This window comes from Anolis sagrei, chromosome 4 (genome assembly GCF_037176765.1).
Source record: "Anolis sagrei isolate rAnoSag1 chromosome 4, rAnoSag1.mat, whole genome shotgun sequence".
Lineage (NCBI taxonomy): Eukaryota > Metazoa > Chordata > Lepidosauria > Squamata > Dactyloidae > Anolis > Anolis sagrei.
Window position 1 is genome coordinate 21,340,004 of NC_090024.1, and position 243,329 is coordinate 21,583,332.

A 243,329-nucleotide genomic window follows, 5' to 3' on the forward strand; every position below is an offset into this window, starting at 1 on the left:
CTTACCATTTAACAACTGATTGAATGGGGCTATTCAAGCTGGAATTAAAGAACAGGGTTTCAGCCATGTAGTTGCACATTCTTGGATGGTGTATAATTTTGTCATGAGCCTTTTCAGTGTACCATTTAATTTATTGAGGTTGTGGGACCAGCCACACTATACATCCCTTGTTGCATAATAATAAGCAAGCATGTAAAGTGGTATACAACTGGTTGAATAATGTTGGTTTTCAGGAGAAAGGTGTCAAAATCCTTCTCCTGAGAACTGTAAGTATGTACTGTGGTTATGTGAATATAGATTTATACTATGCCACCACAATGTAGAATTTCAGCCAATGCCCTCTTCTTATAGGGCTATGTTGCACTCCAGGCCTAGGAAACCCTATGACCACAGCACCACACAAGAGTCCAGAATGTAAGCACAGTTTATTGTAGAAATACATTAAAAGTATTGGCAAAAAAGGAGGAATAAAGGAAGTAAGTGTATAATCCAAAAAGGTTTATCAATAGATGATAATCCAAACAGTAATCCAAATGTTTCATGTGCATCCCAAGGTAACACAGTCCAGGAATAGCCAAATGTCACAAGTACAGTATAAAGCAAAAGGTATACTTAGTAAAACTTGGGCAGAAATATAAAAATGAGAACATAGAACACGTCCAGGAACTAACATCCAAAACCAAAGGCTTGACTTGAATCAAGAACCAGGGAACTCAGGCCTAGCTTCTGGCTTGAATGTTACATTGCCTGAGCTCTTAGGTAAACAACTTGCTAATTAATAGTCACAAAGTCATGTTTTTTCCCATGAAATCTCCCCAAATTTCCCACGTAATTGTTCTGACCTACAATATGTATTTTTTGCTCTGATCTGTAAATGAAGACCTTTGTTGATCTCCATAACTCCAGGTGTTTTTTTCCTGAGAGCCTTCTGTATTACTTATCTCTTCACCCAACCCCTTATCTAATGTTGCAGTTTCTGGCTTCTCTGACTGACCTGGAAACCCTGTACTTTCCAAGTCAAATTTCTCACAGAGAGAACCATCCTTCCCTGGCTTGAATCTTCATCACTTCGAGCCCCAGGAAATCCCACAATCCTCTCTAAATCATCAGCGAACCCATCAGCCTCAGGAGTCTCAGGTTGAACCCCAACAGTCTGGAAAGCCATGGGAGCACCCAAACAGACACAATAGAATATTTAGAATCATAGGACTGAAAGGGACCACAAGAGCCTTCTAGTTCAACCCCTCTCATTCAGGAAAACACAACTAAGCCCTCCTGATGGCCAGCTTGTGTTTTAAGACCTCCAAAGATAGTGTGTCCACCTCTTCCTCACAGGTGAAATCTCTTTTCTTGTAATGTGTAGTTTGTATTCTAGTCTATGGAGCATCAGAATCATTAAGTTGGAAGAGACCACAAGGGCTATCCAGTCCAATTCCCTGCTATGCAGAAACACACAGCCAAAGCACTCATGGCAGAAGCCCATTTAGTCTGTTTTTAAAAGCTTCAAAGATGGTGACTCTATCACTCTCTGAAGCAGTGTATTCCATTACTGAACAGCTCTTATGGTCAGGAAGTTCTTCCTAATGTTTATGTGGAATCTCTGTTCCTGTAGTTCAGTGGTTCTCAACCTGGGGTCCCCAGATGTTTTTGGCCTTCAACTCCCAGAAATCTTAACAGCTAGTAAACTAGCTGGGATTTCTGGGAGTTGTAGGCCAAAAGCATCTGGGGAACCCAGGTTGAGAACCACTGCTGTAGTTGCTCCATATCCTCCATATCCATATGCTGCTATGAATCATCACAAAGTTTAAGATCATCTGGAGAGGCCCTGCTCTCAATTCCACTGCCATCGCAAACGTGATTGGTGAAGACAAGAGACAGGGCCTTCTCAACAGTGGCTCCCCGTCTGTGGAATTCCTTCTCCAAAGACATCAAATTGTCCACCTCCTTCCTGTCCTTTAGAAGGAAACTCAAGACTTGGCTGTGGGACTTTGTGTTTGACCATTGAATAGTGGCTTGTATGAAGAAGACATAAGCAATTTCAAACTGACAATGAATTTACCCGGATTTTAATGGGTGTGTTTTAACAACTGTTCATGTAATGTTTTGTTTTAATGAATTTGTTGATTGTTTTTATCATTATGATGGCACTGAATGGTGTTTGCTGTGACATCGCCCTGAGTTCCCCCTCAGGGGTGAGAGGGACGAGGTACAAGTATATGAAATAAACAAATAAATACAAATACTAGTCTCTGGAACAGCAGAAAAATGCTGGCTATGGCATCCTTACAAATGACATGACTGTCATGTCTCTCCTTGTGATAGTCTCTCAATTATTTTAAAATGTTATGTTATATCACCTCTGTTTTCTCTTTTCCAAGTTAAACACACCCAGATCCCTAAGACATTCTTCATGGAGTTTGGTTTCTGGACCTTTACTTTCTCAGTTGCCCTTCTTTGGACACATTCTGTCTTGTGCTAATCTTTCCTGAGGTGTGATGCCCAAAATTCGACCCAATTTCAGGTGGAGGTCTGAAAAAAACAGAATAGAGTGGTACAACATTCCTTGATGTGAACATTGAGCTTCTGTTGATGCAGAACTGCAATCTGATTGAAGTCATGCATCTCCATTTTTGAAACCATGCAGTAAGAATTGGGAAGAAGAGGAGAAATATGGAAAAATGAGCAGAATAAATGAATAAACCACAGGAAAATTTGGATGAAGACTGAAGGAAAAGATAAGAAAGCTGAAAACATAGTCTGAAAAACAGATACCTTTGAAGAGCAGCTGCTGAATATTCATGACCATGATATATTTCAGAGGCAGAGGACCTCTTTCAGCCCAAATTCAATTTCAGAGAAATTTGAAAAGCTGCACTGCTGTTATGGGTGAGGCCAAAAGCAAAAGCAAGTGGGTGATATAAAAAAATGACAACCCCATTTAATGTAATGCTTTCACTGCCAGTAACTCCTGCATATACACATTGATACGTTGGCTCCATGTTTATGTCAAGGGCAGGTTTCGAGGCCAAAAGTATGGATTCTGATATGGATATCTGATATGGAGTTAAGGTACAGTACATACATTGACCCATGGATTAAGTCAACCCAGGTTTTTGGATTGATTTTCTGTTTAAAATTTCTAGACTTGTGATACATGAGTATGCACAGTAATCCTTAAAGGCATCTCAGTCTTTTAGAATGGGGAAATATACAAAGGTAGGATAACACCAATTGAGACAGAGCTGTGCTATTATGGGGAACTGAATCTGGTATTCTTGTTGAGAGAAATAAATGGTCTGTGCAGGAAAAGTAATAGAAAGTGTGGGGGGTTGGCAGATTCATCAAACTGGCCATGCAATGCTATGTAAGAGGTCAACACACAATGTCAGGGATCTGTGCTGAAAATAACATTGCTATGTGCTGAGAAGCTGAATTCTTTAGAACTGTTTCGTACATAAGAATTTATTTATTTATTTATTTATTTAGACCATTTCTACCCTGCTCTTCTCACCCCCGACGGGGGGCTCAGGGTGGCTAACACAGGCAACAATTCAATGCCAACAGCATCAAAACAACAATATAAAACAGCAATATAAAATCCATTACATAACAATTAAACAGTGATATTAATTAAAATTACATAATCACATAGAATAAATCACATAACCACAGGTCATAAAGCCATTTCCAATTTTCAAACAATCCTATTGTCCGAGTTCAGTCCCTAAAGTGCTGCTGTGCCCACTAGCAAAAGGCCTGGCTCCAAAACCACGTCTTTAGTTTTTTCCTAAAAGTAAGAAGGGAGGACGCCAATCTGATCTCGCTTGGGAGTGAATTCCATAAGTGGGGGTCACCACTGAGAAGGCCCTGTCCCTCATCCCCACCAGCGTTTGAGACGCTGGTGGGACCGAGAGCAGGGCCTCCCCAGTAGCTCTTAAATTACAAGGTGGAATGTAGAGAGAGATACATTCAGATAAGTAAGCTGGGCCGGAGCCGTATAGGGTTTTATAGGCCAAGACCAGCACTTTGAATTGTGCTCAAAGGTGGACTGGGAGCCAGTGGAGCTGATGCAGCAGGGGGGTGATATGCTCCCTGTATGGCACTCCGGTGAGTAATCTGGCTGCTGCCCATTGGACTAGTTGAAGTCTCCGAACAGTCTTCAAAGGCAACCCTACGTAGAGTGCATTGCATAATCTATTCGGGATGTAGAGATGTAGCAGAAAACATTGCTGAAGCAATGCCTATATCCTAAGAAGGGAACAAATGGCCATTGAAAAGGTCACAAGGATGTCAATGTGGTTAATGAGTTGAATGTTGAATTATGAATTTGGAGACCAGAGCTTAAATCCTGCTCAGACATGGAAAGCCACTATGGAATCCTAAAGTCATTTTCTCTCAGCCTCAGCAACTGCCCATTTGAACAAATCTTGCTAAGAAAACTGCCTAGGAGGCTTATCTTAGGGTTGTCAGAAACAGCTTGAAGCACACAGAAATGACAACAAAGATGCCTTGAATCCTGTGCTGGAAAAGGAGAGCGGAGTTAAGTTGATTAAATAAATAATTCATAATGCTGCTTTTTTGCCCAAAAAAGGCCTCCTAAACTGTTTACATACACTCAAAATAAAAATACAATAAATTACATCTAAAATGAAGGAAAACTGAGAGGCATGATAAACACGGATGCGTAATCAGTGAGGAGGGGCAGGATTTACGGCATGAAAGCTTAAGAGGCCTTAAGAGCTCATTTAGACTTTAAGAGGGAATCAACTAATCAAACCTCTCTGGAAAGGAGAATCGCAGCTTCCCTGCCTCATCAGAAAGGGCCCATCCTGCATTGCTCCAAAGAAGACTGAAGGTGTATCTACATTGTAGAATTATTCCAGTTTGGCATCACTTGCCTGCCATGGCTCAATGCTATGGAATCATGGGAGTTGCATTTTTACAAGCTCTTTAGCCTCCTCTGCCAAAAAGTGTTAGTAACTCTCCTCCCACAGATGGTAAAACATCCAGGCATCCCCTGGGCAACATCCTTGCAGACAGCCAATTTTCTTACACCAGAAGTGACTTGCAGTTTCTCAAGTTGCTCTGGGGGAAAAAAAAACCAAACTACAAATCCCAAAAAATCTTGCAGAAACCCTAGTAGCCTCTTGCATTATCCTAGGATTCCGGGATAATGGAATCACACATAATCATCATCATCTTGAGGATATGAGGATTTAAAGATAGAACTGCAAAGACTCTGGCATAAGCCAGTAAAGGTGGTCCCAGTAGTGACTGGCACACTGGGTGCAGTTGCTAAAGACCTTGGCCTGCACTTAAAAACAATCAGTGCTGAAAAAATTACCATCTGCCAGCTATAAATGGCCATCCTACTCAGATCTGCACACATTATTCACTGATACATCACATAGTCACTAGATACTTGGGAAGTGTCTGATGTGTGATCAAATACAAAAGCCAGCATAGTGATCTTGTTTGCTGCGTACTAATCTTGTTATGTATCACATAATAATCTTTATTTGTATCCCAACCCATCTTCCCTCTGGGGACTCACAAATAAAATGGCAGCAATCCAATGCCAAAAGTACATAATAAATAAACCAAATAATTAATATAACACAGGTAAACAAGTTAAACAAGAACATGATAAAAGAGTTTTTAAAGAATGGCTCTTCTGTCTCCAACTAGTGTTCACAACTGTTTGCACAAGTCTGTAATAAGCAGGTGTGCAGAAGGCATGTTCTCTCACCAGTCACACACTCACTCAATGGGAACCAAGGATGTTCAAAACAAGAAACTGCTAAATTATGGGTGTAGTCTAACAAATTCAGGTGTTGCTAGTTTTGGAAACCAGCAGCAGTCACTTAACACAATTCTAAAAGTAGCAGTAACAGCAACATGAAAAGTACTAATAATATAGGGTGGTGTAAAATAAAAATGCAGTAGACAGTTTCAGTAGAGTTCTGCATTAATAAAGACCAATTAAAACATGACAAAATATAGGCAAGTTTCCATGTTCCCTAGAGCTAAAATATGAAATTTTCCATTAAAGTCAGAACCAGAGCACACAGTTCCCCTTCTGATGACACTGGACTACAATTCCCATTTGCTGGCCCTACCCAATACAGATCATGATGAAGGGTACAGCTTGCAAATATATGTGTTTCCAAGTTGCTTACTGACTTGTATTCTCATGTATTTCATCGGGTTTTCTTAGGCAAGTAATACTCAGAAGTTGTTTTGCCAGTTTCTTCCTCTGGAATATAACCTGTAGTTCCTGGTATTCCTTGGTGCCCCCCCCCCATCCCAGTAGTAACCAGGTCTGAGCCTGCTTAGCTTCCAGACAGAACCCCAAAGGTCCCATTTTGTGGTCGAAACTCTCAAATTGCTCCAAACCAGCATGACACTTTCGCAAGAGACTTGAATTGGGAAACACAGATTTCCAGTGCCGTGCCCCACTGCATTGCTTCCGGACTGAGCCGAGATTGCATCACAAGTCAAGGCAATAAAATCAGGAACAATTCATAAAAGCGGCCTTTATTTCCTAGGGCATCCTAGCCTGCTTTTTCCAGTGCACATAACACACCCACACCTGGGGCAAGGAGTGAAGAAACACAGCAGAGAAAGTCCTTATATCTGGAATCTTTTATTTGGAAATGCAAAATACTCCAAAATCTGAGTTGCTGAGATAGTGCCTATTTCCTTTCTGAAGAGGCAGTGGATAAACACCTGTCTTCATGCCTCAAATTATATAATATTATAGCCAAACATACATTCAGGTGATATGTTTGAACTGTCTGTGAAATATGTAAGTGAATTTCTTGTTGGGACTTGAGTCTGAACTCCAAAATATCACATTATGAATAAGCAAATATTCTGAAATGGGGTCGGGGAATCAACATAATCCCAAATGCTTCTGGTTCCAAATATTTTGGATAAAGGAAACTCAACCTGGGGAAAGTCAGCATGGGATAGTGATTTGAGTGTTGGTCTAAGACTCCGGAGACATTCCTGTTTGGCTATAGAAAGCAGAGTGGGCTCCCGTCTGTCAGCTTCCCATGCGGTGACATGAATGAGGCCGCCCACAGGATGGTAAAACATCCGAGTGTGACCTTGGCAATGTCCTTGTAGATGACCAATTCTCTCACAGCAGAAGCAACTTGCAGTTTCTCAAGTCACTCCAGTACTACTACTACTATTACTACTACTACTACTAATAATAATAATAATAATAATAATAATAATAATAATAATAATAAATAGATAGTCATCAGAAAGCTTGGGCAAGTCATGTTCTCTCAGTCTCAGAGGAAAACAATGCCAACCCCCTTCTGAACAGCTGTTGCCAAGGAAATCATATAACCTTATAGTTGCCATAAGTGTGTCTAAAAGCATATTCAGGTGACATATTCAAGGTGTCTACAAAACAAAAAATGAATTTCCTATTGGGGCTTGGGTCCCAGTCCAATATGTCTCACTATTAACATGCAACTATCCCAAAATCTGGGGGGGGGGGGGGAGAGGGGGATCCAAAACACTTCTGGTTTGCTGCTAAGGTACAGCCAATGTGGTCTGATCAAGTCTGGAGACCAGGGTTTGATTTCTTACTGGGTGATTTAGGGCAAATCTCAGCTCCAGATCATTCTGTATGAGAGTTGTCTTAAGTCTAAATGACTTGAAGGAAGGCAACAACAACAGTGGAAACTAAGGAGACCGCTCCTGAGGCACTTTTGCATCACCTCTCGTAATCTCTCTACATTGTAGAATTAATTTTGTTTTCTCCTTCGTAGTCTCTGTGAAAGGTTAGGTTTTAAATGCGTCATGGTGTCATTGTTTTTAGTGTTTTATTGTTTTGCTTGCTGTTTTTTTATTTGCTTATGAATTTTATTGTTGTATTTGTATGCTGTTGTTTGTTGGTGGCCTTGAACTTTGTAAGCCGCATCGAGTCCTTTGGGAGATTTTGCGGGGTATAAATAAAGTTAATAAATAAATAATAATAAATGCATACATATGGTAGTTGATGCACCATATGTGTGAATTTCACAGATGACCACTCAAAGAAACATGTTTACAGGAAAGCAACCATCATTTCTCCTTCGTGGTCTCTGTGAAATACACAAATATGGTGCATCAGCTACCATATGTGCGAATTTAACAGATGACCACTCAAGGAAACATGGCTACAGGTAAGTGACCATCATTCACCCCACTTGAACTGCCATGGCTCAATGGTATGGAATGATGGGAGTTGTAATTTTACAAAGATTCCCACCTTTTCCATCCAAGAGACTGGGAGATTGGCACCCACCAAACTGCAATCCTATGATTTCATAGCATTCAGCCATGGCATTTAAACTATGCTGCAAATAAATACTCTGCGGGGGGGGGGGGGGGGCTTGTGCTGAACTCCATGCATTTCACATGCATCTACACTGTAAAAAAATAATGCATTTTGACACCACTTGTACTGCCATGGCCCAATGCTATGAAACCATGGGAAATATAGTTTTACAAAATCTTTTGCCTTCTATGTGCAGGTGTACGCCGTACAATGCAACAGTGCAAACTATAACTTATATGAGATCCTCTCACCTTTGCAGGAGTCTACTTACACCATGCAGCTGTGGACAAGTCTACATAGGGACCACCAAATGTAGCATTGGCCAAACACAGGCTGTATGGCCATGTTCCAAAAGCATTATCTGCTGATGTTTCACCTACATCTATGGCAAGCATCCTCAGCAGTTGTGAGGTCTGTTGGAAAGTGAAGTTTATCTGTAGTAAGGGCCAGAGTGGTAGAAAGAGCTCTTGTATGTTGGAGGCAGGTGTGTTTGTTGCAATTGGCTACTTTGATTAGCATTTAATGGCCTTGCATTTTCAAGATCAGGCTGCTTCCTGCCTGAGGGAATTCTTTGTTGGGAGGTGTTAGTTGGCCCTGATTGATTCTTGTCTGGAATTCCCCTGCCTTTTGAGTCTTGCTCTTTATTTAGTGTCCTGATTTTAGAGGTCTTTTAAAAATACTGGTAGCCAGATTCCCCCAGGAAGCTACCAACCAGGCTTTGAAGCTGCAAGGCCACTAATGCTAATCAAGGTGATTATTTGCAACACTCACACCTGCCTCAATCAGACAAGAGTTCTGGCTGGTTGCTGCCTGGGGGGATCCCTTGCTGGGAGGTGTTACCTGGCCCTGATTGATTATTGTCTGGAATTCCCCTGCTTTTTGAGTCTTGCTGTTGATTTACTGTCCTGATTTTAGAGTATCTGAATCCAGACTGTCATATATTCCAGTTAAAAGCAGATGATGTGGGATTTTATTCAGCTGTGTGGAAAGGGCCTTGGACCTCATCACACTCAAGAATGAATCCACTTTATATCCAGTTGCTGCCTCCTGCAGAATTCTGGGCATTGTAGTTTAAGGAGGATCATAGAATCATAGAGTTGGAAGAGACCTCGTGGACCATTCAGTCCAACCCCCACCAAGAAGGGAAATCGCATTCAAAGCACCCCCGACAGATGGCCATCCAGCTTCTGTTTAAAAGCTTCCAAAGAAGGAGCCTCCACCACACTCCGGAGCAGAGAGTTCCACTGCTGAACAGCTCTCACAGTCAGGAAGTTCTTCCTCATGTTCAGCTGGAATCTCCTTTCCTGTAGTTTGAAGCCATTATTCCGCATCCTAGTCTTCAGGACAGCAGAAAACAAGCTTGCTCCCTCCTCCCAATGACTTCCTCTCAAGTATTTATACATGGCTATCATATCTCCTCTCAGCCTTCTCTTCTTCAGGCTAAACATGCCCAAGTCTTTAAGCCGCTCCTCATAGGGCTTGTTCTCCAGACCTTTGATCATTTTAGTTGCCCTCCTCTGGACACATTCCAGCGTCTCAATATTTCCCTTCAATTGTGGTGCCCAGAATTGGACACAATATTCCAGATGTAAACAATATTCCAGAGGAGCCTTTAGCAGCCTCACTGAACTACAAACCCCAGAATTCTCTAGGAGGCAGAAACCGGATTTAAAGCGGATTCATTCTCTAGTGTGATGAGGTCAAAAGTGGTGTCAAACGGTAGGCATCCGATAGTGAATATTTGCGACGTTCCTCAATGGCACTCTCTCGTGATTTTTTCCCCATTCAGGTTTGAAAGGAGAGTGTGAGAGCGCATGGGATGCCGTCCACAGACTCCACGCCGCTTCCATTGCGCGGGCTCAATGCTTTGGGTTCTTGGGATGTATAGTTTGGGGAGGCACCGGCACGTTTGGGCAGGAAAGCACCGTGCAAAGCTGCAAGTCCCAACCAAAGTATTGAAACGGGGCGCTTGAAGCGGTGCCAAGGAAGTGCCCTCTTTCTCTCCCAACTCCACTCCGCGCCGACTTGGGCTTCTCCTTCTCCCTCCCCACTTCGCTTGGCTTTCTTGGCCCGCTCCTCCCCTTCGGCGGGAGTGCTTTGGGGCTGGCCCTCCTCCTCCCGGAGCCTCTCTCTCTCTCTCAACCTCTCTCTCTCTTTCCTCCACTCTTTCTCTTTCTCTCTCTTTTCCCGGAGGCGAAAGTCCTGCGCGCCGTGCGCCTTTCTCTCTCCTCCCGGCGCTCGCCGCTTTCCGAAGCGCTCCCTCCTCCTTCCGGGGTGTCGTGGGGATCCCCGAAGTGCCAGGGCTTTTGGGGAGCAATGCTCCAAAGATGGCGGTAGCAGCGGCGTCCGGAGGTGGCCTTTGGGGACCCAACCGGAGCGGCGCGCTGGAAGTTTTGGTGCGCGACCGCTGGCACCGGGTCTTGGTGAGCCTGGGCGAGGAGGCGCTGGTCCTGAGCGCCGAGGAGGGGGGCGGCGGAGAAGGCGGCCTCTACAACGGGCTCGGGGCGCCGGGCAGCCCTAGCCATGGCCCCAGAGCGGGCTCGGACTCGGCTTCCGTCCGGACGGCGTTCACGGACCTGCCCGAGCAAGTGCCCGAAGCCTTAGCCAACGCCAAGCGGCGCGTCAAGGTGCTCAAGCAGGAGGCGGGCGGCTTGGGCATCAGCATCAAGGGCGGCAAGGAGAACAAGATGCCCATCCTGGTCAGCAAGATCTTCAAGGGACTGGCCGCCGACCAGACCCAGGCGCTCTACGTGGGCGACGCCATCCTCGCCGTCAACGGCGCAGACCTCCGCGACGCCACCCACGACGAGGCCGTGCAGGCGCTCAAGCGGGCCGGGAGGGAGGTCCTCCTCGAAGGTAGGGCTGAGGCTCCTGCTCCTCCTGGGCAGCATCCGGCAGGGCTTGGCACCTCACTGCCTTAGGCGAGCCCTCCGTGTCCCAGTAGGATAGTCTTCCAAGATACCCTAGCTGGCTGTGGAGCCCTATTCTTGACCCGCATCTTCACCCGCAGTGAGGGCATTGGTTTCCAGGTGGGGGTTGGCTTGACACGCCTTCCTCTTGGCACGTTTCTCTCTTTCACCCTCCATTCGTCCCTCATCAAATTCTACAGCACTGCTGGTCACAGCTGACCTCCAGCTGGAGCAGTCAAGGGCCAGGGCTTCCCAGTTCTCAGTGTCTATGACAGAGTTTTTTAAGGTTCACTTTGAGTCCATCTTTCAATCTCTTTTCCTGCCCACCAACATTCCGTTTTCCATTCTTGAGTTCGGAGTAGAACAACTGCTTTGGGAGATGGTGGTCGGGCATCCGGACAACGTGGCCGGTCCAGCGGAGTTGATGGCAGAAGACCATCGCTTCAATGCTGGTGGTCTTTGCTTCTTCCAGCACACTGAAGGAGCCCCCGGTGGCGCAGTGGGTTAAACCCCTGTGCCGGCAGGACTGAAGACCGACAGGTCACAGGTTCAAATCCAGGGAGAGGTGGATGAGCTCCCTCTATCAGCTCCAGCTCCTCATGCGGGGACAAGGATGATAAAAATATCAAATCATCCAGGCATCCCCTGGGCAACGTCCTTGCAGATGGCCAATTCTCTCACACCAGGAGTCACTCCTGACATGACAAAAAAAAAAAAAAGCATGCTGACGTTTGTCCGCATGTCTTCCCAAGAGATTTGCAGTTTTTCCCGAAGGCAGTGCTGATGGCATCATTCCAGGAGTTGCATGTGATGTATGTAGACAGTCCACGTCTCACAGGCATATAGCAGGGTTGGGAGGACAATAGCTTTATAAACAAGCACCTTGGTATCCCTACAGATGCCCCGGTCCTCAAACACTCTCTGCTTCATTCAGAAAAATGGTGCACTCGCAGAGCTCAGGTGGCATTGCATTTCAGTGTCAATGTTGACTTTTGTGGAGAGGTGGTAATGTTACACCATTAAGCTGTATTTCTGGCATTGGAGAGGGATTGGCTGGGGACTGCTGGAACAGCACAATTGTTTTTTCAGCACCCCCATTCCAAGGGAGCGAGCAAGGAGCTTTGGGGGAAAGCAGGCTGAACACAAGGCAATCTGGTATTTCTTTATTTATCGTGTCAGAAGCAAACCAAACAGTTGTATTGTATTTTTTTAAAAAACACAAAGTTTGCAAACTTGGCATTCTATTTATTTATACCCCATGCTTTTCGCAATAATGGGAGTTAAAGAAGCTTTGCAATTGTGTGCCTTTCTGGAGGTTGCAAAAGTATGATAGCTGGGACCCTACGCTAGTAGCTGGGATCCTACACTGGTTGCGCAACGCGGGGGCAGGATTAATGAAGGGAAGTAATGTTAGAGGTATTTGCTGTGAAATGATAAACAATGGCTTACGAAGACGGTAAACGGGGTAGGAATGTTTCCTCTTTCCCTTTCTGGTGAACAATGTTTCCAGTATTCTGACGTAGCAGTGTCTCTTACTTGCTCTGCTGTCTCACACACTTCTTCCCTTCCTTAATTCACAGCTGCGTTATGCAACTAGCGTAGTGTTGGGTCCCAGCTATCATACTTTTGCCCTGAAGGTTTTCACCCTTCAGTGAGTGACTGCATCTGCAATTATTGTGATTGTTGTCGTTTATTCGTTCAGTCACTTCTGACTCTTCGTGACCTCATGGACCAGCCCAGGCCAGAGCTCCTTGTCGGCCTATCACTACCTCCAGCTCCTTCAAGATCAATCCAGTCACTTCAGGGATCCCATCCATTCATCTTGCCCTTGGTTGGCCCCTCTTCCTTTTTCCTGCAATTTCTCCCAGCATCATAGTCTTCTCCAAGCTTTCCTGACTTATCATGATGTAGCCAAAGTACTTCCACTGTGCCTCTACTATCCTTTCCTCCAGTGAGCAGTCGGGCTTTATTTCCCGAAGTATGGACTGGTTGGATCTTCTCGCAGTCCAAGGAACTCTCAGAATTTTCCTCGAACACGACAGTTCAGAAGCGTCTATCTTCCTTCGCTCAACCTTCCTTATGGTCCTGTTCGCACATCCGTAGGTTACTACGGGGAATACCATTGCTTTAACTGTGTGGTTCTTCGTTGCCAGTGTGATGTCTCTACTCTTCACTATTTTATTAAGATTGGTCATTGCTCTCCTCCCAAGAACTACACATCTCCTGCTGGCTGCAGTCTGTGTCTGCAGTAATCTTTGTGCCTAGAAATACAAAGTCTGTCACTGCCTCCACTTTTTCTCCCTCTATTTGCCAGTTATCAATCAGTCCGGTTGCCAGAATCTTGGGTTTTTTTTAAATGTTTCAACTGCAACCCAGCTTTTGCACTTTCTTCTTTCACCTTGATTAGAAGGCTCCTCGGCTCCTCCTCGCTTTTGGCCATCAAAGTGGTATCATCTGCATATCTAAGGTTGTTAATGTTTCTTCCAGCAATTTTAACCCCAGCCTTGCATTCGTCAAGCCCCGCACATTGCATGATGTGTTCTGCATACAAGTTGGATAGGTTTGGTGAGAGTAGGCTGTTAGGAATTGTGGGAGTTGAAGTCCAAAACACCAGGAGGGCCCAAGTTGGCCCATGCCTGCTCTAGAGGAAGGTCATAGTCCCACTCTATTCTGCATCCTACTCTATTCATCAGGAGGTGGTCCTTCAAGATAAGGCTCCCGACTCAAGCGGGAGGGAAAGTTTTACTGTTTTATGGTCTTGGAAAGGAAGGCTGGCACCTGGCTTGACAACAGTCCATGTGAAAGGGATCTAGGAGTTTTGGTAGGCTGCCACCTGAACATAAGTCAGCAGTGTGATAAAAAGCTAATGCAATATATAGTGTATATATAGTGTATAGAGCAGTGGTTCCCAAACTTTGAGGACTTCAACTCCCACAATTGCTAACAGTTGGCAGGGATTTCTGGGAGTTGGAGTCTCAAAAAACTGGAGGAACAAAGCTTGGGAACCACCGAACTAGTCCCACTGTATTCTGCTTTGGGCCATGGGAGGCAGTCCTCCAAGATAAGGATCATGTTTTATGTTTTGGAAAGAACAGACTATGTGAAAGGGATCTAGGAGTCTTGGTAGACAACAAATTGAATACAGGTCAGCAATGTGATGCCACAGCTAAAGAAGCCAATGCATTTCTGATTCTATAGTGTCTATACTGGGGGGTCATCAGTCCCACTCTATTCTGCTTTGGACAGGTAGGTTGGTGGTCCTGAAAGGTAACTTCAGGGGGATAAATGGTTTCCATGTTTTATGGTCATGGAAAGGAAGGAAAAAGCCAGGTAGGTTGCATATCACCTTCCATGAAAATATATATGTGGGTCTCCAGGTGTTTTGGCTTACCACTGCCACAGATCCCAGCCAGTTTTCCAGCTGTTAGGATTTCTGGGAGTTGAATGCCAAAATATCTGGTCAGTGGGAACCACTGATCTGGGCCTTTTGCTTTAGGTGCCCTGGCTAAATCTGAAAGTCTTTGGTAGGATACAGGCTGAGTATCCCTTATTCAAAATGCTTGGAACCCAGAGGTGTTTTGGAGTTCTGATTCCCCCCTCCCGAAGTTTGGAATACTTGTATCTTTGTATCTGTACATAATCTTGGAGATGTCCAAGTCCAAACATGACATTCATTTATGCTTCATATATTTAACTCACACACTTAGCTTGAAGGTAATTTTATACAATAATTATAATTTTGTGCATAAAACAAAGTATGTGTACAACTGGACTCCGGGAAAGCAAAGATGGCATTTTCTCAGCCACCCATGTGGGCAATTTTTGAGTATTTTGAATTCCGGATCAGGAATCTGCAACCTGAAGCACATGATTTTGGCATCACATATGGTTTCTTGTGACATGTTTGTTTTTTAGACCACGTGAGCAGTTTATGGTGCCCTTTGTGGGAATTCTGCTCTTACAAATATCAGGAAAGGGTATCATGCCCCATATCTGCCTATTTTTTATGTACAGATAAGACCCATACATTTAGCAAGGTAAAGGTACAGGTTTCCCCTTGACATTTAGTCATGTCCAACTCTTGGTGGTGGTGCTCATCTCCATTTCTAAGCTGAAGAACCGGCATTGTCCATAGATGCCTCCTAGGTCATGTGGCCAGCATGACTGCATGGAGCACCGTTACCTTCCCGCCAGAGCGGTACCTATTGATCTAATCACATTTGAATGTTTTCAAACTCCTAGATTGGCAGAAGTTGTGGCTAACAGTGGGAGTTCACCCCACTCCCTGGATTCAAACTGTTGGCCTTTTGGTCAGCAGCTCAGCAGCTCAGCGATTTAACCCATTACGCCACTGAGGGCTTCAATATATTTAGTAGGAAACATAATTCTAAACGGAGTAAATATTTCTGTTCCAGTCAGAGTTCTTTGGGCTTAGATTACAATGGCGCTGGTGTGAGACCACTAGCCTGGTCTATTTCTTCCCTAATGGCTTCAGGCAGCAGATTTTAGATGTCTTGAAAGAGCAGCAAATTAAGTTATTTATTTTATTATGATAGATTTTTTTTCTTGCCAGGAAGTGTAGAGTGGTACATTTGGAATCGAAATAACTGATTTTCGCATAAGTTATTATTCACCTTGATTTGGGAAACAGTGTGCAGTTAGTTATTCTGCTTCAGGCAGCAATATGTTTGGGGTCAGCCCCAGAACTGATATTTACTATTGTTGGCTGAGATTATGTAGTGTCTTTCTGGCATTTAGTTTAGCCTTGCATGGTTTGGGCTTGCAAGCTAACTGTTGAAGTTTTTATGTTAGAATAAAAGTGGTCAGTCGCAAGGCCGAACAGGGCATAGGGTTACAGCCTGTGTTAGATGGGGTTACACTCCCCCTGAAGACACAGGTTCGCAGTCTGGGAGTGATCCTGGACTCACTGCTGAGCCTGGGAACCCAGGTCTCAGCAGTGGCCAGGAGAACGTTTGCACAATTAAAACTTGTGCACCAGCTGCGCCCGTTCCTTGGGAAGCCTGACTTGGCCATGGTGGTCCACACTCTGGTTACATCCAGAATAGACTACTGTAATGCTCTCTACTTGGGGCTGCCTTTGAAAACTTCTCAGAAACTTCAATTAGTCCAACGGTCGGCAGTCAGGTTGTTAACTGGAGCGGCATACTACTCCTCTGTTGCGCCAGCTCCACTGGCTGCTGATTGGCTTTAAAGCCCTAAACGGTTCTTTAAAGCCCTAAGCGGTTCTAGCCCAGATTACTTGTCCGAACGTATCTCCTACTATGAACCATCACGACGCTTAAGATCATCAGGAGAGGCCCTGCTCTCAATCCCGCCACTCTTGCAACTGCGATTGGTGGGGACGAGAGACAGGGCCTTCTTGGCAGGTGTCCCTCGTCTGTGGAACTCCCTCCCTAAGGACATCAGGTTGGCTACCTCCCTCCTGTCCTTTTGAAGACCTAACAATTGAAGACCTGGCTCTGTGGCCAGGCATTTGATTAGATGAATTGACAATAGGAAAGGAATTTGGGTTTGCGACATTGGATTTCCCGGCTTGATTTTTAGTTTTACTGGCACTCTAATATTATTGTTAAATGAATTTACTGGCTGATTTGTATGATGTTTTAAAGATGTTTTTACTGTTGTGCTGTTTTAATTGTATCTTTATGAGGTATACATTGCAAGCATCGTTGTCCACCCTGAGTCCCCCTTGTGGGGAGAAGGGTGGGATAGAAGAATATGAAATAAATAAATTAATACTTATTATAATTTTGATGGCAATGTCAGACTGTAATCCCAGGATACTGTTGCTGTTCTGCATAGGTGAAGACTGTGCATTTCCAAATTATACTGATATTGCATTATATGGTTACTGTACACCAGTGGTTCCCAACTTTTTTTTTTTGACTAGGGACTACTTTGACCAGAGACGACTCTCCAACATTACTACCAAAAGGGTTGCAAATCAGTTTTTGGTCAACTTTAGATTTGGTTTGGTTATTTGGGGTGCTGATTCAAAACATTGCATCGGATAGACCACATTAGCTCTAGTTTCTGATCCAGAACATATGCCATCCAGTAGTCACCATCATTATGAAAACCATATTTAATCTAGAGCTGATGTGGTTGTAGTAATCTTTTGTGGGTAGTCAGCCTCCCCCCCCCCCCCAACATCCCCATTGCCTCGGCACTAAAAGAGGGTTTCGCAAGACCAAATGCTTTTGTTGCTGCGTAGTTTCAAGGCAACTGTGTAGTAATGGTGAGGACATGGACCATATTTTGTTCTTGGGGACCACTGGTTGGAAATCACCACTTAAGACTCACATAATGCAGTTCAGTGAAGTTAAATTGTTGACTAGATAATGCCGTTTGAAGCTGCATTATATGGCAGGGCAGGTGGGACCTGAATCAGAACCTGAGTTTCTGACCAGGGCTGGCCTTATCCATAAGTAGTGGGAAGGAGATGCCTCAGGGTGTATCTACATTGCAGAATTAATGTAGTTTGACACCACTTTAATTATCATGGTTCAGTGCTATGAACTCACAAGAGTTGTAGTTTTACAAGCTCTTTAGTCTTCTCTGCCAAAAAGTGCTAATTTCCTACCAGACTATAAATCACATAATCCTATAGCTTTGAGCCACGGCAGGGAAAATAGCATCAAACTACTTTAACTCTACAGTGTAGATGCACCCTCAGATGGCAGTAATGCATTCACCTTAGGGTTGGCATGAGTTGGGACTGACATGGAAGTCATGCGACAACAACGGCATGTCTCTCTAAATGCCAAGGGATGGACTTATAAACAAACATATTTGCATTAGATTTTGGATTCTGAAATTATTCTATCTGAGCAGCTTTTACTTGCTCATAACTCTTACCCATCTCTGTTTTTCTGTGGTGTGTCTGTCTCTCTCTGTGTGTAGGGTCTAATTAAGGGCTTTCACTTTGTGCCAGGTTTGTGAGTGAGGTTTGAATCCTCACTCAACTATGGAAACTCCCTGAGTGTCCTGTTCAAATCACACTCTCTCAGCCTCAGAGGAAGGCAATGACAAACTCTTTCTGAAAAAATCTTGCCAAGGAAACCCTGTGATAGGGTCTTCATAACTCTCAGGCTGTATCTACACTACAGAATTATAGCTGTTTGACACCACATTAGCTGCCATGGCTCAAGGTTGTAAAATTCTGGGATTTGTTGTTTTGTGAGATGTTGAGGGTTCTCTGTCAAAGAGTACTGGTGTAACAAAACAACACAAGTCCCAGGGGTTGAAGCCAGGGCAGTCAAAGTGGTGTCAGGTTGCTCTAATTTTTCAGTGCGGATGGCCTCAGCTTGAAACACATACAGTAACAGTTGCATCTGAAGAGGGCAAGCAGCTGAGCAAAGATATTTCTACTGTTATTTTTGACAGTAGCCCCTAGCAGTATTTTCAAAACAAATCTTGAAAAACAGGATCCGAGGTTCTGTAAAAGTAAGTTAAAAGGAACAGATGTAAAAGAAGTTCAGGGCCTCTTTCTCGTGCCTAGTTTCATGTGTCATTTTGCAAGTTACGAGGGAGTCACTCCTCCATTTCTTCAGCGACTAAAACTTTGCCACCTCATCTGTTCAGAATAGCAAGCAGCAGGTCAGGTCAGGACTTTCTGGAAAGGTGTTTAGATAAAGCCACAAAGCAAACTGTTTGCTTACCCCCCCCCCCCCCCCAACACACAACCTCTCCCTTAATATCAGGAATACTCAGTTTTGCAACTACAATACGTTTAGGCTGCTTTCACAAGTTTGCCTCTGCATTTTCCATAACTGTTAATGATTTTTTAAAAGGAGGAAAATGGAAAAGTTTCTGCAAGGAGCAAAGTATGAAAATGTCATATCAATACAACAACTGCACTGCCTATGTTTCTTGGAACAAATCAAGATTGGCCTATAAAGTGTTGTGTGGTTCAAGTCCTGTCTGCCCAAATACAGGGTGCACACACTGTAGAACTAATTCAGTTTGAAACCACTTTAATTGCCATGGCATAATGTTGTGGAGAGGGCCCCCTGGAGGCACAGCTGAACTGCTGAACTTGCTGACCAAAAAGTTGGTGGTTCGAATCTAGGGAACAGGGCAAGCTCTCGCAGATATGCCCAGCTTCTGCTAACCTAGCAGTTTGAAAACATTCAAATGTGAGTAGATCAATAGGTACTGTCTTGGCGGGAAGGTAATGGCATGCCATGCAGTCATGCCGGCCACATGACCTTGGAGGTGTCTATGGACAACACCAGCTCTTCAGCTTAGAAATTGAGAGCACCACCCCCCAGAGTTGGACACGACTAGACTTAATGTCAGGGGAAACCTTTTTCTTTGCTTTACTAATGTTGTGGAAGCATGGGAGTTCTAGTTTTACAAGGTCTGTACCCCACCAAAGAGTATTGGTCGTTAACAAAACTCTAAAAAGTAATGGTCAGCGACACATCCATGTCATTAATTGAGGTATACCTGTAGCTGCTTTCTTCTTTTTCTCATTAGCAATGAGATAATATTCTGAAATAAGTTCCTTTCCAACCTAATATTTTCAGATGTGCGCCTATAAGTCACTTTTTTGACTTACGGTGATCTCAAGACATTCATAAAGTCTTATTCATAAATGAAATGGGATGGAAAAAGTCAGCGTAGTGGCTTGAACATTGGGCTATGACCCTAGAGACCAGGGTTTGAATCTTTGTTTAGCCATGGAAAATCTATTGGGCAACTTTGGGCAAGTCACACTTTCTCGGTCTCAGAGGAAGGCAAAGACGAATCCTCTCTAAACAAATCCCATGGCCTTAGGTGCATAACAGCAAAATGTGGGTTGCCAAATGGAAAGAGTGCAGATGTCCTTGTACCTTCAGTAGTTGTGCAGAAAAAGCAATGTTTGCAACTACAACTTGAATGACAGGCTCTGTCTTATTTTGCATGTGGTCACCCCGAAAGAAGTCCAACGATAATGCATGACGGTTATGTCTTTGTAAGAACATGAGCGGTCACACTCTTCAGCCCTGTTTTGTGAGGACATTATTGTTCTTACTTGCTGTCAATTCAGCTTCCATTCATGGTGATTCTACAAATGGCACACCTTCACTTCTGAAATGAGCAGTCCTGCTCAGGTCTTCCCAGGGTTTACAGCCAGATAAGTGTACATATGGTTGGAGCTTTGGCGACACGTACAAAAATCCCTAAGAGATAGAAGGAGCGTTCAGCTTCCGAATTTGAGCTCTTTGTGCAACAGTCTAGAAAAGAAAAGGTTAATGAATGCAAAGAAGCTTCCCTTCAAACTCACAGAGATTAAGGATTGTGTAACACCGAATTCAAGGCTTCGTTGCAATTGAGTGACAAGGTTGCCAGATAAACTCTACCTAGATAGTGCTTTTATTTGAATTGGGGTTTGTGTGGCAAATAAGGCTGAGTGGTGTTCTCATGCTTATTTCACCAGATTCTGTGTCATAATGTGAAGGAAATCACAACCAAACAATAGAGGAATATACGACAGGGATTGATTTGTGCCACCTCACAGGAGAAACTTGAAGGCTCAACCAGTATTGCTCCCCTGCTTTACCTCTCACACCAGGAGTCACTCCTGACACGACCAAAAAAACAAAAACAAACCTCTTTTAAAGGAGTCCCCAGTGGTGCAATGAGTTAAACCCTTGTTCTGGCAGAACTGCTGACCGATAGATCAGCAGTTCAAATCTGGGGAGTGAGGTGAGCTCCCATCTGTCAGCTCCAGCTTCTCATGTGGGGGCATGAAAAACCTCCTACAGGATGGTAAAACATCCATGCATTCTTTGGGCAGTGTCCTTGTAGACAGCCAATTCTCTTACACCAGATGTGACTTGCAGTTTCTCAAGTTTTCCTGACATGGAAAAATAAATCTGTTAAATATATATTTCACTTTCAAGAAAGTGGCATTTCATGAAGGGCTCTTTATAAACTTTACACATACGACTCCTCTCAGTCTCTGTCAAAGTTAGCAGCAAGTGCAGGCCTCTGGGAAATGAACAGGCAGCGAGTTGTGGAAACTTACTCTTTATTTGTAGACGGAGAGAATGCCCTTGCTTGCACACACAAGTTCATTGCTGCAGAGGGTTTTGACCTCCAGTTTGTTTGCATTTGTGAAGGCAGGAGTTTGGTCAATAGGCATAATACCTTCCATTTATATCTCCTGCCTTCTTTTGAAGAGAGGTATAATGCACTAGACATATAGAGAGAGAGAGAGAGGGAGAGGGAGGGGGGGGGGGAGAATGCCTGGAAAATGTTTGAATTAAAAGTGCTTCAGAGGTGACGAAGCAAATATACATTTTTTTCGTTTTTGGTTGACACATCCCAGAATGCCCCAGCCTGCATAGGGTTTTGAAAGTTGTAGTCCTCAAGAACAACTTTGTTCAGGTTGCTGTGAGTTTTCCGAGCTGTCTGGCCATGTTCCAGAAATATTCTCACCTGACGTTTCACCCACATCTATGGCAGGCATCCTCAGAGGTTGTGAGGTCTGTTGGAAACTAGGAAAGTGAGGTTTATATATCTGTGGAATGTCCAGGGTGGGAGAAAGAACTCTTGTCTGTTTGAGGCAAGTGCGAATGTTGCAATTGGCCACCTTGATTAGCATTGAATGACCTTGCAGCTGAAAAGCCTGGTTGCTTCCTGCCTGGGAGAATCCTTTGTTGGGAGGTGTTAGCTGGCTTAAAATCTAAAATCAGGAGAGTAAATAAAGAGCAACACTAAAAAAGTGGGATTCCAAACAGGAAACAATCAGGGCCAGCTAACACCTCCCAAGAATGCTTCTGGAACATGGCCACACAGCTTGAAATGCTCACAGCAACCCAGTAATTCCGACCATGAAAGCCTTCGACAACACAACTTTTCTAAGCTCTGATTCCATGCTTCGCCATGATAACTGCTTCTTTATTGTTCAAAATGAAGAAGAAAATGACATTAAAAATGCTGGTTCATTCTGCAACTTGAGGCTACATGCATGGGTGCATGTGTGTGGCTACACAGCCCGGCTGTGCTGACACTAGATTGGCGTAGCTTGACAAAACTAATGCCACCCTTCCCTCCCTGACCCATGTTTTGCTCCTAAAACAAAAGGAAAGTCTCCTTACTGTTGCAGGAAGCTATCCTATTTCTCTCTTGTATCTCTGTTGTGTCATATCAGTGATGATATGACACAGATTTGGAGAGGGAAGGGAAGCATGAAAGAACAACAGGGAAATGTCCTGCAAAGATAAGGGGGCTTTCCCTGTTTTTTAGGGGCAAAATGAGGGGCATCCTATCTCCTTGGGCTATATGAAATCAGGGGGTGGCTGTGGAGATGCCACCTGGTATCATGGTTAGCAAGCCTGTGCCCATAACCTGGATAGTAAAGGTAAAGTAAAGGTAAAGATTTCACTGTCTAGTTGTGTCTGACTGGGAAGTGGTGCTCATCTCCATTTCTAAGCTGAAGAGCCGGCGTTGTCCATAGACACCTCCAAGGTCGTGTGGCTGGCATGACTGCATGGAGTGCCATTAGCTTCCCGCAGAAGTGGTACATATTGATCAACTCACATTTGCATGTTTTTGAACTGCTGGGTTGTCAGAAGCTGGGGCTAACAACAGGAGCTCACCCTGCTCCCTGGATTCAAACTGTTGGTCAGCAAGTTCAGCTCAGTGGTTTCACCTGCTGTGCCTCCATGGGTCCCCTAATAACCTGCAAAGTAAAGATCCTGCAAAGTAAAGATCCGGAACTTCAAGTAAGATGTGGATCTTTGCAGGTTCTTTTTTAACCTGGGTGTAAACAAGATTAGAAGGTATACCCCAGGTTATTCTGCATTTGGATGTCCTAGACTAATGTGACATCTACATTTTCTATACTGCATTTTCTGACAGTGTAGAGAGGCTAAGTTGATGGGGATTCAAAACAGATTTCCTTTGGTGGTGATATTGTGAACTTGGAGCTGCTTTGGAGGTTGCTACCCAATCTTAGAACCTTCTTCTTATTTCTTAAGATTGGTCCCTTTCTTCTTTCTATGCAGCATGCACATGTTGTGGGGATTCCAATTCCATATCATTGTCTTTGCTGGCAGTCCAGCAACATTAGCAGGGCCACGCTTTACCTACTTCTGTTTTAGAGAGCCAGTAAAAGGCTTTTATTGTCATTTTGCATTTTGTTGCTCTTTAATATTTATGCTGCTCTTAAATTTTATTGTTTGCTTTTATAAAATTCTCCTTTGTTTCATGGTTTTGTGGGAAGTTTTCATGTTTCCATACTATATCACCCTGGCAAGCCAGTAGTGTAGATGGCTTTTTGAAATTTAATAAATAAATGAGCCAAAATAATGCTTGCAGTTTTTATAGGTGGATGATTGTTTTTAATGATATGCTTTCAAATGACCTTTAGTACTGTGGCTTGTTTAATACCATTTTAATATTTGTGGTGTTTTTTTTTATGTTTGGTTGTTTAAAATCTTGTTGCCTGCAGCCTTGAGCCTTAGTTTTAGTGAGAAAAGTGGAATATCAATCAAATAAAAAGAGATTGGCTCAGGGAGAAGAAACTACATTTGACATTCCATAAAAAGTGGTTTGGTTTTCTTACTGTGTGTGGGCACTTTGACGTAGGGTTCATCTACACTAGCGTTTCTCAACCTGGGGTCAGAAACCTGGAGGGTGGCGGAGCGAGGGGGTGTCAGAAGGGTCGCCAAAGACCACTAAAAACATGGTATTTTCTGTTGGTCATGGGGCTCATGGGGGTTCCATGAGGGAAGTTTGGCTCAATTCTATCGTTGGTGGGGTTCAGAATGTTCTTTGATTGTAGGTGAACTATAAATCCCAGCAACTACAACTTTATGCGGGGAGGCTAATTTAACTAATTTGCAATGCCATAAAACCTTCAACATGCAGAAGAGTGAGGAAGTACTCAATTGAAGGACTCAGTGTCACAAGTGGATGGTGAAGTGGCAGCTCCCCCTGTGGCTGGAAATGAACATACCTTCATGAAGCTGGAAAAGCTGGAATGTTAAATTGCCTCTGTGTCTGTCTATATATGTTATATGTCTAAATGGCATTGAATGTTTGCCATTTATATGTGCATTGTAATCTGCCCTGAGTCCCCTGTGGGGTGAGAAGGGCGGAATATAAATACTGTAAATAAATAAATAAAACACATCCTGCATATCAGATATTTACATTACGATTCATAACAGTATCAAAATCACAGTTGTGAAGTAGCAACCAAAATAATGTTATGATTGGGGGTCACCACAACATGAGAAACTGTATTAAGGGGACACAGTGTTAGAAAAGTTGAGAAACAGTGATCTACACTGTATAATGAATGCATTTGGACACCACTTTAGCTGCCATATTTCAGTGCTGTGGAATCATGGAAGTTGTAGTTTCGCAAGGTTTTTTGCGAAAGAGTTCTGGTGCCTCAACAAATATAAATTCCAGGATTCCATACCATTGAGCAAAGTTAAAATGCTATCAAAGTGCATTAATTCTAAGGTGTAACTGCACTAAAGCAGACTCACTGAATCAATAGAATTTACTTATGTGTTTTCCCGCCATTGAATAATTGATTAAATATCTCCACTCTAGTTGGGACTAATCAACAAAATGTCAGTGTCGGTCTTCTGCTATATTATGAGGCATTAAAAGTTGTTTTTTAAAGGAAAATTTAAGAGTTCTCAACGTTCCTACAATACCAGCCCATGTGTACAAATCCGATTCGGACAATCTTCAGAAGACTGCCTACATTCCATTAAAATCTTAAGAGTTTTCAATGCCACTTCCTCCGGAAGTACCTGCCCTACTGAGACACGAGGCCAAGAATGATGTTATTTCAGTGAGTCTTTCTTGACATCTATGTCTGCACATGACCAAATCTCTGCATGCCACAAATTTCTAGTGTCTATCACAAGAGCTTTTTGTAAATAATGAAATGAAGAAATAACTAAGTTGTTGCAGAAAACCATAGCTGAAGGCCTTTAATTTTAAACAATCATTGATTTTAAATACCAGTATTTGTGACCTGGAATGAGTTCCTCACCAAGAAACAGGTATTTTAGTTTAGGAACGAGACCAGGGACTTCCGATGAAGTGGCAGTTAAACTGCATTATAAGAGTCTGCACTGCCATGTGATTCAGTTTCAAACTATATTATATGGTAGTATAGGTAAAGGTAAAGGTAGTCCCCTGACATTAAGTCCAATCATGTCTGACTCTGGGGTGTGGTGCTCATCTCCATTTCTAAGCCGAAGAGCCAGCGTTGTCCATAGACGCCTCCAAGGTCATGTGGCCGGCATGACTGCATGGAGCGCCGTTACCTTCCCGCCGGAGCGGTACCTATTGATCTACTCACATTTGCATGTTTTCGAACTGCTAGGTTGGCAGAAGCTAGGGCTGACAGCAGAAGCTCACGCCGCTCCCCGGAATCGAACCTGCGACCTTTCGATCAACAAGCTCAGCAGCTCAGTGCTTTAACCCACTGCGCCACTGGGGGCTCCTATATGGTAGTATAGATGAGGCCTATGTTAGCAGTTGACCATTGAATTTTTTCCCTTTCCACTTCCCATTGCTTCACTCTGTATTGCTCATTTCTTAAAACTGTAGAGCTAGAAAGGGCTTTGGGACCATCCCAAAGCTTCAACCTGTGGGTCCCCAGATGTTTTGGCCTCCAATTCCCAGAAATCCTAACAGCTGGTAAACTGGCTGGGATTTCTGGGAGTTGTAGATCAAACACCCGGGGACCCACAGGTTGAGAACCAGTGATCTAGCCCAATCTTCTGCTTTCAAGTATCTGCTATATTCTTTTCTGAGCCCAATACTTACTGTGAGTAAATGGAGAAGGTTCTCTTATAACCTTATAAAATGAATGGGGATATGGGCATTGCCCAGGGATGCAGCTACTGCAGTTTGACTTTCATACCTCAATGCTATGGAAACATAACTGTAGTTTTATAAGGTCTTTAGCTTTCTCTGTCAAAAAGTGCTGGTGCCTCTCTGAACTACAACTCCTAGGATTCCATAGCATTTTTGTTGTTGTTTCCGAAGCGACTTGAGAAACTGCAAATCGCTTCTGGTGTAAGTGCCAGTTAGCTGAGAGTCTAGTAATAAATCAGCTTTTTCTTTCTTTCTTTCTTTTTTTGGTCCTTTCATGAGCGACTTGAGAAACTGCAGGTCGCTTCAGGTGTGAGAGAATTGGCCGTCTGCAAGGACGTTGCCCAAGGGACATCTGGATATTTTTTTTGATGTTTTACCATCCTTGTGGGAGGCTTCTCTCATGTCCCTGCATGGGGAGCTGGAACTGTCAGAGGAAGCTCATCCATGCTCTCCCCAGATTCGAACCTCCGACCTGTCGGTCTTCAGTCCTGCTGGCACAAGGGTTTAACCCACTGCACCACCGGGGGCTCCTCCATAGCATTGAGCCATTGGAGTTGGAGTCATGACAAACTCCAGTCATTCTATAGTGTAGATACATCCTTGGAGAAAATTGCAATCATTGATGATAGTCAATAGGTGATAGTTGGCTCAAGCAAACACTTATTTTCTAAAGTATTTTTCCCCAGCTGTAACAGTCTCAAGCCAGCCTGGACATGTTGTAGCTTCGAATTTTCTAAATAGCAGTTTTATTTCCTGTGCAAGCAAAGATCAGGCAGCTTGGGAGCACAGCCTCTTTTTCCATTTCAGTATCAATGTATTATGTTTTACCACTGATTTTAAGACATGGTTGGGGATGATGCGAGCATCCAGAAATTGTTGGACTTCAGTTCCTAGCATTCCTTATTATTGGCTGCTGGAATTTGCAACCTAGCAACACTTGGAAGGCTGTATTGTCGAAGGATTTCATGACTGGAATCACTAGGTTCTTGTGGGTTTTTTCGGGCTATAGGGCCATGTTCTAGAGGCATTTCTCCTGATGTTTCGCCTGCATCTATGGCAAGCATCCTCAGAGGTAGTGAGGTCTGTTGGAAGTAGGACAATGGGTTTATATATCTGTGGAATGGCTGGGGAGGGGCAAAGAGCTCTTCTGCTAGAGCTAGGTGTGAATGTTTCAACTGACCACCTTCATTAGCATTTGAAGGCCTGCCTGAGCCTGGGAAAATCTTTTGTTGAGAGGTGTTGAGATGTGCCTGGTTGTTTCCTCTCTGCTGTTTTGCTGTTGTAATTTTAGAGTTTTTTAATACTGGTAGCCAGATTTTGTTCATTTTCATGGTCTCTTCCTTTCTGTTGAAATTGTCCACATGCTTGTGGATTTCAATGGCTTCTCTGTGTAGTCTGACATGGTGGTTGTTGGTGTGGTCCAGCATTTCTGTGTTCTCAAATAATATGCTGTGTCCATATTGGAAGGCTGTGAGATTCCCTGCATTCAGGGAAGATACAGAAATCTAAGCACTGTTATGGCACTTCATGGTGGTTTCATCATATAAACAGTGGATGAGAGAGGTGAATGTTAGCATATGGATTTAGCAGTGAGTGAGTAGCACACACGTTTTAGGAGTTTGAAGTTTGAGAAGTTTGAGGAAAATATATAGGTCTTATGTTGCCAGTACTCTAGAAAAAGGCTACAGAGTTGAGTTCCATGAACAAGACACATGGTGGAAGTTTAACCCCGAGGAATTAGAAAAGAGGAACGAGTATGGGGTCAGTCATGAGAAGATTGTCCAAATGTTGGAAAGATAGGAATATCAAATGTCAATACCCATTGTCATGAATTTAGTGTTACCTTTTCACAAAACTTCACAAAGGCCATCACCACAAAGAAGACAGAGCTGGGAAGGCTATTCAGACTCTTGGAATACTTTTGATGTATCAAATTGCCGGTAACAGATAAATCTGGGTACATGATAAGAACTATAATTCAGCATGAGATTGAAATATTTAAGACTTCATGGGGTGAGGGGTTAAACGTGATGAACTACATGTTGATTTTTTGTCAAACTACTCAACTACTTTGCTTTGAGGCTGATATGTCTTAATGTAAATAATTACTTGTTTTGGAGATTGTTCATAAACAATGTAAATATTTAATATTGAGACCAGCCATTAAATGCTTTGAAATTCTATATTTGTACTAATCTTGGTTTTTAATTTAACCCCATGATGATCCTTACAGCATATGGTTCAGACTGGTTTGTAACACTGTGAACTGCCCTGAGTCCTCTTCGGGGTTGAGACGGGCGATATACAAATATCACAAATAAATAAATAATAATAAATACTCTCCCTGCTACTAGAGCTAAAGGGAGAATTGCAAGAAGTATAAGTTAGGATGCTATTGATATAAACTAATCCACTTGTGAAGTGTAGGAAAAAATACTTTAGAAAGCCCAAAATACCTGGAACCCATGTATGAGCTTGCATCATGTCAGTAGCCATTTCCTAAATGTATAGAAACACTGATTTTATTGGCATTTGATGAAGTCCCCTACTGCATCCTGTACTACCAAAGACTAGTATCAATAACTTAAATCTTTGTAGCAGCTATAAAATTACCTTTTTTGAATTAACAACTCCCAGAATTTTGTTAGTTAGTAACTGCACTAGACAGGAGATTTGGGGAATTGTAACTCCCAATCTAAGTATTCCAGACTTTGAACAATAACCGTTGGTGCTTAGCAGCATTCTTGGAAATGAGTCTTTAACACTTAAATGTTCATGAATACACACACAGGAGGAGCATGTAGAATTCCTGTGGTGATGCTATTGGGCACCTGAGAATAAGAAATTAAGACATTGTCATAGTACACATTAATTTATCTTCTTAGCAGCCTACACTATCCATAGAACTCCTTTAGCAATATTTCAAATAACCCAAGTGGTGCAGTGGGTTAAATCACAGAGCTGCTGGACTTGCTGACTGGAGATTGGCAGTTGGAATCCAGGGAGCAGGGTGAGCTCTGGCTGTTAGCCCCAGCTTCTGCCAACCTAGCAGTTAAAAAATATGCAAATGTGAGTACATCAATAAATATTGCTCCGGTGGGAAGGTAACGGCGCTCCATGCAGTCATGCTGGCCACATGACCTTGGAGGCATCTACGGACAATGCCGGCTGTTTGGCTTAAAAATGGAGATGAGCACCACCCCCCAGAGTTGTACACAACTAGACTTAATGTCAAGGGGAAACCTTTACCTTTACTTTATTCATCATATCAGCTTTTTCCACTGCCCTGCTTTCGTACAATGGAATGGGAAATGCAATGGCACGGACTGTTCTAACATTAGCATTCAACTCTGTATCTTTTCTCTTCCAAATCTTGTCTGGTTCATTTCTGGGATTGCTCTCCAAGAATCTTGCAGCTGATATGGCCAGAATTTCCATGTGGTTATTTTATATAGCCATGGCAGATCATTGTGAAATATGACATATCCTTAAGCCCCACTTCTTGCATAATTGGTCTCCGTGTCTTTGGTCACATCCTAAAGTAGAAAAGTGGGTAAAGGGTGCAGAGGTTTATGATTCCCAAGAAGCAAGTTGTGTATTTTTCCCTTTCTCCCCCCTACAGCTGTTCTTTCAAAATTGTTATTTTCTCCCTCTTGCATTAGAAAATTTGGAAACATCCTGTTATGCAGACATCTTAAAACCAGGCAACTTAATAGTCAGAGCAGTGGATAATTAAACTATTCCAGCAATGCAAACAAATTCACAAAAGGGACCTAGCTTCCCCTTACCCACAAATAAATAAATCTGTGACCCATAACCTTCTTCTCACACATTCCTGTATCAGTAATTTGCTGCGTGGGATGGAAAAGCAGGAAGAAACCAACTCTTTTTCCAAATTATAAAAACATCCTTTCTGTTGCTGTGAGATTGAAAAGTCCGTACTGTTTCAATGCTTGGAATGCCTGCAGAAGTAGGACAACGTTTTGAATGAACTTAAAACTGGCTGCATGTCACATTCCCAGAAAAAAAAATGGGCAAAGGCAGTGCCAAACCATAAAGGGGACTATAAGAAACTGGACCTCTCGGGAATATTCCAGGTCTCTTTCCTAAATTTCTAGATTTAATCTCAAATTAAGACAAGTAAATATATTCTTTCTTTCTTTTAGAAAGAGACGCAGGCAATGTTCTATCCAAAAGCTCATTAAACATGCTGGTTACTGCTTTCACCACTAACATTCATGGATGTAAAACAGTGGTTCTCAATCTTCCTAATGCCGTGACCCCTTAATACAGTTCTTCATGTTTTGGTGACCTCCAACCATAATATTATTTGCATTGTTACTTCATAACTGTAATTTTGCTATTGTTATGAATCATGATGTAAATAGCTGGTATGCAGTATGTATTTTCATGTGTGATTTTGTCATTTGGGAGTTGTAGTTGCTGGGATTTATATTAAATCTGCAATCAAAGAGCATTCTGAACTCCACCAATGATGGAATTGAACCAAACTTGGCCCATAGAACTCCCATGACCAACAAACTACCGGAAGGGTTTATTGGGACTGACCTTGAGTTTTGGAGTTGTAGTTCGCCTACATCCAGAGAGCACTGTGGACTCAAACAATGATGGGTATGGACCAAACTTGGCACAAATACTCAATATGCCTAAATGTAAACACCGGTGGAGTTTGGGGAAAAATAGACATTGACATTTGGAAGTTGTAGTTGCTGGGATTTATAGTTCACCTACAATCAAAGAGCATTCTGAACCCCACCAATTATAGAATTGGACCAAACTTCCCACACAGATCCCCCATGACCGATAGAAACTACTGTGTTTTCTGATGGCTTTTAGCGACCCCTCTGATACCCTCTCATGCCCCCCCCCCAAGGTCCTGACCCCCAGAATGAGAAGCACTGGTGTAAAAGATCCAGAAAGCCAATGGTTGGGAGCTGCTGGATTTCACCTGCAGGAAGATGAAAAGTTCAAATCTTGTCTGAAAGCTTCTTATGTTTTTTTCAGAGTCAGAGCAAATTACTTTTTGGACTATAGTTCCCCAGATGCCCAGCCAGGCTATCCACTGGGACAGTCTGAAAATTAATACAAAAAAGTAACACTCTGAAACTCTGTGTTATCTCTGATAGTTGATCAGGAGTTACAGATAAGAGCATTAAGTTTGGGAAATTAGCTCTGGTTTGCAATCAGGGAAGATTTTGCATGAAGGCTTGCTCCTGAGTACATATGCCTCAGATTGGACTGATTTGCAGATCCTGGAAACTGTTACAACAAGGCTTACTTAAGCATGTTTAGAACGGATTGTTGGCATGACATTTTTTCCAAGTAACTTCTGGTCTTGTCCTTTCATTTTTAATCTTCATGAAGCCTTTGCCTAATGTATGTATGTCAGTAGTATATGATTTGTTGCACCAGCTATACTTTATTATGTTTTGCAATAGATGTTGTGCCACAGATTTTTTTTCAAAAAGTAAACTGTTGATTGATTGATTAGACCAAATTGGTCTGTGCTCTGCAGTGCCTGGAGCTTACTCTTGAGCAAACATGTGTTGATTTGAAGTTTGTGTTTCAATGCTGGAAACCATTGCACTGGGCTTACTCCTAAATAAATACAGGGATTATTCTTGAATAGAACTGAACTGTGCTTTCCAGTGCCTTGAAGCTCTTGTGTTGGGGCTTATGCCAAAGTAGACATGCCTAGACTTAAGCTTTGCTTTTTATGGTTGGTGGAAAAATAGCCAAAATAGGCAAGAAGTAGTTTTGATCCTACTTTGACTTCCTTACACAGGAGTAGTCTGCAAGAGTAGACTACTGCAGAGGGGACAGGGGTCATTTCCACCTTCTGTGACCCATTTGGGGTCATATTTTGGAGCCTGCAGGATGCATGTGACTCTTGGGACTCAAACTGAACCTTCATAGCCCCCTTTGCTTAAATGCAGCTCTGAGATCCTTCCTAAATTGCACCTCATCGCCAGGCAGAAAAATGATTTCCAACTTAGTCACAACTTTTAAAATGTTATAAGAATGCAAGGGTTATAAAGGAACTCCAAAAAAGTCCTGAACTATAATCAATCATCAAATATTAAAGTTAAGATTGTCCATAACATTTCTTCATATGAGTGTGAAAGCTGGATAGTGAAGAAAGCTGATAGAAAGAAAATCAACTCATTTGAAGTGTGATGCTGAAGAAGGGTTCTACAGATACCATGGACTCTTAAAAAGACAAATTGATGTGTCCTAGAGTAAATCAAGGAAGACAAGATGACTAAAATGAGACAGTTGCACAGTGGGCATGTCATGCATATATTTAATCTAAGACCACAAATAAGGAGGTCTGTGCCCGGTGAGCTTTCGCTAAACCAGATCCGCCAGGAGAGAGAGCAAGCACTCCAGGTTGAAGGCAAAGCTACAGAGTTTTATTCTGATTTGGCCAAAAAGGATGCAAGTACAAGCTTTCAAAGGTACAAGCAAAAATTCACATAAAATATATGACATTTTATGCAGTTTTGATAGTATTCAGACTTCCCATTCCACCCCCTCTCCCCAATGGTTGAAAAGAGAAGCTGACTAGGATCTGCACCAGGATTGGCAAAGCGGGTGGTGTTCCCTGAAGTTTTCCCTGATGTCACACCCTGTAGGAAAGAATTCCAGTGGTGGGAAGGAAGACAGCTGGTGGTTAGACAGTTTGAAGGTCCAATCCATTGCAAAGACTCCTCCTGGGAGGGGGCGAACCTGGAGAAAGTGGTGATGTGGATATGTAGGTGACTCTTTAATTAACTCAAGTGTTCAGTTCTGCATGAGACAAAGGGTGCAAGATTCAAAAGACAAAGGCGGTAATTCTAGACAATCAAGGGCTTGGCTGCCCATTCAGAAAATTAATGAACTCATATTTGCTGAGCCCTCCCTGTCACAGGAGTGGCATACTCTCAGCTTCAACTGAATGGACAAACATCCTGAGGTCATCTTGGTGACAAGGGGGGATCATCTCTCTTCCATACATACACACTGTGTTTGTATGGAATATCTGTCTTGGGGAATAGCTGGAGGAACTCTGGCCATGATCTCCGTCCCCAAGGGGTTGCGCAAACTGAAGGCATAGGGAGGTAGCTGCCTTCAAGATAAATTTAATACATTTAAAATTGACACAGTTTCTAAATGATATAAGTTACACATAGAATATCAATTTGATACATTTATTAAAGGGTTAGATTTTATAGCATTTTGGGGTACAGCTGCTGCTAGGTCAGTGTTTCTCAACCTTCTTAATGCGGCGACCCCTTAGTCCAGTTCCTCATGTTGTGGTGACCCGCAACCATAACATTATTTTTGTTGCTACTTCATAACCTTAATTTCGCTACTGTTATGTATTGTAAATATCTGATATGCAGGACAGATTTTCATTCACTGGACCAAATTTGGCAGAAATACCCAATATGCCCAAATTTAAATACTGGTGGGGTTGGGAAGGGGGGATTGATTTTGTCATTTGAGAGTTGTAGTTGCTGGGGTTTATAGTTTACCTACAATCAAAGAACACTCTGAACCCCACCAATGATGTAATTGGGCCAAACTTGGCATACTGTGTGTTTCTGGTGATCTTTGGCGACCCCTCTGATGTCCCCTGGCGACCCCCCCCCCCCCCCCGGGGTCCCGACCCCCAGGTTGAGAAACACTGTGCTAGGTCCATCTTAGAGCCACTAGCAGCTTTGAAATTTGCACAACTTTACAGCTGCAAAAATGGGAAAATGTTTAAATAATAAAGAAAAAATATATCTTGATTTCAGTTTTTTTATTGTTCTAAAACTTTTGGGAAGGGAGGTGCCATGGCTCACAACAAGAAGACATGTCTCACTAGAAAAGACAATAATGTCTGGTAAAGTAGAGGGCAGTAGGAAAAGAAGACTGTATTCCAGATAGAGAGACTCAGGGTGCATCTACCCTGAAGAATCAATTTAGTTTGACACCACTTTAACTGCCACGGCTCAATGCTATGGATTCCTGAGATTTGTAATTTGGTGAGGCCCCAGCCATTTTTGGTAGAAAGGGTAATGACTTTGTAAACAGCAACTCCTGTACTTCCCTAGTCTTGAGCCATGCCAGTTAAAGTGGCGTCAGACCACATTATATCTACACTGTATATCTACACTGTAGATACAATGTCAAGGAGGCCTTACCCATGAGTTTGCAAGACCTGAGCAGGGCTGTTGATTGGGTGATTTGGAGGCTTCTTATTCAAGGGGTCACCCAAGGCAATTAACAGCAACAATGATGTTGGTTAATACAGGAGGGCCTTGATTCACTGTCACTTCTCATGGCATTTTTATGGTTCTGCACTATAGATCAGGGCAAAATTTCAGAGTGCAAGTTTTATGCACACTTTGTGCACTATCACAATGTTTGCAGATGTAGGTTAGAAGCAGAGAAGGCTAGACAAACTTTCCCCTCTTTAAACTACCTTGTGGAATATAAGGTTTGCCCCCCAAACCATTACTTTTTAATGAGATCTGGTTTCTCCACATAGGATTTTTTTTTTTAAAAAAAGCATTTTTAGCTATGGCTGTTTTAAAATTCTCTTCTCTTACTGGAAAAGCAGCAATAAAGAAGCTATACCTACTCTTTTTTTCTAAAAGTATGGACAAAAAAAAGGAATGGATCCGACCTCACGCTAGGGATTATCCAGCTCCCATTTCAATAGATTGCAGTTTTGGTGCTAGTGCCCTAGATCTTTCTTTCTCTTTCCAGTTCCCTAGAAGTGGCCTCCTGGGGAGAGGCATATTACAGACATTCAGCACTGTGTGAAACCTGTATATGGATATGGGCAAAAGTCAAATAATCCTTCCCTGATTAGAAAAAAAAATGTCAGGTCAAAGTGTTACTGCCAACCTCCATGCCAGCTTATTACTTGTTCTCATGACAGTGTACACTTTTTCAATGAGGAAAGCAATGAAATGTGTTATCCATACTGCATTGTTAAGGTCAAAAAGTGTATTGAAAAGTGAGAGGATGTGTATTGCATTCTGAACTCTACCAACGATTGAATTGAACCAAACTTGGAACACAGAACTCCCATGACCAACAGAAAATATTGGAAGGGTTTGGTGGCCATTCACTTTGAATTTTGGAGTTCACCTGTGTCCAGAGAGCACTATGGATATGGACCAACCTTGGCATAAATACTTAACCTTGGCATAAATACTTAATACGCCCAAATTTAAATACTGGTGGGGTTTGGGGAAAATAGATCTTGACATTTGGGGGTTGTAGTTGCTGGGATTTATAGTTTACCTACAATCAAAGAGCATTCTGAACCCCACCAATAATAGAATTGGGCCAAACTTCCCACACAGAATCCCCATGACCAAGAGAAACTATCCCCTCTGACACCCCCAGGGGTCCCAACCCCCAAGTTGAGAAACGCTGGCCTATTCTGGTCCCTACATGATAAATTACTGTATCACACATTTCTTCAAACCATCAAAGGCTAGAGATCTGAGGGGATGGGAAGAAAATGTTGAAGCAAAATGCTAAATATGAATAAATGCACACTAAAAAGATTCAAGAACTGACTGCATTGATGGGAGAATGTAGAAGGTATGCAGAGAGCTAAGGAATGGCATTTAGATCACCCCTCTCAGCTGTGTTCGTCCAGCTTAGGAGTATTCAGGAGACGCTGGTACACCAAAGAATGCATAGCAATAATGTTTACGTGACCAAAGTGTTTCCTTAATAAGCCATCTATATAAATGAGGGGCAGGAGTAGCTATGCTCTTAGTTTCTTCTGCACACTTGTTTCCCAAAGAATAAATACTTAGAGAAATCTCCCAGTGGCCTTTGCTATTGTGCAGTTTTTGAACATTTCAACAAATTGATGTTGAAATGTCTTTTCCCAATTGGTTCTATCATAAAAACATGGAAAAGGTTTATATAGTGCCTTAATTAATAATTAATTGATTAATTTCAATGTCTGAGTGGGAGGAATTATTCTTTTGTTGCAAGGGGAAATAACTATAATCTAATGTTGCATCTCTGGAGTAAACTGATCCCAAGATGTGTGTGCCATTCACATATTTAGCCTGGTGTAAATGGTGCAGTGGGTTAAACTACTGAGCTGCTAAACTTGTTGACCAAAAGGTCGCAAGTCCGAATCCAGGGAGCGGCGTGAGCTTCCACTGTCAACCCCAGCTTCTGTCAACCTAGCAGTTTGAAAACATGCAAATGTGAGTAGATCAATAGGTACCACTCCGGCGGGAAGGTAACAGTGCTTCATGCAGTCATGCTGGCCACATGACCTTAGAGGTTTCTACAAACAACGCTGGCTCTTTGGCTTAGAAATGGAGATGAACATCAACCCTTAGAGTCGGACACGACTGGACTTAGTGTCAGGAGAAACCCTTTACCTTTACTAAATGGCTTTTAAACCAAGAAAATGTCTGTGGGAGATCAAACTTAATTTGGGAGCTGATACAGGTGCCATTTGCAATTAAGCGTCCATTATTGCAAATGAGCATTGTCGTCCACTGGGCCCCCCTGGTATGGATTGGGACCACAGTGGTTGGAGGAGGGATTTAATGGTCTTTACAGAGTCTAAATGCCCTAAAGGCACCAGATCCTGTCTGATCTTTTCATTACAGCTTGACACAAATATCCTTCGTCTACCAAGATGTGATTTATGTAGAGGAGAATGCACTGGAGAGTAATGTTATATCCTCTCTGGAGTATTAATGTTAGATGCAGTGGTGGGAACCTTCATCCTATAGACTAGAGGTGGCCCTCTGGCATTTCCTTTGCCTGCCCACAAGCTTTTTTTATTATCTTTTATCAGTGATGGGAGATAAAAGGCATTTACACATCAAATATACTGTGTAGATCTGAACTGTGTTTTGCAGACAGAAAACCTGTTTCATGAAATTGAGCAATGCTTTGCAATTTTTTTTTGCAGGGAGCATTTACTTGGAACTGAATTGCACTTTGCAAAACTGGGGAAACCTTTTTAAACATAGGAGAGCATCCATATATGCAGTCTCTCATCTCTGTTCTGAAGTGAAGAAATTAAGTAGTTGACAACTTGTGGCTTGTATTAGATCCCATCTACACTAACATATAATGCAGGTTTAAACCTCATTACTCATGTTTAACCACATTGAACTGTATACATGAGTCTACTCTAGGCATGGGCAAACTTTGGCCCTCCAGATGTTTGGACTTCAACTCCCACAATTCCTAGCAGCCTACTGGCTGCTAGGAATTGTGGGAGTTGAAGTCCAAAACACCTGGAGGGCTGAAGTTTGCACATGTCTGGACTCTATACTGACCATATAATGCATTATATGGCAGTGTAGATAAGGCCTTAGATTACTTGAGATTTAGTAGTCATGTTTCTAAAGTTAATGGCTATGTATTAATGTAATTTGGATCCTCTTTGTTTATAGCTATTTTATAGTATTGATATGTATATCATATTTCTATACCATGGTGCTTGCACCATCTTGGATGTGCTCACCAGTAGACATATGTTCTTGCTGTGTCCACACTGGTGCAACATTCAAATACATGATATTGTGTGTAAACTTTTGCTTGTCCACTGCTCAGACATTGACCTTGCTGTTAAGTTTCCAAGGCTTTGGCTATTTCCTCCCCAGCTCTTCCAATGAGGATAAATCCATTCTCTTCTGCATGGGAAACCAGGCACTGTACTTTTTTGCTCCACAATAGCTTTTATCTTTGAATAGAAAATTAATGCAAAATATGAAAAGAAAATAATATCACCCCCACCTCTTCTTCCTCTCTTAAATATCTCTTTGCCTATTCATTATTTTCAAGAGCTTTCAAAAATCCTTCTTTAGGAGCGTTGGAGTTTATATGTTGGAGCTTATATGTGCCTGTTTCTGTGATTAAGATTCCAAAGGCTGCAATACTTTGTCTAGACGTCAGGCTTTCAGGATCTAGGGGGATCTGCTAGAACAGAAATCCAAACAGCTGGTAAATTGGCTGGGATTTCTGGGAGTTGTAGGCCAAAACACCTGGGGATCCACATGCATGCAGAATTAAGGAATTCTCAGCTTTGGGGTTTATTTGAGTATCAAAATGAACATTGTTCATAATCCATCTACACTCCTGCTGTTTTCTTAATTTCAGTCTTTTAGTGTATGGCCAGTGTGTTATTTTATATTGTTTTTATACAAAGGGGAGTTAGAAATCTTTGATAATCCGCTGTAGATCATCTAAGAGATTAGACAATAGATCCAGATTTGCAGAATGCCTACCCAGATCTAGACAAATGAAAATCAGAATTTATTTTTAAAACTACAAGTTGAATATTCTTTATACAAAGTGCTTGGAACCAAACTAGAAGTGTTTTGTGTTTTGAATCCCCCCCACCCCACAGATTTTGGGAAATCTGTATTTGCATATACATACATCTCTGAGATCCCAAATGGATGTCCCCCCACAAGGGTCTTTCTCCAGAGGCAAACCAAGAATGGGCAACTTGGAAGTCCATGAACAGACTCAGAAGTGGAGTGGGCAGATCAAAAGTCAACCTGACAAAAGGGCACTACCTAAAAGAATCCCACATCTTGTGTGACTGTGGAGCAGAACAGGGAACTCCACATCTCTATGCTTATCCGCTGTGCCCTGCCTCATGTACAGAGGAAGAATTGTTGGAGGCTACAACCAATGCCATTGCTGTTGCCCGTTTTTGGTCAAAGGATATTTAGCCATCTGCATTCCTTCTATTTTTATCAGTTTTATACTAATTTATGCAATGCTTTGATACAAAATAATAATACTTGATAAAAGGCATTTTGACAGAAATCTACCAGGTTTCATGTTGTTCTACTACTGGTCCTATAATTTAAAGAAATGTCAACAAGTACACTAAGAGAAAATAACAAACAAGCAAAGGAAGGAAGGAAGGAAGGAAGGAAGGAAGGAAGGAAGGGGGAAAGGGAGAATGAACATTGAGGCAAGTAACTTTTAAAACATCCCAACAAGTAACAATTACATGTTGAGCTTCCTTTATTCAGAATTCCAAAATCTAAAATTCTTCAAAATATGAAATTGCCCACATGAGAAGCTATGATAGTGATAGCTTTGCTTTCTGATGGTTCGAAGTACACAGTATTTGCTTCATGTACAAAACATATTTAAAATATTGTATAAAATTATCTTTAGGCAATGTATATTATGTATATGAAACCCCCCTCGATGGACTGTCACCTTGTCGTGGTGAGGGTTGAATATTGTGTTTAGACTTGGGTCCCATCTCCAAGATTTTTATATATATATATATATATATATATATATATATATATTTATTTCAGCATTGCATAAATGAGTATAAAACTGATAAAATAGAGTGAGCACAAGTGCCTAAATAATTTTAGACCAAAAACGGGCAACAGCGACTGCATTGTCTGGAACTTTAAACAGTTCTTCCTCTGTGCATGAGGCAGGGTATGGTTGGCAAGCATACAGACGTAGAGTGGTTTGTTCTCCTCTACAGTTGCACAAGGTGGAAGATTTTTTAAGATTGTGCCATTTTGGCAGGTTCCTTTCATCTGTCCACTCCACTTCTGAATCTATTCAGGGACTTCCAAGTTGCCCATTCTTGGTTTGTCTTGGAGGAAGACTCCTGATATTAGTATTCTTTTTCTGTTTGTATGTTTTTGCCTCCAAGTCACACGTCAGCTTAGGCGATGCACCACATTAACAAGCATTATATATACGGTACCTAGGACTCATTTGTTTGGGCACATTGCATACAGTTCATCCCCAACACTGTTTCCTTAACACCAGTTAGTCTCTAGAATAATTTCTGTTTCATATCTACAGGTCATGAATAGAGGAAACTGTGGTTTTCTTGACTTACTACTTCCTTTTTTTTGGTGAATGCCTGAAATTTTAGCATGAATTCTTTTGTCATGGAGTCTGTCCCATAATAACCTCACATCTTATATTCTGTAATGGCACACAACCTGAAACACACCTTTGCAGTTCCATTATGTACAGTGCTCCAAATATGTGGTGTTGAATGATGTCATTTTATATATCAGGCATGGGAAGGAATTGTTAGGAATTGTGAGAGTTGAAGATAGATGCTTTTGAACTGTGGTGTTGGAGGAAAGTGCTGAGAGTGCCTTGGACAGCGAGAAGATCCAACCAGTCCATAGTTCAAGAAATAAAGCCTGACTGCAAATTGGAGGGATGGGCAAACTTTCTAACTTGAGGGCCACATGGTGGTCTTGGTCAGGATGAGATGGTAGACAGGAGAGAGAAAGTGTATCCATTAGACCCCATATTCCCTACTCCTGATATAGAATCCTGAAATCCTAGAGCTGGAGGAGACTCCCAAAAGCCATCCAGTCCAGCCCCCTGTCATGCAAGAAGACACAATCAAAACACTCCAGAATAGACAGCCTCTGTGGAAAAGTCTCCAGGGAAGGAAACTCCAGCATACTCCAAGGTAGCCTGTGTCACTTTCAGCTCTTCCTCTCAGGAAGTTCTTCCTAATCTTTACAGTTGAATCTCTTTCCCTGCCATTTGAAACCATTGCTCCCTTGTGCCCTGGTCTCTAGAGCAGCAGAAAGTCGGTTTCCCCCCTCTTCTTCAATGGGATACCCTTTGAAATATTGAAACGTGGTTCTCATGTTCCCTCACTAACTTCTCTTCACCCAGCTACACATTCCCCAGGAGGAAAGGGTGGAAGGGAAGGATAGAAGGCGAAAGAGGGAGGTGAGGGAAGGAGGGAAGGAAGGAGGGAAAGAAAGAAGGAAGCATAGGATGGTGGAGAGAGGAGGGCCTGGGAAAAGGGTCCAAGGGGCCACATCTGCCCCCACCCCCAGCCCTTCGGTTTGTCCATACCTGTAATATATTGTAAAAGTAGGAGGTAGAAAGATACAAAGACAGTATTATAGGTAGATAAACTCAATGAAGCCACAGCCATGAATTTGCAAAATAAGGGCTGTTAATAACAGGAGCTCTTGTACGTTTGTTCTTTGTATAGCTTCCAGTTCCCTGCTGGTTTATTGCAACCCCCTGAATTTTGTAGGGTTTTCTTAGGCAACAGAAAAGTTCTTTATGGACAGTATGTGCCTTGTGGACCGTAGGTTAGCTCTCCTCCTCTATAATTAGATATGTGGTTTATGCTGTGTGAGGATGCTGGTACAAGGCAATTGACCCAACGTGCATTAAAACCTGACACAAAGAGTACCAAGCTGAGTTTGCAAAATTGCTTGCAATTTTCTGACACCCTCCTTGCATTGAAAAGAAAGAGTTTGGGAAACACTTTTCTTACCCCTCCCACACAAAAACAAGCCATGAAGGATCGTTTTCTTTGTATGTTCCTGGCATTGGCAGCAGTTCCAGGGGTCAGAATCTAAATCAAATTGTTAAAGGAGAAGGAAAGGTTCAAGCCCAAACAGGCTTGTGTACTTTTAGGTTACGGATGAAGGAAACTTGGCAAATAAGGGAACCATGCAATATTTCATTCCTCGTGATTCATCCTCATTTTCAGGAAAATTAATCGGCAGGGTGGTGGCTATGGTTCACATTAAACAGATGCAGCAAGAGGTCATATACTGTACTCAAGCATTTTGGAAGGGGCTTCTGCACGTTTTTGCCCTGGGAATCTTGTGCTTTGAATGTTGGCTTCTGAGCAGCTAAACCACAAAGGGAAGCAGGACATAAAGCAGACTACTCTCAGTTTGACTCCCAACAGATCATTACTTTCTGCATAACGGATAACTGGTTTTTCCTTCCTAAAAGCTCAAATGGCTATCTTCCCTAGCCTAGTGCACTCCATATGTGTCCTGCAGTAAGTCCCATCATCCCCAAAGATCTCTGACATCTTTTTGAGAGCATTAAGGTAAAGGAAAAGGTTTTCCCCTGACATTAAGTCCAGTCGTGTCCAACTCTGGGAAGTGGTGCTCATCTCCATTTCTAAGCCAAAGAGCCGACATTGTCTGTAGACATCTCCAAGGTCATGTGGCCAGCATGACAGCATGGAGCACCGTTACTTTCCCGCTGGAGTGGCACCTATTACATTTGCCTGCTTATTTATTTATTTATTTGGGGGAGGGGTTCAGGGTTTTGAAAATTGAGGTGCACATTAGATTTGGTGGCACATTAGACTCAAGTAAATACGCGTATTTAAACATGGCTGCCATGTGCTTTTATTTGGGGATTTGTGAAGAGAATATGCACAGCCATTTCTCAGGGGTCCAGAACAGTAATTCTTTCAAACCCTTCTTAACTTCATTCTTTCTCCATTCCTTGTATTTGACTTTATGCTCTTCTTTATGAAATGTAATTTGTGGAATAGGAAAAGGAAAAGGAATAATAAAAGAGAACAGGAGCCTGTACTTTTCAGATTAATTTTGTAAGGCATCTATTGATTTAATTTTGAATGCAGCAGTTCATATTAGGAGCTTCTTTCTCCCCCTCCCTTTTTTCTTGTTCCATAACTAACAAAGACAGAATGTTCTTGGCTTCTGTATATATTTATGTGTGTTTATGTGTCTGTGATGGCACGCCCAAGCCTATGGGAAAACTATAGTGTCTGGCTTTACTTGAGGGCTATCTGTATACCTTCTGCTAAGATTAAGACCCTTAGCAGACAGAGGGACTTTAGGCAAGGTGAAAAAATAACCAAAACGAATTTACTTCAAATAAGATGAATAAAGGGTTAGCTCCACCCAGTACTATCATAAGGTAACTTAAAACAATGCATTACACAAGGAGCCTTTGCTGGCTGCAATCATCTCTCTGGAGTCTTCTGCCTCTTGTGCAAAGCAATGGTTATAAACTGTCTCAATCTTCTTCCTTATCAAGCATAGGCTGGTCATAAGCTTCTGTTGTCTTTCAGACTGCTGGTATAAAAATACTGCTGAATGCAGGTGCGAAGGATGCCTGTTTTTGGATTGCTTGGGCCTAGGATACCAGACAATGTCCCAAGCCTCTAGTGAGTGTAGAAAAATGGAATAGACCAGCTAGCATTGGTCTCTGGGGGAATTAGCCATTACATGGTAATCTAGGTGGCCAATTGCAATATTCTTCCTCAAATAGACAAGAGTTCTTTCTTCCACCCTGGACATTCCACAGACATATAAACCCCACTTGCCTAGTTTCCAACAGACCTCACAACCTCTGAGGATGCCTGCCATAGATGTGGGTGAAATGTCAGGAGAAAATGCTTCTGGAACATGGCCATATAGTGCGGAAAACTCAAAGCAACCCAATTTTCTGCTTCTCAGACCCATTGCTGGCTGTGCCATCTTTTCCTATCAAAATAAGAAGTGTGAATTAATTGACTTATTATTCCTTTAAGAAATGAAAACAGAGTGAATGGATTTTGTGCACCTTGTTTTAATTGTGATCTTTACTTCCTGAAGTGCTATCTACATATTTTGATATTTCTTATGGTTTGGAAATGTTTACTAATTATAACTACAATCCAAGAATTTCATGGCATATGGCTATGTCTGGGAGTTGTAATCCAGTATAAGTTTTCTTTGCTCTGGCTTCTACTTGGCTGACTATGTTTTTCGTATTTAAATGACCTTCAGTTATCTGCAGTACGTGTCTTAGGCCAGCCTTGCTTTTACAAAGGACATGTTATCCCCTCTTACTGAGTGTCCTGTGCACTTAGCTTATTGGAACCAGAAGCTTCATGTGCTCATTGACTCCTATGGTATGCAAGCCATATAATGAACATTAGTTACTAACGCAGTTACATATGTGGTTCTAAAGCATTCCTATGAATTCCCATAAACATCACAGAGCACATTCAGAACTAAATATAGTTCATAGTTCTGCAATTATGCTGTGAGGACTTTCTTGTTGGCTGCGGTCTGTTTTGAAAATGAGAGAGAATGCAAGTTCTAGTCCCCAGAATGGCAAAAGTAAGTGCAAAAGTGTGCAGGAATGCTTAGTGTAATTGCTAGAATATGAAGGTTTTGCTTTGTCTGTGTGAGCTCCAGAATATATTCAGACATTTCCATAATTTGTTTGATACCAAAAGAATTACTGTTTTGCCTGCCTGGGGAATACAGTCTAAAAAAAGAACTTTTCCAAGCTCTGATTCTAGTTGCTGACTCTAGTTTTCGGGTCACAAAATTGTTTTTCAAAATTTAGTGAATTAATATAGGACAGAATCAAGGTGGTTAAAATGCAATAACAATGCAATTATTCTGTAGTGTGAATGGGCCCCTAATCATGCAGTTGGCTACCATACAAATGGACATGTAGCTGCAATTTTATAAGGCACTTGATTTCCTACCAAAGAATGCTGGTGTCTCACCAAACTACAAATCCCAGGATTCTGCAGCATTGAGCCATGACATGTATATATGTTTACATGGCATTGAATTGTTGCCTATATATGTAAGCCACCTTGAGTCCCCTACGAGGTTGAGAAAGGTGGGGTATAAATAGGGTTTTTTTTTCATGTCTGGAGGAACTTGAGAAACTGCAAGTCACTTCTGGTGTGAGAGAATTGGCCGTCTGCAAGGGCATTGCCCAGGGGACGCCTGGATGTTATTTTTTATGTTTTACCATCCTTGTGGGAGGCTTCTCTCATGTCCCTGCATGGGGAGCTGGAGCTGACAGAGGGAGCTCATCCATGCTCTCCATGGTTTCAAACCTATGACCTGTAGGTCTTCAGTCCTGCTGGCACAAGGGTTTAACTCACTGCGCCACCCTTAGCAGACATAAATAGGGTAAATAAATGACAGTAAAAAGTGTACCAAACTGCATTAATTCTATAGTGTAGATGCACCTTAAGGTGATTTATTTGGAATGGATGACTTTCTTTATAGTTGCTATGACTCTCTCAGCCCAACTCTTGTTTACTTGGAAGCAAGATCCACTGGAGAACAGTTGAAAAACCACTTAGCAGTTCGTCTTCTCATGCCTTATGCAGAATTTCAGCCTGCCGGGATTGGTACAAGAAGCCAAAGGGCACAAAAAATAACCAAGATGTGAGCTGCTGAAGATGGAAGATAGAAAAGGTCAGGCAGAGTTTAAGTCAAATAGATGTCAGAGGAAATATACCTGTTGGCACCAGACTCAAATGTACTGCATAGTTATGCTGGCAGGGATCATGGTATCACATTTCAATCTGGTGACAACTTTGCTCCCTCCTTCTCTCCCTCCCTGTTGAAATATTTCAGAAATGGAAGCGCTGCCCTCACCAATGCTGAATTTTCCTGCTTTTCTCAATTAGTTTGCACTGATGATTTGCACAATCTCTGCTTTCTGTCTCCTATCCCACCCATTCAGCTTATTTAGGAGTGTTCCAGGTTCACGGAGCTGCATGTCACTTCTGCTTTCATACGGTACAAATCATAAAATTGTTAAAAGCAATTGGAGTCCAATTGGTGGTACATGCCTTGCTTACATCCCAGTTGGATTATTTTAAATATATATGTGCTATTGTGATTTTTATGCTTATAGTGCTTTGTTAATTTTATTTTGTTTACTCTATACGTATTGATGATGTTACTTGGAAACTGCTCTGAGTCCCCTTGGGGAGATAGAGCGGTATATAAATAAATTTTTGTTGATGTTATTGTTGGATTCCTGTAGTGCATTCCCCTTGGGGCTGCCTTTGAAGGCTGTTCATTGTTCCAAAGAGCTGTGGCGAGTTTGTTAACTGGGACTGGGTACAGGCAGCACTTACTTGTTGTAACAGCTCCACTGGCTTCCTGGACAAAATTCAAAGTGCTGATCATGACTTACAAAGCCCTATATGGGTCAGATCTAGGTTGTTCCATAGATTGTATCTCCCTGTCTGAACAACTCCCTGGATTTCCAGCTGATGTGGCCAAATGGGGTCATGGATGCTGGCATTTGTACTCCCTATAGCAGCATTTCCCAATGCTGTTTAGGAATCTAAACCAGCAGCCTCTGATGATCAGATGAATGGTTTCAACTCAATCCATGTTTGGAATAAAGTAAAATACATTTACAGCTTTGGGACCTGGTGGATTTTTGTCGCCCCTTCTCTTTACCCCATTTGATCTCGATAGTTGCCTAGAAATTCAATAGTGGGTGTTCTGGATAGGGAGAAAAAACCTCACTCCCTTCTAGGACCTCCTAACAAAAAAAGCATTTCTTAGGATTTTATAGTTGCTATGCCAGCCTCATTCTGCCGACACAACTTGGTTTAATTGGCCAGTCCTTTTGCCGCTGGAGCCTTGGTCTTGGGCCCAAGCTGGTTTGGGCTCACAGTGTCCCTTCTTTGCACAAGAACAGAGAAGAAAGCTGTTTTTCTAATACTGGATCTTAAAGCCTTTGTTTTTCATTGTGAATTCAAGATCTTGTGGCTGGATATTAGCACTGGATAGATGTGACTGTATTTGGTGCAAGGAAGAGGAACTCCTTTTTCCTTGTCTATAATAGTTGGAGGAAGCTTGCCACACATGGGTGAACTAAAAGCTAGTTTTGATTAGGACTGGAGCCAAAAGTGGATATAATTTACTTCTTTCCATTTCTTTTCTTGTCATTCGTTCTCTCTCTTTTTCTCACTCTTTCTCACTCTACACGAACATCACGTCTGTTTGTTGTCCAAGGCGTTCATCACCGGAATCACTGGGTTGTTGTGTGTTTTCCTGGCTGTATGATTAGCATTTAATGGCCTAGCAGTTTTCAAGGTCTGGCTGCTTCCTGCCCGGGGCAATCCTTTGTTGGGAGGTGATTAGCTGACCCTGATTGTTTCTTGTCTGGAATTCACCTGTTTTTTGAGTTTTGTTCTCTATTTATTGTAATGATTTTAATGTTTTTTTAAATACTGGTAGCTAGATTTTGTTCATTTTCATTGTTTCTTCCTTTCTGTTGAAATTATCTACATACTGGTGGATTTCAATGGCTTCTCTGTGGAGTCTGACATGGTAGTTGTTAGAGTGGTCCAACATTTCTGTGTTCTTAAATAATATGCTGTGTCTAGATTGGTTCATCAAGCGCTCTGTTATGGCTGATTTCTCTGGTTGGAGTCAGGGCCAGCTAATTACCTCCCAACAAAGGATTCCCCAAGGCAGGAAGCAGCCAGGCCTTGAAAATGCTAATCAAGGTGGTCAGTTGCTACATTCACACCTACTTCAAACGGACACCCTGGACCTTCCACAGGTATATAAACTGCATTTTCCTAGTTTCCAACAGACCTCACAACCTCTGAGGATGCCTGTCATAGATGCAGGCAAAATGTCAGGAGCAAATGGTTCTGAAACATGGCCATACAGCCCAGAAAACACACAACAACCCAGCATGTCTGTTGCTTTGTGCTGTCAAGGTACCAGATCATGTCTGGTTAGTACTTGGATGGGAGACCAACAACACGTGCTATATTTCAGAGGAAGAAACTGCTATATTTCAGAGGAAGAAACTGGCAAGACCATCTCTAAGTATTCCTTGCCTATGAAAATCTGATGAAATTCATGGAATTGCCATAAATTGACAGACGAAGTGAAGGTACTCATATACCTTAATGAGAGGCCTCCAAGAGTCCCTGTTATTAACACTCCGGGTCTTGCAAATGCAGGGCTTAACTGAGTCAATCCTTCTGTACTGAGATCTTCCTTTTTCCCTTTTCCCTTTTAAAACTTTACTGAGCATTATAACAGTTTCCGGTGAGTCATGCCATATGAAAGTAGAAGTGCAACGCTTTGAGCAAAGTTCTTAACCTGCAGTTCATGGACTCCAAGGGGATTCATGGCACTGCTTTATCAGGTCTGTGAACTGGACACAAAAATATTCTTCTCCACTTCAATGAATTTCACCTCCTGTTGCTCTGGATGCTTCCTATCTTATTATGGTGATTTTTTTTTAGTTTTTAAAAAACTTGCTAACTCAACCTTTTATAATACTTTTTATCAACGAAAAAATGAAACCCAAAGAAACAACTACTGACACTTTGCAGCTACATAATATCATTTACTACAGCTTAGCTACAACTAAGCAACTGCTTTTTAAAACAGACAAAACATAAACACTAACACGTTTCTACATTATGGTTATTAACCCTTTATTAGTTTGATCCTCATTAATCTTACAGTTGATACGTGTATTTATTTATTTACAATATTTATGCCTTGCCCTTCTCACCCCAAAGGGGACTCGGAGCTGCCTTACAGATAGGAAACAATTCAATGCCATAAAAACAGACAATCAATTAAAATAAACAATTACATTAAAAACATAGAAATAAAACACCTTAACATTAACATTTAAAACCACACAGTCCAAAATCGTAATCCGGAACTATTCCAGGTTTTCAATTGCACATATTCCATATCCATATCTAGCACTGCATTACTTTATTGACCAAAGGCTTGGTTCCACAGTCATGTCTTCACTTTCTTTCTGAAGGCCAAGAGGGAGGGTGCTGATTTGATGTCAGTGGGGAGGGAGTTCCACAGCGGAGGGGCCACCACTGAGAAGGCCTTGTCTCTCTTCCCCACCAACTACACCTGTGAAGGAGGTAAAACTGAGATCAGGGCCTCCCAAGAAGATTGTAACTTCTGAGATCGTTCATAGGGAGAGATGCATTTGGACAGTAAGCTGGGTCAGAACAGTTTAGGGCTTTATAGGCTAAAGCCAGCACTTTGAATTGTGCTTGGTAGCAGACTGGCAGCCATTGGAGCTGATGCAACAGAGGAATTGTATTCTCCCTATACACCACTCCAGTGAGCAATCTGGATGCTGCCCGTTGGACCACTTGAAACCTCCAAGCAGTCTTCAAAGGCAACCCCATGTAGAGCACATTGCAGTTGTCTCTTCAGGATGTAACAAGAGTGTGGACCACCTTGGCCAAGTCTGACTTTCCAATGCTCCCATTGTTGTTATGAAAAGGGACGAATAGCTCCCAATCTTTCTTAAGTGAGTCAAAGGTTTCTCCTCAGTCAGTATGGTCTAGTGGCTCTCAACCTGTGGGTCCTCAGATATTTTGGCCTTCAACTCCTAGAAATCCAAACAGCTGGTAAACTGTCTGGGATTTCTGGGAGTTGTAAGCCAAAACACCTGAGGACCCACAGGTTGAGAACCACTGCCATAGTGAATGTCTCCGTCTTGGCTAATTCACAGATCTCCATCAATCATTCTCTTTGCCTTGGGATACCTGGTTCCTTCCACTCCTGATCATATACCATTCCTGCAGCAGTTATCTTATATTGTAGCACTCAGCAAAAAACAAAGCAAAACAATATTAGTAGTATAAAATATACTATATTAAAATCAAAAGTTGGAACAAAATAGAAATACCTTAAACAACCCCAACACGTTGGAACAGTTTAAGGAGTTGGAAAGAATTTTTTTAAAAGTGTACTGGCTTCAAAGTATATTCAGTTCCCAGAGGGTTTCATGAAAAGCCATGTTTATATTATATTTATATATATATAAATTATTTATCATGTCAAAAGTGAAGTAAGGGTACAGTTATAATGTATTTAAAAACACAAACAAAGTTTAAAAACTTGGCATTATGTTAAAAGTCCTTTGTCCAGAAGCTGGCCTCTTGGAGTGCCTCTGGTGTCACTGTGAGAAGATATCCTCCATTGTGCACGTGGCAGGGCTCAGGTTGCATTGTAGTAGATGGTCTGTTGTTTGGACTTCTTCACAATTGCATGTCATGGACTCCAATTTGTAGCCCCATTTCTTAAGATTAGCTCTGCATCTCGTGGTGCCCGAGTGCAGCCTGTTCAGCGCCTTCCAGGTTGCCCAATTTTCTGTGTACCCAAGAGGGGGGTCTCTCATTTGGTATCAGCCATGGCTTAAGGTTCCAGGTTTTATCCTGCCACTTTTGGACATGTGCTTGCTGAGGTGTCCCTGTGAGTATTTCTGTAGATCTTAGGAAGCTATTTCTTGATTTAAGGCATTGGCTTGTTGGCTGATATCCAAACAGAGGATGGGCCAGAGATATCAATGTCTTGGTCCTTTCAATGCAGGCTGCTACTTCATGACAACATCTTTGTAGCTGGCTGATTCTCTCACACCAGAAGCAACTTACAACATTTATAATATAATATTTATAAATATAAAGTAAATAAAATAAATAAATAAATAAGGATCACTGGCTTATAGAATTATAGTTTAATAGGGAATTAGAGGTTCATGGAGGCTTACTATTTTCTGTCCCTCTCTCTTTCATGCACACACACACAAAATACACCCAACTCATCACCCATTTCTATTTATGCAGGAGTTTCACATATTGTGATAGATTTTTGATAAGCTGATTACCTTATCAAGTTAAGTACCTTGCATGTCTTCCTGATTAACTAAGTCTTTCCACAGTATTGTTTGGGATTTCTACCACTTTGCATATCTTTGTGTAAACTGTTGAAATATTTTTAAGAAGGGTTCTAGTAGAAGGTATATATTGAACACGATCAAGTCAAAACAGCAATAGAATTCAAGTTAAAAAGGCATATTCTTTCATAATGTTGGAACATCAGTTAGTTTAGGATAAATCTACGCCAGGCATGGGCAAACTTTGACCCTCTGGGTGTTTTGAACTTCCACAATTCCTAATGGCCTTAGGCCCTTTCCTTTCCCCCCCTCTGCTTAAGGCTGTTAGGAATTGTGGGAGTTGGAGTCCAAAACACCTGAAGGGCTGAAGTGTGCCCATGCCTGATTTACACAGTTGAATACATGATATTACACTATCTTTACTGTCAAAACTCATTATTGTGGAATCATGGAATTTATAGTTTGGTGAGGTACCACTACTCTTTGGTAGAGAAAGCTAAAGACCTTGTAAAGCAAAAACTACCATGATTCCATAGAATTTAAAGTCCATTAATTGCAGAGTGCAGATCCATTCCCAGTGTACAGTCCCCTTATTTCTCAGTTCAAGCTTTATTGGGTTATTTATTGCAAACGTGCTGCTTCAACCCAACACCAAAAGTTGTGGCTTTCTCTAGCAATCTTTCACTATTCAGATAAAACTGATGATGTTTTAAAATATTTTCAGCTAGATAGGCATAAAAAATATCTCTAACCTCCCTAAAAGAATCAGACCCTGTAATCTTGGAAACTATGCAGGGTGAACTCTGGCTCACACTTGCTTGAGAGTCCATCAATGCTGTAGGAAAGAACGGGTAAAACCAACTCAGAGTATTCATTCCCTTAAGGAAATCTTTGAAATTAATGGAGCCATCTTAAGTATTAGCATATAGCATTTAATATTGGTTGGTAGTCTTCCATACTGTAAGCTAAGCTTGCTCAGTCTACCCAAGGCTGAGCAAGCTTAGCTTACAGTATGAGATAGGGTCATTTAGAATATTTTGGCCCTACTAACACATGTAAGTCAATAATCAGTTGCCATCCACTCAACTTCTCCATAAGTTTCCATTAGTGACATTGTATCCCAGTCTTTTGATACACACATTTTCTGACTCTGTGGGTGTGATAATTCTATAATGAGAGCTAATGGAGTGGTTTAAATGCTGTACTAGCTTCAGATCTGTGTTTGAATTGCTGTTTTGAGTATCTTTAAAGAGATAAGAACTAATCTATACACATAATAAAAGTGAAAATATGTATGTGTGAGTGGCTGAAGTGTCCACTTGCATAGACAAACTCTTGCCTCCACAAACAGCTATAATTTCCACTACTCAGGAGATACCAATGACCATCTCTCCAATGACATTGCAGGTTATTGTGAGCACCATGAATATAAACAAGAGCCCTGCCAATATCTTCCACAAACACCATACTGTCCACCACCCAAATGAAGGATTTCATGTGGGGACAATATCATCCTAGATTTTATGTGTTTCCTCCACCACAAACATCCCAGTGTTTCTGACTCTCTTCATTGGTGTGGAATTTATATGACTCCGCCCACTGCCTCTCCCTTAAGCCCTTCCTATTATTTTCTATGATACACAGCAAACAGAGGAATTGATCAGCAACTGAACATACTAGAGAGAAAAAACTTTATTTATGTAGTCAAAAAGCACCTGGCATTCTAAAATGCAACCTGTTTTTTGAGATATAACAGAAAAGACTGTACCTTAGAACAGTATTAATATGGTCCTTATGTAGTATGTGCCCCTTTATGCTCCATATATAAGTAGTATCCAGGTAAATAAAGATAAAAATAATTAACAGTTGCTTATAATCATTCGAAACATGATATGTTTTCTATGTTTTCATCCTTTGAAACAGCTGGCTTCTTCAGAATTAGTGAATAGTCATTCTTTAGTGAGTAATATTCCTGAATGAAATAGTATCTGATTTCAAAGGTGGGTGTAGATCAATATTACAAGGGGGGAAATCTCAGGAGGGTGGAAATGCACAGATCTTGAGCATCCATGGATTCTGGGCCCTGGAACCAAACTCAAGTGGATACCTAGTGCCCACTGTACATAGCAGTGGATATACTTTCAAAGTGCATCGGAATACATTTTGCGTGTTGGGTTACATTTTGTGTGTGTGACCAAGTGTGCTGTAGTCCACAAAGTTTATTCCTTAAATTGTATGCTATGTAAATAGAAGCTTTGTCTTGTGGCATGAAGTCTGGCAAGAACAGAGAAGTTAAAACCAGCCCACCTCTCCCTATCAAAAAGTGCCTTGCTCAAACACCTTGCTAGAGTTGTATGCAAAGTGGGATGTTAAGTATGGCAAATAAATATCTCTGCTGAATTTGTCTCCTGCCGCAGTTCAGTCATCCTTCCACATTCACTGGGATTAGTGAATGTGGAAGGATGAATATGCCTTCAGTGACTGAATGTATGATAATCCCTGACCAAACTCTGCATAAAATGTCCTCAGAAGCACTTTATTCTCTGGTTTGTGTAATGAACTCTTACCTTATCCCCCGGATCCTCTTCCTGATATTTTACACTGCCCTATCTCCCAGTGTTTTAAAATTTTAATCTTTGAACTGGCCCTGCCCATTGTGTTCACTTTTAGTGGTTTAATATTTTTGATTTTATATTGTTGTGCTGTATATTTACATGTTGCATTTTTGTATTTTATATTATTTTATTTTCTGATTTTCTGTTGTGTTTTTGTGTTATATTGTGTTTCTGTATTGATGGGCGTGGCCTCATGTAAGCTACCCTGAGTCCCCTTTGGGGAGATGGTGGCGGGGTATAAATAAAGATTACTGTTGTTGTTGTTGTTGTTTTTGTTTTTGTTGTTGTTTTTGTTGTTGCTAGGCCTGCAGGACCCCTGTGGGGAAAAAACCCCCAATTTTAACCAGAGAGAAAACCTTTCTAGGGATTTCTAGGTGCTCCAGTTTGAATTTATGGTCAAATGCCACCAGAAATTAACCATAATACTGTGCCATAGAACCCGGAGCATGTTTGCACTGATTCTTTGTACTAGTGCCAAACTGGGGTGTTTAATTCAGATCAACACCAGGATAGTTTAGACTGCCAGCCCTACCCATCTCAGTTGCTGTGGGAAGGAGTTCTGAATGTCCAGTGGTTCCAAACCTGGTTCAGTGATGTTAGATAACCACTTTTTATTTTCCTCTTCCTGTTCTCATTGTAGTGGCAGCCAGCAGATGCAATATGGCGGAGTGTCCAACTCCTGAGGTGACATCAACCAGGGTGCCAGAATCACACAGGAGAAGGGGAAAGAATAGGAATCTCCCCCCACCCTTGCCGCCCTTTCCTCCCTCCCTTCTTCAATTACCCATGTTCCGTGGCTGACATCATGCCATGTGTTGAGTAATGGATACAAGACATACCACACCTAATGGCCACTGCTGCAATGAGAATGGAGGAGGATAGTAAGTGTTTTCCAAGCCAGGGGAATACGCGGTGGCCATGTAATCCGTCGCAGCAGATTCTGTCTTAGCAGCCCAAAGTTGCAGTTCACTCTGGATTCTGGGGGAAAATTTGGAGCAACTCATAACTTTTGTCAAAAACTTTTGTCAAGGCCACATTACCCAAATCACCTCTGTGCATGATGCCACTGCCACAGAGCTGACTCACCATCCACTTTTGGGAGACAGTTAGTGTAGATGTGTCCACAATATTCCAAGTAAAATCCTATTAAACAACCTGTTAATCAAATCTCCAATGTGAAACCCACAAATGTAGAGGAGTGGCTACCTCGACACTTTTGCCAACGGTTTTCCCTAGCCCCTGTTCAATCAATTTCTCCACTTTCCATTTAGGAATTATTTGCACTCATTGAGCCTGAACTCAACTATAACCTTTATATCAGCCAATTGTTTATGATGTTGTTTTTATACATGTTTTATGAATGTGTTATATTTTATTATTTTTATTGAGTGATTTTAACTGTGTCTCTGTTTTTAACTGTAATTTGCTGGGCTTGCCCTTTGTAAGTTGTCCCGAGTCCCCTAGGAAAGATGGTGGTGGAGTATAAAAATAAAATTATTATTATTATTATTATTATTATTATTATTATTATTATTATCCATAGATAGATTGAAATCCAGACCTTTCAGACTAAATGATTCTTGAGTCTGATGAAGCATAAATGGGATTGGAATGCATAGCAATTAAGAATGTGGCTCTTTGGGGCAGTAGCAGTAGACTTGAATGTAAACCGTGTGTAGTAGCCTTGTGTGCAATGGTTCAGCTGTGTCCTAAAATAGCCCAGGCCCCTCTAATTGCTAAGGCATTTGTTCTCATTTAGACTGAGAACAGCCTGTCTGAATCTGAATTACCCTTGCTTTTGTTGTTTGGCATATGGAACACTGTGTTGTACATAGGCATTATATTACTTTGTAGACCAGGCTTTGTTTCTTTAAACTCTTTCTGTTTCTGTTTTCTCTTTCTTTTTGCAATGGGGAAGGGGGAGGAGGCTTTTAAGCAGAGGCTGGATGGCCATCTGTCAGGGGTGCTTGGAATGTGATTTTCCTGCTTCTTGGCAGGGGGTTGGACTGGATGGCCCTCGAGGCCTCTTCCAACTTGTATGATTCTATGATTCTAGGACATGGGCCTTAATCGTTAACAAATGCTTGATGAACCATTTTTGGAGAGTTGAATTATAAACATGATTAAGTTGAATTATAAGCATGATTTGTTATGATGTGACTTTAAAATAAAAGTTAACTTGGATTTTGTGACTAGTTTAAATAATATAAGAGGAGCAATCCAGCATATATTATATATGCATGTTTCATATTTATTCATGTATCTGTTCAAGACATTGAAGTTCTGGCACATGGGGTCAAGCTAAATTTGGGATGGGCAGCATATGACACTCTTCCCTCTTGTTTCACAAGACTCTGTGTTATAGGATGATACTCTGGAATCCTTTTGCTTTGAAATGATTATCATTAGTAATAGTATTCTGGACCATAGAGATTTTGTTTTTGTGGCAATTGGAAAAGGGTGAAGCTCTCTTCAAGAGGCATGTCGATGGGGCTCTGAATCCAATCCAGCTTTTGGTTCAAAGTAAAGACCATAATGTTGAGCCCTTCCTGGGGATAGAGCTCCTTTACAGGTCAGATTAAACCCCAGAGGAAAATTATTTGTAGATGAAACAAGGAAACCACAAATTTCATGTGTTTCATGTGAAACTGTTTGCTGGTGAGTTCAATTTAAATAAGATATCTGTTGTGGTCTATTGAACAGGGTGCTGACTTTGATACAGTGAGTTGAGCTAGGAATGGAGAGACCCAATCAATTTCCAGCTGTTTCACCTTTGGTCATTTCTGCATGTTGTCAATAGTAAAAATACTTGAAATGTTTCCTTCATAGCAGAAAAATTATTTTAATTACATTTATAGAACATGTTTTTTCCACAAAATATGCAGTGCTCAATTTATTATTTATCATGTCAGAGGCGAATTGAGAATACAGTTATATTGCAAAGTTAAAAACTTGGAATTATACTACATTTCCTTTGACCAGAAGCTGGCCACTTGGAGTGCCTTTGGTGTCACTGTGAGAAGATCCTCCACTGTGCATGTGGCAGGGCTCAGACTGCATTATAGTATGTGGTCTGTGGTTTGCTCTTCATCACACTTGCATGTCGTGGACTCCACTTTGAAGCTCAATTTCTTAAGGTTGGCTGCATCTCGTGGTGCCAAAGCACAGTCTATTCATCACCTTCTAAGTCGCCCAGTCTTCTGTGTGACCATGAAGGAATTTCCATTCTGGTATCAGCCACTGATTGAGGTTCTGGGTTTTAACCTGCCACTTTTGGACTCTCGCTTGCTGGGGTGTTTCTGTGTATATTTCTGAAGATCTTAGGAAGCTATTTCTTGATTTAAGGCATTGGCTTGCTGGCTCATATCCGAATAGAGGATGGGTCGGAGATTCAATTCCTTGGTCCTTTCATTACAGGCTGCTACTTACAATGCCCAATGTAATTGGTTGGTTAATTAAACACTTTTTCCTTGAGATGAGGCCCAAGATGGCTCACAACTGAGTTAAAACAAAATAAGGCTGAAAATCTGATACTATTGCAGTTACATCATCATTGAAAAACACAGTTGAATAAGTTAACATATTAAGATTACTATTTAAAAACTTAACAATTGCAAGATAAAGGTACACCAGCTACCCAATAAAAATATCATTCAGCAATTAGTTAACCCTCAAATGCCTGCATAAATAACAAGATATTTCTCTCTGTGTATATGTACCTTCAAGTCACCCAACTTATGGTGACCCCATTCATTTCATAGGCTTTCCTTAGGCAAGAAATACTAAGAGGTGCTTTTTCAGTTCCTTGCCCTGAAATATAGTTAGAGTATCTAAAATCCAATGGTGGTCTCCCGTCCAAGTATTAACAAGAACTATCCCTGCTTATCTTCCAAATCAGACAGGATCTTGTTGGCTAAAAGAGTGAAGGGAGATCTCTTCCCTCGTGATCTTAAGACTTCGAGAGATTCTAATGTGTTTTTGGTGGTGTTTTGTATTTTGTAAACATTTTCAAATCTGAGAACAGCACTGCAGGATTTTTCACAGAGTACTCGTGCATTTGTTGCATTTTACCTGGCTTTCCCCCATATGTTTTACCCATCCGAAAAGGGAGTCATTCAAAGCAGCATCCAAAGCATAACAAACTGGGTAAAGCGTCAAAGTGTGGTTTTATCAGCCACCCCTTTCCTGCCTCATTCTGTCCCTGTGGAATTTCTGGAATTCAGTATCTTAGGTCTTAAGCAGCCTCCTTATCACACGGGGAAAATGGTGGGAATGAATGTGCATAGTCAGTGGCAATAAACTGTGGAATGTTTGCATAGTCAGGGCCAAAAGCTGCCTGATATAATGCAGTATTTCCTGCCCAAGATACGGTATTACTCTGCTGGATCTTTAACCCAAAGTGGAGGAAGTAAGGCTTTTCACTGTGGAAAAAGCTGATAAAATCCAATGCTGTAAACTACTAATCCGCTTGCAGTGACAGGAAAGAAATTACTAAATTTGCTAAGTCATCATTATAACAGGGGGGAGGACAGGAAGGGGAAATAACATATACTAATCAAAGAGTATAAAGAGCCAGTGGTTTTAGTGCTGAATTATGTGTCATGAATAGTTTTTCAATAACTTTAAAGCATAGGTTCTTTTTATTGCAATTTCCAGTGTGAGAGGGTACATCAAATTACAGAAAAACATTTAGACAAAGAATAACATTGGACAGACAGACATACAGATTCTATGCAACTACATTGGATTCGCAATTACATTGGTTAACAAACAAACAAAGGGGAATTACATTTTCAGTCAACATTCACAGACATGTACATGCATCCAAATATTACCATAGCCTTTTCTCCCTCCATGGAGAAGCACCTGTTAGGCCAGACCCTGCTTTCCTGCAGCATGTCAACGCATAGTTCCAAGACTTCCATAATGCCAAAACTTCAAAACGCCAAAATGCCAAAACTTCTTTCCCTAACAACAATGCCAAGGACCAGTCAGCAGAACCTGACTCTCTGCTCAAAATCCAAGGCTCCAAAAGCGCATTTCTTCCTCTTCCCTTGAGAAAGAAGCCCCAAACTCTATAGAATCATGCTTTCCCATAGCATATTTGACACTCTCCGAATACACCAACTCTGTCCTTCCCATGGAGCACAGAGGCGGGTGAACCAGACTCCTCATGTCTGTCACAATTTGAGCATTATTAGACTGAGTCTTTTATAGGAATATTCTGCTGATGTAGTCTCAAAGTTGTAAATTAATGATAGATGTCTTCCATCCTGGCTCCATTTCAGTTTCCTGGCCAGATGGTGACTCTTCTTGATTGGTGTTGACAAGCACAAGGCTGTATTGATTTCCTTCTTAACATAAGGAATGTTGCAAACATTTCTCTTAACTTGAAAGAACCATTGTTACAGTTCTTATCAGAGTTTACGTTTCAGTTCGTATTAGCAACTTTTAATTACAGTCCAGCAAGCAGGTAGTTAGTCATTGCAGGCCTTAATATTATACTGATATTTCCAAAATTATTAGCTCCATCCATCCATCCTTCCATTCTTTCATTCATTCCCACACATATATTAAATTCACATTTATCAAATCTGCACATTGAATTTCTTATTACATATGGAACCCAGTATTCAAATCCCCACAGGGCTGTGAAAAACCACTGGTGATCTTGGACAAGTCACATACTTTCAGCCCCAGAAAATCCTGGGATAGGTTTGCTTTAGGGCAGGGGTCCCCAGACTATGGCTCGTGGGCTGGACATGATCCTCCAAGATCATGTAACTCTCCCCCACCCTAAATGTTAGACTTAAGGTCATCCTATGTCTGAAATGACTTGGAAGACACTCAACAACAACAATCTTGATTAACTTGACTATCTCATCAGCATAAAGCAGGCCACATTTCCCGTTGGCAAGTTTATGTTGGTTAAAATGGTTCATTTCCAATATTGTATTGTTGGGTTGCTGTGAGGTTTCTGGGCTGTATGGCCATGCTCCAGATTGGTGGAAGAAATTTTGACAGGCAGGAGTAGAAACCATCAGGACCCCTAGCTATTGGATTGCAACTTCCAGTATTCCTCATTGTTGATTGTTCTGGTGATGGAAGCTGAGTGTTATGTGGTCATGTGCTGCATGGCCCTTAGCCCTTCTTTAAACAGAAATTGAAGAAGACTTTCCCTGAAGGCAGGGCTGTTTTGTAAATAATAGTTCTGAAGAATTCTCAGGTCATTCAGTCAAACCCATCTACAGGATATAAGCTCACTATTTGAACAATTTGTACAACTGGATTCCATGTAGATGAAATTCTAATCTGGTCTGGAGGCCTTTTCATAAGAAAGGCATTTGTGTACATAATATCATAAAAATAGTTATGTGCAATGTGCCTCTCTCCCAAAGTGGTCTGTGTCTATGGTCTATTGCTAGGGTAGAGGCAGTTAACTTTTCTATGGGGTAAAGGTTTCCTTATCGTTTGCTACTATCACCTGCTATTGTAAGACACTTTGAGTCCCATTAAGGCAGTGGTTATTAGCCTTCCCCTTAATACAGTTCCTCATGTTATTGTGACCCCAAACCATAACATTATTTTGGTTGCTACTTCATAACTGTAACTTTGCTAGTGCTGTGAATCATAATGTAAATATCTGATATGCAGGAGAGCATTCTGAACACCAGCAACGATGGAATTGAACAAACTTGGCACACAGAATTCCCATGACCAACATAAAATACTGGAAAGGTTTGGTGGGCATTGACCTTGTGTTTTGGAGTAGCAGTTCACCTACATCCAGAGATGTAGCTGAACTGCAACCTACATCTGCGGACTGAAACAATGATGGATCTGGACCAAATTTAGCATGAATCTCAATATGCCCAAATGTGAACCCTGGTGCAGTTTGGGGAAAATAGACCTTGACATTTGGGAGTTGTAGTTGCTAGGATTTATAGTTCACCTACAAACAAAGAGCATTCTGAACTTCAGCAATGATAGAATTGGTCCAAACTTCCCACACACAACCTCCATGACCAACTGAAAATTCTATGTTTTCTGATGGTCTTTGGCAACCCCTCTGACACTCTTTTGCGACCCATCCAGGGGTCCTGGCCCCCAGGTTGAGAAACATTGCATTAAGGAGGCAAGCAGGATACAAATCAATTAAATAAATTATGACCAAGCAACTCAGATTAAGAGAGATTGTGTTAATCTGCTGAACTGTATGGAATCATCAAAGTCCCCAAGTTACTGGCGGGAATCATTCTTTGATTCTTACATAATGGAATAGATATGCTTAGTCTTGATTTATTTTTTCATATGAATATTATCCATCTGTAGAGTTGACCACAGAGAGAAATAACAACTTCTTCTATCGGAAGTAGAGAAATAACAACTTCCTCTATCGGAAGTAGAGAAAGAACAACTTCCCTTCTTGAGAGTAAAGAAGCAACAAGTCCCTAAGAAGTAGAGCGGAGTACATCTCTAGGGCATCTTCAAATGTCTTCAGAGAATGCAGTCATCCTTGAGAACTATCCATAAAATATGACAGAGTTTCTCTCTCTTTTAACCAATACTCGAGCTATTTTTCATGATGACTCTCAGGATGCATCTACAACACTGTATAATTAAAGTAGTTTGACATCATGTTCACTGCCATGGCTCAATTCTGTGGAATCATGGGTGTTATCATTTACAAGGTCTTTAGCCCTCTCTACCAAAGAGTGCTGGATGGTACCTTGCCAAACTACAACTCCCAGGATTCCATTGCATTGAGTCATGGCAATGAACATGATGTCAAACTGAATCAGTTCTACAGTCTAGATGTGCCCTCCCTCAGCCATTTGTTTCCACGGAAAGCTTTGTTCACATTAAAATGAAAATGACTTTTACTTTTGTGTAGAATATTGTTTCATTTGTCATGAGGTTTCCAGAACACTCTACTATTGTGCTTGGGTTTACTTTGCTATCAAGCCATTGTGCAAGAATGTTAAAGGAAGTAACTTATGAGAGCAAATCTAGAAAGGAGAACAAACGAGTTATACAATATGTGAGTGTTTTCCTTTACCAGCAGCTTGGGCAGCAGTGTCATGTTTCTTTAGCTAGACAAGTTTTTTTTCCTGACATTCTTTTGTTCATTGCATACACGCTCTGGAGCCTTTTAGTTGGAGCAAACAACTTGATCCGGGTTAAGCCAAAGTACTTAACTATGCAACAGTGCCAAAAACTCAGTTCAAACGTTCTGTAGTCAATTTGAGATTAAGTATATTGGTGGCAGGTTAAAAGGCTTTCCAAAGTCCTCAGTTTTGTCCAGAGCTCGAAGATTTGGAGAGTTTAAGAAAAACTTTTAAATGTTGTGATCTTGGTCACCAGACTTCACTTCTGATGATAAGATGGATTTAATCCACTACACACAATGCAATCTTGACTCAATCAAAAATGGAAAACTTATTTTAAAAACTGGAGAAATTCAGTGGGGAATTTGTTAACAGAATATGCTTCTTGGCTACAGAATGCCATTTGTCATTCATTTTCTTTCTTCTGTCATTCCTAAACTGTGGCATACGATCCCTCCAGAATTATGATCACCACATCCACACATTTTTCCATCTTTTTAAGGAAGGAGTTGAACATAGCATCTTTTGCATATGGCATTATTGTTGAGATGTTTAAATGTCTTGTTGTGTTGTTCAATTGTTCTGATTGTAATGATTCATTAATAGATCCACCCGGTTGCTAAAACAATAAAAGCTATGGCTAAGATGATACAGTATCAGACACAGCTTTGACAATAGAACTTTATTGTTGACAGCTATTAATACTGATAGCACCCACAAAATCCCATCTCTTAAGCCAAACCAGTTGGGTTTCTGGGGCTGTGAAGATTGGGGGCTGGAGAATGAACACAGTGCCTTCCCAGTTATGGGGCACATTGAAACAGGCAGTTAGAGCGATCCTTTTGAAGTCCTTCTGCACACATTGCACTCAGTGTTTTGTCATTACTCACATTGCACTCAGTGGCTTGTCACAAAGTGCAATGAGAGAAGTAGTATAGTTGGTACACTTTCTCCATCTCCTGTTCAGTACATTACAGAGAAGTAGCCTAGCTAGTACACTTTCTCAAACTCTTGTTCAGTGCAGTATGAACCCCATATCCACGAGGTCACATTCCAAGACTTTCTGTGGATACTTGCAACAATAGATGATAGAGAATAAATGGGATCTGTTGAAACAAGCCAATCTCAGGTTGATCTGTTTCAACATACTACAGTTTATCCAGTTTTGGACACAATGAAAACAGCATTGATTTAGTTTAAAATGAAAGTGGGGGTTTCTGGTGCACTGGAGGTGGATAAAGGTGCAAATCTTGAGCTGGACACTCATTCCCAAATGTGGTTTAATACTACATTTGAACAAGTCCATTTCTAAATTTGTCCCACAGCTCCGAATATTGCACCTGACTTTTCTCATAGTGGCCTGTGAGTAACATGAACCTAATATTTTAGTTTACCAGGAAAACAGTAGATTACTTTGTACTCTGCCAGTGCAGAAATCTCAAAGTCCTAATTGGAACCTGCTGACTTCATAACCTATTGGTAATATTTCTGATTTAATTCTGTATTGTTTTCTGGGTTAAATGTGTGGGTGGGTGTGAATGAAAGCAGATAAATGGAAAAGCCTGCCAACTAGAGACTTCAAAGGTGGTGGCAACATTAAGATAATTGGTTTCCTGTTTAAATATCTGCAACTCATCCGGTGCAATCTTATAGTTTTCAGTAAATAATCCATTAAGAAACAAAAGGAAGCCTGGAGCGAGGAGAAGTAATTTAACTTTCCAACCTTTTAAAATGGATTGGAATTACATGCACATTGACAATATCGCTGTTGTTCGAATGGGAATCTAGGGTGTGCTTGTCATTGTGTTTTCTGTCAGCCTAGAAACTGGTCAGGGTTAAAACATAATACTACTATCATGCAGTTTGGAAGAATGTGAACAGGACTTAATATAGAGAAATGTCAGATTAATTTTTTTAAAGAAAAACACATGTATTGAAAACTAAACCCAAAAGGGAACATAGTGGAGACTGTGAACTACATTTTCTGTTCATTGACCTGCCTGAGACTTGAATGTAAGTTAAAGTTTCTTGTTTGCTATTTTGAAGGAAATGGTTCAGTTGTGTGTTCCTGAGTGATATTTTACCTGTGAATTTGGTATTAGAGGCAGAAATAACATGGAATAAATAGGGCTAGGTCCCTACATCACAAAAAGGAAGAGTAATTCAGATTGCTTCCATAAACTTTTTATTTGAAATTACATCGCAAATGAAACAACCAGATCAGATAAGGACTTGCATAAAGAAACAAGTATTTTAAACCTATTATAGACCTCTTGAAACTTTCTTCCAAGCTGTACCCAGGAATCATTTCCCCCCATTTTGGTGGCCAAAGTAATAGTAGTAGTAGTAGTAGTAGTAATATATTTATATTGCACTCTATCTCCCTGAGGGGACTCAGAGTGGATTACAGATTACAAATATATGGCAAACATTCAATGCCATTATTCAGTTAACAACAAAGACACATAGTACACAGATAGAAGTAAAGGCTTCCTCCTTTTCATCTCTAGCGTCTGGAGGCTGTGCTCAACTCCAGCCATGGGGAGGTGCTCTTGTTTCATTTTCCATGCCGAGAAGCCTGTTGTCCATGGATGCCTTCCTGATCGTATTGCCGGCATGTCTTCATGGACACTTTTTACTTCCCCGCCAAAGTGGTACCTATTGATATACTCACATTTTGCTAGGTTGGCAGTAGCTAGGGCTAACAGCAGGAGCTCACCCTGACCCTTGGCTTTGAACTGCCGATCTTCTGATCAGCATGTATTTCTGCAGCTGGCAGTTTAACCTGCTGTGCTACCTCAGCTCCCATTTATGAGGCAAGTTTCTCTGCATTCCCCTTTCTCTGCGTGCCCTTCTACATTGACCATATAATGCTGTTCAAAGCCAACTCAAAGCTGTGGTGACCACAACATGCACATGGCCAGTGCACACTTCAATACGCATCAGGTGTGAGATAGTGCTATAACAAACAGTTCTAGGAAAGTCTGAGTTCAGTCAAAAATGTGCTGTAGCAGATGCCAGTGTATCCCAGATCCAGGGTGAAATCGGCTCCGCATTATGCAAAGCATGTTGTTGAGGCTCAGGAAAGATTATCAAATGGGGCTGCTAAAAAGGGGCCCAAGGGCATGGCTGGCTAACAGAGGGTTTATTGACCTCCATGAGGTATAATTCATTGCCTCCATACTTGACTGTCCCTTTCCCCTTGTTTCAATGCCTGTGGTGTACTGATGCACATCTCTCCAGAAATGGGGAAAAAAAACCCTGTGAAACAGTTTGAGATCAATAGTCTTCCATGAAATCATCTTTCTGACCATGTTGACCAGGGAACACTCTCCAACATTAGTACCAAAAGGGTTGCGAATCAGTTTTTGGTCATATTTAGATTCAGTTTGGAGTGCTGATTCAGAAAATTGCATTGGATAGACCATATCAGCTCTAGTTTCTGATACAGAATATATGTCATGGTCAGTGACAGGGAAGGTCATGCAAAAGGAGTGAAAATAAAATAAAATAAAATAAAATAAAGAGGAAGGACACTCGTGGACCAGATTTTTGTCCTCACAGCCCACTGGTTTAGATATTTGGGGCTAAATTGATTTTATTGATTTTATGGTTATAATGCATAATTGTTGTTAACTATGTATTGATGTAATTCTGTGTATGATTGTTTTTATGATGCAGGCATCAAATTGTGCCTTTGCTTTTGTAAGCTGCCCTGAGTCCCTTTTGGGGTGGGAAGGGCGCGGTAAAAGAACCCCAAATAAATAAATAAATAAATAAATAAATAAATAAAAACTGTGTTAGTCCTACCTAGAGCTGTCATTGTGTGTCTCCAAGTTATATGACCCTAAGGCAAAGATTTTTTTGGCACAATTTGTTCAGAAGGGAGTTGCTTGTGTGCATAACTCCGAGGCTGAGAGAGTGTATGATACCAAAAGGCACCCAGTGGGTTTCCATGGCAGAGCCAGGATATGATGATGTTGATGATGATATATCACACAGTAATAATACATCACACATGTAATGTAATAATACATCACACAGTCCTAAATGCTTGGGAAGTGTTCGACTTGTGATTTTGTTATACAAAATCCAGCATATATCTCTCATTTTCTGTGACATATTGTGTGTTTGTGTCAGAATAATAAATAAATAAATAAATAAATAAATAAAATGTGTAAATTGCCTCTCAGGGCAGTTTACACATACAAAAAGGCAAGAATTCGATTTGAATCCTGCTTTCCAGAGTCATAGTCTAATGCTCCGAAGACTACACCATCCTGGCTCTTTCTACATAAAGACGATCCATTAACATCCGTGGGATTTAAGTTACTATTTATTAATAAGATATATTTGTTTCACAGGATCTGTTCTAGGTAGGAGTAAAATGAATTTATGCCTTTTGTCCTTAAGGTGTATGCAGTTCGGAGTTTCAGGTCCATGTTGTTGTTGTTTATTCATTCAGTGGCTTCCGACTCTTTGTGACCTCATCGACCAGCCAATGACAGAGCTCCCTGTCAGCCATAGCCACCCCCAGCTCCTTCAGCATCAAACCAGTCATGTCAAGGATACCATCCATCCATCTTGCCCTTGGTCGGCCCCTCTTCCTTTTTCCTTCCATTTTCCCCAGCATCATTGTCTTCTCCAAGCTTTCCTGTCTTCTCACGATGTGGCCAAAGTATTTCATCTTTGCCTCTAATGTCCTTCCCTTCAGTAAGCAGTCGGGCTTTATTTCTTGGCGTATGGACAGGTTTGATCTTCTCGTCCAAGGCACTCTCAGAATTTTCCTCCAACATCACAGTTCATAGAGTTGATTTTTAAAGTTATATTTGTGTTGCTGTCCTTCTTAAGTGTCTTTCCCACTCTCGCCTTTTTCAAATGTGTTGTATATACAGTGAGTAGCATTTCAAGATAGAATGACAGACAGAACAAGCGTCATAGCCGATTTGATTCTGTGCTTGTGTCTGATCTTCCTCCACATTATCTCAGTGACTCATTAGACTCAAGTGATACAGTATCCAATTTTGCATACCTTTTTCATCCTTGTGTAAGACAGGCTTCAGGCAGGAAGCAGTAGCAGATCTGAAATAATTATTGATAAACCTGGTTTATTAACTTAGTAGGACCTTTTGAAGCCTTTTTTCGACTTTTGAGACATTTTGATTCAGTTAATTTGCAAATTGCATTAAGGCATATTAGTAACTGGTGGCCCGTTTTTCTATTGGGCATTGCTTCTTTCATTCCCAAGGTGCAATTGATCTGTGCCGTTTCACACTACAGTCACTCCCCAAGTTACAAACAAGATAGGTTATGTGTAGATTTGTTCTTAAGTGAATTTGTATGTAAATTGGAGCAGGAACATTTTTATGTGTAACTCCAGCCAAACGTGTGTGTGTGTGTGTGGATAGCACAGGGAAAGGTTAGCATTTACTATGATTTTTGTTTTGCTATCTGTGTAACACAATTTGTGTACATTGAACCATCAGAAAACAGAGGTGTCACTATCTCAGGCTCCTTCCACACTAACCCTATATCCCAGGACCTGATCCCAGATTATCTGCTTTAAACTGGTCCATATGAGTCTCCAAAGAAAATCTGGGATAAGCCGATGGGATCAGATCCTGGGAGATAGGGGCAGTGTGGAAGGGGCCTCAGTCACCCAGATGGATAATATCAGATGTTGCAGTACTCTGGATAATGCTGCTGTACTTGAAATGAGTAAAACTGATCATCTATTGTACCAGTTACTAAAAATGACCTGTTAGAACCAAGCTTCTTTCCAACATAGTTTTCTTTTATTAATTTCATCATTTTTAACAAATTGTATCAGAGACAAATTGGAGTTGCTTCTGGCATGAGAATTGGCTGTCCACAAGGACATTGCTCAGGGGATGCCTGGATGTGTTACTATCCTGTGGGAGGCTTCTCTCATGTCCCCACATGGGAAGCTGGGACTGACAGATGGTAGCTCACCCCATCTCATGAATTCAAACTGCTGACTTTCAGATCTTCAGGTCAGCAGTTCAGCTAGCATGAAAGTTTAACTCACTGCGCCACCACGGCTTCTAATTTCATCAATGCCTGAGTAGTTTTCACGACCTCCAAAGTTTCATTTGGACCCATAGAGAGATCCTTTAGTAAAATTGTACATGCATTGTTATTGTCTCATGCTGTGAACTAAAGATTTCATATAAGCTTTGAATATATTTCTTTTGGAGAACTAATATGCAATGCCTGGTGAGTTTCTTGTTTGTTCTCCTCACCAAAAGAGTTACATTATGCCACTATGTCATATTATTCATGTTTTAAAATGAATAAATAAAGCTGCTGCTGAACAAAAGAGAAGCAGCCACTATTAATGATGAAAGCATAAGCATTCTCCAGAAGTTTGTGAACAGCGAGAAGATTTATAACTGAAGTCTTACAACTGAGATCAAAGGAAATCCATTCTGTCCTGCATCTCACTGATGTGTATGTGGTGATGAAAATGGACATTACTGAGTCTTTGGAACCAGTGGTAGGGGTGATTTCTATGTTATTGGCATGGTAGATCCTCCCTGGATTCTGAACTTTAAAGGAGCTATCCAAAGTACTAAACTCTCCCCAAAACAATTTTTGCACTTTGTACAACTCCTTTAAAGTTCAGATTAAGATCCAAAGCAGTTTGTGTTAACTCCAGTGGAGCAGTCAGTGGTTCACAACCTTCCTAATGTTGTGACCCCTTAATACAGTTCCTCATGTTGTGGTGACCCCCAACCATACAATTATTTTCATTGCTTCTTCATAACTGTAATTTTGCTAATGTTATGAATCATAATGTAATCCGATATGCAGGATGTGTGTTCATTTGCTGGATCAAATTTGGCACAAATACTTGATATGCTCAAATTTGAATACTGGTAGGGTGGGGCATTGATTTTGTCATTTGGGAGTTGTAGTTGCTGGGATTTATAGTTAACCTACAAACAAAGAGCATTCTGAACTTCATCAATGGTGTAATTGAACCAAACATGGCACACAATACTCCCATGACCAACAGAAAATACTGGAAAGGTTTGGTGGGCATTGACCATGAGTTTTGGAGTTGTAGTTCACCTACATCCAGAGAGCACTGTGGACTCAATCAATGATGGATCTGGGCCAAACTTGGCACAAATACTCAATATGCCCAAATGTGAACACTGGTGGTGTTTTGGGGGGAATAAACTTGACAGCTGGGAATTGTAGTTTCTGGGATTTATAGTTCACCTACACTCAAAGAGCATTCTGAACCCCATCAACGATAGAATTGGGCCAAACTTACCACACAGAACCTCCATGACCGACAGAAACTACTGTGTTTTCTGGTGGTATTTGGCAACCCCTCTAACACCCCTTCATGACCCCTCCCCCCGGGTCCCGACTCCCCAGGTTGAGAAACACTGTTTTAGGTGTTAAATTAGTAGCTTACTGGGAGTATATAGCTAAAACCTTTTCTTTGCAAGGTTAATTCTCTTTGAAGCTCATTTTTTTTAAAAAAAAATCTGTATGTGGATTTAGGTACAAGCTAAAAATGAGACAATTAAAGAACAGCAAAGTTTCCATTTCATGAGCAATGTTCCTGGTGCAGTGCTAGCACTAAATGACCCGGTGGGAATAAAGAAACATCATAATCTTGTTGATGATGCTCTTTGTTGAAGACTAAATAACAGAACTACTTGAGTTGCCCTTTCTTCCTCCTTGTTAAAAAGTAAGAGTGTTCGTTCCATAAACAATAAACTGAAGCATCAGCAGTTCTTCCATTATTAAAAACAAAGGTAGCTGAGTTATTCTATAAGCAGGGAAAATTGCAGAATCCACTATATATATCTTTATTAGGACCAGCTAAAATGTATGTAACACAGTTACAAGCTATGAAAGGGCATCAGTCAAATGGTATTTTACTCCAAGATTCATCATTCAGACTGAGGTTCCAGTTCTTAACCAGGACTGAAACATGAAAGCATCCTGTTCACTACAACTCTTCAAAGAAATTACTTTGGGGCTGGACATTGCTTGGTGTCCTGCACATCTTTGTGGCAATGTTTGATGCATCAGTGGACATGATGGTTGACAAGGCGTGAAAGCATTCAGTGGTAGAGGCTCTCTTTCATGTAATTGAAGTGGTGGCTCCATTCTGGGGTTTAATCTGAATTTCAGAGGGCCTCTCCATGGTACTAGACTCTTGCATCATCTATCCATAAAATAGGTCCCACTTTTTGTACAGACCTGTTTAAGTTCTGATTGAAACCTGAAATGGACTCACCACCCTACTAACAAGTCAACAGCTGCTTTGACAAGTATTCAATGTATAATATATTTGTGCAATTCTTGCTGCATGTCTACTTCCTCAGATCTAGGTAGAGATAATTTGGGTGGAGGAGCCCCTGGTGGCACAGTGGGTTAAACCCTTGTGCCGGCAGGACTGATGACCGACAGGTCAGAGGTTTGAATCCAGGGAGAGTGCGGATGAGCTCCCTCTGTCAGCTCCAGTTCCCTATGTGGGAACATGAGAGAAGCCTCCCACAAGGATGGAAAAACATCAAAACATCTGGGTATCCCCTGGACAATGTCCTTGCAGATGGCCAATTCTCTCACACCCGAAGTGACTTACTTCGCTCGTGACACGAAAAAAAAAGTTTGGGCGACCTGCTTACATATACTGAACATTCTTTAAACACACACACAGAGAGGAGAGGGAAGTGTTTCACTCTGTTTTTCCATTGCTTTTTTAAAAAGGTATTCAAACAAGCACTTCTATTGTTTGTCCCTCAAAGGGCAGAAACACTTGCACAACTTGCCATGGCAGCCCGTTTAACCTTCGGAGTAATGGTTGCAAAGCAGTAAAATAAAAGTGGATGCTTCTGTTTTTCATCAGGCAGGCACCCCTCTGGCAGGGGCACCCTTTGTTTTTCTCTCTTCTTCTTCTCATGAGCCTAAGAATTGGTTTGCTTGATCTGAACAAAGGTCCATCTCATTGATTTGGAGCTGAAGACAAAACAGCATGGCTGAGATTGTAATACAGCCCCTGTACAGAAGTTTTCACCCAACTTTCTGTCCCTGTGATAATTAGATATTGACAATAGAGAAAGATGGGATATAAATAGAGTAAATAAATAAATAATAAAACTACACCTCCTATGATTGCATAGCATTGAGCCATGGTAGTTAAAGTGATGTCAAACTGCATTAATCCTACAGTGTAGCTGCACTCTTGGTCTCACTAGAGAATGCCATCCAAAGTCTGGGTTTAAATGCCTAGAATTCTCATTAATTTGTTACAGACAGATGTTCCTATGGTGCTAGTAGGACCAGGAGAAGAACCTCCTATGAAGATCTTTGAAATTAAATAGGAGAATAGGATATTTAGTTAGCTATTGATGTTTTCTTTTTCTTGACTGAGAAGCTGCCGTTTGATTCATCCCACCCAAGCCGTCCTGCAGGTTTGTGTTTGTTGAAACTTATGATATAATTCTTTAATGTGCACTGCAGGTATATCTTCTTTAGGCAAAACAATTGCATTGGCTGTTTTGTGTTAACAACAATTTTTTTTGATGATCTTCATTGTCATTAGAAAATAATGAACAGAAGTTGAATTCTATATCAGAAATATATTCTGTAACAAAGCTTGGTTTTTCGAAACACCCCTGCTGTTGTTGACTTGACCTGGAAATCCAACTGGTAGCCATCACTACATCCCAGAGTCCAGCTGTTTTCATACACAGTTCTATATCATTCTTCTTGTCTCTGTTGCCCTATTTGGGCTCTATTCTAGAGAGAGGAAGAACACATAGGCAGAACTGATTTAGTGATATTTGCCCTGTTATGAACCCACCAAAGTATCAGTACAAAAACTGCTTCTTTCTGGGTTTGCCACAGGGAAATACAGTGCTCCAGACTGGGAAACTATCCTGACAGTTTCTGCATACAAAGAACATACATCTATTTGTGTGTTTGCTTATTTAATGCATTGACTGGTTAATGTAATTTTAATATCACAATGCAATCAAAGGCCTAAATATCCTAGAGACACCATAGAATCATAGAATCAAAGAGTTGGAAGTGACCTCATGGGCCATCCAGCCTCTGTTTAAAAGCTTCCAAAGAAGGAGCCTCCACCACATTCCGGGGCAGAGAGTTCCACTGCTGAACGGTTCTCACAGTCAGTAAGTTCTTACTCATGTTTAGATGGAATCTCCTTTCTTGTAGTTTGATGCCATTGTTTCACGTCCTAGTCTCCAGGGAAGCAGAAAACAAGCTTGCTCCCTCCTCCCTGTGGCTTCCTTTCACATATTTATACATGGCTATCATATCTCCTCTCAGCCTTCTCTTCTTCAGGCTAAACATGCCCACCTCCTTAAGCCACTCCTTATAAGACTTATTCTCCAGACCCTTGATCATTTTAGTTGCCCTCCTCTGGACACATTCCAGTTTGTCAATATCTCTCTTGAATTGTGGTGCCCAGAATTGGACACAATATTCCGGGTGTAGTCTAACCAAAGCAGAATAGATCTCTTGTCTGATCTTGGAAGTTAAGCAAGACCATTTCTGTGAAGTCTTGGCTCTGCCTTTTCCTCTTCTTATCAGTTCCTTCTTTTCATAGATTTTCCCAATAGTGTAGATACCTTCCTTTGTATTAATTTTTGGGGGGAGCATAAGCCCCCCCCCCCCAGAGGCCAGCCTTAGTTGGTCTATTCCATTTTCCTGTGTGGAGCTCTCTTGCTGGAGTCCTCCTTATTCTACAGTCACTAGAAGCTTGGGGCATTGTCTGGTATCCTAGGCCCAAGCAAATCCAAAAACAGGTTTCCTTAGCACCTGCATCCAGCACTATTTTTATACCACCAATCCAGAGGACAACAGAAGCTTGCGATCAGCTTATGCTTCACAAGAAAGAAAATTGAGACAGTTTGTAACCAGTGCTTTGCACCAGAGGCAGAAGACTCCAGAGAGATGACTGCAGCCAGCAAAGGCTCCTTTTGTAATGCCCTGTTTTAAGTTACCTTATGATAGTCCTGGGTAGAGTTAACCCTTTATTCATCTTATTTGAAGTAAACTCATTTTGGTTATCTTTTCACCTTTCCTAAAGTGCCGCTGTCTGCTAAGGGTCTTAATCTTAACCGAAGGTATATAGATAGCCCCCAAGTAAAGCTAGATACTATAGTTTTCCCATTGGCTCGGGTGTGCCATCACAATTTCTGGTTAATACATGAATGGGAGTCTGCAAAAAGTATATGCCCACACAATGTAATCTAAATCCTTGTTAGGATGACAATTGACAAAGCACTTTTCCTGTTCCATTTGCACAAGCCTATAGAATTGGTTAGTATTATTGCTTTTATATTACACATGTAGGATAGACAGAACCCAAGAAATAGTTTTTAAAGCATTCAGTTCCTGATTGAAGTGCCATTTTAAGTATGTTTTAGATCGATTCTTGAAACTTAAGAGCAGAGCCTGGTAAACGAACTGGCTGTGTTTGCTGTGGATTCTCAGAAATACAGTCCCCCAAAAGTAATTTTATCCAAATTGGACTTCAGGATCTAGAATTATTCCTTTTTTTGCTATTCATTAGATCCTCAAAGTGCGACATCAGCTTCTAAGAACGTGTAATTGGTTGGCATTCCCATAGATTTTTCTTTAGAGTAATGTCTTTCAAGTTGAAATCAAACACATTCTCGTCCAGTGGAATCTGCTGAGCCTTTCATGTCTGCTTTGTCCACTGTTCTTCACCATGTATAGCGCAGCAGTTGCTTCATTTTATGTGAGCAGATATTTTCCATGAGTCATCACTTCAAATGAAAATTGATTATGCCAGTCTTGGTCTTAAAGAGCAACATTTACATGTCAACAAAATTCTTTTTTTTAAAAAGAGCGGTGCCAATGCTCAGAATCCCACTCACACTGGAGTTGAGGAAAGAGAGATATACATACAGTTTGTGCAGCTATTTAGGTCCCTTATATCAGACATGATTCTTATTCATAGCCACAGTAGTCCATGTTCGTTACATTTCCTATAGACTACTGCAATGCACTCTACATGGAGTTGCCTTTGAAGACGGCCTGGAAGCTTCAACTGGTCCAACAGGCAGCAGCCAGATTTCTAACTGGAGTGGCGTACAGGAAGCACACAATTCCTCTGTTGCATCAGCTTCACTGGCTGCCGATATGCTACTGATAGGGCTGGAGGTTTAGCACAGCTGGTAAATCACCAGCAATTATAAGATCTGTCAACTGAAAAGTTGCAAGTACGAAGCCCCAGGTCGACGTAAGCTGCTGACCCTCAGCCCTGCTCATTCTTTACCTAAACAGTCAAAAACAGCTTTAGCTGCAATTAGAGAAATTAGGTACTGCTATAAGCAGGTGAAGTGCTTTATGATGCCATAAAGAAAGAAGATCAGAATATGCTGGGCGACCAAAAGGAAGGATGAAGTCCTGATGGCTTTACATCATAGAGGATGGAGCGACAGCATCCTCTGTGGCTGGACTCACCTTCCATGGCACCAAAGATGGACACCAAGTCAAACAACACACCTCCCTTCTGTTCTATCTGTCTGTGTATTGTCTATAAAAAGCGTCATTGAATGTTTCATGTGTTTGTGTACTGTGATCCACCCTGACGGACCATAAATTAGGTTTCCCTTTGGGATGAGAAGGGTGGAAAATAAATAAAGTGTTGTTGTTGTTGTTGTTGTTATCATTATGTCCAGTTTAGAGTGCTGGTCTTGGCCTATAAAGCCTAAATGGTCGTGGTCCAACTTATCTGTCTGAACGTATCTCCTCCTATGAGCCTACTAGAATTTTAAGATCATCTGGGGAGTCCCTGCTCTTGGTCGTACCTTCTTCGCAAGCAGAATTGGTGAGGAGGAGATTGGGCCTTGTTAGTGGTGGCCCCTCGGCTGTGGAACTCCTTCCTCAGTGACATCAAGCAGGCTCCATCCCTTCTGGCTTTCAGAAAAATACTCAAGACTTGGCTTTGCACACCAGCATTTGAAGACTAAGTTTCCATGATTCCATCTCTCTGCCTGTTTCTATTGTTCAGGAATTCTATGAAATTCCCTGGTTCTGATATCATTCCCAGATTTCAGAGGTTGACAGATGGTGTTGCAGTGGGCCTTAGTTTCCTCTTGGTTTGTGTTATTGCTCACTTCTTCATCAGCTGCTCAGTTCTCATTTGTTCTAATATTGCTCATGGAATATAATCACAGGAATATGTGTCTTGTCTAAATCCCTTAAAGGCCCCATAGAATCATAGAGAGTTGGAAGAGATCTTATGGGCCATCCAGTCCAATCCTCTGCCAAGAAGCAGGAAAATCGCACTCAAAGCACCCCCGACAGATGGCCATCCAGCCTCTGTTTAAAAGCCTCCAAAGAAGGAGCACCCTCCAATTCTGGGGTGGAGAGTTCCACTGCTGAACCAGATCTAGATCTATTCTATGACACTGAATAGTAGTCCTGGGAAGGGGGATACACCTTAAAATCCCAGCCATACTGCCTTTAAAGTGCAACTTTCATTTGTTTATAAATGCTTGATGGCAAGGATTTCAGAGGAACACAATGGGAAATCACCTGTGAGTATTCCTTACTTAAGAAGCCCTATTAAATTAGTGTGGTAGCCATAAGATGACCAGTTACTTGAAGGTGTATACATTCCTGTTCACGTTCCTTGACCTAGCAAACATGGAAAGTTCTGTTTTTTAACAAAACAAAAGCAAAAACAAAACCTTGGTGTCACTTTTGTGATTTTGCAGGATTTACTAGTTAATAATTGTGGAGCCGAAGTGGTAATAAAGGATTTGGAAGTACACTTTAGTCTCCTGCAGGCTTTTACTTTGGCTTACAGTGTGTACTGTAACTCTTTTTGTCCTTTACAGCAGATGATATACTGAGCACCAAGGTTTATTATAAACAAGGCCAGAAGGTCAGCAATGCCTTCGATTATTGTTGCTTATGACCAGTCCTTTAAGCTGTAAGAACAGAGTGATAAAATAAAGGTATTACTTAGGTTCCTGAGAGCCCCTGACTTAACCTTCTTCCACTGCTACTAAAAGCCTGTTTCTGTGTCTAATAAAAATTGTGCCCATTGAGCATAATTTGTGTGGCTCATAGAATCATAGAGTTGGAAAAGATCTTGTAGGTCACCCAGACTGATTGATAAATGGCAAATAGAGGGAGAAAACATGGAGGCAGTGACAGACTTTGTATTTCTAGGTGCAAAGATTGCTGCAGATGCAGACTGTGACCAGGAAATCAGAAAGCATTTACTTGGGAGGAGAGGAATGACCAATCTTGATAAATAGTGAAGAGTAGAGACATCACACTGGTAACAAAGGTTAAAGCAGTGGTATTCCCCATAGTAACCTATGGATGCGAGAGCTGGACCATAAGGAAGGCTGAGCGAAGGAAGATAGACCCTTTTGAACTTTGGCGTTGGAGAAAAATTCTGAGAGTGCCTTGGACAGCGAGAAGATCAAACCAGTCCAGGAAATAAAGCCCAGCCACTCAATGGAGAGAAGGATATTAGAGGCAAAGATGAAGTACTTTGGCCCCATTATGAGAAGACAGGAAAGCTTGGAGAAGGTAGTGATGCTGGGGAAAATTGAAAGAAAAAGGAAGGGGGGCCAACTAAGGGCTAGAAGGATGGATGGTATCCTTGAAGTGACTGTCTTGACCTTAAAGGAGTTGAGGGTGGTGACGGCCAACAGGGAGCTTTGGCGTGGGCTGTCCATGAGGCCACAAAGAGTCGGAAGGGACTGAACAAATAAACAACACATTAATATTAATATTAATTAATATATGGTTTATAAATATATGTATTTGCTCTATTTCTCTATCATGCCATTTTGAAACTATTTTATTTTTGTTATTTTATGTATTTATTTTGACGGTATTTTTGTTTCTTTGTATTTTATTTTGCTGTACCTATATTTTATTTTATTTTTGTAACTTTGGGCTTAGCCTCATGTTCCCTTTGGGGAGATGGTCACAGGGTATAAATAAAGTTTCTTTTTCTTATTATTATTATTTGAAACACGACAAGATGAGTCCACAGCAAACAAGGTCACTCTGCTGGCTGTTGTATTGGATCACACATCGGACACTCCCCAAGTGTCTAGGACTGTGTGATATATTGGCGAATAATGCGTGCAGATCCCAGTAAGGTGGGCTTTTGCAGATGGTAATTTTGTCAGGGCCAATTGTATTTAAGTGCAGGCTAGGGTCTTTAGGCACTGAACCCAGTGTGCCGATCACCACTGGGGCCACATTGACTGGCTTGTGCCAGAGTCTTTGCAATTATTATTATTATTATTATTATTATTATTATTATTGTTCTTAGAAACTATTGAAGCAGGCAAAGGTCAAGGCCTTAAAGCCAAATTACTCATGTGCTACTTGAGGCTGTTAAAGACTCCTCCCTAAACTACAAATTCCAGAATTCTGCAGGAGACAGAAAGCAGTTTTTAAGTGGATTTTTTCTCTAGTGTGATGAAGTAGTTGCAAGGAATTTGTTGTTGGGGACAAGGAATTCAGGGATGATAATTCTCTCATTTTCCTTCATTGGAGATTCATGCTCAGACACAGGTTGAAAGACAGCCAGAATCTTTCCAGAGAGTGCAAAAGGTTGGAGGTCTTTTATGGGATACAGCTAACAGCTGGCAGCCCTGTACTCTTCTTATAAGGGTTCACAATTAGATGTGTTTGTTATTAGTTTATAACACTAGCATATTATTTGCTATGCCATTCATGTATACCATTAGCATACAAATGAGACATTTAGATATGACCTGGAGCACATGGAATGCTTTGACAGCTAAGGGATTTCTCCACAGACTGCATCCTGCATGGATCAAGCCTCAGTTTTCTTTCTAAAGTATTGGATATACTTTTATTGGTTTTACATATGGGATCTGGGTTAATGTTTTCCCATCCAGAGAGAACAAAAGGTCCCTGTCCAAAACTTGGCATCCTGATAAAACATGCCAGTAAAATGGGTTTGTGCACCTAATTCAATTAGAAATGACCATTGAAAGCCATTCACTTAAAACGTTTTCTGTTTCTCCCTATGGAATGCTACTCCCTCTCTTCAGTATAAAAATTCATATGTATTACAAGGGTTGTGCTCTCTTAACTTCCTATTGTTGATAAAACCAAAAATATGAATTCTGTGCCCTGCAAGAATTATTCAAATTGAGATGTTTTGTATATTTGTGTAATTTCTTTCGCATGTCACTTTCCTTCTGTAGTTGAAGAGAAATCGGTAGAGAGCAATGCAGGACACTTAATCTCTATTCCCTGGAATTCTAACTCAGGCACTATTAACTCAGGAGTTATACCAGAAAAGGGTGCTGTATGTATTGCTGTCCTTGGAGTATTGGACTAAGTAATAAACATAAACCCTAGACAATATGGCAAGTGGTGAGGGATTATGGGAGTTGTATTCCAAACAACTTCTTGGGTCACTAGAAAATAATAAGATAGAAGGCAGGAGTAATAGAGGAAGACTATTTTCTAGATGTATAGACTAAATCGAGGAAGCTATTGCTTGAGGCTGCAAGAGAAGGACTATTGAGGAAGCTGACTTGGAGACCTCTAATCTATAGGGTCACAATACATAGACATTTGCCTGATGGCAGTTAACAACACATTTCAAACAACATCTAGAGTCATGTTTCTCAACCTTTGTAATGCCGTGACTGCTTATTTATTTATTTATTTATTACTGGGCTTGTATACCGCCATTTCTCAGCCTACATTGGCGACTCAACGCGGTTTACAACACAATAATCAACACTATTCAATTTAAAAAGCATAAAAAACACATACACAATACACAGTATTGGGCCACCAATACAAACCAATGCATCTCTTAACTAAAATCATAATCCAATTTCATCGTCTGTGGTTACCAGTCCTTGATCATCAACTTCATTGCATCGGATTAGCCGAATGCTTGTTCAAACATCCATGTCTTCAGTCTTTTTCGAAATACCAACAGCGAGGAGGCTGATCTTATCTCTATGGGGAGGGCATTCCAAAGCCGAGGGGCCACCACAGAAAAGGCCCTGTCTCTCGTTCCCGCCAGCCGCACCTGTGAAGCAGGTGGGATAGAGAGCAGGGCCTCCCCCGAAGATCTTAGGGTCCTGGTGGGCTGATAGGCCGAGATACGTTCGGATAGATATGTTGGGCCAGAACCGTTTAGGGCTTTAAAGGCCAACGCCAGCACTTTGAATTGGGCCCGGTAGCAAATCGGCAGCCAGTGGAGCTGGTACAGCAGAGGAGTTGTATGCTCCCTGCGCCCCGCTCCTGTTAGTACCATGGCTACCACCCGTTGGACTAATTGGAGCTTCCGAGCCGTCTTCAAAGGCAACCCCACGTAGAGAGCGTTGCAGTAGTCAAGACGGGATGTAACCAGAGCGTGGACTACCGTGGCCAAGTCAGACTTCCCAAGGTACGGTCGCAGTTGGCGCACGAGTTTTAACTGTGCGAATGCTCCCCTGGTCACCGCCGAAACCTGGGGATCCAGGCTCAGCAATGAGTCCAAGATCACACCCAAGCTGCGAACCTGTGTCTTCAGGGGGAGTGTAACCCTATACCCTGTTCGGCCTTGCGACTGACCAGGAGTACCTCTGTCTTGTCTGGATTCAATTTCAATTTGTTCGCCCCCATCCAGACCGTCACAGCAGCCAAGCACCGGTTCAGAACCTCGACAGCCTCCTTAGTAGCAGGTGGAAAGGAGTAACAGAGCTGGACATCATCTGCGTACAGATGACATCGCACTCCGAAACTCCGGATGATCTCGCCCAGCGGCTTCATGTAGATGTTAAACAACATGGGAGACAGTATTGAACCCTGAGGAACCCCACAAAACAAAGGTTGTGGGGTAGAACAGGAGTCCCCCAATAACACCTTCTGAGACCGACCCTCGAGGAATGACTGGAGCCACTGCAAAACAGTACCTCCAAGACCCATCCCTACGAGGCGTCCCAGAAGGATACCATGGTCGACGGTATCGAAGGCCGCTGAGAGGTCCAGCAGCACCAACAGGGACACACTCCCCCTGTCGAGCTCCCGGCGCAGATCATCGACTAAGGCGACCAAAGCTGTCTCAGTACCATGCCCCGGCCTAAAGCCAGACTGTGCCGGGTCTAGATAATCCGTGTCTACCAAGAATGCCTGGAGTTGTGAGGCCACCACACGTTCCAGGACTTTGCCCAAAAAGGGGAGATTGGAAACAGGCCGGTAGTTGACGAATTGAGTGGGGTCCAGTGATGGTTTCTTCAACAGCGGTTTTATCACAGCTTGCTTTAAGCTGGCTGGAATTTTGCCCTCCCGAAGGGAGGCATTAACCACCACCTTCACCCACTCGGCCAATCCCCCTCTGGCCTCCTTCAGAAGCCAGGATGGGCAGGGGTCTAGGATGCATGTGGTAGCTCTCATTCCTCCAAACACCTTGTCCACATCCTCGGATTGAACCAATTGAAATGAATCCATCAAAATTGGACAAGCAGATGCTCGTGTTACATCCCCAGAGACTGCTGTTAATATGGTGTCCAGGCCGGAGCGGATCAAAGCGACTTTGTCTGCAAAGAACTGAGCAAAAGCTTCACAGCAAGCTGCCGAGTCATCAGGGCACCCATCCTGAGTGGTGGGTTTTAACAGGCCTCTGACAACTCGGAACAGTTCAGCCAGACAGTTCTTTGAAGACGCAATAGTGGCCGCAAAGAAAGTCTTCTTTGCGGCTTTTATTGCCGCGGCATATGCCCTTAAAAAGGACACAAACCGTGTTCGATTTGGCTCGCTCGGATCCGAACGCCACACGCTTAATACAGTTCCTCGTGGTGACCCCCCAACCATACAATTATTTTCGTTGCTACTTCATAACTGTGTTTTTGCTACTGTTATGAATCGTAATATAAATATCTGATATGCAGGATGTATATCAGATATTTATATTCACTGGACTAAATTTGGCGCAAATACCTGGTAGGCACAAATTTGAATACTGGTGGGTTGGAGAGGGATTGATTTTCTCATTTTGGAGTTGTACTTGCTGAGATTTTTAGTTCACCTACAATCAAAGAGCATTCTGAACTCCACCAACAATGGAATTGAACCAAATTTGGCTCACACAACTCCCATAACCAACAGAAAATGCTGGAAGGATTTGGTTGGCATTGACTTTGAGTTTTGGACTTGTAGTTCACCTACATCCAGAGAGTACTGTGGTCTCCAACAATGATAGATCTGGCATAAATGCTCAATTTGCCCAAATGTGAACACTAGTGAAGTTTGGGGAAAATAGACCTTGACATGTGGGAGTTGTAGCTTCTGGAATGTATAGTTCACCTACAATCAAAGAGAACCCCACCGATAGAATTGGGTCATAGTTCCCAGTCAGACCCCCCCCCCCCCCCAGCCTTGAAGGGACTCGCTGGCGTGAGCCTCCCTGCCGCATCACCACACATGCACACCACGCTGCCATGCCCCAAGCATGCCTGCTCTCCTCTCCCCACTTGGAGTCTCATAAACAGTCCTCCCCTTGGCTGAGAGGCTGGCTGAGAGGCTGGCCAATCATAGTAGAGGAGGGCTTTTGGTGGAAGAATTTGCCGCCTGTTTCCAAAAAGGAAGAGAAGGACAGGTGGACAGATCCTCATCTTTCTCTCACAAAGGGGTTCCTAAGGCCATCAGAAATATATGTTTTCTGATGGTCTTTGGCAACCCCGCTGAAACCCCCTCGCAACCTCCCCCCCTCCAGAAGTCCCAACCCCCAGGTTGAGAAATGCTGATCTAGAGGGCTATGTATTCTTCCTTTGCTGTATAGTGAAATGGACTTAGGAATATATATATATGTGTGTGTGTGTGTGTGTATTCCATAATCATCTCTTTTAATTGGGTGATTACAAGTAGATTGGCCACATCTACATCTAACCATAGTAAACTGTTGAAAGTGAGGAAAAGCAGTTTAGGCCAAATATGAAGACTTCAAAAGGTTGTTTTATAATACAGGCTTATTTGGATAAACCATAGCTAATAGGGAGCACAGTTCCTAACAACTAAACAATAGTCTTCCATTAAAACCAAAATGAGTGTTTCGATCTCTTCACCAGGAGTGCAAAGTTAGGAAAAGGGAGCAATCTTGTTTATGCAAGCCACATACAAATAAGGAGTAGAAAGTTGACTTTTTATTTCTACATTGGCTTTTTCTACTAATAAGTAACCAACAAATAGCTGTTTTAAAGACTGGCTCCTCAAGTGCATGTTTTTTCTCTTTTTGTATAACTGTGGAATAGATACACTACGTCTAGGGCAGTGGTTCTATGTCCTGGGGTCCCCAGATGTTTTTGGCCTTCAACTCCCAGAAATCCTAACAGCTGATAAACTGGCTGGGATTTCTGGGAGTTGTAGGCCAAAAACATCTGGGGACCCAAGGTTGAGAACCACTGGTCTAGGGTATTTTCAAACAAAAAACAAACAAACAAAAAAACAAAGAAGAGTAAGAAATAAGAATAAATATTGGTCTCTTCCTCTATTTGACTCTATATACTCTAAATCCCTCCAGCAAAGGATCACCGCCTTGTCGGGGCGCTGGAGCTTGAGCACCTCAATGATGTCATGAGCGAAACCGTGAAGGGCCACCCAAGACGGGACGGTTGTGGCAGAGAGGTCAGACCAAGCGTGATCCCTGGGGAAGGCAATGGCAAACCACTCCAGTATCCTTGCCAAGAAAACTAAATGGACCAGTACAACCAGAGATATGTCGGTATGCCATTGGAAGATGGGACTCCCAGGTCGGAAGATGGCCAAAATGCTACTGGGGAGGAGCAGAGGATAAGTTCAACTAGCCCCAGATGTGATGACGCAGCTAGCTCAAAGCCGAAAGGAAGGCTAGCGGCCGACGGTACTGGAGGCGAACGACGAATCCGATGCTCTAAAGATCAACACACCATAGGAACCTGGAATGTAAGATCTATGAGCCAGGGCAAATTGGATGTTGTTATTGGTGAGATGTCAAGACTAAAGATAGACATTCTGGGGGTCAGCGAACTGAAATGGACTGGAATGGGCCACTTCACATCAGATGACCACCAGATCTACTACTGCGGACAAGAGGAACATCGAAGAAATGGAGTAGCCTTCATAATTAATAAGAAATTCGCTAAAGCGGTGCTTGGATACAACCCAAAAAATGACAGAATGATCTCAATTCGAGTGCAAGGAAAGCCTTTCAACATCACAGTGATCCAAATATACGCCCCAACCACAGCTGCTGAAGAAGCAGAAGTAGATCAGTTCTATGAGGATCTGCAGGACCTACTGGATAATACACCAAAAAGAGACATTATTTTCATTACAGGAGACTGGAATGCCAAGGTGGGAAGCCAAATGACAACTGGGATCACAGGCAAGCATGGTCTGGGAGAACAAAATGAAGCGGGACGCAGGCTGATAGAATTCTGCCAGGAAAACTCGCTGTGTATAACGAATACTCTCTTCCAACAACCTAAAAGACGGCTTTATACATGGACCTCACCAGATGGTCAGCACCGAAATCAGATTGACTACATCCTTTGCAGCCAAAGGTGGCGGACATCCATCCAGTCGGTGAAAACAAGACCTGGGGCTGACTGTAGCTCAGATCACGAACTTCTTATTGCCCAATTTAGAATAAAACTAAAGAGATCAGGGAAAATACACAGACCAGTTAGATATGATCTCACTAACATTCCTAGCGAATATACAGTGGAAGTGAAGAACAGATTTGAAGGACTAGATTTAGTAAACAGAGTCCCAGAAGAACTATGGACAGAAGTCCGCGACATTGTTCAGGAGGCAGCCACAAAGTACGTTCCAAAGAAAAAGAAAACCAAGAAGGCAAAATGGTTGTCTGCTGAGACACTGGAAGTAGCCCAAGAAAGGAGGAAAGCAAAAGGAAACAGTGATAATAAGGGGAGATATGCCCAGTTAAATGCGCAGTTCCAGAGGTTAGCCAGAAGAGACAAGGAACTATTTTTAAACAAGCAATGCATGGAAGTGGAAGAAGACAACAGAATAGGAAGGACAAGAGACCTCTTCCAGAAAATTAGAAACATTGGAGGTAAATTTCAGGCAAAAATTGGTATGATAAGAAACAAAGATGGCAGGGACCTAACAGAAGCTGAAGAGATCAAGAGAAGGTGGCGAGACTATACAGAAGATCTGTATAGGAAGGATAACAATATCGAGGATAGCTTTGACGGTGTGGTGAATGAATTAGAACCAGACATCCTGAGGAGTGAGGTTGAATGGGCCTTAAGAAGCATTGCTAACAACAAGGCAGCAGGAGACGACGGGATCCCAGCTGAACTGTTTAAAATCTTAAAAGATGATGCTGTCAAGGTGATGCATGCCATTTGCCAGCAAATATGGAAAACACAAGAATGGCCATCAGACTGGAAAAAATCAACTTATATCCCCATACCAAAAAAGGGAAATGCGAAAGACTGCTCCAACTTCCGTACAGTGGCCCTTATTTCTCATGCCAGTAAGGTAATGCTCAAGATCCTGCAAGGAAGACTCCAGCAATACATGGAGCGAGAGTTGCCAGATGTTCAAGCTGGGTTTAGAAAAGGCAGAGGAACGAGAGACCAGATTGCCAATATCCGCTGGATAATGGAGAAAGGCAGGGAGTTTCAGAAAAACATCTACTTCTGCTTCATTGACTATTCTAAAGCCTTTGACTGTGTGGATCATAACAAATTGTGGCAAGTTCTTGGTGGGATGGGCATCCCAAGCCACCTTGTCTCTCTCCTGAGGAATCTGTACAAGGACCAAGTAGCAACAGTCAGAACTGACCACGGAACAACAGACTGGTTCAAGATTGGGAAAGGCGTACGGCAAGGCTGCATCCTCTCACCCAACCTTTTTAACTTGTATGCAGAACACATCATGCGATGTGCGGGGCTGGATGAATGCAAAGCTGGGGTGAAAATTGCTGGAAGAAACATTAACAACCTCAGATATGCAGATGACACCACTCTGATGGCCGAAAGCGAGGAGGAGCTGAGGAGCCTTCTAATCAAGGTGAAAGAAGAAAGCGCAAAAGCCGGGTTGCAGCTAAACGTCAAAAAAACCAAGATTATGGCAACAAGAATGATTGACAACTGGAAAATAGAGGGAGAAACCGTGGAGGCCGTGACAGACTTTGTATTTCTAGGTGCAAAGATTACTGCAGATGCAGACTGTGGCCAGGAAATCAGAAGACGCTTACTTCTTGGGAGGAGAGCAATGTCCAGTCTCGATAAAATAGTGAAGAGTAGAGACATCAGACTGGCAACAAAGATCCGCCTAGTCAAAGCCATGGTATTCCCTGTAGTCACCTACGGATGTGAGAGCTGGACCTTAGGGAAGGCTGAGCGAAGGAAGATCGATGCTTTTGAGCTGTGGTGTTGGAGGAAAGTGCTGAGAGTGCCTTGGACTGCGAGAAGATCCAACCAGTCCATCCTCCAGGAAATAAAGCCCGACTGCTCACTGGAGGGAAAGATACTAGAGACAAAGTTGAAGTACTTTGGCCATATCATGAGGAGACAGGAAAGCCTAGAGAAGACAATTATGCTGGGGAAAGTGGAAGGCAAAAGGAAGAGGGGCCGGCCAAGGGCAAGATGGATGGATGGCATCCTTGAAGTGACTGGACTGACCTTGAGGGAGCTGGGGGTGGTAACGGCCGACAGGGAGCTCTGGCGTGGGCTGGTCCACGAGGTCACGAAGAGTCGGAGACGACTGAACGAATGAACAACAACAACACTCTAAATCCATTCATGAGTGTGTTGTTATTGCATGTCTTCTAGTCATTTCTAGGCTATCATAGGGTTCTCTTACCAATATTTGTTCAGGAGGTTTGCCACTGTCTTCACTGATGCTGGGAGAATGTCACCTGGTGGGTTTCATGACTGAGCGAAGATTCAAACTTTGATCTCCAGATTTATAGTCCAACACTCAAACCTCTATACCAATGTTTCTCAACCTTCCTAATGCCGTGACCCCTTAATACAGTTCCTTGTGTTGTGGTGACCCCCAACCATAACATTTTTGTTGCTACTTCATAACTGTAATTTTGCTACTATTATGAATTGTAATGCAAGTATCTGATATGCAGGATGTATTTTCATTCACTGGACCAAAATTGGCACACAGAACTTTCACGACCACAGAAAATACTGGAAGGGTTTAGTGGGCATTGACCTTGAGTTTTGGAGTTGTAGTTCACCTACATCCAGAGCGCGCTGTGGACTCAAACAATGATAGATCTACTCACACTGGCTCTCAGTCGGACAGCATATTTTTTTCTCAGTGCATTTGTAACTATGAGCCTCTACAGAGGAGAAAGCAAAAGGATGAGGAACAGCATGCTGTAAAGAACTGAGATAAGATCTTTTGTTTGTTAGTATAAGTTAGATAATGTCATTTTAAAAATCACCCCATGTTTTATGGAATCATAAAAAGTCTTTTCCTTCCTGAACTCAGCAAGGCTTTACAAACACTTCAAAGTGATTGAGCAAGTACTATGACTGAGTTCTTATTCCAAAATGAAACAAGAGGAGAGCAAATGATAAAGTAGGAACTTGAGGAAGACAAGTTTTTCACCCATTTGCAAAGGCAGCAAAGCTCTAGTAGTTCATTTTAATTTTATAGGTTCCGAAGTGGAGATGTCGAGGATTCAACCTGGATTAATATCTTCCCCAGGATTAGGTTTTTCATCCTCTCACTTCCAGAGCATACATGCTACCCCTGCTGTGCTGTGGTCTGCCTGTTCATTGATAGTGGAACCAAAAATACTGTGCATTTGTCATCCCTTCATTGCTCCTTGACTGCCTCAGAGGTGAAACTTCTGAAGAAGTAAAGTTTACGAGTCTGTGCGTTTGTGTGCAGACAGGTGAAACCTGAAACATTAAGAAATGAGAGGCATTATAAATGTTAAATTGTTTATCTCATTGTGACATTTGCTGAAAGCTAGGGTTTCACTGCTGTCCTTTAAGAACTGGAGCAGAGATTGACTCTGGCAAAGACCCTAAAGGTCAGTTTGCTGAGGACAATCGGTGCATCATTACTTTATTCTAATGTCCTTTCTGTCTGACAGAACTATAATAGGGTTTGGAACTGATTTAATATATTCCACAGACAGACAGGTATTTGAACTCAAACTGGGTCTTGTCCTGCTCTGTACAGGTCAGGAGAAGCAATGCTTTCTTTCTCTTTCTGCCCACATTCTCTCCTCACCTGTTGGCATTCAACTGAGAATGCACTCCTAACTTTTTATAGGTCTACTTACTTGGGTTTAGATCCTTTCTTGGCTGCCAAGGCATAGGGAGTGGTTGCATAAATCACTGTATTGGTCTATCCCAGAGTAGGGGAAAGTGCAGCCTCCAGTGCCACATTTTATGGCTTCCAAATACCCCACACACCTGTATTAATGTTTTCAGTAGAAAAAATGTCTGGAAACACTAAGAAAGCACCACAAAATGCCACAAAAATGATGTTGGATTTTTTTTTTGTCTTCACTACACCCAGCCCCCAAAATCTTTCCTCCTCCCTTTCAAAATCGTATGTATTGTGTTTGAGTCCTGCAAAAAGAAATGATATGTCATCACTTCTAGCTGTTCCAGGAGTGAAGATGCAGCCCACATTTGAGGAAAAATAGGGCCCTTCCCTCTCCCCAATTGCCCACCTCAGGCCTGTGAATCCATTAAAGCAGTGGGTTAAACCCCTGTGCCGGAAGGACTGAAGACCAACAGGTCACAGGTTTGAATTCAGGGAGATCGTGGATGATCTCCCTGGCTCCAGCTCTTTATGCGGGGACATGAGAGAAGCTTCCCACCAGGGGCGGCTCGTCCATTACGCGAAGTAAGTGGTCGCAGAACACTTTTTTATTGCCAGGGGCGCAGAGGCGCCTCTGTAAATGCCCCTCGACCACCTCTTGAGGAGTGCCCCCTCAGCTCACAACAGCCCTAGCAGTCCGGGGAGAGCCTCGGCTTTCTTGCCTCGCTGCCAGGCGATCCTCTTCCCAAAGGGACCAGGCCCTTGAGTCTCACCTAGCCCCTCTCATTCCTGCTCCACCCGGACACCAGGTATGCAAGCAGAGCCGGCGCTCAATCGTTCTCTGCGTTCGATCCCTTCCCCATGACCTTTCCCGATCCCCCGGTGCTCCACCCACCTCCTCTCCTCTCTCCAATCCGCAGGTGGGCCAAGGCTTGCCTTGGATCCGGAGGCATGTCTGAAGACCCCAGCGTGCGCATCAAAAGTCGCCTCTTCTCCTGACTTTCTCTTCGGCCATTGGGACCAAGAGAGAGAGAGAGAGAGAGAGAGCCCCCGGCTGGAGGTATCTCCCACCTCCGCTCCCTCCTTTGTTTTTGCACCTACCTTCAGGAAAGCTGGGCATCTCCACCTCTCTCTCTCTCTTGGTCCCAATGGCTGAGGAGAAAGTCAGGAGAAGAGGTGACTTGGTGCACACGCCGGGGTCTTCAGGCACGCCTCCGGACCCAAAGTGGGCCAGGCAAGGGAGCAAATGTGGCAAGTGTAGTTACTGGGATGTATAGTTCACCTACAATCAAAGAGGATTCTGAACTCCACCAATGATGGAATTGAACCAAATATGGCACACAGAACTCCCACAATGAACAGAAAATATATATCAATGATTGGTTGGGGGCGGGGGGCGCCAAAATACTTTTTGCTTACCATTGAAAATTACCTAGGGCTGCCTCTGCCTCCCACAAGGATGGTAAAACATCAAAACATCTGGGCATCCCCTGGGCAATGTCCTTGCAGATGGCCGATTCTCTCACACCAGAAGCAACTTGCGGTTTCTCAAGTTGCTCCTGACACGACAAAAAAAAAAAACCAACCCTGTGTGTCCCCAGATGTGTTGGCCTTCAACTCCCAGAAATCCTAACAGCTGGTAAATTGCCTGGGATTTCTGGGAGTTGTAGGTCAAAACACCCACAACTTGAGAACCACTGCATTCATAAATTGGCTTGCCAAGTTGAAAACTGGATATTGCTCGGGTACCTAGAGTAGAATCCCATTCTTCCTCAGGTTGAGTTTTATTGCATTGTTTTCTTCAGGCACGTAACTGCAACCCAACACCAAATGCTTGTCTTCTTCCAACCCTCCTTTCCCAGCTTCCAGTGCCAATGATGCAAAAGAACGTATGGCTCTATGGAAAATTAAAAGGAAAAGGGAGGCTGGGCTAGATTTCTATTAAAAGACTTGTAAAATAAAGCTTCTTTGTCAGAGACTTTGTTAACTGAGGTATAGCCTGTATTCAATTTATTTGTGTTTTATTTGGCACTTGCGTTCTAGTATATTCTGATTTGCCTTGAACCCCAATTTTGGAGAAAGGTGATATATAAATCAAATCTATCTACACACATATTATCATATTATCATATGTGTAATAAAATATATTACCAAACTTTGGGAAACAAACAATGCCTTTCTCAAATAACCTGGGCACCGCTGGGTCCCCAAGCTAATACATAATGAAAGACATGTTTTCCTACAAGTCAGTACTTTCATTTTCAAAGCTGGTGGATGATGAAAAGAGGGAAGGGGCAAACAAAGAGCATTTGTTTCTGACACTTGCTCCTGGCTTTGTGAACCATGAAATGAAGTGCTCTGAAATGCAACACTGTCTTTCATCCTTGTGTTATATCAGTCGTTTGGAATAGCAGTCATAGAGAACTTTAAAGAAACCTGCAACTGGGAAGTGTTACCATAAAAGTATAGTGTTTAAATTAATGGGGAGCCCTCTGGTAAACAGCAATGCTCCGTGTTTGCGTATTAAAGATCCCATGCCAGAACAGAGCTGCTTCTACATACTTCTCAAACTGATGCAATGAGAATAATTTTATTTTGGCTGCAAGTCAAACTTTCAAAATACCAAATACGTTTTGGGGGGAAATGAGCTTCCCAGTTTACTAAAATAAAAATAGGTCACCTAGGGGAGTCTTGGAAAGTAGGGAGTCCCATAATGCCATCTGCTTACCCATTAAAGGGGGCCTTTTCCCAGCAATTAAGAAAAACAGTGCAGTGGATTCATGATTATCACCGTTGTTTCTAATAAAACTAACAAGTAAACAAACCCCCAAAACCCAGAAACACGACTTAAAGGCACCTAGAAGCACAGCAACAAAGTGAATTGATCATTTCACAAATAGTGAATTCAGAGTTGTTGTGGAACACATGGGATCTTGTATATCTGCAGTATAGCACCCAAAATCTGCAGTATGACACCCAAAAGAACCCCCATGGATACCTGAAATCATGGAAAACAGCAAACCCTATGTTTTGGCTGTATTTTGGCTGGAATCATACTATAGAACAGCACTGGAGGACCTAGAGAGTCCCACAAACACTTCCAGGGTGGTTCTTTTTGGTTCTTCTTGGGTGTTTTTTTTTTGGGGGGGGGGGGAGAAGCTGAGTAAGTGAAATTGTAGATATCTAGCTTATGTTTATTGCAATCCATTCTTAAAAAGTCATACTGTGCACCAGTATATTTTCTTTTTAAAAAAATATAATCTTTATTAAAATATTTTTCAAGGGGGGGAAGGGTTTATTCTAAAAGGAGCGGGGTTCATATTGGAAAGAAATAGGTTAAATGATGGATTGAAATATAGGGAGAAAGGTATGGTATATTGGGGTTTAAAATGGGAAAATTCTCAGAAATGATTTAGGGCAGGGGTCTTCAAACTAAGGCCCGGGGGCCGGATGCGGCCCTCCAAGGTCATTTACCCAGCCCTCGCTCAGGGACAACCTAAGTCTGAAATGACTTGAAAGCACACAACAACAACAACAATAATAACAGAATCATAGAATCAAAGAGTTGGAAGAGTCTTCATGGGCCATCCCGTCCAACCCCTTGCCGAGAAGCAGGAATATTGCATTCTCATCAGCCAAAAGCAGGCCCACACTTCCCATTGAAATACTGATAAGTTTATATTTGTTAAAATTGTTCTTGATTTTAAGTATTGTATTGTTTTAAAGTGGGGTTTTTTGCACTACAAATAAGGTATGTGCAGTGTGCATAGGAATTCATTCATATTTTTTTTCAAATTATAATCAGGCCCTCCAATAGTTTGAGGGACTGAGACCTGGCCCTCTGTATAAAAATTTTGAGGATCCCTGATTTAGGGGAAGAGATAAGGGTAAAAAGAGGGAGGGAAAGATAGTGTTCTTGTCTACCAGTCTTCTTCTTTGCTTGTTCATAACTTCTCATATTCTTAAATTTTTCCAATCTTCTGTCCTCTCCTTTTTGAATTTGGCATGGTCTTGGTTTTCTTTCATCTCTTAATGGCAATTGTAATGTTCTTAATAGTCCTTAAATGGCTGATAATCAGTTGTCTTAATAGGGCTCCCATTATATTTTTTCAAGTAGAAAGGTAGTAAGTCCATATCCATAATTTCCCAAATCTTGTCTAACCAGAGATCCTTTGGAGGTGGTTCTTCTAGCTTCCAGTTCTTAGTGTATACCATCCTTGGTGCCATTGTTAAATATGCAAAAAAGAATATCTTGGTTTGGATCTAAATCAATATCCTTATCTGTTAGTCCTAATAATAAATACTCAGGTTTTATCTATATGTTTCTATGTAACATTTCTTGACAAATCTCACATATGTATTTCCAATAACTTTTAGCTTTTTTACAGGACCACCACATATGATAGAAGGTTCCTACTTGTTCTTTGCATTTCCAGCACTTATTTTGGGTATTCCTAATTTTTGTGTGCTCATGTACCACTGGTACATCATTTTGTTCCAATTCTCCTTTAAATCTGTTGCATATGTGTATTTCAATTTTTATTCCACATTTGTTCCCATTCTATGCTGATGGCCCTCCCTATATTTGATACCTATTTTTTTCTTAACATATTCTGTTTCAGTGGCCCATTCTAGTAATTTGTTATATAGCCGAGTTATATTCTTCTTATCCACTTCAATTATTTTATCCCAAAATTTACACCAGTATATTTTCTGATGCACTACAAATGTCTGTGATCCTGACTTGTTCCAAGTCTGTAAGATGACCTCAATCAAGTCATTTTGAATGAATAATTGAACTGTTAAGAGTAATTGAATGTGCCAGCTAATAGCATAAGCAACGAGTGATAATGATTTATCTGCAACTTATGTAAGTATTTCCAACATGCACCAGGACTAATTGAGATAAGGATTGATTGCCAGAGGGTAGGATAAATATTGACTCTTTGCCAGTTTTTTGATATGGCATGGCAGGTGCCTCCATGCTCAAACTTGGATGTGGCTTGTCAAGTGCAGATAAATCACTGAGCACAAGGAAAGAGCAGAAGGAGTAACCAAGAAAAGCCCAAAGAATAAGGAAGGATTCTAGTGAAACGCCCTTATTGCATAATACATGACCAGGAAAAGAATTCCTGTCTAGACTTAAGTAGACCCATTTTCCCTCCTGGGGAAATATTTTCCAGGCCCAAATGTGGCAGTTGGAAAGGCCCTCCAGATAAGAATGCACATGCAAATAGAGGACTCATCAGCAACAGGAAATTCCCCCTTAATCCAAGTTGGTTTGAGCAAAACAGATGGCATTTTCGGAGCAGTGTCTGAAAACGAAGGCTAGAGGAATGGGGCTGGGTTTGAGGAGAGACTTGCTCTAGGCTGGTGTTGCGTAAGAAGGTAGAAATAATCTCTGCAATTTACAATAAACGACTAATTTTGCAATCCTATCCAGGTCTACTGAGAAATAAGACCAATAAAATAAAATTGGATTGGTGCCCAGGAAAATGTGCACCCAATTGCTTCAACAGACTTCTTTACACGTTTCCTGGGAAATTTGTGCTCCTTGATAATCATATGCAGGTCACATTTTGGGCCACATGTGATAACTTTTCAAAATATTTGTGTTTGCCAGAATGATTCGTGTCCAGCACTGGGTGGCTGGTGAAGTTGCCACTGTGGTGAAGCAAATCTGTTCTTGATTTTAATGCCACACATCCCAAAGATGGTCTGAGTTGAAGAGAAACTCCACTAGAGCTGAACCTCTAAAACAATCTGGAGGGCTTCCACTCAACTCAAAATGGCAGTGGGGGGAATGACAATAAAATCAAAACTAGATTCCCTGCCCTTGTTGTGATGTATATGCCAGATGCCCTTGCTTCTGCTGGATTTAAGTTTCTCTCTAACATCATTGTTATAGAGATGTGCATTGAAGAAAAGCACTGATCTCCATATCTGGTGGGAAAGTTGTATAATGGTCATTGAATTGGTTGAGCATCCCAATTGACTCCTGTCTCATCCTTCGGTATTGTGGCAGTTATGACTTGTGTTCTTTGGAAAAAAAATACATTGCAGGCTGATTATCCATGATCTAAAATGCTTGGGTCCAGAAGTGTTTTGGTTTTCTAATTTATTTTTATTTATAATATCTATGAAATGGCTGGAATTTCTGGGAGTTGTAGGCCAAACCACCTGGGGACTCACAAATATAAAATCCACACTTTCTGCAATTTCACAGATCCTTGCATCTTTCTCTAGCCTTGGGTCTCATTTCTCCCCCAGGGGAACATTTTTCTCCAACCTTAAATTAATTGTGTATGAGATGCAAATTTGGATACAGAATGAGGATCTGAAAACCGAAGGTATAAGGCAGTGGTTCTCAACCTGTGGGTCCCCAGATGTTTTGGCCTTCAACTCCCAGAAATCCTTACAGCTGGTAAAATGGCTAGAATTTCTGGGAGTTGTAGGCCAAACCAGCTGGGAACTCACAGGTTGAGAACCACTGATACAAGGCATCAGAAAGCTGGATTTGGAAAAAAAAAAGATATATGTACTCTTCAGGAGATTAAGGAAAGGAGGGATATCAAAATACGGTGTGATGCTGGTTAGGAACCAGGAGGGAGTGAAGATAAACTGTCCAAGGGCCCCTTCACCATTCATATGGTTATCTACTCATCTTGTCTTAAGGCAACACCTTCTCTTCTGTCTTTGTCTCCCAATGACCACAATTAAATCTGTCACTTCATCACCATATCAACAAGTTTTGCATTTATATGGCTGGTCACACACACAGGCTGGATGTCTACGGCCATATAATCCAGTTTCTGAATCTAGATTATCTGATTTAAACTGGGCTATATGAGTCTACACTGCCATATAATCCAATTCAAATCAGATAATCTACATTCAGAAACTGAATTATATGGCAGTGTAGATGGGGCCACAGTCTGCCTATAGAGGTCTGTTTCGAGGCACTTCACTCCATGTATCTGAAAAAGTAAACTAATTCTTGAAAGTTTAAGATACCGACTTCGTGGAGCTACAAGTCCCCTTTGCATACTGATATTTCAAACTAACACAGCTATTCCTTTGAATTACGCTGCTTCTGTTGTTTCGTGAAACTTGATGTAAGTTATTTATAATAACATCTTAAATGTTGCCTTATCTGTTACATCTGTCTTGGATGTGAAATGATGAAAGGCAGGGGGCTATAAATGTTCAGACTAAGTGAAAGTCTTTGCAGTTGCTGGGAAAATAATTGCCTTGCAACCAAGAGAGGATTTTGAACTTAATGCAACACATCCAGAAATAGAAGGAGTTTGTCTTGCTTTATAGCTTCTTACATTTGGTGTCATTTGGCTTTGGAAAGATTTGCAATTCATTCAGAGATATGGAAACTGCTGTGTATGAACTCCTGATTGATGACATTTCTTTAAAGCAAAGGGCAAGTCTCTGGTGGATAATCAAATTGCTCACCTGACCTGGTAGAACAGAAATAGGTTTTGTGTAGCATTAGAAGACTCTTAACTCCCTAAGAGTGGGACCTCTGACTCAGAACAGTTTGCAAAGGTGACAGCATGGCTTGTCTTCAGTAAAGGTTGGTGTTTTGATGATAAATCCATTTCCATCAGGTGCCAGAGATCCGTGGAATAGATCTTTCTTGTATGTTGGCTATTAAGTCAAAGTTTTCTGATCTGTGTGACAATTTGGGGAGCAGTAGATTGGATCTGGGTGATAAATGACAAGGGAAGACACCCCCCCCCCCATTTTCATGTCCTGCTAATAGAATTCCTGGTGATACCTACTTGCAACGTCATCAGATGGGTCGCTGGAACCTCCATGCATCATGGTGAATCTGGCAGTGCCCATCGGGGACGTGGGGAACCCATTGCCCAACCCCACATTGCCTGATTCATCAGAGCATCAGCCACCTAGCTTTCCCCCGTTGACTTCTATTCATGCGATGCCTCCTGTGCTGTTGTTGCGGGAGCATACGCCAGTTCACCTATACTTTACAACAGAGCCCCACTGGAAGTAGCTCTATGTTGTGGGATAAGATCCAGCAGCTCCATCATAAAAGTATAGGCGAATCAGCACATGTCTCCAAAAAGGACTACATGTGATGAGGTCATTAGACTAAGTTAATCTCTAGTCTGAGCCAGGAAGGTTCTTCCTATATTATCCTCTAATGCAGTGGTTAACAACCTTCCCAATGCCGCGACACCTTAATACAGTTCCTCATGTTGTGGTGACCCGCCATCCATAACATTATTTTCATTGATACTTCATAACTATAATTTTGCTCCTGTTATGAATCGTAATGCAAATATCTGATAAGCAGGATGTATTTTCATTCACTGGACCAAATTTGGCACAAATCCCCGTTACGCCCAAATTTGAATACTGGTGTGGTTGGGGGAGGGGGGATTGATTGATTTTGTCATTTGGGAGTTGGAGTTGTTGGGATTTACCTCTTTACAATCAAAGAACATTCTAAACTCCACCAATGATGGAATTGAACCAAACTTGGCACACAAAACTCCCATATCCAACAGAAAACACTGAGTTTTTGAGTTGTAATTCACCTACAGCCAGAGAGCACTGAGGACTCAAACAATGATGATCTGGACCAAACTTGGCACGAATACTCAATATGCCCAAATGTGAACACTGGTCGAGTTTGGAGGAAAATAGACCTTGACATTTGGGAGGTGTAGTGTCTCAGATTTGTAGTTCACCTACAGTCAAAGAGCATTCCGAACCCCACCAACAATAGAATTGGGCCAAACTTCCCACACTTCCCCATGGCCAACAGAAAATACTGTGTTTTCTGATGGTCTTCGGCAATCTCTCTGACACCCCCTGGTGACTCCTCAGGGGTCCCAACCCCAAGTTGAGAAACACTGCTCTAATGGGTTTTAGAGGTTTTGTAAACTCAAGATAATTGTGGACTCTGTGCACATTCCATTTTGGTTCTTTTATGTCTGATGAGAACTTGCTAACCAAGATTCGTGTCTCCCTTGTCTTAAGAATGGATTGCAATGAACTTATGATTCATTCGTGCCTGGCCCTGATGTTTGACAGAGTGGCTATCTCAACCATGAAAGAGCAGCCAAAATGCAAACATATGTATCTCAAGGAGTGCCACCAAGGGAGGTGCATGTTTGTTTTCTTCTGCCTCAAGAGAATATTTATTTATTTATTTAGGGCTTTGATATCCTGTCCTATCTCAACCTCTGAAGAGGGACTCAGGACGGCTAACAAATCGGCACCCCATGGCGCCCACATCAGAAAAACATAAATATACAATTTAACAGTAGCATAAAAATAACAGTATAAAACAGTACAAAACAATATCAAGCAGTCAGCAGTTATAGAACTAGGTCTAATGGAGTTAAGTTACAAGAGAGTTGGTTTCAATTCAACATTAGAAGGGATGTCTTGACAGTAAAAGAGAGGTGGTGAGGTCTCCTTCTCTGGACATTTTCAGAAAGAGGCTGGACAGTTAGTGCTGCAGATGCTTTAGCTGGAGATCCTGCATTAGAGATGGTCTTTGTGAAGATTTTTGTTTGACCACATTTTTCACTAGTTGGATCTGATGGTCTATGGAGCCCCTTCCAGTTCTTTGGGCCCTTCCAGACAGGCTGTATATCCCAGGATCTGATCCCAGGTTTTCAGTTTATCCCAGATTACAAGGCAGTGTGGACTCATACATTCCAGTTTAAAGCAGAAAACTTGGGATCGAATTCTGCAATATAGGGCCTGTCTGGAAAGGCCCTTTAACAAGTAGTTCACACAAACATGCACAGAAATGTTCATGCAGCCTTTTTACTGAAAATTTGCAAACAAATGCAGAAATGGAACAACACAAAGTTACTTTTCAAGTGAAACAGATTTACCCGTCTCTTTGTGTGACTCCATGAGTATGCTGGAATCCCACAGCAATCTACATTTATTTGTCGGATCTGTTTTTAACTAAATGAACATTTTTCCATAGAACAATTCTCATACATATCATGTGCTGTGGCTTTCCAATGCTCGGGCCATGCACATCAGCTGGAATGATGAGTCAATTAGTGGGAAAGGGTGTATGTATGTGCAACTTTTCAGAAGGGTTTAGCAAAAGGAAGGAATTCGTATTAGCGTCAAGTGATGGTCTTTGTGAAGCTTTTTGTTTGACCACATTTTTCACCGGTGTGCACACTTCTCAGAACAGTAATCCTTCCGACATTAGTTTGCTTGTTTCATTTCAACCACTTCATGAAATTGACTGTAAAGTGGGGTTTCTAAAAGGAAGAAAGTACTTCCCTCTCCACTTCACCTGAAAAGCTTGAAAGTCCTTGATCTGCTGTCTTTGATCAAATTAGGGCACAGCGTTCCTTTTGCTTTCATACCATAAACCAACACTTCCCATTCATGTTCCCCTAAGAACAAAGATATAAGGCACTGTAGCCTAAAGTCTTCTAATTTTTCTCCCCCTCTCCTGCTAACCTGCATGAGTCATAAGGCATATCAGGAACTCTTAGAAATGACGCCCGATAGACTTGATCAGTTTTGCCAGTTTGCTTGTTCCCTTGTTAGAAATGTGCTCCCCCCCCTTTTTTTTCTTTTTCCAAATGTTATCCATGAATAGTAACAAAGGATTAATTGTGGAAATGTTGGGGGTTTGGCAGAAGGATGCACAAATGAAGTGCTCTTTTGAATGCAGCACTGGCTGCCTCACAAATCCAGCCACAAACACAAAGACTTCAGCATATGCCAGCAGATTGATTCATTCAACTGCCATTTTCTTGTTTCCTGTCATTTTTGGAGTGGCGGGGCAAAATAGTGTGTGCATGGATGGGAAGATATAACTAGAAGTAACGGAACACTGGAATTTTAATTGCTTGACCGCAGTTTTTAATTTGCTCTGCACAAAGAAACCATGGGTTATTAATTGGTACATGATAATTACAGACTTGTAGAAAGGCTTATGGAATCATCTATTTGAATTTTAAACTAGGGCTGGGAAATGTATGGTCCTACAGATGTTGTTGGACTGCAACTTCCATCAGCTCTAGCAATTATTGCCAGCGTTGAGAGATCATAACAGATTGGAAGACCATATCTGGAAGGCTAGGCTTCCACAGCTCTGCTTTCTAGTGCTTGTCTAAATTCTATATCAAGTGTAATTAATCAAATCTTCATATGGAAATGGCCCATAGACTCCACCAGCATTTCCTAATAATTTTCACATGTTGTTAATTGCTGCCAAGTCAATTTAAACTTATGGTGACCATATGAATGAGAAACCTTTAAGTTGGCTGTCATCAATAGCCCAGATCAGATCTTGCAAACTCAGGGCCGTTGCTTCTTTGATTGAGCCTATTCATCTATAAAGCAGCCTTCCTTTTTTCCCATTGTTCTTCTACCTCCCCAAGCATTGTTGTCTTATCTAATGAGTCATTACTTCTCATGGTTGCATGCTACAAGTCGCTTCTGGTGTAAGAGAATCAGCCGTTCATGAAGATGTTGCCCAGGGGATGCCCGAATGTGTAACTACCCTGCAGGGAGGTTTCTCTCATGTCCCTCCTGATATGCCCAAAGTATGCCAATCTCCATTTAATTGTCTTGGCTTCAAGGGACAGTTCAGTATTAATTAGCACCATTATTTGTCTTTTTAGCAGCCCATAGTATCCATAAAACTCTTCTTCAGTGCCACATTTCAAATGAATTATTTTTTTTCTGAAATCCTTTGGTGTGTTCTATTATCCAGTAATATGTTTGCAATATGTTACCTACTGCCTCTTTCTTTCCCAGTGTGGACATCTGACATTTCTTGTTCTACGTATGGTAAAAGTAATTGCTATAATTTTGAGCACCACTTTGCTTGTGTAGGAGATATCCTATGGTTACCGCAATCCCTGATGTCCTCTTTTGGGCATATATATTGAGCATTTCTAATCTGAGGGGCATTATTTTGTTTTCCATATTTGCAAGTAGATTCTGTTCCTCTTGCTTCAAGGAGCTCTACAAATATACCACATTCTCCATCTTTCTTTTCCAATGATGTAGTTTGATTTCTATATTGGCCAGCAAGCCATGTCCATGTATGGTTGCTTGAAGAATGTATTTGTGATGAATAAGCTTTAGGTCTTGCAAAATTAAATTGATCATTCTCCTTCTCTATTCTTCATCTTTGGCATCCCCCCCCCCCCATAACCTTTGATTTTACCCTGTCTTTTACATTTTCATGCCTATGATGAGTGACAATTCTTTTTGTGTATCATTCTTCCAAACACTGGTGAGATGCAATATCAAGACAGAAGATAAAAGATAACAGATTTCCTCTTGCCACCTTGATAAAGTTTGAAAGTCAGACAACATTCCTTCTGGATGAAATGGGAAGTCAGCTAATACAAATCAGCAGTGTATCTGACAGGATATGCCTGTTTATGGATTTTAATTCAGTTTCAGCTTTCAACATGGGAATGTGATGTTATGAATACTACTTTTTTAAAAAAAACAAGTTTTCTAGCTTTGCCTTCAGACATCCATCTTCAAAAATAATTAAATCCCACAACAAGTATAATCACAGCTTGCAGGGTCTATGCACCACTGAAGTACACATTTGGAACATGGACCTCCCCCTCTAATAAGCATATTGTGAGCCCATGACAAAAACACAACTTTAAGAGTTATGAATAAATCATTCTATTTTAATTCTACATTTTCTGTGCAAAACACAACTATAGGGCTGGGGCTGAGTAAATTAAATTAAAGGGCTAAGAAACGCCAAGACAACAGGTTAGGGCTGGGCAGACCTAATCGGGAGCTAATTGTCATTCAAAGGCACATTGGAATATCCAAGTTTTTAAGGCTTTACAGAAGGTGGACAGGGTGGGGGCTAATTTAATATCTAATTCCAAAGATATCACCGAGAAGGCTCTCTCTCTTGTACCTACCAACTGTGCTTGTGACGGAGGTAGGAGCAAGAGAAGGGCCTCCCCGGCAGATATTAGAGCTCACACTGGTTCATAGGGGGAGATTCAAGTTCAAGGGGAAATTCTTTCGGTGACATGCCTATACTCAAACCATTTAGATCGGGGATTCTATATCCACGGACTCTACATTCACAGGTTCAGTCATCCATGGCTTGAAACTATTTGTTTTTACTCCAAAAACAAACTTTTGGTTTTTTAAAAAAGATCATGTATAAGGGACATCATTTTACTATGCTATTGTGTATAATGAGAGTTGAGTATCCATAGACTTTGATATTCAATGCGGGGGGGGGGGGGGGGGAGAAGAGTCCTGGAACCAAACCCCAGTGGATATCAAGGGCCCACTATACTATATACTAAGCAACACAATAGGCTGCTGTTATAGTGAATTCTACCAGAAGAACAGGCTTCCAAAGTCCCTGGAATCACTATCCATTATTATTATGTTGTTTGTCTCTCTCTTCAGGTATCTCTCTTTCTTCCCTTTGTGCAAAACACTCAGGGACTGGTAGTTATTGAAAGAACAAGTGCCATAGGGAAGCACAGAGCAATCTATCTCTCCAACTAGAATTTGAAGTTTAGCTGCACAAAGGTAATCTCTGTTTTACAAAAGAGACCGGGCCAGCATCACACTGTTCAGGCGGCCCCATGCTGTGCTCTGATGTTACTTTTGATTGACTCCAACACATCTCACAAGATCGGATAAAAGGAACTTGGATTCATAGGGAAATAAATTTCCATAAATAACCTTGGGTGTGAGCTACTCTTAGCTTCACTTCACCTTTGCCTGGAAATCAGGTTGCAATGACCGCTGGATCAGGACTTTTGGATGCTCCTGCCCCAGGAAAATATACTCTTCTTCCCCCACCCCAGCAATCCTTTCTCCACCCCAGCAATTCTTTGGCCTTGATTCTTTCCTTTTGTTCCAGGTGGACTTCCAAACTCTTAAAGCTTGTGACATTTTGATCTGCTCCCATTGCTCTTAGGAGATGCTATGGCATTTCCAGTAGTCTCCAGTGAGGCCAAAAATAATCTTTTGCCAAGAGCATGGAACATAGCATTAAAGCCATAGGTGAATAAAGAAGGTTCATATTCAGAGGCTGTTGGAGTGCAATGGATAAAAATAGATTTATAGGGAGACAGGTCACTTGGTTCTCAAAATAGCAAAGAAAATGAATGTATTTCTGAGGGAGGGGGACTCTCTCACTTGGAGAGACAGGGGTCTTTTAAATTCCAGTAGAAGTTCTAATATCTATTCCCAAATCCAGATCAAGAATCCAAGGTGCTAAGAGTGGAGATTTGGCTTTAGCTGTTGTTGACTATTATTACCACCATTTATGAGTTTCAAAACAAGAATCATATCATCATGATACATACAATGTGAAGAGACCGTAAAACCCATCTAATCCCCTCCCATGTCAAAATATACAAACAAAGTACTTCTAACTGATGGCCATCCAGCCTCTGTTTGAAAACCTCCAGAGAAGGAGACTCCACCAAGACTCCCAAGTCAACATATTTCACTGTCAACCAGCTCTTTCCATTAGGAAGTTATTCCTAATGTTTAGGTAGAATCTCTTTTCATGTAGTTTGACATCCTTTGCACAGTGTCCTAGAGATGCTTAAAGATGCTTCAGTTGACACATGTAGTTTAATAAACTAAAATGCATCTTCATGTCATAGAATCATAGAATCATAGAATCATAGAATCAAAGAGTTGGAAGAGACCTCATGGGCCATCCAGTCCAACCCCCTGCCAAGAAGCAGGAATATTGCATTCAAATCACCCCTGACAGATGGCCATCCAGCCCCTGTTTAAAAGCTTCCAAAGAAGGAGCCTCCACCACACTCCGGGGCAGAGAGTTCCACTGCTGAACGGCTCTCACAGTCAGGAAGTTCTTCCTCATATTCAGATGGAATCTCCTCTCTTGTAGTTTGAAGCCATTGTTCCGCGTCCTAGTCTCCAGGGAAGCAGAAAACAAGCTTGCTCCCTCTTCCCTGTGGCTTTCTCTCACATATTTATACATGGCTATCATATCTCCTCTCAGCCTTCTCTTCTTCAGGCTAAACATGCCCAGCTCCTTAAGCCGCTCCTCATAGGGCTTGTTCTCCAAACATTTTAGCAAATGTTTAGTATGATTCCAAGGTGTATCTGGTATAGAAAAGAGATTTTCTTTGTCAGAGTACTAAACCTATATAGAACTCCAAGACCCACGTTTCCTTACTTGTTAACTTTTATGGTCTTATTAAGCATGATATATATGCGAATTCTTCTTCTGATTATTTCACTGTTAAAATTTACTCTCCTTCTGTTTTGATTGTACCATGTCTGAGGGTGTTTTTTAAGAATGCTGTGTGCCGGCTTTTCACTTGTTTTTAAACCTATTACTGGCTGTCTTGGAAGGCTTTACCTGTAAGAAAAATAAGATGGATGGGTACATAAATGTCTCAAGCCCCTGAAAAAGTGTAATTTATTGCCTATGTAGCTGTCAGACATTTATTTCTTCCAGGACATCCTTGAATTTCTGAGTGCTTTCTGAGCTTTGATTCTTACTCATCCTTGTTCATATTAATTTTGCTACCAGGATTTTTATATTATATATATCTCCCATGTCTTCTATATGATTTGTATACACGGTGCATTTTTCTTTGATGCCTTTCCTTTGGTATCTCTTTTATTTAAATAAACAAACAAGAAACAGAATCCTGCTTCTCGTTGTTGTTGTTTCATCCAGTCACTTCTGACTCTTCATGGCCTCATGGACCAGCCCATGCCAGAGCTCCTCGTTAGCTGTTGCCACCCCCAGCTCCTTCAAAGTCAAGCCAGTCACTTCAAGGATAACATCTATCCATCTAACCCTTGCTCAGCCCTCCTTCCTTTTTCCTTCCATATTCTCCAGCATCTTCTCCAAGCTTTCCTGTCTTATCCTGTGGCCAAAGTATTTCATCTTTGCCTGTGATATCCTTCCCTCCAGTGAGCAGCCGGTCATTATTTCCTGAAGTATGGACTGGTTTGATTGTTCGGTATTCATGCATTAGCTTTTATTGAGGAAAACATCTTGGGTGACACTGGTGTTTTGCTTTTTGTGTGTAAGTGCTACAACTTCAGGATTTTGTGATATAAAAAGTAGGGGGAAATAGGGAAAAACCTGCACTACTAGGACCTGTGGGGTTCGGTTTATAGACGAGGAAACATTAATTTTCCACCTGATTCTCTCTGTCCTGGGCCAGCTTCCTCTTCTCTTATCAACAAAGCTTGTAGATAAAAGGCTATTTAAATTCTACAGTGAGGTATTACTTGGACACAAGTTCTTAGTCTGGATAAGATTTGCATGGCATGATTTTCCATGGAACAAAATCTCTAGTAAAGCAGGAGCCAATTCCACTACAGAATTAACATGATTATTCCACTTCAACTGCCACAATCCCACCATAAGATCCTGGGATTAGCAGTTTAGGACATTTTCAAAGCCAGTGTTCTCTTGAGTATCACCAGTACAAATCCTAGGACTTCATAGGTTGGAATCATAGCAGTTCAAATTGCATAGTGTACTATAATTCTGTAGTGTGTATGAGCCCCAGGATGCTTTGATCTAGAGCTTGCTCCTTAGGAGATGTACATACAGTTGAGATTGCATTATTCATTGGAAGATGTCCACTTTGGTAACAATTATGCTCAGGTCTACTCACTTTACCTTGGCTGCATCTCTTGACCTTTTTTCTACCCATTGCTGGAATGGAGCCTTCAAGAGTGCATCTGCACTGTGGAATTTGCACAAGTTTTGCACCACTTCAAACTTCCATAGCTTAATGCTATAGAATCCTGGAAGTTGTAGTTTTGGAAGGTCTTTAGCTTTCTCTGCAAAAGAGGCCAGTGCCTCACCAAATCACAATTAATTCTGCAGTGTAGATGAAGCCCAAGACTCTTCCTGGAGTAACATCAGACTTTTGGGTACATCTACATTATAGAATTCATGCAGCTTGACATTGCTTTGACTGCCATGGCTCAATGGTGTGGAATACTGGCACTTGTCATTTGGTGAGGCACCAGCACCCTTTGGCAGAGGAGCCCCGGGGTGGTGCAATGGGTTCAAACCCTTGTGCTGGCAGGGCTGCTGACCAACAGGTCAGCAGTTTGGATCTGGGGAGAGTAGATTGAGCTCCTTCTGTCAGCTCCAGCTCCACATGCAGGGACATAAGAGAAGCCTCCCAGAAGTATGGTAAAACATTAAACATCAGGGAGTCCCCTGGGCAATGTCTTGGCAGACGGCCAATTCTCTCACACCATTAGCGACTTGCAGTTTCTCAAGTCACTCCTGACATGAAAAAATTTATTTGCATTTTGAAGATGATAGTCCAATTCATTTCATTCGTGATACCAGAAGCATGTCACATTTGTGTCTATATGGCATTTGTGTCTATATGGCTATGGTTCTTGATATTGAGAAGTCTATGACTACCTGCCTGACTTGTAGGAAGAGGAAATGCTCTCTTATTAAAACTGCTAGTAAGCCAGCTAACAACTGAAAACAATAGCTGAGTGTGCACGTATATATACGCACTGCACATTGCTTTGATCTTTATTCAAAAAGCAGTTCAGAAAGATAAACAAAGTAATTAATTACAGGTTTATAAACTGGCGAAAGCCAGAATAAATAATGATTCTAAGAGCAGTGGTTTTCTTTCCCCCTCTCAGTCTAAGTATTAACTTTCCCCCTGCAAACAATAATGCTTATTCAATTGTGTTGTCTTTGGAATCCATACAAGCAACCCCATGAGGTAGAGTTTTCTTGCTATCATCATAACACATGTGTGAATACTAACAATTAGCTAGTGTGATTTGAATATGTAGTTTGGTGAGACACCAGCTCTCTTTGGTAGAGAAGGCTAAATATGTTTTTAAACTTCTTCCATAGCCTCCCTCCAACACCAACCAGACTCCCAAATGCTAAATGGCCAAGTTCTTCCTTTATATTTCTTCTCCTCCCTTCTTTCATAACATTTTAAAGGACTGTGAGTGGTTGGTTATGGATGGTAGACAATCCTTCTTGCTCTTCTGTCCATCCCAGCTGATAATATGGAAGTACTGCTACAAGTAGTACTTGTTCAGTTCAGTCAGCTAGAAATACCGTTGTCAAATCTTGTCCTCTTTACTTTTCTTAAATATTTTATTTTCCTGTATTTTTCCCCCAGTGAAATACATGAGAGAAGCCACCCCTTACGTGAAGAAAGGCTCGCCTGTTTCTGAAATTGGATGGGAAACACCGCCACCGGAGTCACCGCGCTTAGGAAATGCATCCACCGATCCTCTGTCCCAGCTCTCTCTTTCTATAAACCGAGACAAGAAGACAATCCCACTCAAAATGTGCTATGTTACGCGGAACATGGCTGTTTCAGATCCCGAAAACCGGTAAGAGGGGGCATAGGAATGGGAAGCAGGAAGCATTTATTTCTGTTTAATACTTTTTCATACACACATTTTAAAAGTGTGCCCACTGTGTAGTAGAAGTGATTCTAGTGGAGAAATGGGCAACCAAAATGATTGGGTAAATGAAATCATAATAAATCAGGTCCTGATAGTCTTTAAGTCTTTCTTGCTTAGGAAAAAAGGACATTCAAGATAGTTGAGGTCTGTAGATGCAAACATGATGTAAATGGGCAACTCTAGAGGGGGGCAATGAAGCTTTGCCCTCATACCTGCCTGGGATAACTGCACTGATGAACTGGTGTTATACACTTTCTGTATGATGCTCTGGTCAGAAACTTAGTTGCTTCACTTAGATTTAGATGCAGATTCCAAGTTGTCTTCAAGGGCAGCCCCACTCAGAGTGCATCTATACTGTAGAATTAATGCAGTTTGAGGCCACTTTAATTCTCATGGTTCAATACTATGGAATGCATAGTTTTGTGAGGCATCAGCACTCCTTATCAGGGAAGGATGAAGACCTTGGAAAACTGCAACCCCCTATATCATAGCATTAAGCCATGATCATTAAGGGCTATCAAACTTCATTAATTCTACAGTGTAGATGTACCTTTGGAGTGCAGCCCCACTGTAAACCTAATTGCAAAGTTACAACTGCATGGATTACTGTGGTTAAATTATTCCAGGAAATCGCCAGCCGTCATATCCAGTAACCATGCTGGCATCTTGTAGTCCCAAGTTTGTGGTTATACCTTGCTCTCAAGCTTCTAGACTTTCTACTTATTACTTATTTATTTCGGACATTTGTATCCCATCCTATCTTGACCTCCACAGAGGGACTCAGGGTGGCTAACAACCAGCACACCATGGTGCCCACAACCAAAAAACATAAATATATAATTTCAATAAAAACAATTTTAAAACACTATAAAACATTCAAACAGTCAAACAGTCACTGATTTAAGGCCTTGTCCTAAAAGCAGTCCATCAAGTCCATTAAAGCCATCGCTTTGCCAGCCGGTCAGTTATCTTCTCTCTTAAACAGAATTGAAGTCTAGCTATACTTCTGACGTTTTTACATATCATCAGATAAGAAAGCAGTCCTTGAAGTGAGCATGGTGTAGTGGTCTGGGTGTTGAACGATGACTCTGGAGAACGGTTTGAATCCCTGCTTGGCCATGAAAACCCACTGGATGAGCTTGGACCAGTCACTCTTAACTCAGAAAACCTCATGATAGGCTGGCTGTATGGTCATCGTAAGTCTGAAATGACTGGAAGGCACACAACAAAGAAGACAGAAGAGAGATGGCCTCTATATATAGAGACATTGATATCTTACAAACCTTTGGAAAAACATCTTAAAGCAGATTCCACAATGAAACACACTATTTAGGAGGCAGGATGTGGTGCTTGTGTTCCAAAGAGAAAAAGAAACTTCCTAACTTTCCTAAGCTATAAATGTTTCACATTCCCATTTGAGATGCCAGCTGGTCCTTTGCCTAGAGATTTTTGACTTTTAGGAATAGCAATTAAAATGGACCGGTGGAAATGAATGATGCATGAAACTTCCAGTGGCTCTTTGCATTTGCTTCCTAATGCTAAAAATAGGGAGAGCTTGTTGGTCATTATTTATAACATGTGTGGTACCAGCTGTAGCACATCACACAACCACTCAGCACAATTGTCCCTCTTTCATGCTTCCTAACTAAAGAGGAAGAGGAAGAAAAGAAACTAGAGAAGTTAGAGCAGTGGGTGATGGTAATTAGAGAACTCTTTTTTCTCCTGTCCTTCCTCCCTTTCACATCAATTGACATTTTGTTCACATCCTGTATGGAGAAAGAAATTGGCTTGAGACTTCATAGGCTTTCAACACTTCATCACATGAGGGACTCAAAAGTTGAAGAATTTGCCATTTGGGAAAGGGTCAGGAAGGTAGAAACAGCTGTTCTCAAAGATCACTAGCAGGACAGCTGCACCTCACAAAACTTTATGGTACATTGTTGACTTGGCTGCCATTTTTAAAAAAATTGATGACTAACGACTAGCTAAAAGCAGGCAAGAGAGGAACAAAGAAGAGAAAGTTGGCGTCATCTCCCCGGCTTCAATCCGTTTTATATCTCACACATGTTTCCAAAGCTTGGGAAGTTGCTTCTTGCACTTTAAATCCCAAGATTCTCCATTCTGTTTCCTGATCCAGGTGTTTGCTGTGCTCTCTGCAACTTCACTGAATGGCTGGAAAGCAACATTCAAGCCATCCTCCTCTTCAGCTATTTATTGCAGTGGTTCCTTACCTTTGGTCCTCCAAATATCTTAGACTTCAGCTCCCACAATTCCTAAGAGCTGGTAAGCTTGCAGGGATTTCTGGGAGTTGAAGTCCAAAACAGCTGGAAGGCCGAAGGTTGGAAACCATTGGACTATTGCCATGGATAGAAAAAGGGTGGCATCAGATCCTCTTCTTGGTTCTCTGTTGTCCAGAATTAACCATGGCTCCCAGACCTGAAGAAAGATGCAGTTGAAGCTCTTTTCCAGGCTCTGTTTTAGGTTCAATTTATGTTCACTCGTGCCCTTTGTTATTGGCAGGAAACAAGCACTTTTGAGCCTCCCACGCATTAAGGTGGTTTATCAGGTTTTGTTAGTTTTGTTTCCTGTGGAAGATCTGAGCTCTCAACTGATGTTCTCTGGTCAGTGTCAGACGATGTGCAAAAAACCTTGCTGTAGCCTGTACTGAACCCATCTCTATAAGAGTAAACATCTTCCCAACACTTTAGAAATGACTCCCTTAGTTTATGTAGCTCTTCCAGATCAGAATGCATTTGCAGCCATTTGATGTTAAATACCAATTATGTTACTAATAACTTCATTGTTAATGCAGAATGTTGCAAAAGTTTTTTTAAAAAAAATCTGAGGCCTCAGTTATGTTAGCCTTCAGGGAGGGAATTCTTTCTGATCCTTTTTATCGATTTATTTGAATTCTGCCCAGTATGTGATCAAGTGAAATCAGTATTGGCTGATTAAAATAGTTTAAAAGAGTACAAATATGGGCTGGAAAATAGATTGAACAAGCTGCCAAGTTAAAAACAGGTTAAGAAGGTTAAAATAGTTCAAAACCACGTGCATAGATATTTTGGAGTGAATAAGTTAGGCCTCGAAGTCTTTAAGTGAGTAATTCCTAGATAATACCTGCATTTGTACTGTTAGGCTACCAAAGACACAACAGTCCTACCAATGGAGTATCACAGCTTAGAAGGCTCCCCCTCCACCATCCGGATGCAGAGAAATTGGACTTATTGATGGGGCACATAGGGTGTATCCTTCCAGAACCTGCGCAGATACTTATTAGGGGATCTGCTCCTTCCAGTATCAAGGCTTCCTATCCTTTCTTTAAGAGATCAGGAATGAGCACAGTGAATAGCCTTTCAAGCACTGTTTGACTGCAACAGCCATTGGCTTGAACCAGTATACTCAGTCCAGCAGCTTCAAGGGAATCCACAAAGCAAATTTAAGTTGAATCCAGACAAGACAGAGGTCCTCCTGGTCAGTCGCAGGGCTGAACAGGGTATAGGGTTACAGCCTGTGCTGGACAGGGTTACACTCCACTTGAAGGCACAGGTTTGCAGCTTGGGAGTTCGCTGAGCCTGGAATCCCAGGTTATGGCAGTGGCCAGACAGCTTTCACACAATTAAAACTTGTGCACCAGTTGCACCCGTACCTTGGAAAGTTGGACTTGACCACTGTGGTCCACGCTCTTGTTACATCCAGGATAGACTACTGCAATGCACTCTATGTGGGGTTGCCTTTGAAAATTGCTTGGAAGCTTCAGCTAGTACAACGAGAGGCAGCCAGGTTAATAACTGGGGTAGCATATAGGGAGCACACAACTCCCATGTTACACCAGCTCCCCTGGCTGCCAGTTTGCTACCAGGCACAATTCAAAGTGCTGGCTTTGGCCTATAAAGCCCTAAATAGACCTGGCCCAGTTTACCTGTTCGAACCCATCTCCCTTATGAACCATCACAGAGATTAAGATCCTCCAAGGAGGCCCTGCTCTCCATCTTGCCATTGTTACAGGCACAATTGGTAGGGACAAGAGAGAGAGCTAGCTCAGTGATTGTCCCCCATATATGGAAATCCCTTCCTGGTGAGATCAGATCGGTCCCCTCTCACCTGTCCTTCAGAAGGATGGTAAAAACTTTGCTGTGGGACCAAGTAAAAACTTTGCTGTGGGACAGTGCAATAAAGCAGCAATAGAAACCTTACCAGGCCAATTTGATTAGATGTAGATGATCAAGATGGCTGTACTCTTCTCTCCCCTTCGGGGAGAGAAGGGTGGAATATAAATGTTTTAAATAAATAAATAATTTAGCCTACTTTACCTTTAGAAATATGCCATACAATATTTTGGTCATGGTCTGAGTTTTGTAGGATTAAAATTGGGACTAGTCAGTGACTTCCTGTGCCACTAAAGTTGCTGCTCAGAGGAGAAGATACAGGCAATTGTGTTACAACTCATTGTCCTTCCAGTCAAGGAAAGTGAGGTGACAGAGCTGTACCTGTGTGTCTCTACTGTCAGTCTGAGTAGCTTCTTATTATATTCAGGATCTAGTACCTTCAATTTGCCTAAAATTGATCTTTCACTCTTCAGCAAACTTCCAAAATTGACCGCAGACAATTATTGCCTGAGATGAAGCATCAGATGGTGTCTGTCTCGTCTACTCATCCTAGACAAAACTGCCCAAGGCCAACCAAGTTATTTTGACACACAAATTAAACCTCTCCTTGGCAGTAAAATAACAATTTGAACATATAGCAAGTAATTGCCCACTTTTGTGATATCTAAAACCAGATTGAGGCAGCCACCCCACCTAATGGTAGGGTTGGACCTGGTGCTTGTTAAGCAAAATACCTTGATCACAACAGAGACATGAAGAACCTTTCAATAACCATTTTAATGGAAAGTCCAAATTCCCCAATCCCTAGACTTTGACTTTTCTCACTTGCCCAATTATCTAGGCGTAACCTCAGCAATTATAGCAAAATCAGGAACGTGTGAGATCGAGAGAAGTTCTGACATTATTCTCCTAGAGGGTCTTACAAGAGAAACCTGCCCAATAAAATCCCAGATTTTAGGATCTAAGTAATTGATCTGTGTAACTGGTGCAAATCAGGTTGCTTAATTGCATAATGTTCTTGGCACCAAAATGTACCCCCATGCGTGCCGCACTGTGTTTGTATCAGGAGACCACGGCTATTTTAATATCTGGCTCCTGACAAATGTAAGCTCCTTCTAGTAATGCATCACACTCATGACCATAAAAGCAAAATAGCTTGACAGAGCCTGAAGCAGAGCTACGTACATAATAAGATGTCTGGAAATTCTCTTTAACAAGTGGAGTATCCATATATGGAGGTGAGAGTTTTTTACACATGGCCCCAGGTGAAACACATCATGCTACTGTCATATTGTAAAATGATGTTTAAGAAACTAAAATGCAAGCAAATGTGTGTGTGTGTGTTGTGGGATTATGATGAGGCTGTCCATCAGAACCAGGTGTTCATGTCACAAGAAGAGAAGAACAGAATGTAAATTCACCCTGTTGTACTAATGGATTGCTTTTTCTGCTTTTGAAAAAAAAAGTTAGGTTGGGTCTGTGAGACACATTCTGGTTGGAATACAGTTTCCAATCTCTTCTTGCACAGTGACATGGGGCTCATCTACAGGCTAGCCCAGTAAATCTGGCTTGGTGTAGTCCTTGATCCAGCATGTACATTTTGGATCTCATGCCATTGTCACCAGATTATTGATGGCCTGGGACTGTATTGGTTCTGCTGGGCTGTTACATCCTCTGTTTTGCTACTGCTGCTCCTAGCCATCCTAGGTGCTCCACCTGAGTGCCAGACTTTTGCCTGTTGAATCTGCTGACATCAGAAAGTGGCATCTGTGCAACTAGGAAGGAGGAAGGGGTTAATCTAGGGAAAGGGGTGATAGTGGTGTCCATCTGGATTGCTGATTAGTCTTTGTGAAGACAGCCAGTGGTCCATTCACGGTGACAGTGGGGTTTGGGACCATTATAGACAAGTTTATGGAAATGATTTAGACGACCTTACTGGAGACTGAAAGTATGTAGTCAGAGATGGCATATAAGGATATGGTTCTAACATTGCTTTATCATAGGTTTAGGATCAGACGTTGAATGGTGTAGACATTTTAGTCTTAAAACTTGATATGAGCTACTCAAGGTGTTCAGGCTGAACCCTAGAGCAGATTTACTGCCTTACTGGCATGAAATCTACTAGGCATCACTCCTGACATTTGTAAAGTCTACATCAACATTAGTTGATTAATTTTATCATTAGGGGGCAACTGTACTATTTTATTTTCATTTCCTGTGTTTGACTCTGTATTAATTTTGCTGTTTGTTTTTATTTTTATGTTATTTTTATTTAGTGTTATTATTTGCTGTGTATTTGATTTTGATCTGCTGTAATTTGCTGGGCTTGGCCTCATGTTAACCGCCCCGAGTCTCCTTTGGGGAGATGGTGGCGGAGTTTAAATAAAGATGATGATGATGATGATGATGATTAGTGTATTGCTACATGCCAAATTACAGAAGGCTTTGTTCAGCTGTATGAAATATTGTGAGGTATAAGGATTGGGTTGGAGTCTGGTAGGTCCGGGTTTAAATCCCTCTCAGCCATTGAAACCCACTAACCAGTGGTTCTCAACCTGGGGTCCCCAGATGTTTTGGGCCTACAACTCCCAGAAATCCCAGCCAGTTTACCAGCTGTTAGGATTTCTGGGAGTGTAGGTCAAAAACATCTGGGGACCCCAGGTTGAGAACCACTGCACTAAGCAATCTCCTTCAAGTCACAGTCCCTCAGAGGAAGGCAATGGCAAACCTTCTCCAAACATATCTTATTTTTAAGACATTTGTGTATTGCTTCTCAGCCCACAAGGCCTCCAAAGTGTATGAACAAACTACAGATAACCCAATATAAAGCTGAAGGGGGAAAATGATTTGTTGCAGGAACTTATGGAAATCAAAGACTCTTAATGATTGAAAACCCAGAAATAAAATACTAGAATGCATGTAAAGAGGTCGAAGCACTAAATCGTGTGAGTGATTTACTATAAAGTCACCATAAGTCAGAGGAGATGTGAGCACATTCAACAACAGCAACAAACATGAAACATCTCCATGCATTTCAGAGAGTAGTGAATCAATCCTACAAACACATCTTTCTATACTGAAAAACCAGCTATAAAATAATCAACCCATGCCTTAAAGGTGAACTGGTCTTTCATGTTAGGAGAAATTGCTTCCTCATCTTTTTTAAAACCAGTCAGACTACAAATGGTTTGTATCAATATGATGTGAAAAGAAAATATAGCACTCAATCTACATGGTTAAAATGCTGGAAATGCTGAAGTACATGTACAGTAGAGCCTCACTTATCCAACCTTCGCTCATCCAACGTTCTGTATTATCTAACACAGTCTGGCTTCCGCTAGGATTCACAGTTGTTTTAATACGTTGCAGTGTTTTGGTGCTAAATTCGTAAATACAGTAGTTACTATATAACATTACTGTGTGTTGAACTGCTTTTTCTGTCGATTTGTTGTAAAACATGATGTTTTGACGTATTGTCGAAGGCTTTCATGGCCGGAATCACTGGGTTGTTGTAGGTTTTTTTCGGCCTATATGACCATGGTCTAGAGGCATTCTCTCCTGACGTTTCACCTGCATCTATGGCAAGCATCCTCAGAGGTAGTGAGGCAAATATTAGACCTCACTACCTCTGAGGATGCCTGCCATAGATGGAGGCGAAACGTCAGGAGAGAATGCCTCTAGACCATGGCCATATAGCCCGAAAAAACCTACAACAACCCATTGATGTTTTGGTATTTAATTTGTAAAATCATAATGTAATCTGATGTTTATAGACTTTTCCTTAATCCCTCCTTATTATCCAACATTTTTGCTTATCCAACGTTCTGCCGTCCCGTTTATGTTGGATAAGCGAGACTCTACTGTATCAAGGGCCTTTCCACACAGCCATATAACCCAGAATATCAAAGCAGAATAACCCACAATACCTGCTTTAAACTGGGTTATCTGAGTCCTCACTGCCATATAGCCTAGATTAAAGCAGATAATGTGGGATTTTAATCAGCTGTGTGGAAATGGCCTGAGATGCAAGGGAAAAAAGTTGAAAATAGCGCATACTTTGTGGAAAAATAATAGAACATGTATTATTTAGTCAGAAGCAGTTTCATACAGTCAGAGCAATAAAAGCTAAAAGCAAATACTGGAATCAATTTAAACTTCATAATAACACTGAAAGTAATTGAACTCTATCATGTCCTCTGGAATTATTCTCTAGTGCTTTAGACTGTCTTAGATTAAAATCTTTCTGCTCTCCACAGCAAGCCTTTGGTTTAAGCAGCCTTTCACAATTGCAAAAGAGAAAACGTTTCACTGAAACGTATCTTCAGTATTTTATCCAATTTTCACTGGAAAAATGAGGAAAGTCCTTAAGGGAAAGAAGCTAAAAAGTATGTTTTCCCTTCATATATTATTGCCAGACCAAGAATAGCTTTGTTGTAGCACATTAAAGAATAGTAATAAAGCCCTGCATTTTACCTTCAATAGTGGACAGCTTCATGCCCTTAAGAAACTCATGTGCCTTGCGTGAGGCCGATCGCTCATTCCTGATCAAACAGGCTTATTATAGCTGTGAATATGATCCATTAAGACATTAAACCTAATAAGCATTGCTAAGGATTTATCTCGATTCCTGTTTTAATGCAAGATTATGCCATTCACAGCTCCTAGACACGCATCAGTTTGCGAGACAAAATCCAGACCCTTCTACGATTCTGGTGCAATTTGCCAAACAACTTCACTCCCATCCAAAGTTGTAAAAATATGTACCTTAGAAAACAGGGTCAGTGGAGAAATGAGAATACAATATATCTGTTTGAAACGGGAGCTACGATAGGAGCTTTTACGTGGGGTTGCCTTTGATTACTGTTCGGAAGCTTCAAGTAATCCAACGAGCAGCAGCCAGGTTTCTAAGTGACATAGAGGAAGCATGCAACCCCCCTGTTGAACCAGCTCTGCTGGTTGCTGGTTTGCTACCAAGCACAATTCAGACTGCTGGCTTTAGCCTATAAATCCCTAAAGGGTTCCAGTCCAGCTTACCTATCCGAACGCATCTCCCTTTATGAGTCAGAGCATTAAGGAGGTCCTGCTCTCAGTCCCGCTGCCCTCACAGGTACAACTGGTGGGGATGAGAGACAGGGCCTTCTCGGTGGTGGTTCCTTGGCTGTGGAACTCCATCCCCAGTGAGATTAGATCAGCCTTCTCCCTCCTACCATTTAGGAAACAACTTAAAGTGTGGCTTTTCAAGCAAGCATTCAATGAGTGAGATCAAGTAGTCAAGATAACTTTGGGATTGGTGCAATGTTTAGCCTATAAATCCCTAAATGGTTTAAGCTCAGCTTATCTGTCCTAACAGATCTCTGCCTATGAATAATCTTGGAGCTTAAGATCATCTGAGGAAGCCCTGCTCTCGGTCCCGCCTCCCTCACAGGCGCAGTTGGTGGAGATGAGAGACAGGGTCTTCTCATTGGTGGCCCCTCAGCTGTGGAACTCCCTCCCCAGGGATATTAGATCAACCCCCTCCCTCCTGACCTTCTGCAAGAGAGTAAAAATATGGCTTTGTGACCAAGACTTTAGAGAACTTGTGCAATAGATAAACTTGGAATAATGTGCAGTGACCATTGGAACGGCCTGAATTACGCTCATGGATTACATTTTTAACTCTGAATGTGTTGTTTTAAAATGTTTTAATAATTAATAATTTAAAATGTTTTAATTATTAATAAAGTATTTTTTAATTCTATTTTAATATTTATTTACATTATGTTTTAAGACATCAAATTGTTCCCTTTATGTAAAGCTGTCTTGAGTCCCCTCCGGGGTGAGAAAGGAGGGGTAGAAATGTCGTAAATAAATATTGAATATTTTATGTTTATTATCTCTGATGTTTTATGTTTGATAGTTTATTGGTTTTAATATATCATTGTATGCTTTTTAAAGTAATGTGATGTATTTATAGTTTGTAAGGTGTTGATTTTTGCCATTTACTTTGTTGTGAACCGCTTTGAGCTCCCCCAATGGGTAAGAAAACTGGCATATAAATGAAACAAACAAATAAATACATACATTTTAAGAAATGAATATGGAAATATGAATAAAGTTTCAACCAGAAAAAAATTGTGATCCAACATAGACCTGAGTTGATATAAATTAATGCTGAGGAAATGGGAACCTTGTTAAGGTTTGACAGATCTGTGTCTCTGTAATCTTGAATGTTTCTGATCTTGGGAGTGGAGATGAAGTTAGGTAATACTCGGCCCTCCACATTTGTCGTGGTTAGGGGCATGGGAAATTGAAAATATCTGCAAATGTAATTTTACTCTTGAGAGAACATCTTTTTAGGAATTTCTGGTTAGTTTCTTCTAGAAGCTGATGATATAATCTCACTGGGGACCTAGAAATTCTTAGTGTGATGTTCTCTCTAGAAATCTCTAGTTCATCTAGTATGACTTTATAGTCACGCTCTATAGAAAACCTAAAATTTCCTATAGATAACAGTTTAATCAATTTTGTGACCAATCAAATCCACAAAAGTCAAATCCAGAAATGTGTTGGGCCAACTGTGGTGATCTTTGGAATGAAGGCTGGATTGATTTATGGCAAAACCCTAATACGGCATGGCTGGACATGCAAAATAACCCTTGTTCTATTCCTGGCACTTCCAGTCAAATGACAATAAGAAAGACCCTTCTTTGCCTCAGTCCTTGGAAAACTGCTGTCTTTCAGACTAGATAACACCAGTGCCCCAATGGGCAAACCAAGTGGCAGCTTCATATGTTAATTGTAATATAGTATACATTTGAGAAAAGGTAAATGGGAGGAAATAAATTAATACAGAGCCCCTTTCTTTCCTCAGTTGCTATTCTCTGTTTTTAATGAGGCTCTCCATCCTCCTTACCTTTTCTGATAATTAGCTTGAAAAGAAAAAAGCTTTCAAGATGAACAGCAAAAACATCTCACCAAGGTGCTGATCTTTGCTCTTTTCTTAATGAAAAGCATTATTTGCAAGTGGGTCCATCCATCTTTTTTCAAGGAGGGATCATAGCATCGTGATAGAATAGCTAACAGTAGCTTGGATCTTGTGGGTTTTTTCGGGCTATAGAGCCATGTTCTAGAGGCATTTCTCCTGACGTTTCGCCTGCATCTATGGCAAGCATCCTCAGAGGTGTGAGTAGCTTGGATGTTGTCTGCAACAAAAACTGGTTCATCCTCACTTTGTGCGTAGATTAAATACATTATTTTCAACCCCACTATTTCCTTTTAGACTGCCTTCAGATTTTTTTTTTTTCATGTCAGGAGTGACTGCAAGTCGCTCCTGGTATGAGAGAATTGGCCATCTGCAAAGACGTTGCCCAGGGGACTCATGGATGATATAATGTTTTTATCCTTGTGGGAGGCTTCTCTCATGTCCCTGCATTAGGAGCTGGAGCTGATAGAGGGAGCTCATCCGCCTCTCCCCGGATTCGAACCTGCGACCTATCGGTCTTCAGTCCTGCCGGGACAGGGGTTTAACCCACTGTGCCACCAGGGGCTCCGGATGATCCCATGGGTTGAGTTGGGTTTTGAATGTGGGTTTTGGCCTAGATTTTAAAATTTGTTGAAGTTTGAAGCATATAACCCCTTGGGCTTGACGTGGATGTGCGGGACTGGGTCCTCCTGTTATGATTGGTCATCAACCATAATAAAGTTTACTTACTCATTTTCAACTCCTGTTTGATCAAACTATCTCATTTGGAATAAACATATGACAAAGTAACCCAGACCTTTCATCATCAGTTCTAGTAGTAATTTATAGTCATTTCACAGGATAGTTTAAAATAGGACCCTTCCTTTTAAGATGGCTGGGGTCTTGTTTACAGTTTTTCTGAGGCCAAGCCTGGATTGGAGATCTTCACATGCTCCATGCATGATCCATGGAGATGGTAGGGAGAATCTGCATGGTCCAGCAGAGCAAAAGTGATTGGACCATCGCTCTCCCATCCCTGTCAATGTTGCCAAATGTCTGCAGAGCTTCAGCAGAGCTCCTGGCTATTAGGGGCGTCTCATGCTGATATCCATCCTCCTGATCATGTGAGCACCTCTCATGATGTCAACATGGGATGCCTGCAAAGCTTTCCTGGAGCTCTGACTGCAGTGACAATGCCAGCATGGGCTTAGTCTTTCCCATTTTTCCTGCACTGACAAGCACAGGGAGAGATGGTAGCAAAGGCCCTTGTAGGCAGTGGACCACTTTACCATGGAGCCAGTTTGTTTTCCAGACTGCTTCAAGTGAAGGGTTGTTCTGGAGTTTCACCTAAATTCTTAGCTGAATCAATTCAACCAAGTTAATCCTTTGTTAAGGAAGGCCCTGGACATCATGTAGACATCAGCACTTGGGGGTTTTGGCTAGCGTAGGACAAGCCCTATAGGTACTTCTACCCTGTAGAAAACATGCAGTTTGATAACATTTTAATTACCATGACTCTATGCTATTAAATATAATACATTGTATGAAAATATATCTTGTAAACTGCTCTGAGTTCCCTTCGGGGTGAGAAGGGCAGCATATAAATGCCGCAAATAAATAAATAAATGAATAAATAAATAATAGGAGTTGCAGTATTATAAAGATTTTAGCCTTCTCTACCAGAGTGCAGGTCCCTCACAAAACTACATATCCCATGACTCCATAACATTCAGCCATGAGTATTAAAGTGGTGTCAAACTGGATTAATTCCATTTTGTAGATGCACCCTTAGTGTAATGCTTTGCTTGAAATTATACTTTGGAATCATCCTACCAAAGAACTGGAGTGGCATTTTGTCCTTCCTGTAGCAGGACTCAAGGACGGCACTTCCAAAGTGTTAGTTTTTGTTAGCAGGACAGAGAAATGCTGCAATATTTTCCGTTGGCAGCAGGGCTTTTATAGATATTTTGTTTTCTTTTATTTTATAGTTATGAGGTCAGCCAAATGGCTCCTGAGAAAATGTGATATCATTCATATGGATGGTCAAGCGAGAATGGCTCATATAGGAAGGCAGCCATCTTGTGCTTAGATGTGTAATTCCTTTGGGTCAAGGCAGGCTTTCATCAAAAACTGTTCTGCTTGCAGTGTTTACATGACTGTGGCAGAGTGGGTGGATAAACACAGCTGGGGCACTGCCTTAAATATTTCCAAGCTAGGGAGAATTGAAAAGAGAAATTATATCACCAAATGGTAGATAAACATAATGTTATGTTTTCAGATGGGAATCCAATCAGGCTTGCAAATAAAGAAAAATCCAAATTTAAATAGTTGGAATTCATTCTTCAATTGGCACCTTCTCATTATAGATGGAGCATTGACACAGCATGCCCATGACTATATCCAGTATATTTATGTATTTTGTAAGCTAGGCAGAAAAAATACGTACAGATATATCTACAATAGTATTTCTTTTCAGGGATGCTTCAGTGGACTCATTGTTAAAAGGCTACATAGCAGCTCCTGTTCCCTCATATTTCTTGAAAAGTGAGAGCATTGTATTGATTGCCCTATTGATAAAAGTGTAAGCTCTTTGGGGTAAGCTCTTTGTTTTCCTCTTCTTCTCTAGGCTTGTGGAGGTTCATTCTCCTGATGCCAAACACACTCTGGTTTTACGGAGCAAGGATTCAGCCACCGCCCAGGCCTGGTTTCAGGCAATCCACTCTTGTGTCAGTGAGCTCATTCCCAAGGTCATCTCCGAAGTCAGAGATCAGCTGGGGAAGAATGGAATTGCTGGAGGCCGAGAGATTAGGCATCTAGGGTGGCTGGCCAAAAAGGTAAAGTCCTCTTCTCTTCAACACTCTCTCTTGGTTTTGTCAAAACCGTTTTGTAGAGATAAATTGAGAATCTAACATTTTGTTTCACTTGAGCAGTCTTCATTGTGGACTTCTTCAGATGGGTTTAGTAAAGAGTATCCATGTGCTTTGGAAATGAAGCCCCATGGAGGTCATCACGTGACATAAGGGCACTTCTGGTGGGACTCTGTGGGGCTGTGTTTCTGCTGTGTATGGAAATGTAGCCCTACCCCTGTCTTCACAAGGTGGGTGTTACCTGATTCCAAAGGAAGAAAAGTGGGGGAAAGACAAGGCATCTGCGCAGTAAGGGTGAGGGAAGGTGGGCCATTCTACAAGACAGGGAAAGACATGATGGAATGGGGCAAGATGGTTCCCTCTGCTTTCTCCCTTCTCATGGGATGAGGTCCTATGTTTTATTAATTATCAGTTGTTTCTTCATGGAGTCTCAGAAGGTTGTGTGGCACTTATATTGGCCCAATTCATATAGTCTACAACAGTGGTTCTCAACCTTCCTAACGCCACGACCCCTTCATACGCTTCCTCATATGGTGGTGACCCCCAACCATAAAATTAGTTTTGTTGCGACTTCATAACTGTCATTTTGTTTACTGTTATGAATCATAATATAAATATCTGATATGTAGAGTGTATTTTCATACACTGGACCAAATTTGGCACAAATACCCAATACACCCAAATTTAAATACTCGTGGGATTGGGGGAGGGTATTGATTTTGTCCTGTGGGAGTTGTAGTTGCGGGGATTTATAGTTCACCTACAATCAAAGAGCATTCTAACTCTACCAACGATGGAATTGAATCAAACTTGGCACACAGAACTCCCATGACCCACAGAAAATACTGGAAGGGTTTGGTGGGCATTGACATTGTGTTTGGGAGTTGTAGTTCACCTACATCCAGAGAGCACGGTGGACTCAAACAATGATGGATCTGGACCAAATTTGGCATGCATTCTCAATATGCCCAAATGTGAATACTGATGGAGTTTGGGGAAAATAGACCTTGACCTATGAGAGTTGTAGTTGCTGGGATTATAGTTCATAATCAAAGAGCATTATGAACCCTACCAATGATTGAATTGGGCCAAACTTCCCACACAGAACCTCCATGACCAACAGAAAATACTGTGTTTTCCGGTGGTCTTTGGTGACCCCTCTGATACCTCCTCGTGACCCCTCCAGGGGTCCCGACCCCCAGTTGAGAAACACTGGTCTACAATATGCGTGATATGCATGTAGAGTTCAGTAAAATGTACCTGATAATTAAATCAAACCCTTTATTTCAGTCATAGACCCTCGCAGGAAATAAAAGTCACATTTTCATACAAACTTCTGTATCTGATGATGATATTGTATCATTATTTGCTATTTTAAACTGCGCTGTCAGATGAAAGTCTATTTCTTTGAGTGCTCAGATGTTCCTCAAATTGAGCATCAGGTTCAGTTCTCAATCAGGCACAAACTATTGTGTCCGGTGTACGAAAAACAAATCTGGACACTCCTCTCAGATCTCCCAAAGAAAATACCATACCTGCCATGTGACCTATACATTGATGTAGACTATCCCACATTCATCCAGTCATTCTAAATCTGTCAATTTATTGCTGATGTGGCCATTAACAAATAATTGTATTCATTTAACTATAGCAAATTATACTTTTTTAACTTGTTGAAATCTTATAACCAGTGAAAACAGGATTGGGGTGCCCCACGGTCCCACATTAAATTTCTAGTATGCCCTGCAGGCTGTATTTTAACTGAAGACCTTGCAAGTGCCCCAGCTGGTCAAGCCAAAAGGTTGAAAAGAGATACCAATGCAAGCCTCCCCTCCAAAGTCTCTCTCCTCCCCACCCTGCCCATTTTTGGGGGGCATTCTGTTTGGTAATATGTTAATTGTTAGTTATGCAACAAACAAGGCTACTATTTGGTTGTATTAAAAATTGTGGTTCTGTGGCTTAACATATTCTGAAATCTGGACTCTGTGGTTTTCTTTCAGCTTCTTGCCATTTTTCTAATGCATGTTTGGGTTGACTCTGGAGTCTTAAAGGTATACCTGGAAGGGTTGAACATTTGCAAATGGGATCAATGCTTGGCATCTTTCTAGAAAATATGATGCAATGTTTAATTACAGGACAGCAAATATTTTTCATATTTATTGACTGTTCAGGGTCTGCTGTTGGAGATGGTGGTATTATAAATAGTTACAATGATCCCATTGAAACTTAAAGGTATCTCAGCTGTTCTTAATGTCCCAGGTCCTCAGACTCAGCTTTCTTCATGAACTGCTTTGCAAAAGAAAGTCCATCCCTGTGGCTACTGAGCTCTTTGCCCATTTAGGGTTTCAACAGGAATGGAACTTGGATGGTACTCAGAACTGTAAGCTGATGCCAAAGTGTGATGCTTTCATAACACTTGGTAATGCTTAGGGGGGTTGCCCTTTGTCTGGTATGCATCACATGGCTGTCGCTCACCTTCAACTTTACGTGACCTATGCCAGACAGTTCTTCTTGAGATCAATTAAATTAGAGTTGTAAGGAGTACCGAGTATCAGAAATACTTAACTGCAAAGAAACTAGGGAATGTATTTTCCTGTTTGTGTCATTGTTGTTTCAACCAAGACTTCTGTATCAAACTTGTGGCCTTTTGATTGCTTGCAAGACCACAATTTTGTTATTTCTTGAAAAACAATAATGAGTTTTCCAGCTTTCTTATGTTTGTCAATAACAAAGTTGGGGAATTCCTTCTCTAAATGAAATTCTGCCATAGTGGATTGGCAAGATTTATTTCTTTTGAACCTACAATTACATATTTTCAGTTGTACCATTTGTCAAAATATTGTGGATATGTATACATGTGTTTTTGTCTCTGTGTAGCTCTCATTGCAACCTTACAGTGGGGTACTTATGATGTAAGAACAAGTGAAACACAGAGAGAAGGAACATTTTGGTACAGCAGCAACAATATTTAACAAGTGTCCATTTCATCCATTTTAGTTGCCTGTGAAAACCATACAATTCAGCAGATAATTTTATTTATTTATTTATTTACAGTATTTGTATACCGCTTTTCTCACCCTGAGGGGGACTCAAAGCAGTTTACACATAAGTAATGGCAAAAATTCAATGCCAGTACAAACAATTACAATTATACACTACAATTAGACATAAATTAAATTAAAACATACATCCATGAGTAATAAAACAATCATTAAAACAATAAAACAGCATGGTAACTATGCTGGTCCCTCAAATCAGAGAACTTAAGAGACACTGCACAGTTCCCAGCAACGGATACATATAGACATGCTTCATTTTGTACTGGAGATGTCTATAGATCAGGGATGGAAATCATGCAGTATTCTAGATGGTCCTGGAGATCTACATATTTACATCAGTTGTGACTAATATCGGCAGTGATGAGAAAAGGTGGGAGCTACAAGCTAGCAACCTCTGCATGATTCTCACTCTTTCCATAGACAATGTTTCTTCCTTTATAATTAGTTTCTCGCTGTGTATACACTATGTGTACTGTGCAACTTTCGCTGTGCAACTTCTTCTGCAGAAACCGGTTTTAGCCTATTCTACTATTGAATTTTTGCCACACTGCCTGTGTCTACACTTTTCAATTAATCCCCAAGCAAGCACAATTATCTTGTCTGTAAAGGTATTTTTGAAGTTTTGGATTCTGTACAGCAATAGAAACCCACCCAGGTAATAACAAACAGAACACTTGATTTGCACATATAAAGGTACCATAGATGAGGAACAGGTCCCCAGAGCTGCTGAAGTAGCTCAACACAATGTTAACAGGTGCCAAATGATAAGGAAGACTCCTGAGACTTCAGAGGCATTACCAGTGACAAAGCAGGAACATTGGACTTATTTATTTATTTCATGTCAAAAGCATTGCATAAATAAGTATAAGACTGATAAAAATAGAAGGAGCACAAGTGGCTAAATCATTTTTGACCAAAACTGGGCAACAGTGACCACATTGTCTGTAGCTTTAAAAAATTCTCCCTTTGTACATGAGGCAGGGCATTGTGGACAAGCATAGAAGTGCAGAGTTGTTTGTTCTGCTTCACAGTTGCACAAGGTGGAGAATTCTTCTAGGTAGTTCCATTTTATCAGGGTGTCTTTTGATCTGCTCACTCCACTTCTGAGTCTGTTCAGGGACTTCCAAGTTGATCATTCTTGGTTTGCCCCTGGAGGAAGACCATATAATTGAGATTTCTTGATTTAGATGCTCTTGCTGTTGCAAAGGGCACATTAAGAGGAGTTATGGTTCTCATGAAGCTTTTCCTGGATTTGAGTCTACTGGAAGGAGGCTGATAGCCATGCAGTGGGTGGCTTTCACAATATTCAACTTTATTTATCTCACAGTTAACAGCAACATTGGGGGTGGGGGAGTGCAATGCTAGCTAGCATGTAGAGTCTATCAACATGTGTACATTTGAGACATCCTGTGATTATTCTGCATGTTTCGTTCAGTGCTATGTTCACCTGCTTCATGTGAGCAGATTTATACCAAACAGGGCAGGCATACTCAGAAGTTGAGTAAGACAAGGCCTGGGCTGATGTTCTTATTAATGTTGGATCTACTCCCCATGCACTGCCAGGAAGTTTATGAAGGATGTTATTATGTGCAACTACTTTGTGCTTGGTGTTCATGCAGTGTTGGACTTCATGGACAAATAGACCAAGCTAGATGAAGCAATATACAGAGTAACAGGTTAAGGGGACAAGCAGAGAATTATAGGCTAGTTGGATACATAGAAACTCCAAGCTAGATGGCAAACAAAGACACCTGGGCTAGGTGGATAACAGAGGCTAGGCTAAGTGGCCAAATTGAGAGACCTGGGCTAGATGAGAACAACAGAGATTGGGCTTGGTGGACAAATACAAGTGTGCTGGATGGATCACAGAAACCAGGAGAACAGTGATAACTGGATATCAGAGATCATGTTAGGTGGACAAATCGAACAGATTTGTACGTGTGTAAAAGATCTTGGAGTCCTCGTGGACAACAAGTTAAACATGAGCCAACAATGTGATGTGGCAGCAAAAAAAGCCAATGGGATTTTGGCCTGCATCAATAGGAGCATAGTGTCTAGATCTAGGGAAGTAATGCTACCCCTCTATTCTGCTTTGGTTAGACCACACCTGGAATATTGTGTCCAATTCTGGGCACCACAATTCAAGAGAGATATTGACAAGCTGGAATGTGTCCAGAGGAGAGCGACTAAAATGATAAAAGGTCTGGAGAACAAGCCCTATGAGGAGCGGCTTAAGGAGCTGGGCATGTTTAGCCTGAAGAAGAGAAGGCTGAGAGGGGATATGATAGCCATGTATAAATATGTGAGAGGAAGCCACAGGGAGGAGGGAGCAAGCTTGTTTTCTGCTTCCCTGGAGACTAGGACGCGGAACAATGGCTTCAAACTACAAGAGAGGAGATTCCATCTGAACATGAGGAAGAACTTCCTGACTGTGAGAGCCGTTCAGCAGTGGAACTCTCTGCCCCGGAGTGTGGTGGAGGCTCCTTCTTTGGAAGCTTTTAAACAGAGGCTGGATGCCCATCTGTCAGGGGTGATTTGAATGCAATATTCCTGCTTCTTGGCAGGGGGTTGGACTGGATGGCCCATGAGGTCTCTTCCAACTCTTTGATTCTATGATTCTAGAACTAGATAGATGTCAGAGACCGTGTTAAGTAGATAAATAGAGAGGACTGAGCCTAAGGGATAACAGAGAATACAGGGCTAAGTTGTATAGACAAAGAGAAAGCACTGAGCTAAATTGGCGTGGCCTTGACCTGGCCTGGCCTGGCATAAAGCAGATTTCTGAATGTATTATAGAAAAAAGTACTAGAAGTAGTGCGGGATGGGTAAAAACAGCATCTCTTTCCCTCCCCATCTTTCTCCTCAATTTTTAATGAGGCTCTGTATTAGTTGTCATTCTTATCTTCCCTGGTGATTAGTTTGAGAAGCAAACTCTTTCAACATGTGCAGCAAAAAACATTCTGCCAGGGTGCTGACCTTTGCATTTTTGATAAACTCGTTGGAGAATGAGTCCCAAGACCAAAGACATTGTTGGATCAATCACACTGGAAGGAGAAATATTTTTTGGCTTGACCAGTTAATGTGCAGCTAATGAGTTGTATGGTGTGCACATTAACCTCAGACCTCAGGTGGTTTAGATGCAAAACACACTGCAAAAACACCCCTGCGGCTTTGAAAGAAAAAAAGGGAAAGAAACATACACACCATGCTGGTACCTTAATTGAAGTGGGCCATTGAAACAGCAACACAGAATGCAGGTTTACAGCTTGTGCAGAATAATCAAGGAAGGGAAAACAAGCCATTTTCTGTCCCTTGTTCTTTTATCACCTTTTTTTTAAAAAAAAGGCTACTTCATAGAACAAATTTATGGTCTGTGAAATAGGAAGGAACCTCAACATTCGATGTTGCAACACAATGCATTTATTTAAGTATGCTGTTAAGGCATTGTTTTCGTGTTATGAGGCATCTTGGTAGATTTCACATCGCGGACAAGACATCCAATTTATTTATGTCATTAAATTTGGAAATCTGGTGAAAACAGATGGGCACTTTTCTTGGTGTCATCAGACAGAAGACTCCTGATAGCAATAAGATAACTGGAGGGCAAGGGTGTGCCATGCACAAAGACATTGCCATATTCAGGGTGCTGTATGATAAGGTATACCTGTCAGTATAATCTAATTTCCCACCCATATTTACCAGTTTAATCTGACCCTTCATTTGGAGAATAATAATAATGATTTTTTTAATTCAAAAAAATGCAAGAAACATCCCAGAAATATTATTTGAGAACATAGAAATGCTGGACCACTCTAACAACAACCATGTCAGACTACACAGAGAAGTCACTGAAATCCACAAGCATGTGAACTATTTCAACATAACGGAGGAAACCATGAACATGAACAAAATCTGGCTATTAGTATTAAAAAGCTTTAAGACAGCGAATAAAGGGCAACACTCAAAAACAGGAGAATTCCAGACATGAATCAATCAGGGCCAGCTAACACCTCCCAACAAAGGATTCTTCCAGGCAGCAACCAGCCAGACTTTGAAGCTGCAGAGCCATTGAACACCAATTAAGGTGGCCATTTGCAATATTCACACTTCCCTCAAGCAGACAAGAGTTCTTAATGTCCCATCCTGGACATTTTTCCACAGATATATAAACCTCACTTGCCTAGTTTCCAACAGACCCCTCAACTTCTGAGGATGCCTGTCATAGATGTGGACAAAATGTCATGACAGAATGTTTTTTGAACATGGCTATATAGCCTGGAAAACTCACAGCAACCTATCCCAGGAATGTCTTCGGATCTTGGTTACAATGGGTCCTCATTATGTGCTGGAGGAGTTTGTTTCCAGAAACCACAAACACATTACGTGTATGTGGATACTCAAAATGTGGATGGTCAAGTCCCTAATAGTTAAACGGTGAAGGGCAGCAGTGGTAGTGATGCCAAGTTCTGGCTGAATGTAATATATGAATGCAGAAATTCTTTGTGATCCCCCACTTCTGGGGAGCAAAGTTATAGAATTCCATATGCAGAAGTCACTTCTTGGGCAGGGCACAAAGGGCTAATCTGTTAGTTTTGTGCTCTGTTCCAAAGCCACCTGTATATATACAACATCCTCAAGCTTTGGGAAAAATTGATAAGCATGTTGTGAAGTAAACATAAATCATAATTCCTCACCTCTGGGGAGCACATGAGCTCCTTGCAGGCTGGAAAGGGACCCTTCCATTCACTCCCTGTATGCTGCAGACTGAATCAGTTTGATATAGTTTTTTGCCCATCATCTCTTGCAAAGATCCTTGCTTAGCCAAAGCGGAAAGTATTCTATTGTACCCAACACCACACCAAGTGCAAATTAGGGATCAGAGGCCAAATATATTTTTAAAGCAGAGTGTATATATAAAGGTGAACTACCCAGATGCTTACCAAGAACATGCTTAAAATTAAGGACTTCTTGGTGAATACGTGCCTGTCTGCCAGTAGAATATTTTTTATGCCACCCAGGTCACGAGACAGCTTCAGTTTACAGAATGAAATAGAGTTTTTCTTATTAAATGATGGATCTTTCATGTAGGACTTGGAGACCAATTACAGAAAGGATCACCACTTTAGCCTATGACCTGGTTGACACTATTATAGATTTTTCAAGTGTCAGCTGCAAAGAGAGCTGAGCTTAAATGCCTGTTCCTGAATTTTGCTGCCACATTTTACCAATCAGAATGGGAAAAGGTGTTTTGATTAAATGGATGGGGAGAAGAGGAGGGAAATGGGCTCATTAGTGAGACTGTAAAATACTGTTTTTTGTTGGGTCTCCAGACATGAAACAGGCCACGCCACTGTATTGTAGCTTATGCGTCATCACTTCTTGCTGCCAATAATGGCAGCTGTAATAATATTCTACAGCCCTCCAGAGGAATGGGAAATGGGAAAATGCTTCCTTCTATATTCTAGAAATGTGCCCATCACATATATTCTAGAAATGGCCACACAAAAGGAGGAGAAGTTCGTAGGGTACAGGTTGAGAAACTGCAAGTTGCTTCTGGTATGAGAGAATTGGTTGTCTGCAAGAACGTTGCCCAGGTGACACCCAGATGTTTTGATGTTTTACCATCCTTGTGGGAGAGAACACCCATGATCATAGAGAACACATTCTTTCATGTCCCCGCATGGGGAACTGGAGCTGACAAAGGGAGCTCATCCACACTCTCCCCGGATTCAAATCTCCAACCTGTCGGTATTCAGTCCTGCTGTCACAAAGGGTTTAAGTTTCCTAAAAATCACAGATAGGAAATGTGTAACTTCTATCAGTTGTGATCAGCAAAGTTAATGGTGAAGGAACATGGAGGTTTCAGCCAAACCTCATCTTAAAGGCCATATATTTCCTCTCTCCTGTGTAGTGTTATGTATGAAATAGACCATATCTGAACCAAAGAGTGCAGGAAATTGTAGTTAAAAGCTTTCAAGATCTAGCTAGGACTGGGATTAGTGAGATAAATGATTCTTGTGTTGCCTCTATCAGCCATGAGCTGCTTTAACCACAGCCCAGCTAGCCCTGGGCTCAGATCCCAACATACACAATGTTCTCCTCTCTCCCATTTACTTCAATTTAAGGATTAGGAAAAGAAAACAAACAGTGCATGGCTAACCACACAAGAAAGGAGGAATGGGTCTGAGCTGAAATAATCTGACGGCAGCAGGATGTACTTGGAAACGCAAAAGGTTAGAAGAGGCACAACGCTGCCCTGCCAGATGCTTGTTCCAGGCTGCTGTGGCTGCTCCAAATGACTGATAAGAACCCAATAATCTTGCATCTTGGAGGAGGAATGGAAACTGAAAGGCCCAAGGCAGCAAATGAATGTTGGCTAAGTTCTCCCAAAGCTTTGTGAATAAACTCCATATCTACATGAAGCCAGAAAGTGGGACATGAAGCCAGGGGCATATGTGGAACTTGAAGGGGGACAAGTAGGGCAGGCAGATTAAAAGCAGCCATCAGAAAGAAAGAGAAGTGTTATCAGGCCCAGTTCAGAATTACTTCAAACTGGAGCTCTCCAGAATCTTATTCAGAGACTCTTTTTTTTCAGCTCTGTTATCTGAAATCCTTTAAGTAGTGACATCATGAATGTTTGAACCTGGGACCTTTGGCCTCGCTCAGTTGATGTCTGCCTCATGAAACCTGTTGAAGGAGGATACATGGCGAAGAAACCATTTGAACATATGAGCAACCAGGCATCATACAGAGGGATGAATGGAAGGTTATTACAATGGATCTAGTATATTTTAGGAACAAATAAGCAACAAGTAGTGAAAGATGCCTTTGAAGGAGCATGCTGTGTGAAACTGTCTCCCCTCAATCTTACCCTGATCAAGAAAAAGCTAGGAATTTTGAACATGGAAGAGTACAGAGGTTCAAAAAGCAGCAGACAGATAGTAGCACAGGGTATTTGTCAGTACCAGCCCAAACATTTCAGACACATTGCCATCCGTACCTGTCCCAAACTATGGATTAGAGCATGCAGACTTTATTCTGGTACTGTTAGACATCATATTCTATAATTTTCTCTCTTCATGGCTTGTGTTCTAATAAGAGCATCCATTCCAATTGAGAATGAATTCAGAAATCAACATAGTTGACAAGATCATTGAATCATGTGGGAAAAAGAGGATGTGAGGCATCACAACTGACAGCACAGTGTGGACAGAGGCTGAAGATTTATCAACTGATTCCATTTGTTTGGCACACAGCATATTGTCTTAAATTGAGGCAAATCATGAGGATATCTAGTATGTGGATGGGTAATATACACCCTCCACATACTGCAACTCCCATAACTCCTCACTGGTAGCTGTGCTGAATGGGGCTGATGGGAATTGCATTCCAATAAAACCTGGATGCTCCCCTTATCCTCTACCCATTTTAACCTAGCATTGTTAACTCTGTCTGAGAGTGAACCTTGGAAATTTGAGAAGGGATCATTTCAAAGACTGAAGTAGAGATGTGAGATGGCTTCAAACAAGCACAAATATATTAAGGAATTAATCCGCAACCCTGATGATTCCAAGGCAGCAAGCAGCGGCATCAAATTAAGGATGTTGTTTATGGATACAGAAGCAAGAAGAGCATGAAAGAGCTGAAATAAACATAATAAAAATGTTTTTAAAAAAAGACTGAAGTAGAGATGTTAGAGATTGAACTTTGAACTTTCAACATACAAACTAGTTTTTTACCCTGAAAAAGGACAGAGAAAATATGTATAGCATCTTCATACCAGAGAAGCTGTGAAGAAACTCCATGGTTCAATTAAGCAGAATTTGTTGGGGTTTTTAGACAGTTGAACTATACTGGTCTTAAAGAGAGTATAGAGAGTTGAGAGCCAAGCACTGGAAACCCTTGATCATCTACTGCTCTCAATCCCGCCTGCCTCGCAAGTGCGATTGGCAGAGATGAAAGACAGGACCTTCTCAGTGGTGGCCCTGCGGCTATGAAACTCCCTCCCCAGGGATATTAGATCAGCCCCCTCCCTCCTGACTTTCCGAAATAAAGACCTGGCTCTTTGAGCAAGCTTTTGAGAATGCAGTGGAATAGATAACACAGAACTATGAATGATGAACATGGAATGGCCAGACAATGTTACTGGATAACATTTTTAACAAGATGACACCGATAAGTATATGCTTTAGCAGTTTTAACGGTGCCAATCTGTAACCCTCCTTAAGTCGCCGTATGTCTGAGAAAGGTGGGCTATAAATATTGTAACTAAATAAATAAATACTTTCCAAGGAGACTGGCTTTTATAATGAGAACCTCAATATTGTCCTGAGAGATGTATCTCAGGTGCCAACCCCCTACCCAAAAGCCTTTTAAAAAACAAAAGTACTTACCTGGCCTTCATTAGAGAGCTGCCAGGAAAAAAAGGGGGGATTGCTCCTGCCCCTCTTTTGCCTAGAGCAGTGGTTCTCAACCTGTGGATCCCCAGATGTTTTGGCCTTCAATTCCCAGAAATCCTAACAGCTGGTAAACTGGCTGGGATTTCTGGGAGTTGTAGGCCAAAACATCTGGGGACCCACAGGTTGAGAACCATTGTCCTAGAGCATCATTTCAATGCACCAAGAGATCTCCAGCAGCTCTCTAATGTAGGCTGGGTAAGTACTTATGTTTTTTAAAGGCCTTTTTAGGGCTTTGGAGGAGGGGATTAGAGCAGGGGTCTTCAAACTATGACCCGGGGGCCGAATATGGCCCTCCAAGGTCATTTACCCGGCCCTCGCTCAGGGTCAACCTAAGTCTGAAATGACTTGAAAGCACACAACAACAACAAAAACAATCCTATCTCATCAGCCAAAAGCAGACCCACACTTCCCAATGAAATACTAATAAGTTTATATTTGTTAAAATTGTTCTTAACTTTAATTATTGTATTGTTCTAAAGTGTTTTTGCACTACAAATATGATAAGTGCACTGTGCATAAGAATTCATTCATTTTTTTTTCAAATTATAATCCAGCCCTCCAACAGTTTGAGGCACTATGACCTGGCCCTCTGTTTAAAAAGTTTGTGGACCCCTGGATTAGAGTGTCTGGGTTTTCTCCCGGGAAGTCCCTGAAGATCATCTGTACACCCACCCCATAAAGCACACACTTTCTCGAATGTGTGTAGATGGGTTCAGGAACCATCCACATTTTTAAAATGCAGATGCTCCTGGGATAACAGCCTGTCTGGATGGACCCTTTGTCTCCAGAGTCATAGTCCAGCACTCAAACCACTATACCATAAAGAAAAGAGAAAGCTCTCCCTGAGCTCCAGAGGGGCATGCTTTTTCAACAAAATAGTTTTAAGTCTGAATTGCTTCTTGCACATTTCAGAGGCGTTTCCCACAGCTGCCTTGAATATTTACTAGAATAACCAGCAGGGTTGGGATGCGGTTTGGGATCGCATCCAAAAGTATGAACAGATCTCCCAGATATTTAAAATAGGAACCAAATGGCACCTGTTACCTCAAATGACTCATGACCAGTAAGATGGTTTTTAAAAGAAATCTGGCTAAGAGAGTAGATTTATTTTTTCAAATATTGTTATTGAACACTCTCAAACAAAACTACCCCTGAAATATTTGTTATGTATAAAATATACAGAAAAACATAACATAACAAAACAAAACACAGGCAAACTAAATTATAAAACTAAACTATTTACAAACAGCCTCTCCATTAGTGGTTCTGTTCCACTATTTGATAAACTTCCTTTAAATGAAAACAATTTTTCTACTTCTATTTGAATGTGGTTTTTTTCAGCAGTTACTATATTACCCTACCTTTCAAAACATTTGAAAATTATTTACAACTATTCTTCTAATTGGTCAAGGATTTCTCTTTCATTTATATTGTTAGTTTAACAATTTCTTCCATTTCATGAGTTTTCACCAATTGGTGTTCTATCTTTGGAAATGACAATGCTTTCAATTGTTGAGCATAAAGTTTTATCATTGTCATCAAGTGATGGTTGATCTCTCCATGTTTCCTTTCCAGTTCACCCATCATTTCTTTTTTCTGGAATGTCATGTCAGTAATAGCCTCTAACAACCCATGTGTCTGAGGCCAGTATTGCTCACAGGTGGCAAAATGTCCCAATTTTATCTTCACACTTTCAACATTTATCTTGTACATCTTTTGAAACTCTTTCTGGGTCACTTTGCAATGTGTTGCTTGGACATCCAGCAGATGGCGCTGTTTTTGATGCCAAGCATATTTTTACCTGACACAGTTGTGACAGCTATATAATAGTAGGTGTGTGAGTACATTAAAGCATTCACCTGTTCGAATGCTACATTGTGTCCAACTTTTGAGGCAATCGGTAAAGTATTTTGGGAGATTTGAGGTCGTTCTCAAATGGACATTTACATTTTTATTTATATAGATGGGGGGTGGGGAAGAGAAAAGAGATAAAGAGAAAGTAGAAAAAGGCTTGCCATAGAGACAATGAAGCGTGGAACAAAAAATAGAAAAAACCCCACAAGATTAGAAATGCAAGTTGAAAGCCTTAAACTTTCATGTCCCCATTGCAGATAGCATGTAATTTGTTAATAGGATTTCCATTGATAGATTGACAGCCTCAGCAATCTTCCATCGTTGAGTAATCTGGAAGAAAGAATACAGCTTTGCACTCTATCCATTTCTGGTATGCATATCTAATTCAGAACTCTGCATAAATGCCAGGTAGCAGAAGAATTTTTTTTAAAAAATGAAATGACTGTTGCATTGCATAAACATGTGCTAAACGTCAAGAGTTGTCTGTCACCACTTGCAAGTTGGGGAAGGCTGGATATTTATCTCAGTTAATTGATTAAATTTAATAGGAAGGTAGGTGTCACTTTTGCAGCTTGCGATCTTGTCATCTCTCATAAGCCAAGCAACTGAAGGATCTTGACTCTGACAGACTTCCCTGCTCACCCAAATGCCAAGAGTTTTGAAGGTGCTTCATCATAAATACATAAGAAATTGCTTCTGCGGAAAATGCCATAGCTTATTATGACCGTAGAAAACACATTTTATTTTTTTCTTATTTTATTGTTTCATTCTTTATGTTTATATTCGATCTGTTTTGCCAGTGAGAGCAAGAAAGTATATGTGGCCATCCTCCTTTTCCCTTCTATTTCCCCAACAACCATGTGAGGTAGATTCCTTTTTGTGTCAGAAGCGACTTGAGAAATTGCAAGTCGCTTCTGGTGTGAGAAAATTGGCCATCTGCAAGGACATTGCCCAGGAGATGCCCCAATGTTTTGCCGCCCTGTGGGGGACTTGTTTCATTTCCTCACATGAGAAGCTGGAGCGGACAGACAGGAGCTCACCCCATCTCACGGATTTGAACCACTAACCTTCAGGTCAGCTGTTCAGCCAGCACAAATCAGATTAACCCATGTCAGATTACCAAAACAGAAATGTTTTGGTAATTTAAGGACGTGAATGCTCTGTTCCATCAGAATAGGGTTATTTTTAGAATTAAGTGCAACAGCAGTAAGGGAAAAATAGAAAAAAGCCATCTCTCTTCCCAAAGTTTCTCGTAGGCAGCCAAGTAGCTTTTTCATATGGCAGAAGTGGTTTTCACTGACATCCCTTTCCCAGTTTTGCATCAATTATGGTCATTTTATTCTTGGCACCCTCACCTATACAGGTGCAATTATGGCATCACAGCAAGAGCAAGAAACTGGGCCAATGTAATCAAGTACATATTATCGTTTGAATTGAGATCTCCGAAATCCTAGTTGAATATCATAATCATTAGAATACATTGAATCTCTTATTGTGGGAGGAATAATTTGTTGTAATTGTTTGCCTTCAAGTCATTTCCAGTTTATGGTGATCCTAAGGGTTACAGGGGCTGAGGCTATGTGACTTGCTTGAGGTCACTCCATGGGTTTTCATGGTTGAGCAGGGATTTCAATTTCAGAATCGTAGTCCAACAAGGATGAAAAATCTTGCCACTATTCTTACATTTCTTGTGTGTTCCTCTGTGCCAGCTGGAGAACTCTATGATCAGAGTTCTAACTCATGCAGAAAGGCATATGTACAGTGAGCCCTTGGTATCTGCTGGGATTTGATTCCAGGACCCTCTGTGGATTACCAAAATCTGTGAATGCTCAAGTCCCAGCATGTACAATGGCATAGTAAAATTGCGCCCCTTATAAAAGATGGCAAAATCAAGTTTTGCTTTTTGGAATTTTAAGAAAAATATCTATAAGACATGGATTGATTGAATTCATTGATACAGAATCTGTGAATATGGAGTACTGGCTGCATAGGTACACCATTACAGATGTTGATTTGTAGTGTGGTCCTCAATGAAATAGTGAAGAGTAGAGACATCACACTGGCAAGAAAGATCCACATAGTTAAAGCAATGATATTCCCCAGAGTAAGCTATGGATGCAAGAGCTGGACTGTTAGGAAGGCTGAGCGAAGGAAGATAGATGCTTTTGGGCTGTGGTATTGGAGGAAAATTCTGAGAGTGCCTTGGACCGTAAGAAGATCAAACCAGTCCATACCCCAGGAAATAAAGCCTGACTGCTCGTTGGAGAGAAGGATATTAGTGGCAAAGATGAAGTACTTTGACCACATCATGAGAAGGCAGGAAAGCTTGGAGAAGACAATGATGCTGAGGAAAATGGAAGGAAAAAGGAAGAGTGGCTGACCAAGGGCAAGATGGATGGATGGTATCCTTGAAGTGACTGTCTTGACCTTGAAGGAGATGTGGGTGGCAATGGCTGACAAGGAGCTCTGGCTTGGGCTGGTAAATGAGGTCACAAAGAGTTGGAAGTGACTGAACGAATAAACAACAACAAACCTCTGTGCCAACCGTTTGATTGCTGGAAGTGAAGAAGCATTAACAATTGTACATATAGAGCAATTGAGAACAGAGGTAACTCTATTGTCTTGTTTTACCCATTTTCTTAGAGCTCAAAGAGCTTATTCTTCCCATTTAGAGGTTGTTTTGCCCTTATTTAACAAAATATTTAGTGCTTTGTAACCCTATTTTTCAGAAGGGAGCATAATGAGTCTTCTGTGCCTCAAGTTGCCTTAAACCAGTGGTTCTCAAATCTCAGAAATCCCAGACAGTTTACCAGCTGTTAGGATTTCTGGGAGTTGAAGGCCAAAACCTCTGGGGACCCATAGGTTAGACAGAGATGTGAGAGTCAGCATTAGGGACTCCTCTACCAAAATTGCATAACTTTACTTTGTCTATCTGCTCTTTTAAATGAGATGTATTACCTTCAACAATAAAAGTAATTTTTTACATTTTTGAAATTTTTACCAAAGTATCCTATATATTTTTACTTCTGTTTCCTACCATAATCTGATATACAACGTTGGCACTGCTCTACTCTACTGTAGATAGAAAACATTCCTACGATGATCAGGGCTCCAACTCATGCAGAAATCTATATCTACAGTGATCCCTTGGTATCAACCATTACTGTCGTGACCCTGACCCCAGAACATTTTCTTCCAATTTATGTTTAAAGCTCTGTACAGTTATATTTATGGGTTCATTAGTCACCTTGTCAAATTCCTGTGTTTTCCCGGGATATTCACGCTCCAGCACAAAAATGGCACCCCAGCTGAAGCTGTGTAATATCTTCCTCCCTTTTTGCCCTTCTCAATTGGCATCGCTTGTTTTCTTCGTAAGCTACTTAACAGCCATTCCTACTGTGCCCTGTGGGGAATTTTGTATGCCTTGGCTAGTGGCCAGATCTGATAGCAACAACACAAGCCCGTATTGTTGTGCATATTGGGATCAGGAAGAGATTAGAAATGAAAACGGCAGCCGCTCATGTCTTTTCATTTTCCTCTTGAAGTAATTCTCCAAGTATTGCCTCCTTCATTGCTATCAGGGTTCAAGATGTAATGCAGCCCCAATTTCCTGCTGTGCAGGAAGTACCAAAATCTTGTGTTTATGGCTGTCCTAGCTAATCAGGTTCAGCGCTGGCAATTTCTGCCACACTTTCAGTCAGTTTGAGTGGTTATAAATACAGTTTGGAGAGGGACAGAATGTGTCGGTTTTGTGCAATGCTTCCCTGCACAGCAGCTTCATTTCCTACTGCCAATTAAATTTTATTGTTTTATATTCATAACTTGAACTATTTCTCTTTTAAACAAAAAGTACTCAAGCTCCAAGTTGAGAGGTTTTAGTTCCCCAAGTATTATCTTTTGCTTCAGAATAAATCCACGCATAATTTAGACGTATAACGTAGCCAGTGCCACCTTGGGCCCTGTGCAAGGAGAAAGGCAGGGTAAAAATTAAATGAATAGTCTAGTGTAGGTAATAAAGGTGAGTAAATAATTTCTGGTTTTGGAAGGGGTTAGACCTCTAGGTTTTTCAAGAGAGGAGAAGTGACCTTGAAGGCACCAGATCTCTAGCACATGAATGAAGGATGCCAAGGAATGCCAAGTGCTGTAGGCTATATTTCAAAGGAAGGCAGTGGGAAATCACCTCTGAGTCACCTTTTTCTAAGGCTAAAGACCTTGTTAAACTACAACCCCCAAGATTCCAGAGTGTCAAGCCACAGCAGTTAAAGTGGTGACAAATTGCATTCATTTTATGGTGTAGATGCACCCCTCGAATCAGAAATCCATAACTTCTTTTCTTTCCAATAATACGTCAATGTACTCCTTGTTTAATATAGGACAGTCCCCGAGTTACAAACATCTGACTAACAAGTTACTCATGGTTAAGAATGGGTGAGACAACAGGAAGTGAGAGAAATCTACCCCTAAAAAGGAAAATTCACTCCTGATAGAGTTCTCATGGGAAAAGGCAACTCAACTGAAGATTTAGCACCAATCCTTGTTTCCACAAGAAGCCATTTTTTCAGGATCCAATTTTCACAGGGACGTATAATGAAGTGAAATCTTCTGAAGAAGAGCACCGGAGTATTAACACCTCCCTATGCTATCCAAAACACACACAGAGAGAGACAGTAGAGTCTCGTTTATCCAACATAAATGGGCCAGCAGAATGCCAGATAAAAGAAAATGTTGGATAATACAGAGTCTCCTACTGTTACCCATCTGATTCGGTGATAGGCACCTAGAATACTAACAACACGAACTCAAAAAGTCAAGGCAAGGCAATACCTCGGGGCTAGAGTGACCCAGCAGGAAGTGCCCAGATGTGGAAGAGGAGCGTGGAAATCACAGAGGGAAGGCGCTTCCGCTTCCGGTCCTGCTTCTTTCTTCCTTTCCTCCCCCCTCCTCCTTGTCTTGCCTTTTTCACTTATTGGGAATGGAGAAAAAGTTGGGGAGAGCTCCTTTAACTGAAGGGGAAATGCTGGAGGAAAAGGAGGGTGTTGGATAAAAGCGTCGGATAAGACGGAATGTCGGATAGGCGAAGATTGGATAAGCGAGACTCTACTGTATATATATGACTGGAGTTACACCTAAAAATATACCTGCTCCAATTTACAAAAACATTTAACTTAAGAATAAACTTCCAGAACCAATTTTGTTCATAACTTGGGAATTGTCTGTATTTAGTCAGATAGTAGGGGAGACCAAAATCACAACAAAAATCCATGCTCCTTGTTTTGTTTAATGTTTATACAAATATTTCAGATATCATTTATATAGTTCACTAAACCAGATTCACTCAAACCTTTTCTTGGTTTTTGGGCAGCTGCTGCAAATGTGGGATCCTGGAGAGTCTGGAATAAATGACAAGGCCACTCTGATAATGGCACCTGGATTGGGAATTCCACACTTCCAGAGATCTGTAAAGTTTAGATCCAGTTAATAATTAACTTTAAAAACATAGCTATCAGTGGTGGCATTCATATTGATTAATTTACTTGCTTACTCTGAAGTAACCTGGAATGTATTTTTTAAGAGGTTAATCTTTTGCCCCTCAGTACTCTGCTAATGCAATCAACCAACCAATCAACCAATCAATTACTTTACTCATATTCTACCTTTTTCCAAGAGTCAGTCTTATCCAGATCACATCTAGATACAGTATTGCTTTTTAAAACTTGTATTTTATATTTAATCTTTTTGTGTGTGTGTATTTTATTATGTATTTTGTACAGATATGTTTTAATATGTGTATTTTACATAATGTTTTAGATGATTGTATGTTTTAGCAATGTTGTAACCCACCTTGAGCCATGAGGAGAGGTGGGTAAAAATACAATTATTATTATTATTATTATTATTATTATTTCATTCTTACTTGTTCATATCACAATGCTTACTGACTGCTGCAATCTGCCAATACCATTCTTTGACCTTGAAGCTCATGTTTCCTTTTCTTTTTCTCCAGGTGGTTGGGGAAAATGATAAGCATTGGAAGGCAGTGCTTGTAGTTCTGACTGAGAAGGACCTCTTGATGTACGAGAGCATGCCACGGATCAAGGAAGCCTGGTTTAGTCCTGTTCATTCCTACCCTTTGCTAGCCACCAGGTACCTATTGTTATTTAAGTATCTGTTCAAAGAAATAATGTGTTTTTGTTACTAGTTTACCCGAATAGTTTTTGGTTCACTTCAAAGTCCATCTCTACCTCCTGGATTGCCAGTTGCTTAAACAATTAACAGTAAGATTGTTCCTACTTCATTGCTTTCACCCTAAATTTTTGAAATAAAAAAGACAGAGATTGGTGGAGAGAAGAATAAAAGCAAACTTCTATGTCAAGGATGGGGAAAGTGTGGCCCTTAGACTCTCAAAGCCACCCTAAACCCCCCAACACACCCTAAACACTCCAACTCACAAAAATACCTTTTTTTCAGTGCTATTTTTGGATATAAAATTCCCCCAAAATGTAATCAGAACTTTATCAAATGTACGTAAACATGCAAGGTCTTCTCCCGAACCTCTAAACTCCCAGGATACACACAATTCTCACTCAAATCCTTTTCTCCTTCAGTTTCTTCCTTAAAATCGTGATAGAAAATAATACAACATCTCTTCCACTCACAGTTTTGAAGGAGAAATGGAGGGAAACAGTGGGATCCCAGCATGCTCAATTCATGCACTTCATACAAGTCCACGTGATTGGCTTTTGGGGAGAGGGAAATAGGGATTAACTGAACTCTGTATCTCGATGTGCTGCTTTTGGAGCCAGATCTTTGTTGTTTGATTCTGCAACATCGTTTTTCTATGTAAACAGTTCAACATGGGAGCATTAGACTTCTTGTTACAACTCTCTTTCTGGAATTAATATTTTTGGCACCAATGAAGCAGCTTGGCTCTGTACATTGCCAAGTCCTTAAAAATATTTATAACTCTAAATCGTCTTTTTCAATTCCCTCTTCATGTTCCTTTTTTTGGCCACTTGTTTCCTCCAGGGAAGCGCAGTTATGATAAGGAATATATTTTCCAGATGGATAGGGGACACCAGAGGAACAGAGTTATCAAAATGAGGAGAATTATGAGAAGTAAAACAAGAACAGAGTAGCTGAGCATAAAGATTATTAGCTAAGCACTGATGAGAACAACTAGTTTATGACAAACTTCAAACAAGTTCTATTTGTTTATTTTTACCCTGACATGTTTAAACATACTCAAATCTCATCACAGTTACAAAATACTCAGCAACCCAAGGGTGTGTGTTATTTCTTGCATATTTCTTGCCTTCTGTCCAAGATTCTGAGAATGACATTTTAGCTTCAAAAGAAATTTGGTTTAAGCAGCTAGTGGTTAAAATCCATTGGTAAAAAGCTTTTGAGTCAACCTAACCAACTTCATTGTCCTTCAGTATTTGTAAGTTGCCGTGTATTTATTTATTTATTTATTTACGCTATTTCTACCCTGCCCATATCAGCCCAAAGGCGACTCCTATTTCCATATTTCTAATGGAAATGTGCAGCAAGAAGGGAAACAATCCAAAATTCAACAAAAACTAGAATACAAGGTAGAACAAAACACAGTAAACACAATTTAAAGCCAGGTCAGATGAAAAGGTGTGGCAAAATTAAAATGGTTTTAATACTAAATGACAACAGGATCTGTCTGGAGAAGGCACTCTGAAGCCAGCGTCTATCACTGAAAAGGACTTCAGGAGGTTATATAACACAAATCACTTGGCGGAGGCATTGGAAAAGGGCCCTTGAAGACAGAAAGGTCTGGATAAGTAGGTTTAGAAAGGGGAGGTCGTATAGGTGCCCAGGTCATAAAGAAGAAAAAAACTCTTTGAAATTGGCCCAGAAATTGACTGAGAGCCAGTAAACGAGAAAACCAGTACTATGATGTTATTTTGACCATGCTGTTTCAATCAAAAGAGGAATGGGAGGATACAATGCCCAGAGGTCTTGAAATGAAGAAGCCCAAAATGAAACCCTTTAGAGCAGTGGTTCTTAACCTGTGTGCTGTGAACCACCAGTGGTCCACGAACCTCCTTCCTCTTTCTTAATTTAATTTAATGTGTTTCCGCTCCTTTCATGGCACCTGCCACTCTTTCGCCGTTGCTGACCATGGCATATGTTCGGTATCAGAAACTAGAGCTGATGTGGTCTATCCAATGCAATTTTCAGAATCAGCACCTGAAACCGAGTCTAAAGTTGACAAAAAATGATTTGTAACCCTTTTGTTACTAATGTTGAAGAGTGGTCCATGATCAAAGTGGTCCCTGGTCAAGTAGTTCCTGGTCAAGTGGTCCCTGGTCAAAAAAAGGTTGGGAACCACTGCATTAGAGAGAAAAGCAGGACATTAAATATATAAATGAAGCCCAAAGAATACAGTACAAACCTCTTATATCCATGAGGATATGTTCTAGGCTCCATGTGCATGTGCAACAACCTGGGTATCGAATGAATAACTTCCAGTGAAAATATACTAAAGAATCATGGTAGAGGACCTAAGACATGCCTGGAGTGGATACCTCTCTGAATATCACTGGGTTCTCTAGCAGAACTCTGTGGTCAATGTCCAGTTGAACTAAACCAGAGAATCATCTGGAAGGTTTAGAAAATGCTTAGCAAGGGTATATTTGGTCAGGTGTGGTTAAATGAAATGGTGAGTACTGTTCCCATGAATGCAAGAGTCATACTGTATTGATGTGTGCAATGCTAACAGGAACAGTGAATGCCACTGGGATTTTTTGGCATTAAACTCATCAAATGCAAAGAGTCATATATCCAATGTCTAAATATTTAGCAAAATTTAGCTGAGACTAATGGTGGCTTACCAGTATGTGTACAATTCATGTTCAGCACTGCATATATAGCAACTATTTTCTATCTTATATTCTGGTTGTATCCTGTTGATGACATCTTTAAAAGTTATTTCCTAGAAGCTTCACATGTTAAAACACAAGTAACGTAATTATCGGGGCTTCATCTGAGGCATTTTGTTGCTTGAAGTAGTTGGAACCTTTTCCTCCTCACCCATAGTGTCAAGTTAGCCGAGTTATTTTGGCAGATTAGACTGAACATTCCATAAATATCCCTCCTCCCACTAAACATAAAATACAAACATAAATAACTAGGATTTGCTACTATTTCATATCCCAAATGTGCCAGAGGTGGCTGCCTCACACTTGAAAGTAGAGGACCCAGCCTCATAATATATAGTGTTTTAAGGCTCAATAAAGTACGAACTGTTGACATGAGGCCCCGTCTATTGCCAGTGGCCTCCCACCAACGTATAAGCACTTGGTGGCTTAAGGAACACTCTCATGTTACTAGCTAAAGCTGGCTACACATAGTGCTAACTTCTAGGCTAGTGAGTGAAGCATTTCTTACATAGTTGGGGAGAACAAATTGAGATGAATGTGGAGAGAGCTTTACTATTGATCCCAATGTTCTTACCTCACGACAATCCCGAGAACCCCATGCTGGGAAGAAATAGTGCAAGTTTGTTTGTTGGTTTCCCATTCTTCCTGACATGGGATCCAAGGCATAACACAATGTTAATTTAGGAGGCATATGCATAACCTAAAGGGTTGTATAATATTATAATTCTGAGAAATCTATATGAAAACTAGAAATTCAATCATGATGGCTCATTCAGGTATAGATTGTTTTGTACAGGGATGTCAAACTCATTTTACTGAGGGCCATATCAGTCTTATGGTTGCCTTCAAAGAGCCAAGCGCTGGCTGTTTTCTGTGTCTGCTGCATTTGAAATGCAGATAACATAGCCAGGTCTTGGAATTGCAACCCAACAGCACTTGTGGAAGGGGCAAGCCTTGTTTTCTGCTGCTCTGGAGACTAGGATATATAGCCATGGATTCAAATTGCAGGAAAAGAGATTCCACCTCAACACTGAAAAAAACCTCCTTACATTAAGAGCTGTTTGGCAATGGAATATGCTGCTGCCTGGGAGACCAATGGAGGTTTTTAAGTTGAGGCGGGATGGCCATTTGTCAGGAGTGCTTTGATGATGTATTTCTGCCTGACAGGATGGGGTTGGACTGAATGCCCCATGTGGTCTCTTCCAACTATAGGATTCTGTGCTTCTCTGATGTTGGTGAAAGGTCAACGGCTATTTTAAAGTCAAGCACAAACCTTGTATCTAAACCGAACTCCCACTCTCCTGACTAAACAGACCAAATGGCAGCCTTCCAGATGTGAATGTAGCACAACTGGAGGGCCAGTCTTTATGCTCCACAAAAAAGTTCTTTTGACAGTATTTTAATGTCTACACACACATTCAAGTATTGATATGGGTTTCTATACACATATAAGCTTGTGTTAGTGACGGCATAGGATAATGATAGGACTTTTTGGCCAGCAGTTAATGGTTCAAACATGTTAGTAGCAGTGTGTGTCTAGGACAGCCACTTCTTTGTTTGGACAACAAGAAGGCTGTTTCAGGGCAACCATTCATGGAAGACAAACTAAATGACCACAGGCACTTGTCTGTTCTCATAAGAACCTGTGTGTACACAAATGCATTTCCTCCACATGCACAACTTCTTCTCTGGGGAAATTATCCCATCAGCACACTGTGTACAGAAACAAGCCATTACTATAGTACCTAATTCATCAGTTTGTTCATTGATCTCATTTTGAATGTATTAGTTACTATTCACCACTGTCAGCTTCACAGGGCAATCCCATAGAACCATCTTTGGCATTTGACATTACTTTTAATAATGATTCTCTTTCTGAATGGCCCAAATGGATGTACAAATCATGTTTTTGTTGGTTTCTTCCTGAAGTAATATGTTGCCAACATCTACTCAACATGAACAGTTGGGGTCGTGTTTATGGCCAAGACCCAGACCTGAGTTTGTACTAAGATAGCATTGTGGGAATGTTGTAACTTTTCTTGTCTGTAACATAGTACAATGCATAAACATTTTCAGGAGAAAGTTTCTTTAAAAAAAATCAACAGAATTGGACCAAAAATTCCTAACAGACCTAAATTCAGAAAAATTAATGGATTCAATGAAGATGGGCAAATATGACACATGGCTCAGAAAATGACCATTATTTTCTGTGAAGTCTTGGCTGTTCCTTTTCCTCTTCTCTGCTTTAGTTCCCCCTGTTTATAGGTTTTCCCAATAATGTAGATACCTTCTTTTGCATTAGTTTTTGGGCGGAGCATAGCCTCCATCCCCTCCCCCCCCCCCCCCCCCCAGAGGCCAGCGTTAGTTAGTCTATTCCATTTTCCTGTATAGTAGGCCTGGGTAACAACGCAAAAAATTGTTTCTAAAATCGATTTGTAATTGGGGTGTTTTTTTGTTTCGATATTTAAAATAATTACAAAATTTTCCAAAAAAAAAGTTCGGTATTTATGAAATTTCGTAAATATTTACAAAACATTTTGTAAAGATGGCGCCCTTTTTTTTCAATATTTTTTAAATATTTTTTAAATTTAATTATTAATTTAGTAGAATAGGGAGGAGAAATTATTATTGAGGGAAGGCAGGCACTCACTCTGGCGGGCCCTCTCGCTCGCCGCTCGCTCGCCGCTCGCCCTCTCGCTCGCCCTCTCGCTCGCCCTCTCGCCCTCTCGCTAGGATGGGTTCCTTCCCAGGAGGGGCTCTTTTTCCCAGGAGGGGCTCTTTTTCCCAGGCTGCCAAACTACAACTCCCAGGATGCTACAGCATTGAGCCAATGTGGTGCCAAACCTCATCCAGGCTGCAGTGTAGATGGCTGCAGGATGGAGGGGTTTCCTGCCTCGAATTGAGAGAGAGAGAGAGAGAGAGAGAGAGAGAGAAGAGGAAGCAAGTGAGACGTTTCCAAGGCTCTGCTGATCTGCTTCTGCCATGGCTGAGAAAGAAGGGCACAATGGGGGCTGCCTTTCCAACCAGGAGGGAAAGAAAGGGGAGCCTTCTTTGGAAGAGAGCTCAGAACCCCCCTGCGAAAGGTGAGAGAGAGAGAAAGAAGAGAAAAGGAAAGAAAGAGAAGGAGACCTCCCTCTCGCCCTCTCGCTCGCCCTCTCGCTCGCCCTCTCGCTCGCCGCTCGCCCTCTCTCTCGCTCGCCGCTCGCCCTCGCCCTCTCGCTCACCGCTCGCCCTCTCGCTCGCCCTCTCGCTCGCTTGCTCAGCCGGCGCCGAGAGAGGAGAGCTCCCAGCAAGCCAGGCGGCCATCTTACGTATTTCCGAAATGGACGGAAATACAAAATTTTTTGGCGCCTGCCGTTTCGATATTTAAAAACACTTCCAGGTTTAAAAATAAGTTTTGTAATCGTTTTGTAATTCAAAAATTAATGAATTTTTTAACGAATTACGAATTAACGAAACGAATTGCCCAGCCCTATTGTATAGAGTTCCTTTGGACTCTTCCTTTTTCTGCAGCAGAGCTACAGTGAACAGAAGTCTGGGCATTGTCTGGTACTCCTAGGCCCAAGCAGTCCAAAAACAGGCATCCTTAGCACCTGCATTCAGCAATATTCTTATACCATCAGTCCCAGTGACAACAGAAGCTTTTGACCAGCTTAAGCTTCACAAGAAAGAAGATTGAGATAGCTTATAAGCACCAGCTTATAAACCATCGCATTGCACCAGAGACAGAAGACTCCAGAGAGATGACTGCAACCAGCAAATGCTCCTTTTGTAATGTATTGTTTTAAGTTACCTTATAATAGTCCCGGGTGGAGTTAAACCTTTATTCATTTAGTTTTCAGTAAACTCATTTTGGTCATCTTTGCACCTTGCCTAAAGTGCCTCTGTGTGTTAAGGGTCTCAATCTTAACAGAAGGTATAAGGATAGCCGCCGAGTAAAGCCAGACACTGTAGTTTTCCCCAAAGGCTCGGGCGTGCCATCACATTTGCTATCATGGGTCATCTACAAGTCTCTTCTTCACATGCCCACCAATAGGCTTTGGTTATTCTATGCCTCCTGCTGACACCTCACACCAACTACCAGGGAAAGCCTTCCCAGCTAAAGTAACCCCCAACTGACCTCTTTTCAGTGAAAAATGAGGTTATTACAGAACTATCAGCTTCCACAATTCCTTGTTCGGTGATATTCAGATGCAGTCTTTGTTTGTAAACAGTTAAAAACAAAAACACAAAACCACAGGTTAGTTAATGTTTTGGTTTTCTTCTTGTGAGTGCCTGTAGTTATTTTACACATCATCTGAATGCAAAACAAGAACTGCTTTTAACTGAATTGTCTAGTTTGAGAGGCTGCAGTAACACAATCCCTTTAAGCTTCTCATTCTCTCTCCCTTTAAACTATTAATATGTGAGAAAAGATGTTGTCAGTGGAGTCTCTTTTTCTAACAACGCAGTCACGGGGACAGTGTAATCAAAAAGGTTTGTTTGAAAACATCACATCTAACATTCATATAATGTTTTGCAGCAGGATTAAATCTTCAGGAAAGTTGCTTTTAAGATCTTTACATTTATTCTTTTACCTAGGCATATACTGTTTTAATACTGCAGTCAGCTGAATTCTAGTCCAATATATATTTTGTGTGTTTTCAATTGCATTGCTCTTTTAAGTTGTGAGGGGTTTTTTTGTGTGTGTCAGGAGTGACTTGAGGAAATGCATGTCGCTTCTGGTGTGAGATAATTGGCCATCTGCAAGGATGTTGCCCAGGGGACGCCCAGATGTTTTGATGTTTTATCATCCTTGTGGGAGGCTTCTCTCATGTCCCCGCATGGGTAGCTGGAGCTGACAGAGGGAGCTCAACCTGCTTTCCCCAGATTCGAACCACTGACCTGTCAATCAGCAGTCCTGCTGGCACAAGGTTTTAACCCATTGCGCCAGTGGGGTCTCCTAGCTGTGAGGTGCTTTAAGTCTAACTCTTGGGGCAGGAGCAAAATAAATATGATGCAACTATGAAGTTGGTGCATTCCTTTTTTCTTTAATGTAATGGAAGGGATGCCGGGGACTATGAGGACCTCAAAAATGAAATTTGGGGGCTCCTTGTTTTCTAACAGCTAGGTTGGCAGAAGCTGGAGCTAATCGCGGAAGCTCACCCCGCTTCTCAGATTCGATTCACCAACCTTTCAATCAGCAAGTTCAGCAGGTCAACGGCTTAACCTGCTGTGCCACCAGGGGTTGATAGTTAAGTAATATGAGACTGGTGTCATGATGGGGGCAATAACTGCAAACTGAGGACTCCTGTCTTCAAAATAAAAATTCTCTCCTTATGAAATTGAAATGTATTTCCCAGATTTATAGCAACACAGTAACTTTAAACTTCAGTGGAGTATTTAAAAAGAGAATTTAGGCATCCAAAGAAAAGGGACAGCTAAGGGAATGTGAACATAGCAAATATAAGACCTATAAGTGTGAATTATTTTCAGTGACTTGGTTTGTAATGCTAGACATTACAAAATCACATTCTGTCAGGTGTGCTTTGAATGCAATTTTCCTTCTTCTTTGCAAGAGGTTGGACTGGATGGCCCACGAGGTCTCTTCCAACTCTAGGATTTTATGATTCTTTAATCTGGAGACTGAGAAGAAAATTTCAACTGCTGGCAGAATTATTTTGGATGGGATACCACCTATGAATAACAAGTGTTATAGGTTATATTTCAGAGGAAGGAACTGGCAGAACCAATGGTTCCCAACCTTTTTCATGTCGCAACCCCATTTTATAGAGGCAAAGTGACCCACGACCCTGATACATTAAAAATCAGAGCTGTTGGCTGCTGCTTCAGTGCTGACTATGGTGTCTGGGCCATGGTTGATTGCTCTTGGCTTGCTTCTCTGCTGGCCAAAGAAGGGAAATAATGTAATGTGCTGGGTGTCAGATTCTTGAAAGTGGGATGATTCAATTTGTGTCTAGGTATAATTTATTAGATTTTATAGAATTTTCTGGTATTGAAGGGGAAAAAATGTAGCCACCTACAAGAAACAAGGCTAGGCACTGAGCACACATGTATCACTAAGAATCAACCAATCACAAGCCGAGCAGAACCCGCATTCCTTAGAGTCGATCACCAAACTGAACATGAACCTGGACCTCACAACTAACTAACCCAATGAACTAAAGATCGTTCCACATTTACGCAAACATATCTCTCTGCAGGATTTTTTTTTGTTACGTGATTTTTTTGTTTCTCCTTTTTCAAATTTTCATAGCTCACCATTTCCCAGTGACCCTACAGAAAACCCTATTTGAGGTTGCGACCCATGGGTTGGGAACTACTGGGCAAAACGATTTCTGAGAAAATGCTATGGAATTCCTTAGGTTGTAGTAAGTAAACGGGCAGTTTGAAGGAACATGTAGTCTTAAATACTAGGAGAGGCATTACAGCCTTTAAGATTAGAAAACATCACAGAAAATAAGATCTGGAGGAAAGACATCTGGGGGATGTACACACTAGACAGGGACCTCAGGAAGGACAGATCTGACCTTAGTTCTGAAGTCCCCAAAAGCAAAGCTATATTGGCATTTTCTTGACATGATCTGTTCAGAGGAGGGTTCCTTTATCTTTCTATGAGAGTGTAAAATGCCCAAGATCACCCAATAGCTTTCCGTGCCTAGGCAGGGATTTAGAACCTGGTCTTCAGAGTCGTAGTCCAACATTCACTATACCTCACTGGTCCAAATGGCATAAATAAAGCTTACTTGGGAGAAGACAATCCACTTCCCCTTCCTGACATACTTCTCTGTCTTTGTGCAGAGAACATGCTCAAACTTTGAGTGACAATCTTGCAGGACACAACCAATCCAGCTGAAGAAGAAAGATTGTCAGCAGAGTTATAATATCAAATAAAAAATAACAATATTACAGCAGAAGCTTACTTTATTATAGCTTCATAGTGGAAACTCAGAAATCAGACATCAGACCCTAAACAAAAACCTCCAACCAAATCCAAGACCAAGACCTAAAGACTGCAGGCAGATGCAAACCATTATAACAGCAGCAATGAGATCCACCTGCACCCAATTGACCAAACCCAAACCACAAGCATTTCAGCAATTAAAGGCACAAACTCACTTACACAAATATAACCAAATACATACAATGAACAATATAATTTTGCACATTTTACAATACTTCTAACACTCCTCCACAAAATTATATTAGTTCATATTTATACATTCATAAATTCAATTTTTCACAAAACTGGTTATGTTTTTCACAAGTAAGAGGTTTCGTCAAAATATCTGCAACATTTTCAACTGAAGGAACATAATTGAGAACAATTCTTTTGTCCTTAACAAATTGTTGCACATTTGAATATCTAACATTAATGTATCTAGACTTCGTTTTCATATTTTGACTTTTACCCAAAGCGATGCAGGTTTGAGAATCAACATAAACTTGTATTGGCAATTCTAAATCAATGTTCAGACTTTTAATCAAAGATTCTAGCCATTCTGCTGATGTCAAAGCATCAGACAACGCTGAGAATTCAGCTTCTCCAGTACTTAATGCCACAATGTTCTGTTTTCTGCTCTTCCAGCACACTGGTGTATTTGCGTATTTTATTACAAATCCAGTAACAGATTTATTTTCCTTTAGATTTGCGAAAGAACTATCGCAATGTATTTCTAAAGACTTTTTGTCATCTGGACAAATTCTGAAAACTTTTTCAGCAGTTTGTTTTAAATATCTCAGAACTCTTTTTACTCCAGCCCAGTCTGTATGTGAGGGATTTTGAATCCTTTGACTTAGGATACCAACAGAAAAAGAAATGTCAGGCCTTGTGTTGTTTGCAATGTACAATAAAGAGCCAATAACTGAACGATAAATGAAATTGTTATCAAACACTTCTCCATCTACATGTTGTAAAAACTGAAGAGCCATGGGTGTATTAACAGTGTTTGCATTTTCCATTCTGGTTCTTCTCAAAAGATCATAAATCTTGTCAGTTTGGTTTAATTCAAAACCACTTTCATTTCTGGCAATATTTATGCCAAGATATCTATTAACATCTCCAAGATTTTTGATTTTCAATACTTTGCTCAAATTCTGAAATACTTCCTGAATGTTTTCCTCAGATCCAATACATAACACATCATCCACATAAATTACAATAAACATTTGTGTGTCTCCACTTCCTTTTGAGTACAAACAAGGATCAAAACTATTGGCAACAAAATTCAACTTTGTCAACACTTTGTCTAAATGTAGGTTCCAATTACGTGCACTTTGTTTAAGACCATAAAGACTTTTCTTAAGAAGATAAGTCCCTTCAGGAAGGTCAGATTCAAAACCTGGGATAGCAGATATATAAACTTTCTCCTCCAAGTCTGCATGAAGATACGCAGTATTCACATCAAAATGTTTGACTTTTAAATTCCTATTACTGGCAATTGCAAGGGTTATTTTTAGTGCTTCCCCAGACACTGTGGGGCTAAATATCTCATTAAAATTTTCTCCATATATCTGTTCAAAACCTCTAGCAACTAACCTGGCTTTGTACAAAAAACCACCATCCTTTGTTTGTTTACGTCTATAAACCCAACGACAACTTAGAACCTTTACATTGTCAACTGTTTTAGACTTCTCCATGACTTGCAAATCTTTCAAAGCATCAAATTCACTTTGCATTGCTTTTAACCAAAGATTTCTCTCAGTCTCATCTCTTTTCAACATCTCTTTATAACTTTGAGGTTCAGACCAGTCATGTTCTTGTATTTTCACAACTTCACAATGGTATCTCTTTGGAGGAATACCCTTAGTTGTCCTAGAACTGCGCCTAGGAATGGTCCTAGTACTATCTCCTCCATCAGTCTCATCAGTTTCTGAATTACTAGAGCTAGTACTTTCTGAACTAGAAGATTCAGCTTCAGCTTTTCTCTTCTGAGGTTCTGTCCTTTTAATTACAGGACTACTGCCTTGTAACTGACTAGAAACAGATTCTTGCTTCACTTGCACTTGTGTTCCAAACTGTGTATCTTGAGATGTGCTTGGTTGTATATTTTGCTGTGCAGTCTGTTGTGAAACTGATTGCACTTGTGTAGCAGGCCGCTGTGAAACTTGCTGTGTAGTTGGCTGTGTGGTTAGTGGTGTGTGCATTTGAGTAGTATTGAAAGGCAGAAACACTTCCTTATTTGAATGAATCCTTTCCCAACCACTGTGTTGTTGGAACTTCACATTTTTAGAAACTAACACCTTATTATTACCACACCAAAATCTCCAACCTTTTGACTCAGAAGCAGGGCCTAGATATTTCAATTTCTTCCAAATAGAATCCTTTTTATGTCTTTGTTGAGAAGGAATTAAGACATATGAGTCACTTCCAAAAACTCTGATTGAACTCAAATCAGGAGTTTTTCCAAAAAACAACACATAAGGAATACTATTGATACTTTTGCAAAAAGAACGATTGAGCACAAAGGTGGCGTTTGCCACGGCTTCAGCCCACAATCCATCAGATAAACTAGCATCTCTTAACATTTTTCTAGCCACAACCTTTACAACACCTATCCACCTTTCTGCAACCCCATTTTCACTGGGTGAGTAAGGATTTGTTAACCTGTGAACTATGCCAAACCTTTCAAGCAAATTTTGCATTTGTTTGGACATAAACTCAGCACCACGATCACTCTGAAAAGCTTGTACTGGGTACTCAGGAAACTGTGTTTGCATTAGCTTCAGCCAAGCAGAAATTTTTTGAAAAACTTCACCTTTAGTTCTTAGAAAGAAGGTGAACTTCAACCGTGAAAAATCATCTACCAAAATCAAAAAATATTTCGACCCGCCTACAGAAGTAGGATGAGGACCAGATACATCAATATGGACAAGCTCTAAGACCCTTTTTGAAACTCTAGCACTGTATTTTGCTATAGGAGCTTTCTTAAGATTTTCTGCTGCACAAATTTCACAATCTAGAAAATTCTTACATCCTTGAATAGGAATCTCACACAACTCAGCTGTCTGTCTTAGATACTGCCATGACAAATGACCCATTTTCCTGTGAAATTCATGAATACATTTGTCGTGTAATGGCCTGGGATTATCAGGTATCTGCTTAATGCAAGCAGACACATTTGTAGCAGACTTTAAAACAAAAAATCCCTTTTCTTGTCTCAGTTGCACTTCATTACCTTGAAGATCAATTAGCATAGACTTTTCTTTCTTTAAAGACACCTCAAAACCTTCATCCAAAAGTTTGTTGACACTGAGAATATTATACATAATTTCTGGTACATAGTACACATTCTCAAGAGTACATTTCAGACTGTCAATATAAAGATCACCACAAGAAAATACTTTAACTTTTCTATCATCTGCCAAAGAAATAAAGTTTATATCAGAGTCTCTCACATTTGTCAACAGTTCTATAGTTTTTACCAAATGCTGAGAACAGCCTGAGTCAATAATGAAAGAGTTCATTGTATCCTTCTTAGAGGTCACCAGGAAAGCATGCTGTAAGTCCTTTGAAGAACTAGGTCTCACCACTTGCTTGTTTCTCCATTGTCCTGGATTCTGTTTGCAATTCTTAGCATAATGCCCTTTCTTTTTACATTTAAAGCACACAATTTGTGACTTTGGCTTAGCAACACAAGCAGTGTCATTAGAAGCAGTCCCAGAACTTGAACTCTTCTGCATAGGAGCAAAACTTCTCAATTTGCGTTGAGCTTCAAATTCCATAATTTTCCCCGAAATAAAAGGTATCGTAAGATCCCTGTCTGGAATTCCATGAAGAGAGTCCATAAACGCATAAAAAGGGCGAGATAGAGATCCCATCAAGATTAACGCTTGTTGCTCAGGGGGAAAAATAATGTCTCTTGCTCTCAATTCCGAAAAAAGAGCCACAACTTTTGTAACATGAGTTTGAACTGGAGTGCCCTCCTCATGTTTGAGGTTAAACAGCTGTCGCATAAGAATTATCTTTGAACCACTTGATTGTCTTTGAAACATATCTTTAAACAGATTCCACGCAGTTTGTGCATGAGGAATATTATGAAGGTGAACCAACAAAGAATCTGACACAGACAACTGAAGAAGCGCCAAAGCTCTTTCATCTTTTTGTTGATCCGCAGGAGTTAGTTGAGCTGGCAAATTCTCAATTATGTCCCATAAATTCTGGGAAACCAGATAAGCTTTAAATCTGATGCTCCAACTGAGCCAGTTACTATCAGATAGTTTATCAAAAGGGAGTGAACCAACTTGAAGAGGCGGCAAAGCCATTTTGGTATTTCACTTTAAAGTCCCAAAGTTCCAGAAACAAATACTTACTGCACCAAAAAAGAAAGGACCCCCAGTATACCCGGGTTTCAGCCCAGCCAATTTATATTCACTTCTTCAAGTAAAATTGGCTTCTAGCAGTCCAATATCTTTTAAAACTTTGCAGTAATTCTCTGGAATTCAAACACAGGGTCTGACTCACAAACTGTTTGCTTCTTCTTCTGGCTTCAGAAACATTTGCTGAAAAAACCTTTTGTGCAAGGCAAGACAGGAAAGCAACATAGTTGGCCCTTGCTGCTCAGGCACGTAGAAGGCAAATTCTCCAACATAGCAAGCCATAAATCTTCTTGATTTCTCTGAAGGCAAATCTTCCAAGGTTTAGTGTTCAGCAGCAAGCTATCACTTTAAACCTCGCTGCTCACCAGAGCAGCCAGGAACAGAAGACTCAAAAATGCCTTCAAAAAACTTCTTAATGTTCCACCACATATTTCAAAAACAAACATCACCTCAGACACATGGATTATGCAGTGTTCTGGGCCCATAACCTGTCAGCAGAGTTATAATATCAAATAAAAAATAACAATATTACAGCAGAAGCTTACTTTATTATAGCTTCATAGTGGAAACTCAGAAATCAGACATCAGACCCTAAACAAAAACCTCCAACCAAATCCAAGACCAAGACCTAAAGACTGCAGGCAGATGCAAACCATTATAACAGCAGCAATGAGATCCACCTGCACCCAATTGACCAAACCCAAACCACAAGCATTTCAGCAATTAAAGGCACAAACTCACTTACACAAATATAACCAAATACATACAATGAACAATATAATTTTGCACATTTTACAATACTTCTAACAAAGATTAGTAAAACACTTGTGATAATCAGTTAGCACATTCTTTTGGAAGAGGCCAATACATTCCACACTGACAAAATCATCTCCAAATTAAACCACACTTCAAAAGCTGAGAGAAGCATCTCTCCTCAGAATCCTAATTAATCCTGTCAGTGGCAACTTCTGAGTTCATTGGCGCCCCAGGAAATGTCCCACTTTCTCATCTCGTTGCTTTACTGCTTCTAGACAGCACCATGGCTTTTGCGAGAAAGCCCAGAATAACCTTTCTGAAGCAGTCACATCACGTCTGTGTTATAAATCCTAGCTTATTGTAAGTTTTGTAATTATCTCTTGATTTGTTTTTATTGTTTCTTCCTTGTTTGCTATCTTTTACCATTTATGATTCATCTATCGCTTGTGAATTTTCTTGGTTAGACCCAACATATGTGTGTGTATGTTACACATATACATACAGTGCCTTCAAGTTGTTGGTTGATATCATAACCCATGCATTTTATTGGGTTTTCTTAGGCAAGGAATTTTCAGGTGGCTTTGTCAGTTCCTTCCTGTAGTAGAGTAGACTCATTAAATCAATTGCTGATTTAGTCCTGCTGATAAGTTTCTAGTCCCAATTCAAAGTGCTATTCATCACCTATAAAATAAACAGCTTGGGTCCTGCCTACCTCTCCCCCCCCCCCCCCCCCCAATGAACCAACACAGATTCTAAGATCTGTCAGGGAGGTCCTCCTATCAGTCCCGCCACCATCACAAGCGCTGTTGGTGGGGACAAGGGAGAAGGCTTCCTCGGTGGTGGCCCCTGGCTTTGGAACTCCCTCCCCAGGGAGATTAGATAGGCCCCCCACACTGTCCTCCTTTCACAGGGTTTGAAGATGTAGCTCTTCAATTAAACGTTGAAATATTTTGCCCCTAGTTGTCCTACGTAGTAGTTGCCCATCCTGCACTTTATCCCATGCCCTCTCTCCATTACTGCAGCTGGCACTTATTTTAGTCCAAAGTTTACAGCCCAGTCATCGTGCCAGTAATTTACTGCCACAGTTAGTGTATCGCAGCTTGATTGAGTACGAGTTCATGTTTTTATATGTGCATGTGTTTTATTTTATTGTATTTTATATTGTGTTTACTTTTATATTTGTTTTTAGGCACTTTGTGCCATCTGTAAGCTGCTCTGAGTCCCTTCAGAGAGATTGTAGCAGGATATAAGAATAACGTTGTTGTTGTTGTTGTTGTTGTTATAAACACAGCAAGATTAGTATTATTATTATTATTATTAACTTTATTTGTACCCCACTAGCATCTCCCGAAGGACTCGATGCGGCTTACAAAGGCCAAGGCCTCAAACACAACATAACAATACACAACCTAACGCAATTAAAAAATTAAAACAATTAAAGCAAAATTAAACAACGAGCAATAAACAATACACCAAGATACAATAAACTGGGCCGGGCCAGAGTAATGGGTACAGGATTAAAAGTGCTGATGTGACAGGTGATATGTAAGGATTATAGGGTAAGTGCAGTGTGCGGTTTGCAGCAATCTTAATTCTAATAAAGTGCTTCTGGTACACAGCAAACAAGATCACTATACTGGTTGTTGTATTGGATCACACATCGAACACTTCCCAAGTGTCTAGGACTATGTGATGTATCGGCGAATAATGCGTGCCGATCCCAGTAATGCAGCTGACAGATGGTGATTTTGTGAGCGCCCATTGTGTTTAAGTGCAGGCCAAGGTCTTTAGGCACTGCACCCAGTGTGCCGATCACCACTGGGACCACCTTGACTGGCTTTTGCCAGAGTCTTTGCACTTCGACCCTTAAATCCTCGTATCATGTCAGCTTTTCCAGTTGTTCTTTTCAATCATTCTGTCGCCAGGGATTGCAACATCGATGATCCATACTTGGTTTTTTTAACACAGTCGTGGGGTCAGGAGTATTGTGCTTCAAAACTCTTTGTCAGTCTGAATTCGGAAGTCCCAGAGTAGTTTAACGTGCTCATTTTCTGTAACTTTTTCAGGTTTGTGATCTAACCAGTTCTTTGTTGCAGGCAGATGGTATTTGTGGCACAAGTTCCAATGAACCATCTGAGCAATAGCATTATCATCATCATCATTAGAGAGGCCTGTACAACAGTCCAATTGGTTCACTGTTTCTACACTGGTCAAGACTGAATAAAGTTGCCAGAATTTCAAATTGGGACCTCATACTTGCCAAGAATATGCTGTACCACTCAGCTGTGATCCATTCTTCTAATAGTGGGTTCTCATTTTTTTCATTTGTCTTCAGGTTGGTGCATTCAGGGCCGGGGAAGGGCTCTCCCCAGTCTGGGGTGGATTTATCCTTTGCTACTCGCACAGGCACACGGCAAGGAATTGAAAGCCATCTCTTTAAGACGGAGACTAACAGAGACCTCTCCCTGTGGACGAGGAGCATAGTGCAGGGTTGCCACAATGCAGCAGAGCTCTCCATGGAAATCGTAACTGGTGAGTGAAACCCTCAGAAATGTGGATGAAATTGCAGCAGAAGCGAGGATAGACTGTTGCTAAAGATTAGATGCTGCTTCTCATAATGGAAGGAAGTCTTGCACACACACCTACGAATAGATCACATTAATCTCAATGTGAGTAAATTCTAAATAAACATAGCCTAGCATTCAATCGGAAGCATTATTGTTGTATGCCTTCACATCATTTCTGATTTATAGTAACCCTAATCACAAGCTTTTCTTGGCAAGATTTACTCAGCCGGTGGTTGCTTTTGCTTTTTTCTGAGGCTAAGAGACTTCCCCAGGGTCACCCACTGGGATTATATAGCCAAATAGAGACTTGAATCCTGATCTTCATAACTCAGTGCTCAAACCACTACACCATGCTAGCTCTCATTGGTGAGATGCACAGGCAGAGAGACTTATGGAGTTGCTTGTTCTGGGTATTCCTGGAAAAGGAATAATCTCCCCAATATAAGTGTGTTTCTTATCTGTCAGAGATAAAAAAAAAGTCAGAGAAGTCTAGGGCCAGGGAAATGAAGCAAAAGGGGAAAAAGAAAAAAGCAAACTCAAGTACAAGTTCTTTAAGTTGCAGTTTTGCACCAACCAACTATGATATTGCCACTTTTGATCCGTTAATGTACTGGCTACTATTACATGGCAGATGTTGTAGAAAAGGAGACAAAAGACCATTGGTCTCTCCGTTGTGCTGCTTCCCTTTTAATAAATCCTTGAGTGCTAAGGTAATGCTGAATGTCACAGAGAAAAGCCTTGTAGGTTGGACGGAGCTTTATGGGACTACTTGGTTTGAGTCCCAAGTATCATCATACAATGTCTTGACATTGAGAAATTTCCCAAACCTCTCCTATACTCACATATCATACACTTTCCCCTTCACACAAACAAGTTTTTTGGTTAGTTTTTATTTTTCTTTGTTCCAAACTGTGAATTCATTGTCTTCACAAATCAATATAGTCTAAGTCAGTGGTTCTCAACCTTCCTAACGCCACGACCCCTTCATACGCTTCCTCATATGGTGGTGACCCCCAACCATAAAATTAGTTTTGTTGCGACTTCATAACTGTCATTTTGTTTACTGTTATGAATCATAATATAAATATCTGATATGTAGAGTGTATTTTCATACACTGGACCAAATTTGGCACAAATACCCAATACACCCAAATTTAAATACTCGTGGGATTGGGGGAGGGTATTGATTTTGTCCTGTGGGAGTTGTAGTTGCGGGGATTTATAGTTCACCTACAATCAAAGAGCATTCTAACTCTACCAACGATGGAATTGAATCAAACTTGGCACACAGAACTCCCATGACCCACAGAAAATACTGGAAGGTTTGGTGGGCATTGACATTGTGTTTGGGAGTTGTAGTTCACCTACATCCAGAGAGCACGGTGGACTCAAACAATGATGGATCTGGACCAAATTTGGCATGCATTCTCAATATGCCCAAATGTTAATACTGATGGAGTTTGGGGAAAATAGACCTTGACCTATGAGAGTTGTAGTTGCTGGGATTATAGTTCATAATCAAAGAGCATTATGAACCCTACCAATGATTGAATTGGGCCAAACTTCCCACACAGAACCTCCATGACCAACAGAAAATACTGTGTTTTCTGGTGGTCTTTGGTGACCCCTCTGATACCTCCTCATGACCCCTCCAGGGGTCCCGACCCCCAGGTTGAGAAACACTGGTCTAAGTAATTGACACCCACTGTTTTTCAACTGCTGCGTACCATTAAAGCAAGAAGCATTGGGGTGGTGAATCAGCTCCACATTTTAGTTCCAGGTTTTTAAGAAGCTCTTCAAAACACTGAACTAATTTTGGGGATAATCTTTCGGGGCTTGAATGGTTCCTTTAAAGTGAAATGAGAGTCATCTTTGATGTTCTTGGTGGTAGGCAGTCAAATATCCTGGAATATTTCTCTTATGCTATCCTGTTTGTTTTCATTCAGTTGCAAACCAGTTAGTCTCTCAGTTGTTGTCTTCATGAGAGAGGACATCATTTTTTATAATTACTGCTGTTGTTCTTCAACCGCTCTACTGGTTCTTCTCCTTGTTCAGCTTGCACCTATAAAAACCAGGAGTGCCGTTTGACCATCCATTATGACCATGGATTTTCTCTCACAACTGAACCTCAAGATGGTGCCTTTCCCAAAACTATTCTACAGTTTCCTTATGAGAAGCTAAAAATGTCCTCGGATGATGGGATTCGAATGCTTTACCTCGACTTTGGAGGAAAGGAAGGTGAAATTGTAAGTGTGTTTTGATATGAATCTTCACTCTTGTTTCACCACATCTTTCTGACTGTTGTTACTGGTGACATATGACACCTCAAAACTGTCACGACAGGGTAGCATTTCATTAATAGTTGTACTCTAAAACAAGTGTCGAAGAATCTGGGTAGGGCTTGGAGAGGAAATTCCATGCCATTCTTCCTAGCCATCAGAAAAGTATACTTTACATTCCTAAAGTTAATATTCAAGGGTGGAGCACCCAAAAGAAACAAAAATAGGAAAGTCTCCTCTTTGTCAGTCAAGTTTACTGTTTATAACACTGGAAAACATCGAATGGATTGAATAAGGTTCCCCTTTGCTCACAAACCCCCCAGTGGTGCAATGGGTTAAACCCTTGTGCAGGCAGAACTGAAGACTGACAGGTCGGAGGTTTGAATCCAGTTAGAGTGCGGATGAGCTCCCTCTGTCAGCTCCAGCTCCCCATGCAGGGACATGAGAGCAACCTCCCACAGGATAGTAATAATAGTAATAATTTATATATTTGACCAGTTATATGACCATTTCAAAATACAACACGAATAAAAGGCAAGGCAAGAAGGAGAAGATAGCAGCTGACCTTCTATTTACAGTCAGAATCTTATTTTCCTGGTTCTTCTTTCAGGAAATGTGCTCTTTTATTGATAGCTTTCAAAATAAAAAGGCTTACTCTGATTATGGTGGATATTTCCTGTCCTTGCAAGAGGAATGTCAGAAGATAATTTCTGTTGGGGGACCTGCAGTTGGATAATATTGGATGTAAATATCTGTATCGCAGTTCAGTATATGCTGGACAGTCAATTAAGAAATGTTCAATATCTTCCACTATGTGTTCTCCCCATACGTAGAATCTCTCACTTCTTGAGATGTTACAGCAATGCCCAGTTTACATCATAATACTGAGTTATTCAAACCTAGCCCTAGTATATAGTCTTCTAAAGGGTAGCGGAAGTGGAATAGTCAGATAATGATCTAAATGAATATTCCTTTTGTGAAAAGCTAAAAACCTTGTGGCAGAAGACTAGAGAATAAAACATTAAACTTCCGGGTGTCCCCTAGGCAACATCTTTGCAGATGGCCAATTCTCTTACAAAAGAAGCAACTTGCAGTTTCTCAAGTCACTCCTGACACAAAAACAAACAAAGGGTTTCCTCATGTGAACAGGACAGCTTTGGATTCAACCCAGTTTTTTTTTCCACAGATGTTCTTCATATGAAAAAAACTTCTCATAATCCCTTGTTGTCTCTTCCAATTTCAGCAACTGGATCTTCACTCTTGTCCAAAGCCAATCGTGTTCATCATTCATTCATTCCTTTCAGCCAAGATTACAAGACTTGGGTTGGTAGCATAAATGCCATCTTGTCAGTTGTTCAAGCAAGAGGGAAGATGGAGCTGTCTCTTCAGCCTAGAATGCAAGTAACTTTTGGGGAACACCTGGAGCAGTGATGGATTAAGAACTATTCTGCACTGGGCTGAGGCAATGCCCATGTTTGATCAGCTATAATAAAACAGACAAGCAGAGAAGAATGAGAGTTGTCAAGACGATGGAAAGCAAGAACATAAGGTTCACCTAAGCCATTGGAAGGAAGACACTGATTGCTGTAAATAAAGGCAAAAATTGAATACTGAAGGAGTAATACCTTAATACCAGATTCTGGCATTACAAAGTCACAACAGTGCCTATATAAGTGTTATGAAGCAATGGGTTTTCAACTGGGTCTGAGAAACACCAGAATTTCATTGAAAATTCAGGGATATTGGTAATCATGGACAAACTTCCCTAAATGGAAAACATGCCCACTGTTTCTTCATCTTCAACTGCAGAACATCCCTAGGTCTCCATTTTAGAGTAGATTCTCTGTTTATTTGCAGCAGAAGATATTCCCAAAGAGCTCTGGCTGATCATTTGTGTCGATTGATAGTACACACTAAAACGCAACCTGGTTTCAAAAACACTGAAAATAAGGGTTGCTGTGAGTTTTCCAGGCTGTATGGCCATGTTCCAGAAGCCTTCTCTCCTGACGTTTCACCCACATCTATGGCAGACATTCTGAGAGGTTGTGAGGTCTGTTGGAAAACTAGGCAAGTAAGGTTTATATATCTGTGGATTGTCCAGGGTGGGAGAAAGAACTCTTGTGTGCTTGAGGCAAGTTTGAATGTTGCTGTTGGCCACATTGATTAGCAGTTAATGGCCTTGTTGCTTCAATGCCTGGCTGATCGTTGCCTGGGAGAATCTTTTGTTTGGAGGTGTTAGCTGGCCCTGATTGATTCATGTCTAGAATTCCCCTGCTTTTTGAATGTTGTTACTGTCTTGTTTTGAGAGGGTTTTTTAAAAAACTGGTAGCAAGATTTTGTTCATTTTCATGAACAAACGCCAGGAGATAATGTTTCTGGAACATGGACATACAGCCAGGAAAACTCACAGCAACCCAGTGATTCCAACCATAAAAGCCTTCAACAATACATGAAAGTAAGTGTTAAGTAGCAAGATGAGTACATTTATCCACACAGGATTTGATAAAGTCACCAAAGCCTCTGTAACAGTGGAAGGTGTTAAGTTGTCTTTCCATTTTTAAAAAGCATCAGGAAAACATCACTTTCCTCCCATTAATTTATCAGCTATTAGGTTTGTATGGTTTTCCAGCATTCAAGAAACAACACCTTTTTGGCAAGACTAGACATAGGGTTGGTGTTAGTGTAACAAGTCCATCAGTCACAAATTAAGCATCTGGTGCAGGCATGTGCAAACTTTGGCCCTCTGGTTGTTTTGGACTCCTGTTGTTGGCACCAGCTTCTGCCAACCTAGCAGTTCAAAAACATGCAAATGTGAGTAGATCAAAAGGTTCTGCTTCTGTGGGAAGGTAATGGTGCTCCATGCAGTCATGATGGCCACATGACAGTGGAGATGTCTATGGACAATGCTGGCTCTTTGGCTTAGAAATGGAGATGAGCACTACCCCCCAGAGTTGGACACAACTAGACGCAATGTCAGGGGAAACCTTTACCTTTACTATGTACATAATTGCACGATTTACATTCTCTTAAACTTCTACACATTTATGGTCAGCCACTTGAGCTCAGTCCAGGAATAGTTTGAAAACCCAATAACCAAGGTTCATATAACTTAACAATTAAAATACAGGAAAAGAGCTTTTTAATTATCCTTCCCCCTGAAATCCACTTGCACATTTGGGCAACTAAGCTGTGTAAGAACACCAACAGCATCAGATATCTGTCTTTCCCTCTGATCAAGTGTCATTTAAAAAATTCTTTTCATATTGTACACAAGCAAAGTGGTGACTTTTAAAGGAATCAACATTAAAACCCCTACTTTATATTAAAAAGGCAAAAAAAAAATACAATGGGGAGCTTTGGAGCTGATGTTACAGTTATCTTTGCTTTCTGGGACATCACTAAATTGTCAACACTGAAGTCCTTTGATTGTCAGACAAAAGGGAAATCAGTTGTGCCTCATTTTTAAAAAAAGGTTCCCTGGAAGTGGGCTGAGGTAAATAAATAAAAACAGACATGAGCTAAACTGGGAATAATATTATGTTTACCTACTGAAGAGACAAAGCCAAATCCTCCTTGGATATTAACTATACAGTAGATGGAGCCACCAGTGGTGCAGCAGGTTAAACCATCGAGGTGCTGAACTTGCTGACTGGTTCGAATCCAGGAAGTGGGGTGAGCTCCCGCAGTTAGCCCCAGCTCCTGCAAACCTAGCAGTTCGAAAACATGCAAATGTGAGTAGATAAATAGGTTCCGCTTCCACGGGAAGGTAATGGTGCTCCATGCAGTCATGCTGACCACATGACTTAGGAGGGGTCTACAGACAACGCCGGTTCTTCGGCTTAGAAATGGAAATGAGCACCACCCCCAGAGTTGGACACAACTAGACTTAATGTCAGGGGAAACCTTTACCTTTTTATAAGTAGATACTTTCAGGACACAGCAAAAATGAAAGTTCACTGGAGGTTTTTAATTCTGCTTTCTTGATTATGGTAAAAAGATTCAAGATTCACCTGGAGCAGTATAGCAGGTCCTCCCCTATCATCCCGGTTTGAACTAGTTAGCATTTCCCCCTCTATCGCGGTCTGAAGCATTAACATGGGCAATGGTATTGGCACAGTGCATGGCTGGTTAACTCACACATGAGGAACTTGTTTCAGAAAAGTAGTTGGGAAGGGTTTTTGTTTTTAACTTCAGTAAACACAACATTACATGTGCACCAGCCCAGTTAGATAGAACTAAGAGTGAGGTAGTTAACCCTTCTAGTAATTTTAAAAATAATGATACAGTACAACCCTTATATTCATGAGACCGTATCCGTGGTTTCATTTATCCACATCCAGTCCGATTTACGAGATCATGATGTTATGGTATTTTTGGGTTGGAGGTTCTTCAATTCAACAAGGTTCGCTGTTCTCCATGGTTTCATGTATCAGCATGAAGCCTGGAAATGTAATCCCTGTGGATATAGGGATCAAAATGTTTTTGTTCTGATTTAGAGCTTTGAATATGCCTTGCCTAAGAAAACCCTATGAATTGCATGGGGTCGCCATAAGTCAACTGTGAGTTGAAGGCTCACATGCACCATTTTTGTACACTAATGGTATTACAAAAGATCCACACAACCTGAAGAAGATTTCTGTACTGTATTGAAGTGAATAGGAATATCTTTGCAGGGAGGGACTCTCAGTAAGTGCACAGGACCTCTGTCAGTGATAGTTCAAGGTGACAATGTAGGATGTGATTTTGTTTTACTTTAATTTCCTTTCATAAAAAATTAAGAAACCAACACACAGATGCAGAGATATACCAGTCAATACTAAGAGTTATTAATGGAAGATATTTGTGAATCTGAATGACAGAAAGTCAGTGGATAACAAAGAGGATAATGTGTATTTTAGAATAAATCAATGCATATGTAAATTATACTGCACTATTTCTTTACATACTTTAGAATCACTGGAATAGATGTATCTGCATTGTAAATAGTCAGAGTTCATCTATTAGTTATCAATGATCAAATGATGCAGTATGTCATGTAATTTACGGTGCTCAGATTACAATATGAAGAATAAGTAAATAACTAGTTTGCAAAGAATAATTATTTTATATTTATAGACAAATGAAATATAGATTTTGGACCTACTCATATTGGGTTGGGGCTAATGGAATGAATTATATGAAGCTAGACAAGATTTATAAAAAATAGTTTAAGATATTTATATTTTAGAGGGGAAAATACTATATTTAATAAAAAATTCATTTATTGGAGTTTTTGTGAGCTGGTAATTATGGGTGAAAAGTAATCTCCTTACCTACAGAGGCCACTTACACTGTTTTGATCTGATTGCAGTTTGCAAATCTGAGTGAAGGACTCATTTCATTGGATGACAGCAGTTATGTGGTAAGCCCCCATCACTAAATAACTGTCAAGTGGTTTGTTTACTTCACTGAAGTAACTTCCATTCATTACTGTCAGTCACAATAACAATGAATACACTATCAAGTATAAGAACAGCAGATCACAGCTGAAGGAAGAAATCTGGCTTATGGAACAAGAGGTAGCAATTGGACATTTATTTACGCAAAAACATCTTTTGGGGCCAAGAATTATACAAATTTAAAGTTATTTGTGCTCATTTTGTATACCCATCCTGCTTGATTAGGGTTCAGTAAAGGAAAAATGGACTATAACCAACAAGCATCTCCAAAAGTAGAGTTTGCCAATTAGTCCTGAACTTGAACCATAATGTTCAGGGTGTCAAATCTCAAATGTGATTAAAATAATTTTAAAGCATGTCCATTCTAGAGCAAAAATTACAGAAATCTGAAGGTTTTTTTTTTACAAGAGGTACTTCATTCTTGGAGCCCCTGGTGGCACAGCGGGTTAAACTGTTGAGCTGCTGAACTTGCTGACCAAAAGGTTGGTGGTTCTAATCCAGGGAGCAGGGTGAGCTCCTACTGTTAGCCCCAGCTTCTGCCAACCTAGCAGTTTGAAAACATGCAAACGTGAGTAGATCAATAGGTGCTGCTTCAGTGGGAAGGTAATGGAGCTCCATGCAATGATGCCAGCCACATGACCTTGGTGGTGTTTACGAACAATGCTGGCTCTTCGGCTTAGAAATGGAGATAAGCACCACCCCCCAGAGTTGGACACGACTAGACTTCATGTCAGGGAAAAAGCTTTACCTTTTTACCCATGTTTGTTGATGGATTGGATCCAAAACCTTACTGTAGCCTTTGATCACCATATTTGGTGATCAAGTGTATGATTTTGCATAGAATGGCAGATGAGACAAAATATTAAAATATTGTCAGAGATATAAACCACACACATCGAAAGTAAAGAGGTCTCACTGCATCTTTTTACAAATTTTTATATAATAAATACTTAGTATTTACAGCTCACTTCAAGGTAACTTTTAATATCACAAATATGTTAAGATATACTGCTGGTTTCAGCCACCTGGATTATATTTAAAAGGCTCCAGACTGTCCACTTAATGTGCTGCATTCACTCATAAGGGGTCTTCAAGGGCTCAGGCACATGTCATTTCTCCTTGGTCTTCTCTAAAACCCATTCAATCACCTGTGAATACATGGCAGAAATAGGCATACAAACAAAATGCAGGCTTAATTAATAAAAATCTTACTTTGGGGGATTTTAGCTAAGAAAGAAATCCAGATAAAGAGATGCATAACATGTTCAGCAGGGTAGCCACATTAGCTGGTCACAGGAAAAACAACCAACAACTCTTAAAGGCTAACAAAAGTTTTACTTGGCATATGCTCTCACTGAATCAGCCTGATTTGTCAGATGCAATCTATATATGCCAAATAAATCTTTCTAGCCTTTATAGCAGGCATGGGCAAACTTGGACCCTCCAGGTGTTTTGGACTCCAACTCCCACAATTCCTAACAACCTCAGGCTTATGTGGCCGAGGGAAAAAAAGGAAAGGGCTTGAAGCTGTTAGGAATTGTGGGAGCTGGAGTCCTGGAGGGTTCTAGTTTGCCCTTGCCTGCTTTATAGCTATCAGAATTTTGCATCCAATGAGAAAAAGTTGTCCTCCCCACTTCTTATTCTAGTTCTTCATCATATATAGTGCAGTTAAAACTATGTAATTTGATCACTATCAACTTGGACAGCTTTCAGAGCTTAGATAAATTCACAGCGGATACTACTAGTCATCATGCCTATGGATCAAAATAGTTCTTACATTCATGCTTTGTTTTTGCACTTCCCCATTGATGTGTCTGGTACACACTGTGCACACAACACTAAATTGAACCTTGGTCTGATTCAGTGCACTTCTCTTTATGTGCTAAGCTATGGCATGATACAGAAAACTGAATCTATTATGTTGAAATTATTAGGAATCTTCAGAGGATAACTCCTGAAGTACTTTGACAAATAAAAGCAGGGCAGTTTTCATGCTGGGGAAATTAATTTTTTAAAACCTCATTACAAATAGGGATGGGCAAACCAGTCAGCTTCACTTTCATACTCATTTACTAAATTCTGTTAAGAACTTAAATGAAATTATCACCAATCTGCAATATCAACTGCTGTTGTTGCATGTCTTCAATCATTTCTTTTTCATGGCAATCCTAAAGTGAACATATCACAGGATTTTCTTGGCAAAACTTGTTGAGGGGGAATTTTGCCTTGCCTTTTTCTGAGGCTGAGAACATGCAACTCGCCCAAGGACATTTCAAGGATTTCCATGCCTGAGCAGGGATTCGAATTCTCAGCTTCCAGTTCCAGTGTCTTAGTCGAACAATCAAACAACTACACCACACTGGCTCACATCAAACTAATATTATTATTTTTTTTGTCGTGTCAGGAGCAACTTGAAAAACTGCAAGTCGCTTCTGGTGTGAGAGAATTGTCCGTCTGCAAGGACGTTGTCCAGGGGATGCCTGGATGATTTGATGTTTTTAATCATCCTTGTGGGAGGCTTCTCTCATGTCCCCATATGAGGAGCTGGAGCTGATAGAGGGAGCTCATCCGCCTCTCCCCGGATTCGAACCTGCGACCTGTCGGTCTTCAGTCCTGCCAGCACAGGGGTTTAACCCACTGTGCCACTGGGGGCTTCAAAACCTATAATGAAGTCAAATCCTACATATCAATTCCAAGGGGATAAAGATCCATTCAAGAGTCCAGTGTAAATAACTAATAATGGTCACCTAATTCAGATAAAGAATAATGAATCCAATGTTACTATAATAAGGAAGAGAAGCCAGGCATTTATGGTAAAAATTATAATGTTGCATTGTGAAGGAAGCAGAATTTATTTCCACACACACAGAGTAAACACACATAAGATTACCTGTTTAACATTGCTGTTAGCTGCTTTCTTCATTTCATCAAACAGGCCTCTAGATGTTTTCAGATCCTAAATATGAAATGCAATATATTAGAATACGTAGCTCATGATTTTAATGTTTAAATTTAAATTTTAACCAGAAAGGAAGTTTTCAGCTTCTCTTGATTTTTAGATTTTTATAGGCATGCACAGTATTTTGAAGTTCCATTTTATACTGCTGGCTATATAGTCTTCTCAGCAGAATTCTTGCTCTTTGATCTTACAATCTTGGATTTTCCCTGTCTATATTGCTAAGTATTCCAATTCTGTATTATAAATCCCAACATTATTCTCATTAATTCCTGTGACATCATGATGCATTTAAAAAAATCGTGATGCTAGATGCGTCACTCTCCTATAATGGACAGAATCCTATAGCTTAGCAATATGCTCAAGAGTGCTTACAGAAAGGTGGGTGCAAACAGGCACATAATGAGGAAAATGGGAGAATAAACATAAGGAACAGCTTTGTTACGCTGTAAACAAGTTTGAATCAGCCTTAGTTGTAATATCTATCTGAGTCTCTGCATGGGAACTCAGTGCACGAGTGGATTTGAACTTTAAAGTGTGAATGTGCCAAAAGAGAGAAAGAGAGAAAATGCACTGCAAGGATTTTCCTTGTTCACTGATAGTATTACTCAGAGCAGGAGCCCCCGGTAGCACAGTGGGTTAAACCCCTGTGCAGGCAGGACTGAAGACCGACAGGTCGCAGGTTTGAATCCGGGGAGAGGTGGATGAGCTTCCTCTATGAGCTCCAGCTCTTCATGCCAGGACATGAGAGACGCCTCCCACAAGGATAAAAAATATCAAAATCATCCAGGCGCCCCCTGGGCAACGTCCTTGCAGACGGCCAATTCTCTCACACCAGAAGCGACTTGCAGTTTCTCAAGTCACTCTTGACACGACAAAAAAAAAAAATAATACTCAAAGCAAGCCCATATTTATATACAGCATGCCATGTGGGCCAGCAGGGATTAGCATGTAGGCAGTCACCTGATAGTCTCTGTAGGTGAAGTGTGTTAAATCAATATCCTCAACTTTACTCAAAAGCTGGAAAGGATTATAATGCTGCCTGACAAGATGCTCACTGGGATCCAGAATTCACCAAAGCAGCAACTCCTTTTTGTTGGTCTGCCCCTATCATGCACAATTCAGACCTCTGGTGTCTGAACAACTGTAAAAAGCTGTGAAACTAATCAAAAGCATGAATTTCTTAATCTTACCATCTTAACACTTTCATGTTGCTTTGTACATAAACAGAAAAAACCATGAAGGGCTGCATTCGAGTCTATATTCTCAAAAAAATCTGAGGACATAATGCATTTCCCCCCTCCCTGGGGAAAAATACACATAAATGATATGCACGCTACAGGAAATGTGCAAGCGTTTTACTGCACTGAACTCTTTACACATCCCACACTTCCTCTTGTCACTTTTCACAGTTTCAACTATCAATGTATTAAAACAAAACACAGTCATTTGCTGTTCTGGATGTGGGAAAGTATAAAAAACTCAGGTACCTTTAAATAAAACTTGGATATCTCAAATAGACGGTCACTGCAGGTTTCAAAGCACTTGTGATCTTCTGCAATGCCATGATTTCCAAGGGTTTTCGCCACCACCTCCTTCAGCATCTAGGAGAAAAGAAAGGCGGCATAAAATGTATAGTGGAAAAGATCATATATTTTGCTTCTAAATCAGCCAAACGGAGTGGATAACAATAATTCCCACTGTAGAATCAGGACGGGGGCCATTTTATGTTATGAGAGAAACGTATTTCAAGTTTTCCAGTAAGATCTACTAAACAAAAAGCAAGAACTATTCACCTTGTGCCTGACAAGGATGTTTTTATCATCTTTACCTTACATGTATTGGCAAACATACAATTTTGGGTCAATCCAAACCATTTATTTGTCCAAAGATGCAATGTATACAAAAGCAAGACAAGGAAAAAGCTGTTTAGATTTTTTCCTCTGAAGGTACAGATTGCTTGTTTACCTTCTTCACAGAAAGCTAAATAAAATATTCATACTGTCCTTTGGAGATTAGGCACAGCTTTTTTAACCATCTCACAACAGACTTGTTTAGAATTTTCTTTCATTGATGTTATTTTTGTTGACACGCTTTCAATTTCTTTCCCTTTTGATTAATTTTCAAGCTGATTCATATATAACGGTTTCCTGTGCTGAGATTTACTCTTCACCTGGGGAAAGTGTACACATCATAACATGACTGCAAAAAGGGTTTGCAGAGTCTCCTCCTTTGGAAGTTTTTAAAGAGAGGTTGGATGGTCATTTGTTGGGAGTGCTTTAGTTGTGTATTCTCTTATTCTAATCCAGTGGTTCTCAACCTGCGGGTCCCCAGGTGTTTTGGCCTACAACTCCCAGAAATCCCAGGCAGTTTACCAGCTGTTAGGATTTCTGGGAGTTGAAGGCCAAAACATCTGGGGACCCACAGTTTGAGAACCACTGTTCTAATCCCTGAAACCAGGAAAGGTGTCCAACCCCTGGTCCATCAGGCTGCAAAATAGGAAGACTTGAAAAAGACACGAGCAGCAAGAACATTTCATGTAGATTGGAGAACCTGCAAAGTCGTAATATTGTGTGGGAGTCTACTTTTAATATTTCATAACATCTATGGGTCTAAGACAATGGTTCTCGAACTCTGGTCTTTCTCATGTTTGGGACTTCAGTTCCCAGAATTCCTGACTGTTGGCCAAGCTCTCTGGGGTTTCTGAGAGCTAAAGTCCAAAGCGCCTGGAGGGCCAAAGGTTGGGGACCACTATTCTAAGACATTGAACTCATACTTTGCAAAAGGATACAAACAAACAAAACCTCCTCCCTTTTCAGCTATCCTGAAAAGTACTTTACCCGTATATGCTTCTGAGATCTTGATTCCTTCATGGGCCTTGATGTCCCTGGCTCTTTGCCACACCTCTGGCTTGTTGACCTGTTCTTGGGGATTGCTTGATGATGAGACTGCTTGGCAGCTAGAGATGGCAGAGAAACAGATGTCTCCAGGCACTGCCTTGCGACAACTCCGGAAGGACAACTCCTGTTGCTTATGCTTCCCTGAGACAAGAGCGAATCTGAGCTTTCCGATTTGACTAACCTAGAAGGAGGAGTGAGAGAAGCCACACAGATTTCAGAAATATGCATTCATACACTGTGCTTGAAACATCTTTAAAACAGTACAATAAAATCACTCACCGACCATTAAAAACGATCAGGCTAAAACGAGAGAAAATACATATTTTGCATGATGCACACCAATATACCAATATATGAAAATACCTCCAAGGTCCCCCTTCAATATTATCAAGATAAATGAAAGGTTATCATATTTGGGAAAAAAAAGAGGAGGAAAGATAGAGAGGAATTGGCCAAAAAGAAATAAGACCACATGAACATTTAGCTAGCTAAATGCCACACAACCCCCTTTGTAAAATGAAAGAGAGCTGGATTTACACATGAAAGATCTCAAACTATGCTTCTTTTTTAATGTAGTATATTACCTCTTGTTGGGATAAAGGCCATCCAGGTCTTTTGATCTGCGTTTTAACCTGGAAGCCTCTGTTTGGGGCTCCCTTTGTAAAGACTCCCCATCAGGGATGCTTCCAGGCTCTGACAAAACTGCAGGGGATGGCAAAGGGCTCAGGATACATGGCACAGGGCAGCACTCCTTTGTGCAGGTTGTCTGGGTTTCGTATCGGATAAGACGAGTTTGAAGTTCAGAAAATCCCACATCTCTTTCCAAAGCTCTTCTATTGTCCAGACAGTATCTAAAATGAAATTTTTAAAAAAATTAGATTTAAAAGACAGAAAATCTAAGAGACTTTTTTCTCCCAGTTACAAAGAAAATACACTTTCCGTTTATCCTTTAACATGAAACAACCTCATTTGCCTCCTTTATCTTCCTTGTAAATTATCTTCTTTCCCAAAAGATCTTCAAATGTTGATATAAAATTGAGAAAAAAATTAGCTCTTCCACCTTAAAAATATGGCATAATGCTACAATATACTTAATGTCACCCCCCCTTATTTTATGAGCAAAAGTATCAAAAAGTCACTCTGACTTTTCCCAATGTGTATAGTGTAGTGCAACGGTTCTCAACCTGCAGGTTGCAACTCCTTTGGGGGTTGAACAATCCATTCACAGGGGTCGCCTAAGTTCATCAGAAAACATCATTTCCAATGGTCTTAGGAACCGAGACACCGATAGCCTTTTCTCGGCCCCCTTCGCTTCCTAGAGGCCTCTTCTTCTCCAGAGGGAGGTGGGGACATCATTCAGCCCTGCCCACTCCACCCCCTCCACCATTTTAGGAGGAAGAGATGGGAGTGACGGAGGCGAGATTTGCTTTGGAGCCAAGAGGGAAGAGGAGGAGATGGGAAGGCAAGGGAGGGGGGCTAGGGAGGAGGGCCCAGGGGGGGGGGGGAAGGGCTTAGAGAGGGGTGGAGTGGCCCCTGCATCACCAAATCCCAGAGAGAAATGAAAATACATCCTGCATATCAGATATTTACATTATGATTAATACCAGTAGCAAAATTAGAGTTAGGAAACAGCAACAAAAATAATTTTATGGTTGGGGGTCACCACAACATGAGGAACTGTATTAATGGGTCGCAGCATTAGGAAGGTTAAGAACCACTGGTGTAGTGGATTGTTCTGGACAGAGTGCAGATTTACTCATAAGTATGTCCCATTACTTCTTAATTGAATTTATTCTTTTGCAAGTGAGTTTAGGATTCCAACTTAAAATGTGTCAAATATATTTCAACCGCTTTGCCTCATCAGACTCGGGTAGTAAGGATTGATGTTCTGAGTTAGCAGCCTTCACACTGAGCAGGTGGCCCTGCAAAGATGCATCTGTAGGTGACTATTGGCTCTTTTAAGGTCACCTGGAGGGTTCTGTCTAGTAATGTCAAATGTTCCTGATGCTCACTTAGCAATCCTTTGGAACAGGGCAGTGCAAATAGTACTTCCTATGTGGGGTGTGCTTGCATCAGAACCTGGGCATGCCTCAACTTTCCTTCACTACTATTTTTATTGGTTATTTATTTATTAAGAGCATTTCTATCCTGTCTTTCTCGCCTCCGAAGAGGGACTCAGGACAGCTACCACAAGGCACCATTCAGTGCCAAACAATACACATCATAAAATACATTTAACCTACATTAAAAACAGTTATATATACATAAAAACAATCCAATATTGATTTTTGGGACTTCCAAAAACACCTGTTTATTCTGTACATTCCACATTTTATATTTGCAAATAAAGGAATGTGCACTGTGAGAGAGACAACTAAAGTAGATATTGGAAAGGAAACCCTCAATTGGGCATTCTGGTAAATATAACCAAAAATGTAATTTTCCACGATCTGCAACCAGTGGAATAAATTCTCAGCTAGGGAATGAAGGAAGGAAAAAGAATCAACCCAAAAGAAGCATAACAATTCAGACCAACTGCTCAGCTGTTTCATCATCCTGTTGCCAAAAGCAAACAAGCAGATGCCTCTCAGAAACCCCAAACATAGTAGGAACACTATAACAATCCCTTGTGGTTTGTTCCCTTTGAGTTATTCTGCCTTAAAGCATCACTTTCTACTTTACCTGATAAAATGAGTAGGGATGGCTTGCATGACAGTAAAATCAGTGCTGATTCAATCAGCGTATGGCTCTTAGCTCTGGAACATGGGGAACTCTTCCTGTTGCAACTATCTGAGCATCAGTACACTGCGCTTCCTCTAAGCTGTCAGGACAAATCAACTAATTTTCTACCAGAAAGATAATGTTGTCATACTTAGCCTGAAGTGTATTTTCACCCCCTAGGAAGTGACTTTTTAATCAACTTAAGTAATGAATTGAATAGTGCCACTAGAAACAAGCTCATTATCTGATACAACAAAATTCTTTTTGCCTATCCATTTCATGGTATTTGATTTTCCCTGTTTATATTCTCAATAGGCACTGCAACCCATTCTATAAAGATGAAATATTAATTTATCCTGAACAAAGCTATCATCCTCCACACACTCTTTGCGGAAGCATTTTCCTTTACAAAAAATGAACCATGGCTGATAATTCTGAAAACTGGGAAGGATATGAAAATATTCTGGGTATTGGGAACAGCATCAAGTATTACAAGCCAGGAACATACCAGCTCTTTTTTATGGAGGCTTCAAAGGTCTCCAAGACCCAATTAAAATCACACTGTATTTACTTGAATCTAGTGCGCCATCAAATCTAATGCGCACCTCAATTTTCAAGACCCTGAAACCAAAACAAGAACTTGTTGGCAAATGTAATGCCCTCTCTGTAATTTGGCCAAAAAGGTGTTGTTGCTGTGAGCTTAGAATTCCTTCTTTAAAAATAAAAAGTGTTAAATCACCAAATCTTTCAGCAATTGAGAGTAACATCATAGACTCAGGTAACCCTTCCTTCAAGGAGCCTAGAAAGATAAGGAAGAAAAGGAAGGGTAGAGGGAGAGACAGATGGAAAGGGAGAAAGAAAAGGCATAGAGAAAGAAGGGTGGAAGAGAGAGAAAGGTGGAAAGGGAGTAAGAAAAAACATAGCAAAGGAAAGGTGAAAGGGAGAGAAAGAAGGAAAGGAGCTCTGCGGCAACCTTTCCCAGCATGTCTTAAGGCCGAGAGGACTTGAGTCTGACAGAGGAGAGGTGAGGCGAGGAGGCAAAGTAGCAAGCAAGCACAGATCCCTATCCCTCCTTCCTTTCCTCCTTCCTCACTTTTCTCTTTCATGGAGCCCGAAGAAAAGAGGTCTTGGGGCTCCTGAAGAGCAGTTCTCCTCTTTGATTTCTTCCTACTTAGCTGCTTGCCTGCCTGCCCTCCCTGTAGGGATGCTGTCTTCATCTCCTCCTCCTCCACTTCGGGGCCTGCGGTGAGGGAGCCAGCCCTGTAGAGGCAGCGGCCCCGGCAAGCCAAGGAGGCTGCTCTTTCTTCACCTTCGCTGCCTCGCCAGGGCAGGTTCCCTCATTGGCCACTTGATGCAGGCCTCAGGAGCCAAAGAGAAAAAGGCAAAGGCGGCTGCGGCCGAGAAGCTAGAGAAGAAGTGGCCTCCTTGGCTTGCGGGGGTTGCTGCCTTGCCAGGGCTGGCTCCCTCACCAGCAGCTTGCCACAGGCCCAAAAGCAGCAGTCAAAGAGGCTGCTCCTTCTCTGTCTTCTCCTCAGCTCCTGGGGTCTGTAGCAAGCAGCTGGAAAGAGAACTCGCCCTGGCAAGGCATCAAAGATGGAGAAAGAGTGGCTGCCTTGGCTTGCTGAGGTCACTGCCTCTCTAGGGCTGGCTCCCTCGCCGCAGGTCCCAAAGTGGAGGAGGAGGAGGAGGAGGAGATGAAGGCATCATCCCCGTGAGGAAGGCAGGCAGGCAGGCAGGCAAGTGATGAAAGAGGAAGAGATGGAAGAGAAGAGCCACTCCTCAGGAGCCCCTGGGCCTCCAGGGCAGAGGAGGCGGAGGAGCAGCAGGAGGAGACCTCACAGCCCTGGGTTCCCCCACTTCTCCTCCTCTGCCTTCGTGGCTGCCTTCCTCCTTGACTCCTGGAACCTGCAGCAAGAGGCTGGTAAGGGTGCCAGCCCTGGTGAGGCGGCGGTCCCGGTAAGCCAAGGAGGCCATGGATTGAGGCAATCGGGGAGGCTTATTATTACATTACGTGAATCTAATATGCACCCCAATTTTGGCAGAGCCATTTCGCCAAAAAAAGGTGTGCATTTGAATCCCATAAATACAGCATTTGTCTCTGTTGTCCCATATCTGCCAAGGATATATTATGGTCCTTGGTTCTTGTCACTGAGTTTTCAGATTATAAAATTTAACATATTGTATGAAGCAATGGGAAATTAGATTTCTACAGTAAGTTGCTATTACTTAGTAAAATATACATACACTTATGAAATTTAGAATAAACATTCATAACAACCTCTATTAACATCAGCAGAACCTCTCTGCGAACATGTCAAGGGCTGGGATAACCACTCAGAAACCAAGATACTTTATTTCAGGCTCTAAGCAAGTAAATAACATCTTGCTCCATGAACATGACGCAGCTACAAAGTTTTGTAACTCTTTTCAAAACTATGGATTAAATGTACTTCGAGTTTATCTCAGTCACGTCTTCTTCATTTGTATTCAGAGGAGCTACTATTACTAAGGAACTAATACTTCTTCTTGGCACATTGCACTTCCAAACCCTTCAAAGTACTCAACAATCAATGGCAACCAATCCATGAAAGTCCTTTGAAGTTGAAACTAAGCTATGTGAATTGGATTGGCCTACCTCACTCTTATATTTTCATCCTTTAACATAAGCATGGTAATATGGTGTAATTATTTGAACTAAGATTCTGGAAGACCAGGGTTCAAATCCCCAATTTGCAATGGAAGCCCAGAGTGATAGAGGGCAATTTGCACTCTCAGTCTCAGAGAAAGACCATGGTAACCCATTCTGAAGAAACCTTACCAAGAAAGTGTTATGACAGGTTCACCCGAAGGACACAATAAGCTGGAAATGACTTGAAGGCACACAACAATAACAACCTAACTCTCACGCTGCATGTTGCTGGGGTAGGATTTTGGAGGCACGTGGCAAAGTAAAACTAGTAATATCTCGGTTTCAATGAGACATGAATCAATGCCTTCTTTCCTTCCCAGTCCATCCCATTCTATACTAATGGGGCTTCATACTCAATTCATACAGTATCATTTTCTTTAATGGCTTTTACTTTCAAATTAAAAAAGATGTCATAACATCCTAAGCACTCATTATCCTTCCAAATTATAATTATTCAAGCCAGGACATTACATTTTCATTTTAAATGACTACTCCTATATGTTAGCAAACTGACATAAAACTCACACTCATTTAATGACAGAGCCAAATGGAATCAGTGTGTTTTTTTTTTCTAAAAGTGAACTTATACCAAAGAAGTGAAGAAACAATTCACAACATTTGCTCTGAGGGAACTTACTCGAGACCGTGGTAACGGCAATCAGCTGCTTTTTCAAAAGGCAAGCTTCTCAGTGTGCGAGGTGACAGCTCTGGTGTCAGAAGGAAAGGGCTCTCACTGAGAAAAAAAGAAGGAAGGGGAAAACGAGGGAAGAATCCGATAAATGTAAAAATATCACTTATTTCTGTAAAACAACATATATTCTTATAAAGAGCACTTATCAAGCCTCCCAGCCCAAAGTAAATGCAACATTGGCCACTGCAATCCCATCAAGTTCATTACACACAACTCCTCCCTTTTTTTCAACTACGCTGAACAAATTTTTCATTTATAAATAGATGGCAAAGGCAGAGATCCGGACGTTTTCCTCTGGATTGCCATGATAACCACAACAAGGTAATCCCAAACACATTTGTTGTTTCTTCCATTTTATGATGAAGTGGGGACTTCATTTTTAAGATGAACACAAGCAATCTGACATAAAGACAGCACAATATAATACAAATAACAATATTTTAAAGGAACATGACAGAATTATTTTCCAGCTAATGTAGGTATGGGCAGACCCAGGCCCAAAGTCTGGATATGGGCCCTGAGGCTCTTTTCTCAGGCCCTCCTCTCTCTCACCTTCTATCCATCCTATCCTTTCCTTCCTCCCTCCCTTCTTTCTTTCCTTTCTTCTTCCCTCCATCTTTCTCCTTTCCTTCCACCCTTTTGTCCCTCCTTCCTCCCTCCCTTGACTTCCTCTTTTTCCCTACCTCCTTCCTCCCTTCTGTCCTTCCTTCATTCCCTCTTTCTCCTTCCTTCACTTTTGTCTTTCCTTCCTTCTCTTTCCCCCTCCCTCCCTTCACTCTCCCTCCCTTCATTCCTTCCACCCTTTTGTCATTCTTTCCTTCCTTCTCTCTTTCCTCCCTTCCTCCTTCCTTCCTTCCATCCATCCATCCCTTCCACCCTTTTGTCCTTCTCTCCCTTTTCTTTCCAGCCTTCCTTCTCTCTTCTTCCTCCTTACCTCCCTTTCTCCTTCCATCCTTCCCTTCCACCCTTTCATCCTTCCTTCCCTCTTCCTCCTTTCCTCCTTCTTTCTTGTCTTCCTTTCCTTCCCTCTTTCACTTAGCCTTGCCTTCCTCTCTTTCTTCCTTTCTTCTTTTTTCTTCCTCCTTCCTTCCATCCTTCCCTTCCACCCTTTCATCTTTCCTTCCTTCCCCTTTGTCTTTCCTTCTTTCATTGTCTTTCCTTCCTCTCTTTCTTCCTTTCTTCTTCTTTCTACCTCCTTCCTTTCATCCTTCCCTTCCACCCTGTCATCTTTTCTTCCTTCCTTCCTTCTTTCCTTCTTTCTTCCCTCCTTCCTTCGCTCCCACTTTCTCCTTCTATCTTTCCCTTCCTCCCTTTCGTCCTTCCTTCTCTCTTTCCTTCCTCCTTCACTTCCTTCCTTCTAGCAGGGAGTGCGAGCATGCAGCCCCCAAGTTAGAAAGTATGCCGATGCTGGAGCTAATACCATCATCAATTTAAAAACCCTGCTATGCAATGAGATGTGCACAAAACAAGGCCTTACCTCTTCTGAATGTGCAATGGTTGCAGATCACTAACAGGAAGCCCTTCTGGGGTGAAATGCTTCAAGAGCTCCTTAGCATCAAGCAATGTCACTGATCCCCTTTGACCATCCTTATGACCAAGGAGCTGTTCAGAAACTCTGGCAAGAAAAATAAAGTTGCAATGGGAATAAATACTACAACACACAAGCAAGTAACAATGGAAGCTGCTACTGAGTGAGGATTAAGGCAGAGATAAAGTAACATGTAGTATTTATCATCATTCAGCACCTGTTTAAACTCTACCTTGTTTTTTGTTTAATTTTTTCCAAATTCTCTAAGTTCTGAAGAACACTTCTTTCTGGCCACTGCATAGGATTCCAGCCTTTTGGGTCTAAGTCTGAGATGGGGGAGAAGAATAAGAGGAGAAAAGTAGGAACAAGATATAACATCCTCCATAATGCACTGCAAAAATTTACATGCATTCACAGAATCATAGAATCAGATTTGGAAGAGATCTTGTGGGCCTTCCAGTCCAACCCCCTGCCAAGAAGCAGGAAAATCGCATTCAAAGCAGGAAAATTGCATTCAGTTTTTGTCTGGTTGCAGCCAGCAATGTTGCAGCTTGCTGTGATACAGAGTTCTGTGAAACAAAGCTTTCTATGTTTCAAAGCCTGTACAACAAAAATATTCATCTCTAGCTTTTTAAGCCTTTTCATAACTGATATTTCTGTTTACACCAAGTACCACTACACTCTAACTATACTTTTTAGTAGTGACAAGAATCAACAGGCAGAATGTTCTAGAGAAGACATAGCAATGTAACATGAGACCTTCTGAATCAGAACATCTTAAAACAGCAGGGCCTTTTCTATAGAGAAACCTGGAATAAGTACTAGAACAGATGTAGCTACTAAGGAAGTATGATTTATTTATTTATTTATTATTTAGCATATTTGTATCTCGTCCTTCTCACCCCCCAGAGGCGGACTCAGGGTGGCTTCACAACGGGCATTCATTCAATGCCAACAACAGTAATAAATGATAAAAGCAATTAAAACAATTTGTTAATGCTTTAAAATTACTAAAACATTGTTTAAATCATGCGGGTTTGAAAATCATAGTCATTCACACAAATTGGGTCTCGTTCTAAATTGCTGCCTCTACTGTTCGAACGCTTGGTTCCATAACCAGGTTTTGAGTTTCATTCTAAAGAATAAGAGGGAGGGGAAAATCTAACATCACTGGGTAGAGAGTTCCAGAGGCAAGGGACCACCACTGAGAAGGCCCTGTCTCTCATCTCCACCAGTTGCGTTTGCGAGGGTGGTGGGACCAAAAGCGCAGTCTCTTCCGTTGATCTTAGACTTCATGATGGTTCATAGCAGGAGAAATGTTTAGACAGGTAAGCTGGGCCAGAACCATTCAGGGCTTTATAGGCTAAAGCCAACACTTTGAATTGTGCTCAGTAGCAGATTTGTAATATATATACATGGCATAAACAAGCATTTCAAATATGCCTACCACAAACAGTTCCCTGGCCTTCAGTTTTGACAACTGCTGCTGGACAACTGTTATTTGAATGGCTATTATTCCACAATTCCAAGAAATGTTCTCTCGTACGTGTCATAAGGGTTTTCAGTTCATTAGCTGAAGCCACAGATTCTTGCTTTTCTACAAGAAAAAAAGAAAAGAAAGAAAAAGGTTAGCTTTAAAAAGTTGCAACTACCTACATGGTAACGTTAATACTAAATTTTATAGAAAAGTTGACTCAATTAACTGTTACTGAGTGAAGCCATGTTGCTATTAAAAAAAGATGCACCCAGACATGAATTGCTTTTGCAAACTATCACAATAATGCCTTTGCTCTAGTTATAACCTAGTTATTACACCTTATAACGACACACTTTTTCCAAGATTAAAAAAGAGAAGGAAATATTCCTGCACAGCTTGGAAATGAGGAAGGATCCATCATAAATGAGCCAAAGCAAAAAAAATCAAAAAAAAAAATCAATAGATATAAGACTGCAATATGCCAGTTACTTCAAACCAGGAGAATTTAATATGTGTAATATTCAATGCAGCCTGTTATGCATATTATTTATTAATTCTGCAAATCATATGAATAATTAAATGTATTTCTCACCCATTGTTTTTGAGTTTTCTGAAAAGCTCTCAGGGCAATAGTGAAAAGGAGAGCTTTTAGCCTGAGCATTTGATCATACAAAGAAGGAAATCTCTCCCATCAGTTCTGCCTGTCTCCTCCTCTGTTCCCACTCCAAAGTACTTCCGACTGTGACAACCTATTCCCAAGAGTCTCAGCTTCTGCACTTCCTGTTTGTGGCTCTGAAGCAATTAAGTTTATTTAAAAATATAGAGGTTCTAGCTGTCAGGAAACTCCTTTTTAAGTTTTGATTTTTTTCACATGTTTTCTTTTTTTGAGCCAGCATGGCATAGTTGTTTGAAGGATGGACTATGGCTCTGGAGATGAGATTTCAGGTCCCCTTTGAGCCATGAAACTCACTTTGGGTAAGTTACACTCTGAGCTTCAGAGGAAAGCAATGGCAAACCTCTTCTAAACAAATCCTGTCAAGAAAACCCTGTAATAGGGTCCCTATGGGTAGCAAAACAACTTCAAGGCACACAAGGACAAAGCTTAGCTTTCTCAGCTGAAATAAGAGTTCGATCTGCAGTCCTATGGACAATATACAGAGGATTTTTTTTACCACTGGGGTTTCCATTAGGCATACCTCCAATTAAGCATGCATAAGGGTGATCAAATAGATGTAGTCCCTTTAAAAATAGTTTCAATGTGATTTACTCTTAAGTTTACACTTAACAGTGCAGCCTAAAAACACCAGTGGTCAAACCCACCAACTGCGCTTGAGATAGAGGAGGGACCGAGAGAAGGGCCTCACTGGCAATTGGACCGGTTCATAGGAGACGCAGTCTCGAAGATAGCATGGTAAGCATGAATGGTAGCAAGAATATATGCTCAGCAACATTTCCTTACATCACTTCATAGATTAATTTTGGATCTATATAGAATGTAGATTATTTTCTGACACAGGTAGATATCTTTTCTAGAATCATCCCTTTTAGCAGCTTGTTATGTAGGAGCTACAAGCTAAAGCTTTCCACAACTCGGAGATGGGCACCACTCATATCTACATATCAAACTACAATTTAACTAATAGATTTTAAGGGATGGTTGAAAAAGTTGGCAAACATATTTTACTGGTGGTCCTATTTTTATTTGACTTTCATTATAATCTTTCTGTACACCTTGTAATTCATCTGCAAGCAACCCAACTACAGAGCTATCTACTTTGCGAGCAATAAAACACTCCACACCCCTAAATCAAACAAGAGTTCAACATCCAGCTCAGAAATGGAGTGACTTCCTTCTAGCTTAGGCTTACCTGATATGCAATTCTAATTTTTTTAATGACACCACTTTTTAAACATTGTTTGAACTCACTAACTCCTCCAGAGTTTATATAGTAAATACTGTCAAATTAAACCCCAAATTAAGATAAATTTGGTTTATATCAGCTCAGAGGCTGGCTGTTCTCACTGTTACTCACTCAGGCTGTGGTTCAAAGCCAATGCTTGGATGCAAGCCAGTTTTTTCTCTCTTTGTAAAATCTGTTCTGCAGAGAAATGTGGGAGAGATCTGACAAATTCTTCAAACAAACCTGAGTTGATGAAAGGGGGAAGTGACAACAAGAGATGACAAAATTATATTTTGAAACTTAACATTATGAATGACTCAGTAAGAAATCAAATGGTTCAACACAACAGGCAGGAGGAAAACATTGTGTTCACTTTACGATCAACAGTCATGGATAGCAACAGATCTCGACATATTCTCCGACACAGTCCAGGATCCAGAGAATTGAACATTTTCACAGAAATTCAACTGGATTCAGCTCTTACTATTGCTTCAAAGGTTGTACAATAAATATATGCACAAACACACACTAAAGAATAGATTTATAAAGCTATTTAGAATGCAGCATCCATTGAGAAGAGAGGAAGTGTGTCATGAAAGAAGTAAATTTCAGGCAAACCAAGCAACATGAAAAAAAAAGTTAAATAAGGAAAAGGAACACTTGTTAGTCTGACCTGGAAAAACAATATTTTGCCTTTCTGGACAAAAAAACTACCTCAGAGATTATTCAAACACACCAGCAAAAAGGGTTGCCTGGGGAATGGGAACACAGATTGTCCAACAATTCAAAGCAAGGAGGGACTCTGCTTTCTTTTACTGCCTTTGACCGTTACTTCTCTGCTCTGGATGGGAGCCAAATTTCCTATATGCATAAACACTATTTCTATACAACCTTAAACAAACAAGATGCAGACTTCTTCCTCCAACAATCTCCCCTTTCGTCTCTTGTTGATACACATGGTATATGTGTGTGTGGAACATTTTTTACCCAGTAAAACACATCTGCCAAATTCAAGGTCTGTGAGAAGAATCTGGCCCACCATGTCATTTAATCTGGCCCTCCAGATGCTGGACTACAACTCCTGTATTCCTCATCATTAGACATCATGACTAGGGGTGATGGGAGTTATAATACAGTAGCATCTGGAAGACTGCAGTTTAGTCAGGACAATGGATTTTGAATTTAGATATAATCCGGCCCTCCAACAGTTTGAGGCATTGTGACCTGGCCCTCTGTTTAAAAAGTTTGAGGACCCCTCATCTAAGTGATGGGAGTTGTAATTCAGTAACATCTGGGGAGCCAAACTGGGTAAAAATTAAAGAGTACCAATCACTATGTAAAAAAGAAAAGTTAGTTGGCCCTCTGGATCCATGGATTTTCCATCCATGAATTCAATGGCCCTTTGAAGGCAACACTAAGGCAGATGCAGCTTTCAATGAAAATGAATTTGACCCCCCCCCCCTGCAATAAAGGGTCAGGGGAACTTTGAAACATAGAATAATTGTATGTGTCCTGTGTGGAGAGGCTGCATCTTCTGATTGACCTAATAAAGGTATGACCAACATGATTTTATTTTATAACCAGAATCAAAGCATTTTAAATTAAAACAATAGTAGCAGACCAAGGGATCTATGGGGTCCATTATGCTGAATTTAGAAGTCCCATTCACATACTGTGTCTACTTTAATTGTGACTGTTGGATTTAGACCCAAATTATGAACTTCTAAATACTATATTTTTATTAAAAGCAAATTCATTTAATGAAATCCACACTTACTATTTGCCATTGCTTTCCATCTCAACAGACTTACCTTCTTCTGTTTCTTCTGTCTTTGTGGTCAATTTCCCAATTGACTCGGAAAGAGTGACTGAGCCATTGATCTGACTGGCTGAATAGATCAGTGTGGCTTTACATCCACCACAGCCATTGCCTTGTACCAAGAAATAATAGTTGCACATCTCTCCTTTCAGTTCTGTATTGGGAACTAATGAGAATAAGAATTATGAGATAAAAAGTCAGATGCCCTACTAAAATGAAGAACATTTTATTGTCGAAGGCTGTCATGGCCAGAATCACTGGGTTGTTGTAGGTTTTTTCAGGCTATATGGCCATGTTCTAGAGGCATTTTCTCCTGACGTTTCACCTGCATCTATGGCAAGCATCCTCAGAGGTAGTGAAGTTTGAACATTTTGAAACATTTTGAGTAAATTTCCAACAGACCTCGCAACCTCTGATGATGCCTGCCATAGATGCAGGCAAAACGTCAAAAGAGAATGCTTCTGGAACATGGCCATACAGCCCAGAAAACTCACAACAACCCAGTTTTATATATACTTCTTTTTTAAACTAAGTTGGAAACTACCTTGAATCTTAGTCATGGGCAAAAAATAAGATGGAAATCTAAGAAACAAACAAACGAATCCATTGGTAATCTTAACTCCATTTAGCAAACCATGCTGAATCATAATGAATCATGGTTTGAAAATGGCTTGAGAAACTAAACTTCATTAAGCTTAATCACATTTGGCTAGGTATGTATATTACAAGCAAAAGTTAGTCCAAAGAAGTGAAATCCATAGGCCATATTCCTTCTTGTGACCACAGGGAATAGCTAGGCTGTTTCATATTACACTAAACCACAGCTTCATGTGATATCTTGACACACCAAACATTGGCAATCTCTTGACCACATGATTACAAGTTGGGGAAACTTGGAACATGAAAATGTAAATGCACAGACAACTTTACTCACCGTTCATGACTTTTGGTTTTCGAGCTATATATTCTTTCCATTTCTTGGTGCTTAACTGGCTTGGCATAGGAATCAACATCCTACTGATATTGCAAGGCAATATAAATAAAGCTCCCACCTATAAGAAAAGCACATACAGAAATCTTGGCATTAAAAAAGCAGCATTTCCAAAGACAAATTTGTAAAACATCAGGTAAAGCCTGATCCATCAAGAGGATTCTCATTATGATGCATAATATGACTTAAAGGATGCAAAAAGAGGAACTCAAAGAAACTGCCAGCAGCTTCAGCATTTTCATATCCATGAAAAAAAGGATTGCAGCACTTCCAAAGTCATTTTTTTCTAATCTACAATAACATCTGCAACAGCAATAAACACAGAAAACACTGAATGAAATGAAATGTTTCCAAGAACATCCTGTTCTAAAATGCACCCAATTTCGGTTGCCAGTTATAATTTCACTCCACCATAACTTTAGGGTACATATTTTTGGGTGTTTTTTAAAAAAATTCTTGTACTTTTCAGACAGTTTTCTTCTTCATCCCCAATATATTTACAGTCCCAAATATATATCTGCAATTAAACCATGTGCTATTGCAGACATAACGCAAAAGAATACTGCTAACTACTAATGCTACACTCTTCCCACATGAGGCCCGAGTTAGAAACTTCTGTGACTCCTCTGGAACTACTGCAGAGAGGTCAGCTTTTATAGGAATCACAACTCTCTGCTATCTCCCTATTTAGAAGAACTCTCATTATTTTAAAACCTATATTCCCAGCATGGTATCTATGGATACAAAGCATCTGTGCCCAACATCTCCATCATTTCTGCTGCCTCCTTTCCCTATTTTAGAACCCATAGGGAGCAATTTTATATACCAGAAAAGTATGCTGGGGAAATGAAAAGAATATGGCTTTTTTCACTTTCTGATATCAACATTCAAGCAGCATATTGCAAAGCAATCAGATAAAAATGTCAGGATGAAACCACAGATTTATCCATCATTTTTCCAGACTGAAAAAGCTGTTGTTGTTGTTGTTGTTGTTGTTATTATTATTATTATTATTATTATTATGTTTCTGGACTATGTGATTTTAAGTAATTGTTTTAATTGATATGTTTTAATCATGTGATTTTAATATATATGTTGTTTATATTTTATGACATCCGTCGGGAAGTAGCAGCCAACAGTGAAAGGACCAAGGCAGTGACATCTCCAGCTCATCCCTTGTTTGGGTATCAGCCAGCACGTCAACGACTTAAATCAAGAAATAGTTTTCTAAGATCTACAGAGACACTTGCTGGAACACCCCAGCAAGCAAGAGCCCAAAAGTGGCAGGCTCAAACCCAGAACCTCAACTAATGGCTGATATCAAATGAGAGACTCCCCGCTGGGCACACAGAAGACTGGACGACTTGGAAGGCGCTGAACAGACTGCACTCTGGCACTAGCCAATCTTAAGAAATGGGGCTACAAAGTGGAATCCATTACATGCGAGTGTGGAGAAGAGCAAACCACTGACTACCTGCTGCAATGCAACCTGAGCCCTGTTACATGCACAATGGATCCTTGCGGCAACACCAGAGGCACTCCAAGTGGCCAGATACTGGTCAAACGACATTTAATCAACTACCAAGCTTGCAAATTTTGTGTTTTGTCTGTTTGTTTGTTTTGTTCTGTTAGAAATGTAATACAATTGTCTGGTTTCCCCTGACATGACAAAAAAAATATTTTATATGTACTTAAGGCATCAAATTGTGCCTCTGTTATAAAACTGCCCTGAGTCCCTTTCGGGGTGTGAAGAGTAGGATATAAATGTTGTAAATAAATAAATAAAATTATCATATTTATTTATACCCGCTTTATCTTCCCAAAGAGGACTCAAAGCAGCTTGACATAAAAGAATTAGCACAGATTTTAAAATATACAAAATATATGTACAAAAATTAAAACAGAATTAAACACAAACAGCAATAAAAAATTTTTTTGTTAAAATCCATCAAAACATAATCAAAGTGAAATGACTATTAGCCAGATATATGATCCTAAAAGTGAACCTGATCAAGAGAAGCTAAAGATTTGGTTTCTAGAAGGACATATGTGTTCAACTACCTTTCAAAGAAACTCTTTATAACTGATACTATATTAACTTAATTAATATAATGTTGTTGCCTCCGAAAAATCCTGCAAATCTCTTAGGCAGACAGGTGGACAAATGTCAGCGCTCTGGAAGAAGCAAAAGACCACCAGCATTGCAGCAATGCTCCCACGCCATCAACTTCACTGGACTGGCCATGTTGTCCGAATGTATGATCACTGTCTCCCAAATTAGTTACTCTACTCCCAACTCAAGAACGGAAAACGGAATGCTGGTGGACAGGAAAAGAGATTGAAAGATGGCCTTAAAGTCAACCTTAAAAACTGTGGCACAGACACCAAGAACTGGGAAGCCCTGGTCCTTGAGAGCTCTAGCTGGAGGTCAGCTGTAACCAGCAATGCTGAGAAATTTGAAGAGGCTTGAATGGAGGGCAAAAGGGAGAAACGTGCCAAGAGGGAGGCACACCAAGCCATCTGGAAACCGATGCCCTCATTGTGGAAGAACATGCGGGTCAGGAATAGGGCTCCAGTCACCTACAGACCCACCACCAAGACACTACACTTGGAAAGCTATCATACTCCGACGAGGGATCGCCTAATGAATGAATGAATGAGGAATGAACTTCCGTTCAAGCCAATTAAGGTCAACATGTACTCATTAACAACTTTAGAAGCAAGATGTTATATTGAAGATCAGTTTTTCACCATTCAGTTGGCCCATAGTATGTGTTGGGTTTGCTTCAAAGATCTCCCTGGATATCAAAATCTGTGTCTGCTCAAATCCCATGATATAAAATGGCAAAGTAAAATGGTGCCCACTATATAAAATGACAAAACCAAGGTTTATTTTTAGAATCATTAAAAAAATACAAGTCATGAATTATTGAATTTGTGATGCTGTGGATATGGAGATCCAAATATACTGAATATACTCGAGTATGAGTCTGTTTTTTCAGTTCTTTTTTAGGCTGAAAAAGTCCCCCTCAGCTTATATTCAAGACAAGGTTATTTATTATTTTACTTTGTTGTTGTTATTATTATTATCATCTATTAATTATTATTATTACACTTATCATTTTACTCTATTATTACATTTATTATTTTACTTTATAATTGTTATTGCCACATTCATTATTTTACTCTTTTATTATTGTTATTATCACATTCATTATTTTCTATTATTGTTATTATTACATTTATTATTTTACTCTATTATTATTGGAAGGATACGTAAGCACATTTACATTGAAGAAGGTTATAATAATTGTTTAATCAGAGTTGGACAGTCTTATCTTAAATTACAGTTTTATGTAAATATTCAAAAACATTTAACTTACTGATTCCTCAATTAATGTAATTTTATTGGCATCTCGGCTTATACTTGAAGCAATCCATTTTCACAGTTTTTTGTGGTAAAATTAGGTGCCTCGGTTTAAACTCAGGTCAGCTTATACTCGAGTATATACGGTATATTTAAATGCTACAGAGTGCTTTATTTTACTTAAAAGCAAGACTATACCTTACCTTTCCAGGCAAAGATGACATCTGATTCCAAAATAATCTAGATTTTTCCTCAACATTAGTTCTTGCCAAGCTCCTACACAGCAAATTAAGGAATCAATTTTCACACATAGCCATAAAAACCTAACATTGAAAACTATCCATGCTACATTAACATTTCCCCCCAATGTGTTTATACACTGGAAATCAATGCTCCTCAAACATTTATTCTCATAAAGTCTTGGTTTATGATGGCCATGTGATTTTTCAAGAATACTAACCCAATATATATAGTAGCAAATTGGCACAAATATTCTGTGATGAAATAGTTACTGATATCATGGTAAGGGTCCCATACAGACAACAGTGCAAGATACATATTGATGAGCTCCTATAAGGTGGTTTTTGAAAATTCGCAACTGGTTGTTTGGATGCCTCATGATCCCATCCAGTATGATGTTTGGACACAAACCAACTCTCACTAACCCCTATAATTTTTAAAGAAGACTCTGGCCTATTTGATCATACTATAGCATTAAAATACATACATACACTTTATTTATACTCCGCTTTATCTCCACGGAGGAACCCAGAGTGGATACATATGAAGCAAACATGCAATGCCTCTTTACACGAACAATGATATACAATACACAGATGAGGTAAAGGCCATCTCCTTTTCCATTTCCGGCCTCTGGAGGCGATGTTCAACTTCTGGCCATGGGGAGGTGCTGTTGTTCTATTTTCCATGCCAAAGGAGCCTGCTGTCCTGTCCATAGGCATCTCCAATCTTTTTGCCGCCATGTCTGCAAGGGGCGCACTTTTACCTTCCCATTGAGGACATATCTATTGATCTACTTGCATTGCATGCATTCGAACTTCTAGGTTGGCAGAAGCTAGGGCTGACACCCCGACTTGCAGCTTCAAACTGTTGATCCTCCGAAAAATCCTGCAGCTAGTGGCTTTAACTGCTGTGCTATCATGGCCCCTTAAATCTAAAAGGTCTAACTTTTTTTCATAATCCTAAACTTTGATACAGCTGTGTGTTTAAAGGTAGATACTACTTATCCAAACATTTTCTGTTTCAGAATTGTGTATCAAGATATGCACCCAGGAGACTAAAAATCATACAAAATAAGAAAAAGGATACAGCTCAAAATGACTCTTTGACACAAAAGATGAGGGCAGATGGGACAGCAGCACCATTTGAACAAATTTTAATGCAGGGCTATAATAATGGAAAACCTGTGAAGAAATTAAGTTGAAAAGATCATTTTGACATCATTTCTGCATATGCCAAGACACATTATGTACATACCTGGGTCATGTACTTAGGAGACAGACAGGATATAAATCAATGAAATAAATAAATATACACTTCTAAACAAGATGTGAAGTGGGTTATAAATGCTAAATTTGTATCCAAAAGCAAGTTTTCCACTTCCACTTCCACCTGCACAACACTATGAAAGTTTGCAGACCGGCAACCAGGATATGCTTCAGAGGTGATATGGGAAAATCAACAATTTGGAGTAATGAAATTTGATGGACTGACTTAGTAGCCAGTCTAAAGTTTATTGCTTATTTCCAAGGAAAGCAAGCTTCAGAACAAATTGCATTTACTTGCATTCTTCCTTTTCTGGTCTTATCCTATCCCTCTTCCAGGAATGATCTTAAGGCTGTTAGTTTCTAGTACGTAAAAACCTGTCTATTTTGCCTGTGTAACTCTGTAGGATAGTAATCACTCTTTCAAAGGTTCAATTTCAAACAACCTGTCCACAGATATGTGTTTATGTTCCATTAATTCTGTACATGTACAGTATTAAGGAACCTGACACTCATTTTACTCTGTTTATTCTCCCAGCTTGCTACGTAAACATTTCTACAAGGTATAAGGGAGAGAGAAGGAAAATGCAACCCTCACAGTGCATATGGTCCCTGTTCCTGTACTTTATTGACTCTTATCCATTCCTCCTGAGATTCTCAAGCCCCTTCACTCCACATTAAAAAGTGGGATGATTTCTCAGATGAGATATGCTTCCAAATAACCCTTTTACTATGTCTGGAAAACTGGAAATTACGTGGCTGGAGTTGGATTTTCCTCCTTCCAGTTGTCTTTTGTTTCAAAAAAGTGTGGTGAATCCTGATGGAGACAGGCTTTAATACAACAGGATAGTGATGGTGGAAGCAGAATGTTAAGTGAACACTGCACCTTCTCTTTCTTATTGTTTTACTACCCTATGACTCTGAAATCTGTTTTGTGGAAGGAAGGGTGAGAGGTGTTGATATTCAACCCCACACTGCCTAAGTCTCAAGTCCACAAAGAGGAGAAGTTAGTTAGTATTAGAATTGTTTGAGGGTTTCCCTTCCCTTTTGTCCTCTTTCTCTGTTTCTGCTCTCATTCTGATTGGTTATGTAAAATTAATACTTTTCTACTGTAAGCCTTTTTGAAAATCTGACTTCTGTTTCTTACATCAGAGTATTGTTGTGTGCTTTGAGCTCTCTCTCTGTGTCAGGAGAGATGTAGTGATTGGTGTTTTTTCCCCTTTCTTTGAAATCTTAGAACAGGTGGGTGTTAAGAGTAACTCAGACCCAGTTCTTCATTATTAAGAAATGCAGTTATGTCTTATTATTGTACATAAACCTTTTTGTGATATTTAAGATTGGACTCTGTATCTTTGCCTGCCTGAATTTGAAATTCTTTACTAGATGTGAGCTCTTGCTCAACTTTAGGTATCCTGTTTGATATTTGGATGCTCTGCTATATTTAGGGTAGTTTTCTCTAACAGGAGGAAGGGTGGGAGGAAGAATTTAAGAAAGATAGAAAAGAGGGAGGGAGGGAGGGAGGAAGAAAATAAAGGAAAGGAAAAGAAAAGAAAAAAAAAGAAAAGAAAGAAGAAAAGAGAAGAAGCAGGGGTGTCATGAGTGAGGCTTTTTCACCCCAATGGGAGAAAGGCATTCACAACAGTGTTGTTTCCTCTGGAGTTAATCCAATGTCTTTCTCCCTTCATCTTCTTATTCTTCCCCCCTCTTCCTCTTTCTTTTCCTGCTCTTCTTCTTTTCTGTCTCTGGCCTTTCGCTTTTGCTCTGAACCTTCCCATCAAAAGTTTTTCACCAGTAACCACAGACAGTTCCATTCCAAAGCAGCAGAGGCTGTTAAATGAGAATTTCTTCAGAATTCAAAAGAAGAGGGGCCGACCAAGGGCAAGATGGATGGATGGGATCCTTGAAGTGACTGGATTGACCTTGAAAGAGCTGGGGGTGGTGACGGCCGACAGGGAGCTCTGGCGTGGGCTAGTCCATGAGGTCACAAAGAGTTGGAAACGACTGAAGGAATGAACAACAACAACAACCATCCTAAATATGGGGAGTCAGTTTGGTGTAGTGCTTTGAACCTTAAATTAAAGCTCTGAATCAACTGGCTGATCATGGAAAGGTCATACTATCTCAGCCTCAGAGGAGGACAAAGGCAAATCCCCTATGAATAAATGTTGCCAAGAAAACTCTGTGATGTGGTTGCTTTAGGGTTGCCTTACATTGGAAACAACTTGAATGCACATAAAAAGTCTAATTAATAATTAATTATACCTTTCCTTGGAAAGTGTGGCCCAAAGAGGTTGCGTTTATTTGAATTCGGGGTCTTATTACTACCAAATCATGCAGGCCTGCTGTATAGAACAGCAAAGGAAGCATGCTTTGTGACCAGACTTTTAAGTGATTTATTTTGCTTTTGTGTGCAAATACCATTCTTTTAGAATATACTCTCTTCTACTGTATTGCACAGTTGTGGCTAGATTTACTTGTCACTGATTCTTAAACATTAAGGAACACCATTCAAAGAGAGATAAACCAAATACATTACCTCTGGCAAATGAATAGTAGTATTCTTAGTCTGTTCAGTTTCAGTGGGAGAAAAGGAACTATTAAAGCACAAAGTGCTGAGTGGCCTTCTTGATTCAATGCCTTTTATGCAGAAGTCTGGAAAAGTAATTTCAGATGCAAACTGAAGAAAACAGAAACAGTAGAATTAAGCAAAAATGCAGATTTTGTTTGAAGATGTTAGAAATATTCAAATGCAAAATTAAACTGAAACAAAGTGAATTTAAATAATTAAAAATAAACACGATTAGATTTTTTAAAAATACAAAACAGCTTTTCTAAAGTAACAAAAGTTTATTTCTGTGCATGCACTGGTCTCATTGGCATCTCTTTCCTGTCTTTCCAAAATGACCAACAGGAAAAAAAAGCTGGCAGAGTGAAGTAGCTAATTCACTTTGCTTTCATGTATGAACTTAGTATGCATTTTTCAGCACTTAAATATAAGAAACACTGCTATACTTTTAATGAATTTCCATATCAATACCTTTCGCTCCCATATCTGAATCTTTCCTCTCCACAATTCTCTCGGATCAATGCTACTTTGTAGATTTTCGGGAGTCACAATATCAGCTGAAAGGTAGTCTGCAACTTTTTTCCAACTACTGAAAGAAGAAAAAATGTACATTTGTGCCTCACTAGCATCAAACTTGAAAGCTATGAATGCCTAAAACCAGTATCTGTTGTTTAATAATAACATAACATCAGCCATTATTTACTGTTCAAACACTTTAGCATCCAGATTTTTTCGCCAGTTGGAACACGGAAAAAAATAGTCCAATAGTAAGGCAAACACATTTTAGTGGGTTGCTGTGAGTTTTCTGGGTTGTATGGCCATGTTCCAGAAGCATTCTCTCCTGACATTTCACCCACATCTATGGCAGCCATCCTCAGAGGTTGAGAGGTCTGTTGAAAATTAGGCAAGTGAGGTTTACATATCTGTGGAATGTCCAGAGTGGGAGAAAGAACTCTTGTCTGTTTGAGGCAAGTGCGAATGTTGCAATCAGTCAGGCTTTGAAGCTGCAAGGCCATTAAATGCTAATCAAGGTGGCCAATTGCAACATTCACACTTGCCTCAAGCAGGCAAAGAGTTCTTTCTTGTCTGCATGATGCAGACAAGAAAGATATGTGCATATTTTGTATATACTTTTATTTAACCAACTCTACATAATGATCAGAAAATGCAAGTCAGGAACGGAAAATCTGAAAACACTGGGGAATTCCTTATCCACCCACAAGTCACTTCTTCTGCGATCTCTGATCAAAGATAAGAAGCTATTTAAAGCCTGGAAAGATACTGCATGAAACTGAGCTCTGGTTTTCAAGTTCCCTGCCCCTTTTCTAGAGTCTTGAAACTCCTCCTTAGTATTTTAGTATTTAAGGTAAGGCTGTCGAAGCCTAACTTACAAACTAAAAGGTAACTAAATGGCCATGACACCTAAGCTAGCCCACTGTAACACTGAAACATACCTTACAACACCGCCAGAGGCAACATATTGGGACAACTTCCAGTACAGTTCAAGTAATAATAATAATAATAATAATAATAATAATAATAATAACTTAAATTTATACCCCGTCACCACCTCCCCAAGGGACTCGGAGTGGCTTGCATGAGGCCGAGGCCAACAACACATCAATAAAACAAGAAAGCAATAAACAAAAACAATACAATTAATATAAATCACATATAAACATTAATACACAAGGATTAAAAAACCTATGGCCGGGCCAAATGTAACAGCTTAAAATTAAAAAATAAACGCTGGGCATGAACAAGGTAGGAGGGTTTTAAAAGAAGTGAGGGGAGCGCAATCCAATGAATCATTAAAGTGCATCCTGAGGACATTTTGCTGGGGATTATTTCCTTATTCCGGGAAGGCACAATGGAACAGCCACATTTTCAGGCTCCTCCTAAAGACTGCCAATGTTGGGGCATGCCTGATATCCCTGGGAAGTGAGTTCCAGAGTTGGGGGGCCACCACCGAGAAGGCCCTCTCCCTCGTCCCCACCAATTGCACCAGCGAGGGAGGCGGGAGCACGAGCTGGGTCTCTCCAGATGAACGAAGAGATCATGTGGGTTTGCACAAAGAAACGCGGTCAAGTACCAGGACAAGAAGGAAATTCTAACTTAAATTGTCTCTCATCAAACAAAGTATCAATGAAAAACGTGATCATTTTTTCTCTCAAATGTGCCTGCTAAAATGTGGCACTTTTCTTTCAAAATATGATTCTTATAAAGCATCACAGTTGCCTGAATGATTGATGTATTGCCACTCACCTTTTGTTTTCATTTGTTACAAGAGTGATTTTCGCTGCATGCCATTCTCTCAGGTGTTTTAAAGCACCAATGACTGGCAAACAGTCTTTCAATCTGGGGATCTCTGTTTCTGAAGCATGCCATATGACATCAACCATGGCTTTTCCTGTAGAGGCAATTACAATGGGCATATAACATATAAGAAAGATATTTAAACACCTCCTAGCAAAAAAGAGAAATAGAAAGTCACAAAATTAAGAGTTAATGTTGTAGTTCAGCATGATGGAAACGGTGCTACTACTGGTAGGAGGGAGAAGAGGGCTGCGCAGGTGTTGGAAGAGGAGCAGCAGCGAAAGCGGATTAGAGAGATAATCATGGCCCCGAGTGATTCTGAAACCTTTGAAGGTTTCTCCGACTGTGAGATGGGGGATGGGGAGGAATGCAGGGGAGTCAAGCGGGTTACTCGCGACTCGGAGTCTGATGAGGAAGCATATCCGTGATATACTTACAGTTCCTACAGAGGACGAAGATTTCATGAGCTTTGAAAGGAGTGATGGGTCTGGGAGTGACATGGGATCGATTGGACCCGTGTACAGGAGATTAGGGATATCTGTAACCAACCCACTTCCAGCGATGACTTTGAGGGGTTTACAGAGGAATGGAACCGGGGAGCACTTGGCAAGATCTAAGTCTTGACAGATGCTGGCAGAGGTGGAGGGATGGGCGCTCGGGTTCAGCTGCAGGGAATGGGGCAGCGGAGAGTGATGATGAAAGGGTGGGGAGCTCCTCATCCTCTGATGAGGAACTTTAGGATAAAAGTGTTTACTGTTTGCATGACTCTTTGCAGAAGGTAAAGTGTCTCTTTTGGGGTGTGAATCTTTGTTATTGCCAATTCTTGAGCTTGGGTCCTTGGACTACAGATTCCTGTGTTCCTGCGATTACTTCTTGTGTCTCCACAAACTACAACTTCTACTCTACGGTTTTGACTCCGGAACGCTTTGAGACAACACGCTTTTGACTCTTGGACTTTGTTTACCTGTTTGCATCTTGCTACGACTTCGGGCCATTTTGGGAACTGTGTTTTTGCCTGCTCCTAGTTTGCCTTTGTATCTTCTGTGAACTGTGTGAGTTTAAAATGGATTGCTGAATACCTTAGTTAAACCGGATTAAACGCCAGGATAATCCGGGTTATATTTCAGTTGCTATTTTCACCTTGTTTTTGATATCAACTCTTTCTTTGCATTTCTGGCACTGAAGTAAGTGCTTCAAAGACTATTTTGTGAACAATAAAACTTTGTTTGAACTCTGCATTGTGTGTTGGGCTCCTTTAAGGCTTCTGGGTCTTCACAGTTAATTTCTCTCTTCTATTTGGTTATTTTTTAGCCTGGCTTTCTCCCAATATGGGAGCCAAATTGCACACAATAAAAGGAAGGACCAATTTGGAGACACTTTGAACGAAGTTTCTAAGAAGGGAGACCTTCTAGTCCACAGTCCTCGGAAACAGAAGCTCCTTGCTTCTCAGATATTCAGTGATCAACTCATTAATCATGAAAGAACAGAGAGGGAGATCAGAAAAACACAATGTTTAAGCTATTCTCCCCAGCATCTCCCTCCATGGTCTATATATGTTTTGTGTTTGTTAAGACAAAGAAGATAAGAGTAGCAAGTGTGCACAAGTACTAGAAAGAAAGAAAAAGATAGTGTCCCCACCCGTTTTCTCAGATTTCCATTTTTGGCCCTAAAACATTGCATGCTGAAATGGAAAAGGTTCAGTACTGGTTGATGGCACTATAAAGCTGTTCAGAGGGACAAAATTACTTCCCGGAAAGATGAAATCATATAAGACAAACAAAATGAAAAGCCACTTGAAGAAAATTCAGTATACCAACATGGAAAACAATTTGCGACAAATACGTTAAACCCAAAGTGATTAAAACACACAAGTAGAGAGAAATATAAAACTTTCATATTCAAAATGTTTTTGAGTTACCAGGGGCAGGAAGCTTGTCTGCCAAGAGATGTATACTCTCTGCAGATTCTTCATAAAGACTGAAAGATAAATTTGAAAATAAAGAAAAATATTACCATCCCTGAAGTATGTTACAGAGTGATTAATTATGATATTCAGATATCAGATCATCATATTTTTGGACCGAAAAACAGGACAGGTAAGATTTCTAATGTGTTGCTGGTTGTCAGCATTTGACTAGTAGATTGCAGCACAGAAATATCAATCCCAAATAAAAAAAGACAGGAGGACGTCACAGTTGTTGTTGTTTACCTACAGGTCATTTCCGCCTTACAGCATCACTAGGGCAAACCTACTGTGGGATTTTCTTGGCAGAATTTGGTCAGAGAGGGTTGCCCTTACCATCCTCTGGGGCTGAAACAGTGCGATTTACACAAAGTCACGCAGTGAGTTTCCACAACTAAGCATTTTCTTTGTGTTTTCTCTTTCTTTAATTCCAAATGTAGATGCTGTTTATATGAGATCTTTACCAACAAACTCCAGTAATAAATGCATCAAGGTCAACAGCACAGCTGAAGCTCAAACGTAGTATTTTATGTAGTAATCTAAACTATTGCTCAGTGCAAACCGTGGAACAGACTTATAATTTCTAAGACAATTCACTCTGACATTGTTATTATATACCTGCAAGTCCCTTCCGACTTATGATGACCCTAAGATGAAATTATCATGGGGTTTTCTGGGGCTGAGAGAATGTGACTCACCCAGTGGGTTTCTATGGCCAAATGGGGAAGCAAACTCCAGAGTCACAGCCCAAGGCATAAAGTGTACCAGCTAAATTACAACTACCTTTATTAAAGACAGTTGAATTGAAATATTGATTCAATTAGTGGTCCAGGTTTGAATTAAATAAGAAAAAAATAACAATAGGAATAATAATTCATTTCCTCAGCGGAATCTAGCATCACAATGGTTAGAGAAGAGATGAAAAGAGTGAATTACTGTTAAAATAAAAAAAAAATAAAACCCCAAAACAAATAGATCGTTGCAGAAGTCATACTATGTAATATGGAGAGGTATTGTTCATCAGTGCATTTATAGCTCTTGAGTATCCCTTCAGTTTTTTCTTGCAAAAGTAGTCCAGTTAAACCACACCAGGAAACCACAAAGATGAAGAAATGTGTATACTGTAAGCACAATAGCCTTAAAATGCCACCTCCAAGTCTTTGAAAAGCTATCATTGGTACAATTTTCATTTCTGTCACTCACTCTGTTTCCAGTAGTAACACACACTCACATTCCATGCTGTCAATCTTAATGCTGGTGTTTGGTTTTTTTTGTTTTGTTTTTTTGCTACTAACATGAGTTTTACAGTACAGTGCATGCATGTCACAGCCGCAAAGCTTTGGAAAGTAATTTTGGGGATTGCAACTTTCAGACTCCCCAGCTGGCATCCCTACTAGATTTTTCTGGGAGCTGTAGTCCCAAAAAGGAACTTTTCCAACTACTAACTGAGAGCATGGCTGGCTCCTGCCTACATCACAGAAATAATGTTATGTTGCTTGGTCCAGAGAAGGATGAGCAACTATGGGAACAAAAGGATAGGAGAGGAAACATATATTGCCTACATGAGAAAATCTATGGACTTGAAAGGTTCAACCATTTTTTAACCATTAAAAAGTACTCCAGGCAAACAGAGAAAAGAACCAGTAATGGATGTACAAAAGTATCCTTGTGATGCTGATATAAAATTTACAGTCAAACTCAAGTCTTTCACTATTATGGGTTCACTATATAAATGCAGTCTTATGCATGTTTAATCAGAAGAAAACATCACTGCAGATCAAGGAAAACTTGTTCTGAGTGTGACATTTAGGTTTGCAGCCTAAGACAGAAAGACATTTCTGTTTTGGAAACTGAATGACTGGCTCCCCCTTCTGTTTGCATTGACAGACTAATCACACAATTCTTACAATGTGTAAATTCAGGGATCACAATAAGTTGACAGGCAACTTGAAGAATCATATACCACATTATGTTCGCAATTCATTCGTGAACGGAAAATACAAGCATAAGGGTTTAACGTCTCTTTAACAAGTTGCTAGAGTTATAGGCCCAATACATAACTACTACTAGATGCTCTTCGGCAGCACAAAAGTGGGATAAAATATACACACCCCATGTTCAGACATTCTAAGGTAATATTTCTCAAAACACACAGTAAAATGACCTTGGTATGATAATTTTCCTACTTTTGGTTAGGGTATCATAAGTACAAATTACACACTGTATGTGGGGTTGCCTCTGAAAATTACTCCACCTAGTCCAACGCTCGGCAGCCAGGTTGCTCACAGGAGCGGGGCACAGGAAGCGTACAACTCCCTTGTTATGCCAGTTCCATTGGCTGCCTATTAGCTTCCAAGTGCAATTCAAAGTGCTGGTTTTAAAGCCCGGTTCAGCACAGTTTGCCTGTCCCAACATATCTCCCTCTACAAATCACCAAGGACCTTAAGATCATCCGGGGAGGCCCTGCTCTTGGTCCCACTGCCATCGAAGTAGCGTTTGGTGGGGACGAGAGACAGGACTTTCTCTGTGGTGGCCCCTCAGCTGTGGAACTCCCTCCCTAATGAGGTCAGATTTGGCCCCTCCCTCCTGATCTTCTGGAAGAAACTTAAATCCCGGCTATGGGATCAAGCATTTGCAGAATAGACCGATTTATTGGTGAATATAAGACTTTATTTGACTGCAATAAACTAATTTGGATGGCAATTTTAACCTGAACTGTTTTAAATGTATATTTATAACTGTTTAAATGTATATGGTTGTATTTTATGATATGTTTTATAGTGTGTTGGTACTGAATGGTTGCCTGTTTAAATAAATAAATAAAATGTTTGATTAAACCAGAGGTCCTCAAACTTTTTAAGCAGAGGGCCAGGTCACAGTCCCTCAAACTGTTGGAGGGCTAAATTATAATTTGAAAAAATACCCATGAATGATTTCCTATGCACACTGCACATATTTGTAGTGCAAAACCATTTTAAAACAATACAATAATTAAAATGAATAACAATTTTAACAAATATGAACTTATTAGTATTTCAATGAAAAGTATGGGCCTGCTTTTGGCTGATGAGATAGGGTTGTTGTTGTTGTTGTTGTGTGCTTTCAGGTCATTTGAGACTTAGGTTGACCCTGAGTGAGGGCCAGGTAAATGACTTTGGAGGGCCGTATCCAGCTCCCGGGCCTTAGTTTGAGGACCCCTGGATTAAACTGTCAATGCAAATAGAAGGAGCAAGCCACACAATCCTCTAGGAATGATGCGGGGGGAAATGGAGGGAAAAAGGAAGAGGGGCCAACCAAGGGCAAGATGGATGGTATCCTTGAAGTGGCTGGTTTGACTCTGAAGGAGCTGGGGGTGGTGATGGCTGACAGGGAGCTCTGGCGTGGGCTGGTCCATGAGGTCACGAAGAGTCGGAAGCGACTAAACGAATAAACAACAAAAAGAATGCTCCCCTTCCATTGAAAGGCAAGTTATACATGCACACCTATCTCATTTGCAAAGCCTACAATAGTCCTTCCCAATATTAGAGCACGGCAAATTATAGTAAAAGAGGATGGTAGAGTAAATTACTCTGAAATTACCTTTTTAACCATTTTTGACTACTAAGAGCAGGCCTTCAGTTTATCACAAAACTAAGACCTTCTAGGGCCCCCTGATGGTACAACAGATAAACCGCTGAGCTGCTGAACTTGCTGACCAAAAGGTTGGCAGCTTCTATAAGGCCCAGCTTCTGCCAAACAATTTATTTAAAACTTTTATATCCCAATTTTCTCACCTCCGTAAGGGGACTCAGACTGCCTAGCAATTTGAAAACATGCATGTGTAATTAGATCAATAGGTACCGCTTATGTGGGAAGGTAATAAGACTCCATGCAGTCATGCTGGCCACATGACCTTGGAGGGGTCTATAGACAACGCTGGTTCTTTGGCTTAGAAATGGAGATGAGTATCACCTCCCAGAGTTGGACACGACAAGACTTAATGCCAGGGGAAATCTTTACCTTTACTTTATGATCTCAGTCCTAGTATATTCCTCACCTAAGAGCATTCCATGCAAGACATCCTGTCCTCATTTTTAACTGAAAAGCAAGCCAAACCCATTTCTACATTAATTCGTTAGTTCTTGTCCCAAGTACATCTGTCTGTGATCCTGATGAAATCTCAAGAGAGGTCCTTTAAATGTACACTGAGTGTGCACTGAGTGAATAAGAAACTCATTAATTAATTGGGCAATTTAACGGCAGAATGGTGTGATTTCCCTATTTCAAGTTTGGAGCCGAACTTCACCCATTCTTACTTTGTATTGTTTTGTTTGAGAACTATAGTGTACTGGATTGAGTGGGGGATTATGACTCTGGAAAATCCTCACTCGGGAACTTATTTGGTGCCCTTAGGCAAATCATGCTCTTATAGCTCAGAGGAAAGTGGTGGCAAGCCAACTCTGAACAATGAAAATCCTGTGATAGGGTCATCGTAAGTCAGAAATGACTTGAAGGCACACAACATCAATGCTTAATAATTTTATCAAACTTACTGAACACACAAAAATTGGATTAACTTACTCAGTCAAAGAAAAGGATTCCCGACTATTACTATCTTCTTCCTGCATGCACTGGACATCACCAAGGCATTCTTCGATATTTCTTTGAATAGAGCTTTTGTTTTGATCTGCCTCAAAATCAATGTTCTCCCAATCAGAACTGCAAAACTATTCAGATAAGAAAAAAACTCAGTAAGAGTCATTCAGTTTTGCATTAATGTTTTAAATAGCAGTTGAACAAATACTAACTCACCTGTGAAAATCCACATATTGACTGAATTGCAAAATACCATTCCTTCACACCTGGGATCCCAACAAGTGAACAGGCTAAAAGAAGAAACAATACAAATATTGCAGTTCAACCAAAAATATTTTCCATTTACAAGCGTTTTTAGTGGCCTGCAGTAGTCAAGCCAATCCTCAAGGATTATAATAATATACAAGAAATTACCCAAACTGTCTTTTCTTAGGAACCTAAACATATTGATAAATCTAATCAGACACATTTTCCCTGGATATTCTTCTAGGCTTGTGCACTTCAGCTGAAAGGCGATCCACTTTCAGTATCTGAATTTTGTTGGGTCCGTTTTCAAAAGCCTCCTGAAAATCGGCCAATGGAAAAATCTGTTTTTGACTAGGAAGCCAAAATATCCAGGAAGATCAGACCCACTGGTGACAATGGGGAGCTTACGAGCCTCCCTTTCCATTTCTTGGACTCTATGAGGAGTTTAATACAAGAGTCTGGAGAATCTGCCAAAGAGCAGTGTGACAAACCACCAGCATCATTTTTTGGAAGTGACTGAACCAACCACAACTGGAACCACCACAGAAGAATCTCTGCATAAGAACCTAAACAGAAAGAAACCATACTCTAAAATCAGGCATCCTCAAACAGTGGCCCTCCGGCTGTTTGAGCCTCCAACTCCCAGAAGCCCTAACGAACTTGTTCAATTGTTAGGAAATCTGGGAGTTGAAGGCCCAAACAGCTGGAGGGCCGCAGTTTGAGGAGGCCTGCTCTAAAATACTAAAAAAAAATACTGAAAGATCCAAGAAAATCAACAGCATACCTCTCCCAACACTGACCAATATTTATTTATTTGCTTATTTATTTATTTATTTCCTATATTTGCACCCTGCCCTTCTCCCCCCAAAGGATGGCCTAACGAAAGCATCATACGATGCTAGCATCATAAAAACAACCACAGTACAATCAAAATATTAAAAATTAAAAAAACAATAAAACAATTAATTAAGAAGACACGTCCATTAAAATCGCAATCCAAAAACTAGTCTGGGTCAATTCATTGCCATAAGTGGTGTGATCTCCTTCCACTTGCTGCTCATTGATCAAACCATCACACAGAGCAACCACGGAGGTTTCTGTTCCAAATCCAGATCTGAATTTAGACTGCAATACAGATCTAGGACAAGAAGCAAAAACTGGAAATATGTGTTGTTGCTGAATTGACCAAGTCTGGAAATAGGGCATATATTAATATTTGTCTTTTGTTTACCTGGGAGATCTTCAAGTTTTGCATTCACAGAGGGGATACAATTTCTTTCCAGCAAGTCAAAAATGCTTTGTGCTGTTAAGCCTGAAAAACATAAAGTTGAGAGGTTTTTTAAAGCATGCAATGCACTGGAACAATATTATGTACAAAAACTTGTGAAGTCTAACCTTAAATTACTCTGTGTCCTGCTGCCCAGGAGACTAGGACGCGGAGTAATGGCTTCAAACTACAAGAGAGGAGATTCCATCTGAACATGAGGAAGAACTTCCTGACTATGAGAGCAATTCAGCAGTGGAACTCTGCCCCGGAATGTGGTAGAGGCTCCTTTGTTGAAAGCTTTTCAATGGAGGCTGGATGACCATCTGTCAGAGGTGATTTCAATGCAATTTTCCTGCTTCTTGGCAGAGGGTTGGACTGGATGGCCCATGAGGTCTCTTCCAACTATATTGTTCCTATGAAATGCCATATTGTCTGTAGTGCTCGGTTACAAGCTATTGCAGAACAACCAGTATGCGCTGGTTCTGAACCTGGTTACTTTCAATGCAAATAGAGTCCTCCTCTATTTCCATTTGTTTTTAATGTGGTGCACTTGTTGCAACATTAGAACAATACTAACCATGATGGACTTGAAATTATAAGCCTGGCTTTCACAGTTTTTCAGATATTGGTTTTGTTGTTGTTGTTCATTCATTCAGACGTTTCTGACTGTTTGTGACCTCATGGACCAGTCCGCACCAGAGCTCCCTGTTGGCCGTCACCACCCTCAGCTCCTTCAAGGTCAATCCAGTCACTTCAAGGATGCCATCCATCCATCTTGCCCTTGGAAGACAATTTTCCCCAGCATAATTGTCTTCTCTAAGCTTTCCTTTTTTCTCATAATGTGGCCAAAGTACTTTATCTTGGCCTCTACTACTGGGTTTAGAAAAGGCAGAGGAATAAGAGACCAAATTGCCAATATGCGCTGGATAATGGTGAAAGAAGAAAGCACAAAAGCTGGGCTGCAGTTAAACATAAGAAAACCCCAAGATTATGGCAACAAGACTCATTGACAATTGGAAAATAGAGGGAGAAAACGTGGAGGCAATGACAGACTTTGTATTTCTAGGTGCAAAGATTACTGCAGACGCAGACTGCAGCCAGGAAATCAGGAGACGCTTACTTCTTGGGAGGAGAGCAATGGCCAATCTTGATAAAATCCTGAAGTGTAGAGACATCACACTGGCAATGAAGATCCACATAGTAAAAGCAATGGTATTCCCCATAGTCACCTACGGATGTGAGAGCTGGAACATAAGGAAGGCTGAGTGAAGGAAGACGCACGCTTTTGAACTGTGGTGTTGGAAGAAAGTTCTGAGAGTGCCTTGCACCGCCAGAAGATCCAACCAGTCCATACTGGTTACAAGAGTTATTTTGCTTATCAGTAAACATGATTGACACTGATGGGGACATGAGAGAAACCTCCTCGCAGGATTGCAAACCATCTGGGCGTCCCCTGGGCAACGTCTTCGTAGATGGCTGATTCTCTCAGTCCAGAAGCTACTTGCAGCATGCAAACACTTAAAAAATGGGGCTACAAAGAGGAATCCATGACATGCGAGTGTGGAGAAGAGCAAAGTATAGACCACCTGCTGCAATGCAACTTGAGCCCTGCTACATGCACCATGGAGGACCTTCTTGCGGCAACACCAGAGGCACTCCAAGTGGCCAGATACTGGTCAAAGGACATTTAATCAACTACCAAGTTTGCAAAATCTGTGTGTGTGTGTTTTTTTTCTTTTTCTTTTAATCTGTGTATTTGTTTTGTTCTGTTAGAATTGTAACACAATGGTATGGTTGCTGATGACACGATAAATAAAAAAAGTTTATGAATGTCTATGAGGTGATATTTAAAGGATCTTACACACTGCTAACACACCTGCTTCTAACAGAGCACAAAAGTCCAGGTATACCTCAGATAACAAAATAGATGTGTTCTTTGGCACTGCAGTCAGAATTCAATATTGTGTGTATGAATACATAACCTGGAGTAACCAGATGTTCCATTCTGATCAAGTACTTCCAAGAATTGGAAGACTATGCAGAGGAAAACTGAAGTCTGGATGGGAATGGGAAGTTTCTGCATGACCAGTGTGTGCTGTTGATAGGAAAAAGGGCAGGGGGTCAAAATGGTAAGTGGCTTATAGTAACACCAGAGGCACTCCAAGTGGCCAACCACCAAAGGATCAACTACCAAGCTTGCAAACTTTGTGTTTTGTTTGTTTGTTTGTTAAAAAATGCAATGCAACTGCTTGGTCTGTCCCTGACACGATAAATAAATATTGACACTGATACATAGAATCATAGAGTTGGAAGAGACCTTAGGCTGTTAGGAATTGTGGGAGTTGAAGTCCAAAACACCCAGAGGGCCGACGTTGGCCCATACCTGATTTACATTACATCTGTGTGTGTGTGTGTGTGTGTGTGTGTGTGAACAAAAGCAAGGCCTTGTTGTCCCTTGGCGGCCTGGGGGATCCTGCTGCTCACCTGAGGCGCCTCCTCCTTCCTCTTGGTTCCCTTCTGGGCCTCTCCTTCCCGTCCAACTCAGGAGGAGAAGGTACCGGTCCATTGTGCACAACCAGAGGAGGGCTGAGTCCTGCTCTTCCGGTTTCCGCCCTTCGAAATTCCCGCGACTAAGCCATAAGCCCCGCCCCCGCGTGCTCTGAGGCGTCCTTCCGCTTCCGGAAGAGGAGGAGCCAGCCCAAGCTTGCTGCTTCCATGGCGAGTTACACCAAGGCCGCGCAGGTGAGTGAGAGCGCCTCTTATTCCTCCTTCTCAGATTGAAACTCACTTAGAACTGCTTTAGATTGTCAGTGTGGATGTGGGGGGGGGGGGGGGGAGAGTCTCCGTCATTTTTCAATCTCTTCTTAATAATCTAATTTAGTAATATCTTTTGGAGTGGTATCTTTTAGCCCTGGGCCCTTCCACAAAGCCCTGTAACCCAGAATATCCAACTATATCTGCTTGGAACTGTGTGATCTGAGCCCTCTTCTGAATAAAATCATAGAATCAAAGAGTTGGAAGAGACCTCATGGGCCATCCAGTCCAACCCCCTGCCAAGAAGCAGGAACATTGCGCTCAAATCACCCCTGACAGATGGCCATCCAGCCCCTGTTTAAAAGCTTCCAAAGAAGGAGCCTCCACCACACTCCAGGGCAGAGAGTTCCACTGCTGAACGGCTCTCACAGTCAGGAAGTTCTTCCTCATCTTCAGATGGAATCTCCTCTCTTGTAGTTTGAAGCCATTGTTCCGCGTCCTAGTTTCCAAGGAAGCAGAAAACAAGCTTGCTCCCTCCTCCCTGTGGCTTCCTCTCACATATTTATACATGGCTATCATGTCTCCTCTCAGCCTTCTCTTCTTCAGGCTAAACATGTCCAGCTCCTTAAGCCGCTCCTCATAGGGCTTGTTCTCCAGACCCTTGATCATAGAATCATAGAATCAAAGAGTTGGAAGAGACCTCATGGGCCATCCAGTCCAACCCCATTCTGCCAAGAAGCAGGAATATTGCATTCAAATCACCCCTGCCCCTGCCCCTGTTTAAAAGCTTCCAAAGAAGGAGCCTCCACCACACTCCGGGGCAGAGAGTTCCACTGCTGAACGGCTCTCACAGTCAGGAAGTTCTTCCTCATGTTCAGATGGAATCTCCTCTCTTGTAGTTTGAAGCCATTGTTTTGCGTCCTAGTCTCCAGGGAAGCAGAAAACAAGCTTGCTCCCTCCTCCCTATGACTTCCCCTCACATATTTATTCATGGCCATCATGTCTCCTCTCGGCCTTCTCTTCTTCAGGCTAAACATGCCCAGCTCCTTAAGCCGCTCCTCATAGGGCTTGTTCTCCAGACCCTTGATCATTTTAGTCGCCCTCCTCTGGACACATTCTAGCTTGTCAATATCTCTCCACACAGCTGAATAAAATCCCACGTTATCTGCTTTGAACTGGGTTATATGGCAGTGTGGACTCAGATAATCCAGTTCAAAGCAGATATTGTGGGATTGTCTGTCGTGATATTCAGGGTTATATGGCTGTTATTCCAGTTCAAAGCAGATAATGTGGGGTTTTATTCAGCTGTGTGGAAGGGGCCTTTGATATCTTCTGTGATTGTAATTTCTCTCATTTTAAACACATAGATGGTGCATTTAATATTGAAATATAGTCAAGTTAATTTGGCTTTGTTGTTAACTACAGTCTCCTTTGGGAGCAATTGTACTGTAGAATTAATGCAGTTTGACACCACTTTAAATGTTGTGGCTCTACTACTATTATTTTGATAATTATTAAAATGATCAAGGGTCTGGAGAAGAAGCCCTATGAGGAGCGGCTTAAGGAGCTGGGCATGTTTAGCCTGAAGAAGAGAAGGCTGAGAGGAGATATGATAGCCATGTATAAATATGTGAGAGGAAGCCACAGGGAGGAGGGAGCAAGCTTGTTTTCTGCTTCCTTGGAGACTAGGACGCGGAACAATGGCTTCAAACTACAAGAAAGGAGATTCCATCTGAACATGAGGAAGAACTTCCTGACTTTCTTTCCCTTCTTGCTACTTTAATTTTCAAACACCACCAGCTGATGTATCTCTCCTAAAGTACCTTCTTTTCTTAAGAAGCTCTTTTCTGGCAGGTCAGAATCCTTCTTTCTCTTACCTTATTCTTTGTATTTACAAAGCAGTGGAACTCTCTGCCCCGGAGTGTGGTGGAGGCTCCTTCTTTGGAACCTTTTAAACAGAAGCTGGATAGCCATCTGTCAGGGGTGATTTGAATGCAATATTCCTGCTTCTTGGCAGGGGGTTGGACTAGATGGCCCATGAGGTCTCTTCCAACTCTTTGATTTGATTCTATGATTCTATTATTACACAATTTCCTTTCTCAAATGAGACTCCAAACAGCTATGGAATGTTGTACATTGCAGTTTTACAAGGTCTTTAGCCTTTATTGTCTGGTGCCCCTTCCACACATCTGTATAAAATCCACATTTAACTGGATTATATATGATAGTATGGACTCAGGGCTCTTCCAGACAGGACCTATATCCCAGGATTTGATCCCAGTTTTTTTGTTTATATCCCAGGATCTGATCCAAGGTTTTCTGTTTATCCCAGATTATCTGGCAGTTCGGACTCATATAATAATTGGATTGTCTGGACATTTCTTCCCTCTTCAAAACCTTTATTCCAATTACATGCTACTTGTTCATGCTCAGCATTATTTTTTTAAAGTTTTAATTTTAATTATTGCATTTGGCCCAGCCATTGGTTTTTAAATGTGTCGTGTTATAGTTATTGTTTTTGCTTATTTTGCTATGAGTTTTGTATTGTTTTTGTAATATTGCTGTTATTGTTATTGTTGTGTTTGGTCTCGGCCTCATGTAAGCCGCACCGAGTCCCTCGGGAGATGGTAGCGGGGTACAAATAAAGTCTTCTTCTTCTTCTAAGTCATCATCTTCTTCTTCTTCTTCTTCTTCTTCTTATTATTATTATTATCCAGGTTAAAGCAGAGAGACTGGGATCGGATCCTGGGATATATGGCCTGTCTGGAAGGGCCCTCGGATAACCCACCTCAAAGCAGATATTGTGGATCTTCTGCCTTGGATATTCTGGGTTATATGGATGTCTGGAAGGTCCCCAAGTCCAGACTGTCATTTATCCCAGTTCAAAGCAGATATTGTAGAATTTTCTACCTTGATATTCTGGGATATATGGTTGTGTGGAAGGGCCCAAAGAAGGCTGGTTCCTTGCCAAATTACAGCTCCCGCAATTCCATAGTTTTGAGCCATAGAGGTTAAAGTGGCGTCAAACTGCATTAATTCTTCAGTGTAAATGTGCCCTTTGACATTACTACTATGTATTGTCGAAGGCTTTCTTGGTCAATCACTGGCCATGAAAAGGATTCCCCCAGGCAGTAAGCAATAAGACCTTTAAGCTACAAGGCCATTAAATGCTAATCAAGGTGGCAGTCACGACATTCAAACCTGCCTCAAGCAGACAGGAGTTCTTTCTCCCACCCTGGACATTCCACAGATATATAAACCCCACTTGCCTAGTTTCCGGCGCTCCATGCAGTCATGCCGGCCACATGACCCTGGAGGTGTCTACGGACAACGCTGGCTCTTCGGCTTAGAAATGGAGATGAGCACCACACCCCAGAGTCAGACATGACTGGACTTAATGTCAGGGGACTACCTTTACTGCTTAGTTTCCAACAGACCTCACAGCCTCTGAGCATGCCTGTCATAGATGTGGGTGAAATGTCAGGAGATAATGTTTCTAGAACATGGGCATACAGCCCGGAAAACTCACAGCAACCCAGACATGGCTACTGTTTGAATTGCAGACCTCCAAGTCAGCAATCCAAGCTATGAGTCCTTTCAGACAGGGCCTGTATCCCAGGATCTGATCCCAGGTTTTCTACTTTAAACTGGATTATTTGAGTCCGCACTACCAGATAATCTAGGATAAACAGAAAACCTGGGATCCTGGGATACAGGGTCTGTCTGGAATGGTCCTATGATACTCAGTTTATTCATTAGGCTTCTAGCGATCTTTGTCACACTGCAATTCACAATGCCCAAAGTACTGGTTTGTTGTAATGGCCTGCTTTACTGTGTTAAGGATATCTGCTTCAATATATTAACTATCTTTTTGCTTTATTTTTGAAGCAATGGGCCACATTTGCTCGGTACTGGTACCTTTTAGACGCCAAGATGCAACCGCCAGGAAAGATTGCAGCCATCGCTTCCACCAAGCTTCAAGGGAAACATAAGCCTGTGTACCATGCACTGAGTGAGTGGAATAAGTTTGCTGTATCACGATAGACTTATTTACATGCTTAGAAGTATAGCTGGGCAACCTGCAACCCTAGAGCCAGGGGTGACCCTTGGTCTTATTTGAAAAGCCACTGATAAATAGTCAGATCAGGGAGTTATCTTCTGCTTTCCCAGCACTCTGGATTTTGGAACTGAAAGCAGGAGAAAGGGTTACCTTTCCTACCTTTGGTTCTGGTCTCATGCACGTCACATACCAATGCTGTCTACTATTGGCATCTGTATCCCAGCACATAACACCCATAGAATTTAAATCAATACGCCTCCACAAATTATTGATTTAAATAATGTAATTTTAAAAAAATGTTTAATTATATATTTCATGAATAGATAAATGTAATCACCATTAGTTTACAACTCTAAGAGAGTATAGGAGGAACTGGTATCTCTTATTTCCCCCATGACAAAGTCTGAATGAATGTCCATCCGTTCCTATGTTGTCTCTTTCCCTTGACTAATACCTAGAACCGAAGAGTTGGAAAAGACTACACAGTCCATGTAGTCCTGCCCCAAGTCATGCAGGAAAGGCACAATCAAAGCACCCCTGACAGATGGCCATCCAGCCTCTGTTTAAAAGCCTCCAAGGAAGGAGCTTCCACCACACTCCAAGGCAGAGAGTTCCACTCTTGAACAGTTCTTATGGTCAGTAATGTTCAGGTGGACTGTCCTTTCCTTTAATTGAACTAATTGCTCTGAGTCCTAGTTTCCAGGACAGCAGAAAACAAGTCTGTTCCCTCTTCCTTATGACACATATTTTTCACATATTTATGCATGGCTATCATGTCTCCAGGGCCCCCCGGTGGCGCAGTGGGTTAAAGCACTGAGCTGCTGAGCTTGTTGATCGAAAGGTCGCAGGTTCGATTCCGGGGAGCGGCGTGAGCTTCCGCTGTCAGCCCTAGCTTCTGCCAACCTAGCAGTTCGAAAACATGCAAATGTGAGTAGATCAATAGGTACCGCTCCGGCGGGAAGGTAACGGCGCTCCATGCAGTCATGCCGGCCACATGACCTTGGAGGTGTCTACGGACAACGCTGGCTCTTTGGCTTAGAAATGGAGATGAGCACCACACCCCAGAGTCAGACATGACTGGACTTAATGTCAGGGGACTACCTACCTACCTACCTACTATCATGTCTCAGCCTTCTCTTCAGTGCTTGACTTTGCTCCTCCATTCCGTATCATTCGATCAGAATAGTTATCCTGATTGCCTTTAAAGACTGTTTGGAAGCTGCAAATGGTCCAACGAGCGGCAGCCTGGTTGCTAACAGGAGCGGTGCTCAGGGAGCACACAACTCCTATGTTGCGCCAGCTGCATTGGCTGCCTGTTTGCTTCCCGGCACAATTCAAAGTGCTGGCTTTGGCCTATAAAGCCCTACATGGTTTTGGTCCAACTTACCTATCTGAACTTATTCTCTCCTTATGAACCATCTAGGACGTTAAGATCTTTTGGGGAGGCCCTGCTCTCACTCCCACCTTCTTCACAGATGTGTCTGGCAGGGACGAGAGACAGGGCCTTCTCAGTGGTGACCCCTCGACTGTAGAACGCCCTGCCTAGAGAGATAAGATCAGCTCCCTCCCTCCTGACTTCGAAAAAAGGTGAAAACCTGGCTTTTTGAGTAGGCCTTCCCAAATACGGCATAGCTAATTGGTGGAACTAATTATGGAACTACTTGATAACACAATGGAATAATGATTTGACATGGAGATGCTCACAATAATGTTTTAAGGCTTTGTGCGGTTTTTATTTTTTTTATATCATATGGTATTGTTTTTAACAGAATGTCTTGATTATTTTTACTTGTTATGATTGTTGACAAATTGTTGCCAATTTGTGAACTGCTCCGAGTCGCCTCTGGGCTGTGAGGGGCAGTATATAAATATAGTAAATAAATAGTAAATAAATTATCCTTGACCTGTGTCTCTGGATATCACATTGCTGTAGTTTCAGAGAAACTAAAGCTCACAACTTGATTAATAATTACTTAGTTTGTGAGATAACACTCCATTCAGTTCATGAGTTGTATGCTTAAATGAACTAAAGTGATCACCTAAGTAAGTAAGTGGTGGTCCTGGCAAGGGCTGGTGAGAATTGGAGTCAGACACCATGTGGAGTTGCCTATGCTTGCCTTTGGTAATAGAAACTTTGCTTACAAGCCACTATACTAGTAAAGGTAATATTTATTTTTAAAAAGTTTATTTATTATATATAATTTCCTTTCAGCAGGTCCTAATTGCATTGCTCTGTATACTGCATCTTTCGATTTCTGATGCTATTAATTGCCTATTTGAAATTATTAGGTGACCTTGGAGACCATGTTGTCATAATAAATACAAGACATATTGCTTTTTCTGGCAACAAATGGGAGCAGAAGGTGTATTCATCACATACAGGGTAAGTGTTTCATTGTCATTGTAATAAAAACATTAACAAATTTATATTGGTATTGGGAAATAATTTGAGGACAATGAAAACATGGTTACAATCATGGAAATGGCATTATCAAACATATTTACCTCCACTTAAATCTCTCCCCAGATTTTTAGTTAATGCTTTTCAAGAGCCAATGAGATTATCTGTCACTCGGTAACCACCAATTTGTGCTTATATTAAACTTTCATATCTGAAATGTAAAATCGTATTGATATTTGAATCCAAATAGGTTTACTGTTCTTATCTCATAGAATCATAGAATCAATGAGTTGGAAGAGACCTCATGGGCCATCCAGTCCAACCCCCTGCCAAGAAGCAGGAATATTGCATTCAAATCACCCCTGACAAATGGCCATCCAGCCTCTGCTTAAAAGCTTCCAAAGAAGGAGCCTCCACCACACTCCGGGGCAGAGAGTTCCACTGCTGAACGGCTCTCACAGTCAGGAAGTTCTTCCTCATGTTCAGATGGAATCTCCTCTCTTGTAGTTTGAAGCCATTGTTCTGCGTCCTAGTCTCAAAGGAAGCAGAAAACAAGCTTGCTCCCTCCTCCCTGTGGCTTCCTCTCACATATTTGTACATGGCTATCATATCTCCTCTCAGCCTTCTCTTCTTCAGGCTAAACATGCCCAGTTCCCTAAGCCGCTCCTCATAGGGCTTGTTCTCCAGACCCTTGATCATTTTAGTCGCCCTCCTCTGGACACATTCCAGCTTGTCAATATCTCTCTTGAATTGTGGTGCCCAGAATTGGACACAATATTCCAGATGTGGTCTAACCAAAGCAGAATAGAGGGGTAGCATTACTTCCTTAGATCTAGACACTATGCTCCTATTGATGCAGGCCAAAATCCCATTGGCTTTTTTTGCCGCCACATCACATTGTTGGCTCGTGTTTAACTTGTTGTCCACGAGGACTCCAAGATCTTTTTCACACGTACTGCTCTCGAGCCAGGCGTCCCCCATTCTGTATCTTTGCATTTCATTTTTTCTGCCAAAGTGGAGTATCTTGCATTTGTCACTGTTGAACTTCATTTTGTTAGTTTTGGCCCATCTCTCTAATCTGTCAAGATCGTTTTGAATTCTGCTCCTGTCCTCTGGACTATTGGCTATCCCTCCCAATTTGGTGTCATCTGCAAACTTGATGATCATGCCTTCTAGCCCTTCATCTAAGTCATTAATAAAGATGTTGAACAGGACCGGGCCCAGGACGGAACCCTGCGGCACTCCACTTGTCACTTCTTTCCAAGATGAAGAGGAAGCATTAGTGAGCACTCTCTGTGTTCGTCCACTTAACCAGTTACAGATCCACCTCACCGTAGTTTTGCCTAGCCCACATTGGACTAGTTTCCTTGCCAGAAGGTCATGGGGGACCTTGTCGAAGGCCTTACTGAAAGCCAGGTACGCTACATCCACGGCATTCCCCGCATCTACCCAGCTTGTAGCTCTATCGAAGAAAGAGATCAGATTAGTCTGGCACGTATTAATCCTGTTGTTCTCGCATAAACATAGAAGGTGGCCAAACTTATGCCAGTAAGTCAAAGGATGTAATGGAGAATAATGCATTCAGTGTTTCAAATGTAAAATGATATTTTTTAAAAAGAAAAGCAAGTATTTAGTGCTACCAAGTCTATATGAGTAATTTTAAAAGTCAAAAATTAACAGAAAATCTATTGAAATACAAGCTATTATAGCCACAGATTTTTAAAATGTGTATCAGTTCACTTTGGACAGGTTCCCAAGCTTTCATGTTCCAATTTAATAATATTTTAGCATGTTTCCCTTTTAAATATCAATACATTGATATTTTACTTTGGTATAAAATATATTTTATATCATAACATTTACATTAGATGGCATTTTTCTTATTTTTATCCTGTGCTACAAGAATACTTAGCTTGTGTGTTTTTGTCATTTTGTATTAAAGATACCCTGGTGGTTTTGTACAGCTGACAGCAACTCAGTTGCATTTAAAGGATCCAACAGCAGTAAGTCACCATCCTTCTTTGCTTTCTGTTTATACTGTATGTTTGTAGGATCTCTTGGCTGTTATTGTGAGTCATCCTGCATATATGTGTCATTGATCACCTAGACAGGCATGGGCAAACTTCGACTCTCCAGGTGTTTTGGACTTCAGCTTCCAGAAATCCCAGCCAGCTAGTAATCTGGCTGGGATTTCTGGGAGTTGAAGTTCAAAACACCTGAAGGACAGAAATTTGCCCATGTCTGGCCAACTACAAGCAAAGAACCTGACCTGATTATCTCAGTATGTGCTGCCATCTCAAAGGCACATAAAATTGGACTCCTTCAAATAAATATATCTCTTTATCACTTGCTTTCCACATCGAGCAATTGCCAGGTTCTACCAATGACAGCCATCCCATATAATTCTTAATAACTTTAGCATTGAGCGTATTCTTGGACTATTGCATTATATCTAATTGAAAAAGAGATCTAAAAGTTTTGGTAGACCACAATGTGAATGTGAGTTGACAGTGTGTTGTGGCAGCTTTAAATTTTATTCTAGGCTGCATCAGTAGAAACACAATGTCTGGAGATCAAAGAAAATAATAGTTACATTCCATTATGATTTGGTTAGATCTCATGAATAACTCGGGACTATGTCTGTTCTTGTTTTTATTGTATTTTAAAGTTAATTGTATTGTTTTAATCTACTGCTGTAAACCGCTCCGAGCCAAATTGGGAGTATTTATTTATTTATTTATTTTTATTTACTTCACTTATATACCGCAATTCTCAGCCCAAGGGCGACTCATTGCTTTTGTTGTGAGTCATCCTGCATATATGTGTCATTGATAGCGGTATACAAGTCAAATAAATAAAATTTGGATACCATATCCAGTTCTGGGCACCACAATTCAAAGCAAATACTAACAGGCTGGAACATGATTATAGAAGGGTGACCAAAATGGTCAAAGGTCTAGAAGCCAAGCCCTATGAGGAGTGGCTTAGTGTGTTTGGCTTGGAAAAGAGAAGACTAAGAAATGATAGCCATATTTGGAAGAATATCATATTGAGGAGGGAGCAAGCTTGTTTTCTGCTGCTCTAGAGATTAGAGGACTAGTCTGAGCAGTGGATTCAAACTGTTGGAAAAGTGATTTCACCTAAACATTATTTAAAAAAAAATCCTGACAGTAACAGCTGTTTGTCAGTGGACTGTGCTGCCTTGGCGTCTTGTGGAATCTCCTTTAGAAGTTTCTAAACAAATATTTTATGGTCATCTATTGAGAATGCTTTGATTTTGTTTCCTGCATTGCTTCTGTGTGGACTGCATAACACTTTTTGTCTACCTCAACTCTGATTCTTTTATTCTTCTGAACATTATAGATGATGACAACCATGCTTCTTGCTGCCCTTTCTTCAGTCCCCCCCCCCCTGTTCTTTTCTTCTTCATTTTTTGTAGGGAAGGGGACATGTTGCTAACTAGGAATAAGAGATGATTGCCAGATATGTCATTAATCAATATCCAGTTAGTCCTGTCACTGTGCAGAAATAACCCCATGTTATCCATAACCTCTGCCTTCTCTATGGTCACTTTTTGTCTTGATAGTTTTCCCCATTTTCCATCAACAATTCAAAATGCTGTATCTTTCTTTCCTGCTTATGACTGCAGTAGTCCCTTCAGTTACCTGCATTGGTTCTGTGTTCTGCTTTCCCTAAATTTCAGTATTCTATTCCTCATTTATAACTACTTGTCTGTGGACTAGACCACCCAGTCTTTCCCATTTCCTTCTCCTGGCCTTTTTCGTGCTTTCTGTTCTGTTAAAGCACAGCAGCAGTCATAGTTCCAGCCTCTGTGCCTTGCACCTCATACTGCTCTGTATGTCCAAACACCATGGTCAGCCTAGTTCTCCTTCCATAATATATTTAACAAAATACTCTGTTGGGGGAAGCAACCTTGTCAAGCCTCCTCTATATGATGTTTGTCTGTTTTGTAATGTGTCATTTTATAACTTGAAGTATATAACCTAAAAGCAATGGGAGGGGCTGCAGGTCACATGACTGACTCAGTGACAGTTTGGAATGTAAGCTGTTAAGATTTATGAAAATTGAAGGCCAGAAACACCTGGGGATCCACAGTTTGAGAACCACTGCTCTATGCTTTCCTCGTGGTTGACATGTTCCTCCTGTGCCACCCAATCCATCATCTAAACTCAAAGATCTTCAAATATTAACTTAGCGCATTAGCAAGTACTACTTGAATTTGCTAATAGCTATTATAAATTAAGAACTTGGGAAAGGAGAAGAAGAAATAGCAATGCCTTGTACTGCTTCTAGTTCTGTCACAATTCGGTAGGAGCCAGGGTTTTTTAGCCTTGCTTTGACATATTCAAGCATGCCCTCATACCTGCTCTTTGCTGCCTGCTTCCTGGCTCAGTAGACTAGAACACAGTCATGTCATAACATGCAGACATGTAAATGTACAAGGCATACGTCCCATTTGCACTGAGTAATATTTTGATTTGCGGCACATTTGTCAAAAAGATTGGTTGCTACAGGTCTGATCTATACATGAGCGTTCTAAGGAAGGATAAGGGTGCATTGATTAAAATAAGATTGTCTATATATCTCCTAAACAAGGATCTGGTTCTGATCATTTCATCATGTTCATTTCAAATACTGTACATTGAAATATAATTTATACAGAGTAACAGCAGTGAATTAAACTAACCCATGGGCTTCATGTATTGGTTCAAAGTAAACAAACATTCTAGTGGTCTGGGTCGTTGTAGGTTTTTTCGGGATATAGGGCCATGTTCTAGAGGCATTCTCTCCTGACGTTTCACCTGCATCTATGGCAAGCATCCTCAGAGGTAGTGAGGTCTGTTGGAACTAGGAAAATGGGTTTATATATCTGTGGAATGACCAGGGTGGGACAAAGGACTCCTGTCTGCTGGAGCTAGGTGTGAATGTTTCAACTGACCACCTTTATTAGCATTTGATGGCCTGGCAGTGCCTGGGGCAATCTAGTGGTCCTTTGAATCTCACACAGCTTTTATTGTGGAAGCTGTCAAAAATTGCCACACGTGGGAATGTTAGATAGTTAAAATACAATTCTGCCAAAAATAGCAAAATAAAGCAAAAAAAAAAAAAAAAGACATGGACACCAGATGCTATTCCCATTTTGTTTTTGGATAGTTTTTAACTCATTCTGAAGAAATTTATCTTGCCAAAGAAACAAACATTGGTTCTTATATTCTTGGCAGTTGACCAGCCCTACTGTATATGATATTTCTTTATCATTATTAGGTAATTTAGGCCCTATCCTGTGGGGATGTAAATCGTCATATGTGGACTTGCAACTGTGAGAACTAGAATTGTTCAGATCCATATTGGCCATATGCAGCAAAGGACTGAAATTACATTATTACTAGAGCTGGGCAACCATGGAAAAATTTGTTTCTAAAATCGATTCGTTTTTTTTTGGGGGGGGGGTTGCGTTTCGATTTTTAAAAGAATTCCGAAATTTTTCTTTTAAAAAGTTTGATATTTACGAAATTTCGTAAATTACAAAACAATACGAAACAAATTACGAATCGATTCATTAATGGCGGACGTGACCGCGCAATACGCTAAAAAACCTCCAAATGGGACAGGGGGAACTTCTGAAGCTTCCCTCTCCCTCTGTTGTTGACTGTTGGTGTGATATTTATAATTTTTTTTCACTGATTAAACAAACAACAACTATAAAACTTGCCCCAGACATGCGGAAATAATAACGAAACGATTTCAAAACAATAACGAAACGAATACAAAACGAATTCGAAACAATTACGAAACGAATTTAAAAATTCGTTTCGTTTTTTAATTGCTCCTGAATGGTTCGTTATCGCTTCGTTATAAAAAAATAACGAATTTTTAACGAATTACGAAATTACGAAACAAAACCACCCAGCCCTAATTATTACATATGGGAGATAGCAGACTGACAGATGGGCATGCTGTTTGTTGGGGGCACTGTGCATTGATCCCACTATTCATTGAGACACTAGTTAGAATAGTAGGGACGGGAGAAAGGGCCTTTTCGGTTGTCGCCCCCTGGTTCTGAAATTCCCTTCCCAGGGAGATCAGACTAGCCCCCTCCCTATCCACTTTTTGGAAAGAATTTAAGACATGGATGTTCCGCTGTGCATTTGATTAAACATTTCCTTTGACAATTGTCCTTAGTCAGGACCCAAAAATTTGACTATGCACTTTACTACTGTTCTATCCAAAATCCGAGTTAATCTTTTTATTTCTCTTATCCTTAACACTGCTACACGCCCTATGCACTTTACTCATTGCCCTATCCTCCGATCTGTTGTGCACCAGGCCGCGCTGTTGGTTTTGATGCTTTTTTATTTTTTGTATAATGTTGTTTTATGTTGTTTTAAATTGCTGTGATGCACTCTAATGTGCCATGTCTTAACTCTGTTATCTGGGCTTGGCCCCACGTAAACCACCCCGAGTCACTTCAGGGAGATGGAGGCAGGGTATAAAAATAAAGTTGTTGTTGTTGTTAAATGCTGGTGCACATTAGTAGAACCTGATGCACCGCTGTATATTTTTGCCAGTGTCCTGTCACCTATTTTTGTAATTTGGTAACTGTTTCTTCCCACCTCTGCCACATAGCTAAGTATACGTAAAGTTATATAATGTAGAATGTGATTGAGGATTCTTGCCATGGGTTTTATGAATGTGATATAAACAATAATATATGACAGTCAGATTATTTGATGCTAAGCTCGTTGCAAAAATGTACTATTTATGGTATTGTTAAAAAATCCAATTTTAATCTTACAGTACACAATAAAAACTTGAAAATATATTATTTCTAAGAATTCAGAAGCTATATGTGGTTAATTCTGTGTTAATGCAGCTAAGTATAGCCTCTTGCCTGTTGTGGTTTATAGCAGCACCATAATGCTGAATACAGTTCACAGTAACATTTTGCAGATACATCCTGTGCTAACAGGTAAAATTTAAGATTTCCTTTAAAAAAAACACCTAAATTAGTCCCACATGACAAATTAGTATTCAGTTTTCTTGGGGAAATCGGCCGCTGAACACTGGAGGGCAGCATAACCCTACATGTTAAACTTTTAAGTGGTTAAATATTTTCCCTCTGGGTAATATGTTGATGCTGATGGCTAAAAACTCATAGGATGTGGATGTATTCAGTGTTGTGATTCTGCTTTAAATGGCAGGACACGTTGAGCATTAGCCTAGCACTGGGACCACAGTTCAAATCCTCCCTTGGCCTAAGACAAGTCATTCTCTCCGCCCTAGAGGAATAATAATAATAATAATCTTTATTTATACCCCGCCACCATCTCCTCCAACGGGGACTCGGAGCGACTTACATGGGGCCAAGCCTGAACAACAAGTTACAATACAAAAATACGAATTGCAGTAAAATAAACAACATAATAATAAAGTATAAAACATCAAAGCATATAAACAATGCACACAAAACATAGGAAGGCAAAGACAAATCCTCTGTGAATATATCTTGCCAAGCAGAGACAATAATAAGCTTGTTTTAGGTCTGCCATAAGATGGAAATGACTTGAAAACACACAGCAATTATATAACATTTTAATATAATGTAAAAACAATTTTTTAAAACAACTTTCCAAATTGTTTTAAATTTATCTTTTGTTGTAAGTTTTGTCAGATACCAGGTGTGAAAAGGCCTTGACTCCAGAAATTGGTTTTTGGGTATTTTTACATTTCCAGTTCTGAAGGTTACTTGTCCTTTCAGCTCTAGCAAACTGTTCAATCTCCACATTCTTCAAACATACATATTTCCATGTGAATCATTTATCAAATATGATAGCCTTTCTTACCCTCTATCTAGAGTAGGGTAATCTGACAAAACGATTAAAAATGCTTAACATTGACTTCCAGTTGCTCCCATCTTCAACATCAGCCTTCTAGTGCTACCTTTTGAAATCAAACCAATATTCAGTGTTTATCACAAAAAATATTGGTTGTGTGAGTCTTTGCATAATAGCTAACATAAATGATTGGATTGCAAACAATTTCTCATTGTAAAGGATTATAGAAAAATGACTATTTCAGATTGTTGACTTCTGAAAAACCTGGTTATACAATTATACACCTTAGGAATCAAATGGTTTTGTGGACAAAATCCAGAAATAAGCCAGTTAAAGGGTCTCTCAAACTTAGCATGCAAGTAAATTTAGTTTAAGTAGTATAGTTTTTACAAGCGGAAAACTAGCCTAATCCTCCCTCATTTTTCCTCCTGCTCCTTTCTTTGTAACTCTATATATTTAAGCATAATTCCTATACTATAATCCCAATCATTCTAGAGCTTTGTTTAAAAAAATATTTTTCCTTTGGATTAACCACCTCTTTCCCGCTGAAAATTGACAGATGACATGAAGACACACACACAAAGACAAACACACTGTTACTATTTCCCAATTGCTAATTAAATATTATTTCTCCGTACAAACCCCCCTCACTTTCAACATGTTCTTTACACTTTTCTAATACTTGATGGAGTCCACTGTGTTGCAGTGGGTTAAACTGCTGAACTTGCTGACTGAAAGGTTGGTGGTTTGAATCTGGGGAGCAGGATGAGCTCTCGCTGTTAGCCCCAGCTTCTACCAACCTAACAGTTTGAAAACATTCAAGTGTGACTAGATCCATAGGTACCACTCGGTTAGGAAGGTAACGCTGCTCCATGCAGTCATGCTAGCCACATTACCTTGGAGGCGTCTATGGACAACACCGGCTTTTTGGCTTAGAAATAGAGATGAGCACCACCCCCCAGAGTTGGACACGACTAGATTTTACCTTGACCTAATACTTGATGGGATTGAAGTCAAACTTTTGCTTATATGTTATTTGATTTTTGAATAGATCTTTGCTTGAATGACTATCATTTTACCAATGTTGTCTTAAATAATGTCAGGTCCACCAGATTTGCCTTGGGAGATTTAGCAAGTTTCTTCACTGACTTTCAAGCTATGAGATACAGGGATATATTTATATTCTCTATTTCTTTAAGTTTAAGACAAACTTTCCCATTTGAACATTTATAAAAATTGGGTGTGCCTTAGAATCACAGGTGCCTATTTCTGATGGTGGTATTGAAATTAGTGTGCATCTTACAATTGATGGTGTCTTAGACTAAGAAATACTGCATCAGCATTTGAAACTAATATGTATTTCCTTTCTCTTCATTTCTGTCTGGCAGCTTTTACTACTTCCTTCCTAGTGAGCTTGTCCAACTGTTTCCAGGACTGATTAATGTTAGCATATTGCATTTTGGCTTTTGAGTTTGCACATTTCTGCACTTTTTAATAGGCGGATAGGCAATTGGCAGCCTGACTACTCAGTGTACTGTCCAGGATTTTCTCATCTAAACTGCCCCTAGAACTGTGTCTCATTTTGAATAGCTGAATTTCTCCATGCTCCTCTGCTGTTAATTCCTATATACAAGCCAAGAAACAAACAAATACATGTGGGAGATTGAGATCACCTTTTGCTACCAAAATTTGCCATTTTAAATGTTGAGTATCATCTTATCTCAGGAGTTTGAAACCCTGTTTCATTCCTCTGAATATGTGGACTTGATTGCTAAAAAGGTAGGAAATTTTTTCAGATAGTCTCCCACACAATGGCTTGTGGATTTGGGAACAACAACTCCCTTTCTTTTGCCTGGTTTTACAGTCTAAGAAACATCATTGGATCACTTTGGGATGTAGCAGTGTTCTTTTCCTGTTGTTTGGTTCCTTTACATGGAAAGGAAGTGTTTTGCTGATCTCTGCTTTCTATATAGAAATAATTAAATATTTCCTGACAAAGTGTGGATTGGGAACATGTGGCCCGCTAGATGAAGCATCAATGATGCTATGTGTTGTTGAAGGCTTTCTTGGCTGGAATCACTGGGTTGCTATGGGTTTTCCGGGCTGTATGGCCATGTTCCAGTAACATTATCTCCTGATGTTTTGCCCACATCAACGGGAGGCATCCTCAGAGGTTGTGAGGTCAGTTGGAAACTAGGCAAGTGAGGTTTATATATCTGTGAAATGTCCAGGGTGGGAGAAAGAACTCTTGTCTGCTTGAGGTAAGTGTGAATGTTGCAAATGACCACATTGATTAGCATTTAATAGCTCTGAAGCTTCAAAACCTGGTTGCTCTCTTTATTCTGGTTGCTCTCTTTATTCCAACATTGCGGGTACTAATGAGAATTCGAATTCTGAACCCTTTTCTCAGTAAATCGCAAAAACTCTTTCTCTGCAGTTTCTAGCTGCATCTAGAAATGTCTATATTTGTTTCTCTTCCTTTTGTACTCTCTTTTTCTTGGCTGCAACCCTTACGAGTTTGTATTACTAAGACAGTTGAAATGATCTCACAGTGTGCTATTTCCAGAGTGCCCATTAGTTTTGTCAAACATTTAGTTTTCATTAATTTCAGAGATTGTAAAGTGCCATAGATACACCCTGCACTGCTTAGCAGCAAGTTTTAGCAAAATTTAGAACTATTCCCAATCTATGCATTTTTTTCCAACCAATTTTTCCAATAAAACAAGCAAGCTCTTATGCTGAAATCCGCATCGAGTATATCACATTGTTTCTTTTCGCTTCTTTCTGTAATTCATTTGTCTTCTATCTTTTTGGTATGTTGTTTCAATCAGGAAAAGCATTATCTGCAGTTCTTGGTGAAAGTATATACAAGCATAACCTTTGTCCATAGTTGAAGAATGGTATGTGACAGCTTGAGATTTGGAAGTGAAAATGTGACTTTTACATTTCTCTCATATTCTTCTTCTCCATTGCCTTTGTAAAGTGTCACTTATAAACTGACATATAATGGCATTGTGTGTGGTTCACATCTGGGATCTAACACAAACAAAAACTCATCTGTAAACAAATATATTAGCTTTCTGTTTTAAAAACAATTCAAACTTCGAACAGTAGGAAATGTGTTGGCAAAATGAAAATTCCTGAGGCATGACAATGCAGCAGTTCTTTTAATTAAGTCGGAACACTCATAATTAAATCTAGCAAGATTGATATATGAAAGTAAGTATTAAAACAAAATTAATTTTAGTATGTTATTCTTTCTTGTAGCATTCATTAGAGATACTAGAGAACTAAATTGTGTAGATCAGGGGCCCTCAAACTTTTTAAAGAGATGGCCAGGTCACATTCCCTCAAATTGTTGGAGGGCCAGATTGTAATTTGAAAAAAACATGAATGAATTCCTATGCACACTGCACATATTTTGTTTGTAGTGCAAAAACACTTAAAAACAATACAATAATTAAAATGAAGAACAATTTTAACAAATATAAACTTATTAGTATTTCAATGGGAAGTGTGGGCCTGCTTTTGGCTGATGAGATAGGATTGTTGTTGTTGTGTGCTTTCAAGTTGTTTCAACTTAGGTTGTCCCTGAGTGAGGGCCGGGTAAATGACCTTGGAGGGCCGTATCCGGCCCTTGGACCTTAGTTTGAGGACCCCTGGTGTAGATAGTGGAAGGAACAATTAACTTTTATTTCTATGGTTATGGTCCTGATTATGGTATTTTTACCTAGGAGTACGACACATTGGGAACAGAAGGATTCAGCTCCAAGTTAACATGTATGGGATTGTATTGTGAATGGAAGGTGTTAACACAGCTCTAAACTGTTATTCCCAGGATGAAAATGTACCTGAGCTATGACTTTTCATTATGTGGATTCAGACCCCCGTTGCTGACTTCCCTTAATGTTAGGGGTGAAATGCAATCTTCAGGATTCCATGGCAGCACATCATTAAATGTCAATTCCTGGGAGGGACAGGGCAGAAGTGTGGATTTAACATGCCATTTTTGGCTTCCCAGAGGCATCTGTATGGCCACTCTGGAAAAAGAGTCGCATTACTGGTAAACTGCTGAGCTGCTGAACTTGCTGACCGAAAGGTTGGCAGTTCGAATCTGGGGAGCGGGATGAGCTCCCGCTATTGAACCCAACTTCTGCCAACTTAGCAGTCCAAAAACATGCAAATGTGAGTAGATCATTAGGCAACTATTTGATAGTGCAAATAGTTCATCTACAGTTGAACTACAGTAGATCATCAGAGTTTTTTGACATCCAGAGAAAAATACATTTCTGGGCTGAGCATGTGCTTCGAACTATGTTGCTCAATTCTACATCTTTATCCAGAGCCATTGTGTTACGCCTGGTTCTTTCTCATAGACTTTATGTTATAATCCTACAAACTATATCTCGCTTACTTAGTCTACAGGCAGCATATAATCAAATGGTCCAATGACCTGGTGCAGTGCATTCATGTTCCTTTGTTACCTACCAGCATGTGTGATATTACCCTTTAATTTGTTTGTTCTATTATATCCACCCAGTTGTCTTTTCACAAATGACATTTTGTCCAGACTGAATGTTCAGTTTCTAGTTGTTCTGCTATCTACTGCCTTCATTCTGCACAAGTCAGATCAGATATGTGTTTATATATTTATTTTTCAGATTGTAAAACTGGCTATTTATGGAATGCTTCCCAAAAACTTAATAAGAAGAACCATGATGCAACGGCTACACCTCTTTGCTGATGATGTAAGTAAATAGCTGATATAGTACTGTTTCCTGTGAACTAATCTCACATGCATCTATGCGTAGCTCATGCTATTTCCTTAGGTCTGTTCATGGCTCTGCTGAAGTAGGCCTTTCTCACATATGGGTCCTCCAAATGACTTAGACTACAAGTCCTGTCATCCCCACATAGTGTGAGCATAGTCAGGGAAAGCTACACAAGCATGAGTGTTAGTTTTGGCCATTAATATGTCACTGGACTTTTATTAAAATCTACTTTTCTAAGATAGACAGATGTCGGAATTAATTTCTTTATTTCACTATTTCCAAATTTAGATATTTTGTTGCATGACAACCAAAACACTTACTTAGCTGTCTGCAAAATGTAGAAACTGTCTGAGTGGCGTATGTTTCATGGTTACATACATAGGTCTTAATCCAGTTATATGTTTGGGCTAAACATACTTAATCCATGGAATTTTTGCTAAGTGTTCTTAGTAATTTCTCATTGATTCTGTTGGTCTTTTCTCGTTGGAACTAATAATTGGATCTGGGCCACAGAGATCGTAAAACATATATATATTTAAAATAGTTATAAAAAGCAGACTTTATAACATGGAGAACATAGAAGCAACAGCATAATAGTTAAACTTCTAATAAAAACTCAGCTAACCTTAGCAGGTACCCAGGACAAGAAGCAAAACACATTTTCAGCTGACAGCAAAATATGCAAAAAGGTTCTACAGAAGCATATTCCAAAAGCTTGGAAACCTAACTGGAAACATCTTGCTGAGTTCCCTCTGTGACTTTATCTTAGTAAAGTTACAGTGTGGGTTGCCGTAGTCAAAATCATATAGGAAAATAAGCTATGATGTAACAATGTCAATCCCTGTGATTTAAAGAGTCAATCCCAGAAAGAACAGAAACATTGAAGCGGAATAATGGATACTATGTTTTTTATACTAGATGTTTCCAAATTTTCTCAATTTACAGTGCCATTAGTGTCTCAATAATGTTGTCACAATTCCCCCTGGACCAGAAAAAATAAATGTTAGATGCTAACAGCCCAATAAATTACAAGCCATTTTCAAAAAATATATGCATACGTTGAAAGAGAATAGAGACATCGCACTGGCAATGAAGATGTGCATAGTTAAAGCAATAGTATTTCCTGTAGTAACCTATGGATACAAGAACTGGATCATAAGGAAGGCTGAGCGAAGGAAGATAGACACTTTTGAACTGTGGTGCTGGAGGAAAATTTTGAGAGTGCCTTGAACTGCAAGAAGATCAAACCAGTCCATACTCCAGGAAATAAAGCCTGACTGCTCACTGGAGGGAAGGATATTAGAGGCAAATATGAAGTAGTTTGGCCACATAATGAGAAGACAGGAAAGCTTGGAGAAGATAATGATGCTGGGGGAAATGGAAGGAAAAAGGAAGAGGGGCTGACCAAGGGCAAGATGGGTGGATGTTATCTTTGAAGTGACTTGCTTGACCTTGAAGGAGCTTGGGGTGGTGATGGCCAATAGGGAGCTCCTGCGTATCCTGGTCCATGAAGTCATGAAGAGTCAGAAGTGACTGAACAAATAAACAGCAACATTGAAAGAAAAAAAATATTATTGAATAATCACAATTACTGCCTGACTGCCTGAGAGCATTGGTAGAGCTTTAAATCAAAATATAAGAAACAGTGAGGTGCCACAGATCAAGCATGGTCAGGGAAGGTTTAACTAAATTAGTTGGAGGAAACAGAAGCAAATAGGAGGAGGGCAGTGACACAGCTAGTAATAACTTTGCCAACTGGAGAAAGCAGAAGTACTGGGGAAAAAGGACAATTTAGCAACATTTATTTCTGGTATATTACAAAACCGTAGGAATGGAGGCCTACTTTCTCCTCCTCATCTTGGGTTTTGAAGTGAGATAGGAGCAAGCTGAGCCCAGCTCATAGAAGGGCTATCACCACTGTTGTCGCCGCCATCGACACACAAACACTCAAATGCTTGGTTCAGTGCTAGTTCCATGGCTGCTTCTGCATGGGACTAGCACTCAATGGACGGGGCTGGAGTATTTATGGCAATAGCATTACTGGCAGTAAATCCCAGAATGCTCCCATCTTGCCTTGCACCAACAAGAAGAAAAGGTGGAGGTAGGTGCCATCGTCACAACAACTGTTGCAGCAACTTGAGCCATTTCAACCTGTTTTTGTTAGTATACACCAGGGACTATGAGAATGGAAGCAGCTGTGTTATTCTCCTAATCTGTAAAAAAAAAACCTGGCAATTTCTATTTTACTGAAACAAACCCCTCTAACTTTTTTTTTCAATGACTTCAGAATTTCTGGAATTATTTCTTTAACTACTCTTATCAAATCTGTTGGAACATAAGTGGTGCAGATGATAGCTAGAGTAAAAACTGATGTCTGTGATTGCCTCCTCAGGAAATCCCGGAAGAAATACGTAAGAATCTCGTAGAGGAGCTTAGTCAACCTCGCAAGGTGCCCAAGAGGCTAGATGAATATACCCAGGAGGAAAAAGATGCTTTCCCAAGGCTTTGGACTCCGTAAGTATCTAAAATCCTTAAGAATGAGTATTTATAACTATGTGTGTGATGTGCAAAAGGATCTTTGGAACTGAGAGAAAAAAGTTGGTAGCACAGATTTAGAGCTACTTCACGTGCATGGAATGAAGATTTATGTACTCCATGCATATAATATGAAAGCTTATGCTACCAATTTCTTCCTCTCAGTTAGTCTCAGTGGTACTTACTGATCCAGACTAACAGATATATAGCTTAGAATTCTACATGTGTGATACCTTTGCTTTTATGTTTGCCTTGAAGTGGCTAAGAATGCTGGTGTGGCAAAATTTTCTTTTGAAGTTGATGAGTTATATAGGTATGTTCCTTTGTGTGGGTGAAGTGTTTCAGGGATTAATTTTGTTGTTCATCATTCATATGTTTATGTTTTTGACTGATGTACGAAATTCCGAAAATAGGAAAATATTTGAAGAGAGGACTTACCTGGTGTCTGTCCTCAAAATACCTCTATAAATATAACTGTTTCCTTATAAAATAGAATATTCTGCTTTGATATGAAAAATAGTTGTTTTAAAAATCTGTGATAGCAAAAAGTGACTAGAGTAACAAAACAAGTGTATCTTTGTTGCCCTTTGACATGCTATTTATAGTGTCTCTATCTGTAACTTATTACAGGGTGCAAAATAATTGCACCTGGAAATTACTAAGTACAAAGGAGTATCCCATTGTTTCAATAGTCTGTATCAGACAAAAAGACATTACAAGAAAGTCTGAATGGGAATCCTCTGTGCTAAGTCCGCTCGATTCATTTAAACCCATTCCTTTTGCGAACAGCACTTTCCAGTCTGCTAACCTTGAACCCGTGAAACATTCCATGACAGTCCAGGTGTCTAAATCTTTTTGTCTTGACACTCAAATGTTTTGTGCTTCATATCATTACTGATGTAGCTTATTGGCTAAGACTATGGATCAAAATACCTCCAAATCTTTCTACAGCTACTGGGCCTTAAGCAAGGATTTCTTCTCTTGGGCTGACTTCCAGTCAGCAGTTTAATCATCATCATCATCAGTCTGGATTTTCAAATCCAGACTGACAAAGTTTGGGAACACAATCACAATTGTGGAAAAGAAAAAAGTTTGGATTATTGATGTTGCCATACCAGGTGACAGTTGCATTGAGGAAAAACAACAGGAAAAACTCAGCCGTTATCAGAACCTCAAAATCAAGTTGCAAAGGCTCTGGCATAAACTAGTACAGGTGGTCCCAGCGGTCATAGGCACACTGGGTGCCGTGCCAAAAGATCTCAGCCGGCATTTGGAAACAATAAACATTGATAAAATCACGATCTGTCGACTGCAAAAGTCCATCTTACTTGGATCTGTGCACATCATTAGAAAATACATCACACAGTCCTAGATGCTTGGGAAGTGTTCGGCTTGTGATTTTGTGATATGAAATCCTGCATATATATCTCATTTGCTGTGACATACTGTGTTTTTGTGTCAGTAAAATATTAACAATAATAATATGCAACTATTTTCAAAGGATTATGAGAACACACATAAAATATTTTGAACAGTAAAAAAATATCTGTATATGTCTGTTCAGAAGTCTGGGATTGTCAATAAACTAGTTAAAACTGGATTGTTTTGAATTACAGACTGCCTATAATTCGAAAGCCTTTTTGACTACTGCTAAACCAAATATCCTCCACCCTAATCCTGTACACTAACACAGTTTTCAGGAATAAGATGGTGAGAAATATGAAATAGTTAGAGCTTGGAAAAGTTACTTTTGCGGGGCTGCACCTGCATGCTAGCAGACGGATTCTGAGAGTGCAGTCCAAACTTGTGTTTGTTTACTGCCTAGATGTTGGAGCTACCTTGGTTCTTTAATCCATATCCAGTATGATGAGACTATGCTTGTTTTCTTTAGTATAGTGCACACTGTCTTCTTTTTCAGAAATGAAATTTATCAGCTGCCTTGATTTTCTTTGAGAACATGTCTGCTTGTGAAATACTTAATAATCTCTTTTAGCCCAAAAGAGGAGATGTTGAAAAGTCTGAAAGTTTTCCTTTCTTCTGATGAGAAAAGGGGAACTCACTTGACCCTCAATTGTAAAATAACAGTGAACCAATTGCACATAAAGTAACCTAACATTGAGAAGCAACAGGAATCAGTAGAGAAAGAAGAAGAGGGCAGTTGGTAACACTACTTACCAGCCTAGTTTAGGATGTGTCTTAAAATGACTGAAAAAAAATGCTAATACTCGCTAAAATGAAAGCCAGTAGGGATTTTCACAAAATCCTACTAATCTTAAACTTTTGCAGTTTTATCCTGTGATGTTGGAGTCTGTTATCACCACAACTAAGGGGGTTAGACGGAGCCAGCTGTTTAACACAGAGAAATGCCATGTGGTGTGAAGCATGAAAATGGTACTTAATGGTACAGCTTATAATTAGTCAAATGTGCACGAAAACTGCCTGTCTTCAGTTGTGAATATTAGGCGCCGCTTCAAGTGGAAAATTACAGACCCCTTCACTCCAGCTGCCTGAGAAAGGGCAAGAATGAAAATGACTTGCCTCGGGCATAGTCATATCTTTCTAAAAAATACTTCCTTACATACTACCTTACATATCAGACCTGTTTTATTCATTCAGAGAAAGTGTGACTGTGTACTACTTCACAAACTTTCTAGAACTACTGTTTTTTATCATATTCTTGGTGCTTTTTTATTGTTAGAATGTCAGTAAACCTTTCTAAGTAAGTACAGGTGGTAGCTGTGTTGTGGCATATCATATCTGTGAATCAAGCTGTTGTGGTTCAGATTTCATCTCAGTCGTGAATTGCCTGGGTGGTATTAGACAAGCTGCCATTCTCTCCCCTTGAACCTGATATTTGCAGTATGCAGGATGATGTTTGCCTACATTTTTACTAAGCTTATTGCTGAGAAAATGTATGTGAAATACATCAAAACAATTGATAAAATAGTGTTTCTTAAAGTCATCCCCAAAGGGAATTAGGAAATTAAGCACCGGATCAAAAGACTGCTAGAACACAAAACAAACAAAAGAAAAAGAGCAAAAATACATCTGGAAAAAAATAAAGCTAATACATTCATGACCTTGGCCCAATAGTGAGCGCCCTTCCATATGATCCTCCCAACTAGATTTTAGGACCATGCTTCTCAAGATATCAGATTTGGTGGACTATCAAAGCGCTTTTCTATTGTTCCATTGACCAGCACCATATTTATGCCTAGAATTCATTCATTCTCTCTCTCTCTCTCTCTCTCTCTCTCTCTCTTCCTTTCTCTTCCTTCCTTCCTTCCTTCCTTCCTTCCTTTCTTTCTTTCTTTTCACCATGGACCTCCAACGAACTCTTCCCGCCACAACCCCTCCTTCCAAATACAGGGTTAGTCAAAATGCATAGGCCAATAAGCCATTCAATTGAATGGCTTATTGGCCTATGCATTTTGACTAACCCTGTATTTCCAGGAATCCTCCCATCTTGTCCAGAAATGCAATTTGATCAGGAGTATGGTTGTGAGGAGGGGACCCCTGGTGGCACAGCGGGTTACACTACTGAGCTGCTGAACTTGCTGTCTGAAGGGTTGGTGGTTCGAATCCGGGAGCGGGTGAATTTCTGTTGTTAGGCCCAGCTTCTGCCAACCTAGCAGTTCGAAAACATGCAAATGTGAGTAGATCAATAGGTACTGCTCCAGCGGCTACATGACCTAGGAGGCATCTATGTACAACACCAGCTCTTTGGCTTAGCACCACCACCCAGAGTCTGACACGACTAGACTTAATGTCAAGGTGAAACCTTTACCTTTACCTTTACCTTATGGTTGTGAGGAGCAAAGAAATGGCCAAACAAAACTAAAACAAAATCCTACCCATTCTAAACATCTGTTGACACTCTTGTGGTCTCTTCCAACTCTATGATTCTGTAGAAACTCCTCCCCATCCCATGATTTTTTTAAAATCTGTTTTTTTTTTCCTTCAGGGTTGCAGATATCATTCAGACAGCAAAATTAAAAGCAATTTGACTGCACATTGCTATCACCAGAAGGGAGTAAATTAATTTGAGTTTAATCTGGACCTAGTGCATTTTCTATCAAATCTGCTGAAACTGATTCCGAATTGGTTTGACCTTTATTTTTAATCTTCCTTTATTTCTGAATGACAGGAGTTGAACTGGATGGCTCTTGTGGTCTCTTCCAACTTGATGATTCTATGAAATACCTATGAATAACCTTATATCTATGAAGTATAGGTGTCAGTAAGAATTTGAATTCCCTACCTAACCTTTTAATTGGAGGTTTTACAATGGAGAGAATTAAAGAAATGTTCATAAATTCAGGAGCTAACCAAGACCTAGAAAATAGCGATATTTTTTTTGCTGTAAACTGTATGTATGAATAGAAGTGATTCCCCCTTCAAGTGGCATAGTACAAGTAATCAGGTCCTGTAAAAGAGGCTTGCTTTCTCTGTAAGCTCCAGACTTTGCCCAGTGGCTAGGTGCCGAACTGACAGAATAGTGTTCTAATATGAAGACGTTTTTCAACCTCAGAGGTCAGCAAATCCACATTTAATCCTTTCAGGTGTTTAAACTTAATCCAATTTCTTGAAATGCCCCCCTTAATATCACATTATTCTTTTAAACCCTTTTCCACACTTTAAATTATAGTTGTAATAATGCAAAATTCTTCTACATAGTGCTATGATTAAATAAATCTAGAAGGATCTGAAGGAAACAAAGTCATGTAGGTTAAACAATTCATCAGAGAGTGAGAGATGTTTATCTTGTAATATAGTGACTCCCCCTCCCCACCACTAATTTTTTAGGACTTTGTTGTTATTAAAGGTAGAGGATCTGAGAGACATGTGTGTCACATGAGGTCATATCTGACCTCTAACTGCATTATATAGCTGTTTTGGCCATTATCTATTGTGTCAAGGACTAGTTGGCTGGATGTCTGTCATAACTTTGTTGAGAGCAACCAAGGACATCAACTGGTTGCATAAAAAGGTTGTTTTCATGGTTGTGCTGTATAGGAGATACCACAAGAACTAGGTAGATTTCAGCAGATGGGGCTAGTCTAGTACAGCATATTTGTACTTTGATGAAAAATGTTTTATAAATCTCAGTAGAGTTTCAGTATAATGCATAGCTGGTAATATTGCTAGATATAGAAATGTAGGTAGGTAGCAACTCAACACTGAGTTTTTGTCTTTCATAACAAACTCTTCATTGTTCTCATTCTTTTTGTCTACCCATAAATTCGAAGGAGTAATTTGTAAAATATGAAGTCGAGTACAATAAAAGGATTTTTCATTTATGCTGTTTGGTAATTATATGCCAACAAGTGAAACAGAACGTTAGATAACTCACTGAAAACATTTTTATAAGTAAGCCTATAAGATAAGCAGTAGCATTTTATTGCTGTCATCAGCTAATAATAACTCAGATCTTCTATGTATGGGTTTTTATAAACAGAGTTTAACTGCCCAACTCTTAACTGAAAGAATGAATGGGCCAAACCAAAGTAATGGGCTGGTTGATCTCTGGTTCATGATGAAAATGGTATTTTGTTTTTCTTGACATTCAGATTGGTCAGGAATAATGCAGTCTAATGAGATCATCTGCAAGATAACGTGTTTCCCCTTCTTGGCTTCAGTTGTAATTAAGATTAAGAAATACACTGACAGCACAGTGAGCTGCGCTTAAAGTTAGTCAGTTTTCCTTCCAAGCTACTATTGAAAATTGCTCCATGACTCTGGGGATTAGGACTATGGGTCATAAACATACAATCTTGTACAGGGGTTCCCAAACCAAGGCTCGCAGACTGGATGTGGCCCTCCAATGTCATTTACCCACTCCCGCCCTAAACTTTAGACTTAGGGTTGGTCTAAGTCAGAAACAACTTGAAGGCATACAACAACAGTCCTAATTACCTTGAATATCTCATCAACCAAAAGTAGGGCCATACTTCCCATTGAAACACTGGTTAGTTTATATTGGTTAAAATTGTTCTTCATTTTAAATATTGTATTGTTATTTCAGTGTGCAGTGTGCATAGGAATTCATTTTTTTTTTCAGACTATAGTTTGCCCCCCCCCCCCCCAAGGGTCATTTACCTGGCCCTCACTCAGGGTCAACTGAAGTCTGAAACGACTTGAAAGCACACAACAACAATCCTATCTCCTCAGCCAAAAGCAGGCTCACACTTCCCATTGAAATACTAATAAGTTTATATTTGTTAACATTGTTCTTCATTTTAATTATTGTATTCTTTTAAGTGTTTTTGCACTACAGATAAGATATGTGCAGTGTGCATGGTTGTTGTTTTTTCAAATTATAATCCGGCCCTTGAGGGACTGTGACCTGGCCCTCTGTTTAAAAAGTTAGAGGACCCCTGATGTAGACCATTCAGTGTAAGGAAGAAAAGTAGCATGTAAATTCCATATTAACTTGGAAGTGGGTAAAAGATTAAATCAGAAGACTAGAAGTAACTTTTATAATTTTTAGGACCACACACCACATTATAACAGATTTGAATAATTTCTTACAAAGTTTCCCTTCCTGTATACTTTTTGGACAGGACTTTTTCCATTTCTTCTGTAGTTTGTCTTGGCTCTTCTTGAAGTCTGGGTGCTTGTGCCAGTATGTAGTCTAAATGCTGAAACATGGGCTGTTTGGCCCCTTCATCATTCTCTCAGGTGTCACAGATAATATTGTTTTCATTTGTTGCTGATGTATGCCTTCAAGTTGTTTCTAACTCATGGAGACCCTATCATGGGGGTTTCTTGGCAATATTTGTCTAGAGAGGGGTTGCCTTTGTCTTCTCCTGAGGCTGAGAAAATGTGCTGAATGAAAATGTGGGTTTCCAATAGGTGGGCATGTATTTGAACTCTGTCAGCATGACCAGTGCTCATGCTGACAGTCGTCATTTTCATAGCCATCATTTTTATTTCATTAGTCGCAATGGAGATCTTACCCAAGGAACAGAACTGGTTATTCATTTCCATTTACTATTTTTAAACTGTTCTTTTGACTGTATTTTTATTCGATATTTATTGTGAGACCACTCGAGTGGTTTTCTGGCAGGTGGGTAAGGCATAAATTTAAATTTACAAATACTAAATCATTAACCTGCCCATTAAAGAAAAATCCCAGAGTAGTTCTTTGGTATTGTTTCCTCTATTGTTTCTGATCCAACACTCGTAGAGAAAAATTCAGAATAATGCCACCAGGCACCTATACAATCAAAACACACATTGTATTTGCAAATATATTATAGTTTTGCAAGTGAGTAATAAGAAAAGAAAGTGAGAGGCTAATCTGTTGCCAAATACAGAAATGCACAGCTGCTAAATGTGCAGATCAGCAGAATGGGATTATTTGGGGGGGGGGGGGGTTAGTCCCTCACACTGAACTCTAATCCTCAAAGACCACAGAGAAACACGGCTGGGTGCCAGAAACATTGATATATTGCTGAAAAACATCCAGAGTAATTGAATGAATTTCTATAAGAAAGTCTTCACGAGGGATGGATGTAGGAGGAGAGTTCTTCCTGGTCTCTTCCAAGAGATTCTGGTGCTGCCTGTGTTGATTCCATGTCTGGAAAAAAAATCTCACTGATTGAAGCAAACTCATTAGTGCCCTTTCAACTTTGTGTTTGCCCCATTACACATACCTTTATGTCAGATTATTGGTATATACTGCTAATAATATGTTAGCTGTAAGGCACTGACCTCATGCAGTGCTGATAGAAGCTTAAGTCTTGTCAGAAAACTCAGTCTCAGCTACAGCAAGGAGGGAATGAATGACTGCCACTCACAATATAGATGGACTTTACTTTTTCCTGGAGTATGCCCTGCAGGCAAAGGGGAGAAACGTCATTTCAAAGTATTGAGTGTTGTTATACCACGTTGCAGGTGGTCCAAGATTGGAATAGGTAACACTAAAGTGAAGTGGGACAGAACACATGTAATTCTAATAGTTTGGACATTTTTCCATCAAATTTAAGAACTGCACAGCTTGCGAAATGTCTCTCTCAGTTCCCTGCAGCAACTTGAAAAGTGCATAGTTTAGTTCAGTGCTCCTACTTGGAAAATATTCTGGAGAAGCTGAGCTGAATGGAAAACACCCGAGGTTCTCTGTCAATGGCATATTGTTTAATGTAAGCTTAGTTTACATTAAACATATAGAGTCTGGAAGGGACTCTGTATTCTAGTAGTCCATATCATGATTCAGAAAAGGTTTATTGGATTTATTTCAGTGACACTTAAATTTAATTCAATTGGATTAAGTCCCACATATTACTTTCAGGGTTTTTTAAAAGTGAAATTTAAATGCAATGGGTTGTCTTTGGAAAAATCCCACAGGCTTCTGTTATCATATATACATGCATAAAATAGCAAGTACAGGGTTGATTCAGTACCAAACAGGAATCTAAATTGATGGCGGATCTATTTTATGACCCATTTGTGCTCCCTTGCCCTATGTTTTCTGGCATTCTATACATCACATTTCAAGACTTGGAATCTCTCCTGCTGGTTGGCATTGAAATAATGTGAGACTAGACCATGTTTTGAAAGGCCGCAGAGTCTTGTTAAGTCTGCTTACTGTGCTGTTAAAGAATAAAAGCCACCACCCCTTCCCATTACTTCTCCCCAGGCCAGATAATGTTGTCCTTATTTCTTACAGTGTGAGCCAAACCCCAGTTTTCAGTCTGCAGAGCATTGCTAGGTGAAAAATGGCCACCAAAGTTGGAATGCAGTGCCTGTGGTTTTGCAAAAAGCACTCTTACGCTGACTGCTGAACCTATTGATGGAAAACTACCATAGTTTTCTTTCATTCATTAGAGCACTTTCTACAGCAAATTCCTTGAATGTATGTTTTTCACCCCTCATAAATAAGTTTTAACAAGGGAAAGATGTTTTAGTGGTGCTTTCTTAAAAGCATAGCACTTGGCAAAGAAATACTTAGGTTCGGTAGACTTTTTTTTTCAAATACACAGCACAGAACATAGGAAACTGTCTTTATGTTTTCGCCCATTGGTTCAGCTTGTCTAGAAATATCTTCTTAGCCTGATGCTCCATCGTTTCCACTGGGAATGGTCTTCCTCAGTCCATGGACCACTTAACATTTGAGGATGCAAAACCTAAATTATGGTTTTTCTGTAGTTGTTATAAAACTTTATTATAATTTACTTATCTAGATGCTATTTGCTTGTATAAGGGAGACCACAGTTTTTATGCATTTTTCATGAAGTTGCTAAGATGCAAAATGGAAAAATAACTGTTTTGTTAATAAGATGCCCAATTGCAGAGCCCTGAAATGGAACCAGAGGAACCAGATGTGAAATAGAGGTAGACCTAGATGCTTTGGGTACAGAAGGTGACATGTTTAGTTCCCAGCACCTCCAGTTCTAAGTGTCATAATATTCCAGGTGTTGGGAAGAAGAGACCTCCCTGTACCACCTTAGAATCACAGCTGGTCAGACCAAGTTATACAACAGACATTTGCAAACTAGAAACAAGGATTTCAGTTTCTCTGAGAGTATTGCTAATGCTTCCATCACAGCTAGAATGATAGTTGTATCCTTTTGAGTGAAAAAATGGGAAGTGAGGATCCTGATAGAAATTTTCTGATAGACATGTGTGCGAAATTCGTTTTTATCATTTCTTTTGTGTCTTCAGGCTATTTGGAAGCATGGAATGGGAAGACTCCTCCCCACATGAAACTCAGCTCAACACGAACGTCTGCTTTCGTGTGGAACTGAAATTGTACGCTTATTCTCTCTCCTCCTCCTCCTCTTCCCCCCTCCCTTTGTCGCGCCCTGCATCCAGACCTCAGGATCAGGGAGTAAGAAACCACCGCCCATCACCCCTTTCTGGGTGTGTGTGTGTTGTGGGGTTGTGCGGTGTGTGCAGGCATTGTGAGTGAGAGGGAGGAGGAGGAGGAAGAGAAGAAGCACAGTTCCCGCACACACACGTGCCCGCCAGTGACTACCAGGAGAGGCTTACCAAAAATAGATCGGGCCCCACGATGAAAGCCCTGAAATAAAATGGGACAAGCTTTTACTTGAATTCACGCCACTACTTTCTGAATTGTTAATTTTCTGAAAATAAGCTTGATACAGTAAGATGTCTTGAATACCATGGAAAAACATTCATCGTAAGTATCTTAAACTAAAATTTGGCTGATTTCCATCTGTCCAAATCAAGAGATGGTTCTGCAGATTCAGGTTAATACTTTGCATAATATTTTGCATAATATCCAAAGAAACTACATATACCTAAATATCTAGAAGTTTCTGGACACCAACAAAATTACCATTTGCGGACTATTTGGGAAGACTCTCAAAAACCATAGCCTCTAATCTAGCCCTATTGACATTATAGACAGAAAGTGGCCCACGATTTTTGATTCCTTTTATCAATACTGATAAAATTCTGATGTATAAATAAACAACAAAATATCCAGATTCATTTTAAGAATTCTGACGGAAAACCAAATTCCTAGAAGGTTATAAAATTAATTGCCAGTTATTTTTATGAAATGATTTTCAGCATCAAGCCAAATAATGGCAGGTGTTTCCAGTCTTCTAAAATTTAAAGCAATTGAACTTGTGACTAGACCTAGGTTACCAGCTTACGACAAATAAAACCTGCCTGGGCTGGGTGGATTACGACGTTTATTACATTTTGTAACCTGTTTCCCAGAACTGTTGCTGTTTTTTAACATCAATATTTAATAAAGTTTGTTGAGCTTGCATGATCTTTACCTGGCTGAGGAATAACAGAGGTACAGGACGTTAGAAATGAGCCAGGCTCGAAAATCTTCTGATACAAACAGAAAAATGTTTGGAAACCAACAGTTTTGAATGTGGGTTGCTGTGAGTTTTCCGTGCTGTATGGCCATGTTCCGGAAGACTTCTCCCCTCATGTTACGCCCACATCTATGGCAGGCAGCCTCAGAGGTTGTGAGGTCTGTTGGAAACTAGGCAAGTGATGTTGATATATCTGTGGAATGTCCAGGGTGGGAGAAAGAACTCTTGTCTGCCTGAAGCAAGTGTGAATGTTGCAATTAGCTACCTTGATTAGAATTGAATGGCCTTGCAGCTTCAAAGCCTGGCTGCTTCCTGCCTTGGTTGGGATGTGTTAGCTGGCCCTGATTATTTCCTGATTGGAATTCCCCTGTTTTTTGAGTGTTGCTCTTTATTTCCTTCTTTTAGAATTTTTTAGTATTGGTAACCGAATTTTGTTCATTTTCATGGTTTCCTCATTTCTGTTAATTGTCCACATACTTATGGATTTCAGTGGCTTCTCTCTGTAGTCTGACATGATAGTTGTTACAGTGGTCCAGCATTTCTGTGTTCTCAATATGCTGTGCCCAGGCTTGTTCATCAGGTTCTCTGCTATGGTTGACTTCTCAGGTTGAATTAGTCTGCAGTGCCTTTCATGTTCCTTGATTCGTGTTTGGCCAATGCTACATTTAGTGGTCACTATGTAGAGTTGTCCACTAGGGCTGGGCGGTTTCGTTTCGTAATTTTGTAATTCGTTAAAAATTTGTTTGTTTGTTTTTTTAAATAACGAAGCGATATTGAACCATTCAGGAGCAACTAAAAAACGAAACTATTTTTCCAATTCGTTTCGTAATTGTTTCGTAATTGTTTGAGAATTGTTTCGTTATTGATTCGTAAATGTTTCGTTATTATTTCCGCATGTCTGGTGCAAGTTTTAGGGTTGCTGTTTGTTTTCTCAGTGAAAAAAATATATAATTATCACACCAACAGTCAACAACAGAGGAAGAGGGAAGCTTCAGAAGTTTTTTTAGCGTATTGCGCGATCGCGGCCGCCATTAACGAATTGATTCGTAATCGATTCGTAATTGTTTCGTAATTGTTTTATGATTTCCGAAATTTCGTAAATATCGAACTTTTTTTAAGGAAAGTTTCGGAATTCTTTTAAATAACGAAACGCAAAAAACCCCTAAAAACGAATCGAGTTTAGAAACAAATTTTTCCGTGTTTGGACAGCCCTATTGTCCACAGCTTCATGGTATATGGTAGACTCCTGTAGAGTGAGAGGAACCCTCTTGTCCTTTGCTGAATGTGGCATTTGTTGGATTTTCTTAGTTGGCCTGTAGATAGATTTTTCATTCAGTGGAATCACTGGGATCATCAGTTTCATATATAATGGGGTTTTAAAAAAATTCTGGGTGTTTGCATTTCTCTTAGTGTAATGATTATTCCATGAATTTTTCCTCACACTCATCTTTTCTAAATAATGACCAAATCTAGAGCTAATGGTGATTACAATCATGGAGGGCAGTTGATTGGTGGTCTTCCATGCTTGCAACTATGTATAGAAAACAGTTATATTCTTGGTCTGTCAACACATGACTCCACTGGGAGGGCATGACCACAGATTGGGAGAAAGTTTGCCATTGTAATGCTAAACTAATGACATCAGTAGATTTTGGCACTTAATTTTGGAGAAGAGTGATGAACTTGATGAAATAAATAAAAGTAAAATGCGCCAATTGTCTGGTAAGCATCCCGTGGAAGGAAGCGAATCTCAGCAGGGTTCTGGTCTCCATTTCAGTGGAGAATTTGTATGATATGCTGATGAGCTGAGATATGCATACTTACCTAATTTTTTTAGCAAGTACCATCTGCTCACCAGAACTGAAAACTGGATCCTTGGAATGAGAAGACTTCTCATCTTAGGTTTAGAAAACTACATGGTGTGAATTGTTCCCAGCATATTAGAAACCTACATTTCTTGTATTGTCGAAGACTTTCATGGCCAGAATCACTGGGTTGTTGTAGGTTTTTCAGGCTGTATGGCCATGTTCTAGAAGCATTCCCTCCTGATGTTTCGCCTGCGTCTATGGCAGGCATCCTCAGAGGTTGTGATGCAGGTGAAACGTCAGGAGATGAATGCTTCTAGAACATGGCCATATAGCCCGAAAAACCTACAACAACTACACTTCTTGGTTTCTGTTTTGCAGCTGTCTGGAGTTTATAGTAGCTATCCCTTGTAATTTCAGGTAAAAAAGCATCCCAACATATCATCATGACGGCTTTTGGGGGTTAAATGGACGTGATTTTTGTCTCTTCCTGTAGCCATTTGAGCCACGAGGGGAAAACACTCTTTTCCACTAACACGTTACAACACTATAAAGGGTGTTTCATAATTGCAGTGTGTACAATTTCCATATTGTGGAAAAAGCGGGTTATTTGGTTTGGGAAGGTCTGCACTTGGACTCTCTCCCTAGAGGCCACATGGGCTACACAATTCCCACCCATAGAGATCACTTCCGAACTTACAACTAATAATTTACAAAATGGTAAAAGGTATACTATCAAAACACATTTTGGTATCTTCTTTGCTACCTTGCTATACACATTTGCAAGAGTCAAAATTAAGACATGTCACAAAATGGAAAAATAGGGAAGGGAATTAAGTCTAGCCACGATGGATCTGTATCTGCCTCTTCTTCTCTTCCTCATAGGTAGTGGTTCTCAACCTGTGGGTCCCCAGATGTTTTGGGTCCCGAAATCCAAATAGCTGGTAAACTGACTGAGATTTCTGATCAAAACACCTGGGGATCCACAGGTTGAGAACCACTGCTCTAAAGTCAAGCAGTGGCCATTGGGATGGAGAACATGGTGTTTCATGCACTTCCAGACCTATGAATGATGAAGCTATGCATGCTGCTGCTTATCTGCTTCTAAGGCCACAGCAATGTCTGTTCAGGTTTAAATAAGGTTTAAAAACACTAACTAGTTACAATTTTAGAGTATCCTGATGTTATACTCTTGATAATATGTCTCTGTAAAATGTATTTATTGCCATCTTTTTTTTTTACAGGCCTAAAGACTTTCGACAAAGGTAGTGGGATAGCAAAACAAACTGGAATGTGGAGCTTGCATACCTTCTATCTTCAGGTTCCCAGCACTTTACAGTTTGATTACTTGCATAAATGTTTATATTACGTGCTTTAAATTGTAAAATATTTTTCAGGTGTGGTCAATATTGTTTGGTTAGAAAAATAAATTTGAGACTGAAGAACATTTCTACTCTTTTTCTTTAAAGAATAACAGTAGTCACTGCATTTGTCAACTTCTTTCTGCCTCTTCTTTTTTGTAGGTAAAGTGGAATAAATGGTGAGGGTAAAAATCCTTTTTCTTAAAAATAACTGTAATATCTACATTTTCATATAACATTCTGGCCTTTGGGTGACCTTATTTTATGGCAGACACACCACATGATACGTAAAACATTTGGGCAAGAAGGCTGGCTGTTGCCATATCCCTGCTGAAGCCTGGAGTTAACCAGTGATCTCGCACTTCATTTTATGTGCTCTGTTCCAGCAAAGGCTTTTTGCACATGAGTCCCATTAAGGTGTGGGGAGCTGTATGTGCCACACCTATGAATAATAAAAGGCGGGCACAGTTAGCTGCAACTCTATCTACCACCTCCTTGAGAGGCAGAGCAGTGAATTCATATCCTCCTCCTCCTTCTTACTTTAAAGATGTCTTACCCCATTCCCACACTCCACTCCTCTCCCTGGACATACAAAAAACATACATTTGAAATATCAGTCTTAATCTCAATTTATCTACTCCACATCTTATTCCATTCTCTAAATCTATGTTTCTCAACCTGGGTGTCGGGACCCTGGGTAGAGGAGTCGCGAGGGGTTGACAGAGGGGGTCTCCAAACATAGTATTTTCTGTTAGTCATGGGAGTTCTGTGTGGGAAGTCTGATGCAATTCTATCGTTGGTGGAGTTCAGAATGCTCTTTGATCCCAGTAACTACAACTCCTGAATGTCAAGGTCTATTTTCCCCAAACTTAACCAGTGTTCACATTTGGGCATATTGAGGATTCGTGCCAAGTTTGGTCCAGATCCTCATTGTTTGCGTCCACAGTGTTCTCTGGATGTAGGGGGACTACAACTCCAAAACTCAAGGTCAATGCCCATCAAACCCTTGCAGTATTTTCTGTTGGTCATGGGAGTTCTGTGTGCCAAGTTTGGTTCAATTCCATTGTTGGTGGAATTCAGAATGCTCTTTGATTGTAGGTGAACTATCAATCCCAGCAACAACAACTCCCAAATGATGAAATAAATCCCCCCCTCCCAACCCCACCAGTATTCAAATTTGGGCGTATCAGGTATATGTGCCAAATTTGGACCAGTGAATGAAAATACATCCTGCATATCAAACATTTATATTATGATTCATAACGGTAGCAAAATTACAGTTATGAAGTAGCAATTTTATGGTTGGGGATCACCACAACATGAGGAACTGTATTAAGGGGTTGCAACATTATGCTCTAAATAATTCCTAACTTGATCCCACATACTCTTAATGATTCTAACAGTTTTTATTTTGTCCACATTGTTCAATTTACAATTTATTTCCACATTTAACATATTTACTATATAATTATACCAATTTGTCAGAGTCCACTTTGTTTTATCTTTCCAACCCCTCACTAAAACCATTTGCGCACACACTATTGATTTGTCAACCACTCTTTCCTTTTGCACATTACACATTCCTGATATCTTTGCATGTAGTACATTTCTATTGACTATTATTATTTGGAATAATAAGGAAGGCTGAGCAAAGGAAGATAGACGCCTTTGAACTGTGGTGTTGTAGGAAAATTCTGAAAGTGCCTTGGACCGCAAGAAGATCCAACCAGTCCATACTCCAGGAAATAAAGCCTGACTGCTCATTGGAGGGAAGGATAATAGAGGTAAAGATTAAGTACTTTGGCCACATAATGAAAAGACAGGAAATCTTAGAGAAGACAGTGATGCTGAGAAAAATGGAAGGAAAAAGGAAGAGGGGCCAACCAAGGGCAAGATAGATGGATGGTATCCTTGAAGTGACTGGCTTGACTCTGAAGGAGCTGGCGGTGGTGACGGCCAACAGGGAGCTCTAGCGTGGGCAGATCCATGAGGTCACGAAGAGTCGGAAGCTACTGAACGAATAAACAACAAATTATTATTTGAAGATTTAACATTCTATTAATTTCTCCTTCAATAATTCTCCAGTATACCTGTACTCTATTACATTCCCATATCATATGATTAAACACACATTTTTGTTTACAGCCATGCCAACACCTGTACTTTACCCCTGGCAGAGAAGAAATAATAGAGGAAATTTTTCAAATGTGGAGAATGGATCTAGAAACTGAGGAGAAGTCATTCAAAGGGAAATAAGTAATTTAATAAAGGAAAAATATAATGTACTAAGGGAAGCAAGGAGGAAAATGTTACAAAAATGATGTAGGACACCTTGCAGAACTTTCATGTTTTTTTACCAGGGGTAAAGGACAGATGAATGCATATCCTTGTTCCCTTTCTGGAAAAAAGAGGTGCCCATGACCTCCCACTTATTTCATCTATATGTTTGGCTATTGTTGTTGTTCCTGACTTACGAAAGCACAAAAGTAAAACCATCACTGGGTTTTGGGGGCCTGCAGGTGTTTCCAAGGTTACCCATTGAGGAAGGAATAAAACCCTGGTCTCCAGAATCAGCCTAACATATAGATCTGTGCCAGTCTCCAAGCCATTTGGAGAGACACTTTAGACGTGCAAACTTGGGTATTTGAGGTGGGTAGTTCAGCTACCCATTGTTATGTTTAAATGCTTTGTGTTTGCTCCGGTTTATTAGTCCATATGGTAAAATCTGTAACTCTTAGGATTAAGAAAACGACTGAATTTTGGATGAAAGCTTGAAGCTACACATCTGTCTCTTTGGCACATGTATAAATGACAAAGAAACGTCTGAAACTCGGTTACAGGGGCCATTGTCAGTGATTTTTTATCAGAGGGCATACTTTTTTCCTTGTGTGTCTTCCAGTTTTCCTATGATGTCAGTTCTTTATAGAGAGTTAATATAGTTGTCAAGACTATAAATTTACAGTTCAGATCTGACACTCTAACAGTCAGTCCCTGTAGCCATATCAAATACTCTGGCATCCATTCTTGTTATATGAGACACATTTTTGTCTAACACTGTTGGCCAGAATTACATAGTGGGAGTTAACAATAAGTAATATATTTTTTGTCATTCTGGAAGGTTATGTGGCATCAATATAACTAGTACAGATTTCCTACAGTGAAATAACTTAATTTAAAATAATGATGCATTGTTCATAGGGATTTTATTCTCTCAGTAAAGGTTTATATTGCAATCCTATACCCATTTACCTGAGAGCAAATCCATTAAACACATTGAGATTTACTTCTGAGTATATATGTATAGGGTTGCAGTCTTGGTCCTTTAATTAGTATAAAAAATTAATGTCGAAGGCTTTCATGGCTGGAATCACTGGATAGTTGTGAGTTTTTGGGGCTGTATGGCCATGTTCCAGAAGCATTCTCTCCTGACATTTTGCCTGCATCTATAACAGGCATCCTCAGAGGTTGTGAGGACCTCACAACCTCTGAGAATGCCTGCCATAGATGCAGGCACAACGTCAGGAGAGAATGCTTCTGGAACATGGCCACACAGCCCCGAAAACTAAAATTTGTTTCCCATCACCAAAATGGCATACTGTTTTACCAATCTTTACTGAATCTGTCAAGCCACTTAACATTTTGACCCCCTGCCCTTTTTCCTATCAACAGCACACACTTGTCATGCAGAAACTTCCCATTCCCATCCAGACTTCAATTTTCCTCTGCATAGTCTTCCAATTCTTGGAAGTACTTGATCAGAATGGAACATCTGGTTACTCCATGTTATGTATTCATACACACAATATTGAATTCTGACTGCAATGCCAAAAAACCACATCTATTTTGTTATCTGAGGTATACCTGGACTTTTATGCTCTGTTAGAAGCAGGTGTGTTAGCAGTGTGTAAGATCCTTTAAATATCACCTCATAGACATTCATATCTGACTAACCGTGCCTGAGTGTGAAAGTACCTATTTACACTGCTGCGTCAACTTGCTGTTGTATGGAGACCCATAAAGTTTTCTATGTGCCTTCTATATCAAACTACTCGGAGCAAGATTTGTTAGCTCAAGTTCTACCCCTCCCTT

At 40.7% G+C, this 243,329-nt stretch overlaps 3 protein-coding genes across 4 annotated transcripts; 2 read left to right on the top strand and 1 right to left on the bottom strand.

Moving 5' to 3' along the window:
• Window positions 1–10,440: 10,440 nt before the first annotated feature.
• On the top strand, window positions 10,441–159,596 carry SNTB1 (syntrophin beta 1). Its single transcript, XM_060775833.2, has 7 exons — window positions 10,441–11,197; window positions 104,569–104,785; window positions 118,536–118,743; window positions 138,153–138,292; window positions 155,471–155,667; window positions 157,758–157,948; window positions 159,225–159,596. Exons 1-7 carry the CDS (start codon window positions 10,669–10,671, stop codon window positions 159,315–159,317), a joined length of 1,575 nt encoding a protein of 524 aa, XP_060631816.2. The 5' UTR covers window positions 10,441–10,668; the 3' UTR covers window positions 159,318–159,596.
• Window positions 159,597–164,339: 4,743 nt separating this feature from the next.
• MTBP (MDM2 binding protein) lies at window positions 164,340–203,517 on the bottom strand. Of its 2 annotated transcripts, none has more exons than XM_067467312.1 (22): window positions 203,382–203,517; window positions 200,862–200,942; window positions 199,601–199,674; window positions 199,370–199,515; window positions 194,765–194,823; window positions 192,796–192,940; window positions 191,002–191,116; window positions 190,501–190,641; window positions 187,789–187,883; window positions 186,663–186,735; window positions 183,036–183,153; window positions 182,094–182,267; window positions 180,415–180,525; window positions 178,352–178,501; window positions 177,137–177,230; window positions 176,854–176,991; window positions 175,323–175,418; window positions 169,860–170,126; window positions 169,216–169,456; window positions 167,866–167,979; window positions 166,310–166,375; window positions 164,340–164,567 (listed from the first exon to the last, which is right to left on the bottom strand). In XM_067467312.1, exons 1-22 carry the CDS (start codon window positions 203,461–203,463, stop codon window positions 164,529–164,531), a joined length of 2,619 nt encoding a protein of 872 aa, XP_067323413.1. In that variant the 5' UTR covers window positions 203,464–203,517; the 3' UTR covers window positions 164,340–164,528. The 2 variants fall into 2 exon arrangements, with proteins under 2 accessions (XP_067323413.1, XP_067323412.1); XM_067467311.1 differs by having other exon boundaries at window positions 191,002–191,119.
• Window positions 203,518–203,567: 50 nt separating this feature from the next.
• Window positions 203,568–239,324, top strand: MRPL13 (mitochondrial ribosomal protein L13). The gene is made up of 7 exons (XM_060775832.2): window positions 203,568–203,639; window positions 207,540–207,663; window positions 210,001–210,094; window positions 212,055–212,115; window positions 222,630–222,716; window positions 225,133–225,254; window positions 239,124–239,324. Exons 1-7 carry the CDS (start codon window positions 203,613–203,615, stop codon window positions 239,146–239,148), a joined length of 540 nt encoding a protein of 179 aa, XP_060631815.2. The 5' UTR covers window positions 203,568–203,612; the 3' UTR covers window positions 239,149–239,324.
• The last annotated feature ends 4,005 nt before the right edge of the window (window positions 239,325–243,329 follow it).

Coding starts and splice junctions, on each gene's coding strand:
- SNTB1 (XM_060775833.2), top strand. CDS start 10,669: ATGGCGGTAGCAGCGGCGTCCGGAGGTGGCCTTTGGGGACCCAACCGG. Junction 11,198..104,568: donor GAGGGAGGTCCTCCTCGAAG/GTAGGGCTGAGG, acceptor TTTTTCCCCCAG/TGAAATACATGAGAGAAGCC. Junction 138,293..155,470: donor TACCCTTTGCTAGCCACCAG/GTACCTATTGTT, acceptor ATTTGTCTTCAG/GTTGGTGCATTCAGGGCCGG.
- MTBP (XM_067467311.1), bottom strand. CDS start 203,463: ATGGACCGGTACCTTCTCCTCCTGAGTTGGACGGGAAGGAGAGGCCCA. Junction 200,943..203,381: donor GGAAGGAGGAGGCGCCTCAG/GTGAGCAGCAGG, acceptor TATGTTTTTCAG/GCTTAACAGCACAAAGCATT. Junction 166,376..167,865: donor TATCCAAGTTTTATTTAAAG/GTACCTGAGTTT, acceptor TTTCATATTTAG/GATCTGAAAACATCTAGAGG.
- MRPL13 (XM_060775832.2), top strand. CDS start 203,613: ATGGCGAGTTACACCAAGGCCGCGCAG. Junction 210,095..212,054: donor GTGTATTCATCACATACAGG/GTAAGTGTTTCA, acceptor TTTGTATTAAAG/ATACCCTGGTGGTTTTGTAC. Junction 222,717..225,132: donor TACACCTCTTTGCTGATGAT/GTAAGTAAATAG, acceptor TTGCCTCCTCAG/GAAATCCCGGAAGAAATACG.